This window comes from Cryptomeria japonica, chromosome 9 (genome assembly GCF_030272615.1).
Source record: "Cryptomeria japonica chromosome 9, Sugi_1.0, whole genome shotgun sequence".
Taxonomy (NCBI): domain Eukaryota; kingdom Viridiplantae; phylum Streptophyta; class Pinopsida; order Cupressales; family Cupressaceae; genus Cryptomeria; species Cryptomeria japonica.
The window spans coordinates 339,661,689-339,950,046 of record NC_081413.1 but is presented as its reverse complement, the minus strand read 5'-3'; the positions used below and the strand labels follow the sequence as shown (position 1 = coordinate 339,950,046).

At 36.5% G+C, this 288,358-nt stretch overlaps 1 protein-coding gene across 2 annotated transcripts; it reads right to left on the bottom strand.

Annotated features, from left to right (window-relative positions):
• Window positions 1-79,281: 79,281 nt before the first annotated feature.
• Window positions 79,282-191,767, bottom strand: LOC131029717 (tropinone reductase-like 3). Of its 2 annotated transcripts, XM_057960335.1 has the most exons (5): window positions 191,399-191,767; window positions 151,194-151,328; window positions 150,990-151,115; window positions 107,205-107,306; window positions 79,282-79,659 (listed from the first exon to the last, which is right to left on the bottom strand). In XM_057960335.1, exons 1-5 carry the CDS (start codon window positions 191,660-191,662, stop codon window positions 79,510-79,512), a joined length of 777 nt encoding a protein of 258 aa, XP_057816318.1. In that variant the 5' UTR covers window positions 191,663-191,767; the 3' UTR covers window positions 79,282-79,509. The 2 variants fall into 2 exon arrangements, with proteins under 2 accessions (XP_057816318.1, XP_057816319.1); XM_057960336.2 differs by lacking the exon at window positions 151,194-151,328 and having other exon boundaries at window positions 191,399-191,742.
• Between the last annotated feature and the right edge of the window lie 96,591 nt (window positions 191,768-288,358).

Genomic DNA, 288,358 nt, shown 5'->3' with positions numbered 1-288,358 from the left:
CGATCTATGACTCCCTGAGTTTTGATTTTCAACATGATGATCCCTGGCTGGAATCCTATCCTGGAATATGCCAATTAGGTTGTGGTTTGCTTCTAAGAGGTTTCGGTTTGGGTCAACTGTCTATTCAGGAGGAGCCTCTGGGTTCACTTCCGGAACCGATTCCTCCCTATCTACCTCTTCGTGTGCCATGCATACACACCTAGGACCCCTTCCGCGCTTGTGAGCTTGTCGCGTAGTCAGAGGCATCCTAAGAGAAAAATAAAATAAAATAAATTAAATAACTAATTTCTTTGGAAAATTATTTAATTAATTAAATTTAAATATTCTAGAAAATTCATATAATAAAATTAATTAAACAATTAAAGCGAAACGTAATGGAGAAAGGTTCCTAGTGTTGGAAACCCTTCTCTGATACGAAAATATCATGCCCAAACCTTTGGGCACGAACGAGATAATTTTTTTTTTTTAAATCACAACTCAAAACATTAAATTAGCCAATATGAAATGCTCTAACATATTTTGTCTTAACTGTCTAGAGTTAACTTTATCTACTAACTCAAGTAAGTAAAAATAATTTAAAATTAGATGTGGATTATTAATTCTCCAAAGAAATTATTATTGTCTCCACTATTTTAATCACTAAATTAACTTAATTAAAATTTCTCTGAAGTATCTGGCGAAGATATTATTAATCTCCAACAAATCAAAGTTTGTTGTAGGGAACAATTTAAATTAGACCTAGCACTTTTATTTGTAACGTCTAAAATTATATTTCAATCAATAATTAAAATGAGCTTAAAATTAAATCGACTATAAGGCAGTTTTAACTTTCATAAATGTATATTTTCCTATAAGTTTAAAAATCTCCCAATAGCCAAAATTATCCTACCCAATTTATATAAAGTTTATAATAGTTTACACTCCTTAAATATTTAAAACATCATAAATATTTGATTAAAAAAAACTATTTAACTTAATTTATAACATCTCAATCTATTTTATATATATATATATATATATATATATATATATATATATATATATATATATACGTAAAACCATACTCATAAATTTATTAAAACATTATAACCACCTAATTAAATATCCTTACTCCATTTTGACCTATCCATCAAAATTTAAAACCCTATGTATAAAAATATACATATATTATATTTTTACGAATATACATGTGTGTATATATATATATAAACTTAATTATTTTTTCACAAAATGAAAACCCTATTTTTTATTAATATAAAAGAATACTTTTATATTTTTTTTTTAGACTCATTTCATTTTATTCTACCCTAACCCTACCCGGGCTAGGGTTTTATTTTATTTTTTTTCTTCCATTTTTCTTGTGCAAGGCGGACATGGTAGGAGCGGCAGCAATTCTTTTTAGAGGCAGTGGGGGTGCTGAGCACCGCCCACTGTGTGACCACACAGTGGTGGCGCGGGGCGCCAACCCACTATGTGTCCACACAGTGGTGGCGCGGGGCGTTGTCCCACTGTGTGTCCACACAGTCGTGGCACTTTGGTGCTGCCCACTATGTGTCCACACAGTGGCCGCCCGCAGGCCACCCACTGTGTGTACACACAGTGGGATTCAGCCCCCCCGAAACCCGTTTTTTTTCCATACTTAAAATTTTATTTTATTTTTAAATTTCTTTTATGTAATTTTTTTTTGTTTATTTATTTTATAATATATATATATATAAAATAAAAGCATTTGAACTTAGACTAACCCTACTGTGCAAAATACAGATGTATATTTTTTTTTTTACCTTTAATCAGAGATAGAAAATTAGTTCAGATTTATTCTCTGTAATAAAAGATTGACAGAAAACCCATAAAACTAAACAGCAATTAAAAAGGATATGATATTTTTTTTTTTCTTTAATATCCTATAGTCTATTTAACTCTAGAATTAATTTTCTACAATTAAGTAAATAACAGAGTTTAGTAATTTTTAACAGCAGCTATATAAATATGTGATTATTAAAGATTAGATAGACCATTTATTTTCTAGATTTAAATTTTTGTAAGTAATTAAAATTTACGGAAGTAAATAAGATTAAACAACAACTTTGTAGATCTAGACATTATTAAAATAAAACCTTAGAAAAGGCTATAATAAAATTTGATTTTATTTTCTGCAATAAATAAAATGACAGATTTAGATAAACTAAAATTGCACTTCCATTTACAGATCTAATTGCTTTATTTCCCAGCCTTCTATATGCATGCGAATCTAATTCATTTTGCAACCAAATAATACTTTAATAAAACCAATGTATTTCCCTAAAGTATATTTAAAATACTTTATAGTCAACCATACAAATGGATCTCTCATTTCTATAAATGAGGCCCTTAAAAATAATAGATACATTTCTTTTCGAAAATAGATACAACATTGCTGCAATTTAAAATGTAAATGTTTCATTTCCCAAATCTTTTTCTACAACCACATAACTCCAATAAACTTTCACTTTTCCTATTCTTTTATTCCAACAACCTGCAAATAAAACATAGGCTATGACCATGGAGTGCTCACCTCCTAGCCTAGGCTAACTAGTAGCCACCCCCGAGTTTGGAGAACCAAGCCCTAGACAGGTTACACACATGCAAACACACACAACTAAGGGAAAACAATCACAAACACATTTCCAACCCAGGGCTACACTGCACCACACATTGTGATGTCTTTTCAAGGGTGGTAGTGGACCAAGTACCCTTAGGAGACTGCAAGTATGGTAAAACATATAGCCACCTCATGGAAAACCAAATATATCATAAGTATAACAACCCCACATCCTTATGCCCCCCCAAGGCATCCATGTCTTATTTCCCTCCTTATGACCCCCAAATGCATAAACAAGTCATGTAGCAAGGGTCACATAAAATCCATTGTGATCACTCTCATAACGAGAGCCTCTCACTCGAGGGCTATCACTTTTACCACCCACATGGCCATCCTCTCTCACAAGAGTAGGAGGTCTTGATTACTCCCAAAGCATATAAAATGCATACAAAAAGTAAAACATAGAACACAATAATTTTCCAAAGAAAACATGCAAGAAACTATCCTTTTTACACAAGCAAATCCTTTCAACACAACATGCAATATAAAACAATACAAGGAGAAAATTTGACCAACCTTCAACTGCCCAAAGGTATGCTAGATTGGTTGAAGATGAGCAGCCCAATTCCACAAACCCTTGCCTCTCTACACTTAGCCAAATTTTCTAAAACCAAATCTGTCTTTCTTTCAAATTCTTGTCTCCAAAAATGGAGAGTCCGTGATTACCCGCAAAATCTCTCATTCTTGCCTAAAAAGGCCTCAGTGAGAGTTCTCACAGGTTTCTAAAATTGAAAAAAGAAAAGTCAAAAAAAGATCCAAAAGGATCTCTCATCAAAAAGGAAAGTTAACAACTTAGGTAATGCCTTCTAATTTTCAATTTTCGCTCAACTTAGGAAATCCACTTTTTAGGGTGTCTAAATGGTCACATGAGAGTTGAAACATGCCTAAAATTACTCCTAACCCTTAGGTATACCTTATGGGCTTTAGGAAACACTCTTAAACTGCCCCTAGGTGTCCATTTAACCCCTTTTAAACCCCTCTGAAGTTAATTTTCGGGTCAAACTTAAGTTGACCACCCCAAAGATTCTCTTTGCAAGGCAATTATGGAATCACATTAAATTAATTGAAAAAGCTATGGTTAAACAAGTCCCTCCAAGAGACAATTTAAAAAGAAACAAAACATAAACCAACACGTCAAGTGACACAATAAAAATACTTTTACAAAATTATACATGAAATCTTGTCTCCTGTTGGATTTACACAAATAAATAAATTCAATCTAACACACATGCAAAATCCACTTTTACAAATAAAATACTATACAAACGGGGTGTTGTCTCTCCAAATAGACAAACCCTGGTTTTACGAACGTACATAGGTCTAGGATTGGTTCTCCAAAATATTTCCATGGTCACATGGATAATTTTCCTGCGCATCTCAATTACACATTAGTAATTTCAAATAACCTCCTATAATATAAAACACATGAATAAGAATACACATCAAACACTCTACATACAATATACACTTAAACAAATCAATACACCTTATATCCAAACAAATCCACATAAGCAATTATCATAATTCTCATAATTTTACTCCATACATAAAACATGCATTCTATTTCTATCATCATAGTAAAGTCCTACAAATCCAATAATGACATATATGATCTCAAATTCATCCTATTCTAGAATCATATAGAGTTCTATATCATAAAGCGTATAAATGAAGCATCAACATATAGAAATGTTATCCAAATCATGGAATCATATAAGTTCTAAATCCATATTGCACAAAAAATAAAGCATCCATAATAGTCTCAACATAAAAATCACTAAAATGCTAGACTGAGTCGAGGTAGGGCCTCACATAGTCATAGGAGTACTTACAGGTTTAGAATCCTCCATTCCAAATTTCTTCAAGATTTCCTTTATGTACTTGGATTGAGTAATGAAAATCTCATCTTTCATTTGTAGTATTTGTAAACCTATAAAATACTTTATCTCTCTGATTAATGACACCTCAAATAAGTTAAATTCATCAGAAGTGAATTCTCCTCCGCTATCAGATCTAAGACATTTCAGTTGTCTTCCTGTTTCATTTTCAACTCTTGCCTTGTACCATTTAAACATTTGAAAAGCTTCTTATTTTTCTTTTAAAAACATAACTAACATCATCCTTGAGTAATCATCCACAAATAATATCAAGTATTTGTCACCATAATAACTTTGAACTTTCATGGGACCACAAAGATCAGTGTGTACTAGATCTAAAATTCCTTTAGAAGTGTAGGACATACTTGTAAAGCTTGATCTTGTCATCTTACCCATCTGGCATCCTCGGCACATAGCATTCTCAGGTTTTTCCAGGCTCGGTAGACCTCTTACTCGGTGTTTCTTACTTATTTTGATCAAATTATCAAAATTTACATGACAAAACCTTTTATGCCATAACCAGGTATCTTCTATTTTTGCATATAGACATTTGTTCCGATTTGAGTCAAGATGAAATGTATTACCTTTTGTTTGTGTCCCAGTAGAAACCAACTTTCCATGTTTGTCATGAACTTTGACACATCCCTTTTGGAATTCTATTCGGTATCCTGTATTGTTTAGTTGTGCTACACTCAACAAATTGTATTTCAAACCTTCAACCCAGTATACATCATCACATTTAGCATTGTCAAGAAGTGTTATAGATCCTTTACCTTTCACTGGACATGGTGCATCATTACCAAATCTTACATATCCTCCATCATAGTCTTCTAATTTAACAAACTTGTGTTTATCACCTGTCATGTGATGTGAGCATCCACTGTCTATGATCCAAGAGTCATTATTATTTATGTGAGATATTAGGGCTTTTTCTTCATACCTTTCTTCATCTGATCCATCTTTAATAGCCACATAAACAACTTCCTCTATATCAGTTTCATCAGATTTATCATCGTTGAATTCCTCATCAGCTACTAGGCATGTCTTTCTATCTCTCCTTCTGAAGTCTCGGTATCCTCTGTATTGGTTGTCTTTCTGTCTGTTATCTCGATATTCTCTCTTTTCACTAGATTCTTTGTCAGGGAAGTTAGAAGCCATATGTCCTATTTTATCACAATTGAAACATTTTAAAGGTAGTTTTCCTTTATAATTACCTTTGCCTCTCGGTAACCTTCTGGCCAATAGTGCTTCAAACTCTTCTTGCTTTCTGATTTCCTCATACAGTTTGTGTACTTCTTCCATGTTTTTATGAAATATCTCACTTGCTCCATTATGATTTCCTTCAGAATACTTATTCATTCTATCATTATAGTCATCTGATTCACCAATATGAAAAGAACTAAATGCAGATTCTACTTTATTTACCGAAGACCCATTGTTATCAAAATTACTTAACTCAAATGCATCTAGCTTACTGATAGTGGCATCCAAAGAGGCTGGCATGTTTGGTACAGACCTTAATTCATTAATTGCAGAGACTCGAATGGCATAAGTAGGTAGAAGGGTTCTCAACAACTTACTTGTTACATCCTTTTCTTCAATAGTTCCTCCTACTCCTTTAATTCCATTGACAATTTCCATTAACCTTGTACTGTATTGGGTTATGTTCTCACCTTCATTCATTCTCATGGATTCAAGTTGTCCTTTTAGACTATCTACTTTTTCTCTATGGACATGTTCATCACCACCATACATAGATATGAGCTTGGTCCACATTGCTTTTGCATCATTACAGCCTTCTAGATCATTAAACTTTGAGTCGGTCAATGCTGATCTTATTTCAATCATAGCTTGAATATGTTATTGCTTTGCTTTTATCTCTTCCAAGGTCATCAGATTGGTGTTAGGTCCTATCTAATAATTCTCCAAATAATATGTTGCATATTCACCAATTCCTGATAAGTGCAGCTTCATCCTTTTTTGCCATGTGGAGAAACTTGACTTGTTCAGCTTTGGTGCATCCCTTTTATACATCTTCGGATCTTTGCCTCAAGTACCTTTAAACTTTTCTTCCAGAGTCCAAAGCTCTAATACCAATTGTAAAGCTCTGGTGCCAATAGCTAACAATGTGAGAGGGGGGTGAATCATACAAACTTAATCTTCCATAAAATCAACAGATTCAACCTCGGTAACTTATACTTCAGCAATATAACCAAAAACTGCTAAACATGCAAACTCATGAACAGATAACATCACAACACATATAACACTAGATTTAACATGGAAACCCAAAATAGGGAAAAACCACTGTGGTATTTTGGACCCACTAAGAAATATACTCTTCTAGAGTATGCTCGGTTAAAAGAAAATCCTATTAAAGATTACAAACACATTGCTAGATGTGACCCGGTTAAGGGATTTCCCTTAGATCTATTAGGATCTTCACTTTGTTAGAAGTGACCTTGTCAAAGGATTTCAAACACTCATTTAGAATGTTACCTTGCTAGAGTATTTACAAATAAGACTGTTAGGTCCACTCGATTAAGAGATTTTCTGTCACTTTACAAAATAACAGTAATAAAAATATATCTGCAACTTCACATCTAAAATGCTAAAGCAGATTCTTATTTGCTCAAAACAATCTTGTCATAAGACTTATCTTGATGGGCTTGTTGGGCTTCTCAATCTGTTCTTCAATCAGATCTTCAAGCTTCTGAGCTCGGTAAACATTCTTGTAGCATCATTGTGCATACATTTGCCTGCATATAGTGTGTATCAACAATTCCTTATTTATAAACAATTTCTAATCACTTAATCTCCTTGATCACATTTCCCATGATCAATCTTAGCCATCAGATCATTAAACTTGACTAGGTTCAATGTATCCTTTGATCTGAAAATGTTTTACCTTGCCTTGGAACTTGCATTCCTTTCTAGGAACTTGTGCTAGGTTATTGCGGTTCAATCTGTGCTGTAAATCTTCCTCTTGATTTTTCATTGCCGTAGATCCTTAACAAACCTCTTGCATGACAAACCAATCATTTGTTCATCTCTAGCTCATCAGCATCCTTCATTAAATAATGCTTTTATCCATCCAATGCGATCTATTATAACTCGGTTATTACTCGGTTAATACTGAACTTCGCTTGGTAGACATTCTACCTTCGTTAACCGATATCGATAACCTTAGGGTTTATCGACTAGGTACCTTAGGGTTTACCGACTAGGTTCCTTGCTCGGTGACATAATACAGTATTAAACTTATAATCAACAACATGTGTAGGATATCAAAACAATCAAAACAACATGATCTCATCATTGTCTAACTCGGTAATAGTTGCCCATTGAATAACTTATATCTCCCTTTTATTATCACATTCTTTCTGTGTCACTTACCGACCTCTTAATACTCATCAAAACATACTTCTCAAGATATGGCAACATCATACTGAATCAGAAAATCAATTTCTTGACATCAATGACAAAATAATATTATTAAGATAGTAATCATCCTTCTTTAGTTATATCAATAATCTCCAACAACCTTCTCAATATCCTTATTGAAATTCCAACAATCTCCTTTCTTTTGTATATCCAACAAATATAGCTTCATACATTTCATTATTTACTCATCTGCATTCATCTTATTGCATAGAAAAATGAAAACATTGCATTACTCATATTACTCATTGCTCATTCATTCATTTGCATATGAAAAGAACCAAAAATAGACATCCATAATCATTTGCATTACATACATACATACTAAAAAGAAATGCATACATTTAGAATAAAGCATATAAAAGACATCTCATAAATGAATCAACACAAGTATGATGAAGTCAAATCGGATCTTGTATAAATATATATCATGTCAAGTCTAAAGGTACAAAATGATGTCGAATGACATATACAAACTCCCATCGAAGCAAGAATCGTATAGGCTACAAAAAAATGGGTGTGTCTACAAAAAATATATCCAAGCTACAAGAAGAATATCTAGCTCTGAGCCTCTCCCTCATCGCCTGGTGGAGGAGGAGGAGTCTGATGACTGGGATCCTGTCGAGGTGCCCGAGCTCCCTCAGAACGTGCCATATACTAAGAATAAGGAATCACCTATTGTGCTACTGGAACTGCCACGCTATATGTTGTGACATAGTAGGCTGCCCTGTTGTTCTAATGCAAAACCTCCTGCTGGAGGGTGTCTCGCTCCGCTCTCATTGCCGCAAGCTAACGATTACGCTCTGCTCTCAACTTAGCCAACTGTCGATCTCTCTCAGCCCTCACCTCTGCAAGTTGTTGGTCTCGCTCTGCCAGCTGAGTCTGAGCCACTGTCAACTGTGACTGCAGCTCTACAAGACATGCTCTAATTGACCGTCCTGTGTCTATCCCCTACTCTCTTGTCAGCTCTCCATCTCCACCTCCAGTACCACCCTACTCCTCCCTTCGCTATCGAACCTATCTTGGAGCTTGGAGCTCCTCCTCAGCTCCACCTAATCTCACTCCTACTCTCCCAAGGGATCCGCCCTCACCCCTTTGTTGTCCACCCTCAGCTGGAACCCTGCTGCTACTAGCACCAGGATCACCACCTATCCACCTCGGAGCCTCATCTCTCTGTCCCTATCTCGGACCCTGTCCCTGTACCTGTGTGGGAGCATCCTCCTCAACATCCTCAATGCGCAGGGCCTGCTCACCTGGATCAGTAAACTTAGGAAAAGGATACTGCTAGAACCACTCTCTGTACTGGGGAAATACCCCCGCATCCGCAACATCATCCATATAATCCCATCTAACGTGCTATAGACCAGTCAACTCTTGTATGGCCAAGGCATAAGATAATCGAGGAGACCATCCCTGTCTCTCCTCATCCGTGTAACACGCATACGTTGTATACTCGTGTGAAATCCCCTGAGGCCGGCCATACTACCTCATCACCCATGATACAACGAACCACTCCACAATAGTCTGTGATCTCCCAATAAGTGGGCGCATGACAAAAAGGTCCCTGCGGACTAGCGGCCAATCATCCCAAGGCTCCAAACCTCTATAAGGTCTCCACACTATGGCTATCAAATCATCTAACTATCACTGCCAAAAATTTGTCTTGCCCAGATGGGGCTACATAATATAACCGGCATACCTATATATAATCAGTTGTCCAGGCTCTCTACTATCATCTACCACCGGTCGACAAATGAGAAGATGCTCCCAAGCCCAAACCTATAAAATATATACACCTGCGGCCATGCTCCGACCATCTCTATACACGATCTCATGCATCTCACGATACATGTGAGCAAGCAAGCAAGAACCCAGCCAAGCCTCTAAGGGGTCTCCATCAATCTCATCAACATCTTGCCCCAACTACACTGGAAACCCTGTTGCCCTCTATTTGGCATCAGAAAACAACCAATGAAACTTGCTAGAACACACGCCAGAGGAAATTCCTCGTTGTATCTGCTCATCAGTATGTCCCAATTAATGGAACAAGTCAAAATGTCAAGATCTCTGAAGACATGCCTCACTGCCTGTAATCCTCGAAGGTGTCCTAAATTGTAATCCATCTTATCCCTAGCAAAAGGGATACAGAGGATCCTATATACATCCTTGGGAGTGATAGTCAACTCCCTCACTGGTAGATGAAAGGTGTTATGCACTGAATGGAATCTCTCTACCAATGTCGTGAGCATTCCATGATTCACACGGATATTTGGCAAACTAAGAAGATGAGTCAAACCACATACATCAATATGAGCCTACTCAACCTCAGATAAATGTTGAACTAATGCCATAGTAGGAGGATAAATGCATCTAAAAAGTACAGGAGGTAATCAAACCTATAAAAAACCTAACAACAAAGCATCAGAAAACATTCCAAATGAGCCTACAAGGCAAGTAAAACATCAAGCAAATCCAACTGAATAAAATGCAAAATCAAATTTTCAAGTTTAGACCTTCAAAACTAATCACTGTCTCCCGAACGACAAAACACAAAGGGAAAAAATCTCGTACGAGTTAGGAATAGCTCTCATATGACAAAACAATCCCAAACGACAAACTATTGGGTCTCGCACAACAAAATGGTCTTTTAACAGACCTGTTGTACGATACAAGGGTGCATCCCGAACAACAATTCTAATGACTTCAAATGACAAAATATAATTTACCAGTTACTTGTACGAGATAGAATCATGTCTCGCACGATAAAACGTGAAACCGGACCCCACACATGCGAAAAACTTGAAATTTGAACAAAAAAATTCAAAATTGAAAACATAAAGAGCCTTAAGATCGATCACTTACCGCTGGCTCATAGTTTCGGAGTCATGACATCTCTGGCACTTGAATCATTGCATATGAGTAGGGACCACCATATTCTTCATAGAAGTCTTTTTGAATTTTCAAACTTGGAGGGTTAAAATGATTTGAAAATGACACTTTTGTCCCATATATAGCAAAAAACCTAATTTTTCAACTTGCTCTGATGGACATAAAAATTGTACCCTTAGCTAATTTGACCATTCTGATTCCATTTTCGAGATCGAAATCAAAATTTGAGATCATTTTACTAGTCAATTTCATAATTTGGACCCTTAGCGCTCTTTTCATCAAATGCTCATTCTTTCTTCAAATTGCGCTCAATTTCAACGCTGACTATCAATTTCAATTCTACACATCAACTTTGCACTCAATTTCATATCAATCAACATTGATTCTTCAAATATTACTTAGAATCAATTTGTGCTCAAATAACTTATTATCGCCAACAATTGCCTATCAAGTACCCTTGCTATCTTTCGATTTCACTATCGAGGGGGCATACTAATGACCTTATGACTTCACATAAATCTTCATCAAAATTCGAGCAAAATCTTCTAAAGAAAATCAATCAATTCTTATTTGCTAAGGGGCATCTCAGATTCATCGCTTCATATCAAGTTGAGATCTCTTGATTATCTAAATTGAATCAATCGCTAGGGGCATATCAATTTCATCGCTTCAAATCAAACTGATATTTGTCTTTCATCTGAATCAATCTCTTAACATTAATCAGTCTCATCACTCCAAATTAAGCTGATTATTCGTTAAGACTTAATCAAAAGTTTAAAGAGTATCTTTGATTACACTCAATCTAAGCAAGTGTTCAATATTCGTTTCTTGATCAAGCTGAACAGTTTATCTTCGCTCATCGTGTCTTGATCAATCAAGTTCAAGATCGATTTTTATCATCACTCACTGTGTCTAGATCGATCAAGTTCTCGATCAGTAAAATCCGCTTCTTGATCAATCAAGTTCAAGTTCAGTATCTTTTGTTTTCTATCGTTCCTCAGTTCAATCAAGTTCGGGAATGGTATTGCTTTAATCAAACTTCATTCAGCTTTCTCGCTTCGAATCAAGCTACACACCTTTCTCTTCATCTAGTTCGTGATCATTCAAGCTCAGAACTGGCATTTCCTAGACATCGCATATTCTTTGAACCAATGTGTTGCTCGCACATTAATTCAAAGAGGGGCAAATGTAATACCCTAAAAATGGTCATCTAAACCATGGGCCCCTAATCTCAGCAACATCATCAAGATCCTAACCAAAGGCATTAAATCAATCTTGAGCACATTATTAATTCTTTAATCATCAAATATCACATGGCAAATCAATTACTCAATATTAATTAAATATTCATTTAATTAATTGAATCATTTCCAAGAATGTCATTTTGATCAATTATCCCATTTTAATTTATTAAATATCCTTGCATATTTAATTAATTAATAAAATTGTCATTTAATCATGCAAAAGGAATTAATTTATTACAAAAGAGGAATTATCTACAAAACAAGAGCTGAATTGTAATTAAAATAAAAGAATTGAATTGAGAGAGAAATAAAAACTTGAGATATTATTTCTTTTTCTAAATTTAGAACTTGAAATCAGAAAAGCAATTAATTGAATTATTAAATTATTCTCTAAAATTGGAACTCAAAGCTTTTCAGAAAAAGAAGTTCAGATGCATTGAAAAGACTCTTTTCTTGAATAAATAAAAGAATTATCTATTTTTATCACAAATGCATGGAATTAATTTATTATTATTTCCAATGCAACTTGGACTTCTAATTTGAATGCATTTCAATTAAACTAAAATTTGAATCTATCTCAAGGTTAACTGAACCTGATTTCTCAATTATTTTCAATTAATTCTAAATTGAGCTTTTCTCTTTTGTGATTCTCTATAAATTCAATCTTCGGCTCTCATTCCAATTTACCCCAGAGATTTTTGGAACACGCTTGGAGATTATTATCACGCTAATTTTGCTCTGGAGTCATTGAAGATTATTGTGCTTTTTAGATTATTCATCCATTTTTCATCCATTATTGCTTGAATTGATTATTTGCTTAGATTATTCATCCATCTTGCATCCATATAGTTAATATCATATAGATTAAATCCTACATCTTGGTGTAGTCTAGTCATTAGTATTGCTTATAACAATCTGAGAGCAATCTTATACTCGCATCTTTTAGAAGGCAATTAGTCACTTTGTTATGGTTTATTACTTATTGATTATTGATTACTAACCATGCATATAATGACTTAATTGAAGTGTTGTGCTTGCCGGTATAGCAACTGGAGAAATTTGTTTTGACGGTACACTAGGTTTGTCCACCATATCAAATGCAACTTTTGGTGTTGGACCTTGCTCATGAACAACAGCTAAATGAAGTTGTGAAGACTAAGCATGCAATGGAGGAGGAACTCCAGGATATTGCTTTCTTTGAAGATCAAATCTTTGAGAGGTCAAATTTAAACACTGACTATCATGAAATGGAATCACAGTAGATGGAGAATCTACTAGCCTCCGTATAATCCTTTCAGAATATGGTCTTTCTAGAGTTGGAAAGTTATGAGATAGGTTTTGGAAAGATTGTGAGAATGGAGGCATGGGATCAACTGGTAAGTTTGTTGATGGGAAGAAATGTCGAGCCCACTTGGACAGCAAACTTTCTGAAGAAGTTTAAGTCAACTGACTAGCAGCAACAAATGTGGAAGGTCCCAAATGAGTATTATGATGGAGATACTGTTGTGAAGCCAAATTTCTATGTGATTTTGAAATTGAACTTTGTGAATATGAGCTCAAAGAATCTAGCAACACACGAGCAGTAGGCAATAATGCAGAACTTGATGGCTTATCAAAAATCTGTTGATCAATGAGTGTTTCTACTTGCAGAAGCTGGTCCAAATCTTGCCCTTCACCGCTGACAGCAGATCCAATGCAACTATCAAGATTCCCATTCCTGAAAGAGAACAATTCTTCATTGTGTTGTTTCATTGGACTATTCTTCAGAATGTTGTCCCCTTCAAAAGCATCTCTTATCATATCATGGTTATAGTCCCCATAGTAAATAAGCATACTACAAACCAACCAAAGCACACCAACCTTCAAAATAAAGGACTGCCACATTGCTGTCCATGCTGTTTTTGGATAAATAGCTCTCGATTTCAACCTCATTTCTAAGTTTTATTTAAATTTATAATAGCAACTGCTGCAAGAAAATTGATCTTCTCAAAAACCCTCATTTTGCTACCATACCCATAATCACATCATATGCAACAGCTCTTGTGACAAGATCCATAACCTGAATAGCTGACCACAAGATGCATTCGCATTGGTAACAATCTAACATATCCATGTTTCCAAAAGACAACATCTTTGGCTTGAAGTATACACTAGAGTTCATCATTACACATCAATTTCAATTCTACACATCAACTTTGCGCTCAATTTCTTATCAAACAGCGTCGATTCTTCAAATATTCCTCAGAATCAATTTGTGCTCAAATAACTTATTACCACCAACAATTGCCTATCAAGTACCCTCGCTATCTTTTGATTTTGCTCCGGAGGGGGCATACTCACAACCTTATGACTTCACATAAATCTTCATCAAAAGTCGAGCAAAATATTCTAAAGAAAATCAATCAATTCTTATTTGCTAAGGGGCATCTCAACTTCATTTCTTCACATCAACTTGAGATCTCTCGATTATCAGAATCAAATCAATCGCTAGGGGCATATCAGTTTCATCGCTTCAAATCAAACTGATATTTGTCTTTCATATGAATGAATCTCTTAACGTTAATCAATTTCATCGCTCCAAATCAAGTTGATTATTCATTTAGACTTAATCAAAAGTTTAAAGAGTATTTTTTATCACACTCAGTCTAAGCAGGTGTTCAGTATACGTTTCTTGATCAAGCTGAATAGTTTATCTTCGCTCATCGTGTCTTGATCAATCAAGTTCAAGACCGATTTTTATCATCACTCACTATGTCTAGATCAATCAAGTTCTAGATCGGTAAGATCCGCTTCTTGATCAATCAAGTTCAAGTTCGGTACCTTTTGTTTTCTATCGTTCCTCAGTTCAATCAAATTCGGGAATGGTATTGATTTAATCAGACTTCATTCAGCTTTGTCACTTCGAATCAAGCTAAACACCTGGCTCTTCATCTAGTTCGTGATCATTCAAGTTCAGAATGGGCATTTCCTAGACATCACATAAACTTTGAACCAACGCGCTACTCGTACATTAATTCAAAGAAAGGCAAATGTAATACCCTAAAAATGGTCATCTAAACCATGGGCCCCTAATCTCGACAACATCACCAAGGTCCTAACCAAAGGCATTAAATCAATCTTGAGCACATTATTAATTCTTTAATCATCAAATATCACTTGGCAAATCAATTACTTAATATTAATTAAATATTCATTTAATTAATTGAATCATTTCCAAGAATATCATTTTGATTAATTATCCCATTTTAATTTATTAAATATCCTTGCATATTTAATTAATTAATAAAATTGCCATTTGATCATGCAAAAGGAATTAATTTATTACAAAAGAGGAATTAATTACAAAACAAGAGTTGAATTGAAATTAAAATAAAAGAATTGAATTGAGAGAGAAATCAAACATGAGATATTATTTCTTTTTCTAAATTTAGAACTTGAAATCAGAAAAGCAATTAATTGAATTATTGAATTATTCTCTAAAATTGGAACTCAAAGCTTTTCAGAAAAAGAAGTTCAGTTGCATTGAAAAGACTCTTTTCTTGAATAAATAAAAGAATTATCTATTTTTATCACAAATGCATGAAATTAATCTATTATTATTTCTAATGCAACTTGCACTTCAAATTTGAATGCATTTCAATTAAACTAAAATTGGAATCTATCTCAAGGTTATAACTGAACTTGATTTCTCAATTATTTTCAATTAAATCTAAATTGATATTTTCTCTTTTGTGATTCTCTATAAATTCAATCTTCAGCTCTCATTCCAATTTACCCCAGAGATTTTTTAGAACACGCTTGGAGATTATTATCACGCTAATTTCGCTCTGGAGTCATTGAAGATTATTGTGCTTTTTAGATTATTCATCCATTTTTCATCCATTATTGCTTGAATTGATTATTTGCATAGATTATTCATCCATCTTGCATCCATATAGTTAATATCATATAGATTAAATCCTACGTCTTGGTGTAGTCTAGTCATTAGTATTGCTTATAACAATCTAAGAGCAATCTTATACTCGCATCTTTTAGAAGGCAATTAGTCGCTTTGTTATGGTTTATTACTTATTGATTATTGATTACTAACCATGCAAATAATGACTTAATTGAAGTATTGTGCTTGCCGGTATAGCAACTGGAGAAATTTGTTTTGACGGTACACTAGGTTTGTCCACCATATCAAATGCAACTTTTGGTGTTGGACCTTGCTCATGAACAACAGCTAAATGAAGTTGTGAAGACTGAGCATGCAATGGAGGAGGAACTCCAGGATATTGCTTTCTTTGAAGATCAAATCTTTGAGAGGTCAAATTTAAACACTGACTATCATGAAATAGAATCACAGTAGATGGAGAATCTGCTAGCCTCCGTATAATCCTTTCAGAATATGGTCTTTCTAGAATTGGAAAGTTATGAGATGGGTTTTGGAAATATTGTGAGAATGGAGGCCTTGGATCAGCCGGTAAGTTTGTTGATGGGAAGATATGTTGAGCCCACTTGGATAGCAAACTTTCTGAAGAAGTGTAAGTCAACTGACTGGCAGCAATAGATGTGGAAGGTCCCAATGAGTATTATGATGGAGATATTGTTGTGAAGCCAAATTTCTATGTGATGTTGAAATTGAACTTTGTGAATATGAGCTCAAAGAGTCCAGCAACACACGAGCAGTAGGCAATAATGCAAAATTTGATGGCTTATCAAAAAGTTATTGATCACTAAGTGTTTCTACTTGCAGAAGCTGGTCCAAATCTTGCCCTTCACCGTTGACAGCAGATCCAATGCAGCTATCAAGATTCCCATTCCTGAAAGAGAAAAATTCTTCGTTGTGTTGTATCATTGGACTATTCTACAAAATGTTGTCCCCTTCAAAATCATCTCTTATCATATCATGGCTACAGTCCCCGCAGTAAATAAGCATACTACAAGCCAACCAAAGCACACCAACCTTCAAAATAAAGGACTGCCACATTGTTGTCCACATTTTTTCTGGATAAACAGCTCTCGGTTTCAACCTCATTTCTAAGTTTTATTTAAATTTATAATAGCAACTGCTGCAAGAAAACCGATCTTCTCAAAAACCCTCATTTTTCTACCATACCCATAATCAAATCATATGCAATAGCTCTTGTGACAAGATCCATAACCTAAATAGTTGACCACAAGATGCATTCGCATTGGTAACAATCTAACATATCCCTGTTTCCAAAAGGCAACATCTTTGGCTTGAAGTATACACTAGAGTTCATCATTACACATCAATTTCAATTCTACACATCAACTTTGCCCTTAATTTCTTATCAATCAGTGTCGATTCTTCAAATATTCCTCAGAATCAATTTGTGCTCAAATAACTTATTATTGCCAACAATTGCCTATCAAGTACTCTCGCTATCTTTCGATTTCGCTCCCGAGGGGGCATAATCACGACCTTATGACTTCACATAAATCTTCATCAAAAGTCGAGCAAAATCTTCTAAAGAAAATCAATCAATTCTTATTTGCTAAGGGGCATCTCAACTTCATTGCTTCACATCAACTTGAGATCTCTCGATTATCTGAATCAAATCAATCGCTAGGGGCATATTAGTTTCATTGCTTCAAATCAAACTGATATTTGTCTTTCATCTGAATCAATCTCTTAACGTTAATCAATTTCATCTCTCCAAATCAAGTTGATTATTCATTTAGACTTAATCAAAAGTTTAAAGAGTATCTTTGATCACACTCAATCTAAGCAGGTGTTCAGTATTCGTTTCTTGATCAAGTTGAATAGTTTATCTTCTCTCATTGTGTCTTGATCAATCAAGTTCAAGATCGATTTTTATCATCACTCGCTATGTCTAGATTAATCAAGTTCTAGATCAGTAAGATTCGCTTCTTGATCAATCAAGTTCAAGTTCAGTATCTTTTGTTTTCTATGGTTCCTCAGTTCAATCAAGTTTGGGAATGGTATTTCTTTGATCAGACTTCATTCAGCTTTATCGCTTTGAATCAAGCTAAACACCTTGCTCTTTATCTAGTTCGTGATCATTCAAGTTCTGAACGGGCATTTCCTAGACATCACATATTCTTTGAACCTATGTGTTGCTCGCACATTAATTCAAAGAAGGGCAAATGTAATACCCTAAAAATGGTCATCTAAACCATGGGCCCCTAATCTCGACAACATCACCAAGGTCCTAACCAAAGGCATTAAATCAATCTTGAGCACATTATTAATTCTTTAATCATCAAATATCACATGGCAAATCAATTACTCAATATTAATTAAATATTCATTTAATTAATTGAATCAATTCCAAGTATATCATTTTGATCAATTATCCCATTTTAATTTATTAAATATCCTTGCATATTTAATTAATTAATAAAATTGTCATTTAATCATGCAAAAGGAATTAATTTATTACAAAAGAGGAATTAATTACAAAACAAGAGCTGAATTGTAATTAAAATAAAAGAATTGAATTGAGAGAGAAATAAAAACTTGAGATATTATTTCTTTTTCTAAATTTAGAACTTGAAATCAGAAAAGCAAATAATTGAATTATTAAATTATTCTCTAAAATTGGAACTCAAAGCTTTTCAGAAAAAGAAGTTCAGATGCATTGAAAAGACTCTTTTCTTGAATAAATAAAAGAATTATCTATCTTTATCACAAATGCATGGAATTAATTTATTATTATTTCCAATGCAACTTGGACTTCTAATTTGAATGCATTTCAATTAAACTAAAATTTGAATCTATCTCAAGGTTAACTGAACCTGATTTCTCAATTATTTTCAATTAATTCTAAATTGAGCTTTTCTCTTTTGTGATTCTCTATAAATTCAGTCTTCGGCTCTCATTCCAATTTACCCCAGAGATTTTTGGAACACGCTTGGAGATTATTATCACGCTAATTTCGCTCTGGAGTCATTGAAGATTATTGTGCTTTTTAGATTATTGTAATGCCCATACCCTAGTCGGACTTGTAAAAACTCGTTTAACCTTGATTGACTTCCTATGTGGCATTCTTGAATGGTAGATTAACCGATATGCAATGAGTAGTTTAGATAATATAAATAAATCGTGCATACTTATTATTGTGCTTTTGCATCGATTCTCGTGTAAATGTAATTGTTCCTAACCCTTGTGATAAATCTTGAGCTAACGCCTTCATTGAATATGTATTTGTATATGCATGCTTGTATGAATTCATGAGTGCAGGAGATTGCAGGTACAACACCGCTTAGGGCAAGGTTCATCTCCTTTGGAATTTGCAAGGTTGAGTATGCTCTCTCATCTTTAGAATTCGGATTTGGTGGTCATATAACTCTCATCTTGCCTTAGCCATGGTTAGGTGAGCATCGTGTGTGGATTCGTGGGGCTTGCTTTTCATTGGGATGCATGTCGAGAGATTTGGAGGACTTCCTCGATTTGCGTGCCTTGCACGAGGTAAGTGGAGTTTGTTGTTCTAAGTATTAAATTCAAATTTATGAGTAAACGTACACATTAGTAATTTAGAAATTTAAATAGGTAGTTTCCTTTATATGATTAATCATTAATTTAAGAGATTTGCTTTAAATTATTATTGTAGCAAGCTTAAGGTATTTAACTGGGGTTAGTGTGCTCATTTACACATTTGTAACATTTACGCATTTGTAGTTGGGAAATTAGAATAAATAAGACTCTTGTATTAGATTAGTCATTTATTTAAAAATGTCGCTTTATTTTGTTGTAGCGAGTTAATTTAATAGTTAATTTTAATAACTACGATTTTAATAAATTATACGTTTTGGAAAGGAAAAATTTAAAAGTCAATTGAGAAATAGAAATGAATTACTCATTTTCGCATTTTGGAAGAAAAAGGGCTAAATTAGTATTATTTAAAAGAAATTATTTCCTTTTTACTTGTAAAGTGGATATAGTATAAAAGTTTGGTTTTTAGAAAATTAAATTAATCAAAATGTAAAGTGTTGGCTAAAGTGATATGAAGAAATTTAAATTAGAGTTAAATAAGAAATGGAAGTTTTTTTTTAATTTTAAAGGAAAAATGAATAAGAGGGATTGAATAAGAGGTTTCCATTTTTCATCCATTTTATTTTAAAAATAAATGCCTAATTTCAAAATTGAAAATTAGGGCAAAATTAGGGTTCCTCCTTTTAATCTAGTTTTGTAGACATTTTGGGGGTTCTCTTTTGGAGGGGAAAATGGGGGGGAAAATGGAGTTTTTTCTTTCTTGCTTGGAGTTGCAGGTGGAGCTCTTCCTCAAATTCATGCCAAGAATGCTAATGGGAGGTAGGTCTCTTGTGTATCTTGTATTGCATTTAAAACCAAAAAGAAATGTGTTTGTTTCTCTCTTGAAAAATCTGAGTTCTAGTTTGAAATCATGGTGGACATTGGATCAAGATTTTTGCCTTATGAGTTAGTAAATCTTACCTATCTAAGAGACTTTGAAACTGTTTTGTGTGTTTGGGGAAAAATCATGAACTGTTATTTGGAAATCTTTCCCCATTTTGATATTTTGGTTATTCTGAAAAAGAAACAAAAAAAAAATGGAGAATAGATGGCTGTGACTGTATTTGTTTTTCAAAAAATGGGGTTGCTGGAAAATACATTAAGTTTTTTGTGGTTTCAGATTGTGTTTTGGTGAGATATTCATATATTTTCTTTTTGTATTGCTTACATATTCTATTTAGTAATGAAAAAAATATATATATGTAAATGAAAATGGAGAGGGGTTGCTGGATCTTGTTCTTCTTTTTCCCTGTCTCTGGCTGTGTGGGTGCACAGAGAATTTATTATCCTCTTTTAAAAAAAAACTGAGTTTTATATTTGCTGTAACAAAATAAATTTCAAACAAAAAAAAAAAATTTTAAAAAAAATATATTATGCAACCCCCATGGCAGCACTGCTACCAGTTGGTAGCAGCGCTACCAGAGGTAGCGGACTGCTACCAAATGGTAGCAGCGCTACCAAAGGTAGCGGCCTGCTACCATTTGGTAGTAGCGCTACCAATGGTAGCGCTGGGCTGCCAAAGGGGGAGGGCCCACGTGGTCTTCCCTCCTTTTTTTATTTTGAAAAAAAAAGTTTTAATTTAATTTAGTTTATTTTTATTATATATTAATTTACATTTTTTTTTATTATTATGTATGAAATAATAAGTGTAGTGAAATTAATGAAAGGAGATAAATATAGTTAAGAAGTTTTAAATTCAGTTCTCTTTTATATCATCTAATTTTAAATTCAACTTTCTATTATATTATTTAATTTCAGGTTAGCAAATAATATTTGGATTTAGATAACCGTCTCTTGGTAGATTTATATTTCGTTTATAGTTATTGATTTCTCTTGATTTTGACATGCTCGAGTAATACACATTATTAACATGGGTTAATTATTAATGATGGATTATTGTGAGGTTTTAAATAAAAGTTAGTCTAACAAAACCATAAACTTGAATCGACATTAATGGATAGAAATGATATAAAAAAAAAAGAATAAAAAACGAATACCTCTTCCGGATGTTGTCCTTGCAGATTAAATTGCTGTAATAAAATTTGGTTAAGTAATAGTGAGTCTGGTATGCTCGTGTTTGGTCATAAGTCGGTCAACCCCCTAGTTAGGGTACTGTCAAACAAGAGAATCTAGGTTGGTTCGTTTTCTTTTGTTATGTTACAATTTGAACCGCTTTTAAAAGGGACCATTATGTAAATTCCGACCGAGAGGTCTGTTGTGTATTGATTTTATTCGCCTAAGTGGCAAAATGTAAAAGACTTATAGATCATGTATTCCTAACGATATAATGCCAAAGGGGTCTTGCAGTTGAGCAGACCCGGAGATGTAGCCCATCAGGGGTGAACTCCGAGATCATATCTGTGTTATGCGATGTTTATGGCGTACTTTGTTTTATGTTTTAGATTATCATGAATGGTTGTATTCTTGCATAAGTGTATGGTGAAAATTTAATGTATTCAAATCTAAGTGCATAGCATTATTCATCTGGATAAAAGTAGTTATTTAAGTTCATAAAACATTGTAAATTAGGAGTATGGCAAAGTATTTAAAATATGTTAATTGAAATTGTGATAGTGGAAAGAATCTTGCTAGAATACTTCATTGGATTAATTTGTTCTTAAGCATGTTAGTGGAACGAATGAGAAATGGGAAACAAAGTTGAATTAATGTTATAAATTCTAAGTGAAATTTAAAGGATGAACCTCATATAGATACTTACCTTTTTACCTTAGTAAATGGGAAACGTCATGTTAATTATGTTTCATTGTATTGGATATAGTTGTTGGGTCAATTACGTTTTAATCTTAACAAATTAACCTTATCGAAATTAACTTGATAATTGGTGAAACTCAACTAGTCTTCCATAATTATAACCCCAACAAATGAATTTCTTTATGATTGCTAAAGATGAACTGAAAAAGAAGGGATTCAATTAGTTGTTGATACATTAAATCTAGTAAAAGAATCCCTTATGGTTGCTAAAATGGAACTAAAAAAGGGAAGTTTGGTATAGTTGTTTAAATCTTAATCTTAATAAAAGTATCTCTCTCATATTAACTTCATTTAACAAAAAAAAGAGAGTGATATGCAATAAGATAATTGTATTTTAATTCTAATAGAAGGACATCATTATGATCTTATAATTCTAATCTTGAAATGATGAACATCACTTTGTTAAATATATCTTAAATTAAAGGAAGAACTCATGGGTTCCTAATACACTCTCATCTTAATGAATTTAGCCATCTATTAGCATTATTAAAACTTCAGATGAATTCTATGGCTACTCACATTCTAATCTTCCACATAAGAACTACAACTCATTAGTTGGCTATGCATGAAAACAAATGAAGGGACCTCACTCTATTAATTGTAGTTAATTTTTAAGGAATGAATTTTTCTTATTAACCATGCTTTTTAATATTTAAAAAGAGATATCAAGTGTGGGTGAATATTTTAAAATCAAATGAAGGAATCCTCGTTTTATTAATCGTAGTTTAACCTTAAATGTATGAATCTCATTAGGCATATTTTTAAACACTAAAGGGTGAAATCGATTGTGAATGGATACCCTAAACCCAATGAATGAACTTTGTTATATTTAAGATGCTTGAACCTATTGGAAGGCCTCCTAATGAAATTATGAATTAAAGTGCATTGAGTAATTAACCTCTCGATGGCCTCCTCACCAACCAAAGTAATTGAACGCTTCATAAAGTTATAAGATGTCAAACCATTGAATACATATTAAATCAAGATCTATGCATTATCTCGTAATTAAGATATCCAGTTTAATGGATCTAATGACGCAAGTTGAGTTAGGTGCAAGGTTATGTAATCGCGTTGGGAAACCTCTTAGGATCTTTTAGCCTTCCGCTGTGTTATCTAGTTAGAGATAACTTTGAGATAACTTCAATCTATCTTAATAATGTAACGTTTCATTAACGCTCTTAATTATTATTTAAAAAAAAAAAAAAAAAATTGCACTCTAATTGAGTGTTTTTAACTTAAACCCTTAGGGGTTTCCTGGCGGGGCATTACAATTATTCATCCATTTTTCATCCATTATTGCTTGAATTGATTATTTGCTTAGATTATTCATCCATCTTGCATCCATATAGTTAATATCATATAGATTAAATCCTTCATCTTGGTGTAGTCTAGTCACTGGTATTGCTTATAACAATCTGAGTGCAATCTTATACTCGCATCTTTTAGAAGGCAATTAGTCACTTTGTTATGGTTTATTACTTATTGATTATTGATTACTAACCATGCATATAATGACTTAATTGAAGTGTTGTGCTTGCAGCTACAGACCACTTTTTCACACACACAAGCCCGACATACCCCATCAATTTAGAAACTTTGTTGTAACAGACCTTTATGTCATCCATGTAAAGTAGGCCCAAACCATGTAATGACGAAGGTGTTATGTGATATATCCTCTTGTTAACACAAAAAATGGTGTTTATTGGAGGAAGTTCCTTGGGTACCCATTGTTTATCTAGATGTTTGTTCCTCAATGGCGCCTCGATGTCGCCTTTCGTCTCATGATCATAAGAACATGACCCCCCTTGAGCAAGGAAAAATTCCATGTGTTTATTGAACTTTCTTCTAATATTTTGACCTCTAGTTGATCTCCCTATTTTAGACCTACTACATGTCTCACTTTTGTCAACTATTCCTACATTTCCCTCACTCAAGGAAGACACATCTGACAAATACCTATTTGGTGGTACCTGCACTCCATCAAATGAGAGAGTTTGTTGGTAATGAGAGATATTTTGCAAATGAGGGTAATTTTGATGAAGAAGTCGGCCCTGAAGTTGACGTTGATATTAAAAATTGAATAAGTCCAATTGGGGCCTCAAGTGTTGATAATTGTATTAGATTTGCTGCTAATGTCAAGGTTTGAAGAACTGAGGAAGTTTGTTTTCCTAGTAATTTTAAAAAAATAAACTATTTCTATAGGGTGTATTGACTTATACATGTCGATCCATGAGACTGTGCAGGATCCTCGTCAAAGGGGTTCAAGTTCTTGCATATGTAATTCAATTATCTTATGTTAGCTAAAAATTACATGATACGTATACTAAAAATTACATACTACACAACATGAACAATATGCAATCATCATAATCATTGTATATTTTTTTATTCCTTACCTTTACTTTATGCAGATTGTGCAGATCCTCAACTAAAGGGTTGACGATGTCTATAGTCAATTACCTATTTACACCAAGGGTGGTAGCATCACACAAAATATATACATAAAATCAGCACCAACAATTGAGCATCATAAGCATTATATTTGTAATTTAATAAACAATAAATACATATGTATCATGAGAATCATAAGCATCACATATGTATCATCATATATGTAATTGAACATCATAGGCATCACATATGTATCATCATAAACATGTAATCTATCACATATCTATCATAAATCACCATCCATCACATAGCTAATAGACAGTCCACATTCCATAAATAAACATAAAGTTCAAAAAATGTCAAATGTATCATCATAAACATGTAATCCATCACATATGTATTTTAAATCATCATCCATCACATAGCTAATAAACAGTCCAAATTCCATAAATAAACACAAAGTTCAAAAAATTTCATACATTTCATTCATGTCATTGATCTTCTTATTCATCCAACTCATCATCATGACCATCATCATCATCATCATCATCATCATCATCATCATTGGCGTCGTCATCACCATCATCATTGTCATGGTCATCACCATCATCACCATCACCATCACCATCACCATCATCATCATCATCATCATCATCATCATCATCATCATCTTCTACTTCTTCGGTATCTTCTTCTTCCATCTCATTATACTTTATCAGCCTTCCTCTTGGATCATGTCTAACAACAAATGACCAACCCAATTTATGTGGAACCTCTAAGTAAAATACTTGCTCACATTGGCTTGGAAGAACATAGGGCTCATCCCCAACTGGCTCAAACGACCTTGTATTAACCATTGTAAATCCATTATCATGTTTAATAACAGTTCTATCAAGATCATTTTTAATCAATCGTAGCCTATACCATTTGACGACGAATAGAACTAATTTGAAGGAATTAAAGTCACACTAAAGTATATCATCCAAAATGCCATAGTATCGATTTTTACTCTTGAGGATGTATGTCGTTTCTAGATGAAATATTGGTCACCTCAAAGACTGCAGTTATCCCAGGAATCATAAGTTTTCTTCGTGTCATCACACTTTTTGATACGAAATTTATGGCCATTGCAGCACATAGCCTTGTGGTGTTTGACCTACAATATGTCTAAAATGTAAAAATTATTGCATCGTGAGTTGATAAACATACGAGTGATTAATAAAATTATACGTACATGATTATCTCTTAAACTATATGTTAAATCAATTTCCCTTTGTGTAACACTGGAATCTTCATTACGATGAGCTTCTTTAACCAATGAAGCCTCACCTTCCCATGTTAATGTGCGACCAGAATGTTGACATCGTTCAATCCACACCATCATCCAATCAATATTGTTTACAATATACAAATATAGCGCATCCCACTCCCGACCAACTGTACAAATAATTAATAGACGACTTACAACCGATTTATTTAGAAGATTAAGAATTAATTAACTATAATAACATATTATAATTACCTCTCACTTTCCTCAATCTACATTTCCCCATCAAGTAATCCCCTTCAAATTTGTTAATGGGGTTGGGATCCCAAATGCGATCTACATGGATCTCTACTGCAAACTTAGGAAGATATTCAGCGATGTACACCATAGTCCGGTATACCATATATCCCTCCACCATAGAACCCTCGGGATGTTCTCTTTGTCAAACCAAAGCCTTCAAAAATTTTGAGTGCCTCTCAACCATCCACATTGACCTAGTGTGTACAGGTCCACACAATTCAATCTCCTCAACTTGTTGTCTAAGGTAGTGTTCTTGTGCATTGAAAAAAGTTGAAGGTAGACACTTTTGCATTTCACACATTAAATGAGGAATTTTTCTCTTCTGATATTTTATATCTTCTTTATGGATTTCTTTAGATGACAACCACCTAAAAGAGATTCAAGACGCAAAAATATATAAACGAGACTTTACAAAATAATATACAATATATTACATAACAAGTAAAATAAATCACAAATATATTATCTATACAACAAGTTGAACAAAGATCACTACTTACCTCATGTATTTTCCAAGATCATATATGACTTGCTTGACATTATTATCAAAGTTGTCTAGGAGAGATAGAGGTAGAACGTACTACAACAATTATCAAATGATCTTTTCATTGTTTTCTAACATAATACAATTAAAAGTACATGCATAGTATACAAATATTTAGTAAATACACAAAAACATGAATTACCTTAATGAAGGTATGTCAATCATGTGTTTTCATCCCTAGCCCAAATTCACTTTTCTTTGATATGAGATTGTTTATGTTCGCAGCAAATCCTGTGGGAAATCGAATTTTTTGTATGACTTCTTTTATAGCATTGCTTTGCTAGTCCGTTAATAGCCAAGGAAGGGAACTTATATTAATCTGGCCTCCATTGCTATTTGATTGAATGACATTTTTCATTGCATGATTGGATTCCTGAATGTCACTACAAATTTTGACAATTTTTTCTTTGTCATGCCTTCCCTCCAATATTTTCCATAATGTCTTTGTTATATTCTTTCCAATATGCATAGTGTCAAATAAATGCACAATTTCTAGCTGCTCATAGTAGGGAAACCTACTAAATTGTCTTGGATAACTTTTTAGTTCCTTTGGAAGGTGGTCATTAATGCCTTGACTACCTTCACGATCATCAATTACATCATCATTAAACAAAACACAATAGAAAAATACAAATTCCAAACATAAACCATTAGATGGAAGACATTACCTTGACGATTAATTGTATTATATTCCAACTTCCATAGGCAAGGTGTCATTCTTCATGGCTTTGATGTAGTCTCTTCTTTCCCGTTGAAAAGATGCTTTTCAGTATTTCGATACTTATGATTTTTGTGGAGGAAGTGCCTATACTCATCAAACGCCTGCTTTCCTAAACTTTTTAAATGATGGGATTTCATCTTTGGACCACAAACTGGACATGCAAATTTTCCCTTTGTTTGAAGACCTACAAGATAATGTATAATTGGATTAAATATGTTAATTTTTATAATTATAATTATAATGCGCAACTTGAACATTGTAACATACCACAAAAATGTGTTAGCCCGGGGCATCATGTATTGTCCATACAAGCATTGCATGGAATTGAAATTGTCTTTGTCCTATTGGTCTAGAGACATCATACATAGTGACACCATTTCATAACTCCAGCAACTCATCGATAAGAGGCTCAATATACACATTCATATATTTAACTTGGTACTTACCTAGTTGAATGAACAAAAACATTATATAATTATTATGACATTTTTCCTGCAATATTTATAATTAAATGTACATGACTATTAAATGATAAAATACCTGGAACAATCATCACCAATATTATGTGCTCCCTCTTTATTGACATCCATGGAGGAATGTTATTGTTGATAACAAAAACTAGCCACACCGAGTAAACAGATCGCATCTCTCCAAATGGATTGACACCATTCGCTGCCAATGAAAGCTTGAGATTACGAGGTTCTTCTTTAAAGTGTGGCCACTTTTCCTCTATGTCTATAAATTCTAAACCATCCGTAGGCATTCAAATAATGTCATCTCGACTTCTATTGTGTGCATGGTAATCCATAAATTGTGCCAAGCTAGTGCACATAAATAATCGTTGCATACATGGAATAATGGGAATATAACAAAGAACCTTGCGAGGCACCTTTTTTTGTTATTTGATCTGTTCAATCTACTGATATGACATTCAGGGAATTCTGTTGAAAATTCATGTTGTTTATGATATATAATATGATCATTGGGACAAGCCTCTATTGCTTGATACTCCATTCCAATATGTTTCAGAATGGAAGATAATTCTCGGAATGAGCGAGGTAGAATATTTGATGGTGGTAACAAAAACTCACCCATCAATCTAGAGAATATTAATTTATTAATATAAAGAGTATTAATGGTACATGATTCACCCTTTATTAACTATAATGACATATATGACATACCTTAACATACGTGAGATTTTTATGTTGGATAAACCATTCATAACCTTGAAGTTCACCAACAACAATATAGTGGAGAGAAGAGTTGTTTGGGTGCCTTCATAAAGGGGCTTGTGTGCCTTCTCAAGTATAGGTAAAACATGAATAAAATCAAATTTAGCTTGATCATTATTAAACGTACCCAGGTATCGATCAATCTGCTTGCAGATGCCTATACTTTGCTATGGAATGAAGTCAAACTATATGTAATGTTGATCTGCTTGTATGTATCTTCTAGAAGAATTATCCGAACTGATGTAGGTGTTAGATGATATGATGTATTTAATATTCTTATAACTTTGTAACCTTCTTGCTTAACCTTTTTCGAGAGAGAGGGAGATCAAACTGATATAGGAGCATCACATCTAAACCAATCAACACGACCCTATTAAGCAACACGTCTCCAACCATCATGTCTCTCGAACAATCGGTTGGACATAACACATCATCAACAAGAAGATAAAACAATATGAACATGGAATCGAATCAAGAATCAACACATCATTAGTTAACATGAAATAATAAGTGTTTAATTCACACTATGACATAACATAGAATCGATTAACATATGAATTGATTCATATGTAATATGCATTACATAGAATCGATTAATATATTAATCGATATATGTCGATCATCAAATTATATGATAGTTGATTTAATACAATGTATAGTCATAATTATTTTATTATAACAATATAATTTATTAGTAATCTAAGTTGATTTAGATTACTCAGTCTGATCAGATTACTGACTGATGCTAATCTTCAACACTCCCTCTTAGCTAGGGAGTGATGTAGAGGGGTTGCTCACTCCTACGAGTTTAGCTAATTCTTGATGTCTCTCTAGGTAGTCTCTTGAACCATCCGATGGTTCCACTCTTTCCAACCTTCCAAAGGTTGCAGGGCCCACCCTTAATGACCTTCCTAAGATCCCTAGACTAAGGTGACCTCCTCTTGTTTAGTGAGTGTCCAACACTCCTTAATTGAGACTTTCCTACTACACACATTCTCACACTTTCACCAAGAGCCAACCCCCTCTACCTTAGGATCTTCTCTCACACATTCCCAACTCTCATAGGGTTGAATTTATTTTGTTTCCTAACCCTATCTCTTCAACTAGAACTTGGAGATTACCGTTTCCAAGCTTAAAGACCAATTTGCACTTTTAGGCCTACTAGGAAACCTAGTCCAATTAGCCCTACCGGTGAGGTATTTTGCACTTATTTGCCTGAAATCCTACACACCGGTATGAACTCTTTATCTTTTCAGATACCCTTTTGTAATTTTCATACAATATCTCAGAATTGGAGCTGGGTTTGGTCGCTAACTATCCTAACCCTTTTTAGGCCTAATTCCTCCTTTTAAGCCTACAAAATAGGGTCTTGCTCAAATCTCTTCACCAGTCCGATTGCTCAAGTATTTTGATCATTGTTTCAGGTCTTTACACCCATGATTATGTCCAATACAACTTGGAACCAAATCCATCCAACGGATTTACCCATCTAGGGCCTATTGTCCATGTTCCCTATTGCTTGCCAACTCAACGTGCCAAGCCTAGGGTATGGTGGCAAATCTAGAGTTTAGCCTCCCTTATCTTAAAAAAAAAATGCAAACATATTTTACAAGGCCTCATAGAATTCTACAAGGTTTCAGTATGTGGTTCCACCATGGAATGCTAGGTTTGAGCCATGAGGTCTTCAAAACCCTTGTTTCAAGGTCTTTGAGACCCGCCTGCAACAAAAATGACAAAACTTACAACCTATAACACTTAAAAACCTCAAATCAACATGAAATGAAAGGTATGTCTATTATCTAATAATCCATCCCTTGTTCAGGGCTTGGAAGTCCATACAGATGGCACAATACCAAGAAAACTCAATACAAATCCCTGAAAACACAAAACATTGAAGGCTAAATCTTTCTCTCATCGTTTGTCCCAAGCCTTATATCGAAATTGGTTTGGTTAAAAGTGTCTTCTAACTGAAAAATACAACCAACTAGTCATTGGTGCTTGGAAAATGCAAAAGTTGCAAAGTTGCTATGAGCAACTTTTGTAACTTTTTACAACTTTTACATAATTGAGCAATTTTGGCCCAAATCAAACCTAGATCACTTCTAAAGGTCCAAATGACCTTAAAAACCATTAAGCCACATCAAAAAACCTATTCTAACATAAAACCAACTTATTCTACCAAGTACTCTATGTGGCACCCTTAAGAGCCCATAGGCCAACATTGGCCAATCAGTGACTTCTAGGGTCCTTACATACATCTCAATACTTGTTGACTAACCTATTGACCTTATAACAAACCAAAATCTCATGATTCCTAACTCCTAGAACCTACACAACATAATTTCTCTTGTGCTCCTGCACCAGGGAGGTAATCTGCTCAAGATCAGAGTCACAAAGGTATCACCTCACTGTGATAACAAATAGTATGGCATATCCATAGACATCACCTTATGTGATATCCACCAATATGGATTATCCATGGTATCACCTCACATGATATCCACCATAGATATTTCCTCAAATAATATCCACCATTATGGCTTATCCATAGATATCACTTCACATGATATCCACCATTATGGTATATCTAAAGATATTACTACATGTCATGTCCATGGATTTTCATGTCACATGAAATCCACCATGAATATCTCTTTATGTAATATCCACCATTATGGATTATCCATGGATATCACGTCTCATGATATCCACCATTGGCATATCCATAGATATTAATACTAGAGATATAAACCATTATGACATATCTATAGATATCACGACCCATGATATCCATCATAATGGTATGATCAATCAATATCATAAGATCATCACCTTATGATAATGATCAGATGTACACATGTTCACTTTTGAGAGATCGTCACCACACAATAGTGTTCATAGGGGCTCATCAAGCACTGAACCAAAATTATCATGGAGTCACACACATGACATCCACCATGAACCATATTAGAGGGTGGAGATAAGGGCTTTCACCTTAAGTCTCTCTCAAAGAGAAATGCATTAACAAGTGTTTACACCTTAAACACCTTATAAAGAGAAGAATACATTAGTACAAAAATATAAACAAATCATAAATACTGAGACTCAATCTCAGCTAGGGCTTCATTCTCCACCATACCAAGCTTACCTCAAAAGTACTCAAACTTTATTCTGGAGAGAAACTTGGTGATAATGTTTTTCGTCTTCTCATCAGTGCTAATGTATCTCAACTGAATAGTATTCCTTTCCACCATGTCTCTAACATAGTGATACTTGATCTCCACATGCTTTGACCTATCATGAAATATAAGGTTGGAGTCTGCATTACTCTTGGTGTTTTCCAAGCTCACCTAGTATCTATCTATCCAGAATATCATGAACTAGGAGTCAACATAAGGCCTTCCAACCTACATACATAGGACTCCATTCCATAAATCATAGTCCTCTGACTGATCATAATAGAAACCATCTCAACATGGTCCATTTCTTCTGAACCAATATGACCAAGATCCTCGAATGTTAAATGAAGCACATCCCCTTAGCTTCTCCCTCTGTTACATTGGCATACCCTTCTCACATGGCCCCAATCATGGAAGATATTTTGCTCCAAGATTACCTCTGATGGATTTTTCAGAATCCCTCTGAATCTCCAAGTACTTGCAACAACCTTCTCACCTCCTTGTCCAATGTTGCCTCTGAAGCTGAAATGTCAAGCTCCCTCTGACTGTTGATTCTTCATCTTCGAAAAAACTGATTGCGATGACAATAAGGGTTCTTCCTCTTAGAGAGATGTCAATAGTCACAAACATAGTCTCATGACTGCAAACATCAAGTTCTTCCTTAAATGCAGTCTCTTATTGCTTCTTGGTTTGTCCTCTTTATTGATTGCAATTCACCAATCATTCTTTCATGATCTTTGCACTTAAAGATTTAGGTTTTCTTTAAATGCTCTCCATTTCAACTTTAAACTATTATGTCTTCCATCACTTTCATTGCAAAGTTTTAGCTGATCATCAAGAAATGAAATAACTCTTTTTCTATCTTGACCATCATTACATGTGCACAAAATTGCTCGTAAGTCCCTCAAAGGGAATGACAGTGAGTCCTTGGCCTGAAGAAACTTAATGCACGTGGATAATATCTCATCAACGGGAGGAGATTGTACCAAATCCTCATCTTCCTTCATTAACTTTTAGTTTGTAGCCATTTCCTCTATCGATGAAGAATCCTTGTTCCCCAATGATAAAGCTAATGCTCATACAAGTTCATCATCTACTTGTGAGGCCTCCTCTGGATGGTTGATCAGCCATTCCATTTCTAACACAACAAGATTGGACTGCACATGTTTAAGCGCTTCCCTTACCCTTGACGTTGAAAATCCCATTTCAACAATCATTAAAAAAAATTATCTATAATATGAATGCCAAAGAGAATTTGGAAATGTCCTTCAATATAATCAAACATTCCAAATATTCATCAAAATAGCTGAATGTCGATCCTAAAGCATCACACTTGAGCATAAAATTAATGATAATGCCACTTGCATATCCCAAATTTGTGGATAAACTATGCGGCCAATACTCCATCTCCAAATCTTCCATCTCTTGTTCCTTGTATCTTTTCTGTCTGAAACACGTCCATATGATTGCCAGGGTAAATGCGAACAGACCCGTGGCTATGAATGTAGGGGTCTTGCCCACGGTTTTCTGCTCGGAACCATGGCTTGTAAAGTACAGATGAATGGTGATATCCAGGGATGGCATCAGACCATTAGTCCTGAAGCTCCATGCAAGAATATAGTGGTCTTCAGCAAGGAACCCCGTGGCAGCACCGATCCCAACATACATTTTATTTGTATAGACAGTGGACAATTCTATGTTTTGAGAGAAGATCGACTTGTTAGGGTGGGGCCACTCGATATATGTAATGGCTACATCAAGTTTTTTTTAGGGGTGATCGTAATCAATCTAGACCTGGATATTGACTCCCTTGCTGAGGTTAAGGGGATCAAATTTGGTGCCATTTAAATGCTCTGAGAGACTATTGAGGGGGAGATATTTGTCGTCGAAGTTCACAAATTTCACATCCTCAAATGTCTCCACTTCTACAGTGAGGATATGATTGCGGCCATAGCCCTCGGTGGTGAAGTTGAGGAGACTAATGTAATTATCGATAATGTCTCTCGACAATGTCGGAGATGGCATCATCATGAAGGCTATCCCATCCATGTTGCCATCCTTGTCGATGGGTGAAATAGAGAGAAAACAAGTGTGGTACTGAATGAGAAAATTGTCATTGCTTTCGCTCGGCTTCATTTTCACCGTGGTCAAAAATAATATCTGCGCTTGTGAGCTCTCACTATAGTTGGTTAGCAGGATGGCAAACTTGAATTGGACTTGACTAGCTCTACTAGCAGAATGAGCCTGTATGTTTGCTCGAAGCCGTTAAATCTGAAACATGTAGTCGAATGCACTTGGGTATCATTCATGACTTTTCCAAATCCTCATTCTCATTCTTTTTTTCTAGCACTAAATCTCTTTCCCCACACCTTACATTAAACACACACTATTTAGCCTAGCGATCAATAGTAATAAATATATGCCTTGGAAATGCTTCACCACAGGTATCGCATGTCTAAGAACAACATATATCTCCTAACCATATCACACCAGCCACAACAGCATATCTCTATCGCAACATATATTCGATCACACCTGCTCTGATACCATGTTAAACGTACCTAGGTATCGATCGGTCTTCTTGCAGATGTCTATAATTTGCTATGGAATAAAGTCAAACTATATGTAATGTTGATCTGCTTGTATGTATCTTCTGGAAGAATTATCTGAATTTTTTTAATTGTTAGATGATATGATGTATTTAATATTCTTATAACTTTGTAACCTTCTTGCTTAACCTTTTTTGAGAGAGCCGGAGATCAAATTGATATAGGAGCATCACATCTAAACCAATCAACACGACTCTATTAAGCAACACGTCTCCAACCATCATGTCTATCGAACAATCGGTTGGACATAACATGTCATCAACAAGAAGATAAAATGTTATGAACATGGAATCGAATCAAGAATAAATGCGTCATTAGTTAACATGAATTAATAAGTAATTAATTCACACTATGACATAACATACAATCAATTAACATATGAATTGATTCATATGTAATATGCATTACATAGAATCGATTAATATATTAATCGATATATGTCGATCATCAAACTATGTGATAGTTAATTTAATACAATGTATATTCATAATTATTTTATTATAACAATATAATTTATTAGTAATCTAAGTTGATTTAGATGACTCGATCGGATCAGATTACTGACTGGCGCTAATCTTCAATAATCATCATGATCGGTTGCGCCAGTACTAAATGTGTCATGGATCAATGTATTTGTACCATCATCTTCAATTGTGTTTTCTAGCGCATGATTGTCATCTTTCATGGGATCATTATCTTCAGCTTCGATATTCACACCTCCATGTTCCTCCACTTCGAAAAACATATTCTCTGGGTTGTGTTGGTCCATATCATGTGCCCTAGGGAGATCAACCTATATAAAAATGATCAACATAGATAAACCATGATCATGATTTCATCATGAAATAATTTCTTATGTATATAAATTGTTAAAACAATATAATAAACAACTTACCAATGGATGATAATCATGTCCCCCTTCAATGTGACCATGTTGCCTACAATGTTTCTTAGTTGTTTCGATTAGAAGTCTTCTAGTCTTTAAGCCCTTACAAATTTTGCAGGGACAATAAAATTTTCCATCACCTTTTCTTTTCAAGTTAGACCATAATCTAGCAATTGTCTCCTTATTTTTTTCTTCACTAATATTTTCTAACATGGTCTTTCTTCACACGCAAAAAAGGTGGGCTATCAAAACATCTGTGCGTAACCTTCACAAACTATGCAAAAGGATTTTGCATGTATGGAAGTCTTCTTAGAACTAGTTATATAGAAGTTGAAATGTTACTTAAATTTAGACTCTCTTCAATTATGAACACTATTTTATTTAGATAGTTTTCTTGGCTAAAAAAGAAGCTTGATTTTGGCAAGTTGATGAAAAATATTTGAGTTTTAAAAAAAAAAAAAAAAAAAAAACCTTTTTATTGTGTCATCTAATAGAATCAACTTAGGAATAATGAATTTATGAAGAAGTCAACATGAAACCAACTTCATATGAAAGAGAATTGAATTGACTATTAGAATCCAAAATATGAAGAAACTTGAGCGGTTACATTAAGAGTTATAATCAATTCTTTTGTTGCAACCCTATCAACAAGGGTTTTATGACAGTTTTGACAAAAACCATTAGAACTTTCTTTATAATCCATGGATGACCTTCAAAATTGTCTTGAATTAAAGATAACTCTTCATTCTATAACCTCAAATAGGTTATTAGGGGCCAGATTTAATCCAAATCTTATTAGGAAAAACATATAAATCAGCAAATAATCATGACTGTCAAAAACAACAGTTAAAAGTATTGAACAAAATATCAATTTTCTCATTGAATCTTCATCAAAAAAAAATTCCAATACATACTTTATATCAATACACTTCCTTCCTAGTTATCCAACAAACAATTACATGGAATTTTTACTTTCAAACTGATATACAACCCTATAACTATCACAACCCTACAGAATTAAGTGATAGGCGGAGGCTTTATTTGATCTAGCCTTACAAGACTTTCCTCCAAATCTGTCACACACACTTAATCCGAATAAATGATGGATTTTATAGCCTCTCATGGTTCTATAACTATTCCAATTGCCCCTAAGACCAAAATGTACAATTTGACAATATTTTATGCATTGTTGCATTACAACTTTTTAGTGACACCTTGACAACTTTTGCCTTTTGACATGAATGACCACTAAACATTACTTAGATACTTTGAACACCTTATAATGGACTCAAAACAATATATTAAACCTTTATTACCCTTCCATGGGTACATTTACATTATTTGAACAATCAGGAGCTAAATAGGACGATTTGACAACTTTTGACAAAATGGCTCAGTTAGCCTTACACATTGATTTCAAGCTTGACAAGCTTGTTTATTTCTCATTACTCATGATGAGTATGTAGCTTCTTAATCTTAGTACCATTTAGTTCACCATTTTCTTTAATCAATAAGAGATTATGGATGTCTTTAAGTATGGATGTCTAGAAGTGGAAGAGAAATAGAAGAAGTCCATTAGAACTCCACAAGTTTGCAAATCAAACCATCGGTGTAGCCTACCCCAAAGAAAGAACCCTAACAAATCCAAAGGTCATCAAGAAGTGATTAACTATTTATCCCGATACCCGATAGACACATCGGGAGGATATACACCAACTAATTCATTACTAAAGTATCATCAGCGTGACTTTCTCTATCGGAACATGTGAATTTTTGTCTTGTCGATAGCCGATAAAGCTATCGGTAAGACTTACACTGATAGGAAGAGAATCCTTAGTCATCGGTACAACTTAAAGAGATCGGGGTATAAAATTTCAAGCTATCTTGACGTCTGATGGAAACAATAGAGAAGAAGATTCATTGGGGAAAAAGTAACTATTAGCAGAGGCTATTCAAGATTATGCTGAAACCTGATGGAGGGCTAGGGAAGACACGCACTGATAAAAAAAAAGCGACTTAAGGAATGAAATATTGTCGATGGGGCTAAGGGAGTAATTTGTCAAGAAAGTATATACTGATGAGACATTATAGATACAATTCAAAACTGAAACCAAAGAAGCTTGTATTTAATGCGTGCAATTGAGTAGATTGATGGCTCACACGAGGCAAATTAAGAACCAAACGCAAGTTGTGTCTTAGTAAAAAACATACAAGGTGAGAATTATTGCTCACAATTCATCACGCATCATGGAGGCTGCAAGTTCATCAGGAAGAAAGAGGAGTGCTAAGGGCTCTAAATTCACGTCTAAAAAATCCAAAACAGCGGAAGTCCCTCCTACACAGAAACTAAATCAAGATATCATTGATCAATTGCAGTCCCCAGGCCCAAAATCAAGGAGGTCGAAATAGCATTTGCCCAGACAAGACCAGCTTGAGGATAGGTTTAAAGGGGTTGGAGATGTGTAGACAAAGGTGAGAGGTTATGAACTCTTCCTATTTCATTTTCTGAGAAATGACAGAGTGTTAGGTCCCGGAGACAACTAAGAGGGAGGGGGGGGGGGGGTGAATCAGTTGTCAAATAAATTTAAACCAAAAACAACTTAATCAACTTAATGCTTAATACCAGTAAACCAGTCTAATATGTCAGTAGATAATTTTAATGGTTAATTGCAATACTGGTAAGGATTAATGCATGAAACAAAAGGACAAAGTCATTCACAACACATAACACCAATATTTGTACGTGGAAACCCTGCAAGGGGAAAAACCACGGTGGGAAACCTTGCCCACAATCAGATGATACTACTATAGATAGTAAGTGTATACAAATGGGGTCTGCACATGCAGAAAGGCCAAGCGCCTAGAGCTCACTGCTCAATCACAAAATAGGAGTCACACTGACTACAATTGGATGGTTAAATCCAATAAGAATGTACTGCTCAAAATAGCATCTTCATATGTTGGATTCAATACCAGTGTAGTTCTGATTGTCTTCACAAAAACCCTCCTTCAATCTTCAAATGATGTCTGCGTGTATATCTCTTCTTATTCTCGCATATACCTTCACACAATCTTTTTTTGCACTCCACACCTGATCTTACAAATAAGATCTTACATTTATACCATAACCTAGGACCAATTTTAGTAGGTCAGCTCTACAAGATATATTACAATAAAATCATTTTATAAACAAAACAATATCCGATGCAATAACTGATTCAATATGTTGGCTCAATGATTTACAACAATAATAAGTCATCTCCATAGCGTGCCATGTTGATCTGAAAAAGATAAACCTGTCGGTGTAACCTGGACCTATTTGTCGGTAACAACAAATATGTAAATACGAATATGCCAATTAACAAAACTCCAAGACAAGGTGTCCACGCGATGTCTTCAACATAACCAAGTGTTTTCCATGCCCTTCTAAGTGTCGGTGATCATTTTATCCTATCGGTGTACCAGATACCGGTGACTGTACAGCAGTCACTTGCTTGTCGGTGAATGTTGTTGATTCTCCAAAGTGCCAAAGTTGATAAGTGTTTAGTAGGTGTTGACATCAATGACAAAACCATACCAAAATACCAACAATCTCCCCCTTTGGTTTTGATGGCAACACAAGATGGAAAAACCATCAAAGTGCCAAAATAGAAATACCAAATACCAAAAACCAACAATCTCCCAAAAAGAGATCATAAGCAGAAATCAAAATACAGATACAGAGAGTAATAATCTCTCCCAAATAACAATCTCTCCCTCTGGGAGCAACATATGTTTTCCTTGTGTTTTTCCATACCAATCTCTCCCCCTTTGACATCAAATGCCAAATTTATTACAAAACTAAGTTCATATACAAAATACCAACCAAATTAGTGTACCAACTACTCCCCCTAAGAAGTAGCTTCCTCATCAAAGCCGGAGTAAAAACATTTCTCTGTTAATTCTATCGGTTGATGACAAACATCAACTTCCTAAGTCTCTACCGGTGGGGGTATGACCCCAAGTTGGTCTCTGAGATATTCAAAAGTCTCCTTAGGCAGAGGTTTAGTGAAGATATCTACAATCTGCTCTTTAGTATTCACATAAACTAGTTTTATCTCTTTTGCTTCAACATTTTCCCTTAGAAAATTCAGTTTGATAGAAACATGTTTGGTTTTAGAATGTAATACCGGATTCTTAGATATATCAATTGTTGCAGTGTTATCACAATAGATAGTAATAGGTTCCTTACATTTTACCTTTATGTCTTTCAATATTTGCTTAAGCCACAGTACCTGTGTACAGTTAGTTGTTGCTACAACATATTCTAATTTTGTTGTTGATAAAGATGTACAACTTTGTTTCTTACTCAACCAAGAAACTAGTCTGTTTCCAAGAAAGAATGCTCTGTCGGTGGTGCTTTTTCGATCATCCACATCTCCTGCCCAATTTGAATCTGTGTATGCACATAATTCAAAGTTTTCATTTCTAGGATACCATAATCCAAGATTTATAGTGCCTTGTAAATACCGGAAAATCCTTTTTACTGTTGATTCATGATTTTCTCTAGGATTACTCTAAAATCTTGAAACAATACATACTGCATTCATAATATCAGGTCTGGTTTGTGTCAAATATAGTAAAGCTCCTATCATAGATTTGTACCTTGTTGGATTTATAGGTGTAGATTCATCCCTTAGTGATAGTTTGTCATTTGTAGTCATAGGTGTGCTTACCGGTTTAGAGTTCTCCATCCCAAATTTATTTAGTAACTCTTTTAAGTACTTGGATTGACTCAATAATATACCTTTATAAGTGCCAATTTGTAACTCGTGGATAACCAACTTAGGTAAACTAGATGTTCCAAATGTTTTCGTAAATATTAGATTGATGGAAGTCTTGGTCAAAAATTATAATTTTGTGAAGAGATGCATTCAGTTTCCAAATTGCAAAGTGTTTATCAGATTTAGTCATGGCACCATAGGTGATTTTTTTAGCTTAGACCCTAATCCTGATGTACCCTTGTCGTTTGAAGAACTAGAGGAGGAATTTGTTAAAATGGATATTACTTATAAAGGGTGGAGCTTAGCTTTCCACAGGGTTCAAAAGGGCATTCTAACCAAAGAGGATGGTCCCCCATTCAACATGGACACTTTCAGACACTACTTATAGTACACCTATATGTCATGAGGATAGGTTGGAGGTATAGAGGTCCCTGATGTAGCTAATATTGGGTCGATGGTGTTAGCAGCAAATGTACAGATGTATGAGCCAAGACCCTTTGATTATGCTACTTATGTTGTAGAAAAATTACATGAAGGTTTCTTGAACCTCGGAGATAATAGGGAGCCCACTTTCAAGTTTTACTCATTGTTAATGTATTTTATTTTATTTTATGGAAGATGTAGGGGTGTGTGGCCAATGAATTTAAAATTGAACACAGAGGGCAAAGTAGGTAAAGAACAACCAATACAGATGTGGACATCGGTTTGGAATTCATGATATGTGAAATCAAACTACATCAAGTTTGAAGAGCTAATAGTAAAGCCATTATACCAGATGTATGGTGTCCCATGTGAAGGATCTATTTCCACTGAAGTTAAAAGATTTCTTAGACCTGTTGTTTTTTATGAAAGAGGTATTGTCAATCACAACTGGGGCGATTTTTTTGTTCACAAGGATTTTACTTGCTTCAGGATTTATGGTTTCGAAGAAACCCCATATCTGTTGCCAAAACTTGTACCAGACAAAATTGCTTATCTGGAGATTGTGAGATAGTTAAGTGTTTGGAATGCCAAACATTTTGGAGGCATGCATAAGAAGACTTTCCTGCCTGGGACTCTTAGTTTTGTGGATTTTACCATTGTATCAACAAAGGCTTATGAAGCCATTGATAGGAAAGTGATTGAAGAATACAATTTGTTCAAATATGCTGCTAGGGTCAATTATGATTCTGAGGGATATATTCACAATTGCAAGAAAAGTCAAAATCTGGGAGATTATATTCATGTTTACTTGGAAGTAGAGGACATATTTAGAAACATGGAGGAGGAAGAGGCCTAGACGGTCATTGATGAATTAAACAATAAATTGGAAGAAAATAAAAAGAGATTGCAAAAAATGGAAACTGAAGAAGAAGAGACTAAAGGTAAGTTCGAAGAAGTTGAGGTGGTATCTAGGCATCAAGCACCAGACACAGCAGAAGAGCCAGACTTGCAAGAGAAAATTGTTGTCGGGATGAACATCCATAGTGATGCAAGATACGATGAGTATTCTGCCTTTGTGTCTGATGATGTTTTTATTAAGTCAAAAGAATTTAAATCCTTTTTATATAATTTCAAAGGGAAAAAACTAAGAGACTCTATCCCAAATGTAACCCCTGAAAAAGAATCAAAATTGTTGGGGAAACTAAAGGAAGAAATCAATTTAGAATTGACCACTATAACCCCTCAAAGGGGAAGACAACTTCTTAGTGAAGCAGGCATCATCATCTTTCTAGGATGGGACATGAGTGCATCATTATTTTTGATAGCATGTTACATTCCGAGAATAAGGATTTTAAATTGGATATTCAAGGGGTAAATGATGTGTATGTTGGCTCTAGATTTGACCAGAATGAAGAGGCTTTTCTTTTATGGGCTCTTTACCCTCCAAATAAGAGGCCAAAAATCATTGATGTGGATAAAGCCTTTGTTCACATGATGAAATTGAAAGTTGGTGAAGTAGATCCCATTGTTACTTTCGATATGGGTATTGATATTTCAAAATTTAATAAAGCACAATTGATCAAAGTGATCAAAGAAAGAGATCAGTACATGGGATTATATGAAGAATTGCTAAAAAGAGGAGGACAACCTGTGCCACAAATCTATGATGGGTCTCAGTGGAAAAAGAAATGTGAGGAAGTGCAATTGGAAAATAAAAAGTTGAAAAGGAAAATGCAGAGTGTGAGGGCTGACATAGCCTCTATTTTATTGACTAAGAGATTTGAAAAATTGTAGGGTTTCCTTGAAGATTTATGGGTTGTTTATCAAAAGAATATGGATAATGCAATATCTCACAACCAGATTTATAACAGACTAGGAACTATGTTGCATGATAAGACAATGGCCAATACAGATGTTGAAGTCATTAAAGTATTATAAAAGTTGTTGAAAAAGCATGAAGACTTTGACACATAATTGCAAAATGAATTTAATGAATGAAAGGAAATAGTACAGCATGGTTTTCCAGAAATTGAAGATCAGAATGGACAGATTAAGGATAAGGATAAATGGATTGTGGAGTACCAAACTCTTCCTAGTGCTTCCCTTAACATTGCCCGGACTGATGTACTTGACATGACAGACACAATCGAGCATATGGAAAACTTAATCACTGTGGAGATTGTGGTCAGAGATATTATCTATGATGCAGATACCTACAAATCAGAGGGATATTTGAAGCACATTTAGAAGTGTGATCAAATGCTTGGAGACCATCCATAGATATCAAAAGATGTTTAAAGATGTGACTTTGTATTTTATAGTTTTAGTTTGTTAGGGCAATTTTTAGGTAGTTAGTTTCTAGTTAGTTTTTTGTTAATTTTAGTTTAATGAAAGGGTATGCCCTTTCATTTTTCAAACTAAATCCTCGTCTATATGTGGAGGATCTTTTAGGAGAGACAGATATCACAAGTTTATAGTTTTTTTTATCAAGACAATCTCTATCATTTTCTTATGAAATTGTTGTTTGGAAGTACCAAGTTGATGGAGGATATGCACTAAAATCAACTAGTTTAAGTATTTTATTTTCAATATAAATATTCAAGTGTTTCTCATTCATGATGGTATCTATCTTTTCAATGAATTGATCAGTTCCTTGGATAAATCTATTTACATAGTTTGTTTCATTGTGCAATCTTATGTTGTTGTAATTAAGATTGATTTTCAGTTTGAATATCAATTTGAAGGATTGGTTGGAAAACTTTGAATTGTCTTATTGGTATTTCAAAGTAAAGTTAAATTCAGTAAGACTAATTGGATGTCACATTTTAATTGCAATTCATATGGAAACCTTTGAGATGATAGTCTTGTTACATTAACAAGTTATTAAAACTGTCTATAAGGTTAAACATAGGATTTTTCATTTGAAATGATATGAAACCAATAAGGAATCAAGGAACTGGTCTTTTATTGATTTTATATATTTGAATCAAGTATTTCCAAAGAAAGTTTCATTAAGGAATCATATTTCTAATTCATACAATCACTATTTTATAAACATTCATTTACAAGCAAGCAAGCAGATTGATTCTAGTATAGTAAATAGGGTTTACTTATTTTTTAATTTTTATACAATACTTTTAGCCTTTATCTAACATAATCGATAACTGGAAGACTTTTCAATAACTAAGAATTGTAGCATTAGGAAAGTAAAGAAAAACAGATAAAGGAGAACATATCGGTAGGATGACAAGCTCAAATTTATTAGACACACTCTGAAATGAACTTGTCTACAACCAAATTTACATGATTCAAACACACAACCTGCAAGTCCACAGGAATTTATAGGCATGTGAAAATCTACAGGAATTTCTCCATCTCCAATAGTTCGATACCCTCCAAACTACAGAATCAATCCTTCGATATCACCTTCTAGACAACCCAATTTGCAGAGGTAGAGGCAGAGGAAGAGGCAAAAGAAACAAAGGAACTGGTAGAGGCAGAGGAAGTCGAGAGTTAATTCAATCTGTCTCGCATGGTTTTCAAATGAACCCACGCTTTTCTTTTTTTTTAATAATGCCTCTAGTCGTTGGAATTCTGACTAACACGGGCTTCGTCAAAAAACGTCATCAGCATCATCGTCGGCATTTCGATGTTATCGGCCATTTAAAAAAAAAAAATCAAATTTGATCACAAAAAGCCTTGTCCGTCAGAAACCTCCGTCGAAATTTGAGGCCAAATGTATTAGTGGACAAAATGGAGGTTTTTACACTGGGAAATGAAAAACCAAGGTGTAGATGCTTTCCCATTGCATTAACTGACATATTACAAACAATGATTGTTTTCATCCATTCTAGGGTTGCTATACTAAGGTTTGAGGTATGTGTGACAATCACAAACATAGTGATCCTTGACTTTATTTTTGCATGGGATACTTGTCGAATGAACGTGCCAACACAGACACCCAAAATACTTGTGCCCTAGAACTTCATGAAAACACGCCACAAATAACAAACAAATAAAATGCATCATGAACCATCTTGGCTCCTCTAATCACTTGTGGACATCCTTGAGTAGAAAAGGAACATGATGTAAAGATAAATCAAATAAAAGATAAGACTCATTGGACCAAATGAGTCAACATCCCTACTAATTTTCTTGCCAAGTGTTTCTTGATAGGAAAGATGTATCCATTAGGTCATGATATCTGATAGATGTATGTTTTAGTAATGATGTATCCGTAAAGGCATGTTGTTTGATAAGAATGCTAAAAATTGACAAGCAGTTGATCAATTATGTTGTAGGCTATCTTGGTAGTTTGTCTATTGATATATGATTTATTAAGCTCAATATTTTGCATGATGTCCTAGTTGTGTTTTCTCAAATGTTTGTCTTTGCAAGGATAATTTATTATGATTTGTGATTGATGGATTGTTTTGTGTTTTGATTATTTTTCTATTCTTTTAAGGTTTTCTAGAATTTTGTTTTTTTTTTTGGATTTTTGAGATATCCTATTTTTGAGGATTTTTTTATTTTTTGCATTTTGATTTTATTTTTTTGGATTTTGAAAAAAAATTTAAAAATTGGGATTTTGGAAAGATATCTAGATCATTGACTGAGGTAAAAGAATTATGAGGATTTATTCTCAAGCAAGATATGTTTGTTTTCCCCAATGTCTAGCAAGGCATAGAACATTATGAATGTATGAAAGAACTAGTGGGATGGACATGGATAGGTCAAAGATGGGGGTGGCTTATTAAGGAATTAGAGTTGATCTCATTTCCAATGACTATCTCAGGATGGGACCAAATGTTTATAAAAGATAAGGGATTTGTATGACAATTTAAGGTGTTAGCATGGTGCATTGAATGTTATGGGGTCCACAAGAATGGACATGTCGAGAGGATTCTAAAAGCATGTTTTGCATTTCATGTCTTTAGTTTAGATCAAGATCAAGAGATGGATTTAAATAGGATGGAGATAGGATTGGATAGGATAAGTAAGATAAAAGGTTATATTGGATCATGGAAACTTAAGAAATGGATAAGATAAGGGATATGGACTAAAGGGTGTGGATAAGCTGAAGCAAATAGGATACATGATGCTTACGAAGATCCTTACCCTCGTCAAGATTAAAGGTGAAAAAATAAGAAGGATGTAGATAGGGTGATGGCCATTGGAGAATGGATAATAGGAGATGTCGTAGGATAGGATAGAGTGGATGAAACTTGCCCCAAAGTGTAGAGTGAAAGAGGATAATGGATTATACATGACGCCTGCTTGCCATTTTTTCATCATGAGTGACTTGGGAATCCACATGGTTTTTTATTTTTCTTTCCTTTGTGGTTCTTTGGAAGGCATCCCTTCTATAAGAGAATTAGGAATCCACATAGTTTTTTTTTCTTTTTTTCTTTTGGATCAAAACTTTTATTTGATTTGACATGTCTTTTAAATTGGGCATGTGGATTTTTGGACTTGTGGATTTTATGCTTGGCATCCAAATTGCTTCCAAAGGGAATGGGATTAATGGATGAATATGAATGATATGGAGTTATTTTGGATGGGTTGATGTAAGTAGATGGTTGGAAGGTGCTCAAAGATGTGTGCCTTTTTTGATCTTGATTTATGACAGGGTAATTGGATTGTGAGCTAGCAGTCATATGGATAGTGAATGGAGGGATGTAGGGTCCTAACATGGATGAAGTGGATGAAGACTTTGGTTTTGGGATATGATGACCCAAAATGGACTTGGAGGATGAGGAATTTGCATTTTTAGACTTACATGGCTAGATGTAAAATTTTGCAAGGATACCAACATTTTGAGAGGGAGCTATGAAGTCAAGGCCATGATGAATTGGATTTTCTTTTATATGAACGGGTTCATATATACCTTGTTCATGCAGGCCTAAAATTTTGCCTTGATAATGCATGTATTGACAAATATTTTTAGAAATAGGATACTTGTTGCTTTTGACACAAGATGGGAGTCCATTTAGAGGGGGATATGGTATTGAAGGAATGTCAAGATCATGAAGTAGATCGGATAAGATAAAAGTGGAGGAACCCATTTGATAAGTAAGGGGTTAATGACTAGCTTGGGTAGGGGTGGCAGGATCCTAAGGAGGATTGGGGTCATGACATGGATATGAAGGGTTACCTTGATCTTGACTTGGAAGAGGATCATTGGAATTTGTGCTTTGCTCTTGATTTTGAATTGGATCATTGGAAAGGATGGAAGGAATATCATGATCTTTCTTAGCAAGTGGATTATGAATGGGACTTCGAAGGACACTTTCCTCTTGAGATGGAAAGGTATCATCATGGATGGAATACAAAAGGATGAGGGGATCTGCATAAGAATCTTGACAAGTGGGATACTAATCAAAAATTGGATGAGATTGGAGAGTCGTGATATCTTGATCTTGATTTATGTTAGGACTAGTTTCTTCTGACTTTGGATTATCCTCTTGACATGGGGTATTAGTTTGGATATGTATGGGGGATTCTTGGAAGGAGTCAATATTTTGACATAATATGAGTGGATTTTTAATGGGACTCTTTGGAAGAGGCTTGGTTAGGAATGGAGCATATGGTGGCATTGGATCTAGGATTTTTGAAATCTACAAAGGATTTCTATAAAGAAATGGATTAACCTAGATTTGTACTATGGATAGCCCTTGGGGGTAAACTCGAAAAAATGTCATCATTGAATTTACTATTTGGTGTAGAATCACATGAGGTAGATATGGCATTGATATAATCACTTTGGAATGAGCCATTGCTAGACATAGGTGGATATTTTGTTCATGCTTGAAAGAGGCATCTTGACATATTTGATTTTTCGTGCTCTATGATCGTGTATAGGCTATGAAAGACTCCTAGGTGTACACTAATGAATGTAAAGGTAAACACTATTTTTGAAAAAAAATGAAATTTTGGATGATAATGCAACTAAAATGCACCTATGTTTTTGGATTTTTCTGATATATTGGATGACCATGCAGCTAAAAGACGACAATACTATTCTATGTTTTTTGGTTTTTTTGAGATTTTGGATGAGAGTATGAGAGACTATGCAATTTTATAAGCTTGATTCCTAGGAAACTTATTAGCAGAATCCTATGGATGTTCGCCTAAGGAATTAGAAGAGACAAAGATTAATGTCAACTACAAAAATCTACTAGAAATTGTGTGACAAATTAAGGTCAATTGCAAAATTTTGTTGGGTTAGATGTGAAAATTGAAAGGCACTTGTGGGAGTCTATTCTAGTTTTGTGATCAGAAGTTTGCAGAGTGTTTTGAGGAAAGTTCTAGACAAATTAGGCGATCAGATAGCCAGAATACAGTGTGGTTGTAGACTCGAACTTCTATAAAGTTAAGAGTTTTGCATCAAGGGTCAACTTTAGCACAAAAGTGGATTGACTTTACTGGTATCAACAGCAATTTTAGAAAATAGTTAGAAAACAAGCACATGTCCTACACAAGGTGACAAAGGATAATATTCGATAGGGCCCTCGCAGTAATATAATACCTATCCATGGCATATAGATAGAATTTTGGGCCTACAAAATATTTTCCTTCTCTCCTACCTCGAAGGTCCAAAGACCTTATGAACTAAGAGTTTCTTTCTTTACAATATGAGGTACATTATGAGTATCTGTGATGTACTATCTACACTCCCTAATCTATCAAGTATGGGTTTTGAGTCTCTAAAACCAAAATTTCTTAGTCAATATTCTGAGACACTGTTTCTACACCTGAATGTCATGTGTATTAAGCTAATTTAAAAATAAGAATGAATCACCAATTCTCAACTAATTAACAAACATCAAACATAATCAATGAAAATCAATACAAAAAGAGAAATGAATTTAAATAAAGACCCCCTTATCCTGCATCTTTGCTTCCATTGTGCTTCTCTGAATTGTGCTTGTAGGTGGCTCTCAGGTATTGCAATGGGATTCCTGCATAGATTAGACAATTGTTTGAAGACTGTGATTCTAGATTCTGTAATTCTAGATTGAATTAAGAAAAGAGGTTGAATTTATAGATTTTCAACACAGAAGGGGTGAAAATTTGAACTCAAGTGTTGATTGATAGTCAACTAAAATTGATTGATCAGTGAACTCAATAGATTGATTTGTTAACAAGATTGATTCGGGAGTCAACTAAATAGATTTTCTAGTGAACTAAATAAATTAGCTAGCTGACTAAGATGATGAATAAGATGACTGAATTGATTGGTTAGTCAGAAAAGATGATTGAGAGTGAAAAGGGGAGATTGGAGAGTTAACTGAGTTAACTGATTTGATGAACCAGTTCTAATTTTCAACATGTGTTGTAGGAGATTGACTTGAAATTCAATTTCATTTTGATTTGCATTTGAATTTGGGTTTTCGAATGCTAAAATGCACATGAGATTAACTGAAATTCACATTTGCTGAAATGTTAATTTGATCAAATGAAATTAATTTGAATTAGGTGAAATTCAAATTTGGGAAAAGATGAAATTAATTGGAATTAGAATTTGGGGAATTGGAGGAATAATTAATTAATAATTTAAATGAAATTATTTAAACACTAGAAATAAATTTAATTAAATAATAAAGATTATTTAACTAAGGAATAAATCACAATTAATTAAATCATTAATATTTAATTAATATTTGAAATAGGGTTAACTAATTAAAATAATTTGAGAATAGAAATAGAATAATTAGAAGTGTTGAAGGGTGATGATTAGAAGAAATGGTTAGTTTAATCAAACAATTAAAGGATTACTTAATTAATAGACGAATAATTAGTGTAGAATTAATGAGACAATTTTAGGTGTAGACATTTGTCCCTCTTTGAGACAATGTTGAAATGACGTTGTTTCAAAGAAAATGAAAAATTTATGCCCTAGTATGCCCCGGTAACACTAGGGTATAATACCCTCATGAGAGATTGTTTGTGCATTGATGGCATGAATGATCTCTCGAAAGAAGAAGAATGTTAGATGAAAGATGAAGAATGATTAATTTATGACATTAATGAGTTTTATTAGAGAAAAGAAATGGTTAGAATAATTTGTAGATAAGATTGATTTGATAAAGATAAAGTCTAGTTTCAGGAAGGACACATCCTGTATAAGACAAAAAATGATCAAAACATCTAGTTTCAGGAAGGATACATCATGTATAGGAATAATTTGTTTGGTTTCAGGATGGATACATCCTATATAAGATAAATATAGATGATCATGTTTGGTTTCAGGAAGGATACATCCTGTATAAGACAAATGATAGGTCAAAAATTGGATGAATGATAAAATATGATAAAGGTGAAGAATAATTGATTGATAGATAGAATAGTTGATATGAGAAAATGATAGAATTATAGATGAAAAGATTAGAAGTGATGAGAGAGATCATGTTAGATGAAAGAATGATTGGAAAGAATGATCAAGTAGAAAAATGTTTGATGAGAGAATGATATGAAGAGACAATCAACATGATGAGATTAGAAAAATGAAATGATATGATTGATGATGAATAGTCTTCTTATCTTTATTCATAGTGCAATGCATTATCATCATTGAGCCTTATTATGTAACAATGAATCTTTGTACACCAAGGTATAAGGAACCAAGATGCATAGATATCTCATTGCAAAGAAACAAACACATAGCAGACAAGGAATGAACCCAACATTCTAGGAATTACGCTAGGGGTCGAGGTATGTGTGGCATTCACAAGATGAATGCTCCTATCACAGACACCTACTAGAGCAATTGCCCCAAAATTTCATTGGTTCAAACCACAAACAGCAAACAAAGAAAAGCATCATGCCCATCACGACTCCTCTAGTCACTTTTTGGACATCCTTGAGTAGCTAGAAGCAATGATCTTCGCCAATTTGATAAAAGATCAAACCAAATAGAACAAAATATAGGAACCATACTGATTTCTGTCTTCGTGTGATTGCTTTATGTGATTTTGATAATGTCTGGTTTCAGAAACCTTGGACCTCGTTTAAGACTGACCTGTCTGGTTTTGAGTGTATCGATTATGTTTAAGACAAGATGTTGATCGCATTGATAGTTTGATAGTGATTCGATAGATTAGACAGTTGATCAATTTGATTACAGACGTTTTGACAAGATAGTTGTATCATTTGTTTAACTTCATGCGAAGTGTTTGTGTTGCAAGGTGTGCGCCCTTGGTCTCCTTGTGTTGTGACGTGCAGCGCTCAGGTTTGTGACATGACTTAACCACCTCCTATGGATTCTATAAGTATAGTGGTTGTATCAGGCATTAATAGGTCGATCTTTTGGTGCAACGGCAACTGCACCTGTAACAAGTGGTATCAAAGCTTGGTCACAAGTTCAAACCCCTCGCTTGCGCTGGGGGGATTGTTGCAAGGTGTACGCCCTTGGTCTCCTTGTGTTGTGCAGCGCAGCACTCGGGTTTGTGACATGGCTTAACCGCCTCCTATGGATTCTATAAGTCTAGTGGTTGTATCGGGCATTAACAGGTCAATCTTTTGGTGCAACGGCAACTGCACTTGTAACAGTTTGTTGGATATCTGCTAGGGTGTTTGATTCATGCGAGACATTTTATTGAAAAATTTTAGATTGTTTTTAGATGTTTTTGTATTTTGTGGATCGATATTTGAATGTTTTTGGATTGATTTTGTCGGGACTTTATCTGAATATTTTGATTTTTTCATGACTTTATTTGGGTGTTTTGGTATTTTTTATGGTTTTCAAATGTTTTTGGTATTGATGAAACATGACCTGCAATTAATTGATAAAGATAAGACTAACTTAGACAAAATCCAATAGTCATACTAATCTATTTCATTTTTTTTATTTGTGTGATCATTGATAGGAATGTCTAGTTTCAAAGAGTGAGTACCCCATATAGGACTGATCTGTTTGTTTTCAAGTGTACCCTTCCTTGTATAAGACATGTTGACGTTTGATGGAGTTCGATTGATTAACAAGACATGTGATCAGTTTGATTGTAGACTTTGAGAGTTTGCTTATTATTGATTTGATTTGACGGATAGCCCATGCTTTCTCGCTTTGATTTTTTATTTTTTCATGACATTTTATGATTTTTTTAATTGATTTTTCATGATATTTTATGATTTTTTTAATGGATTTTTCATGACATTTTGTGATTTTTTAGATTTTTTTTCAGTTATGCCCCCAAGTATGCAAACCTATGATGATAACACAATGATGCATAATACGGTGGAGACAATGAATTTTTGATATGAGTTATGCTAATGCAGGATACATGACAAAAATGCAGTTCCTATTTGAACAAGAATGAGTGTGTGTGTCTTTCATTCTGAAATGCACTAATTGGATTAAAGGTACGAAACGTTTCAGAGAGGAGTTCAATCCATTCTCAAAAGACTTAGATAATCCAACCTAACATACTATGTAACCAAGATTTATGAATGGAGGTGTGGAAAACTTCTCCATCGATTCTTGAAATTTTGATCTTCTTTTGCCCATGTGTGTGCAATTAAATTCATTCTAACTCTTATAACCATCAAAGACCCTTAGAATCCTATGTGGCTAGCTACGTGAGTTATTCTAACTTAAAAAGCAACCTAGATAGAGCCTCATTGTCAGCAAGCTTTTAGGGCTCTGACGAGGTTATGCACTATAATCTCTCAAATATTACTCCATTGCCAACAGGCATCCATAGACCTGATGGATTTATTCGCATGTTCCCATAGTCAAGATTTTTTTTGTACTTGTATGCATGATATTTCTGCTCTTTTTGCTTTGAGATGGATATTGGCATAACTTTTTTCTCTTATTTTATTTCCTTGACTTGTAAGTAATGAAACCTACTTGGGTATGACAATTGCAGCAGCGCTGAAGCAAAATATTGGATTTTTCACTAGCCACATGACCAACTAGGTATTTGTAATGACTTAAAACTTTTAATTAATGTGTGAGATATAGCATTGATAGATTTAGGGTAACAAGACTTGATAGTGAAACTTCTACCCAACCAAGGGTAAACCTTAATCACAATGTGACGTTGAAGATGAATGACTAAAGGCCTCCTAAAGACTTCATGAACAAGTATCTAGGAAATGAGACAACCTTTGTTCCTTTTAGTGCAGACAAGTGAATAACTCAGACAATCATCATGTTTTATTGATGCAACTATATGAGAAAGCAATAATGATCTGCAACTATATGTTGTGCAATGGTGATATGCAAGAAACTATGATGCACTCTGAAATGGAGATATGCAATGCAGTAAAGAAATATGCAAATGCAATACTGAAAAATTGAAATGAACCCACCCTTAGATGTAATATCTTTTTAGGTGCATGTTCTTATTGAGTTGGTATAAACTTTGTGTAGATAATTCATTGGTCTTTGTTTGAAGAGTTGGATGAACTTGTCTTTTTCAATAGGATATTCAACTGGGAGTCTTTCATGTATAGTTTCTGCTATAGCCCCCTTATTTTCAAACCAATTCAATTGTGGTAGACCTTCTTGCCCCCACTCTTTCAAGTGTGGGTGTATGAGGCAAATAGATTTTGGTTTCGAAGTTGTGATATGAGCGGGTTTTATGCCTATTTTTATTGATGCACTTGAAGAGTATGATGAAGCCAACCAGATGTTTATCTCATTAGTTGTTGTTATGCTTGTGCTTGAAGAAGATGATGTAACAATTTGGGTGTTTATTTCAATAGTTGGTGCTATGCTTGTTTTTATCACCACATTGGCATTTATTGATGGCTCGCACACAATTATTGACAAGTTGTCTTGTGTAGTATGATCTGGATTGGTGATTTCATTGACAAGGGGTTCATGAACAACTTGTGTATTGGAATCATGAGGGAGATTAGTAGAAATGATAATGGGATCTTGTTTAGGAGGTGGGTGTTGGATGGTACTTGAAAGAACATCTTGCTCTTGTGAAACAAGGGTGTTATTATGAGTGGAATAGAAAAGAATGAGGGGATCATCATAAGACTCTTGGTCGATGGGATCTTGATCAAAAATTGGGTATGATGAAAAGGTTTGTTCTTGATCTTGATTTATTTCATGACCAACTTCTTCTGATTTTGGATTGTCCTCCTAACATGGGGGAGTTTGCATGGGATATTTTTGGAAAGTTTCAACCTTTAGATTTGATGGGGAAGGATTTTGAATGAGATCCTCTAAATCATGACTTGAATTAGATTGGATTTGTGCTATGGATACCCCTTGGGAGATTGTGTTATTAGGCAGAGATGGTGTCGATTGGTCTTGTGTGACTTCAAGGGATGATGAGATGGTGGATAGATATAGTTGATTTGGATTTTCGTTGAAAGGGATTTGATTTTGGTTGAAAGGAGTATGATTTTGGGTGAAAGAGGTTTGATTTTGGCTGAATGAATTTTGATTTGGACTTTGGTTGAAAGGGGTTTTCTTTTGGTTGAAAGAGGTACTTTGAATGTTGGGTTGATATGATTGGTATGATTGATATGTTGGGTTGAAAGAAGGTTGACATGACTCTAATGTTGGTTGAACTGAGGTGGGAATGATTTTGTTCAATAATGAAGGTTGGCATGTTTGAATGGTCCCACAAGAAGAAGAAGGTTGGCCTGATAATGATTCCCTCGTGGTTATCACTTCCCTCATCATATTTTCTAACCAGCCCCTATGGTTTCTAGGACTAGTCATGTCTCTCATTTGTTGTTGCAAAGTATTGATTTGTTGAGCTAATGTTTCTATGGATGGTGATGGAATAAGAATGGAAGAGATGTATTCTTCACCATCCCTACGAAATGCATAACGCCAATCCATGATGTTTGCTTGATTGATTTGAACCTAAGATCACAACATGTAAGATGTTTTCTTCATTTCTAGACTGTTTGATTTTGATTTTGATGTTGATGTTGACACTTGATCTTGTTGTAGGTGTTTTGATCTTGTTGATGTTGAAACTTGACTTTGTTGAGGGATTTGATCTTGTTGATGTTGATGTTGATGTTGCAAAGATACAGTAGCAAGCAAAGAAAACAATCTAAACTAAACAAAGAGAGCACTTGTTTAAAGGACTTTTTCAAATCCTCATGAATGTTGAGATCTTTTTCAAGACCCCATTTTGTTTTCGATAATATTTTGGCAATTCGATAGCACATCAAGAAGACTCTCCTAAAGACAAAAGGTCACAAGTATTACCACAACCCACATCTTGATACTCCGTTAGCTCAAACAGCCATGTCACACCCTAGGGTGCGCCCGTTTTTTTGTCTTTTCTGAAAATTAGACAAAAGAAGATTGCTCCTCAATTGGCCCATTATTCTGGGAGATATATGGTGAGTGTCTTGGGGGCGGATTCTTCCCCACCCTTGCACTGTGATAAAACAAGTGTCTGGTTAATGACTCAACTGGACTTCTAATTTCTATGGTGTTTAGACATGGTTTTGTTCGAGTGGTCACAATTAGCAGCGTTTTACACTCCGTTGAGGGAGGTCTCCCACTCTATATAGGTTACGCTCTACAGATTTTAACGTATCGTATAGGCACTGAGGGAGGTATAACATCGTTGTGACAACATGTAACACTCGTCACATATGATTTTCATCACATACGCATTTATTTATAGTGGCTTGGATTACTTGGCTTTAGTCATTGTCACTTAAGTCGTTCCCCTCTTACCGGCCTTAATGGCGCCCTAAGGGCAACTCGGGAGGGCAGGCCTCTAAAGGATTTAATTGCAAGAAATAAATGAAAGCATGAAAGAAGAGAGCCTGGTTTTTTTATCACCCATTGAAGGGGAGAGCATAATACCTATCCCTTCGAAGACACAAAAAACAAAATTTATTTTTATCCTTCCATTGCAATGATTTTCTATTCTAAGTGGAGATGTTGCTCCACACAGACATGGTGTTCATTTTTAACCTTCATAGCAATTTGTGAAAGAACAGGAAAGAATTTGATTTTGTTCTTTTTAAAAGCACCCAAAGTTCTCTACTCTAACCCTGCAGAAAAAATAACGTTAGTAGACACATGGTGGACTATCCAGCCTAATTTCCTTCCTTTGGTTACAAAAAATCTGCTTCTGTGTTTATCAATGATCTATTATAAAACAAAACACTAAAAGACTAGAATTTAAGAAAAATGAAAGAATAGAGAATTTTTTATATTTATTTTTTTAACATGACGAACTTGCTAAAAATGGAAACTGCCAAAAATAGCAACTTTCGAGAAATGGAAACTTTTCAAAAACAGAAACCTGTAAAAAATGGAAACCTGCCAAAAATAGAAACTTTTCACAAATGGAAACCTTGCATAACCAGAAACTTTCTAGAAAGGGAAACCTGCCAAAAACATAAACCTGACAAAAATGAAAACCTACCAAAAATGAAAACTTTCCAAAAATGGAAACCTATCAAAAATGGAAACTTTCTAGAAGTGGAAACCTGCCAAAAACGAAAACTTTCTAGAAATGGAAACCTGCCAAAAATGAAAACTTTCCAAAAATGAAAACCTACCAAAAATGGAAACTTTCCAGAAATGGAAACCTGCCAAAACGAAAACCTACCAAAAATGGAAACTTTTCAAAAATGGAACCCTGCCAAAAATGGAAACTTTTAAAAATGAAAACTTTCTAGAAATGGAAACCTACAGGCATACACAAAATTTTAAATTGTTGTTAGTTCACGTTGGGTTCACCATTGTTTCTACATGTTGAATGTCATGTGTATTAAGCTAATTAAAAAATAAGAATGAATCACCAATTCTCAACTAATTAACAAACATCAAACATAATCAATGAAAATCAATATAAAACGAGAAATGAATTCAAATAAAGACTCCCTCATTCTGCATCTTTGCTTCCATTGTGCTTCTCTGAATTGTGCTTGTAGGTGGCTCTCGGGTATTGCGATGGGATTCTTGCATAGATTAGACAATTGCTTGAAGACTATGATTCTAGATTCTGTGATTCTAGATTGAATTAAGAAAAGAGGTTGAATTTATAGATTTTCAACACAGAAGGGGTGAGTATTTGAACTCAAGTGTTGATTGATAGTCAACTAAAATTGATTGATCAGTGAACTCAATAGATTGATCTGTTAACAAGATTGATTGGGGACTCAACTAAATAGATTGGCTAGTGAACTAAATAAATTAGCTAGATGACTGAGATGATGAATGAGATGACTGAATTGATTGGTTAGTCAGAAAAGTTGATTGAGAGTGAAAAGAAGAGATTGGAGAGTTAACTGAGTTAACTGATTTGATGAACCAGTTCTGATTTTCAACATGTGTTGTAGGAGATTGACTTGAAATTCAATTTCATTTTGATTTGCATTTGAATTTGGGTTTTCGAATGTTGAAATGCACATGAGATTAACTGAAATTCACATTTGCTGAAATGTTATTTTCATGAAATGAAATTAATTGGAATTAGGTGAAATTCAAATTTGGGAAAAGATGAAATTAATTGGAATTAGAATTTGGGGAATTGGAGGAATAATTAATTAATAATTTCAATGAAATTATTTAAACATTAGAAATGAGTTTAATTAAATAATAAAGACTATTTAACTAAGGAATAAATCACAATTAATTAAATAATTAATATTTGAAATAGGGTTAACTGATTAAAATGCTTTGAGAATAGAAATAGAATAATTAGAAGTGTTGAAGGGTGATGATTAGAAGAAATAGTTAGTTTAATCAAATAATTAAAGAACTACTTAATTAAATAGACAAATAATTAGTGGAATTAATGAGACATTTTTAGGTGTCTACACTTACATTATGTACATTCGATGGCAAACCACTTAAGGCTTTAGTCAACCTTGTGTGGCTCTAAGTCCACCTCCAAATATGACACCTCTCATCACAATTCTATGGTTTGGACTATAGCTTTTTCTCTCGTCCTTTTTATATAGCAACCCAAATGAAATATCATTTGAGGTCAAGCCATAGGGTGATGAAATTTCCAAGAAGCCCCTCCTACTAGAATCTTGAGATTTTCTCTTACACCCAAGATCCATGAAGGCAAGGGGAGAGGATACTTTTCTAAAGATTATCGGTGAATAACAAAAATGTGTTGAAGCATAAGACAATCAAACAATGATTAGTTTCCTTAGGAAACCAAAATGTTTGCTATCTACCAAGTAGTGAAAACATTAAAAAATGAAATCAAATTGAGGGTTCTTGCAAAGCACTCATTAGTAGTTTCAGCTCCACTCCTTTTCCTGCAAGAAAATTGTTACTAACCTAAGGGGTTTTCATCAAATGAAGGACAAGATACACAAATTGAGTTAGTCACAACAAAAACAACCCAATATTAATAATATCAAAATGATATAAGACATGTTATAAGTGAATTCCTTATGATTTTCTCATAGATTTGAAAAAAATATCTTACTAAAAAATAATCTTGTATGAAAAACATATGAGAAAACAAAGGTTTAAAAAAAGGGGTAACTCTAAACAAATTTATCAAAATTTTCTATGATAGATATGAAAAAAATCATTATACCAAAATATACAGCTCCAAATCAGCTTTCCAACTCATTTTGAATTTTGAAAATCTGATATGTAATCCAAAAGTTATGTTTGTTTTTGTCAATGTGAGATTTATGAGTTGCATATGCATGAAAGATTAGATGCAAATGAGTAAATTAATTTGCAATTGCGCGATTTTAAGCATACAATTTCATGAATCAAAGTATACAATTGCATAAATCAATTCACAGATGCGTAATTGGAAACCTGTATCTATATAATTTCCACAATTTCATGAAAATTAGAAATCAAACTATTGTTAGTTTGCGTTAGGTTCACCAAATTAACGCAAGGAGAAATTCAGCATGTATATTAGACTGAAAAAGTAACCACTAAACCTCTAAATCCAAAAAACACAATCCAAACACAACACAATGAAGGAATACAAATGAAATCAACAAAATGAATCATAATCATGACCCATGTTGACTCCAATGCACTTGGCCTCCATTGTTCTCTTTCTCCTTGTGCGAACTATGGCTCTCAAAGTTGCACTTCATGAAAACCTACAAGAAAAAAGCACCAAAAATATGAAGATAGTGGTTATACATAATGAGGATTGAACGTGAATTTATAGACACTTTGAAATTTGATTCAATGGTTGAGATTGATCTGAGAACATAAATGATCAATGGTTAAGATTTCATGAGATAAAATAGATGGAGACAATTACTTAATGTAACTAAATCTAATTAAGGAAATAACTCGTTTGACTAACTAGTTAAGAGATTTGATTGAGAGTGGAACTGAATTGATTGATTAGTTAGGAGAATTGATTGAAATATTAACTGATTTGATTGATTCAAAGACTAAATTGATTGATCAATTAAAAAAAGCCAATTAGGAACTTCCACATGTGCTATAGGAAAATGAGATGAAATGTCATTTGGAGAAAATTTGGGTTTCCAAAAACATGAAATTGAGATTGAAATGAGAAGGAAATGAAATTGATTTGAATTTTGGAAGGAAATTAATTTTATTTAAAATGAAGGTTAGATGACATTAAATAAATTTAGAAATTTATGTATTATAAGGACATTGTTAGTTAATTAAATAATTTAAAGAAATTATTTAATTATGAAAAAATGTAAACACTCATACAAAAAATAAGGATTTGAGTTGTGATATTTATAGTTCATTTGTTCAAGACCATAGTTATAGGAAAAATAATTAAGCTAAGTAGATAGGAGAAATAAAGTTAACTTTAGGTTTGTCACATGCCTCAAGAGGCCTAAGATTGTGATTACCATTAATGGTGCAAAGAGAGTATTTTTCTTCATAAATTGCTAGATTTTTTCCCAAAATTCAAGCTCTTTAAAAGAAGTCCTTATATCTTCTAATTTGTGGCATTATTGCTCTTAATATCATAAAGTTTTGTTTTGTCTCCAAATTGGGATTAATTTGTTTGTGCCCAAAATCGACAATTCCAGCAAATATTATTACTAGCTAACTACCTTATAACCAACAATTTCGTTTGGTAGGAATCTCAAAAGGGTGCCAATAAACTGCCCAACAAAAACTAAGCGCAAGAGCACACCATATCCAAATCATGGCAACTCACCTTTTATCCCACAAGCAACAGGAACATCCAACCATGACCAGTTCCATCTTTTGGGGTAATCTATTCGCCAAGCGATAAGAACATCCAACTATGACCAGTTCCATCCCTTGAGGTAATCTATTTGTCTCTTAGGCCACAAGTGGCAGGATCGTCCAACTATGATTTGTTCCATCCCTTGGGGTGGTGTACTTAGTTTGAAGGATCTAATAAACCACATCTCCCTAACTTACTTCCTCCACTTTACATTTGATTTATTATGGGATAGATACATGCATTAAATAATTAGGCATTATACCAAATTGTTGTTGTAATGCACAATAATTGCATATCTAGATCTAATTCACTTATATCTTATCTCCACTTGATCAATCTCTTCTAATTTTAGGTCCATATATATAAAATCAGAGTCTCACTATTCCATTCATTTTATTGATATATTAATTTCAGAGTAAATGCTTCCTTCATTCCATTCATTTTATTGATATATCTTTATTTTTTTTCCATCCACCAGTATGCATATGTATGGTATTTATTTATATATTTCTCATTTATCTTGATCATATTGTTATTTTTTTATTTCTAATTTTATTTATTCCAATTCATGTTTTCTATTTCCTATTTCCTTCTTATGCCCTCAACAAATAAATTTTATCTCCTATTTATAATTTTATGAGGAAAGGGTCACAACCCCTCATCCAAACTGTGACCCTTAATAACTTATAGTTTAATTTTAATTTAATACTTTTTTATTCCCAATCGCTACTATGGAACTAGCGTCACTTTTTTTCCTTAATTATTATCTTTGTAGACTTAAATTATGATGCTATCGCACACGATATGCTTATTTGTTAATTTAGGCATGATATCATTGTCTAATGTTGGGGAACAATCTGACACCAACAATATTTCTAAAATCATCAGCCTTTGTATTTTTGTGAAGTGTGATTCATATTGCTTGTGTAAAATATGCAAGTCTTGTGGGTAGTTGGATTAAGTCCTTAATCTAAAATAGGGGACATGACAAGTTCTTGCTTGATAGGTTTGCTTAAATTGTGTAGTTTATCTTTCATTGCATATGATGACTAGTTAGAAGGCATAGACTTCTTTAGTTTGTAAATCATTGCAAAGGCAATAATGTTAGCATAGTGTAAATGACTCTTGTTAGTATACTTGTATTTGATGTCTAATATTGTAGAGAATGATATGTAAAGATTGATACCATTAATAGAATGATATGTATAATTAATACTAGTAACAAGAAAAAAAATATTGTGTGTGAAAAGTGGTTGTATCTGTATCTGTATCTGAATACACAACACTTCAATTAAGTCATTAGATGCATGGTTAGTAAATCAATAATCAGTGAATAATGAAACCATTACAAAGCAACCTATTGCCTTCTAGTAGATGTGAGTTTAGTTTTGCTCTCAGATTTCTATATGCAACACCAGTGACTAGACGACACCTAAATGAAGGATTTAATCTATATGAGTATGAAATTGAGCTAAATTGATGCAAGATTAAGTTAGATATGCGTGATTAATCTAACATAATTTTAAGCAATATGAATGAACATTAAATATGCAATAACTAATATGTAATATCTTCCATGCACAAATCTCAATAAGCCTAGAGCAAAAACAGCATAATAACAATAATCTCCAGGGTTTTTTTATGAGAGATGAGGGCCTGAATTTATAGAAAATCCAGAGAGAGACCAACGATCAAGATCGATCAACGATGAGCGACAGAGATTCTCCAAGACAAAGCACAATCCAGGTGAATTGATGTGATTAGCTGTTTTTCTCAACTTTAAAGGAAATTGAAGTAATTTAAAGATAAAATAAGAAAAACTGATTTATTTCATATTTTGTTCATTTTTTATATTCAATTGATTTAATTCATTTAAATTTTTTTCTAAGATTTTTCCATTTAATTCCATTTTTTATTTCTTTTCTCAATTTTAATTCTTTTTCAAACTAATTCCTTTTTTTTTAATGATTTAATGGCAAATTGATCTATTAATTATATATGCTAGGATATTTAATTAAATAAATAGGATAATTTAATAAAATGATTTACTTGAAATGATTAATTAATTAAATGATTATTTAATTAATATTGAGTGATTTATTTGCCATGTGACATTGATGATTGAGAATTAATTAATAAGGTGCTCCTGATTGATTTAATTTGCCTTTGGTTAGGACCTTGGTGATGTAGTCGAGATTAGGGGCCCATGGTTTAAGTGACCATTTTTAGGGTATTACATTTGCCCCTCTTTGAATTGATGTGTGAGCAGCGCATTGATTCAAAGAACAGTTGATGTCGAAGAGATTATCAGTTCTGAACTTGATGGATCACAAATCGATGAAGAGCGAGTTGTTCTGCTTGATTTGAAGTGATGAAGTTGAACAGGTTGATTAAAGCGACACCAATCCTAAACTTGATTGAACTAGGACCAACAAATAGCGAGATACCGATCTTGAACTTGATGGATCAAGAAACGGGTATTGATCTAAAACTTGATTGAACTAGATTGAGCGAAGAGATGAAACCGATTCCGAACTTGATTGAACAAGAACTGATTAGAGAAAATGTCCATCTTGATTTGATGCGATGAAACTGAACACCTATTTGGATTAAGCGTGATTCAGACGAAGACAATATCAGCTTCATTTGATGCGATGAAACTGATATGCCCCTAGAGATTGATTTGATTTAGAAGAACAATAAGGTTTTGTTTGATTAATCTTTGATTAAAAGATTTTCTCCTTGACTTTAGACGAAGATTTGAAAAATTTCTCGACTTTTCAAAGATGTAATCATTGATAATGATGATGCCCCCTCGGGAGTGAAATCGAAAGACGGTGAGGTTACAATGAGTTCTGGCAATTTTGAAAGGACAAAAGGATTTAGCAATGATAATCAGAGCGTGAAGATGTATTGAAGATTTAAGTTGAAATCAAAATTGATTTGAGCAAAAAATGATGAGAAAAAGCAATCTGACGACGAAAGTATCAAGCGGTCAACATTGTGAGATTTTGACTAGAAAAATAATCTCAAATTTCGATTTCGATCCCGAAAATGGACTCAAGATGGGTGATTAGTCAAGGGTAGAATTTTCACGTCCATCGGAGCAAGTTGGAAAATTAGGGTTTTCTATATAAGGGGTGAAAAGGTCATTTTCATGTCATTTTCAATTTTCAAAGTTTAAAAATTCAAAAACCTTCTCTGGAGCAAAATGGCAATTCTTGAGCATACACATTGATTCGAGTTGCAAAGACGACATAATCGACCTAGGAACTATCCCCCTGCGGTAAGTGATCAATCTTGAGCTTTGTAAATTTCCAAATTTGTGAATTTTTTGATGAATTTTTCGTTTGCATTTCGTTCTAAACTCGTTGGCAGTCGTTTTATCGTACTCCCATGTAGGGTTTGTCGTACGAGTAATTGCTAAAAGAATGTTTACTCGTATAAAGTCATTTGTTTTGTCGTTCGGGAGGTACCCTTAGGTCGTACGAGCATGTTCATTAGGGCATGTTTAGTCCTTCTGCATTGTGTAATGAATCATATCATGAGTTTACGCGTGTTGTTCGTGGGATCTACTCGTACGATTTGCTCCCCCACTATGTTTACTCGTTTGAAAAACAGTGAACCTTTTTTAGCATTGAAACTTGAAATTTTAATTTCCGTGATGGAGTAGTTGGATTCATGGGCACTTTTTACAGCTTTCTAACTCAATTTGTATTGCATACTGATGAGTTTTCGTTCAATTTTACAGGTTAGCTTGTCAGACATACAGTTTCAATGTACCTATCCGTCGACCATGAGATTAGTTAGACAGCTCTCAGATGCTCAGAGGGCTCATATTGAGGCATGTGGGTTTGGACACTTATTGCAGATGCTAGTTATTCGTGTGAACCACAAATTACTGAGTGCATTAGTGGAGAGATTTCACTCAGAGCATAACACGTTTCACCTGCCTATCGGGGAGATGACTATTACTCCCGAGGATGTATACAAGATTCTGAGGATTCCATTTTCAGGTAGAAGAGTAGATTATCATCCATCTCCATACGTGGGGATCACACCATTATGCAGGGTCTTCCAGGATGATAGTCTGATAGTCTGATCCATTTCATAGGATGACTTGATGAGCAAATATGGAGGGAGATTTCTCGTTGCTTGTGTGTTGATTGGGTTGATACGATGCTTTGTTATGTCGGACAAAGGTCAGCAGGGATTCTTGTGTGGTTGGGGTAGTATTTTGGAGATGCTAGTGGCTCAGCCTAGGAGATTAGGTTGGGGATCTTGCTTACTAGCACACATGTACCATGAGATGCACAAGATCGCATATCCAGATGTAAAGAGCATGGCTGTAGGAGTTCTTGTTATACAGATATGGGCATGGGAGCATATCCCATTTTGTAGGCCAGTGGTGGATGATTCAAGAGAGGCACATCATCCCATTCTGTGTCGATATTCGGGTTACTTGACGCGGCCCCACCTAGGCAAGATAGGTTTCTAGAGAGGTCAATTGAATTATCTAATTGCAGTTGTCTGGAGGTCGTACGGGGGGTTAGAGGAGTGGGATGACTGGAGGCGTGAACGGAGATTAGTGTTCATGACATGCCCACTCATCGAGAGATCTCAGACGGTGATCGAGCGGTTTGTTGTTAGCCGGGTGATGAGGCAGTACGGCCAAGTACAGGCTATATCTCAGGAGTTTGCGGCTTACACTCGGTTTGGGGATGAGGAGAGGAAGGGATGGGGTTCGAAGTTATCCTACACTTTAGTAGTACATGAGATGATAGGCCTCCAGCCACAGCGTTGGGATTACCTAGAGGATATTGTTGATGCGGGGGTGACCCCAGAGTATAGAGATGATTCTTTGAGACATCCATTCCCGCAGTTCACAGACCCAGGAGAGCGAGCACCTCGGATTGATGAGGGTGGAGAGGATGCACCAGCGCAGGTATAGGGACTAGTTCAGGTTCAGGCACAAGGACAGAGAGCAGATCTACCAAGGCGGATAGAAGGTGATCCTGGTGTGAGTAGAAGCAAGGCACCAGTGGCTGGGCAGCAGAGGAGGAGGGGAGACGGTGGCTCATTAGATGTAGTCGGAGGTGAGGGAGAGGGATCTCTGGGTGTAGATACTAGAGGTGGTATTGGCAGTGAGGGGGAGATGAGAGAGAGAGCAACCCCTCGACAGGTGCAACAGCGGAGGGATGAGTCAGTTGAGGGAGGAGAGGAGGAGATACCTCAGGAGCAGACGCCAGTGGATATGATCCAGACACTGAGAGGGAGAGTGAGGACTCTCCAGACACAGCTGGCAGTCGCGCAGACTCAGATAGCGGAGCGTGATCGACGGATTGCAGAGAGAGATCAGCAATTGCAGAGTATGAGAGCAGAGTGTGATAGCCTCCAGCGTGAGGTTGTACACCAGACGAGCAGGGCAGCGTATTACATGGCAGCTTATAGTGCAGTGGTGTCGTCAGAGAGGCAGGTTGTGCCTAATTCGCAGTATATGGCTCGGTCAGAGGGAGCTAGGGAACCTAGACAAGATGATGCCCCTATTCAGTAGCCACCACCTCCTCCTCCAGGCAATGAGGGAGAGGCGGAGAGTTAGATTTTTAAATGTCTCCCAGATTTTGTACCCCATTTTTGTACTTGATATATTTATTGCTCCGATAGATATTGTATATGATAGTTGTATATCATTTTTACCCCTTGACATTGATATTTGATGAGATATATACATGAGTACGTGATTGAATCTTATTGTTCTTGTGTTTGAGTTATATGAGATATTTTATGAGATGTCTTTCTATATGTTTTTGTTCTATATGAATGCATTTCTTTTCAGTATGCATGTAATGCAAATGAATATGAATGTTTTTGTTTCTTTTTCATATGCAATAAATAATAAAAATGATGAGCTAAGGATGTAAATGTTAAATGTTTATTTTTTCTATTATTTTCATGCAATAGTATGAATGCAAATGAATGCGTATGCAAACTAGGACTAGGTCACTGGATTTTAATTTGATTTTTATCATCACTGAGCATTTTACAATGTCAGAAATAGACATAAGCATCAAGGCATGAAGAGTCGGGATGACTTGAATGTCACGTCCATGAAAACACACCAAACAGAGCAGAGTTTCTTCCTCATGCAATTTTTTTTTTTATCTTGTCCGCAATGACCCTTGTATCATTCATATCCTAGGACATATTAAGCATGCATCCAGATTGCATAATAAAGAAATTTACTTGAAACAGACAAGGAAATGATTGCAACCTCCCTGTAGCATACAAATAAATGGAGTCGAGGTATGTGTGGCGAGTTCACCTTGATGTGAAGGCACTTATCACAGACACCCAGCTTATGAGATGTTTTCAGATCATCGGAATCATCCCTACAAGAAGAAAACAAAGAAAAGTATCATGACCCCAGTCCTTGCTCCTCTTAGTCAAGATAGACTTCATCGAGTTACTCAGAGGGAATAGTAATCAAAAACCAAGTTAAAAGACAGCATTCAAAGAAAATTTCAATCAGACCTCAAACAGTTTTCAGTGATTGTTTTCAGTGTTCTTGCTTTGTGTGTTTATTCAGTGGTAAAACTCATTAGTGGATAGGAAACAGGTGAGTGACTAAGATTGGATGACCTAGTACTACCGACAGAAAGATGACCAGGTGGAACTGCTTAGGACATTTAAATTGATCAGTTGATTACCCTAAGACTAGGACATTGATTAGTTTCAAGTCGTGAGGGTTCTAAGAAGAACCAAGGTGTCACAAAAGTGACTGAAGGATATATACAAGTTAAGGCGAAGATGCAGAAAAGCAGGAAATGCCAAATTTGTGATGATAGATGGAGTGCTTGAGTGTAAGAGGCGCCTGTTTACCAGGTTTTCACCTACTTGGCAAAGATTCTTTCTTTTCTTTTTTACTACCAAGGTGCCTATTTACCAAGTTTTCACCAAGGTATTTTTCTTTTATATTTTGATTTTTTTTTCTTCTTTTCTTTTTTCTCTTTTTTTTTTTTCTTCGAGACTTTTTCCAATTTTTAGAATTTCTTCAGGACTTTTTCTGTTTTTTAAAATTTCTTCAGGACTTTTTAGTTGTACAGATTGCTGGAGCAGACAATGCTAGGTGTAGAATTTCTTCAAGTGGATGGTGTTGATCGGTTCACGGAGTTGTTCTCCTTCCGATGTTGAGAGTTGATAAACGCCAAAGCCAAAGGCTGCAGTAACAATGTAGGGACCCAACCAGTTGGGTTTAAACTTCCCCTTTTGTTCTCGAAACTGTTGATTTTTAGGATTCTCTCTTAAAACAAGGTCACCAACCTGAAATTCTCTATGTCGAACTTTCTTGTTATAACCTCTAGACATTCTCTTCTGAAAAGCTCGTAGATAATCAAACGCCACTTGTCGACGTTCATCTAGCAATTCGAGTTCTTGCAATCTAGATATTTTGTGATCTTCATCAATGACAAGACCTTGCAGAGAAACTCTCAAAGAAGGGATTTTCACCTCTATAAGCAAGATTGCTTCAACCCCATATACCAAAGCAAAAGGTGTAGCTCTTGTAGGTGTTATGATGCTTGTTCGATAAACCCACAATCTGGATTGAGTTGCAGATGCCAATCCTTTCCAAATTTGTTGATCGTTCTGTGTAAGATTGTCAGCAGATTTTTGTTAGATGCTTCAGTCTATCCGTTACCTTGAGGGTAATATATAGAAGACCAATTATGTTTGATTTTAAACTTTTCGCAGAGCTCATTTAGATCCTTGTTTATGACATGTCCTCCATTGTCAGTCACGATCGAAGAAGGTATTTCATACCTATAGATGATATAGTTAAGGATAAACATAGCTACATGTTTGTCAGTTTCTTTGATTAGCAAAAACGCTTCAACCCACTTGGTGAAGTATTCAGTAGTAGTTATGATAAACATGTGTCCATTAGAGGATGCAGGATAGATTTGGCCGATGCGATCAAACGCCCATTGTTGAAAAGGCCAATGTGTGATAAAAGGTATTAGCTCTCTAGCTGGAACATGTATGAGATGCCCATGTAGCTGACATTTTTCACAAGTTTTAGCAAATTTTATAGCATCTTTTTCTATATCTGGCCAATAGTAGCCAACCCTTAGCAGTTTTCGAGCTAAAGTTAGACCATTTGAGTGAGATCCACAAATACCTTCATGGACTTCAGATAATGCATGTTGGGACTCTTCAGGTTCTAGACACCTAAGCAAAGTACTATCCAAACCTCGCCTATACAAATCGTTAGCAATGATGACATACTGTGAATAATTTTGGATCAGGTTTCTTTTCTCATTACGAGTAAGGTGATCAGAGATAATTTGGTCACGTAAGAGTAGATATGACTATAGCGAGACGAGTCATGTCCAATAATAGAACAGACCATCTGGGACCTAGGGGAATCATAAGCAGGATAATGAAGCTCTTCTACCAGGAATTCATAGCGATACTCAAATTCTTGTAGTTGTGGTATAGATGTCAATGTAGCCATAGCATCTGCTACTCTATTTGTTGATCTGGGAATCTGCTGAAATGATACAAAAGTAAAGTATTTCTTAAAGTCATCAACCATTCTTTTGTAGGGAATCATTTTTCATCCCGAGTTTGATATATATCATTGATCTGGTTGATTGTTAGCTGAGAGTCACCATAGATGTGTAACTCAACAACCTTTCATTCAATAGCTAGCTTGATTTCATTTACCAAAGCTTCATATTTTGCAATATTGTTTGTGCAAGGAAAGAGGATCTTGTAAGCCTTTGGGATTGAATATCTTTGAGGAGTGATAAAAAGAATTCCAACACCAGAACCTTGTTGAGTAAAAGACCCATCAAAGAACATTTTTCAGGATCGCTGAGTAAGGTGCATGATGGATTCATCTGGAAATTCTATGTGCAAAGGTTGATTGGCTTCAAGCAGAGCATCAGCAAGTTGATCTGCAATGATTTGTCCTTTGATAGCTTTGTGTTTTATATATTCAATGTCAAATTTTGTAAGAATCATAACTCACTTAGCCAATCTCCCTGTAAGCGTTGCCTTGCTGAGAAGATATTTGAAATGATCTATCTTAGCCACCAGTTTGATAGAATGTGCTAGCATGTAATGTCTTAATTTTTTTGATGTGAAGACCAATGTCAGACCAAGCTTTCTCAATAATAGTATAGTTCATCTCATAGGACACCAATGTCAGGCTGATATAATATATAGCTCTTTCCTTTTTATTCTCATCTTGTTGAGCCAAGAAAGCCCCCAGTGATGTATCAGTAGCTGATATGTAGAGTATCAAGGGTTTGTTTTGAATCGGTGGCATTAAGATAGGTGGATTAGAATTAAGATATGCCTTGATTTACTTTAGATGTCGTTCACAGTCTTCATCCCAGTTGTAGGTAACTCCTTTCCGTAAAGATTTTGTGAATGGTTGAGCTTTATCTGCAAGCTGGGAGATGAAACGTCTTATGGATTGGAGCTGCCCTTGTAGAGTCCTCATTTGACTGACATTCTTCAGAGATGGCATGTTCATGATAGCCTTAAATTTTTCAAGGTCTACTTCAATTCCTTTCGCTGAAATAATGTATCCTAGGAGCTTGCCAGATGTGACTCCAAATGCACATTTCTTGAGATTTAATCTGAGTTTAAATTTTTTCATCTTGTTTAAGATTGGACCCAGTTCCGATAGATGTGTTGATCTTTTCATAGATTTGAGTAGGGTATCATCGACATAGTCCTCCACGTTTTTGTGCATCATATCATGAAAATTTGTTTTTACAGCTCTTTTATAAGTGGCGCCTGCATTCTTTAAGCCAAAGGGCATTACATTTCAGTAAAAAGTTCCCCATGCACAAGTGAATGTTGTTTCTCTTGATCCTCAGGTGCAATTTCAATCTAATTGTATCCGGAAAAACCATCCATCAAAGAGTACATTTCATAACCAACAGTCATGTCCACTATCATGTCTATGTTGGGCAATGGAAAAACATCTTTTGGACATGCTTTGTTTAAATCCCTGAAATATGTGCAAACATGTATGGATTTATCAGGTTTGGAAACGGGTAAAATATTAGATATCCACTCAGCGTAAGCAATTGCTCTAATGAATCTAGTTTTAAGTAATTTTTCTAACTCATCCTTAACAAGTCATGCAACATGAGGATGCATTTTTTGGAATTTTTGCTTTACAGGTTTAACTCCGGGAGCGATAGAAAAATGATGCATTATGAGGTCAGGATCCAAACTCGGCATATCAGCATATGTCAATGCAAAATTGATCTTCTTTTCCGTGAAGAAATCAACAAATTCTTTCAGTTCTTCTGCTGATAAAGATTGAGCTACATGTATGGTATGTTGGGCTTCTTATGTTCCAATGTTTACTAGTTGTGTAGGTTCAATCAGCACTGATGATCACTCTTGAAAGTGATCAAGCAAAATATCAAGTATCTGACCTTCAGGTGCCTCAGAGAGGTTTTCACCATTAGGTACGTCCTTTATTTTTACTATTTTTTATTCTGACACCGCCACAGTGTGGTTTTCGCCATCATAACACTTATTTTTCTTATTTTAATTTTTGAGACTAAGATACTTGACATCTTCTACTGTCATCTTCACACTTTGTTCACTGGTGGAAGAGCCCATTTGTTCGACTGCATTAAGATAACAGGCTAATGTATAGTCATTGGCAAAGGTAGGGATATTCAAAGGTCGATTTTGGAGAGTACAGTCAATAAGCTCAGGATGTACCAAGGATAAAGATTTAACAGGTTCAAGGGAATTCACGGTATTGTCATCACAACCTCGGACCGACAAGTTGAGTTCTACAAGACTACCTTGTGTAAGCGGCTCGAGACCAGGAAGAGTTAGAACACAATAATCAAAGTTTGTGTTAGTATTTAGGGGACCTAACCCAACAGACCTACCACTAGCACCATCTTCTACTTCAGACTGGACTACATATTGTGGTTTGACAATAACAAGATTTTCAGACAGTTTCGACATTCATGACGAAGTAGTCATAGTTTGGTGTCGAATAGGTAATGTCATAAATAGATCTTATTTCAAAGTGATCAGAGTCAGAAGATGAAGCCTCTAACTCCTCTTCAAGTGGCTTAGTGAAAGCATGTATAGTATCAATATCCACATCTTTGATGTTGCAAGTTCCTTCATGAATTGGTTCAATAATCACTTGTAGTTGACATACCTGTTGACATAACCTTGATGACTCTGTTAGTCTTTGTCGTCTTTCCCATTCAGCTACCTCGGGACTGATGACCGGTCCTCCTTTTGTAGCCTCCAGTTCTTCATTTGTAGTCCCATATCAGATTTTCTCTATCGCATTAGAGGGAGATATAGTAGGTGAAGAGATTTCCTGTGTTTTCCTTCTTTCAGCTGTTGTTCATAGTCTTCTTGTCTTTTCAGTCTGATTTCTTCTATTTCCTTTTGCAACTTCAAGCGTATTATCTCTTGTGCTTTGTCTATGATATCATTAGGTTATTCAGTAGATGTATTTGAGAGAGGCTCTAGACCCCATTCATACTCATTCGAGTATGTTTTTGAATCCTCTACTTGCATTCTTCCCGTATATGTGACAGGTATGTTTAGTGGTGCAAACAGGTTTTTGATTCCTTCCACTTCTTCTCTCATGTCTTCTAGAACATCTACTTCTTGTAGTGTTATTGCTGATACAGTTGGAACTTGATTACAAGTTGCTTCTTCTCTCTTGATTCCCAGGTCTTCTTGTTGTTTTTCATACTTGTCCTAAATTTGTTGAGTATTTACTTCTTGTGATGTTAGAGGTAGTATCTTTTTTCTCCACTTAGGTGGTTGATGAGAAGTGTGTTTTTTATTTGATGACTCTTCTAGATGGTAGTTGAGTCTAGTTTTATCATTTGTAGACTTAGTTTGTAACTTGATAGGTTCAATGATTCCTTCTTGGCGCTTTCCCAAAGGATCGGTACCTAAATATCCCATGTGTTGAATCATCTTATAACCTGGACTATATTGGGCAAGGGAAATATCAATGTGTTGCCCTTCTCTATTTTCACTCTCTTCTTTGAAAAGTCATTTGAGAAATGTCGCCTCTTCTATTTCATTTGCAAGGGAAGTAGAGGATTGTACAAAAATACCATCATAGATGACGTTTGTATTTGAAGTTTGTGGTTTCATAGCCTCTGATGGTTTTTCAAACTGTCTTGGTGATGGTGGAAGAGACATCAATGAGAGTACAAGTTCGATCTTGTATCAATCCATAGCAGTACCTATGATTTTCAATTTTTGTTCTAAGTGTTTCATCAAAGTTTCTGAACTTTCAGCTGTAGAGGTTGCTATGTTATGAGGAACAAGGGTATCAGCACACTGCTTTAAAGCATTACAGGTGTAGGTTGTATCCGTAGGAACACTGACTTCAACCTCATTGTAGGGAAATTTCAAACATTGATGATAAATAGACGACACTGCTTGCATTTCGTGAATCCACGGTCTACCTAACAAGATGTTGTATGAGAGAGGAAGATCAAGCACCTGACAAATAACATCTCATTCTACAGGTCCAGCCCTGATCGATAATAGTACCAGACCCTTAAATGTTCTTTCTTCTTCATCATAAGCTTTGATTGTTATTTTCTTTGTTGGATCAATGACATTATCAGAAAATCCCAACGACATTAGTAAATGGTAGGTACAAATATTCAACCCAGCGCCTCCATCTATCAAAACACGCTTGACTCGATGCTTATGGATCATAGCTTCAATATGCAATGGCTGGTTATGCAGATGGTTCAGTGAATTGTCATCTTCTTCAGAAAAAGACAAGTAGTGAGGTGAAGTCAAGTGACCCACCATAGATTGAAACCGACCCAAATCTAAGTCTTTAGGGATGTTAGTAGTGAGCAAAGTTTTGTCGAAAATCTCTCTATGAGCATAAGAGATTTGGAGTAGTTAAAGAATGGAGATTTGAGCAGTAGTTCACTTTAATTGTTCAACAATGCTATAAACAGAAGAAGATGATGAAGTCTGTTGTTTAGATTTAGTCGTGATCGTATCTAATTGTTTGTTTGAAGAAGTTGATAAGTTAGACATTGTCAATGGATTTAATGATGTTTGATCAGGGGAGGTAGAGCTAGCTCCTTTGATAGTAACCTTCTTTTGAGCGTGGGTTACGACATTTGCAGTTTGCATTTTATTTTGCTTATATTTAACTATGATCACATTGCAATATTCAGATTGAGAATATTCAATCATGTTGATCACATTGTCATTGTTGGCATAGGTGTAATTGACTTTGGCACCTCCCTTGGATTTTGAGGAATCGTCATGCTCATAAGCAAGTAAAGGATCTTTGAAGGCTTTGTGATCAGCATTAGTCGTATGGTTTCCAACAACAATTTTGCGAGCATCGATAAGGTCTTGAATCTCGTGTTTGAGTTTCATGTCGTTATTTGTTGTATCACCCTTGCTTCGATGATATTCACAGTACTTGTTTTCCCTCCACCATTTAGGTTTGACCTCAAGATTATATGGCTTAGAGTTGTTAGGTAATGTGATCAATTCGTTTGCCAATAGAGTTTTAAAAGTTGACTCATAGGATTCACCCAGAGGAGTAAAATCATGCTTAGGTTTTGAAACCCAAGGTTTCTCTTTAAACCACTCTTTTGATTTCTTAGGTGGGTTCTGTAGTGCTTTCAGCTGCTTTGAAGGCTTGTGTTCCGCTACTCAGGATGAATACTACAGGTTTTGATTTTGGCTTGACATTATCAACCACTCCATCATTAACAACATTTATGTTATTATCTTTGTCATACTTCCAGTATTTGTTCTTTTCTTTGGAACTAGAGCCTTGATGTGCTTCTTTATAAAGTGATATATCTCCTTTCCTTACAAGCATGTCTTCCATCTTGAGAGCACTATCTACCATTTTGTTGAATGAAGGATATACTTGCATTTGGATATTATATTTCAACTCAGGAATCAGATTATTGACAAAGATGTCCATTTTCTCATAATCGGGAATGGGCCATGAATACCTAGAGAACCTCTTTCTCCAACGCTGAAGGAAAGTAAGAAAAGGTTCTCTTGTCTTCTGTTTAGTATTACAAAGCTAGATCATTGTGACCGGATGGCAAATGTTATAGTAGTATTGTTGTAAAAACAATTCAACCAGTTCTCAAAAGATTTAATTCCTACAGGCAAGCTTGAAAACCATTCCATAGCTTGTCCTCCTAAACTTCTTCGAAAGAGGCGCATGAAATAAGTTTGTTCGTGCATGAACTCCATACATAGGGCACAAAATTCTCAGACATGGTCCTGGGGATCCGAGTTGCCATCATATTTATCGAACTTAGGAATTTTTGTTATGGAAGGAAACAGAGGCATGTAAAGTTTCTTGTCGAATGGAAATGGGCAAATTGTATCCAAGGAATATTTCATAGGAGATTTGTCTTTGTCTTTCATTTCCTTAATCTCAGTTTGTAGTTCTTGTAGTTGTTTTGTCACCAATGCTAGTGGAGTATCGTCTTCTTTAGTGATAAGACTTTCAACATTGTAATCAGGGGGGAGTTTAGCTACTTGTTTGGCCAGTTCTAGAAAGTATTCTTCTTTGTCTCGGGCCATGATAATCTTCATCATCATTCTAAAGTCTTTGTCTTTTTGACATTTTGCTTTTGTTTCTTCTCCGGGTTCGGAAACTTGAGAATCGTTGGAAGAGGAATAACTATCATTAGCTTGGACACTAAGGTCATCACGAGTTTTACGTTTATCAGCCTCTTTTTCTTGTTTTCCTTCAGACATATTGGAAGAGAAGGATTGATACAAAAATGGTTTGTTTGAAGACGAAGGTTTGTCTGAGTTTTGTTGTTCAAAAGATTCGTCAAAAATTGGTTGCTCTTGGTAAAAAGGATTGGTTTGCAATGTTACTGTCTCTTCCTTTTTTCTTGTTCTTAGAAGAGCTCCTAGTTTGAATAGGCATTTACAACCGATGTGACCGAGAGTCAGATGTGATGCAAATGTCAAGATTAAATCAAAGTTAGTTACGCGTTTTAACGTAGTGATTAAGAAAGGTGACTAAGACTCGGACTGGTTTCAGGAACGATCTATCATGTGTAAGACGTGATCTAAGCAACCTAGGTTGATTAAGTTTGATAAGCGATTGATTGAACTAGCTAGGAGATGATTGACAAAGTCGTGCAACACAGCAGCAGGGGTACACTATCAAGGTTGTTTATACTCAAGATTACAATGACTAGATTTACACTCACTGCAGACTGATTAGGCAAGTATGACAGACTTGAAAAGGATGTAAAAAGACTGGCTTCTGGACTAACACAATCAGAGGGTCGTACGACCAAATATGACAACCTGGATGACAGTTTAATGAGTCTTAGACGACAAAGACAATTTCTCGTACGAGTTGCTATTCAAACTCACACGACAATTCAATGCTTACCAGACAACAACTTTTCACAGACCAAAACGAATCATACCACAGAGTTCATAAGCTCAGATGGCAATCTTCAGAGACCATAACGACAATTTAAATAAGCCAAAACGACAAACTAGAAGACTCAGACAACAATGTAGGTAACTCGTATGATGAATTAGGAAGCTCATATGACAATTATGTTCAGAGAAAAAAAATTGACAAGGAGACTGAATTTTTTACCACTGAATTTGATTATTATTTTTTTTGGTGTTTTTTGAGTATTTTCAGTTTTTTAGATTTTCAGTTTTCAGCTTCGGACAAAAAACATAGCAAACACGTAAGATCAAAAGTGACATCAAGCACAACATGCTAATTCTAAGGAAATTGGCTGAGAGAGAAAACATTTGCTTGCAGACTTAGGTACACACCCAATAGCTAATCAGAATACGGTCACTGAGCCTCACACAATAGATTCTCAACGTCATATTAGCCGACTTCAAATGCTAATGGGGGCACAAAATGGCAAGTATCTCGGGAGAGTTGCTCTTTCTTGCACAAAGATTATTCCCCCTTTTGGAGGTGAACCGGGTAACTGCTATTTTAAAGTTCATAGTAAATATTTTCATTCGAAATTACCCATTGAAATCGCGCAAGCGCGATTGTAGCCCGACAAGGTATCGAAACAAGTTGTAGTCACGCAAACATGATTGAGACCGCGAGGCCCTACAAAATGTCCGATATGAGAGATCTCAAAAGAGAAAACTCAAATAATCTTGTCCCTCGAGACTTTAATCCTGAAAGACCTATTTATTATAGTGAGCTGGAATGATTGGGTTTAGTTGTACTCACTTGGGTCGTTCTCACAGAGTAATTACTTTTTCCCACTGTGATAGGCCCGTCAAAAGGTATACAAATCTCAAACTTAGAAAAAACTTCAAGGGTTTGAATTTCTGATTGACTGTGCAAATAAAAACATACTCTTCTACCTCTTAGATTTTTCTTCAAACACAAAAGACAAATTTGTTCATTAACCAAATAGCAATTTCGGTGCCTAAAAATGAATTAAAGAATACGCGATATTTGGTTGATTCTCCTTAGGCAACCTGCAAAACCAACGCATCAGTAGTCATGTTGTTTTCTATTCTTTGACATGCATGAGTTTGATTTGACAAATTTTTCGACAGGCGTTCTACAGAAAATGAGTTAAGCTATGAAAACCTCAAGTAGACAGAAGACAATTCAAGGTTAGCGTCAGTAAAATTCAAAGCCAAGTCAAGAAAACCCTAAAAAGATATTGTTTATAGAACAAGCAACTCAGAAACTCGTGCGACAATTTTCACAAAGAAGAATGAGTATTCTCACCAGGCCGAACGAGTAAACCCCAAAAGAAGACGACAAAGCAGAAACTCGTACGATGATTCCCAGATAGTCGAACGAGTATTCCCAGAACTCGGCTTTTAATACACAAAAACTCATACAACCTTTTGCAGAGGTTGTATGGACGAAAAAACCTGAAAAATAAAATAAAGATCTTGCAAGGCCGAAAATGAAATTTTCGAGCCCCACGTTGCACGCCAAAAATGTGTTAAAAGTGAATTTGTATCTGTATCTGTATCTGAATACACAACACTTCAATTAAGTCATTAGATGCAGGGTTAGTAAATCAATAATCAGTGAATAATGAAACCATTACAAAACAACCTATTGCCTTCTAGTAGGTGTGAGTTTAGTTTTGCTCTTAGATTTCTATATGCAACACCAGTGACTGGATGAAACCTAAACAAAGGATTTAAGTATAAAATTGAGCTAAATTGATGCAAGATTAAGCTAGATATGCATGATTAATCTAACATGATTTTAAGCAATATGAATGAACATTAAATATGTAATATCTTCAATGCACAAATCTAAATAAGCCTAAAACAAAAATAGCATAATAACAATAATCTCCTAGGTTTTTTGAGAGATGAGGGCATGAATTTATAGAAAATTCAAAGAGAGACCAACGGTCAAGATCGATCAACGATGAGCGACAGATATTCTCCAAGAGGAAGCACAATCCAGGTGAATTTATGTGATTACTTTTTTTCTCAGCTTTAAATGAAATTGAACTAATTTTGACATAAAATTAGAAAAACTGATTTATTTCATATTTTATTCAATTTTGATATTCAATTGATTTAATTCATTTAATTGTTTTTCTGAAATTTTTCCATTTAATTTCATTTTGATTTATTTTCTCAATTTTAATTTTTCCAAATTAATTCCTTTTTTTTAATGATTTAATGGCAAATTCATTTATTAATTAAATATGCTAGGATATTTAATTAAATAAATAGGATAATTGATTAAAATGATTTACTTGGAATGATTAATTAATTAAATGATTATTTAATCAATATTGAGTGATTTATTTGTCATGTGACATTGATGATTGAGAATTAATTAATTAGGTGCTCATGATTGATTTAATTTGCATTTGGTTAGAACCTTGGTGATGTAGTCGAGATTAGGGGCCCATGGTTTAGGTGACCATTTTTTGGGTATTACAATTACAAACTAACTACCCTTGGAATAATTGCCAAGTTTTGGTTGGTATAAGTTTGCTCAGGGGTGAGAACCAAATCAAACCTCCCTTTATCTATCAAATGCATATAATGATGCGTAAATGTTTTGTTAGATAATTGTATAATATCATTGCTCTAAGTAGATTATATCAACAAGAATGCCTTATTCATGGCTATTTCAATAGTTAATTTTTTTTAGTGCAAAAACACATTTAAGCTTGAAAAAAAAATCCAATGACACTAACTATAACAAACATCTTGTCCAAGAGGTTTGGGTCCAATAGAAGGGAATGAAGAGCTTCACACTATAGACCCAAGTTCCCACATGTGGATTGCTCCTTGTAATGGTTAGGACACATAGAGGTAGGGATCACATTCATGGTAATGCAATGAATCAAAGCGCACCCAAAAGTCCCTTCATGTGTACATCACGAGGTACAATCAAGTGCAACCATTTTAAGGAACCAAGTCCACCCGCATGTCTTCCATGAGTTATCCCAAATTTTGTCAATGAGGTCATGGCTACTTGATTACAAGTGATGATGTTTTAATGCACACCTAGGTTCAATCTCTCCTTGGGCCAGTGATTTCATAAGTTGTGCCCCTAATCCCCTAATAGGTTGCCACACTCATATGCTTTAATCATCAATTAATAGGGGATGGAGTTCTCTATTTGTGGTCCTCTCTCCTAGGCCTAGTTAATGCCCAATTTTGAGGCTATGGGTACTTTGACAAAGTCTACTTACCAAACAAAAATTTTAAAGCAAGAAAAATGTAAAAAAAATTGGGGATTTGAACTAAAGAAATCACAATGGACAAATGTCACTTGTTGCGCCATCTCATCATAGTGGGAAATACAATTATTGCTTCTCAAGCATAAATGATTTGATTCAATCACCAATTCCACAACATATTGGAAAAAACAAGAACTTGCAATCTTCTCAATTAATGTTAAAAAACATCCCCACTAGGACTCGGATTAGATCAAAAAATAAATAGATAGGTGACATGTTTCCTTGCAAACCACAGTTGACACTAAAGCAAATATATTTAACTCAATTTCCATTGCATCTGTTTCAATGTTTCAGATACATAATCAAAATGTGAACAAAACTAAATTAAAAAAACTATCATTTGAAAAAAATCAACTGAAATAAGACCAAGTAACGTACCTTCCAAGTGACAGCATCTTGCAATTAAACTAACCAAAAAAAGAAATTAATATTATGAAAATGTGAACACTTTGCACTTGCAGCAATTGTGATCATTTCCTAATTTGACTATTTAGTCATCAGCTGTCTCAGAAATTTATTAGGATTTCTCATGTAATTGAAACCAAACTATCTAGAATTCAGCAGATTCCAGCCTTGGGTTTTCTTCCTTCTCGGTATGGTTACTATCAACATTTCACTTATTCCATTCAATGTCAACAAAAAATAGCAGACAATATAATCATATCTTACACTATAAAAAATACAACATGAAATCGCATTTATTGACTGCAGAAAATAGTATTAAACTAATAATGCTTCCATGGAAAAAGCAGCTAGCAATTTATTGCATAATTCGGGAAAATTTGTTCCTATGTACCTTAAATATGTCAAGTTTGTCCAAATTGTCATCTATGGAGTAAAATATATTCCAATAATTTTAACATTAAATAACTTGGGCAAAAAAGCCACAAAAAATTAAGAATTCAAATTTAGAGCCTTGATGGTACTCCTCCAGCTACAACCAATGTTTCTCCTGTTATGTATGATGCATCGCTGGATGCTAAAAAGGCAACAGCTGAAGCCATGTCACTTGTTTTACCCAGTCTACCAAGTAAAGTTTTCTCTTCAATCGCCTTTTTCTGCGAAAAGGTCATATACATAAACATCACTGAGCTCCTACATGATTACAAAGCCAAACTAATAAAATCAAGAATATAGATTGATAAGCATTCCAAAAGGAACATTCTATTGGGTGATACTTTTTTCACTAATATTTCTTGTTAATTTTCAGATATTCACACTTCTGTAGTAGTAGTAGTATTTAGAATGTAGGTATTTTATTTTTGTGGGTTATGTGGAATAGTTTCCTATACAAGTCATCACCACAATGTCTATTAATGACCTTTCTCTCATCTGTGTTGCTAATAATCAAAGAGAAAGGGAACCCAGGCCACACCTTTGTTGTCTTTAACAATAAGCACATGCTTAATGCTTTGAGTAGACATACGAATGCTAAGACTGAATTGACAAATATGCTAAATACTACGTTTTGCCTGACTTGGAATATTGTGTTGTCTCAAACCTTAAATACCCCATCCAAGTTAACCTAAGAAATCCCAAGGAACAATGCGTTTGGCAAGGTTCCAACATGTCAGCTGCCACTAAAGAAAAGAGAAGTCAGTTGGTCCTGTTAAACTAAGGTGTAGAACTTGTTGCCTAGGACCTAATAAGGTAAATGGGAAACCAATGTGGTGGGAAGATGAACAACTAGACCAAAACAATCCTGTGGTGGAGCAAAAAGCAATTCGTAGATGACATGACTAGGAGACCGATTGCTTCTGGAGTTTAGGGTCAACAAGAATCAATATACCTCTTGGTCAAGCTCACCCAACGTTGTCAATGAAGTATAAAATTTAAATATTGGAAAACACTGAGTTTTTGGCATAAAAAAGGTCGTTGTCTGGTCTATTTTTAAACATTTTTCCTCCCAAGGTACAAAACCCATCCATGGCATAATGAAGGTTATGCTGCCTTAGGTGCTCGACCAACTTAAGATTATTTATGTGCTCAACCAACAACCAGTTCACCTCCTCTCATCAATCCACACAAAAAAAAAAAGTCAAAATGAAGGAAATAAACCAAAAAAAAAATTATTTTCCATGGAGATGGCATGTCATAGATAGGCTAAGATGTGTAGACGAGGCAAGGGGAGGGAGCTTCACTCACTAGGCAAGATGACCATCCTCAATGCCTTACCATGGAAGCTGATTAAATCAAGGCAGAATTATCTATTCTTTGGTATTTTGTTTGGCATTCAGTTCACTACAGCTGAGCAATAGCTTTGAATATTGTAAATTTTAAAAAGAACCCATTAATGTGAAATAATCTTGAACTTCCACTTGCTGAGAAGATTATGATTATTGATAAAATTCAGGCAGAGTATGTTCTACTTTTATTGCATCTACCCCTTCCAACTGAAATGATCCTTCAAAATTGTTTTGCTGAGGCAAACAAGACAGAGAAAGGGATTCCCCTGGTTGCTTGGGATGCCCTTGCTTACCCGGAGATCAAAGCAAATTAGGGACTCCAAATATAAAAGCATAACGTTTATGGCCTTTGATAACAATGTGCATTATAGGACTACTGAAGGGTGAGGCTCCTTGGAAGGTCTTTATCCTCCATATAATCCTTACTTTGCAACATCTATATAAAATCCACAATAAAATCAAAGAGACCTTCAATGTTTCTGAGATAATTAATTGGTAGTTTGAGTGAACCATGTTGAGACAAGGACTCTAGGCACAAACGAATACTTGCAGGCTTACCAGAAAATAGATTTTTATGGTACCTATAAGTTGCAACTAAACATACAATGACAAAGTGTGTGCCATTCTCTCCATTAACATTGAAGTGTGTGCCATTCTCTCCATTAACCCACAATCTTAGGGAACTTTACTAGTTTAATGACTAAACCTTTCAATATTCTCTTTATAAAATTTAGCAATATGATCAGAGTTGTCTCTAGTTTAGTCACTAAGAGGAGTATTAGGCATAATTTAATATTAGACTATACGTTAGTGATTTAATGATATCACATTAGTTATGTGTAAAAGGTAACTTACAATCTAAGTTACCACCACCTCTGTAACTTTCTCCTACATTAATAATACAAACATGCACAAGCTAAGTGAGTGCCATCCAATTATCTCAAACTCTGCATTCAATCTTCCAATACTATATATCCTAGAGAAGGAAGAGTTCATCTAATGAGGAAGGCTCATACTTCAAAAGTTGCTAGTCACTTTGGTTTGACAAAAACATTAGCTTGTTTGCAAAAGCATCTGTAATGGCCAAAACTGCAAACTCAAAGTTGCAAATTTCTTAAGGAGATGTGAGTTGTGTGATAAGTAAGCCCAATAATTAAAAGTTGGGATTGTATATAGCACTATCAATTCCCTAACATTTATTATTTTGAAATGGCTCTCTTGCTCTATGATGAAACCCTTCTGCATTTTGTTGTTGTCTCTACACTCGTTGTTTGTTTGTTGCTTGCAAACGGGGGTGTCCCTGTTGCGACAGATTCTTCGCCTTTAGGTTTCTGGTTCACTGCGAGTGGATGCCCCTGCCTCTCCCCCAGTGTTTTTGTCCTATGCTAATGTAGCTAGGTCTTCTGGTGGCTTAAACCCTTCTTCTGCTCCTACTCACCCCTCCCATAGGGGTACACCTTTGCATTGTTCTTCTTCCTCCCCTTTTGTTCTATGTCGACATTAGGTGCTGGAGAAGGAAGAATACTTATCTTGTATTGCTCCTTGTTGCAGGTTCAATGGTTTATGGCCTTCCCTTCCAAATTTGAACAAAAGGGTTTTGGAGTCTTGGAGGCCCCTTATTGATGGAAGGATTGAACTTTATCCTTCTACTAGAAGTTTTTTTGTGGCAGCCTTTCAATTTGAGGATGATAGTGTTCGAGTATTGGAAGGGGGTGTTTGGTTGTAGGGTAAGAACTCGCTTTCTCTCAAGCCTTGGTTCCCTTCCTTCAACCTTCTTTCTGAATCTATTAGTGTTTTTCCCACTTGAGTCAGACTTCCTAATCTACCTCTCCAATATTGGGAAAAGTCTTGTTTTGAATCTATTGGAAATGTTATTGGTAGGTTTGTTTTGGATGATGCTTCTTCTCTAGTCTATGATCATACTACTTTCGCTAGCATTCTTGTGGATACTGATCCCTCAAAAGATTTGCCTAGAGAGGTCGTCTTGATTGTTGGGGATAGATCGTGGCCTCTAATTATTGACTATGGGGGTCTCCCTTCTCGCTGCAGGAAATGTTTTGCTATTGATCACCTAGCTACAAATTGTTTGAAATTTCGCTGTATTGATGTGACATGGTGGAAAAATGCTCTTTGTGAACATCTTACTATGAAAGGGTTTTTTTGATTTTGAGGATGAATCTGGGGATGAGGAATTGGTTTTGAAAGCTACTGCTACTTCAGTGATTCCTAATAGGTCTTTGTCTATTCCTTTGAGTCCTATTGAACAGCAAGCACATTCGACTTCAACTCTAGAGCCTTTTGTGGCCTACCCGCATGAAGATTTGGCTATGGTTTTCACTCCAATCTCTCTACCTTTAGTGCCCTTAGCGGCTTGCCCTCCTACCTCCTCTTGCTCTATATTGTTGGAGGATAATCTCTTGGATGATTGTGCAAAGAAGGAAGAGAGGTCTTCCTAAGCTTAACCATACCTCTCAATCCCTGGTCAAGAGTGCTTGTGGTGGTCAAAAGGCTCCAAGGGTGGTATAGTTTCCATCCTTTAGGTTTCTTTCTTGCTGGAGCCTGGTTGTTGGTGAGTTGTCCATCGGCTATTTGTAAAGGGATTCAGGTACCCTGTAATGTCCCGAACTCAAATCAAGACACTTAACAGCAATTTGGCTGTCCTTTCCTTGGATTACCCAAGAGGAAGAGGACGTAGAGCATCATTGGCTAAGATATGGAGTCCTTGGCTTGTTCTAATTTCTAGTTTTAAGTTGAGTGCACGTCATTTGATGCAACTTAAGTGAACTCAAGTTATTTTAAATTGGGCACGCCTTTTTAGGCAATTTTAAGTGATGCCTGGCCAAGGGACTCAAATTGTCCCCTTTTTTATGTACTTAAGTGACTTACTTAAAACATGTGACAAAAGCCAAGGTGGGCATCCAGCTTCAAGGGTTCTTATTCGTGCACATTTTAGGTTTTTATTTTGGAGACTTGGATTAAGAGGTGGACTATCAAGAGTGGAGATTGATTCATCTTTTAAGAAGTTGTTATATAACACCCTAAGGGCTCAGTTTGAGCTCATGATATGATGTAGTTTTTTGCTTAATGCTGCTGCAACTTGGCTTGAGGATTCCAACCCTTGAGTATCCCTAGTTTCGGTGAGACACACAGGCTCTCCCTAATCAGAAGAGTGTGTTTCGATAGAATAACTCCGGTTTGTGAAACCCTAGCACATTGTAAATTCTGGGTTGAAAGTATTTATCAAGTTGGAGGCCAATTAGAAAAAGATATCAGCATTGAAGATTCAGATTGGTGAACATCTACAGCTGTACATTGTCAATTTCTGAGCACCTTTTTGGGACAGCTCCAAAGGAGCAGCTAAATCAGTCCGTTTATTGGTCTTTTTGGGAGCCTAGTGCCTATTTGAGGGACAGCTAAGGTTTGATAAAATTCAAAAATAAATCTGAGGTATTCTTGTGCCTAAATCCATCTCTTTTCCTATCTATAACTCAGGAAAAAAATTAGGGAAAATCAGACATGCTTTTCTGAAAATTCTAGACTATTACAAGGGTTATTTTGTAATTATTTCTGAGCATGATAAGAATCAAAAATTTCTACTTTTGTTCCTAAATCTGATCTGAAAACTGACAAAAATCTGAGATGTAATCCTGTGCAAGTTCATTTCCAAGTTATGCCCTAGTTTGCAGAAGTGTTTCTTTTATCAGTTGTGCCCTAGTTTGCAGAAATTTTTGTCTTTGTTTTTAGCACCCCTATTTGGGGATATTACAGTGGTATCAGAGCTGCAAGACTTGGCAGCCTGTTTGGGTTGATTGCATGTGTGGAAAAGGTGGTCATAGCTTGGAAAAAGAGAAAGGAGTAATGGCGGGTTCAAATCACCCACCATCATCAAGTGAAGAAGAAGCAAAACAAATGTTCTTAGACATGATAAGACTGTTGAATGATAACAACCTTTATTTGAGTCAGTTGGCTCATAACACAGAATATGGAAGGACTTTGGTGCATACAAAAAGGGAAGAAAGTAGCAAAGCTGCAAAAAAAACAAAGAACATTCTACCAGCAAATCCACAGGTACATCGCATTCCAAACCTTTTATACCCACTATTATACAAGAAGATGAGCCTATACAAGAGGAACCTGTAGAGAATAATGAGGATGCTGAAATACTAGCAAAGTATTAGGCCTTGGGACCGGATTTTCAAACAGCCATCTCTTTTAGGGATTATTTGGAGGTCACCAAGTGCACAAGGCCCAAGCAAAAACAAAATTATCAAGAGAAGCAGAATTATGGATTGCAAAAGAGGTTGGGACATCTATCCCTACCTAGTTTTGATGGATCACGGATTGGTGACACAAGGACATGGAGCGATAGTTTCTTACAGTCAATTTTGCACTACATTGATTAAGAGGTTTGATTGTAAGGATTCAAACACACACTCCAGGGAATTGGCTCAATTGAAACTGGTTGGGACACTTGATGCATATATTTTAGAGTTTCAACGATGATCAATTACGATTATTGATGTGTCCAAGAAGAGATTGATTTCTTGGTTCATGGAGGGTTTGTCAAAAGTAAAACCTCTCAAAGGTTGGGTCAAAGCTTTTGATCTGCCATCCTTGCAGGATTCTATTAAGCAAGAAAGGAATATGGAGATATCTACACCATATGCTAGGTCTCCTAGCAAGTTTCCGCAGAGGTCTGCAAAATTGGCTACAAAAGAAGGATAAGAAACCAGAATATACTAGACTAGTAGGAGAGATATCTAAGATAGTTGGTGGAACATCCCGGAATAGGCTTTGCTTTGATTGTCATGAACCTTGGACACCTGGACACAGGTGTAAGAGTGGGGGCAAAGCCCACTGGATTGAGGTCTTTGAGGAGCTCAGTGATGATGAGTTGGAGGAGACATATGTCCATTATGAGCAACAAGAGTAGATGGATGGGAAGTTAAGAGAAGATGAGCATCAAGATGATTTGCCACAAATGGAGGGTGTGATTGTAACTCTCTCTACCACTCCTCATTATAGCGCTTTCAAAGTTAAGGGTGTTGTGCAGGGGCAATGGGTTGTTGTATTATGTAATAGTGGGGCTATCCACAACTTCATTGATGCATCCTATGTGAAAAAGAGGGGTCTGAAAGTGGAGGAACATAAAGGTTTCCATGTGAGGACAGCCAATGGCACATTGCGTTGTGCAAATCTTGCTCCACAGTTGAGCATTGCATTGGCAAATTACACCCTTACTAAGGACTTTTATGTGATTTACATTGAGGAAACCAATGTTGTGTTGGGTGTTCAGTAGTTACATACTATAAGTCCATATTTGACCGGCTTCAAGACTATGCAATTGAGTTTTACAGCAAATGGTAAAGAGGTGATATTGAGGGGCTTATCTGCAGAGCAACCAAAGTTGTTTCAGCTAAGAGAATGGAGAGAATTTTTCAGCATTCAAAGGCTGAGTGGGCAGTGTAGTGTTTTATTACAAATAAGTCCATGGATATAGGAGAGCAAGGATATCATGTTGGACAAGCATAGCTTGGTGTTTTTAGATTTACCACATGGTTTACCTCCAGATCATGGTTTTGAGCATGTCAGTGAGCTTGTGGATAGCAAGCCAGTTGTCACAAATTCAAAGATAAGATTGAGAAGACTATTCGAGAGTTGTTGGATGCAAGACATATACAACCCAATTCTAGTCCTTTCACTTCTTATGTTGTCTTAGTGAAGAAGGATGGCACTATGAGGATTTGCATAGATTATTGTGCACTTAATGAGAAGACCATCAAGAACAAGTATCCTATTCCGTGTATTGATGAGTTGTTGGGTGAGCTACATGGAGTGGTCTACTTTTTCAAAATAGACCTTCGATCTGGATACCATCAAATTCGAATTTGGGAGCAAGATGTGCACAAAACAGCATTCAAATGCCACTATGGACATTTTGAGTATTTGGTAATGCCCTTTGGATTACAAATGCTCCAGCTACATTTCAATCTCGTATGCACCATGTGTTCAACAAGCAATTGCAAAGATTTGTATAGGTTTTCTTTGATAACATACTAATATATAGCAAGATGCGTGAGGAGCATCTTCAGCACCTTGATGAGGTATTGAGTATTTTGGCAACTAATTCCCTTTTTGCAAAAGCTTCTAAGTGTGAGTTTGGTACAACCGAGCTATTGTATCTTGGATATGTCATTGGGAATGGAGTGAAGGCACATAGGGAGAAGATTTAGGCTATACTTGATTGGCCACCACCAAAAAATGTGTCACAATTGAGAGGTTTCATTGGTTTATGCACATACTATGGACAATTTGTGAACAGATTTTCTTCCTTAACCACTCCTTTGACAGATTTGACCAAGAAGGATGCTTTTGTTTGGACGGATGAGTCTCAAGGGATCATGGATCATCTTAAGCAGGTAATGAGTACTTGTCCTGTTTTGGCTTTATCGGATTTCTCTAAACCTTTTGTGCTTGAGTGTGATGCATCCAGTATTGGTATTGGGGCTGTGCTAATGCAAGACAAGCATCCCATTGCTTATGAGAGGCGAAAATTGAATGAAGTGGAAAGGAGGTTCTCTACATATGAAAAGGATATGTTGGCAATCATGCACAAAATTAAAAAGTTTCACCAATATCTTGTGGGCAGCAAGTTTATTGTGAGGACTAAGGATAATGGCCTCAAGTATTTCATGGAGCAAAAAGGATTGAATGAAAGACAACAACGTTGGGTAAGTAAGCTACAAGGGTATGATTTTGATATTGAATTTGTTGAGGGGAAAAATAATGTTGTTGTTGATGCATTGTGTAGAAATCCTACATTTTGTTCACTTTCAGAAATTTCAGCCACTTGGAAGGATCACATTTTAGCAGAATATGCCAAAAATCAGCATGCTTGTGACATTTTAGATGATAAAATTGATGATGAGAGGCGTAAGGTGCTTAATGATATCATCTATTACAAAGATAGAATCTACCTAGTGCCAGAAAGTGAGCTTAAACATAAAATTCTTGTTGTTGTTCATAACAATCAGCTTTCTAGTTGCCCTGGTTATTTGAAGACATACAGGTACATTCGTGAAAGATTTTCATGGAAGGGTATGAAGGATGATGTTCTTAAGCATGTGAGAGAATGTATAGAGTGCAAAAGAAACAAGGCACTCCCTATTCCTAATCAGAAGTGGGAGAAAATATATGTGGATTTTATTAGCAGCTGCCTAAGGTGAATGGTAAGGACTGTATTTTTGTTGTGGTGGATAGACTTACGAAATATGCTCATTTTATGCCTATGCCTTTCGAATTTAAAGGACCACAAGTCACTGGTCTGTTTTTTAGCAAGTTTTCAGACTTCATGGAGTGCCAAAGAGGATTGTAAGTGATAGAGACTGCATATTCATCAGCAAATTTTGGCAAGAACTGATGAAGTTGACTGGAACAGAACTTGACCATAGTACTAGTTATCATCTTCAAACGGATGGTCAAACTGAAATTGTAAACAAGTGGCTTGAAGGTTACTTGAGGAACTACGTTTTGGGTCAGCAAAAAGCATGGGCAAAATGTTTACATTTTGCAGAATTTTGTTACAACACTACATATCATATGAGCATTAACATGACTCCTTTCAAAGCTTTGTATGGTTATGAAGCTTCTACATTTGTGGATTTGGTCTTTTCTGATTCTAGAGTTCCAAAAGCTCTTGAGTGGGCTAATGAAAATCAAGATATCCTAAAAGCACTCAATGAGAATATTCAGATCAGTATTACAAGACTCGGATTCGGCTCAAACTCAGCAAGCTGATTTGTGACTCAGACTCGGACTCGACAAAAACTCTGCCAAGACTCGGCAAATTGAAAAACCCAAGAAATTCAAAGATTTTAAAGGAATTAAAGCTTGTTTTATGCATCCTTTAATAAATAAATCTTAAACACACAATAATCTCATCAAATAGAATAAAAATTACTAGATACCCTTAAAGACACTATATATTACTAGATCTGTGTATAGACTATACAAGGTTGATTGAAGACAATCATGTGCAGATGACAACTTCTTCACAGGTTCAATCTCTGAAACCAACCAACACAATTTTCAAACAGTAAGTGTAAAATGATGCCAAATCCCTTATTCATGACTCTTTGTAAATTTTGATTTGCCCTAATGCACCAATGAGTTTCATGCATGCCTAATACAGTGCTTAGCAGAATTAATTAGGTGCACATGAATGAGATATTGAAACTTTTTGCATGTATTAGTTTTGGTTATCATATCTCAGTTCTGTGTTTATTCTCTTGTTTATGCCTTACCTAACTATGTTGCTTTCTGGAAAAGATTGATTGGGCTACAAGTTATACATCTTCAAATTTGAATTCAAGAGATTCTTTTGCAAATGTGTAGGACTGAAATCTTGCAATTTTTTATTGACATTTTACTTCCACAAGATAGTATTCAGTAGATTATATATTGTAATACTAATTTTGTTCCATCCATTTAGAAATTTTATATGCTGGCAGATACAATATCCTCCATATTCAATAACTATCTTGATTGGACATTGGATACAACTCATGATCTGATAACATCATCTATAACACATATTAAGAATTGAAAATAAAATTTCCATAGCTAAAAATTAGCTCTGAAATCTTTTGTGTGGTAGAGTCTTACCCTCGGGACTCAGCATGTTTGTCGAGTCTGACAGACTCGACAAGTCTCAACCAGTAGACTAGGCCGAGTTTGAGTCTAGGGTCCTCTGGACTCTGCAGAGTCAACCCGGCTCAAGAGTCACAGAGAATTGTAACTTTGATTCAAATTGCACAAGAACAGCAGAAGCTATATGCTGATTGCCATCAAGCTGACAGGTCTTTTGAGGTGGGGGACTTGCTATTTGTGCGTCTTCAACCTTATAGACAATCTTCATCAAAGATAAGTGGGGCAAAAAAGCTTAAACCCAGATTTTATGGGCCTTTCAAGGTGACTAAGAGAATTGGTGAGGTGGCATATGAACTGGAACTGCCACCTACCAGCAAGATTCATAATGTATTCCATGTGTCATGCCTCAAAAAGGCAATTGTACAGCATGTCATACCTTCTACGGAATCACCTCCCATGGATGAAGAGGGCATATTGATACTTATTCTAGAAACAATTTTACAAGGGAGAAAAGGTTAAAGAATAAGGTAGTTTCTAAATATCTTATCAAATAGAAAAACTTGCCTTTGGAGGATGCAACATGGGAAGGAGAGGAGATTCTTAAGCATTCTAGCCTTCAAATGCTTGAGGTCAAGCATTATTTGGGTGGGGAGGACTATAATGTCTCCAACTCAAATCAAGACGCTTAGCAGCAGTTTGGTTGTCCTTTCCTTGGATTGCCCAAGAGGAAGAGGACGTAGAGCATCATTGGGTAAGATATGGAGTCATTGGCTTGTTCTAATTTCTAATTTTAAGTTGAGTGCACGTCTTTTGACGCAACTTAAGTGAACTTAAGTTATTTTTAAGTGAAGCTATTTTAAGTTGGGCACGTCCTTTTAGGCAATTTTAAGTGATGCCTGGCCAAGGGACTTAAGTTGGCCCATCTTTTATGTACTTAAGTAACTTAATTAAAACATGTGACAAAAACCAAGGTGGGCATCCAGCTTCAAGGGTTCTTATTGGTGCACATTTTAGGTTTTTATTTTGGAGCCTTAGATTAAGAGGTGGACTATCAAGGGTGGAAATTGATTCATCTTTTTTGAAGTTATATAACACCCTAAGGGCTCATTTTGAGCTCATGATGTGATGAAGTTTTCAGCTTATTGCTGCTGCAACTTGGCTTGAGGATTCAAACCCTTGAGTATCCATGGTCTCAGTGAAACACGCAAGCTCTCCCTAATCAGAAGAGTTTGTCTCAATGGAATAACTCCAGTTTGTGAAACCCTAGCATATTGTAAATTCTGGGCTGCAAGTATTTATCAGATTGGAAGCCAATTAGAGGAAGATATCAGCATTGAAGATTCAGATAGGTGAGCATCTACAGCTGTAAATTATCAATTTCTGAGCACATTTTTGGGACTGCTGCAAAGGAGTAGTTAAAGTAGTTAAATTATCAATTTCTGAGCACATTCTTGTGCCTAAATCCGTCTATTTTCCTGTCTATAACTCAAAAAGAAAAATAGGGAAAATCAGACATATGCTTTTTCTGAAACAACTGGACTATTACAAATTTACTATTTTGTAATTATTTCTGAGCATAATAAGAATTAAAAATTTCTGCTTTTGGTCCTAAATCTGATCTGCAAACTAACAAAAATCTGAGATGTAATCCTGTGCAAGTTCATTTCCAGATTTATGCACTACTTGCAGAAGTGTTTCTTTATCAGTTGTGCCTAATTTGCAGAAATTTTGGTCTTTGTTTTTGGACCCTGGGATATTACATAAACTTTAAAACCTGCTTTTGTTTGTGCCTGGTTGGCTGTTGATTTGCAGAATTTGGCAATCTATAGTTTGTCTGGTGGTTGTTGTTTGGCAACACTTATCTCATTCATCAGCTGATTGTTTTTGGATTGCTGTCGATTCCCTGTGGGCCTACTTTTGGGCTTTGGGTCTGCTATGATTTTCCTTGCTTGTTTCTTGCAGACAACTTTTTGCAAAGGGTTTCGGGGCCTCTTCAAAACCTACTTTACACTTTAATCAAAAACACTATCAATTCCTTCTAGGCCAAAGAGAGCATCTCTAGTTATTTTTGGGATATTCACTTTTGTCAACAAAAGGGCATGATAAGTTTGTCCATGTAGATTTGCTTAACAATGTATATTTTCATTCCATGCAAGAAAACTTTTAACATAAATGATGCAGCTGATTTGTTTTTCAATAATTTGTGTGCTCACTTTAATGTCCATAGTTCTATCATTTCAGACAAGGATGCAAGAATATCCTATTCACCTGAAAGTTTTTGGCCACATTTGAAAAATAATCGAATGATTTGTTTACGAATATACAACGTATATAAAGAGGTTTACAAGACAGTGTTCTTAAAAGAATGAACCGTTAAATTGAAGCTTCAACACGAAGCTAAAAATCTAAAACGCTTAAAAAAGCAAAATAATTTGTTTTTGAGGAAAAACCCCATGACTATTGAGGAAAAAACCAAGCAAAACCCTCCCATGATTTTTTGTGGAGAAAAATCAAAAAACCCAACAAAAATAATTTTTGTGGAAAAAATTAATAAAACCGAGAAAACTTAAATAATTTTTAAAGGCAAAAAAAATATTTAAAAAACCCAAAAATATTTTTTTTAAAGGGACAAAAACTATAAAAACCATAAAATAATTTTTTTCAAGGGACAAAAAATTATAAAAACCCCAAAAATAATTTTTAAGAAAAAAATTAGTAAAATCCATACAATAATTTTTTTAGGAGAAAAAATTATAAAAAACCCTCGGCCAAAAAATTGCAGAACTACAATCTGCACCAAAACTCTAATTGCGCAGACGAAAAAAGGCCATAAAACACCCAAATTGTACTCCAGAACCCTAGCCGAATGCGCACAAAAGACCAAGTAGAAAACCACAATTTTCTACAAGCAAAGCACGGCCAAGAAATAAAATCGTGCAGAAAAAAAACGAAGCAATGATATTTTACAGTCATGAGCTCCACCAAGAACAAATGCGATCTTCAGAAAAAACCCTAACCCACACACAAGGAACCTCAAAAAAATGGGTTAAAAAACCTAAGTTCTGCTACCTTTCTGATTTAAGTTTTTTTCATAAAAAAGAACTCTTAAAAAATTTCTGGAAATAATATCCAGTTAGAGATGCTCGAATTTTTATTAAAAAATTCGCCAAACTCTAAAAAATCCCATTGACCCACTCCGATACCATGAAAAATAATTGAATGATTTATTTACGAATATACAACGTATATAAAGAGGTATACAAGATGGTGTTCTTAAAAGCCGTTAAATTGAAGCTTCAACACGAAGCTAAAAAGCTGAAATGTTTAAAAAAGCAAAATAGCTAAAAACTAAAATGCTAACTATACGTTCTAATAAAAGAAGCAATAGTTGAACTTAAAACACTAAATGAACTAAAAAGCTAACTAAGTCGACAACTAAGATGACCATTGTAGAATAGATATAATATTATTTTAATAACATTGTGGAAAAGGATGCAAAGGGATGGTCAAAATAACGTGCTCAATAGAACATTTGAGTAGATATCGAGGGGGTACAATAGTAAGCATTGTAAGGCTCAAGATGAAAGTTTGTCATATATTCATTATTTTCTACTAGAGCAATTCCAGCAGTTTCATTTGTGTCGTAGAGATTCTGATTATGTCACAGCAGTCTTGCAAATAAGGTGGCAGTTTTGCCCTTACAGGGACAACAGTTTTCCCCAAGGGAAATTAACAAGTAGAGAAACAGTTATAGAGAACATTACAAAGAGTGTCTCTTCAATTTCTTTGGCCTTTGGACTTCTTGAATAAAACTTGTTGCACGCTATGTGTATACCTTGATGGACTTGTGAAGCACTAAGAGGGGGGGGTGAATCAATGACACCAAAACAAGTGTTACTTTAAATACTGACCGGTGAATAAACTTAACAAGTTTGATAAACAATATGCATGCAATCAAAAATGATATAACAGCATCCACAATAAGTAAAACATCCACCATAACACAAGTGTTTATACGTAGAAAACCCAAATAGGTAAAAACCACGGTGAGATGGGACTCACAAGTTAACTATCTACAATAATAGATAACTGACCGGTTAGGGTCTACAAAAATGCTCTGCTAGGAGCGAATCCTATTAAAGATCCCAAAGCTTAGTTAAAAGCTATACCTTGTAAAAGGTAGTACCATGTAAGGAGTAACCTCGGTGGAGGATTTCTGAATCCAAACTAATGGATCACCTGATTAAAGGATTTGAACAATGAAGCTTGTTAAAGCTTAACCGGTTAGGGGTTTTGACTGTTGCAGTGATTAGAAAACAACAAGTAATGTGATCTAGTGATAGCACAACTTGCTTGTATAGATCCTCTTCTGCGCACTTAACTCCTGTTTACCAACATACTCTGCGACTTAACACTTCTGCCTTTACACATAGCATATCACTTTCTATCATACAAATTAATCCATTGTGATGTCAATATATAGACATTTTAGATTTCATGTCGGCCTCTAGAAATCATAACACAATTACCTAGGTGCAGTGTATCTGGTCAAGTGATCATAACTCATCACAAAAATACCGCCAAAATTTGTTGGTAAGGATAACTCATCACACAATCAATGAGTACCTATTGGAACAATTCAATACCGGTTGGAGTTAAACATATAAACCGTTATCCATGATGCTTCTGTGATAATCTCCGCTGAATCTTCATGTTGATGTCGAGTTATGTATATCCACTGGTTGTCTCCATATATTAATACCGGTTGTCACCATGTACCGGTTTTGATGTAAACCTTTAGTATACCGGTTGTAGTATAAACAACTTGAAGTTGTACCGGTAGACAATATGAACATATGTGTGTGTATGTGTTTCATCAATGACAACATATGATGAATTTAATCATTACAATCTTCATCAAGTCAACAATCTCCCCCTTTGGCATTGATGCAACACTTAGAAAATTTTCAGTAATACCGCTAAGTGTGCTTACAAAAAAAACAACATATACATATACTCCCCCTTTCTACATACATCATACAAAAAATTTCAAAAACACACATACATATTTCTACTCCCCCTTTGACAACAATGCCAAATTGAAAAGAAAAATATATAGAGGGAGAGAGAAAATTTGTAGCAAAATGTTTTACATATACAAAAACTTGAAAAACTGAATCAAGATTCATGCATTTGCATGTCTCATGAAAATAACATTAAAGTTCCTCTTCAACTGTGATAATGCATGCTGCCATGTCTCTAACACGTTCTTAGTGTACTCAAGTGTAGACATAATCTGTGTAAGGAACTCTTCCATGGAATCAAGTGTACAAGTTTCTGGAGTAGCTAAAATAGCTTTTGCATTCATGTGACCGGAATCATTTTGCTTTCTCAAGATCATAGGTATCCAACCTGTTGTGCAAATCATCCACAGATTTGCTAAAAGCAAAAATAGTCTTAAAGTGATACATATGCATTGCATATCTTGTTGAGACATGGACCAGCACGGACTCGAACCTAGGACCTTCCATACGCTGCTGGAGTGCTCTACCACTGAGCTACTGGCCCCTCTTGGACCAGTCCATCGTCAGTCCGGGTGTGGCTTATTTCCAACACCAACGTCCCCCCTTAAGCCACACCTCTCGTGTGCTTGGGGCTCCTAGCCTGGACCTGGCTCTGATACCATGTTGAGACATGGACCAGCTAGGACTCGAACCTAGGACCTTCCATATACTGTTGGAGTGCTCTACCACTGAGCTATTGGCCCCTCTTGGACTAGTCCATCGTCAATCCGAGTGTGGCTTATTTCTAACACCAACATATCTTTTCTAGCTCTTGCTCTGTTTCAGTTCGCCTTTTGGTGATATCAGAATAAAATAATGAAACATTAGAAGTAGAAGCAAGATATTTTCGTCCCTTTTCAATAGCTTGACTTAATAAATCTTTATTAAGCCGATAGAACCAGTTTCCCTGTATCAATCTCTTTCGTAAGCTGCTCTCCATGCTTCTTCATGTAACTCTTCTCAGCATAAGTTTGTGCAACTTCTTCAAGCGACTTAATTTGGTCAAATGCATCAACAACCAATTGACCAAGTTTGCTAATAGGGGTTGTCAGATGTCCTGTAGAAGTTTCCGGTAGTAGACTTGATAGAATATCTACTGCATTCTGAATTGTTTCAGCTTCCATTCTTTGCTCTTTAAGTCTCTTCTTATGTGCTCTAGATTGCATGACAGTTGCAATCTTCATCATTTTGGATGCACTCATACTATCAACATTTATAGGCCCTGATGTGCCTAATGAGTCATCATCATCTTCATCAGTCTGCTGAATGACTAATGGTTTTGCTAGTTCAAAAGATGTTACCTTAACAATTGCTTTCTCTTGGCCTTTGTCCATTACCTGTTCAAAAATTTGTGTGTCAACATTTTCATTAGATTCCTTTTGAATGTTCTACGAAACCGGCAGGGATTGGGGTTTCTCAGGTTGTTCCTTTGCAGGTGGAATATCTACTCTTGGTTGAGTTGTTGGTTTCTCAACTGAAGTAACTTGTAAAATAGTGATTTCAGGTGGCTGCTTATCTGGTACAATGATGTCTCCAGATAGATCAATTGTATCATGAATATCATCAACAACTTGAATGATAGTGTCATCCTTCTTCTTGACAGGATAGACCACATCAGCTTGCACAATTTCTTCTTCATCCATTTCAGGTCGATCAACAGTATCTTGTTCATCCTTAGAAGAATGTATAAGATCTTCCATACGTTTGATATTACAAGCAATCTGATGAGTCTCAGTCTCAATAGGTTGCACTTTGCCATTGATCAACTTCAATCTTCTTGTTTTGTAAGCAAAATGAACCTTATACTTATCAACCAATTCATTCAACTCATCTTCTAACAACTCAGGAAAATATTGTACAAATACATCATCTATGATTCCTTTTTCTTTCTTTATTGCTTCCTCCCATTTATTCAAAAGAATAGTATACAAGGAATTAGAGATATCTTTTTCAAGATCATGTGGTAATCTATTGTAATGGCACAAATAATTGATTACCTGTTGAATGATTTGCTCCTTTTCATCTTCAGTGAAAGAATCAAAATGTTCTTTGACATTGTCAAATCTGTTTCTCCCTAATGTCTTCATTGTTTTCTCAAAGGTAGTCTCAGGCTTGTAAGTTGAGATATCAAAAGGCACAGTTGCCTTCGGTACTTCCTTCATTTGCTTTGCTACTCTACCAGTAGCTTTCATCTTCTTGGGTTCTTCCTCAATGTCAGTGCCTTCAAATTCTTCTTGGAGAATCAATTTCCGACCTCTTTTCTTTGATGCAATTTCCTTCTTTGCATAAACTTTAGGTGTCGGTTCCTTTTTGGTTTGGACACTTCGTGTCACTCTTATATTTTTCATCACCGGAGGTGCTTGCTCAGCCTTCTTTTTCTTACCTTTACCACTCGTGGTAGGAACAATACTGGTTTCAGCTTGTGCAGTCTGAACTTCAACAATATTCAATTTTGCCTTCTTTATATCCTTTGGAGATGCTAACGGGTTATTAGCATAACCAATCAGTAAGTCATAGTTAACCTCATAACTCATATCTACCATTTCTTCTTTTCTAGGCTCAATTGCCTCCATCAAACAGAAATCAGTGGTAACCGTGAAAACAATGTCCTTAACAAAAAATTTTACCACATCCTCGGGTAATCTTAATCTCATGCTCATTTTCTTCTGAAACTCATTGAAGTATTTGTTCATTGCAGCTGAAAAGGTGTTCTTCACAGCCTTGATACTGTTCTTAATTTGGGCAGATACCGGTAGATCCTTAGACCACTCAAGATCACCTATTCCAGGTAGGAAATTCTGAAAATAAAAGAATAGACCGATCAATAACTGTCCAAATTTAAACTTTAGACTGTTGTCCTTCTTGATAGACTGAAGATTTAACATTAATTGGCTTCTTATGGCCTCACATAGGTCATAATTAGCATTTTCAGATATCATCTTGTAAGCAGTATGCACAGCTGCTGATGGAACACTATTTAATCTGCTAGAGTAGAACACCCGGTAACCTATCACCATAGCTGCCAATTTTACCGCTGGGTCCCTGATGTTGTTGACAAAAAAAGCAAGCTTATCAGATGTTGATCCAGTTAGAGTGTAAACTGTCTCCTTTGAAATATGCCTCACCAAAGGTCTTTCTAAATACATGTTTTCTCCATGAACTCGACTCAATAATTCGGATATGCTCTTCTTCAAAATCTTCAAGACAGTAAGCTGCATTATGAAAACCTTTTTCATAAACCCTAATATATTCTATTTGACTCTTTCCGTTTTCATCGCAAAGGGATTTTAACTGAGAATATATCAAAAATGATCCTAAATCCTCAAACTTGCAATCAATGTAGCTTGACAAATCTCCTTTCACTATAACACCACTAGGGACTTGAGATAATGCATTATATGACACAATTTGTTCCACTTCAACAACTTCCATAGGTTCAGATCTCAGTTACCGGTTCTTGCCAAAAATGGTCGGGTCCGGGTCCTGGTCCATGCCCGGTCCTGGTCCGAGCTTGGTTCGACCTGGGTCCCACCTGGGTCTTGCCCAGGCGGTTGGGTTCCCTATAGGGATATTAAAAAGGCTTAATTAACCGGTGCAAGATTCTCCACACTGGGTGAAGGAACAGTTTCTTCTCCAGGTGAGTCATCACTCTTCTTCTTCTATATTCGATTCATTTCCTCTCTGTTTTCTTCAACATTAACTTTCTGCTTTCCTTTCTGATCTTTAGAAGAGTTAATCGGTTTGCTCTTTCTGGATCTACAGAATTTTGCCAAGTGTCCCGGTTTATGACAGTGATAGCAGGCCATACCAGATGATTTCCAAGGTCCTGCATTACCTCTCCCAGTTCTTCTTCTACAGTTCATCACCACATGACCAAAGTTGTTACAGATGGTGCAAATGACATTTGTTACCTTTTCCATCTCAAATGGACTAAACCGGTTGCCGTAGGGTCTTTGCCAGTTTATGTTGACCCGATTGTCCAATTTCTCATCCAGTTGCCATTTGGTATGGGATGCATATGTGGTACAGGATTGTTTGCTCCATATCTGCATTCAACTGATCTATGTCCATATATTTTACATGTGAAGCAATGACCTTCAAATTTCTTGGACACATACCTAGCATTAGTATTGTAGCTTGCATTTCTATTAGGTTTGTCTCTACAAACATTTGCAGTGTGACCAGGTTTATGGCAAACAAAACAAACAGGTTTAAAGACCTTCTTACCGGTAGGTTTCTTGACCTTACGAGCAGATTTGTTCTTAAGAGTGTTGCTCTTGGTACCCGAGGATTCACCTTTTTCAAATGAGTGAAAACCAAGTCCAGAGGTATCACCAATCATCCTTTGTGATTGAATTTGTTCTTCCAGCAAGGTAGAACTTCTGTTGAACTTCTCCAATTTCCCATTCTCTCGTTTGATCTTGGCAATCTCATAATCTCTTTCCTTGATAAGATCTTCAGCAGCTCTTCTGGCTTCCAGTTCCTGACTCATGCGGATAGTAAGACCTTCTAGCTCTCTCCTCAGATTTAGCTTTTCATTGTTTAGTTTTTCAACTTCCTCAACTAAAGCATCAATATTGGCCTCATTTGAAGAACTTGTTGGTGTTTGTTTTATCATCTACCAAACATTAGAATAAGATACCTAAAGGTATTCTATCCTCTCCTGAAAAATCACTACTGATTCCAAGGTCTATATGTGCGAACAAGCGACTTTAGTGGGATAGCTACTCGGGTAGTATTTGCTGAAAATCTCAAGGGGGAACTTACATTAACAATTGTCTTTGAAGCTGCTGGACTTGGACGGATTTAGCAATTTTAGGCTCTTTTTTTTTGGATTTTCCGAGATTTAGACTTTCAAAAAGGGAAAAGGGGATAGGGTTTGAGAAAGTTGATCTAATCCTACGAACTGGGTGCTCTCGAGAAACCACACTTTGCTTCGTCACACTGAGGACAACTACACAAAGCGAGTGCAATCTTCAATGGGTTGTGCTTATTGGCATGCAATCTTCAATGGGTGCAATCTTCAATGGGTTGTGCTTATGATTGAAATATAGGCTCAGACTAACTTTGCACAGTGAAATGGAAATTATCCATTCACCAAAAGTATGAGCAGAGATACACCGTCACTTAACACTAATCAAATCCTTCATTCAATTCTAATAACATGAAAGAAAATCTAAATTAATTTTAACTAAAGTGTTGAGGAAATTGAAACCATGCTAATCATTCAAACAATAGAGATTACAAAGCCTTAAAAAAAAGCACCCATGCAATATATTATTCGAAAATGACCTTTACGCAACAATATGTCAAAAACCTCACACTCTCCAAATGAGAGGAGGTAGCCTTATATAGTTTTTCAAAAAATCAATGAATGGTCGAGATCAAACAGTGATCAAGGGCCCAGATTGAAAGCTAAAACCCTAATTAGGTTTCCCCGAACTCTTTTAGTTTGAATGAATGAGAACATGACAAGTGGCACAGTTGCCATTCTCACTAAAGTATGCATCTAGTTTCCTTTTCGGATAAATCAGGTTCATTGAATCTGGGCATGTTGACTTGGAGCAATATGATTGGTCGAAAGATGACAAGGCGCCACTGCAGCGTGAGTCACTCCTAATCTTGTTGAGGCGGTGCAGGAGTAGGTACGGGAGCTGGATCAACTCCTTGGTGCGGGAATGGATGTTGCTCTCTTCCTTGAATCTGTGCTTCAATGCGATCAGCAATCGCTCCCTCCTCTTCAAGGATAAAGCACATTCGACACCAATCGGGATTAAAAAAAATTACAAACCAAGCCAAGCTATATAACTCAGTGATGATGTTTTCTTGTTCGTCGTTGAAACTTAAGTCTAGTTGTAATACTGGCTCAGGATCTCTTCCTGGTTCAGGAGGAATGATTGGCAGGCCCATGAAGTTCGGAAGGAAAATTGTTGACTTCCTTAGAATAATTTCTTGTTGACGACTCTATGCTTGTTTCTTCGTGGCCCCAATTTATGTTGCGCGAGAGGAGGGTGAAAGCTCTAGATAACCCCTTGCAAATATAAAATGATAGGATCAAGATGTTCAAACATTCGCTGTGATCACACCCTCCTTCTTGATACCCTGAAATTTGGAGAAGAATTTCTCCCTGCCGTCATCATAATTGAGGAAATTGGAATTTTCTCTGTGAAACATTTCCCATACTTAGCCAAATTTTGGCTATCTTCATGCTTGAATGAACCTTGCCCATGAACTTGTCCTCAATCCTCCATTTGACTTAAAACTCCAGCTGTGGTCTCTATGATGATCCCGCTTCTACTACCATTTGCAACCTGTAAAACCAAAGGAAATTAAGTTAGAAATCAGAACTTAGATTAAATATTTAGGATCTTGATGACTAAGTGGTGGGTATTCTCACTCTAATCTTGATACTTATCACAAATAGATGGAATTTTTCACATATAAACTCTACACTTTTATGATTTCAATCCAAAACCAGGTCTTATAATCTTGGAAACCCTCATCCCATTCAATCCAACATGATCTTTCTCACTGAAAATTTGGATAAATCCACTAAAATCATCTCCAACGAATTTTGAAAACTCAAAGAATGTAATAAATCTGCACTTAACCAACTTCACCTTCGATGGGGAGAGAAGAAGACAGTAAGATCTTTAGGAAAACTCAGAAAATTCGAATGATCTGCCTCCTACTAGCTGGTTATACTCCAAAAAATCTGTTGCCGTTTATGAAGAACAGAGCTGGAAATGATAATTAACACGTTCAACCAGTGAAAATCTTCTTTGAACCTGCAAGATAACTCTGAAATCTGCTCTTAACTTGTTCAGAAAGTTCGAACTTCTGTGTGGGAATGAAGAAGTGAAGAAGGTATTTGTAATGAAGTTTGAATTTGCAATTAGTAACATGCAGATTCATGTTTCTAATTCATCCTCAGTCCATCGTATCCACAAAGAAAGTTTCCATTTTATCCTTCAGTTGACTTGTCATCTCTTTAAGTTCGAAAATCTTCTTCTTGTGCAAGTTTCTAAATTGATTTCAGTCCATAAATTCGAACTTGATCTTGAGATATCTTCTTTCAAAACTTTCTAATTCCATCCACAGTTCGAATTTCTTGAAGATTTCGATGACATCACCAAGGAATATTCTCCTTTCCTTAATACATGGCAAGTAGTTTTGGCTTCATATTAGACTTAGGCGGACTTCATGAAGTTTATTTCTCATTGTGTTGCAAGGCAAAGTCGGACTTTTATAACTTTCCTTATGTTTATGTGCACTTCATGTCTTAACTTTATTACATTTCCCTCAAGGTGGACTTTTTGAAGTATCACCAAGGGCGGAGTTTAAGTGTTGCTTTGAAACCATCTTCTAGGCGAAGTTTGGAGAGATAGGCATCTTCCTTCATCACCTTAGGCGGACTTTTGAGAGGCTTGCAAGCACTACCAAGGCGGACTTTTGAGAGGCTTATAACACTTGCACTTTTACCTTGGGCAGACTTTCTTCACTTTGAAATCATCTTGCATGTCCAAGTGTAGGGCCGACTTTTGGAACTTGGCACCAAGTATCACTTCATATTTAGCTAAATTTCTGTCATCAATTTTCCTTCATATTGCATCATATTAACCTCTCCATTTACTGACTTCCAATCTTCATGTTGCCATCATTGATGTCTCTTACATAGGGCGGAGGTTTTAGGTTCTTTGACACCACACTTGGAAGTGTTTACTGGGTAGGGCGGACTTTCTAGCTCATGGAAGGCGGACTTTCTTTCTTCTCTTATGCAGCTTGGAGGGCGGACTTTTGAGACTTATAACACTTGCTTGGGCGGAGTTTATGGCCATCACCAAGGCGGACTTTTCATCTCTCCAATCATAGGGCAGAGTTTTGGAGGCATCATTACCAAGGCGGACTTTGGAAAACATCTCCTACGGCGGACTTTTGGTCTATCACCAAGGATGGCGGACTTTGGAAGGAATCAAGGAGGGTGAAGTTTTGTGCTCCCTCCTCAAGGCGGACTTTTGGAAGGACACTAAGGAGGGCGGAGTTTGAGACTACCTCCTCCAGGCGGACTTTTGAGCTATCTCTCCATAGGGCGGAGTTTAGAGCTCTCTCTTCAAGGCGGACTTTGAAGGCATCTCAACCAAGGCAGACTTTTGGTCTACCTCCTCAAGCATGGCGGACTTTGAAGTTCCCTCCAACATATAGGGCTTCTATGGAATTGACCATCAATGAGGACTTTTGAAGCATGACTACCAAGGGCGGATTGTATATGAAATATAACATTTAAGTATAAGAAAGATTTCTTATGCTTTAAGTTATATTTCATATATATTGTCAGGATGTTTGAGAGTGGTTTCAGATCTCTAGGACTTATAATGCAAATTCTAGTTTTTAGGAGATTTTTCAAAATTTCAGATTTAGTCAAATTTCAGGCCAAATCAGGATGACATATGCGAATTTCCAGACTTAGATGATTTTTCGAGCTAATTATCCTTTGAATGTGCCATGACCCCCTAAAATATAGGAACTTATCTTTTTGAGTCAAAACTTGAAAATTTTCGATAGCCATCAATGCATGTCAGTGCCACCGATGCAAATCCTAGGTCCCCACTCCGGAAAAGCAAAAAGCAGGCATCCCTAAAAAATAGGGAAAACTTTCTAAAAATAGCCATACCGGGGATTGGGCTAAAAATGCCAAAAACGAAACTTCCTAAAAAATAGGAAAAAGCAAAAAGCAAACTTTTTAAAAATAGAAAATTGTTCAAATTCGTTCAAATCAATTGCGTTCTTCGTCCTTTGGCCTTTCTGGGCACTTTGATGGTATCTGGACTCTATTAGCACTTGGCTTGCAAAAACTAACTTTCAATCTCTAGGACTCGAACCATTCAAAACTGAGCAAGGCTTGGCAAAACTAAAGCGGAAGGCCACAGGACACTAACAAAAACACTAGAAAGCAGGAAAAAAAGGGAGGGTCCCCATTTGCAATGGGGCGATGTGTGAAAAAGGTCACAACAGAACTATTATCAAATATTTCTAACAGTTGTTCTGTTAGCTCTCTTCTTTTGACTTGAGAAGCTTTTAGTTTGACCCTCAAGGTTTCAAGCTCATTCCTACTAGCCTCAAGCTCTCTAGCCATCTCAAAGTAGCTCATATCCCCCATGATAGCTTTAGGGTTCTCTTCCAGGCGATTAGGCTTTAAGGAAGTTAGGCTCTAATACCAATTGATGGACTTGTAAAGCAGTGAGAGGGGGGGTTGAATCAATGACACCAAAACAAGTGCTACTTTAAATATTGACCGGTGAATAAACTTAACAAGTTTAATAAACAATATGCATGCAATCAAAAATGATATAACAGCATCCACAATAAGTAAAACATCCACCCTAACACAAGTGTTTATACGTGGAAAACCCAAATAGGTAAAAACCACGGTGAGATGGGACTCACAAGTTAACTATCTGCAATAATAGATAACTGACCGGTTAGGGTCTACAAAAATGCTCTGCTAGGAGCGAATCCTATTAAAGATCCCAAAGCTTAGTTAAAAGCTATACCCTGTAAAAGGTAGTACCCTATAAGGAGTAACCTCGTTTGAGGATTTCTGAATCCAAACTAATGGATCACCCGGTTAAAGGATTTGAACAATGAAGCTTATTAGAGCTTACCTGGTTAGGGGATTTGACTGTTGCAGTGATTAGAAAGCAACAGGTAATGTGATCTAGCGATAGCACAACTTGCTTGTATAGATCCTCTTCTGTGCACTTAACTCCTCTTTACCAACATACTCTACGACTTAACACTTCTGCCTTTACAAATAGCATATCACTTTCTATCATACAAAATAATTCATTGTGATGTCAATATATAGACATTTTAGATTTCATGTCGGCCTCTAGAAATCATAACACAATTACCTAGGTGCAGTGTATCTACTCATATGATCATAACTCATCACAAAAATACCGCCAAAATTTGTCGGTAAGGATAACTCATCACAACTTGTGATAACTCATCACACAATCAATGAGTACCAGTTGGAACAATTCAATACCGGTTGGAGTTAAACATATAAATCGTTATCCATGATGCTTTTGTGATAATCTCCGCTGGATCTTCATGTTGATGTCGAGTTATGTATATCCACTGGTTGTCTCCATATATTAATACCGGTTGTCACCATGTACCGGTTTCGATGTAAACCTTTAGTATATCGGTTGTAGTATAAACAACTTGAAGTTGTACCGGTAGACAATATGAACATATGTGTGTGTATGTGTTTCATCAATGACAACATATGATGAATTTAATCATCACAATCTTCATCAAGCCAACATACCTTATGTCACAAGATTCCTATTCATTTTCGAGTTTGCAACGATAAAACCTCTCGGATTAAGTTCAGCCAAAATGGCCCAAAAAAGATATTGAAAAAAAAATCATGATGAAACTTGACTAATATAAATTTGCAACTTTTTTTTATATAAGACATATATCAACAAAATTATCAAAATATCTAGACATTACTAAATAAATTGGAAATCTATATATAAAATCTGCCACTATAATAAATTTAGAAAAATTAAAATATACATAAGAAAATAATTTGAAGCTTGTAAATATATTGAATATGTTAATAATTAGAAGTCTAAACTAAATATTTTATTATATTAAAATTTTAATATGAAAAAAATTAATATATTATTTATTTCTTAAAAGAAAAATAAAAAGACCTAAAAGAATCATAATGCCTACCTTTGCCTCCCATAGTTATATGGAAATCACTGTTATCTCACTCAATAGACAGATAACATGATATTTATGCAACTCTTGCACTCTTTTTTGTTTCCACAAAAGAGTTGGAATTACTACAGGCAGTGGGCACTCAACAAATCTACTTCTGCACAAACGTCGAACTCGCTACAGGGTTGAGAATAGTCAACACAAGTCTGCACCACTCACTTGACCACCTCATCACCAATGAGAAACAAACTCAACACTTCTATGAATATCACCCACAGGCACTGAGCAACTAGTAAAGCCCACGATATGTTTTGGCATGTCATGAGGGTTTATTTTATTAAAAACTACAAAAAAAACTTAATCAAAAATCAATTCTTATATTATATTTTAATTGGGAAATCCCTCATCCCTTTTCTGTATGTATTTTAGGGTGAACTCAAATTGGTTTTTAGGATTTTCTTTAAATTCGTCAAATTTTGAACTTTTTGGTTCAAATTCAATGAACCTCATGACATAGCATATAACCTTAAGGGGTCATTGTAAAAGCGACTCTTGCATTTATTATGATCCTTTGACATTGAGGCTGAGAGATTCGAAGTTGAAAAGTATTTCTGAGCATTCTGTGCATCTATGAGTTTCCATTTGCAGCAATTTGAAGAGCAACTACAAGTGTAGGATATTAAAAAAGTGATGTGTGTATGTTGAAGGCCTTGTGAAAGTTGTAAATGTGTAAAATCGTAAGGAGATAGTGGCAAGAAGAAAAGCTACCTTACTCTTATGGAGCTTCCCCATATTAGGTTCTTCAAGATAACTTATTCTGCTATGCTTTGTTCTTAATATCTTATGGTGTTCCCATTTCATGTGTTGAATTTCATGCATAGCATCAATATTTTTCATTTAAAACTCTTATTTTAAGCACAAATTCATTGTTTCACAAGCAAATTCATAAGGGAACAACCATGCAAAAGAACTGAACTTTTATTTAAGAAATTGAAATAGTTTTGTATTTGTGAATCAGCTATGGAATAACCATGCTAATTACATATAATTGAGGAGCGCTAAACTAGTGACAAAGAAATGATGATAATGTGATTAAAAGCAATAAGACTTTAATAGTAAGAGAATATGCACACAGCCCATGTGAAGACAATAAAAAAAATAGACCATGTGATTTATTATACTTGTTCAAAATTAAATATGTATGGGTCCCTATTCTTGAGATTCCTTTTCCATGAGTAACTGTGTCCAGCTTCTTTAGAGAATGCCACTATCATTGTACTCACAGATATCTGGGCATTCTAATAATCAAATCTTGTCTAGTATTGCTTACAAACATGGCCACTTACTTTCATACTCCCCTTTTTTCATTTCCATTATTTATTTTTTCACGACTCTAATGTGGCCCTGAACCTAGACTTAAATATAGGTCTCATGGTATACAAGTTTTAACCAAGATCATTAAGCAAACATTACCACCTACAATGATGATGGTAAACGCTGACAACTTTCTGACCTAAAAGGGAGTGATGATAGGGCCATAGAGATCACTAAGTCAAGGACCAGGAATTACTGGTCTGGCAGTAGCTAGCAGTCAAGATGTAAACTTGCAATCAAAGCCAATATTAGAAGATATATGGCAACTCCCACTTCTCAAGAGTTCTCTTAGATATTAGTACATGTGATGGTATTAACATGGCATTTAAAACCAAATTGCATCAATTCCACACTGCATAACAATTTCCAAAGAATTTGGTTCCTACAAAACTATTTATTCCAAAAAATACGAGAAACTTCTCTTACCTAGAATAGACCAAACCTCCGCAATGTAACAAACATTTTGCAAGACTTAAAAAAACACTATAATCTAGTTAGAACATAATTGATTATTAAGATTTTACACAAAGTTGAATTTTAAGAGATTTATACTAAGACTTTAGCTATGAAGGACCAAAAACAAGAAAAACTTACGATGTCTTCATTGCGAACAAGAAAGTCAGCAAAGTGTGTAGGTACAAAGCCAGGAGCTACAGTATTAACTCGTATATCTGGTGCCAGTTCAGCAGCAAGAGCCTGCAATGTACATAAGTGGCTGTAATTCTCTATAGAATTCATTACAGAACCTTCAGAAATTTAATAATACATAACTCTTCAATTGTAGAATGCTTGTCATTCACTTCCAGTTGAATGATGCAAGAAGTGCATGGGAAAATATTTACTGCTACAAAATACAAATGGATCAGATGTCTAACATGTGAACATAACTAAAAATTCATGATATGTACTCACATAACCAAAAACAAGATTGATGCAAGTTGTAGCTAAAGTACCAAACCCTATTCCACCTTTTTGGAACTTCTATAGCGGACAACTATGACCTGGACCCAAATCCTAAGCACTGGCTACAGAAGATGAGAGGAGACAAAATTGCAAATTTCACAGGCTAGGGCTTGCATCAAATTGAAGCCTAGATGAACTTCTGCTACAAAATTGGAGATAACTCAATGAAAACTGCATGGAATTAAATGGACAAAGCCTACCAAAATAATGTAACCACTCTAAAGCATCTTTGAAAGGAAAAGGACTCTTGCCCCCTAAAACAACAATTCCTATAAACTCAAAGTTAGAACTTGAGGACAACTCTCTTCTCACCTAACAACACCATGTGTAGGAAGAAAAGAGCAAGGTGTCCAAGATGTTTTTTAAACAACGCACTTGTTGAACAAACAAAAGAAGCCCCAAAAGAAAAATATGGCAAAGAAGCAAACCTTGCCCCTAGATGCAAGCCAAGACAAGAAGAAACAGCAAGATCTATTTGAAGACCAACCAAGTTAGTCCTAACCTGATATGTTAAGATATGCAACAATTTTCAATAAGCACTCCAACAGCAAGCAAGCAACCTTTCCACAATAGAAAGCTTACCCACCTTCCCAACGACAAGAGACATTTCAACATCAATCAGACTCTCATAGCCATGAGGATAGATGTTAATGCCAAAGCCTCCTACTTGCAAGCACTTTACAAAGCTTTGGTATCATTATCCACAATTCAATCGTGGTGAGGAAACTACCTAGAACATTTAACATTCTTTTGAGCTTACTTCCAATTAGAATTATGTATTCTTACCTTGAATTCTTTATTCTTGTGTAAATCCTTCATCTCATGTTCTTTATAGAATGTGTTAGAGGAGTCACCAAGATTCCAATGGCGAATAACATATTTTGGCAAAAAAAAGGATGGTCCAACAAATGATCCTCCTAGAAGTGCCCAACAAAGTCAATTGCCATTCAAAAGATTGAGAAAATTCCTAGGTAACAAGAATATGATGTAATATATCCAAGAAAGATTGCCAAGGGTAGAAAAGGACAACTGACACACTAGGTGGTTACTAAAATCAACTACAATATATTAAGAAAAGGACCATGGAAGCTTCATATATCTAGTCACCAGCATTTAAAATGAAGAAAAGCTTTCCTCAGAAACTGTAATATCCCTACTGAATTTTTAATCATTAAAATCAGATCTGAAAATGTTAAACAAGTTTACACCATTTACAACATAACTCCACACACAATGATAAGTCTTCAACTAACACCAAAATGCACCGGAAACCCTCCAAATGTGATTTTATTGAAATAACCAGAATTATGCATGAAAAGAGGTTTGATGCAACTGCTCAGCACCAATAAAAACAGAAAAATATAAATTGGAACATAAACCAACTGACAAACTAGTCAACACTGAAACAGTCATTACAACATCTAAAACAGCTCATAGAAAACTGAAAACAACAGCAACAAAACTACTACAATAAATGCTAACAATCTCACTGGAATTTCACCTGAATCACTGTCGAACTGCACCCACATGAAATGTGAATGCTACAGCTTAAAGGAATGATCTTGAGCACTGATATACCAGCAAAATACACAACAGTAAAAACACCTACAGAAAATCCGAAAACCAAACTGCAAACCCACACCTACACACAAGCATACCACACTAAAACTAGTTAATCTGCATTAACCTGTGAAGCTCCATTGCAGTACCTAGATGACAATGCCCTTCTCATTCAAAGAGTTTCCGTCCTCCAACTCCTGTAACTCATGGGTTTTCATTGATCAATTTACTGTTATCATTTTGTATGTTCATGACATGTTGATTGGTGGTAATAAGGAAATGATCAAGGTTTTGAAATATCAACTTTCTTTGCAGTTTGATATGTAGGATTTTGGGGCTGCTAAGTTTATCTTAGGAATGGATATCAAGAAGGATAGAGCTAACAAAAAACTTTGGCTAAGTTAAAAGAAATATGTTGACTCCATTTTGTAGAGTTTCAACATGCAAAATTGCAAACCAATGAATGTTCCTATTTATGTGAGCATGAAGTTTTTAATTGAGTACTGTCATATTACACCAGGTGAGATCGAGGACATGAACCAAGTCCCTTAAACAAATGTGGTTGGTAGCCTTATGTATACTATGGTTTGCACCAAAGCAAATATTCCCCAAGCAGTGGATGTCCTAAGGAAGTATATATCAAATCTAGGCAAGAAGCACTAGATTGCAGTGAAAATCTTAAAATAACTTCATGGTAATTTGGACTAGTCTATTTACTATTAGTGAGTTCTGTTAGACAGATCTGATACTAGGAGTAAATTGAGAGGGGGGGGGTGAATCAGTTTACCATCAGAAATCAGAACTAATGCATATCAAAACCATTAAACTGGAGCACAAAGAAACCAACACAAAGACGGATAGAACATGAAAGCATAGTACACACAACACCAATATTTTGACGTGGAAAACCCGGTAAAAGGAAAAACCACGATGGGAAACCCTACAATCAGATAATACTTCTGCAGCAGTATGTGAAATTACAATGGGGATTGCACTTGCAATCAGGCCAACCGCCTAGAGCTCACTGCTCATCACAAAAAGAAGTCTCATTGACTTACAAAAACATCGGACTACAATCCGGAAAGAATGAATTATGAAAGTAGCATCTCCTAATGCTTGATACAGTTCCTGATAAACACAAATGTCTGCCCTACAATACAAAAACCTTCACCGAATGATATATCACTTGTTCGCACATAAGCCTTCCTTTGATAATGTAGACATAACCATCGATCCCATCCATGTATCAATATTCAAATTACATGAATAAGTCACCTATAAATACAGATCATCAACCTTATTGACAAGGTCGGCTAAACCCTAAACCCATAAACCCATAATAACAAAAATTACATTACACGGTACATAGCATGGACCTAAATCAAGTAACCAAACAATTCCATCCGCCGGAAATTCCGCTAAGACCAAAATCCAACACGCTTCACCAACCGGTAGAAACCCTTAGTGAAGTAACACAGAAAGTATAATCGGGTCCGAATAGGACCACCATGATAGCACGCCAGCCAATGCAAAGTCACCAAACACTTGGAATATGATCAAGAAGCACCTTCAGCATGATAGAAACCGATTCCATAAGCCAGACCAAAATCGTCTAGCCAAAACACCAAATATCACTTACCGGTAAAGCCAACCGGTATCGGGAAATACCAACCGGGAACATAAGCGATAGTTACCGGAGCACCAAAATATGAACCAATAGAATATGGCAAACAAATAACCATCCAGAGTAAGCATCCAAAACCGATTCCAGAGAACTGATCATACCGGATCAGAATCATAGCCAAAACCAAGATGATCACCAAGACTAACCGGGATAGGTCCAACCAGGATACAGTGTTGACATCAATGACAACACTTAACCAAATCCACCATATTGCCAACAATCTCCCCCTTTGGCATTGATGGCAACACTGAATGTGAAAAACATCCAAGTGCCAAGGAATGCCATCAATCTCCCTCAAAGATATGACTGATTTTTACATGAATACCACCTCTCCCCCTTTGACATCAATGACAAAGGATGGATATCAAGTCAAAAATATTGAACCAAACAGCTGACTACTCCCCTTGAGTAGTAGCATCATCTCATCAACCCGGATCAAAGAAAATATCTGATAAGCTTACCGGATTGATGCATTTCTGCATCTCTAAGTCTCTTCCGAAGGGTTGGTAACCCCCAACTGATCTCTCAGATATTCAAAAGTATCTTTAGGCAATGGTTTAGTTAGAATATCTGCAATCTACTCCTTAGTAGGCACATAAACAAATCTGACTTCCTTTTCTTCAACCTTTTCCTTCAAGAAATTGTACCTTATAGAAATGTGTTTTGATTTGGAATGAAATAACCGGATTCTTTGACATATCAATAGCAGCAGTATTATCACAATGAATAACAATAGGCTCATCATAACTTACCCTTATATATTTTAATATTTGTTTCATCCATAAAATCTGAGTACAGTTGGTAGCAGCAGCTACATATTCCACTTCAGCAGTAGATAATGAAGTACATGATTGTTTCTTGCTAAGCCATGACACCAACTTCTTCCCAAGAAAGAATGCATCGCCGGTAGTGCTCAACCTGTCATCCACATCTCTTGCCCAATCAAAATTTGTGTATGCACATAATCTGAAGTCATCATTCTTCGGATACCATAACCCAAGGTCTGTTGTACCTGCCAAATACCTGAATATCCTCTTAACAGCAATATCATGAGTTTCTCTAGGATCTGACTGAAATCTAGAGGCAATACAAACAGCATTCATAATATCAGGTCCAGTCTGAGTTAAGTATAGCAATCCACCAATCATTGATTTGTATCTACTTGGATTCACTTTAAGGGATTCATCATCCTTTGACAATTTGCAACCGGTTATCATAGGATTATTGACATGTTTGGAATTCTCAAGTCCAAATTACTTAAGTAACTCATTCACATACTTAATTTGACAAATGAAAATACCTTTATTAGTCTGAGTAATCTACAAACATAAGAAAAATTTCATCTCACCAATCATAGACAATTCAAATTCATTCTTCATATCATCAACAAATTTCATGCATAGACTATCCTCTCCTCCAAAAATGATATCATCCACAAAGACTTCAATGATCAATATGTCATCATGCTCAATTTTGTAATATAGGTTACTATCAGCATTACCTTTGCTAAAACCAAGCTTAGAAAGATATTTGTCTAATCTAGCATACCATGCCCTAGGAGCTTGTTTTAGTCCATATAAAGCTTTCTTCAATCTACAAACCATGTCCTTGTCTTCTGATAAAGAAAATCCATCCGGTTGCTAAATGTAGACTTCCTCTTCAAGATCTCCATTCAAAAATGCACATTTGACATCCATCTAATATACTTTGAAGTTCTTGTGTGCAGCATAAGCAAGAAAAAGTCTTGTTGCTTCAATTCTTGCAACCAGGGCATAAGTCTCACCATAATCAGCTCCTTCCTGTGAATAACCTGTGCAAACCAATCTAGCCTTGTTCCTCACAATTTGACCTTCCTCATTCAATTTATTCCTGTAAACCCATTTAGTTCCAATAATGTTCTTGTCTTTCGGTCTAGGAACTAGTTCCCATGTCTTATTCTTTTCAATCTGATCTAATTCTTCTTCCATTGCTTTTATCCAATTTTCAATTTTACTTGCTTCAATAAATGATTCCAGTTCAATTTGAGAAATCAAACATACTTCTTCAATAGCTAGCCTTCTCCTAGTCATCACACCTTTGCTTTTATCTCCAATGATCTGATCTTCAGAATGATTTAGTTTCAAATACCTGGGAGTCTTGAATTTTCTTGATTTGCTGGCTCTCTTTGTTGTTCCTCTGTCACAGTTGAGTTTTCTGATGTTACCAGAGTGATAGGTTCACTGTTCTAAGAAGCTTCATGCATTACCGGTTCAGGTCTGATAAAATTCTTCTTCCGGTCCACAGTCATATGATCTGATCTGATTATTGTCATGTTCATCCACCTTGACATTTATACTCTCTGTTATCCTATTCAATCTTTTGTTATAACATCTATATGCCTTGCTCTTGGTAGAATAACCCAAAAATATTCCTTCATCACTTCTTGGATCAAATTTTCCCAATGCATCATCTCTTCTAATGTAACATTTACTTCCAAAAATTCTGGAACATCTGACAGTAGGAGTATGACCAAACCATAATTCATAAGGAGTCTTACTGGTATCACCTTTTATGTGTACTCTATTGAAAGCGTATACAGTTGTATTGACAGCTTCGCTCCAATAAATATCAGACAATTTAGCTTATGTCATCATAGTCCTTGCCGCATCCATTATGGTTCTATTCTTCCTTTCCACCAATCCATTCTGTTGTGGAGTCCTAGGTGCAGAAAGTTGTCTTCTGATTCCATTCTTTTCACAAAACTTGTTGAATTCACCGGATGTAAACTCATCGCCTTGATCTGATTTCAAACACTTTATCTTCAGTCTTGTCTCAGTCTCAACCAAATTTCCCAGACTCGGACGGACTTGGCTCTAACTCGGCAAGGCCGACTCGGCTCGGACTCGGCAATGACTCGGCAACGACTCAGCAAAATAAGAAAACCCTTGAAATTTAGAGATTTTTAACGATTTAAAACTTGTTTCATACACCCATTATTGAATTAAGCTTAAAGACACTATAACATCATCCATAGTCTGAAAACTTGGACTTGGCAAAAACTTTGCAGACCAAATTTGACTTGGTTTAAGTGATTCAACAGCTTAAATAATTACTCAAATTCCGTTAAAAAATGTAAGTTTTATTCAAATCCCTCTGAAATATAGGCAATCAATCATAGGCCAGAAATGATACTCAAATTGTAAACACAGAATTGAATAATTAGGGTGGCCAAACCTGTAGAGCTGTTGGGCTGGGTTATGTTGGAACAGCAGAGTAAAATTGCAAATTGAAACATTGCAGGCTTGGGTTGTAGTAGCAAATGCAGAAGTAGTTCCTTCACTAGGAGCAGCAGGCACATAAGTTGTAGGCATGTGAGTTGCAAGTGTGTGCAAGTAGATGGGTCACATAGAACAGAGAAGAAGCATTCACAACTGAGTGAAAATGCACGATTGAAAAATTGAACGCATGGGGCAGATGAAAAAGTATGAGTGTGCTCAGAGCAGGTTTGACACCATAATGCACTCAGAGTAGACCATTGTACTCTAAAAACTCTTTGAAAACTGTTTCTGCCAAGTAGCAAGTTTGAGCGTGATTTACTTGTTTTCCTTAAACCCTTGTGAGTACTCACTGAGTTTTAAAACTATGGGTGCAGATGTTAGAATATGGAAACATCCCTTTTCACTTCACCATCTGGCATGAGCATGTCCACTAGGCAAGACTTTGCTCCTCCCAAGACACATATTATTGGCAATCACATTACAAAATGGATCTTGCCAACCAATAATAGCCAGTAGAGTAATTTCAGCCCACACATTGCCAAGCCAAAGATTGAACCCCGCGACTTTCCATCCTCAACAGTCAGCAAGAAAAAATATCATTTCAGCAAGTATCTACAGGAAAAGGCAAGGAGAAAAGCTATGAATACAATCTTACCAATTTTTTTGCAGCATTAGCAGATCTAGCACCAAAGAGATAAAAGCAGAGGCCCCAGAGATAATGGAGGTCAATGACACTCGTGACAAGTTCTAGGACCTAAAGAAACAATTTCCTTGAATTCCAAAGATAAAGTTTCAAAACACCTCTAATTTATAGAAGAAGATATTTCAACACCCAGAGTGAGCTGGGAAAATAAAAGCCACCACTCTTTGCAAATAGATCTCATATGTACAAATCTCCTACTTTGGAAATGTATGGTTAGTTTCATTTACTAAAGCATCCGATGCTTAATGAAGAACACACGTTTCCACAAATTTGAGGAGCACTTGCAGATTTGACTTCTAAAGTTACAAATCCAACTTTAGCTTTGACAAGGACAATTTTAGTTACCAAGGCAGGCATTTCTAAATCCCCTTTTCCCCCACATCTGAATAATGCAACCCCATAATGTGTATTATAGTTTGGACTAACCTCTTTGACTGCACTTTTTTAAGTGACGTCGGCCGGGTCATGACCCTCGGACTCAGCGAGTCGGGGAGTGACTCGCTGACTCGGCGAGTCACATCCCCTGACCCGTCCAAGCCCGGGTCAGGGTCACCGTGACCCGACAGAGGTCACCCAGCCCGCTGACTTGCATGACTCGGCGTGAGTCACGGAACTCTGGTCTCAACCATAGCTTTAAAGATTTTGAATTTCTCAAAAGCTTCAGATTTTTCTTTCAAAAATGCTACTCACAATCATTCTAGAATAATCATCAATAAGTAACATAAAGTTACCTCCTTGAAAACTTTTAGTCCTTGTCGGTCCACACAGATCAGTATGAATAAGATCAAGAATTTCATTAGATTTATCATGTATGCTTCTAAAAGAAGTTTTGACTTGCTTACCCATTTGACATTCTCTGCATACCGGATTATGAGGTTTGACAATTTTGGGCAAATCTTTGACAGCCTATGTTGAACTAATCTTCACTATGCAATCAAAATTTACATGACACATCCTCTTATGCCATAACCAGCTTTCATCAATCTGAGCAATCAAGCAAGCTTTCTCACCGGAGTTCAAATGAAAGATGTTTCCATTGGTCTGAGTTCCGAAAGCAATTTCCAATCCAGATCTATTGATGATCTTACATTTTCCATCCTTGAATTGTAAATGAAATTCTCTATCCACCATCTGACCTACACTTAAAAGATTATGCTTTAAGCCTTCAACATAATAAACATTATCAGTGTTAGTCTTACCATCCAATGATATTGTTCCCTTGCCTTTGATCCTACATGCCTTGTTGTCTCCAAATCTGACTAATACGCCATCAAATTCTTGTAGTGATAGAAATTTTCTCGTCACCAGTCATGTGATGTGAGCATCCACTATCTATAACCCATTCATCATTTTCTTCAATTTTAGCAACTAAAGCCTTTTCCTCAGTATGAGTTGTTTCAATGACGGGTTCCGGAGAATCATCCTTGACAGCAATAAAAACCTAGTCCTTACCGAATGAAGCTCCATTACTAGTTCCACTCACAGGTTCATCGTCATCATCATCAGTAATACCAAAATCATCATCACCAGCATAATAGCATGATTTGTCCTTAATCCTTCTAAATCTAGGTATGTTCTGAAATTCCGGATTAGGCTTATAACTCTTCACAAATCTTTCATGATTCCTAGCAGCTCTTTCAAGGCATCTAGAAGCAAAATGACCAATCTTATTGCATGAAAAACATTTAAAAGGGACTTTTCCTTCATACTTACTTCCAGCTGGTCCTTTAGGAATTCTTCTAGCAATTAGGGCTTCCATCTCTTCAAGTTCTCTTTCTTCTCTTTCAATGTCCTCCATATCTTTAGCATACATCTGCTTCCAATCTATCCTTTGCTTACCGAAGGCAGATGCTTTAAATGCAGTCTCAGTTTTAGTAGCACTCTGAAATCCAAGTTCCTCAAGCTCAAAAGCAATCAATTTCCCAAGCAGTGTATCTCTAGTAACAAGGGTACTTGACATTGTCCAAAGTTCATTGATTGCAGTAGCCTTCATCTTATAAGCCGGGGGTAGAACTCTCAGAACCTTTGACACTATCTCATCCTCACTAACCGATCCGCCACAACATTTGATTCCCATAACAATCTCATTTACTCTATCCATGAAAGAACTTATCTTCTCATTTTCTTCCATCTTCAAAGTTTCATACCTTACTGTTGTGACCATTTCACACATCGCCCCATCGCAAATGGGGACCCCCTCTTTTTGCTTGTTTTTGTTCGTTTTCGCTTTCGTTTTTAGGGTTTTGTTAGTTAGTTAGTTGTCTGGATTTAGGGCCAAGCCTTAGGGTTTTAAATTTTGCCTTTTCAAGCCAAAATCCAGTCGCTTTTGAGAGCTTTTTGAGCTTCTTTCCTAGAAGCAAAATTTTGAATGCAATGAATTCGCCAAAATGGTCTAATTTTCAATTGGAATGTTCATGCAGAGCTTAAACTTGTCTAAAGGATGACCGTCAATGTGAATTTTTGTCTGATTGAATATTTTGACCAAATTTTGACTTTTTTGAAGTTTGATCCTGGGCATTGGAATTGATTTGTTTTCGCCTCGTGAAGTGTTAAAATGTGAAAAATCTTGTTATTTTGGCCTGTAGGAGCAAAATCGCTCCTGTCCCTCAGTGAAGGACGGGAGCTCAATTTCAAATATCTCATTGTCCTTGCAGAGCCCAGACAAATTTTACGTTTGAAGTGATGAAGAACGACGAGATCTTTTCATTGAATATAAATTGAAGATTTTCATGAGCACAGAAAGGTCTCCAGAAGGAAAATCGCTCCTGTCCCTCAGTGAAGGACCGGAGCTACAATTCAAATTTCGCCATGCCCATGCAAGATTTTGATAGCTCAGCAACTGGAGGACGTCCGAAGGAAGATACTTTGCCAAATGAATATAATTTGAGATGCAAAAAATGGAGAAAATGACCTATATTGACTAAATCGCTCCTGTCCCTCTCCAAGGGACCAGGGCGAGGTACCTAGTAGCTCTCGTCCCTCTCCCAGGGACCAGAGCGATTCCCTCCATTTTGCAAAAACCAGACAAGGGTCAAGACAAGTTTACGTTCAAAAACGAAGGAGAACATGGGATGAACGCATTGAATATAAATTGAAGATTTTTGGACGTCCATAACAGTGCTAAATGCCTAGTTCGCTCCTGTCCCTCAGGAAGGGACCAGAGCGATTTTTGATATAATTGCTCTTCTTGCAAAGTTACAAATGATGTCAAGGCATGAACGAATGGAGGGAAGAAGGACGAGTCCGTTGAATATAAACTTAGAGCATGGCAAAGTAAGATGAAAGCCACAGGGGAAAAATCGCTCCTGTCCCTCTCCAAGGGACCAGGGCGATACAAGGGTGAAGATACGTCCCTCTCAAGTTCAAGGTCGTCCCTCCAAGGTTCAAGACCGATCCAAGCCAGGACAAAAGGTGGCGAGGACATTTCAAGGCATTTCCACCAGGCGCAAACGTTACAAAGGTCATCACATGGAAGGATTTGTACTCTAAAGACCTAGATCGCTCCTGTCCTTTGGTAAGGGACCAGAGCGATATCTACATAATGGCGTAGATTTCAAAAGGCGAACAAAGTTTCGAGCAACCAAGAAGGTCGAAAGGACGTCATTTCACGCAATGAAGTTGATTGCAAGTTGGTACAAACAAGAACAAGCATATAATGATGAACTTCGCTCCTGTCCCTCAGGAAGGGACCAGGGCGATGTTAGATGCATTGCCCATTTTATGCAAAATTTACGTAAGGACAAAACATTGCAATGTTCTGGAGGGTCCATGGTATGACAACAAGGTGATAAACAAGAGAGTTGAACGTCCAAACATCGCCAAATGGTGTAAAGGCCCCACATCGCTCCTGTCCTTTGGACAAGGACCAGGGCGATCCTATCAAAAGCGCTCATATTCCTCCAAAATCGAAACAAGGCGAGGTTAAGCAAGACAAAGGAAGGCGTTTGGAAAACATCACAATGAAGGATCGAAGGTCAAAATGCATGTTGAACGTGAAAAAATCAAGATCGCTCCTGTCCTTTGGACAAGGACCAAGGCGATGCTTTTAAAACACTCCCGTCCCTTCAAAGATCAAAGCGAAGCAAGGTTAGGTAAGGTGAAGGACGACGTTTGAAGGACATTACCATGAAGATCGAAGTACAAAGTTGACAAGGCCAAGGAAAACATGTGGATCGCTCCTGTCCCTCTTCAAGGGACAAGGGCGATGATCCTTATAACATCGAAAGTACCTTGCAAAAGCAAGTGGAAATAAGCGCAAAGGACACAAGCAATGATATTTCGAAGGTCAAAGGACGCAAGGTGAATGCGAGATGGACATGAAAACAAGAAGATCGCTCCAGTCCTTTGGACAAGGACCAGGGCGATATGCACTTAAAGGACACCCATATGCGCACACAAGGCGATCAAATTCGAAGGACCATCAAGGTGATCGATTTTTAACGTGGAGATGAAGGAGTTGGACGTAAGAAATGCAAGAATCATGCCAAAGATAGTGAATCGCTCCTGTCCCTCTCCAAGGGACTAGAGCGATGAGGTACGTCCCTTTGTTTTCCAATTTTGGCGCCAAACAAACAAATTTAAATTTCCTTAAATGCTAAATCGATTAAAAAATTGAAAATCCATTTTTATTTAGCATTTAATATGGCGTTATCTTTTATTAATTATATTTTGCCTTTATTAAAAATCGAAATTCTCATTTAAAAAAACGCAAGGCATTAATAATTAATTATTTAATTAATATAAAAATCGGTTTGAAGCGCCCAATTAGGCAAGTCGGCCTTGTTATTTTATTGCAAATCATTTAAAAAATGGTTTTATTTGTCAAAGTCGGCCTAAGAGGTGAAAGGGTATGAGCGCTATTTATAAGGGGAGTGAAACGTTCATTTTTTACATAATCATTTTTACCTTCCTTCATGCGAATCAAGAAGAGGCGAATATAGTGCGAAGTGTGTTCAAAGGTGGTGCGATTTCAAACCAAAGGTGGCGCTAGTATCATCTTGTGTGGAGTGCGAATTGCGTTGAAGGCCAAAGGTGGTGCGAATTTCATTCATCCAAGGGTGGCGCGCTTAGCTATCAAAGGTGGTGCGATTCCAAACCAAAGGTGGTGCGAATTTGAAGATCACGCCTAAGGCGAATTTGCTAAAGACTTGGAGATTTATTTGTGCGAATTTGAAGATCCATTTGAGACCACGTCCAAGGCGATAAGTGAAGATCACATTCTATCCAGAGGTGGCGAAGTATATTTTGAGGGAACCATATTGAAGATTATCTTATACCTCAAATTTTGCCTAGGCGAATTTTGTTTTTGCATTCTAGAGTTAGCTCTCTATCGAGGTATGGCGATTTAATTATTATTGTTTTATTCATTCATCGTCATATTTCAAATTTTGAAATTTTGATTCTTTAAATCTCTTAGCTCAATCGTTGTATTTTAGGAAATGATAACTCTAGGGACTTATCATGAGGTTTCCTAAAATCTATCTCTCTTATTTACGTTATTTATTGCAAAATCTATTTCTTATAGTGAAATGTTGTGTAGGTATGGCGACCCCAAAGGCGGGAGCATCCACCAGTCGCTCGGCCCTCATGAAAGAAGATCAGAAGACCGAAGAAGTGGAGACCAAGATCGTGTCCAAGTGGAGCAACATTGGAGATACAAACTTGGGGAACTTTAACACGAAGAAGTTCCGAGAGGTCCCTTACATCGGCAAGCCATCACCTGTCGCCCGGAGAATAATAGAAAGTGGCATCATTAAGGCGGCCGGTTTTCCTCCAGCCATTCAGTGTCACGAGTTGATGATCGAGTGTGCCCGTCATTACAATCCACAGTCCAGGACCATTGTGTCCAATGAGGGAAATATTTTGGCGTACCTTTCAGAGGAGGCCATCAGTGAAGCCTTCCATCTTCCAGAGCACAGGGACATGATATACAAGAGCATTGAAGGAGCCAGATCAGTGTACGATGATGATCCAGATGCTTGCCTAAGCATAATCAACAAGAACTGGCTACTTAAGAGTCGTCCCCGTCTGAGCAAAGTACCGAACACACCACACCGGATCGATTTCCAAGAGGAGTACAGAGATTTGATCACCATGCTCAACAGAGTCACAGGAGCACCTCATGCCTTCTATTTTGAGAAATGGATGTTTTATTTCATCCAGGTGATTGTTCAAGGGAAGGGTACAATACATTGGGCTAGGATAATTAGCCATTGCTTAGACGTACAGTTGAGAAGACTCAGGGCCACTAAGTCCTTCCACATGAGTTCATATGTCATCTATGCCTTAATCAGGAGCGTTGAGTACGCAGGACTACCTCACAGAGGAGTGATTGGAAGAGGACCCGGTGAGGTCAGAGTTTGTGAATCCTATACCTACTTGCATCATCCACCAGGGAAGAACTACAAGTTAATCAATGATACTTTCACGATGAACATCACCAGGACGTTGCAAGGAGGGATTCACAACAGATTATCTCAGGATGCCCAGGAATTAATCAAGAGGTACGGTGCTTGGTTCATTCAGTTTCCCAAGTTCACTTACATTAGAGTGTATGGATGTCCTTTACCTCCATACATGTTGCCGAGGTACCCGACAGACAGAATTGTGTTACTTGAAGTAACAAGGCAGTTGGCAGCATATGTGAAGGCATTCAGACACAGACATCAGAATGGAGTTCAGGTACCTATTATTTTGGGTAATTCAGTTGAGGTATGTCCCAATGTCTCAGCCATGGATGACGCAGAGAAGGAGTTAGCCTTGTATCCTTTTTCATCTTTTGCTTGGAGGAATAGTTTTGATCCTCATGGACATTTAGAGGAGACGGTCGGTAGAAGATTTAGACATGAGTACCAGATTGAAGATTTTATGATGAATCTCCTAGATGATCTTGAAGTGAAACGCAAGATACATTCTAGATTGCCTTTGGATTTCATCAGGAAATGTAAGATTTACAGAGTGGCCGACCAAGCTCAGGACAACGGCAGGCACATCCAATCTTCATATGATAGAGAAAGCAAGACAATAAGTTTGAATTGGAATGAGCCCGAGGCCGTGGATTTAGATGGATTGATGGCACCAGTCTTGTCTTGTACTCGCAGATGGGTAGATGTTCAGCACCAGAAGTTGAGAGAACAAGGCATAGCCATGTCTTTTACTTTGGAAGAGAAACCAGCCGAAGGTGGAGCCAGCGTTAGTGAAGGTAATCCTAATCCTAGGAATTCAGGTGAAGGTAACCTTCGATGTGCCAGTGAGGGCAATCTCCATTCGAGAGGTTCAAAGAGAAAGGAAAGATCAGAAAAGAAAGAACCTTCCAAGAAAAAGCAAGGTGCCAACAAAGATCAGACACCAGGTATTTCTTCCAGGCCAGAAGATAAAACAGTTCGAGTGGAAGAATCCATGGAATCGATGGTACAGAATGACAGGCAGGAGGAAGAACAGGCACAGCATGTTTCATCCGATGGATCTCTCCAAGACTATGATTTAGAAGAAGATAATGAAGTAACATCTCCTCCCAGACAAGAAGAAGTAGTACACAAAGAAATTCAAGTTCAAGAGACAAGATCAAATATCCCAGATTGGTTGAAGGAAAGATTGACTAAGGTGATCGTAATTGAGGACGAAGACAGTGCAATCGATCTAGAGAGCCTTGTTGGACGTTCACATATGACAACAGAGAAGAAGAAGGCTACAAAGATGTCCAAGATGATTCGAGATGAGACTGGATCTAGAAAACTGCAGGTAGCTACACCGGCAGCAGACAAATATGAGGGTGAGATCCTAGCGGAGGACTATCATATACAGACTATTGAGTTAGGACCATCCACAGCAGAGCAGACTTTAGATGATGCCACCGACACATTTGAGGCATTGAAGGACAAGTTCAGAGAAGAAGTAGAAAAGAATAGAAAGCTTGAGAAAGAGGTCGGTGCATGGAGAACATATTTCAGTCACATCAATGAACCTTTGGGACGTCAGGATCCAGTTAGATCACCATTGCAGGCATTGCCCCTTCAATCAATCAATGAAGCAGAGAGATTTAGGAATATGGTCCAGCGTACATGTAATTGGATGGATAGATCTCACACGGTGGCCATTGAGTTTATTACAAGGATGTCGAAGATCACCCATCAGGCTAACCAAGTCCTTGAGATAATCCACAGACTGATGGCAACAGTAGATGCATTTGTCCATACCAAGGACGTTGTCATTCCTGTCTTGAAAGTTATAAGACATACATCCAGAAGAATTTTAGCACAAGAGAAGATCTTGGAAGGCGATTCTCACAGTTTGTTTCAGTGGTCAACCTTACTCCATATAAAGAGTGTTCTCTTTGAGGACATCAGTGTTAGATGTGGTCAAGTTGAGGAGGTGATCAATCCGATCCAGGACAGAGTATTTGAGGTACTTCGTACCATTCTTGGCAGAAGGATCGAGGTCGAGACAGATGTGGATTTACAAGAATTTGAAGATAGAATCAAGATCATCTTTCGCAAGGACGCAGATGTTACAGATGAGCAGTATGATCAGATGTATGCCACCATGCTCCTAATTGATAGAACTAAGGAACTTGAACCTACCTGGGACACAGCTCTTCTAGATGCATTTGATCAGGTTATCCACTTAGAAGAGAGTATCAAGAATCTTCCCGAGATTCCAATCACAGAAATCGAAGGAATTGTGACAAAATTCATTGCATATGCTAAGAAAGAGAATTGGAAGGGGAATAAGATTCTAGATGAAAGGTTGTTACAGATGACATGACATCTTAATTCTCATTGGCTGATACCTCCTAGATTTTTTGTGCCAAATTTAATATTTGGCTATGTATTTAATGTTGTTCAGTAAAAAGGAGGTCATTTGTAACAAACCCTAATTAGGGTTTAGGTGTCATGATCTTGTCCATTGATTTACTTTCAATCTGGACCTTTCATTGTAACTGGGGATGCTATTTATACCCCCATTTTTCATTTCATTTATATCAGAATAGTCAATAGAGAAATAGAGAATAGAGTTGTAAGCAATTTTTATGTTGTAGCAAGATTGAGTCTTGAAGAGAGAAGTTCAAGCAATTGTTGTATATGATGACTTGGAAATCAATAAAATATTGAAGTTATGGTGTTTTGTTGTAAGTTTCTTGAGTTATCTTCATGGTTGTTGGATGTACTTGAATCACGCTCAATCAAAGTAGTTTGTTTGAAAGACTAAGTGTGAGATTTGATATTTGGTAGGATTCGCAATCCAAACCACTAGCTTCTTGCTGATTGTAGGAACGCCTTGCGTGGTCGACTGGAAAACATTTTGAGTCCTTAACCTTCAAGCATTTTCGCATCTAGGATATGTACCTTCGTAGTAGTGTCCTTGACCTTTGATGCATTGAACACCATTATTACCTTAGAAGATCGCACTAATTTCAGTTGAGTTGTTATCTTATGGCAAAATTGAAATTGGTTGAGTCTTGCCAAATCTCATTCATGCTAAGTCGTTCATAGGGTTAGACTAGATTAGACCTCTCAAACCCTGTCCTTTTTCCTTTTTTTTGAAAGTTCCTTTTAGATTAGTAAAACCTTCGAACTATTGAATCCGTAAGAAGCCTTGAAGGAAACAGCAAATCACATCATACCACTAAAAAGCTTGTCCACACGTGGAGACCCCACTAAAAGAACCTTGGAGTCCACCTAACTGATCCTTTTTTGCAGATCTTCAGCAGTTAGAGACTATTTTCTCAAGAGAGGATAAGATGCCTAATGGTATTTTATTCTGTGTATGATTGTGTACAAAATACACGTCAACAGAATTGGCGCTAGAAGGAGGGCTTCTTTAGTTTCAAAGTTCGAAGTCCGAAGATTTTGAAAAGATATTGCAAACATGATCATGAAGTGCGATGGTGTTGCCAGATGAAGGACGGAATCAAGTGGTGCAACCCAATTTGCAAATAGGCAATACCCAAGAAGACATCATTTCCGCATTGAATCAAGTAGCTTGGAACGCAAGGAGAAGCCAAGTCGAATATAACAGAGTCAGAATCATCTTAGAGCAAGAGGAAGATATAGCCGAAGAACATCAAAGGGTCATAGCTAGGAATCTTCGCAATCAAAGGAACGTACAATAATCCTTGCAAGACTTCACGCTGGATCGCATTGGTTCATTCTCGCCCGAGAAACATCAAAGGTTGTTGAGGTCCACACCAGGCATCAAAGATCTAAGTGAACTTCAGTTTACTTCCAAAGCAAAGCGAGCTAAGAGAGAGGACACTCCCAAAGAGTTCGAACTAAGATTGGAAGGATCTCCTGAGTCATCACAAGTTCTCCAAGAACAAGTCCAAGCGGCGATCCAATTTAGTATCCAAGCAATTTCACAAACAAAGAGCCAAGCTAGTTCATCAAGTTCAGTTTCAAGAAATACAATGGCTCATCGTGCTCCACCACCACCTCCTCCTCCTCATGTACTTAATGGTGCGACATGGCTAGTCAACAATCCATCACCGTTGGAATTTGCAGTTTATCATGATATGCCGAAGAATCCAGAACACTTTTGTTCCAAGTTCAATGTTAGTGATTTCCATCGCACAGCAGAAGATCACATCAAGATGTTCGAGGACCTTCTTCGTAACAGACAAATTGAATATGGAGATGTGGCATGTAGGCTTTTTCCCTACTCATTGGGAGAAGAGGCATACTTTTGGTTTATTCATTTGCCTACAGGGTCCATCAGGACTTGGGACGCGATGAAAGACGCATTCATTGCAAAGTTTGGCATCCCAACTACACCAGCAGAGTTATACAGACAGTTTGTTGAGGTTCGAAGGAGAGAACATGAACCTATTACCTCCTTCAATGACAGATTTCACCGAGCATACACAATGCTACGTCCTCCTTATCTTATTGCAGATCCAAGGGAAATTTACTATGGAGCCTTAGATCATCTCACAGCCATGTTCGTAAGGACACATCCAACTCCGAATGATCTAAATGCGGCATATACAAGAGCCATTGAAGTAAGTAAGCACATGGGACAAAACATCACTGGACCACTACTACACATGGGATCCGTCGCAGCACCTAACCAGATGCAGGCAGTTGGCACGGCTTTGGCCAACCAAACTCCAGTCATGAATCCAATTCCGCAAGCGACATATCCCAACGTACAGCCGGCGAATCAGTTGGTCCTCCACCCAGGAGCTCCAATTTCTCAAGCCCCACCCGCTCAACCTGTGTACCTGCAAAATGCTACAAATTCGTCAAGGACACAAGAAGAGAAAGATGAAATGAAAGAGCTGATTGAGCAAGTCAAGAAGTTATCAACTGAGGTCACCCATTTGAGGAACCAGAATAATCAACTCCAGAGCATGCAGAGGGCCAACCACGGCCAACACGCGAACAACCAGAATTTCCAAGGCAATAATAATCAAGGATTCAGAAACAATTATCAAGGAAATAACAATCAAGGTTTCCAAAGAAGACCATGGAATACAGCTCCCAACAATGGAAATGTGGTGACGCCCTTGGACAATCCACCAAATGCGCAAAGTCAAGAGAACCCCTCTTCGGGCAAAGTGTTTTTAGCCGAAGCAGCCTTGTCTAGTTGGTGCAGACTCCACAACACGAACCAACATTCCGAGTTGCAGTGTCCTGAGTTCAAGATTGCGGCCGACATTTTCCAACAAGAGATGCGTACTACCAATCCGCCTGAAAATCCTCCCACCACAGGGTACGAAATTGTTCCAACCACGCAGTATGGTCAAGCCATGATCGTTGAAACCTGCAGATATTCACAAGAAGAAATTAGTCAAGAACAAAATGGGAGATTTCCTCCAGAATCGGCCAATGGACCGATGGTACCACCAGGATCTCAGTTTCCGCCAGCATCTGCCAATGGACCTGTAGAAGATTCAGAATACTATTTCCCACCATTGAACGACAGTGTTTTAGTAGAAGGAATCAAGGAAGTATTCCACCAAGCGTCAGGAGGTGCAAACCAAAGAGTTTATCACAGGAATCAGAGAAATCCCGAACCATTAACAACATCGATTCCTCCAAACAATTTTTCAACTCCACCGGATCCCCAAGCCAGCAATGTCCCTGAATATCCACAAAACACTCAAGAATACCGACAAAGAAGAAATATTTCACCTCCCGCGGGAAATGAAATGAAAAGATTGGCCGCCTTGGTGTTAGATGAACTTAAGAAGGTCAAGGTAAGTTTACCGCTCTACGAGTTGCTCAAAGTGTCTGAAATTAAAGAGGCAGTGATCAATAGTTTGAATGAACCTAGTGCAACGAGGTCAAATGTTCAAGCCACTATCAATGTGACTCAAGAGGAAGCCGATTTTCAAGAACAACCCGAGCAAAATGGGTGCATGGTTCAAACTATAACCTTCCCAGCTAAAAAGGAAGATATGTTAGAAGGAAAAGTATTACTCAAAAGAGGCGAAACCAAGAAAACTCAGCCTACAGTCAAAGAGAACCTCACCACTAACTTGGTTCTGCCCGAGAAAGAAGTTACAATCAAGAAAGATGTGGTTAAAAAAGGAAAATCTGCAAACCAGGCCAGTCACTCAAAAGAGGAGAGCCCAGCAAAGGAAGATCACTCAAAGATCAATCAAATTAAACATCAAGAACCAAGTGAAGGAAATTCAGTGCCTTCTCAAGGAAAGGACGAACCGGCCCCGTTCCTGTTATCAGTCAGAATATTTGGAAAGCTATTACACAATTGCCTTTATGATTCCGGAGCCTCAAGCAATGTCATACCTTTAGCCGTTTGTCAAAGACTTGGAATAACTCCTGCACCTACCAAGAGAAAAGTCACTCAGCTTGACAAGACAGAAGTTCCAGTCATGGGAGAATTGAACAATATTCACATGCAATTGGCCGCAGACCCAAGGGTCCAGAATTTTATAGATATATCAGTAGTGGATATTCCAGATTCATATGGAATGCTCCTGAGTCGAGATTGGTCCCGAAAATTGAATGGATATGTATCGACCGATTTCGCACACATGTGGCTACCATGGAGAGGAGTCCCGAACCAGATTAAAATTGATAGCACCCCAAGGTTGAGATTGATGATAACTGAATATGGAGAGGACAATGAAGTTCTATTTTTAGAATCTGACCTAGGAATATATAAACCAAAAGTAGAGGAGATCTTAATGATACAAGATATACAAGATAAAAATACCCAACAAGAGGTCATGGAGTCAACCGAGATCGTCATTGAAAGCGATCAAGGATCCGACCAAGAGGACGAAGGGATGTTTGAAAACTTCAGAAGGTTCGTACAAAGAAACATCCAGCAAAGTGTACAACTTGGCAATATAACATCCGTCCGAGATCTGCTTCTTCCGAATTGGTGTAGAATCCACAATGCCGTCCACTCAGAATTATCTTGTGCTTTATGCCAGACCGCACTGGAACAAGTATACAAAAGGGTCCCACAGACACCAACTATAGAAGAAATTCAGGATTCAGAGAATGAAAGCTTTACAGACACCGAAAGTTCTGTGGAAGACGAAGTTTCGTCCGATACAACAGATGAAAGTCATGAAAGTCCAGAAACAGACAATCAAGAAAATCAAATATGGACCCTAAGGTTCGACGGATCTAAGTCCAAACAAGGATCCGGAGCTGGATATGAATTAATTGGTCCTAAGGGAGAAACATACCTTGCCGCTCACAGATTGCAGTTCCCTTGCACCAACAACGTAGCAGAGTATGAATCTTTGGTTCATGGATTACTGTTAGCCATCCAAAAGGGGGCAAAGATACTGCAAGTATACGGAGACTCAGAAATCGCAATAAGACAAATCAGGAAGCAATATGTCTGCCATGACAAAAGGCTAACTAAGTATAGAAATCGAGTCTGGGATCTAATTGAAAGTTTCGATGCTTTCAATATCAATTCAATTTATAGACATCAGAATCAAGTGGCCAATTCACTTGCACAGGCCGCGAGCTCATTGATTCCATTAGCAATGGAAGGATTAAAGAAGTTTACCATCGAGTTGATATCAGTTCCTTCAGTCCCAGATAACATCACCAATTTCCAGGTTTTCGAAGACGACAAGCACATTCTAGACTTCCTAACCAGCACGGACATCTTCTTAACGCAGATCATAGATGAAGACGAAGTGGGTGAAGCCGAGTTCGATGCCGAAGGAGTCCTGAACTTAAAAACAAACACTATTCCGAAAGGAATGGTCGAATTAGAAAGGATTTTTGATCCTGACAAGTTGAAAGAAAAGAAGAATCACAGTGTAGAAGGCAATATGTGCGACGCGATCAATCTAGGTGACGAGACACAAGTTAAAAATGTTTTCATTGGAAAGTCTTGCACAGCACTTGAAAAGGATGGAATCCTAAAGAACATGAGGGACTTCCCAGATGTCATTGCATGGAGCTATGAAGATCTCAAGACCTACGACACTGCGATTATCACTCACACAATCCCGTTGAAACCAGGAAGCAAGCCATTCAGGCAAAGACAAAGACCCGTCAATCCTTTGTTAGAACCGCTGATATACCAAGAAGTGAAGAAGTTACTCACTGCTAAAATCATCTTCCCAGTAAGACATTCGACGTGGGTCGCCAACCTGGTACCTGTTAGAAAGAAAAATGGAGAGATCAGATTGTGTGTTGATTTTAGAAATCTCAACAGAGCATCAGAGAAAGATAACTATCCGCTTCCATCATTAGATGAAGTACTGCAGATCGTCAATGGATCACAAATGATGTCCTTCCTAGACGGATATTCAGGATACAATCAAGTCCTAGTCGAACCTGAAGATCGAATAAAGACTGCTTTCACCACCAAATGGGGAACATTTGCCTATAAGAGAATGCCTTTTGGACTCATAAACGCCGGAGCTACATTCCAGAGAGCTATGGATATCGCTTTCAGAGATTTAATTGGTAAAAGCATTATTATATATATGGATGATATCACAGTTTTCTCTAGACAGAGAGAAGATCATGTGGAAGATTTGAGAAGAGTTTTCCAAAGATGTAGAAGATACGGTGTCTCCCTTAATCCGAAGAAATGCATATTTGGAGTCACAGAAGGAAAGCTTTTAGGACATGTAATTTCAGAGAAAGGAATATCTATTGATCCTGAAAGGGTGAAGGCCATATCTACTATCAATTTGCCAGCAAGTAAGAAAGAGCTCAAATCATTTTTTGGCAAAATCAACTTCGTCCGAAAATTCATTACCGGATTTGCCGAGATTGTCAGGCCATTGAATGAAATGTTAAAGAAAGATGCAAAGGTCGAGTGGACTCCACAAGCCAGAAGAGCGTTTGAAGAAATAAAGACCGCAATTATGGAGGCGCCAGTCTTGATTAGTCCTGATTATCTCAAACCATTTTATTTATATTCCTTCGCCTCCGAATACACTTGTGCCGCCATTCTCACCCAAAGAAGTGAAGAGAGGGATGAAAATCCCATTGCTTTCATGAGCACCCCGTTGAAAGACGCAGAATTGAGATATCCAAACATTGAAAAGCAAGCATACGCATTAGTAAAGGCAGTTAAAAAATTCAGACATTACCTCCTGAGAGCCAAGATTTATGCAATAGTGCCTGATGCGGCAGTCAAGACTCTTCTCATGCAAAATGAATTAGGAGAGAGAAGAGGAAAGTGGGTCGCCATTATCCAAGAATTTGATATTGAGATACAACCCATGAAACTTGTCCGAGGACAAGCTTTGGCACAGACATTAGCGATAGATGGGCCAGGATTAGTCCAACAAATTTATGAATTAGAAGATGTCACACCTGATGAATGGTACAAAGACATTGTGACATATTTGCTTAATCACAGATGTCCTGCTCACATGACACCTACACGAAAGAGAGCATTAAGGTTAAAGTGTCAACATTACGTGCTTCAAGGATCTGTTCTATACCGGAAAAATTATGAAGGAGTATACCTGAGGTGTGTTGGCAAAGACGAAGCAAAGCAGATAATTGAACATTTCCATTCCAAGTTTGGAACCGGACATGGAGCCAACCTCGCCACAGCTCACCAGATCCTAAGAGCAGGATATTACTGGCCTACGCTTTTTAAAGATACGTTCAATCACATTAAGACTTGCCACACATGCCAAGTCGCAGCTATAAGAGAGAGAAATCCTGCCATGCCACTGAATCCCGTGATCGAAGCCAGACCATTTGCGAAATGGGGAATGGACTTTATTGGTGTCATCAACCCCGCATCCTCAGCACAACACAAGTACATCATTACAGCTACTGATTATTGTACCAGATGGTCAGAGGCACAGGCACTTAAGGTTTGTTCTACTGAAGTTGTAATCAAGTTTCTAGAGGAGAACATAATCACAAGGTTTGGATGTCCCTATGCGTTGGTTTGCGACAATGGATCGGCATTCACATCATTGAGATTCTCAAATTGGGCTTTTGAGTACGGGATAACCCTCAAGTTTTCATCAAATTATTATCCTCAGGGTAATGGATTAGCAGAATCTACAAACAAAAATTTGCTCAGTGTTATCAAGAAATTATTAGAGAGAAGCCCCAGAGAATGGCACACCCAGTTGAGATTTGCTTTATGGGCAGACAGAATCAGAACAAAGAACGCATTAGGCATTTCGCCTTATTTTCTAGTCTATGGTCAGGACCCAGTCTTCCCCATGCAACTCAGGATTCCAACCTTGAGATTCATTCAGGAGTACATAGAAGACACTGATGCAGTGCAAGCCAGGTTGACACAATTGATGAACCTAGAAGAGAAAAGAGATCAAGCACTAGATAACTTCGCTAAACATCAAGGAGTGGTGAAGAGATGGTTTGATCGACAAGCAAGAGTCAAGGCGTTCCGAATTTCGGATCTCGTCCTGTATTGGGACAAAGCGCATGAGAAAAGAGGAGAACATGATAAGTTTGATAAGCTTTGGAAAGGTCCTTATCAAATTTCAGAGATATTGGGAGAAAATGCATTTAGGTTGCAGACTTTAACTGGAGAGGACATTCCGTTGCCTGTCAATGGGAGATATCTCAAACACTATTTCCAATCCTAAAATGCCAAGGCCTTCCCTTGTACATAGCTAGTTTAGTTTGCTTTCGTCGTTTTCCGTTTGTTTGTTTTTCTCGCGTTGGTTTGCCTTTTGTTTTTTCTTAGTTTAGGTGCTTTTGCTTTTAGGTTAGTTGTTTTGTCCTGAGGGGTATCCATTTGACATTGGGTGATTTTGTTATATTACGCTCTGACTTCCTGCTAGATTGTTGGATGCATTTGGAGAATCATGAGGTCTTTTGGAATTACTAAGGGAGTTTCTTTTAATGAAGCTTTGAGTCAGGACATATTTGCATTGAAGTAGATTAGCTTATTGAACTCACGTATTTTTGTCCTTCAGTTATTATATTTTCACACACTTATAATCTCCGAGTCATTATGGTTTACAGGCGAAGCTGTGATCAGTGAAAAATCTAAAGTCTAGCTTCAGCGCCACCGCAACCCTCAAACCCTAGTGAGTTTCGTTACTCACAAGCCAAAGAATTGACAGAACTGAAAAGCAGTATCAAAAGAAAAGTTGAAAAGATGAGAAAAAATCAAAAGAAAAGAAATGAGCTAAAAGGAAATATCAAATTGGCTAAAGGGAATATGCGAGTAACTCCATCGGGGCTATAGACGCCTGACTGGCAATGGAGCAATGTTCGTGAGCTTGCGGCGATAACCTCGTCGGGACTATGGACGTCTGACTGGCAGCGAGGCTCTATCCAGGATGCTTTTGGAGTTTAGACGAACCATGTAGCTTATCACAGGGGAACCTGAAGATCATGATTGTCTTGTTGAGGGGAATTAACGCATTTGCACACACATGGGTAACTGTGGATTTGATACTTTGTCTCAATATGATGGTCTCTTCTTGTAAGTGTTTCTTAACTCCTGGTTTTGTTGAGGGAGGTTTTCTGAGTCTTCTTTTAGAAGGATTGATTCCCAAATGTTTTGCAACATTTCTCAGTGGTGTCGCCAGATGTTGTGACCATTTCACACATCGCCCCATCGCAAATGGGGACCCCCTCTTTTTGCTTGTTTTTGTTCGTTTTCGCTTTCGTTTTTAGGGTTTTGTTAGTTAGTTAGTTGTCTGGATTTAGGGCCAAGCCTTAGGGTTTTAAATTTTGCCTTTTCAAGCCAAAATCCAGTCGCTTTTGAGAGCTTTTTGAGCTTCTTTCCTAGAAGCAAAATTTTGAATGCAATGAATTCGCCAAAATGGTCTAATTTTCAATTGGAATGTTCATGCAGAGCTTAAACTTGTCTAAAGGATGACCGTCAATGTGAATTTTTGTCTGATTGAATATTTTGACCAAATTTTGACTTTTTTGAAGTTTGATCCTGGGCATTGGAATTGATTTGTTTTCGCCTCGTGAAGTGTTAAAATGTGAAAAATCTTGTTATTTTGGCCTGTAGGAGCAAAATCGCTCCTGTCCCTCAGTGAAGGACGGGAGCTCAATTTCAAATATCTCATTGTCCTTGCAGAGCCCAGACAAATTTTACGTTTGAAGTGATGAAGAACGACGAGATCTTTTCATTGAATATAAATTGAAGATTTTCATGAGCACAGAAAGGTCTCCAGAAGGAAAATCGCTCCTGTCCCTCAGTGAAGGACCGGAGCTACAATTCAAATTTCGCCATGCCCATGCAAGATTTTGATAGCTCAGCAACTGGAGGACGTCCGAAGGAAGATACTTTGCCAAATGAATATAATTTGAGATGCAAAAAATGGAGAAAATGACCTATATTGACTAAATCGCTCCTGTCCCTCTCCAAGGGACCAGGGCGAGGTACCTAGTAGCTCTCGTCCCTCTCCCAGGGACCAGAGCGATTCCCTCCATTTTGCAAAAACCAGACAAGGGTCAAGACAAGTTTACGTTCAAAAACGAAGGAGAACATGGGATGAACGCATTGAATATAAATTGAAGATTTTTGGACGTCCATAACAGTGCTAAATGCCTAGTTCGCTCCTGTCCCTCAGGAAGGGACCAGAGCGATTTTTGATATAATTGCTCTTCTTGCAAAGTTACAAATGATGTCAAGGCATGAACGAATGGAGGGAAGAAGGACGAGTCCGTTGAATATAAACTTAGAGCATGGCAAAGTAAGATGAAAGCCACAGGGGAAAAATCGCTCCTGTCCCTCTCCAAGGGACCAGGGCGATACAAGGGTGAAGATACGTCCCTCTCAAGTTCAAGGTCGTCCCTCCAAGGTTCAAGACCGATCCAAGCCAGGACAAAAGGTGGCGAGGACATTTCAAGGCATTTCCACCAGGCGCAAACGTTACAAAGGTCATCACATGGAAGGATTTGTACTCTAAAGACCTAGATCGCTCCTGTCCTTTGGTAAGGGACCAGAGCGATATCTACATAATGGCGTAGATTTCAAAAGGCGAACAAAGTTTCGAGCAACCAAGAAGGTCGAAAGGACGTCATTTCACGCAATGAAGTTGATTGCAAGTTGGTACAAACAAGAACAAGCATATAATGATGAACTTCGCTCCTGTCCCTCAGGAAGGGACCAGGGCGATGTTAGATGCATTGCCCATTTTATGCAAAATTTACGTAAGGACAAAACATTGCAATGTTCTGGAGGGTCCATGGTATGACAACAAGGTGATAAACAAGAGAGTTGAACGTCCAAACATCGCCAAATGGTGTAAAGGCCCCACATCGCTCCTGTCCTTTGGACAAGGACCAGGGCGATCCTATCAAAAGCGCTCATATTCCTCCAAAATCGAAACAAGGCGAGGTTAAGCAAGACAAAGGAAGGCGTTTGGAAAACATCACAATGAAGGATCGAAGGTCAAAATGCATGTTGAACGTGAAAAAATCAAGATCGCTCCTGTCCTTTGGACAAGGACCAAGGCGATGCTTTTAAAACACTCCCGTCCCTTCAAAGATCAAAGCGAAGCAAGGTTAGGTAAGGTGAAGGACGACGTTTGAAGGACATTACCATGAAGATCGAAGTACAAAGTTGACAAGGCCAAGGAAAACATGTGGATCGCTCCTGTCCCTCTTCAAGGGACAAGGGCGATGATCCTTATAACATCGAAAGTACCTTGCAAAAGCAAGTGGAAATAAGCGCAAAGGACACAAGCAATGATATTTCGAAGGTCAAAGGACGCAAGGTGAATGCGAGATGGACATGAAAACAAGAAGATCGCTCCAGTCCTTTGGACAAGGACCAGGGCGATATGCACTTAAAGGACACCCATATGCGCACACAAGGCGATCAAATTCGAAGGACCATCAAGGTGATCGATTTTTAACGTGGAGATGAAGGAGTTGGACGTAAGAAATGCAAGAATCATGCCAAAGATAGTGAATCGCTCCTGTCCCTCTCCAAGGGACTAGAGCGATGAGGTACGTCCCTTTGTTTTCCAATTTTGGCGCCAAACAAACAAATTTAAATTTCCTTAAATGCTAAATCGATTAAAAAATTGAAAATCCATTTTTATTTAGCATTTAATATGGCGTTATCTTTTATTAATTATATTTTGCCTTTATTAAAAATCGAAATTCTCATTTAAAAAAACGCAAGGCATTAATAATTAATTATTTAATTAATATAAAAATCGGTTTGAAGCGCCCAATTAGGCAAGTCGGCCTTGTTATTTTATTGCAAATCATTTAAAAAATGGTTTTATTTGTCAAAGTCGGCCTAAGAGGTGAAAGGGTATGAGCGCTATTTATAAGGGGAGTGAAACGTTCATTTTTTACATAATCATTTTTACCTTCCTTCATGCGAATCAAGAAGAGGCGAATATAGTGCGAAGTGTGTTCAAAGGTGGTGCGATTTCAAACCAAAGGTGGCGCTAGTATCATCTTGTGTGGAGTGCGAATTGCGTTGAAGGCCAAAGGTGGTGCGAATTTCATTCATCCAAGGGTGGCGCGCTTAGCTATCAAAGGTGGTGCGATTCCAAACCAAAGGTGGTGCGAATTTGAAGATCACGCCTAAGGCGAATTTGCTAAAGACTTGGAGATTTATTTGTGCGAATTTGAAGATCCATTTGAGACCACGTCCAAGGCGATAAGTGAAGATCACATTCTATCCAGAGGTGGCGAAGTATATTTTGAGGGAACCATATTGAAGATTATCTTATACCTCAAATTTTGCCTAGGCGAATTTTGTTTTTGCATTCTAGAGTTAGCTCTCTATCGAGGTATGGCGATTTAATTATTATTGTTTTATTCATTCATCGTCATATTTCAAATTTTGAAATTTTGATTCTTTAAATCTCTTAGCTCAATCGTTGTATTTTAGGAAATGATAACTCTAGGGACTTATCATGAGGTTTCCTAAAATCTATCTCTCTTATTTACGTTATTTATTGCAAAATCTATTTCTTATAGTGAAATGTTGTGTAGGTATGGCGACCCCAAAGGCGGGAGCATCCACCAGTCGCTCGGCCCTCATGAAAGAAGATCAGAAGACCGAAGAAGTGGAGACCAAGATCGTGTCCAAGTGGAGCAACATTGGAGATACAAACTTGGGGAACTTTAACACGAAGAAGTTCCGAGAGGTCCCTTACATCGGCAAGCCATCACCTGTCGCCCGGAGAATAATAGAAAGTGGCATCATTAAGGCGGCCGGTTTTCCTCCAGCCATTCAGTGTCACGAGTTGATGATCGAGTGTGCCCGTCATTACAATCCACAGTCCAGGACCATTGTGTCCAATGAGGGAAATATTTTGGCGTACCTTTCAGAGGAGGCCATCAGTGAAGCCTTCCATCTTCCAGAGCACAGGGACATGATATACAAGAGCATTGAAGGAGCCAGATCAGTGTACGATGATGATCCAGATGCTTGCCTAAGCATAATCAACAAGAACTGGCTACTTAAGAGTCGTCCCCGTCTGAGCAAAGTACCGAACACACCACACCGGATCGATTTCCAAGAGGAGTACAGAGATTTGATCACCATGCTCAACAGAGTCACAGGAGCACCTCATGCCTTCTATTTTGAGAAATGGATGTTTTATTTCATCCAGGTGATTGTTCAAGGGAAGGGTACAATACATTGGGCTAGGATAATTAGCCATTGCTTAGACGTACAGTTGAGAAGACTCAGGGCCACTAAGTCCTTCCACATGAGTTCATATGTCATCTATGCCTTAATCAGGAGCGTTGAGTACGCAGGACTACCTCACAGAGGAGTGATTGGAAGAGGACCCGGTGAGGTCAGAGTTTGTGAATCCTATACCTACTTGCATCATCCACCAGGGAAGAACTACAAGTTAATCAATGATACTTTCACGATGAACATCACCAGGACGTTGCAAGGAGGGATTCACAACAGATTATCTCAGGATGCCCAGGAATTAATCAAGAGGTACGGTGCTTGGTTCATTCAGTTTCCCAAGTTCACTTACATTAGAGTGTATGGATGTCCTTTACCTCCATACATGTTGCCGAGGTACCCGACAGACAGAATTGTGTTACTTGAAGTAACAAGGCAGTTGGCAGCATATGTGAAGGCATTCAGACACAGACATCAGAATGGAGTTCAGGTACCTATTATTTTGGGTAATTCAGTTGAGGTATGTCCCAATGTCTCAGCCATGGATGACGCAGAGAAGGAGTTAGCCTTGTATCCTTTTTCATCTTTTGCTTGGAGGAATAGTTTTGATCCTCATGGACATTTAGAGGAGACGGTCGGTAGAAGATTTAGACATGAGTACCAGATTGAAGATTTTATGATGAATCTCCTAGATGATCTTGAAGTGAAACGCAAGATACATTCTAGATTGCCTTTGGATTTCATCAGGAAATGTAAGATTTACAGAGTGGCCGACCAAGCTCAGGACAACGGCAGGCACATCCAATCTTCATATGATAGAGAAAGCAAGACAATAAGTTTGAATTGGAATGAGCCCGAGGCCGTGGATTTAGATGGATTGATGGCACCAGTCTTGTCTTGTACTCGCAGATGGGTAGATGTTCAGCACCAGAAGTTGAGAGAACAAGGCATAGCCATGTCTTTTACTTTGGAAGAGAAACCAGCCGAAGGTGGAGCCAGCGTTAGTGAAGGTAATCCTAATCCTAGGAATTCAGGTGAAGGTAACCTTCGATGTGCCAGTGAGGGCAATCTCCATTCGAGAGGTTCAAAGAGAAAGGAAAGATCAGAAAAGAAAGAACCTTCCAAGAAAAAGCAAGGTGCCAACAAAGATCAGACACCAGGTATTTCTTCCAGGCCAGAAGATAAAACAGTTCGAGTGGAAGAATCCATGGAATCGATGGTACAGAATGACAGGCAGGAGGAAGAACAGGCACAGCATGTTTCATCCGATGGATCTCTCCAAGACTATGATTTAGAAGAAGATAATGAAGTAACATCTCCTCCCAGACAAGAAGAAGTAGTACACAAAGAAATTCAAGTTCAAGAGACAAGATCAAATATCCCAGATTGGTTGAAGGAAAGATTGACTAAGGTGATCGTAATTGAGGACGAAGACAGTGCAATCGATCTAGAGAGCCTTGTTGGACGTTCACATATGACAACAGAGAAGAAGAAGGCTACAAAGATGTCCAAGATGATTCGAGATGAGACTGGATCTAGAAAACTGCAGGTAGCTACACCGGCAGCAGACAAATATGAGGGTGAGATCCTAGCGGAGGACTATCATATACAGACTATTGAGTTAGGACCATCCACAGCAGAGCAGACTTTAGATGATGCCACCGACACATTTGAGGCATTGAAGGACAAGTTCAGAGAAGAAGTAGAAAAGAATAGAAAGCTTGAGAAAGAGGTCGGTGCATGGAGAACATATTTCAGTCACATCAATGAACCTTTGGGACGTCAGGATCCAGTTAGATCACCATTGCAGGCATTGCCCCTTCAATCAATCAATGAAGCAGAGAGATTTAGGAATATGGTCCAGCGTACATGTAATTGGATGGATAGATCTCACACGGTGGCCATTGAGTTTATTACAAGGATGTCGAAGATCACCCATCAGGCTAACCAAGTCCTTGAGATAATCCACAGACTGATGGCAACAGTAGATGCATTTGTCCATACCAAGGACGTTGTCATTCCTGTCTTGAAAGTTATAAGACATACATCCAGAAGAATTTTAGCACAAGAGAAGATCTTGGAAGGCGATTCTCACAGTTTGTTTCAGTGGTCAACCTTACTCCATATAAAGAGTGTTCTCTTTGAGGACATCAGTGTTAGATGTGGTCAAGTTGAGGAGGTGATCAATCCGATCCAGGACAGAGTATTTGAGGTACTTCGTACCATTCTTGGCAGAAGGATCGAGGTCGAGACAGATGTGGATTTACAAGAATTTGAAGATAGAATCAAGATCATCTTTCGCAAGGACGCAGATGTTACAGATGAGCAGTATGATCAGATGTATGCCACCATGCTCCTAATTGATAGAACTAAGGAACTTGAACCTACCTGGGACACAGCTCTTCTAGATGCATTTGATCAGGTTATCCACTTAGAAGAGAGTATCAAGAATCTTCCCGAGATTCCAATCACAGAAATCGAAGGAATTGTGACAAAATTCATTGCATATGCTAAGAAAGAGAATTGGAAGGGGAATAAGATTCTAGATGAAAGGTTGTTACAGATGACATGACATCTTAATTCTCATTGGCTGATACCTCCTAGATTTTTTGTGCCAAATTTAATATTTGGCTATGTATTTAATGTTGTTCAGTAAAAAGGAGGTCATTTGTAACAAACCCTAATTAGGGTTTAGGTGTCATGATCTTGTCCATTGATTTACTTTCAATCTGGACCTTTCATTGTAACTGGGGATGCTATTTATACCCCCATTTTTCATTTCATTTATATCAGAATAGTCAATAGAGAAATAGAGAATAGAGTTGTAAGCAATTTTTATGTTGTAGCAAGATTGAGTCTTGAAGAGAGAAGTTCAAGCAATTGTTGTATATGATGACTTGGAAATCAATAAAATATTGAAGTTATGGTGTTTTGTTGTAAGTTTCTTGAGTTATCTTCATGGTTGTTGGATGTACTTGAATCACGCTCAATCAAAGTAGTTTGTTTGAAAGACTAAGTGTGAGATTTGATATTTGGTAGGATTCGCAATCCAAACCACTAGCTTCTTGCTGATTGTAGGAACACCTTGCGTGGTCGACTGGAAAACATTTTGAGTCCTTAACCTTCAAGCATTTTCGCATCTAGGATATGTACCTTCGTAGTAGTGTCCTTGACCTTTGATGCATTGAACACCATTATTACCTTAGAAGATCGCACTAATTTCAGTTGAGTTGTTATCTTATGGCAAAATTGAAATTGGTTGAGTCTTGCCAAATCTCATTCATGCTAAGTCGTTCATAGGGTTAGACTAGATTAGACCTCTCAAACCCTGTCCTTTTTCCTTTTTTTTGAAAGTTCCTTTTAGATTAGTAAAACCTTCGAACTATTGAATCCGTAAGAAGCCTTGAAGGAAACAGCAAATCACATCATACCACTAAAAAGCTTGTCCACACGTGGAGACCCCACTAAAAGAACCTTGGAGTCCACCTAACTGATCCTTTTTTGCAGATCTTCAGCAGTTAGAGACTATTTTCTCAAGAGAGGATAAGATGCCTAATGGTATTTTATTCTGTGTATGATTGTGTACAAAATACACGTCAACACTTACCCGGAAACCTTCAAGTTTTGCAATTTTCACAGCCTGGTTGCCTTCATAAAGAGTTTCAAGCTTTGTCCAAATCAGCTTTGCATTCTCCAACTCTATGACATTCAATAGCTTTTCATCAGATAGGGAGCTTAACAATGCTTCTTTTGCTCTAACATCATTTTCAGCCTTCTTTTGTTCATCAGCAGGTGTCAGTGTTCCAAAATTAGGATCATGAGGTATATACCCTTTCTCCACTATCTCCCAAACTTCAGCTCCAAGACATCTGAGATGAATCTTCATTCGCTCCTTCCATATTTTGTAATTTGTACCATCAAATCTAGGACTCTCTTTCCGATAGAGATTGAATGTAGAACTAGATGCAGTTGCCATCAGATCTCCTCAAGCGGTTAAGCTTCTGCAAAGAGGACCTCGCTCTGATACCAATTGTTAGACAAATCTGATACCGGGAGTAAACTGAGAGGGGGGGGCGAGGGGTGAATCAGTTTACCATCAGAAATCAGAACTAATGCATATCAAAGCCATTAAACCGGAGCACAAAGAAACCAACACAATGACGGATAGAACATGAAAGCACAATACACACAGGACCAATATTTTGACGTGGAAAACCCAGTAAAGGGAAAAACCATGGTGGGAAACCCTACCCACAATCAAATAATACTTTTGCAGCAGTATGTGAAATTACAATGGAGATTGCACTTGCAATCAAGCCAACCGCCTAGAGCTCACAGCTCATCACAAAAAGAAGTCTTACTGACTTCAAAAACATCAGACTACAATCCGGAAAGAATGAACTATGAAAGTAGCATCTCCTAATGCTTGATACAATTCCAGTTAAACACAAATGTCTGCCCTACATTACAAAAACCTTCACCGAATGATATATCACTTGTTCGCACATAAACCTTCCTCTAATAATGCAGACATAACCATCGATCCCATAATAACAAAAATTACATTACACGGTATCACCGGACCAATATTATGATTTACATTACATAGCATGGACCTAAATCAAGTAACCAAACAATTCCATCCGCCGGAAATTCCGCTAAGACCAAAATCCAACACACTTCACCAACCGGTAGAAACCCTTAGTGAAGTAACACAGAAAGTCTAACCGGATCCGAATAGGACCACCATAGCAGCACACCAACCAATGCAAAGTCACCAAACACTCGGAATATGATCAAGAAGCACCTTTGGCATGATAGAAACCGATTCCATAAGCCGGACCAAAATCGTCTGACCGAAACACCAAATATCACTTACTGGGAAATGGGGACCGAGAACATAAGCGATAGTTACCAGAGCAACAAAACATGAACCAACAGAATATGGCAAACAAATAACCATCCAGAGTAAGCACGAAAACCGATTCCAGAGATCTGATCATACCGGATCAGAATCATAGCCAAAACCAAGATGATCACCCAGACTAACCAGGATAGGTCCAACCGGGATACAGTGTTGACATCAATGACAACACTTAACCAAATCCAACATATTGCCAAAAAGTTCAACAACACAAGCTCTAGAGCAGGTAGTTTTGTAGCAAGGAAGTTTTGCACTACGTCAACAAAAATACAGGGATTTGTGGATGCAAATTGGGTAGAAGATGTGGACAGCGAGAGGTCTACGAATGGCTATGTGTTTAACCTATTTGATGATGTGATCAATTGGATCATTGTGGCCACTCTTCAACATAGAGGCAGAGTTTATGGCAGGTACTTATGGTTCTAAGGAGGCAATCTAGCTTCAAAGTTTGTGTTCTAATGTTGAGTTGAGTTAAGCAATAGTGTGGATTGAGTAACAATCAAGATGCCATCAATATGGCAAAAAAGTCTATTTTCCATACACACACAAAGCACATTAATGTGCAGCACCATTTAGTGCATGATATAGCAGACAAGAGAAGGGTGGTGCACAAGAAGGTGGATATTTTGGTGAATGTTGGAGATGAATTGACAAAGCCTATGAGCACAAAGAAGTTTAAATACAATGAGGCTATGTGCATCACTACCCTAAGTGGTTACTTCACTGCTGTTACTTTCCCTTTTGCTCTTGCAATGTATACAAGTGAGAAAATGTTAAGATGAAGTGCTATGTTGCATGATTTTCTCGAAACAGAAGTTGAAGGTTTTGATTGAAGGGTTGCTACTCTGATATTGTATTGTAATCTTGGTGTTAAATATGGTACATTGATTACTCCTTTGATGATGGTTTTTTTCTTGAAAGGGTTTTCCTAGGTATAACTTGTGCTATGTGATCTCATTTTGTGTTGCATGTTGTGTATTATTTCTGAAATTGTTAGGTCTGCTCTTATTTAAAGTTCTCCTCTCTTCGAATTAAGCATGAAGTTTCATAGTTTTACCTAGCTAACTTTTAATCTTGATGGCCATTCTCCATACAATAGAACAAGGATTTCCAACATTGCTAAAAAGGGTATTGACTACTTATAGGTGGTCCTTCTAGAGACAGAAGAACAATATGAGCCACACACAAAGCCTAAAGAAGAATGCCACCATTATAGGCTGGAAAACAGAGAAATAGACATCACCAATATTATAGAAAGGATATTATGAGCAAAACAGTGAAAAGAATGGAAGGTATATAACCAAAAAGGAAACCACTGCCCATGATGCAACCCAGCAACTGTAATGATTTTTCAAAATACAAGGTGAATGCAACTCATTAAGAAATTTAGCAACTTAGACAGTGAAATTGCCCTCAAATTCGTCATTACATTGAAAACAAATGTAGCAATTGTGAGGAGCCTTCAAATAACCCTCACAAAGCTTGAGGAAGAAGGTCACCATTACAAATAGCCTAAGTTGCCGGTTCGGGTTCGAAGAACTGGTACACTGGTACGGCAAAATTTTGAAAAGGGGTTTGGGATATATATATATATATATATATATATATATATATATGCAGCCTAGAAGCAAGAATTAAGATTAGAATGTCACATAGCATCATATAAACAACAAAACCACCATAAACTTGTAATCGTAGCATCATATACATCAAGTTCAATATCAAATAATAATATCAAGTTCAAGTATCATTGTTTCAACAATTAAATATCTGCTCTAAGCTGCAATTAATAATGTTTATATTAGAGGAAAACCTAGCAAACTAGAGCTCAAAGTGGAAACCACTGCTACCTGCCAACTGTACTCTAGTTGATTAACTTGTGTTGGCACCTCCTATGCCCTTGTGTTACAGCCTTTTCTATGGTCATTTGGCACTACCATTCTGATATGAATGTTCTTCACCCCAATGTTGTTCTCTAATCATTAAACCAATAGATCTGATGCCCATTCACATTGATTAATAATGCTCCAGTTGGGATCTTGAGGATATTTTGACACCCTTGGTGGTACTCTTTTAACATTTTGGAGTCTCCTCTGTCACATTTGGGTATATAGTAAGGCAAAAAAAAACTTTTGGAGGATTGAGGGTATACAAGATTAACTGTAAACCCTGTGGTAAGGAGCACTAAGGTTGTTTTTATATAAGGGTGTGTGTTGGTGGTATTCAACACCTTGATCAAACTAGGTGTGTTTTGTAACTTGAAAATGGGTCCTTTGCACTTAAACATGGTTATGCATGCATCCTTCACAATCCAATCCTCACCACAAATTTAATGCTATCAGTCAAGTTAGAGACATATTTGTAAGATTTTGAGGTACCGGCAGATTTCAAGTGGCAAAACAAAAAATGTTTTTGGGCACCCAAGCGTCTGGGTTCGCCCAAGTTCACCCCAGACGAACCAGCTCACCTAGGCACAAACCCTAGCTGAACCCACAAGCGAACCAAACTAGGACCAATACCAGAACCGAACTGCACCAGTACCAGGCCCTCAAACCAACGAACCCTACAACTTAGCAAATAAGTAGAAACCAAAGCAAAAGACACCATCAGCATTACAAAAAGGAGGTTGTGAGCAAGATAAGTGACAAAATGTGAGGCAACACAACCAAAAGGAAAACACTATACATAATGGGTTATGCAGCAACCTGACTTGTAGTGATTTTTCAAATGCAAGATGGATGCAATTCCTTGAGAAATTCAGCCATTCAAACAATGATATCTATTGGCAACAACAATGAAGGAAAACTGAGAGGGGGGGGTGAATTAGTTTTCACCGAATTAAGCAGATTAAGCACAATCTCATATTTCAATCATCTGCAACAAGAATAAGAATAAGGCCAATAACAGCAACACACATAACACCAAGATTTTTGACGTGGAAAACCCGGTTAAGGGAAAAACCACGATAGGAACCTACCCACAATAAGATGATACTCTACAATAGTATGCGTAAATATTACAATGGGGAATGCACATGCATTCAGGCACACTACCTAGAGCTCACAGCTTAAAGTATAATGGCCCAGAAGGCTCCAACCCTCAGGGAAGGTTCACTACCTTACAATAATGATCGGACTGCAATCCGGATTACATGAACAGCAAAAATATCATCTGCTAATGCCTGATGACAGTTCCGATTAAGCACATTTGTCTACCCTGCAACAATCTCTGCTCAATACTCCATACCGAAGGATAGATTCGCTTATGCACACATACACAACTCTCTGATAATGCAAACACAACGACACCCAAATTACATAAATCTAACACCTATTTATACAATTCATCAACCTTGACTACAAGGTCAGCCAAACCCTCAACCCTCAATTACAGAACTACATCACACGATACATAAATAAACCACCAGACCAATATGAGGTCATAGATGACATAGCATGGACCTAAACCAAATCTCCAAACACGCATCGCTACCGTAAATCTCGCCAAGATCAACCGCAACACGCTACACCATCAAAAATACCACATAACACGAAGAATATCACCGGATCAGTAAAAACACCAATACCGCACACAAGGATCAATGCGGATCTCCAAAACAAATAGGACACGATCAAAAAACACCAACAAGCACATTAGAACCATCCAGCTGCACCAACACCACTTATTCAAATCTTCATCGATCAACACGCTAACTCTCAGGAGCACCAAACAGCAGCAATTCGGACTAGAAAGACGACTTGCGGAGCACCAAATTAGGAACTGTCTGAAATGAAGATACACATAAACATCCAAAACATTTTCCCAAATCCACAACCAAAGATATGATCATACCGGAGCACAATGGATCAAATACCAAACTCTGCCAACCACTGAACAAAAAGACTAAACTTCAAACCGGATCAAATGATATGATCAAGTAAACTTCCGGATCACTGAAATCAATAAGGAATGAAGTATTCCAACATCCCAAATAGATAAACCCATAGTTTTAAGACTCGTAGACTCACCACGGACTCGCAAGTCCATGGGAGCCACGAGTCGACTCGCCAAGGACTCGCAAGGCGAGTCCTGGTGAGTCCATCTGAAAGACTCGCGAGTCTTTTGCAAGGACTCGCGCGAGTCTTTTGCACAGACTCGTGAGTCTTTCAGATGGACTCGCACGACCCAGAAAAAACGTCATACAAGCTTTAAAAGTCTTTTTTTTTTGTTTTTTTTGCCTTCATTTGACATAACTGAGGGAGTGAAATATCTCTTGAAGGGTTGTTTTTCACAGTGTTCCACGGGGACGCGACCCCCCCCCCTTTTTGACTTTTTAGGGGGTTAAGGGGTAACCCTAATTGGACGTGGGCCAATAGAAAAATAACACTCAATGCCTTTATAAAATAATAAAAGTATTTTTGGCCTCGCGGGGCACTGCGCCTCGACCCCGCCATTCAAACAATGATATCTGTTGGCAACAACAATGAAGGAAAATTGAGAGGGGGGGGTGAATCAACTTTCACCGAATTAAGTAGATTAAGCACAATCTCATATTTCAATCATCTGCAGCAAGAATAAGAATAAGGACAATAACAACAACACACATAACACCAAGATTTTTGACGTGGAAAACCCGGTTAAGGGAGAAACCATGATGGGAACCTACCCACAATTAGATGATACTCTGCAATAGTATGTGTAAATATTACAATGGGGAATGCACATGCATTCAGGCACACTGCCTAGAGCTCACAGCTCAAAGTATAATGACCCAGAAGGCTCCAACCCTCAGGGAGGGTTCACTACCTTACAATAATGATCGGACTACAATCCGAATTACATGAACTGCAAAAATAGCATTTGCTAATGCCTGATGACAGTTCCGGTTAAGCACATTTGTCTGCCCCATAGTTTTAAGACTCATGGACTCGCCACGGACTCGCGAGTCCATGGGAGCCACGAGTCGACTCGCCAAGGACTCGCGAGGCGAAACCTGGCGAGTCTATCTGAAAGACTCGCGAGTCTTTTGCAAGGACTTGTGCGAGTCTTTCAGATGGACTCGCACGACCCAGAAAAAACATCATGCAAGCTTTAAAAGTGAGTTTTTTTTAATTTTTTTGCCTTCATTTGACATAACTGAGGGAGTGAAATATCTCTTGAAGGGTTGTTTTTCATAGTGTTCCACGGGGACGTGTCCCCCCCCCCCTTTTGACTTTTTTGGGGGTTAAGGGGTAACCCTAATTGGACGTGGGCCAATAGAAAATAACACCCAACGCCTTTATAAAATAATAAAAGTATTTTTGGCCTCGCGGGAGCGCGCAAGGGGCACTGCCCCCAAACCCCCGTCGAAAAATATAGGGGGAAACTGCGCTGATGGAAGTAGGGAAAATTTAACCTCCGAGTCTGATTAGGCTCCATATAACAACATAATTAGCATTGAAGAAATCTTGGTATTTACATTTATAAACTTATGCTGCTATTATACATTTTAGAGTTGAAACTATGAGTATGAATGATGAAATTTCAAATATTGTGTGTTTGTAGATCATATGACATGTGTAATGTTTCAATTATGGCTCTTATGTTCTCTAAATGCATTAATTTATTTATGTTTTTTTGTAAAACTACGGTTTTCTTTTTGCCGAGTCTTTCGCAAGTCTTTCACGAGTCCGAGTCTAAGTCCAAATTTTTGGTTTGCTGAGTCCGTGGCGAGCCCGAGTTTTAAAACTTTGGATAAACCAACCATATCAACTCATTGCAAACACCGGATCACCAAACAGCTCTCTGCAACACCAGAATACAGGAATATGTTCACATCAATGACAACAACATATCCTAGCCGCAGCAACTTAGCAAATAAGTAGAAACCAAAGCAAAAGACACCAGCAGCATTTAAAAAAGGAGGTTGTGAGCAAGATAAGTGACAAAATGGGAGGCAACACTACACATGATGGGTTATGCAGCAACCTGACTTTGTAGTGATTTTTCAAATACAAGATGGATGCAATTCCTTGAGAAATTCAGCCATTCAAACAATGATATCACACTCAAATTCGCCAACACATTGAGGGATGATGTAGCCATTGTGAGAGGCTTCTAACTAATCCTCGCGAAGCTTGAAGAAGAATGCCACCATTATAGATAGTTAAAAAACATAAAGAAAGTGAAAGCTGCCACCAATCTTGTACAAAGTAAATTGTGTGCTGAATAGGAAGTGATAAAATGAGAGGTGACATGACCAAATAGAATCTCACTACCCATGAGGAACTACACCGAAACCCAACAGTTGTAAAAAAAATTCAAAATGTAGGAGGCATGCAATTCGAGAAATTCAGCAGCTCAAATAATGATATCACCCTTGGATTTGCCAATATATCGAGGGAGGATGTAGTGGTTATGAGGAGCCTTCAAGCAACTCTCATGGAAGAATTAATTTCTGTAGCCATAGGATTGCCTGCCCATAAGGAGAGGTCATATAAATTGATACCTACCTGGAATTCATTTTTTCCTAAAGGGTACCTCAACATTCTCCAAGAGGAGTACTTTATACAAGTCTGCCATAGCCATGGCTCAATGTAGCCATTAACATCAAAAAGTATAGCAATTTGCATGGTTATCATTTAAGTTGCTTTCCCATTTGCACCACAAGAGTTAACAAGATGCCACTTATCCACCTTGTGGAATTCATTGATTGAAGACTCTAGCATATAACCTTTGCCTCTTCTGACTATTGTTTATGCAAATGGAATCCTCATTTACACCACAAAATGAACAATATCCAATATTTCTAGGTCATAAAAAGATCATGTCTCACTTTCAATTATTACTGAGCTTGCTGCATTGCATTAGCATCATTGATGGCAAGACCTAGAAGCCCTTGTATCATTCTTTAAGAAACGTTCTCCTTGACTATAGTGCCAAAACACCTAAGAAAATGCCACTTACATTTGAGATGCATGTATCAAATTACCACGTAAGCCAGTACCAATATTCAAGACTCAAGGCATTCTCAACCATAAAGATTTATTTAGTTTTCCACTGATCACAAAAGAGCAAGGTAACATTTGAAGTTTAATGAGTGGCAAGACTAATCTTATTGCTTTTTTTCTCATATCAATATACACAATTAATGCACCTTTTGTAGTTTGAACTTCACTTCACTATCATGTACCTCACACCAGATGTAACACATTTCATGCTTTCAAATATATTGTGAAAGAGGAGAATGATGATAAATTTCCCTTCAACAATGTGATTTGAATATTTTATTAAAGAGAAAAACGACAATGGATTTCCCTTCAACAATGTGATGGCCCTGTATCTGAGTTTTAATCCCAAATACAAAAACCTTCACTTTGTTTCATAGCTTTTCACCACTTGATACAATAGAGGATGACCTTTGTAACCTAAGAACATGTGCCTCTTTTTATCCAAGAATAATCATCCTCTTTAAACCAAAAAATTCAATTTGTTGACCTTTCTTTTGGGGTCTTTTGAGCTTGCAAGTTTGAACTCCATATTAGTATTTTTCAACACAATCACAACATCAAAGATGATCATTGCCATGTTATTGAAAGCTCTGCCCTTTCTCTTTGAAAATAAAGCATCTGCCATATCTACAAGAATTCAACCAAAAAAACTTCATGTATTTTGTGTTGTCTATGAAATTATTGCAAATTGATTGATAGGATGAACACTAATGCATTTAATTTGATATTATTCATAAAAAAGACCTCTGCTCTCAAGAAAATCATGTTCTGAAAACGAATGCCAATGCTCATTCTGGAGCCTCAAATTTTTGATCTTCAAGAAATGTGCACAAATCACATTTTGCATACTTCTTTGATTTTGCAACAGTGGTACCATAAATTATCTACTAGATCTAAATTGTCAAGTAATGAAAATTTCCCTGTAATTTGTGTCATCTATAAAATTATGACAAACTGGTTGATGAGATGAACAGTATTGCATTAATTTGATATTCATCAAAAAACCTCTGCTCTTGAGAAAATTATGCTCTCGAAATCCATGCCAATGCCCATTCTGTGGTCTCAAAAGCTTGATCTTCAAACAATGTGCACAAATTATGTTCTGAACACTCCTGCAATTCTGCAGCAGTGGTACCTGTCTCTCAAAAATGCTCAGATGTTTACTCATATCACCTCAAGGAATTTTCAATTTGACACATTACAAGTCCAAACTTTCTTCGTTTTACTATGTGGAAACAACTCAATGTCATCATTTCTAGTTTCTTGTTGCTTTTTCTGAGTTTGATTGTGTCTGATTCTTGTTGCTTTTTCTGGATTTGATTCTCTTTTTTTTGCATCAACATTTCAGATCACACTCTGTCATCCACCATCGGGATGTTAGAGAGCTCAGGAGTAGAAAATCAAGAGCAGGAGCTCTCTGACATCCCAATAATGGATCACAGTGTTTGATCCAAAATGTCAATGCAAAAAAAAGAGAATCAAATCCAGAAAAAGCAACAGAATCATGATGGATTGTGGAAAACTGATATCTTTAATCATTTCTAGTTTTTAACTCAAATAATCCATTATGATTGCCATTAGCAATTTTCAAATTATAATGGCCACTCACATCTGGTATTCCAAGAAATAATAGTAATTACTTTAATTAAGAACATCGATTGGACCATGCTAGAGCAAGGACCAGAAAAAATCGGGAGACTAGAAGGCCAGTTTTTATACACAAAGGACAGAGACATGAAAAATTGGTTGTTGACAAAAATTCAATGTGATTTGCACAAAGATTTATATATTGGTGATTTGAACAGAAAGTTTACAAATGCCAGGTAACAAATTGATTTTTCAAATTATATAAATTACTGGAAATGGCCTTTCAAATTACAGAATGCTTAAGAGTACAAAGATTCTTCTCCACCAAATAGTGCTCAAGGATAAATTAAGTAAAAACGGATACTATAGTTGCTTCCTGCTACAGATAGTGATTTAGTTTTCTTATATGCACAAATTGAAATGCAACTGACCACTTAGATAATCTCAAAACTAGAACTCATCAATTTCTATTCAAAAAGATAGTGTAATACACATACTTGTATAAATTAAGCTCTAGGTATAAAAAGTGGCTTAGAATTTTACCTATTACATCAGTAAAATTGACATATATAATAATTCAATTTTCTTACATAATTCAGGACAAAAAAGTTAAAAAATTTAGAAGCAACTAAAGGTAGAATCAAATATATTTTATTATTTCATTTTGACAATGATCAGACAAATACCTTTGTAAGCCCTAGAAGAGCAGTTTTTGTAACCCCATACATGGTCATGGTTGCTTGTGGTTGGTAAGCAGCAATAGATGAAATCATTGTAATTGATGACCCTCTTGGCATGTGAGGAACAGCCTCCTACACAAAAGAAGATAACTAGCTGATAATTGACAAGCAAAGAAGGCTCAAATTAAATACAGTTAAAATTTCATGCACCTGAACAAGAAGAACAGTGGCTTTAACGTTAATCTCCCAAAGTTTATCAAGAACGGGCTCTGGTATCTCTAGAATGGGATCCACAGTTGGATTAGCAGCTGCATTTGAAACTAGAATGTCTATGTGACCATATTTCTACAAAGAAAATTGAGCAACCAAAATTAGCAACTAGGGAAATAAATTGTCAATGGAATAACAAGCTTGTATTTCCAGCACTGTCTTGGAAAATAAGTTCAAATGGAAAAACTGAATTAACAAATTATGAAGCTCATCAAAAATTAATGAGCACACATTCAACAATTCGAAATGAATGGCCAAGTTCACCATGGTATTCTAGCATCCTAGAAAAAATTAAGATGGATAGACTGAGGCTTTCCTAAGACAAGGCATACTAAAGTATTCTATAGTACTAAATGGAGGAACGAAAGGCATTTGACATTCATCTCTCCCATCTTCTCCTCTCTGACCTTGATTGTTATTACTATTAGTTAAAGCCAATCATCTTCTTTGCCCCATTCAAAGAATAGGACAAAGAATTAATTAAAGACAGCTCTCTGTCCCTCTAGACTATTTTTTTGTTTCAGACAGATAAGAACTGGGGAGACCCATGTTTAGCTCTTTATCCAGCCCCCACTATGATTGGGATTTGACCTAAGAATGAGGAGTGCAGTAATGTTTAACACTTTCGAGAGATGGCAATGAACATGGAAAGGAGATTATGGCCTCAGACTGTCATGTCAGAGATGAGGTGCAGTAGGAGAAGGTGATGGACAAGTTGCACGAGCATAGCCTTGAACCCTTGTTAAATCAATCACATTTCATTCCCCTTTGTCATTTCTCCATGTAATCATAAGATTGGGACCAAAAATATCTGAGCAACAGATTGCAAGCATGTAAAGTAATTTTGCTCAACAGGATGACTTGCCTGAAGCTTCTATCAATAGGACTCAACAATAATGACATCACATGGAACAGGGCATTACCATTAGTGTCTAAGGGAGACAAAATCTATTAATCATTTCCCTATATAGATTTTAGTTTATCATTTGGTGAGTAATTAAGCAGTAGCAGCTTGATTTGTCAAAGCAAGACACAGGAAATTCAAAGCACTGCAATTATGAAAATTGAATCTTCCTTAGTTTAATATACCCCAGCAAGGCATGTGACAATGGTTCGGGATTTAGATGATGTAACGGCATCCACAAAATTTGAGAAAGGGATTAGTGATAGCCACAACCATGGATATGACTGTTGCAGAAAAGTGACCAAAATAATTCTATCGGCTGTAAGTGCTAAAGACTATGCTGTAGGCCAATGTTGAAAGCATGAAAACACCATTGACAAAGGAGGAAGCGAAGAATGAGGATAGCTTGACCAATGAGGGAGAACTCAACCTTCAGGATGGAGGAAATACTATGTGGGTAGAATGGCAGCCTGCTTTCCCTCTATTGACTAGATTACTATATCCTGGTCCGTTTCATCATGTACCTTTTGAGACAATTCAAGAGTGTGGAATGTTCTGTACCACAAATTTGGAAGTTGTGACTATAGCAAAGGCAATTAAAAAATTTCTTTGTTGTCCACACAAAAAAGCTGTCAATATTTGATTCATCCTAGCATTCCACAAGGACACACCCCCCTCGCCCAAATCCTCACATTTATGGGACGAGGACATTTTTGGGACTTGGGGAATCGGGGGGAAACGTCCCCCTCCCCCCCGACACCACCACCTCTATCAAGACGTCCAAGGAACTCCTAGGGGGAAATCCCCCAACCATCCTAGGGACGCCTAGGCATCTCCCACAACCACTAGTCAAAAAACTTTGTGTGAAAACAAAAAAGGCGATAAAATTGTGAAAATAACATTAGTCATGAAGGCTTGTGAGGTTTCGAAGGCCTTAATTTGTGCTTGCTAGCAGCGGCCCCACCCCTCAACCCCGCTAGGAGCTTTACCCCTAGAGACCCCCACAAGGTAGCTACCCCTTGACCCCATTGAGGGCTCTACCCCTAGACTCCTAGAAGGAGCGCTGCCCCTTGACACCTTTGGGGGCTCTACCCCCAAACTCCCACAAGGGGCACTACCTCTTGACAACAAAACCTCCGCCCACCATTGTTATTGTTCAATGCAATCATTGCCATGTTTTTTATACTTATTAGTTTAAACCTTACTTAGTATGCCAAAGTTTCATTTGCAATTCTTATACCTACTCTTGATTTACTCCCAAAATTTCAAACCTCTACCCATTATTGTTAATGTTTAATGCAATCATTGTCATGTTTTTAATGCTTACTAGTTTAGAATTTACATAGAATGCCAAAGTTTCATTTGCAATCTTTACATATTCCTTACACATCTTTGTATAGCTAATTTTTCAAGTACTATATGTATTTGCACCACTGTGTCATTGTCCCCCCACCATCCCCAAACTTAAGTCCTTGGTCCCCCTATCCCTGAAACCCATCCCCTTGTATCCCCGTCAGGAAATTCTCTGGAACTATGATTCATCCTCTATATGCAATATGTTGAGTATATTGTCATTGATGTCAAGAATGGTTCAGTGTTAAAGGGTCGTGTTGCTTAATGAGCTTGTTGAGCTCTCTACCTGTGTGTTTTCTCCAGCTATTCTTTTGTCTTGCTGGAAGTGTCTCATCATATACACATCGTATTTGATGTCTTGTTGGAAGTAACTCTTGATTTACTCCCAAAATTTCAAACCTCTACCCATTATTGTTAATGTTTAATGTAATCATTGTCATGTTTTTAATGCTTACTAGTTTAGAATTTACATAGAATGCCAAAGTTTCATTTGCAAACTTTACATATTCCTTACACATCTTTGTATAGCTAATTTTTCAAGTACTATATGTATTTGCACCACTGTGTCATTGTCCCCCCACCATCCCCAAACTTAAGTCCTTGGTCCCCCTATCCCTGAAACCCATCCCCTTGTATCCCCGTCAGGAAACTCCGTGGAACTATGATTCATCCTCTATACGCAATATGTTGAGTATATTGTCATTGATGTCAAGAATGGTTCGGTGTTAAAGGGTCCTGCTGCTTAATGAGCTTGTTGAGCTCTCTACCTGTGTGTTTTCTCCAGCTATTCTTTTGTCTTGCTGGAAGTGTCTCATCATATACACATCGTATTTGATGTCTTGTTGGAAGTAACTCTTCATCTCATCATATGTGTTCAGAAATATTCTAAGTGTTTCGAAGCTGTTGTAAAAACTGTTTCTTTGGCATCACTTATGTGGAGTGATTGTAAACGGAAATAATTATTCCTACTGCTACACAGGTGTTCGCTGTCATCAGGCTTTGTCAGGAATTTTGTGTTTTTGGTGAAAAAGTGAGTGATGTGAGCGTTTTTCTTTGGAAGTATATCGAGCTGAGGAGGCGGCATTTGTTTTGAGCTTCCACGTATTTCATGTGTAAAAATTATGGAAGTGGTATCATTTTTTTTGGAGATTTATCAGGCTCATTATTCTTCTAGAAGCTACCTATCTTCGTCGAGTTTATTTTTAATGAATACGTTTTTTTGTATTCTTCTTGTGCTTGTTTTTTTCTTGTGTTGCCAGCATCTGTGTGAAGGTTTGGAAGTATTGCTGTCGTGTTTTTTTACTGTCAGAGCAACCAAAAAAGAATGCATTACTTTTGAAAGGTGGAGCTTTATTGTCTCGATGATGCGGTGACTCAGTGATGTGTCAACTGAATATTAGGAATCGCTTTTTAAAAAAAGATGAGTGGAAAAAGGATCCAGACATTTGCTTTTTTTAAAACGTATATGTTGTGTGTTCAATTATGAATATGAAGTTGGTATCGGGTTAATGACAGTAGTTGTTGGAATCGTATTTGGGGATGAACAGAAGATTATGTGATTGTGTTGTTTTTAGAGCTATAATGTTGAGCGATTTTATAGATAATATGAATTGAGGTTGAAATATACGATAAAAAACAGAATCATTGTTATGTGACTGAAGTTCATTGCTTGGTGTGAGATGAAAAGTCTGTGTAGTGTATCATTTTTGGTGTTGAGAAGTTTTCGCTGTGAGGTGTACGTAAAAAGCTTTTGTGAGCTGAAACAGAGTGCAGCATGGGTGGAATTATATATCTTCAGTTATTTATACTGACTGGGCCTTGAAGAGTTTTCTGAGAATGCAGATTTAGAGTGATTATGTGTAAGCTATGTTGAGCAATAAAAAGTCTCAATCACTTGCAGCATCATGATATCGTCTCAGATTTATCTCTCTGTTTGAAGTCTTTTGAAAGATTGACGTTGTGTGAAGTAAAAATATATGTGCATTCTCGGGTCTCTTTGTTCTTTAAAAATCTCAGAAATTCAGAGGTTGGTGCTTCTGTTAGATAAGGTTGATGCCTTTGTAAGTTTTGTAAGCTCAGGTTGGTGCCTCTGTCTTTGTAGAGTTGGAGCTCTTATTTGTGTATGGGTTGGTGCCCTTGATTATAAATGAAAGTTTTAATGCCGTGGTTTTTACCCGAGAGGGTTTTCCACACAAAAAACCTTGTGTTATGCTTTAAGCTTGTTTACTTTATCTTTTATCTGATCTTGTATGTTCAAAGTTTCTAAAATACTGATTCACACCCCCCACCCCCTCTCAATATTTTTGGTTTTGTTTTCACAATATTTGTTAAAGCCCCATATTGCTTAATGCCATTAGTTACAATTGCCTAGAGCCTTTAGTTACATGCTTGAGACTTAGCTTTCTAACTATATTGTGACAACTTCAGAAAGTATTTTGTGGGAGCATTAGGATTCATCCAATTAAGTAATAATCCAGTACACTCTACTTTTGGATGAAGTTCAATAAATTGCTATTCTCATCTTTTCAACCGAAGATATGGATTGAGAATCTTGAAAGTTCATATCTATGGAAGTTATGTTCCAACAATCACTTATTTCTAAAGAATCTACTTCAATACTGTCTTCAATCATTTAAGACATCATGTTTGCATAAGATCACTGTTGTTCCAAAAATATTAAGATCACTTCCTCTAAGGTTTGAAGCCAAAGTTTTAGCTATTGAAGAAATGGCAAATTTGGATAAGATGTCAATAGACAAGTTGCATGGTATCCTAACAGCATATGAAATGCAAACAAATGTTGAATCTTCTTCAAAGAAAGAAGCTGCGTTCAAAGCTTCAAAGAAAAGCAAAGACAAGGGACATGTATCTAGTGATAGCATAGAAGAAGAATCTGATTGTGAAGCAGCTCATTTTGTGAGAAAGTTAAAAAGAGGCTCTGGTAAATATAAGGGTAAGCTACCCTTAAAATGTTTCAACTGTGGTAAAATAGGACACTTTGCATCAAAATCTCCTTATGAGAAAGAAGAGGACAGCAGCAGTGAGAAGGAATCTAGATATAATAATAAAAAGTTTGTGAAGAAAGGAAAGAAGTGTTGCGACCTTTTTTACACATCGCCCCATTGAGAATGGGGACCCTCCCTTTTTCCTGCTTTCTAGGGTTTTTGTTAAGGCCTTGTGACCTTCCTGCATCGGTATTGCCAAAGTTTGTCAGTTTTGAACATTATGAGTCAATGTGTGCAAGCCATGGTTAGAACAGAGTCTAGATGTCATCATTGTGTCTAGAAAGCCCAAAGGACGAAGATCGCAATTGATTTGAGCTAATTTGGACAACTTTCTATTTTTAGAAAGTTTTGCTTTTTCCTATTTTTTAGGAAGTTTCGTTTTTGGCATTTTGAGAACGATCCCCGAAATGGCTATTTTTAGAAAGTTTTTTCTATTTTTTAGGGAACCTTGCTCTTTCTATTTTTAGAAAGTGGATCTAGGTTTGCATTATTGGCTCCAAGATGCACTGAAAACAATCGTCAAATTCCTTCAAAATTCAAGTTTTGTCTGAAAAAGCTAAATTCCTAAATTTTAGGGATCATGAGAAATTCAAGGGATGATTGAAGTATGGTTTTCAAATTTCAAGGCAATCCGAGGAGTATTGTTCGAGTCATGAAGATTTGAAGTTTTGATCTCATGGTGTGTGGATTTCTTGAAGTCCGCCCTCCTTGGTTCTTGAAATTCATGAAGTCCGCCTTGGAGGTGATAGCAATGGGTCATGAAGTTGAGAAAGTTCGTCCTTATCTAAGAGAAAGATGCCTAAGATGATCCAACTCCGCCCTCACCATGGTGCAAGGAAGTGATAAAGTCCGCCCAAGGGTATGAAGGTAGCATGAGAAAGGTTCCTAAACATCATGAAGTCCGCCTTAGGGTATAAAGCAATGGTGTATGGAACAAGCAAAGTTCGCTCAAGAAGATAGCATTTGGTGTCTAAGTATCTCAAACTCCACCCAAGAAGTGAGGGAAATAACAAGGTTGAAAAGTTCTCGAGTCTCCCCAAGTCTGCCCTCCTTCAAATGAAGGTGCATGACTTCAATGAAGTCCGCCCTAAAGAGACAACAAGTGGTGCACATTCTTCACCAAGTCCGCCCTGAATCATGTGTCAAGGTTCCTAACAGCTAGCAAGTCTGTTCTACCTTACAACCAGCAGTTCCTAAATGTGATGAAGTCCGCCCTACAACATATGAATGATGGTGCACAAGTTGAGCAAAGTCCGCCCTATGCTGCAGATGAAAGGTTCCTAAGTGAATTGAACTCCACCCAAGGTAATAAGTGAAGTGCAAAGATCAACCCAAGTCCGCCTTGAGATAAGGAAAAAATGGCTAAGTGTATTAAGTGGTGCAAAGAATCAGATCAAGTCTGCTCAAGAAGTAAAGCATGCGGTGCCTAAGTGTGGAGAAGTCCGCCCTTGATTAAGTGAATGGTGCACAACCTTGGTGAAGTCCACCCAAGAGAATGATCAAGGTACACATCCCTCACCAAGTCCGCCTAGAACACATTGAATGGTGCATCAAATCAGTGAAGTCCGCCCAATCTGCAAGGTAATATGGTGCATGAAATCTGTCAAGTCTGCCCTAGGGAATGGTTGCAAAGTGCACAAGTCAAACAAAGTCCGCCTTGGCTAGGAAATAGTTTGGTTGGCAGCAAGGAAAGAAAAGTATTCTCTCAACTCCGCTATGCCAAAGAAAGAAACTCATTAATCTCGCCAACATATGGAATACAATCTATGAAGTCCGCCCTGCCTTGGAAAATTTGATCAGCAAGAAAGGAAAATATTTTACCAACTCCACCATGCTGAAGGAAAGAAAATCTGCCTAAGTTCGAACTAAGGGAAAGAAGAAGGTTTTAGAAGTTTCAAAATTTGGAAGAAGAAAGAAAGATGGAGTTCAATTCATGAACTCAAACTGAAAATAGAAACTTTCTCAAGGAACTAAACTCAGACTAGAAACAAAATCAGAACTTTCCCAAGTGACTGAGTTCGACTGAAATGAAAATAGAAACTTTCTTAAGAGACTAAACTCAACAAAGAAACAAGACATGTCTAAGTTTGATGAATGGAAGAAAAATAGGAACAAAACTAGTTCAAGATTGGAATGACCAGCTGTGTTTCTAATTGCAAAAATTCAAACTACTTGAAGGTTTATAGTTTATACAAATGGTCATTCATTCATTCATGATGAAAGTTCAAACTTGAGGAAAATTTTAAGAGTTTTTCTTGGCAGGTCAAGAGTTTTCAACAAATTTTGAGAGTTTTCAAAAGATTTCAGGAGACTTCAAGAACAATTCGAAAATTATCAAGAAGCTGAGGCATGATTGTGGGGTTTTCAATCCACTTTTCAAGATTTTTGGGAAATTATGGTTTGATTTTCACATATTTTCCAGAATTTGAATCTGATTTCAACTTTAATTCACAGATTTTGGGGATTGAGTTTTCCATTTTCAGGTTTCTTGAGGACCAATTTCAATTCCAAATCCTCAAATCAGATCAAGTTCCTTGAGTATTTCCAAATTCTAAGTGCTTACAACCTGTCAAAAAAATCTGAGGAATTGGAAAATCCGAACAGACTTACGCTCAAAATGAGGATTCTAACTTAATTTCTTTTGGTTTTGCAGGTTTTGGATGAAAGCTAAGGCGGGATCATCGTAGAACACACAAATGGAGTTTCAGGCCAAATTCAGAATTGAAGACAAGTCCACAAGCAAGGTTCGTTCAAGCATAGAGATGGCCAAAATTTGGCTGAGTATGAGAAATACTTCACAGGGGAATTCTTCTCCAAATTCGAGGCACTTGAAAGAATCTCAAGGCATCAAGAAAGAAAAGTTCTCAGACTTGGTGAAGATATGGAAAAATTAAATAAATTTCCGACTTCTTGAGGAATTTCATCTACAATCCCAGACCTATTGAGGCAATCAGAGCAACTTCTTGAAGGATTTCATCTCCTGAAGAATTAAAGACAAGCTCTCAATCAGAATCCATACTTAAACAATTTCTTGACAAATTGGAGAAATCAAGGAGGACATCCAACACACTGAGGTGGCATCTCGTCATCTTCCGACCAATTAAATTGTTCCAAGTCAACATGTCCAGGTTCAATGAACCTGACTTATCGACAGAAGCTTCTAGAGGGCACACTTCACAATGCAACAACCTTCTATTTTTATTATTGGTTCATATTTAGCAAGAAGGACAAGTGTCCCCAAATGTAATTTTCTCATTGGTCGAGGGGTAGTTAGTTTTAGGAAACCCTATTTAGGGTTTTGATCTTTCAATCTGGGCCCTTGATCGTTGTTCAATCTCGGCCATTCAAAAATTTTGGACTCCTATATAAAGTTGCCTCCTCTCATTTGGAGAGTGAGGTTTTTGAAATATTGTTGCATGGTGGTCATTTTTCAGATAATATATTACATGTGTGCTTTCTCTTAAAGCTTTGTAATCCCTATTGTTTGAGTGATTAAGCAAGGTTTTCAATTTCTTCAACACATTAGTTTAGAATTTATTTCATGTTGTTAGATTGAATGAAAAATCTATTGGTTTGTAGTGTATCTCCGCTCATACTTTTGGTGAATGGATGATTTTCATTCATTGTGCAAAGTTAGTCTGAGCTTTCTTTTGTGTATGCTTAACTTCCGATCATAAGCACATCCCTTGAAGATTGCATCCACTTTGTGTAGTTGTCCTAAGTGAGGCGAAGCAAAGTGTGGTTTTTGAGATCACCTAATCAATATCGTCTCTTGAATTCCTAGGAATAGTTTAAAATTCCTAAACCCTTATCTCCTTTTCAGTTTTCCCATGATCCAAGTCTAAACCTTCATTGTGAATTGAATAATCCAAGCATAAGTCCTTTTGTGTACTTACCAGCAAATCACAACGCCCATTGAGCTTATCCACACATCAAGACCTGACAAAAGAAACCTTGGAATCATCATATGATCTTCTGGCAATCTTAGCATAAGCGGTGATTTTTCAAGAGAGGATAAATTATCTTTGGGTACTTTATTCTAATGTTTGGTAGATGATAAAACAGACACCAACAAAAAGTCACGTAACTTCAAAAGAAGTTTCTATTCCAAAGAAGAAAGTTGTTCTTCAATGGAAAGTGGAGAAGAGTCCTTGAATGATGAAATCCTGTTCATGGCTTTGGAAGAGACTGTGACAGAAAACCAAGAAGAAGAAGATTATTTTGATGAAGGGGTTGAAGTTGACCTTGAACAAGAGCTTATCAGTGCTCTTAATGAGATCAAAAAGTTGAGAAAGAAAAAACAAAATCTAAAGTTACACTTCAAGAAGAGAATAACAAAACAACTGAAAAAACTCTTGCATTAGAGGTTGCTAAAAAAATGATTCCTGATATGAAAATTCAAACTGCTAAAGCTAAGAAAATTGAAAAAGATCTTAGAAAACAGCTTAAAGATAAAGATCAAAATTGTGAAAAGCTTGAAGCTGAAGTTGTTTCTTTGAGAAAGCTGGATAAATCTACAAAGTTGTTGAATCAAGAAAATACCTATCAAGAGTGTACTATGTCTTTGGATGGCTTGCTAAAATCTTAGAAACAATCTCTTGATAAAAGCAGTGTTGGCCATGAAGATGGTGAATGCTCAAAATCCTCCAAAGCAAAACAGCAGAAGCTTGCAAGTTATATTCAAGGTTATCTTTTCTTTCAAGTATGTGTTTATTTCTTAATATAATAAATCTGATTGTTGTCTAGTATGTTGCAGATGGAGAAAGAGCATTTATGAATTTTGATGATCTTCCTTCATTTTACCGATCAATATATATATGTAAACATAGCCGATCAAACAATACCTTGACCGGTCATGTCTATTGACCGATCAAGATATTACTTGATTGTGCCTCTTCATACCGGTAATCGGTGTGTATGCATTAATCATTGAACCCGATACTTAATCGGTGGGTAGGTATTTACTATCAAACCCGATACCAATCGGTGCGTGATCATTTAACATTAAGACCGATATTAATCGGTGTGTTTAGCATTAGCAATACACCCAATACCAATCGGTGTGTTAGACCCGATACCAATCGGTGTCTTGTGCATTATGTTTAGTAATGTTAATCGGTGTTAGTTAAGAACCCGATTGTTAATACAAGATTATATATATGAAACGTAGGATACGATCACAGTTAGATAGTGTATCATGTACATAATATATAATATCTAAATCATGATCATAATCCGATGTGTGTATAAGATAATTGGAGTCTTGTTGTGACCATTTCACACATCGCCCCATTAGAATGGGGACCCCCTCTTTTTGCTTTAGGTTTTGCTTTCTCTTTGCTTGTTTTTCTCTCTGCTTTTTAGGGTTTTGAGTGAGTGAGTGGTTTGCTTGGGCTAGCTAGATTAGGGCTAATCTCTGAAGCTCGTTTTAGGGTTTCTTTCAAGCTGAGTCTAGCCTAGTTTTGGGGAGTTGTTAGCCGTCTGCCTGAAACCTCAAGTTTATCAGAATGAAGCATGCCTTTTCAGGAGTGTCAAGTTGGTTAGATCAGGGGACAGGGTGAATTGGTCTCATGTCAGGTTAGGTCTAGTTTGAAGGTTTTCTTGTCGATGTCATGTTTGTTTCCCGGTCTGAGTCAGTTGAGCAGAGTCAGTAATCAAAGGAAGGTCAAAATGGTGAATGATAAACGAATGCACCTGATGACGACTGGAGGCGTTTTAGAGAGGTATGACCAAAATTGTTGACTTTTGAGGCATGATGGAGAAAGTTGTCATCTTTTGCATTAAATGAGAGTTTTAAGCTTTGATGTGATGAAAGTCAGTCAAGGACAAGATTTTCGCTCCTGACCCTTCCAAAGGATCCAGAGCGAAATCTCTCCTTCTTGCCTTCTCTTGGCCCTGAAAACCTAGTAAAACCCTGCCTGGACCCAGTTGAGTGATAGATTTGTCCTGATTGTGAAGCAAGGGAGTTAGTTTGATCAAGTTTGATGTAAAATGAAGTGAACCAAGGTAAGACCTGGCCTGAGATGTCAATTTCGCTCCTGACCCTTCCAAAGGGTCTAGAGCGAAATTTTGAAAAGCTCTCATTTTTGCCTAGTGAAAAGCAAGATTTTGATGGAAATGTGTGAAGGAAAATCTATGTTTGCCTTTCAAGGAAAATTGGAGTTCAAAACGTCCAGAATCAAGCTGAAAGGGAAAAATCGCTCCTGACCCTTCCAGAGGGTCTAGGGCGAAAATCATTGTAAACCTCTTTTTCTCCACATTTTTGACTAAGTGATACTTTCTAGGGCATGTTTGGAGGTGAATTGATATGTTCTTGCCTGGAGAGGGATTTGATTGATTTTTGAAGAGCAAGATGATGCCTGAAAGAGGATTTTCGCTCCTGACCCTTCCAAAGGGTCCAGAGCGAATTTCATCCTAAACACTATTTCTTGCCTTGGATAGACTTGCAATCTTGTTCCTAGCTTAGAAAATGACCTAACTTTGCCTTATGAGGTGGTTTGAAACATGAAAACTGAGCAATTTGGCTTGGAATGGAGATTTCGCTCCTGACCCTTCCAGAGGGTCCAGGGCGAAAAATCTTATTTGAGCTTATTTCTCACTAACTTTGGCTAAATTGTGATGTGCAGGGTATCCTGGGAGGAAGATTGGACATCCTTGTTGATTTGGAAGCATAAGTAAATGAAGAATTTTGGACAGAAAGGAGAATTTCGCTCCTGACCCTTCCAAAGGGTCCAGAGCGAAATTCCCAAATGCTCTTATTTTGCAATGAAAAAGGTCAAGATTTTGGCATGAATGAAACAAGAATAACTTGCTTTTGCCTCTTGAAGAGGTTTTAACTTGGAAAAATGAAGGATTTTGCCCAAAAGGAGAAAAATCGCTCCTGACCCTTCCAGAGGGTCCAGGGCGAAAATTCCTCAATCACCTATTTTTCTTGCAAAATCAAGTCACTTCTTGGTTTTTATGGCTTGGATGAGAGAGGAGTAGTGTTTTCTTCCTTTGAGAGGTGAATTCAACTTGAAATGATGATGGAATAGGCCTAAAATGAAAAAATCGCTCCTGACCCTTCCAAAGGGTCTAGAGCGAAAATTCCTATAGGAGGCATTTCTTGTCTTGTTTAGTCTAATTGAAGTGTCAAAGGCATGACGAAAGGAAGAATGAGCATGTTGAAACCCTTAGGCATGTTTAGAAGTCATGAAAATGAAGGATTCTGGCCAGGAAAGGCAATTTCGCTCCTGACCCTTCCAAAGGGTCCAGAGCGAAATTCCTTATTAACCTATTTTTTTAGCCTTGCTTGGACATGAAATCCTATTCCTAGCATGATGAAACATGAAATCCCACTTAGCAAAGAAGTTTCAAGGTGAAAAAATGAAGATTTTTGGTCAAGATTGTAATTTTCGCTCCTAACCCTTCCAAAGGGTCCAGAGCGAATTTTCTCAAAATCACTTTTTGCTATCAAATTTTGCTAAGTTAAGTATGGGATAAGGTGAAACATAGAAGGAATTGCCCCTAGGAGTGACTTAAGGTTGCAAGAAACCATTAAAGAGTGAAGGAATTGAGCCAAATGGTGAATTTTGCTCCTGACCCTTCCAAAGGGTCCAGAGGGAAATTCCTAAAAACACCTATTTTTCTTGCAAGGTCAAGACAACTTTTTAGTTTTTATGGCTTGAATGGGTGCGAGGAAGTGTGTTTTGCCTTTTGAAGATGATTGAGATTGTCAAGAGGAAGCAATTAAGCCTAGAACATGATTTTCGCTCCTGACCCTTTGGAAACTATCCTTTCTTCCAAATTTTGGGCAAAACTAAACTTAGACAAGGGTGTGAGAGGACTTTTAAAATGCCTTAGAGTTGAATTGGATTGCCAAGAATGCAAGTTTTGAAGCCAAGAGGGAAATTCGCTCCTAACCCTTCCAAAGGGTCCCGAGCGAAATTTCCAAATCCTCCTTTTTCCTTGCAAATTTAAGATAAGATTTTGGTTTTCAGGACTTAAAGAGGAGTTAGGCATGATGTTCTATGCCTTGGAAATGATTTGAAGATGAAAAAATGAAAGAATTGCCCTAAAAACCTAATTTTCGCTCTTGACCCTTCCAAGGGTCAAGAGCGAAAATCCTAAAACAATGAGTTCCTTTCAAGTTTGTGCTAAGACAAGGCTAGACCAAGGGAGGAAAAGCCCTTGAGACCACCTTTGAGTGGATGTTTGTTCCAAAAAATGATGATTCTAGGTCAGAAGAAGATTTTCGCTCCTGACCCTTCCAAAGGGTCCAGGGCGAAAATCTCAAAATTCCCTATTTTGCCTTGCAAGAACAAACCAAGCTTGGGTGGAGTGAATGAAGAAGACCATTGCCTAACCTTGAGTGGAGGATTCAAGACAAAATGATGAAGGAGTAAGCCTAAGCAAGGAAAATCGCTCTTGACCCTTCCAAAGGGTCCAGGGCGAAAAACACTAAAGTCACCTTTTCCTCCAAAATTCAAGTAAAACTAAGCCTGGACTTCAATGAAAGAACCTATTTGGAATGCCTTGAAGAAATTTAGACCTTCAAAAAATGAGAATTTTGAGCTCAGGAGAGAATTTCGCTCCTGGCCCTTCCAAAGGGTCCAGGGCGAAATTCCCAAAAATGCAATATTTCCTTCAAAGTTTTGATGAGCTAACCCAGTGATGGAGATAAATGAACCCTGGAGATTGCCTTGGAGGAGTTTCATGGTCAATCTAAGGTGAATTTTGGCCTAAAATGTAAAAATCACTCCTGACCCTTCCAAAGGGTCCAGGGCGAAATTCACATTTTCACCTAATTTCCTCATGTGAAATACTAAAAATTGAAATGCAAGACTTTGATTAGGTCAAAACAAACATGAACTCGCCTTCCGGGAGATTTTGGAGTGAAGGGAATGAGGTATTCAAGACCTAATTGGAAAAATCACTCCTGACCCTTCCAAAGGGTCCAGGGCGAAATCATCAAAAAACCTATCATTCAACCTCGTTTGATTAAGTCTAAGGCAAATTGCAAGATTGTGAAGACAGAGTCATGGAAAGTTGCAAAAATAAGTTGTGAAGTTTTTAACTCATGAAGTGAGTAAGTCTAGATGAGAGGTTCAAACAAGTCTTGAAATAATCTAGACCTTCATCACTTTGGACATTTCAATGCCTAAGGGAGAAAGGAAACTTCATTAAGCCTCAATCAAAACTTAATAGTTAAATATTCACAAATTTTCTCTAAATTTGTCAAATTCAAGAAGTTAAATGAAATTCGCATGAATTAAGGCATTTGCAATTGGATCAATTAATTTTAAGCCTTAAAACAAATGAGAAAGAACACCTTTCAAGCCTTAAAATTAATTTTAAAATTAAAAAAATAAAAGTGAGCGCTCAAAACATACTTATTTGCTTTTACAAGCAAGTCGGCCTCTTTCTAAAGGGAATTTTATTTGTTTTATTGCTAAAAACCTAGGTTGGCCTCATGGTTAATTAGGGTGAGCACCCTATATAAGAGAGGAGTATTGTTTCAAAATGCAAATCATTCATTCATTGTTCTAAATGCGATTTTGAGGAGCAGATTGGAGGAGCGAAATCTAGCAGATTGGAGGCGAATTTCTTACTAAGTTGGAGGCTAATTTCCAGAATTTGCTAAGTGGTTGGAGGCTAGTGGAAGGCGAAGTGCTTTTGAAGGTTAATTGAGGCATAATTCATCCAAAGGGAGACCAAAATCCAATCCTTATCCAGCAAAATCTGATCTTCTTTCTTCATTTTTCCAAGGTTCATAGTTAAGCTTTCAAAGAAGGAGGTATGAAGAATCAAATTTTGAAGTTCTTATTCAAGACTTATTTTGATTTCATAGCAATCTTTTATAGTCTAAGTCTTGAAAAAATCTAATTTTCATTCATAATTAATTTGAAAAGTTTATAATTCTTGGATTTATCATGTCACTTTCAAATTAATGTCCAAATTATCCCCTTGAAAGGTCTTAGATCCTATGCTTTAAGATATTATGCTCAAGGACTAATTTTAAGTTTTTGTGTAGGCATCAAATGACGACCCCCAAAGCCGGAGGATCTACTACTCGCTAGGCTCTCATCAAGGAAGATCAGAGGAATGACGAATTGGAGACCAGGATCGTGTCCAAGTGGAGTAATGTCGAAGACACCAACCTAGGAAACTTCAATGTGAGGAAGTTTCGAGAGGCCCCTTACATCGGAAAGCCATCACCTATTGCAAAGAAGATAATTGAGAGTGGCATTATCAAAGCTGCAGATTTCTCTCCCGCAGTCAAGTGTCATGAGTTGATGATCGAGTGCGCCCGGCACTATGATTCACACTCAAGAACGATCGTGGCCAATGATGGAACTATCTTGGCCTATCTTTCGGAGGAAGCTATAAGTGAGATTTTTCATCTCCCGGAACATAAAGAAATGGTCTACAAAAGTCTACAAGGAGCTCGGTCGATCTATGAGGATGATCTTGATTCCTGCCTGAACTTCATCAACAAGAATTGGCTACTCAAGAGCAGACCTCGCCTGAACAAGATTCCAAATACACCAAACAGAATCGACTTCCAAGAAGAGTTCAAGGATTTGATAACCTTGCTTAATCGGGTCACAGGTGCTTCTCAAGCTTTCTTCTTTGATAAATGGATGTTCTTCTTCATACAACTGATTGTCCAAGGAAAGGGAATGCTCAATTGGGCTAGAATCATTAGCAACAATCTGGACGTGCAGTTGAGAAGACTAAGGCCTACCAAATCAATCCACATGAGTTCATATGTTGTATATGCCTTGATTAGAGGTTTTGAGTATGCAGGACTACCTCACAGAGGAGTTGTTGGAAGAGGACCCGGAGAAATAAGAGTTTGTGATTCTTATGTTCAACTGCATCATCCACCTAGAAGTGACTACAAGTTAGTCAATGATACCTTCACGATGAATATTACCAGGATATTGCAAGGTGGGATTCACAATCAACTGTCTCTGGACGCACAAGAGCTTGTGAAGAAGCATGGTGCATGGTTCATTCAGTTTCCAAAATTCACATACATCAGAGTTCATGGGTGTCCTTCACCTCCCTACATGTTGCCAAGATATCCAACAGACAGGATAATACTACTTGAGGTGACTAGACAGTTGGCAACTTATGCAAAGGCATTCAGACACAAGGATGGAAATGGAATCCCCGTGCCCATCATACTAGGGAACTCAATTGAAGTATGTCCTAATACTCAAGCCGCGGAAGATGCAGAGAAGGAATTATCTCTATACTCATTCACATCTTTTGCCTCGAGAGAGAATTTTGACCCTCATGGTCATATAGAAGAAACAGTTGGGAAGAAGTACAGGCATGAATCTTAGGTGGAGAACTTTTGGATGAATGTCCAAGATGATGTCGAGATCAAAAGAAAGATGCATTCCAGGTTGCCTTTGGATCTCATCAGGAAATGCAAAATCTATAGAGTAGCCGATCAAGCCCAAGATAAAGGTAGATACCTCCAGTCATCCTATGAGAAAGAAGACAAAGAAGTGAAGATAGATTGGAATGAGCCCGAGGTTTTAGACTTGAGAGCTTTGATGGCTCCCGTTTTATCCTGCACTCGCAGATGGGTGGATGTACAGCATCAAAAGTTAAAGGAGCAAAATGTATCTATGACATTCACCTTAGAAGCGAGACCAGAAGAAGGAGAAGCAAGTGTGAGTGAGAATACTTCTCATTCCAAAGGCTCAAAGAGGAAAGAAGGACCTGAGAAGAGAGAACCTTCCAAGAAGAAGCAGAAAGCGAATCCTGATCGCCCACCAAGCACATCTTCTAGGCATGAAAAGGAAGCAAGTCAAGGGGAAGATCAGAGGCAGATAGTATATGAAATTGATGAGTCTATGGAATCCATGGTACAGAATGATAAACAAGAGAAAGGGCAGACACCTCAGCATTCATCAAGTCAATCTCCCCAAGTTGGTGCTAATGAGCAACATGAAAAAAAGAATGATGATGAAGCAACATCTCCTTTCCGGGAAGGCAGACCTCTACCTAAGGAAATACAAGTGAGGGAAACAAGATCTGCCATTCCTGATTGGCTGAAAGAGAGACTGACAAGGGTAGTTGTGGTTGAAGAAGAAGAAGATGTGTTTGACTTGGAAAGCCTTATAGGAAATTCTCATGAAGTAATAGAGAAGAAGAAGACCACAAAGATGTCTAAGGTAATTAGAGATGAGACAAGATCCAAAAAAGTGCAGATAGCTACACCAGTGGTGGACAAATATGAGGATGAGATTCTAGCAGAAGAATATGACTTAGAAACATTTGAGCTTGGTCCACTTACCTCCGAGCAAGCAATGGAAGAAGCAACTGATTCATTTGAAGCACTTAAAGACAAACTTAAAGAAGAAATGGAAAAGAATAAGAAGCTTGGGAGAGAGGTCAGTGCTTGGAGGAACTATTTTAGTCATCTTAATCAGCCCTTGAGACGTCAGGATCCAGCAATATCTCCTTTACATGCACTTCCTCTTGAATCAGTAGGTGAGGCAGAAAGGGTGAAAAGCTTGGTTCAACTTATGAGTTTTTGGATTGATGAATCCCACAAGGTAGCCATTGAATTTGCAACAAGAATGATGAAGATAGTTCATCGAGCTATCCAGGTCCTTGAGATTATCCATAATCTAATGATAACTGTAGCTGCATTCACTCACACTAGAGATGGTATCATCCCAGTCTTACAAGTGATAAGAGAAACACCAAGACGGATTCTGACGCAGGAAAAGATAATGGATGGAGGAACCCATAGCCTCCTACAGTGGTCAGCTCTGCTCCAGATGAAGGAAGTCCTTTTTGAAGACGTCAACACCAGATGCAACCGAGTGGAAGGCATCATTCATCCAATTCAAGATAAGGTGTTTGAGGTGTTGTGTACCATCCTTGACAGGCGAATCGAGATCGAGACTGATGTGGACATCCAAGAGTTGGAGGATAGAATCAAGGTCATCTTTTGCAAGAAGGAGAACATCATCACAGAAAAGCAACGAGATCAAATGTATACTACTATGTTCCTAATTGAGAAGACCAAAGAATTGGAACCTGGATGGGAGACGACTCTTCTCACTGCTTTTGATCAAGTACTCCACTTGGAAGAACAAATGAAGAATCTTCCTGAGATTCCCATTGCTGAGATTGAGGGAATTGTGTCCAAATTCATTGAATATGCTAAGAAAGAGCATAGGAAAGGGAACAAAATTCTAGATGAAAAGTTGTTATAGGATGATGTGGCAACTTAATTCCTATTGGTCTATGTCTCCTCGGTATTTGTGCCAATTTTTTTATTGGCTATGGATTAGTAATGTTTATCTAAATGGGGACTTTTTGTAACAAACCCTAATTAGGGTTTAGGTGTCAGAATCTCAGCCATTGATCTTCTTTCGATCTGGGCCGTTCATTGTATTTGAGGATGCTATATAAGCCCTCACTCATTTCATTTTAAGGGGTAGAGAAAAGAGAGAGAAAAAAGTTAGAAAGTTAGAGAGAAATTAGTCATTGTTTGTAGCAAGATTGAGTAGTGAAGAAAGAATTTTGAACAATTGTTGTCCATTTGCCTATGAGATCAATAAAATATTGAAGTTATGGTGTTTTATTGCAATACTTGTGGCTATCTTCATGATTGTTTATCTTCTTGAATCACTCTCAGTTGAAATAGCATTTGAATTTTAAGTTTGAAGGACAAATTGTTGTGCCTGATCTTTGATAAGATTCACATTCCAAACCGCTAGCTTCTTACTGATTGTGAGGACGCCTTGTGTGGTCAACTGGAAACATTAAGATTGATTAAGAATTCAATCATTATTGGAAGTATTGATATGTATCTCTATGATAGTATCTATATCATTGATGATTTGAAAGTTATTGAATCCCCTTAGAAGATCGCATCAATTCCAGTAGAGTTGTAATTTCTTGGCGATACTGAAATTGGTAGAATCTTATCAAGTCTAGCCTTCATTGAGTCATTCTTAGGAATAGTTTAAGTATCTCTTCCTTGAAAGCCTTACCTTTTGACATTTTTTTTGAAAATCTGTTAGTGTTAGGAAAATCTTGTTCCCTCATTTTAAAGAAAGTAATACGGACAAGCTTTCTCTGAAAGTGCATAAGGCCCCTTGAAGAAACAGCATACACAACGACCACTGGTGCTTATCCACACATAGAGATCCTACAAAAAGAACCTTGAAGTCATCCCGATTGATCCTTTTCGCGACATCTTCAGCATTCGGGAGCTTTATTCAAGAGAGGATAAGGTACCTTTAGGTATTTTATTCTGTGTTTGGTCGTGTACAAAATACACATCAACAAGTCTTATCATAGTCTATCGATAAGATAGATGATTGAATGAGAGACTTCATTTATCTCTCATTCAATCATTTATCTTACCAAGGCTATCATGTATCAACACTCCCTCTTAGCTAGGGAAGATAAATGGAAGACAACATATCTAGTATCACATTTCTAATGATGGTCAATATTCCTTAGGTAATCTGACTCTCTAGAAGATCATATCACCTAAACATGTGACATGAAGTATCATTAATCATCTAATACAGGAAATCATATCATCTAAACACATGACATGAAGTATCACCTAAACATGTGATACAAACGTTCATCACATTAACTTGTGATGACAAGATATCACCTAAGCACATGATATCAGTATTGCCTAAACACGCAATATTTAGAGATAAGTATAGGAAGATAGTTAAATTCTCTACTTATTCAAGTTGCGGTATGTGCACTTAACATTTTATTTAAAATGTTTTACCACAACACAGTCATGGCACATCCATGGCATACCAGAGATCCAACAAGATAACTGGTTTGGACATCATAAGATCGTCACCTTATAATGTCTACATACAACTGTTCATTATCTGAGAGATCGTCACCTCTTAGACATGAACACAGGGGGTTTAAACCCATAAAAGTCCTAAAATGACAAAGAAGTTTACACATAAAACATCTTAATAAGCATAGGAGTACAAAGCAAATTATATTTCAATCATACCAAGACCTTTTCTGAAGTGCTCAACTTTCACCCTTGAAAGTGGTTTGGTAAGAATATCTGTTGTCTGATCTCCTGTACAAATACATTCCAACTGGATCACATTCCTATCTACCATGTCTCGTACAAAATGATATGGAATCTCAATATGTTTGGATCTGTCATGAAACACCGGATTCACTTAAAGTTTTATACAACTTTGGTTGTCGCAATGAATAACTGTAGGCTTCATTGGTTCACCGAATAACCCCACAAGCAGCTTCCTATGCCATACTGCCTCTCGAGCAGCCATGGAGGCTGCAATGTATTCGGCCTCAATGGAACTTTGTGCTACTGATGATTGTTTTCTATTGATCCAGGATATCATGGCTGAACCTAAACTGAAACAGCACCCTGAGGTGCTTTTCCTGTCAGTTACACTTCCAGCCCAATCTGAATCTGTGAATCCGTGTAGGTCTAGTTCAACTCTCTCATATTTGAGACCAAGTTTTAGGGTACCTTGTAGATATCTCATGATATGTTTTACTGCTACCAGGTGTATTTCCTTTGGTTCACACACAAACTGACTCAAGGCATTAACTGCATAACAGATATCTGGTCTCGTATTTACAAGATACATCAGAGACCCAATCATTTGCCTATATAGAGTAGGATTTGAGGGTTGTGATTTTGTTGTTGCTTCCTTAAGTTTATGAAGGTTTGTTTCCATTGGAGAGGTCATGGGTCTGCAGTTTAGCATTCCAAATCTCTTCAAAATGTCCAAGGTATATTTACCCTGGTTTAGTATAATGCCATCAGAATTCTGCCATACTTCCAAACCTAGGAAGTAATGAAAGAGTCCCAAGTCCTTCATATCAAATTCTTTAGCAAGGTCTTTCTTACACTAATCTATGAGGTGATCTTCTCTTGTGATTGACAAATCATCAGCATATAAAAAAAATCAATATTAGCATATCACCTTTGTTTTGCTTATAGTAGAGGTTAAGATCTGCATCATTCTTGGAGAAGCCTAGTTTTGAGAGATAAGTATCAATTCTTTCATACCAGGCCCTGGGAGCCTGTTAAGCCCATAGAGAGCTTTCTTGAGTCTACACACATGAGACTTTGTATCATGAATCTCAAACCCTTCAGGTTGCTTTAGGTATACTTCTTCTGAGATCTCACCATTAAGGAATGTTGTCTTAACATCCATCTGATGAACTTTCCATCCCTTTGATGCTGCAATGGCTAAGACCGCTCTTATTGAGGTGTATCTGGCTACAGGTGCAAATGTTTCCTCATAATCAATTCCTTCCTTTTGAGAGAACCCTCTGGCTACAAATCTAGCCTTGTGTTTCTCAATGCTGCCATCTGCAGCGTGTTTGATTTTGAAGAGCCATTTGGAGGTGACAACAGATTTCCCAGCTGGCCTAGGGACAATCTCCCAAACATCATTTTTCATAATGGATTGGTATTCCTCAGACATGGCATTCTTCCATACTTGATTTTTAAGAGCGTCTGATACATTAGTAGGTTCTGCTTTTGAGAAATCATTCATGAGAGCGACGTAGTTGGCGAGTTTGTTAGGCCTTTTACTTTCTCTGAAGGTTCCTGAAGGAGCAGCAGACTTCTGAGCTTCTTCTACAGTTTTGGTGGCCCATAGTGGTCTTTTCTTGAGGTTTTCTCTAGGTGGGTTTTGAGTTTCACCTACATTTTCCTCAAGATTCTCCCTCTGAAGCTCAGGAGCAAAGTCTTCCTCTATTCTAGGGGTGGGGATATATACTTCAGGTTCTATTGAGCTTTGGGCTCTTTTGAAGGCCAAGTCTTCTTCAAAGTTTACATCCCTACTTAGTTCAATATTCCTCTGACCAGGTATATAGATTCTGTAGGCCTTGGAGGTTTCACTATATCCTACAAGTATTCCCCTTTTTTTTTTCAGAAGGCTCTAATTTTAATCTTTTCTCCTTAGGAACATGAATATAGACAACACACCCAAATATTCTAAGGTGGCTGATATCTGGCTTTGTTTTAGTAAAGATTTCCTCAGGGGTTTTAGCTTCAAGATGGGAGTGAGGACATCTATTTTGTATATATACAGCAGTGCTTGTTGCTTCTGCCCAAAGATTGGTATTTAGATTCTGATCAAGAATCATGGCTTTGGCAGCTTCTACAATTGTCCTATTTTTCCTCTCAGCTACCCCATTTTGTTGAGGGTTATAGGGAATAGTAAGCTCCCTCTTAATCCCAACATTTTTACACAAGTCTTTAAACAAATCTGAGGTGTATTCCCCCCCATTGTCAGTTCTTAAGGTTTTGATTTTATTTCCTGAGTAGTTTTCTGTTAGTGATTTAAATTCCTTAAACCTATTAAGGATCTCTTCTGATTCTTTACATTTCAGAAAGTAGATCCAAGTTTTCTTAGAGTAGTCGTCAACAAATATTACATAATACAAAAATCCCCCTAAAGAAGGTACAGACATAGGTCCACATACATCAGAATGAACTAACTCTAGAACTTTGCTTGTTTTCCTAGTACTATTTTGAAAAACACCTTTAACATTTTTACCTAGTGCACATCCCTTGCATGCCCCTGAATGATATTGCTTTGACTTAGGTAGGCCTGTGACAAGGTTTCCCATTGATGATAAAGCTCTAAAATTCAGGTGACCTAGTCTTCTATGCCAAACTTCATTAGCATATGTAGTTTCATGGATTAGGGCTAGGTTGAGCTCTGTGCACAGCTCATATAAGTAGCCTTGTCTTTGACCAATGGTTTTAGCTTTCTTGATAGATGAATTCTTTGGCCAAGCCAACACCTTGTTGTCCATGAAGGTCACTTTGTACCCATTATCCTCTAGTGCTGATATGGAGATTCGGTTTCTTTTGATGCCTGGGACATATAGTACTCCTTTAAGTTGTAATGATACGCCTGACTTTAGTTTGATGGTACAGGTTCCAACTCCTCTGACTGGATGTGTGGAATCATCTCCGATAGTCACTTCCTCATCATTCTCGTCTATCATGGAGTCTAGCACTTCTCTAAACCATGTAATGTGTCTGGATGAGCCACTGTCGATCACCCAAGAGTTAACCTTGTTTGATGCTTGGTTTGTAAGTGCTGAGTAGAGTACATACTTCTCGAAGCATCTTCCCTTTTAGATTTTCCTGCTTTGGCAAATGTGGCTTGTTGTTTGGGTCTTTCTGGACATTTGGCAACATAGTGCCCGAATTTGTCACATCTGTAACATGGAATCTGTGAAAGATCCTTCTTGAAGGTGTTCTTGCCATGACGACCTTTCCTCTTCCTAAATTGTTTCTGCTTGCTTTTCTTGTTGGAGTTTGTATTTAAAACTTGAAGATCTTCATCTATATTCTTTTGTTTGATCACTTTCTTATTTAACCTTGATTCTTCTTGGAGACAATCTGCCTTTAGCCTATCAAACTTAGGAAATTCATCCCTTGCACTGATGCCTTGGATGAATGTTTCCCATATACTAGACAACCCATCTAGAGCAATGAGTGTTAATTCTTTGCTTTGGATCTCATATCCAAGGGTTGCTAGTTCATCCCTTAGGGTTGATATCCGCATGAAATAGGCATTGAGTGACTCTCCTTTGATCATAGCTATATGATTTATTTCTCTCTTTAAAGCCAAGGTTCTACTAGCATTGGATATCTCAAATGCATCTTCAAGTGCTTTGAACATGTTGTAGGCCATTGCATGTTTCCTTATGATGGGCATGATATTATTTCTCACCCCATCAACTAAGATTTTGATAGCCTTTTCATTTCCCTCTATCCAAGTTGTTTTGTCAGGTTCAGTCTCAGGTTCTGCAGTTTCAGTTTTTACAAATGATTTGACTTTATTTTCTTTTAGAATCATCTGAATTCTGAACTTCAATGCTGAGAAGTCATCACCTCCTCCGAATCTATCTTCGAATCTGATAGCGCTAGCCATTAGAAGAAATGTGATGTTGAATATATGCTTGTCATGAATTTTCCACAAAATTGAATAGCCTTAGGTTCGATTTCACTTGGCTCTGATACCATGTAAAAGTTATTCAATTTTCAATTTAAGATGCAAGTTATATTCAAGGTTATCTTTTCTTTCAAGTATGTGTTTATTTCTTAATATAATAAATTTGATTGTTGTCTGGTATGTTGCAAACGGAGAAAGAGCATTTATGAATTTAGATGATGTTCCTTCATTTTACCGATCAATATATATATGCAAACATAGCCGATCAAGCAATACCTTGACCGGTCATGTCTATTAGACATGACCGATCAAGATATTACTTGATTGTGCCTCTTCATACCGGTAATCGGTGTGTATGCATTAATCATTGAACCCGATACTTAATCGGTGGGTAGGTATTTACTATCAAACCCGATACCAATTGGTGCGTGATCATTTAACATTAAGACCGATATTAATCGGTGTGTTTAGCATTAGCAATACACCCGATACCAATCGGTGTGTTAGACCCGATACCAATCGGTGTCCTGTGCATTATGTTTAGTAATGTTAATCGGTGTTAGTTAAGAACCCGATTGTTAATACAAGATTATATATATGAAACGCAGAATACGATCACAGTTAGATCGTGTATCATGTACATGATATATAATATCTGAATCATGATCATAATCCCACATGTGCATAAGATAACTGGAGTCTTAGCATAGTCTATCGATGAGATAGATGATTGATTGAGAGACTTCATTTATCTCTCATTCAATCATTTATCTTACCGAGGCTATCATGTATCAACAAAGACAAGGAGAGCACTAAAATGTGGAATAAAAAGGAAAAGCAAGGTATAGAAATGTCCCCGGTTGTGCAAACTGCTTTTCTTGCTCATAATGAAAAAGATGTTTGGTATGTTGACAGTGGTTGTTCCGGGCATATGACTGGAGATAAGAGCAAATTTTTTACTCTTAAAAAGATGAATGGAAGTAAAGTTAGATTTGGTGGTAACTCTTCTGCAAGAGTTGCTGGTAAAGGTACACTTGTTTTAAATGATGGTGAGACCAAGGTTGAAAATGTCTTGTGTGTTAAAGGGCTGAAACATAATCTTATAAGTGTTAGCAAGCTATGTGATCAAGGATATAATTTGATATTTAATTCAGATTATTGTGTTATTAGGAAAAATGGAAAGCATGTTGCTGATGCAAGTAGAGCTGCTAATAATCTGTATATTCTTGATGATACTAATGGTGAAAAGTGTTGTTTAAGTCAGCTTGATGAAGCATGGTTGTGGCACAGAAGATTTGAGCATATGAACTTTGATAATCTAATCCAAATCAGCAAGAAGGAAGCAGTAAGAGATATGCCTCATCTTGCCAAACCTTCAGATATTATTTGGAAAGACTGTCAGATGGGCAAACAAACCAAAACTAGTTTCAAATCAAAGGAGTTATCCAGTAGTAAACCTCTATAGCTTGTACACACAGATTTGTGTGGTCCTACTAGGACCACTAGTCTACAAGGTGAGAAATACTTCATGCTTTTAATTGATGACTATAAACGCATGACATGGGTAACTTTTTTAAAAGAGAAATCAGAAGCTTTAGAGAAGTTTAAAGCTTTTAAAGCTCTAGTTGAAACTGAAATGGATTTGAAAATAAAATGTTTACGTTTTAACAATGGAGGTGAATTTACTTCTAATGAGTTTATCAGTTTTTGTGAGAAAAATGGTATAAAAAGACAGTTTTCAGCAGCCAGAACACCTCAACAAAACGGTGTTGTTAGGAGGAAAACAGATCTGTTCAAGAAATGGCTCGAAGTATGATGAATGAGTCAAAGGTTAGAGATACTTTTTGGAAAGAAGCAGTTCATACTACTGTCTACATTCAGAACAGAGGAATAATAAGAGCAAAGCACAATAAAACACCATATAGGCTATGGAAAGGTAAGCCTACCACTGTGAAGTACTGAGTTTTTGGTAGTCCTAGCTATATCAAAAGAGAAGAGGACAGTATAGATAAATTTGATTCTAGGGCAGTTGAAGGTATCTTTTTGGGCTATTCTTCTAAAAGTAAAGCTTACAAATGCTTTAACAAAAGGCTACATAAGATTGTAGAAAGTGTTAATGTAAAAATACATGAGATTACTAACACGTGTGACAAGCATAAAAATGGTGACAGTAGTGCTCAAAAAAATGAAATAGAAGGTGATGTTCAACCTTCCTCTCATACACAAGTTGGAACAGCGAATGGTAATGCAAAGAATACTTCAGAATTTGTTAAACCAGAGGTAATAAACTCTTCTTCTTCAAGTTTTCAACCTGGGACAGCAGATACTAATTCTGAAAATGAGTCTGAAATTAACCATGGTAGGACTATTTCTAAGACTCCTTCTAATTTTGTGCAAAGGAATCATCCAGTTGACCAAATCTTACCTGAAAATAGAACTAGAGCAACTAGAAGGAATGTAAATTATTATGAAGATAATGATATTTCTTCGTTGTCCATGTTTGAACTTAGGTGTTTTGAAGAAGCAGTTGATGGTAAATTTTAGATAGCAGCCATGAAAGAAGAGCTTTGATCAAATACAAAAAAGTGACACATGGGAGCTAGTGCCTAGACCCAAAAATAAAAACGTAATAGGCACAAAATGGATTTATAGGAACAAATTGAATGAAGAAGGCAAGGTGATAAGAAACAAAGCAAAAGCTTGTTTGTAAAGGGTATGCACAGGTGGAAGGTATTGATTTTGATGAAACCTTTGCTCCAGTTGCACGTCTTGAAGCAATTAGAATGTTCTTAGCTTTTGCTTCTTTGAAAGATTTTAAAATCTTTCAAATGGATGTAAAATCTGCTTTTCTTAATGGAACTTTGAATAAAGAAGTGTATATCGAACAGCCTGATGGATTTGTTTTGTCACAGAATCATGATTATATTTGTAAGCTCAAAAAAGCACTTTATGGGCTTAAACAAGCTCTGGGAGCTTGGTATGTCAGGTTGGATAAGTATCTAGAACAAGAAGGTTTCAAAAGAGGAATGGCAGACAACAACCTTTATGTGAAAGAAGAAGGTAAACAAATTTTGGTTGTTGTTGTTTATGTAGATGATCTGATTTTTGGGAGTGATTGTGTAGATATGTGCAAAGTTTTCGATGCTAGTATGAAGAAGGAATTCGAAATGTCTATGCTAGGTGAATTATCCTTCTTTCTTGGTCTACAAATTCTACGATCTGAAAAAGGCATCTTTCTTTCTCAAACCAAGTATATTAGAGAGATGTTGAAGAGGTTCAGAATGGAAGACTGCAATCCGGTGAGTACTCCCATGGTAACAGGATGTAAACTCAGTAAAGATGATGCATCTCCTAATGTATATCAAACTTATTACAAGTCTATGGTAAGTAGCTTGTTATATGTTACAGCTACTAGACCTGACATTATGCAGGCAGTTGATTATGTAGCTAGGTTTCAGGCTACACCAAAAGACACTCATGTTCAAGCTGTAAAGAGGATATTCAAATATCTTAAGGCTACAATGGATTTTGGTTTATGGTATCCTAGAAGTAAAGATTTTACACTAAAAACTTTTACTGATGCAGATTGGGAAAGTTCAGTAGATAACAGAAAAAGCACAAGTGGTGGTGCTTTCTTTCTTGGAAGTTGTTTAGTTTCTTGGTTAAGTAAAAAACAGCCTTCTATTTCTTTATCCACTACAGAAGCGGAATATATTGCAGCTGTTTCATGTTGTACACAGGTTTTGTGGATGAAGCAAACACTGCAAGATATTAAGGTAGAGTATGATCATCATATCTCTATTTTTTGTGATGATATGAGTTCTATCAGTATTTCAAAAAATCCAGTTTTGCACTCTAGGACTAAGCATATTCCCATTTAATATCATTTTTTTAGAGAGCAAGTTACTAATCAGCAAGTCAAGTTGGAATTTGTGTCTTCTAAAGAATAGGTTGCAGATGTGTTCACTAAGCCTCTACCAAAGGATATATTTGAATCTTCGCGACAAAAGTTGGGGGTGATTTCACCTCCTCATTAATTTGCAGTTCGATTCAATCATTCATGTCAAAGGGGGAGTAGTGTGACAGGAGGAGCTTTGTAGTTCAGATTGTTTCAAAGTTTCAGTTCTTTTTGGTTCAAAAAGTTCAATTTGGGTTGCCATCAATGACAAAGGAGGAGATTGTTGAGTATATTGTCATTGATGTCAAGAATGGTTCTGTGTTAAAGGGTTGTGCTGCTTAATGAGCTTGTTGAGCTCTCTGCCTGTATGTTTTCTCCAGCTGTTCTTTTGTCTTGCTGGAAGTGTCTCATCATATACACATCGTATTTGATGTCTTGTTGGAAATAACTCTTCAACTCATCATATGTGTTGAATGCAGATTTAGAGTGATTATGTGTAATCTATGTTGAGCAATAAAAAGTCTCAATCACTTGCAGCATGATGATATCATCTCAGATTTATCTCTCTATTTTAACTCTTTTGAAAGATTGACGTTGTGTGAAGTAAAAATATATGTGCATTCTCGGGTCTCTTTTTCTTTAAAAATCTTAGAAATTCAGAGGTCGGTGCTTCTGTTAGATAAGGTTGATGCCTTTGTAAGTTTTGTAAGCTGACGTTGGTGCCTCTGTTTTTGTAGAGTTGGAGCTCTTATTTGTGTATGGGTTGGTGCCCTTGATTATAAATGAAAGTTTTAATGCTGTGGTTTTTTACCCGAGAGGGTTTTCCACGAGAAAAACCTTGTGTTATAAGTTTGTTTACTTTATCTTTTATCTGATCTTGTCTGTTCAAAGTTTCTAAAATACTGATTCACACCCCCCACCCCCTCTCAATATTTTTGGTTTTGTTTTCACAATATTTGTTAAAGCCCCATATTGCTTAATGCCGTTGGTTACAATTGCCTAGAGCCTTTAGTTACATGCTTGAGACTTAGCTTTCTAACTATATTGTGACAACTTCAGAAAGTATTTTGTGGGAGCATTAGGATTCATCCAATTAAGTAATAATCCAGTACACTCTACTTTTGGATGAAGTTCAATAAATTGCTATTCTCATCTTTTCAACTGAAGATATGGATTGAGAATCTTGAAAGTTCATATCTATGGAAGTTATGTTCCAACAATCACTTATTTCTAAAGAATCTACTTCAATACTGTCTTCAATCATTTAAGACATCATGTTTGCCAAAAGAAGGAGAAGACCAAGAAAAAGTTGAAAAGGCTTAGCAATTCTCCAACACAGAGCTTTTACAATTGCTTTGGGAGCAAAGAAATTCAAGGAGGAGATTATTATGAACCTTGAAGATGGTGCCTTTGTGTTAAGCATCAATATTTCTATTTAGCTCGGCAAGAGTAATCCACTTGTGCAGAAACACTATGTTATCAACTTCTATAGGGGGACCCCCAAGGTTCCGATCTGGTTCCTTGTGGGTTCAGACAAGATCTGGCCCACAACCTGTGAGTTTGGCGCTGCAAACCCAGGATGAATTTTGAGGATTTTGAAGGGACCATGAAGAATTTGACCGAAATGTTAATTATTTTTTCTTTTTTAAAGTGTTTTTTTTTGCCAAAAGGAAAATCTGACCCTGCCAACCCTAATTTGACCTCTTAAAAGACCAAAAAGGTAAAACCTATTTCATTTTTGCACAATAGAATGAAAAACAAAACTTCTTTGCTCCATTGTTGAAATTTGTTTTTTGCTTGCCATAAATTGAAAAGATAGGGAAGTGCAGAGAAATTTTGACAAGGGAATTATACCATGTTGTGAATTCCATGTGAATTGATTTGATGTGTTTTCAACCTTTCCTCTCTGTTGGTTTGGATTGGTAATTCTGAAATGACTAGCATGTAGCAGACATTTTTTCAAGGCTTTGTGGATTTAAAATTTAATATGCAATGGTGAGAGTAAACAAGTCTTTCATTTGGATGAATTATTAATGTCCATTTAGTGCTGAAACATTGTTGTCCTATTCACAAATTTATATGATTATTTTTAATTATTTAATATTGATCCTTTGGTTTAACTTTATATTATAGCCAGCTAATTCTAAGTTAACAGTTCAAGTTGGGGTATGGAGTTTCAAAGGGGTATGCCAATATACCAAAAAACAATTGAGAGTTGGGTTTGTTTTGACTATTTGAACTAAAACTTTAATATACATCATGACAGTCGAGTTGACTATTAATATAGTGGTGTATTTTGCTATGTTACACCACTATTAGCATAGTGGTGATTTTGAACTTAACTCTACTGCTGCATATATGTATATATTTTTTATTTTTGTATGTTTTTGTACTAACAAACCTAAAACCCAAAAAAAAAAAATTGATTGAACCTGTGAACCCAAACAAGGACCAGCAACTTAGGTTTTTAGCATAACCCATGTAAACTTTGCAGGCGTAGTGTAAGGATTTTTATGTTATTTGCTTGATTTGAAGGTTCTTTAAGTTTTTTTAAATTCAATCTATTTATACCTAGGTGGTCATGATTGACTTAAGGTTAGAGAAGTAGTCTAAGTATTTGAAAACCGTATATCTTGGATTCAGTCATTTGTTCAGGCTTAGGATGTTAGGCTTGTAAGTCTAATCTGAACACATGATCAAATAAGGTTATGCTTTCCTTTGATCAGGTTATTGCATATAAAAAATGTTATTGAGTGTGACTAAGCCCAAAGAGGTGATCAAAGGAAAAGATAATACATTTAGTCGGTTCTTGATCAGGTGTTTGTGGATAAGCTTAGCTGGTCACAACCTTATAGTCTGAATACCCATTTGGTAAGTGGTGACCAGTTGACCAACTGTTCAGATGTTTGCCTAACCAGACCAGCCTGTATTTCAATTAAGTCCAAACAGCCAAACGAAGGAGAAAAGACAAAGGTGTGGTAGCCCTCTGAATGACTTGGAAAATTGACACCATAGATCTCTCTGACCTGATGGCTTAGGGCAATTCATTAAATTTCTTTGATCATTCATTCAATTATATGAAAAGGTGGATCACTACCCAATGAGCGAATGAACAACAACAGTTGATATAATCTGATCAGATGGTTCAAATTATCTTACAATCCCTATGGCCCCTACAAGAAGCTGTTGACTCTTTCGATCAGGTATTTGTGGTTGTGAAATTGAAAGGAAAAAACTTATCTGGAACAAGAGATCAAAGTGAAGAACAATTTCCCCTAATTGGGTTACCTATATGATAAATTGTCACATCTCATATTTTTAGCTTAATTAAATTAATGAAATTAACTTTATTTTGATATTAATTAGTTATCCTTGATTTATCTAAAATGATTAATTATGTTAGAAATAATGTTGTATTTAAAATGCAAATGAAAAGATGATGATCAAATTATGATATTATGATTTTTCAACCATGTACATATTTCGGTTATGATTTTAGGAACTAATCTATTGATGTGCGAATGAGTGTGATTGAGCATAGGTTGAGTCTAAGACGGGAACAAGGTTGACGAGAGGAGTCTAGCCATTTGGAAAAGGATGGACATGATAGATACCTATCACACGCACCACATAGTTTCATAGAGTAATTGCATTTGAATGGTATAATGGATGTTTTCTGAATGATTGATGATGCTTATATATAATCGTTATTGCGTTGCGTTAGTTAATATAAAAAATGAAATTAAATCTGCATACCTTGTTTGAAACTATGTATTCACACATGTATACCTTTGTTTTGATGTCAACAACATATCGACTCTCTTTGGATATGGAAATTGTTATTTTGATTACGTTGACATATTCATGCTTCATATATGCACATACTTGAGAAATGAATGCTTGATATCAATGAATAATAATTCCTTCTTTGAATATACACTTGTAATGTACATATGTATATATGGCTATATCAATATACATATACATAAATAGATGTATATATGTATAGACACACACTTGACCCATAGGAGTCCCAATGTTTATATAATTACTAAGTCACAATATAGCTTAGAAGCTGATATGAATTGAAAACACATGCTCGCTTCATAGCATAAATAATATGCAATCAAAATCAAAACATGGTATTAACCAAAGTTTGAAAACTCGGTCTTGGCACAGACTCGGTAACCCAAAATAAGACTCGGACTCGAGACTTGACACAGACCCAGCAAAAAACTCAGCTAGGACTTGGCAAAAAAGAAAACAGTACTTTTACCATAAAAAAAATAATAATTCATTTAGAGAACATGAAAGTCTAATTTGACTATAAATTTGTCATAATTCAAACATTACACATGTCATATGATCTTCAAACACTCAATATTTGAAATTTCATAATTCATACTCATAGTTTTGAACATTCAAATGTATAACAGCATCATAAATTTAAAATTGTTTGCTTATAATGACATGTCAAAATGAGAAAAACAACCAAAGACAAGCTACATCTTCCTCTTTCCCCTTCTAATGTAACTCAATTTGTCAGGCATCGAACTAAAAGGTGTTACAATATAAAAATGATGATGAATTGTTTCTTCACCATTGTCTTTTTGGATCTCAAATGCTCCTCTTCCCCTCTCCTTTCCTATTTTAGTGTTCAGCCCTGTTTTGGTCAAGATTAGACAAAAAAAAGTGAAGGAAAAGTCACTTTTTTTTATGTTTTTTTTACCTCCCTAGCAGCACCCAAGTGGACCCAAGAGTCCATGCCCAAAACTCGGGAGTCAAAGTCTGGGACTAAAAGAGTCCTGGGGGGAGACTCAGATGAGTACTCCCCAGCACTCTTTCAGACTCGCCTCGGGAGTCAATGGCAAGTGGACTCGGCTAGAGATAGGACTCGGGAGTTTGGAGAATTCTGGAGAGTACTCCCCAGCACTCTTTCAGACTCGCCTCGGGAGTCAATGGCAAGTGGACTCGGCTAGAGATAGGACTCGGGAGTTTGGCGAATTCTGGAGAGTCCTCAAACTATGGTATTAACCTTAGCACTGAAATAATGTGCTATGGAACCAAAAATATGGCATTATATTTTCGCACGTTATTACCAAAATTATATGTGTTTTAATGGGGCACAACCACATCCCATCGTGACTGACTTTATCTGCAGCCTTTGTAAACTGATATTGCAAGCCATAAAGCAGCGAGCCAATAGGCTCAAGCTGCTGCCTGTCATTTGCCAAAACTCTACCAATGAGATGATAGATATTTGATAACCATTTCTATTACTATTTCGAGGGTAACACCTTGCTAAAGGCAACCCACTTTATCTGCAAAAACATAACTCAAAAAAATATTATTCTCCCAACTCCGCCATATGTGTACCATTTTTGGCATTGACCAGGTGAAAAATATTAACATAGCTATGAGAACAACAACATTGCTGAAACATATTGGAACAGAGAATTTTCTTCTGAGTCAAAAACGTATACCAAAAATGCATGAGTTATCACAGTTGGAATAGCAATTGGGTTTTCAAAATAGTGAATCAATAGGCATAGGGAATATAAAAGGACTATCATTACAAGATAAGGTTTCTGGAAGTAGGAACATAGAAGAACCAGTCCAATTTGTAGGTTTGGGCTAAAAAACTTTCATCAACATTTGATCAAACCTACACTGAGTTTTCACCGCAAACAACCGTATTTATCCAAGTAGGGTTAATTCCTTGTTCCATTTTAAATGTTTATGTGTAAATCTGGTTTTATGATCTAAATGTTATCTCTGTCTAATAGGCATAGTTCTTATGCTGAAATAAACTTAAAAATATATACAAAAATGTACTTCATTATTTATATATACATATTTGCGTATACTTTTAAACAATTAGATACTGAAACAAATCTGAGAAATAAGAATGTAGATTAATCAATGTTCAGGGAGATTACAGCTACTCTGAAAGTTAGAAATCTAAAATATAATTCTTCTTCATTATAGAAAAGCTATACAGAAGAAAAAAATAGATCACACAATGAAACAAAGAACAAAGTTTATCTTCTGTGTAAACTGAAATTATGCACATTAGCTGGTTAGTCTCAACTGAAATTCTATTTTCAGCTTCTCTGTAACCTGATAGCTAACCATTATTATAGTTACAAACAAACAAAAAACCAAAAAGATAAAGCATATTAGACAGCTTCATTTCATGTATTTTGACTACAACTAAATCTGATTGCTCTGTCATTGTTATCATTACTGATATTATTTGTTTAATTAAGAACGTATGCACATATATATGTATATCATATATATATACACGTCACACCTTCTTAAAATACGTTATTATTTTTAAAATGAAATCTGCAATATGTATTATCAGGCATATAAACAACCATGTAGTGAAACGTATCAGTAATTGCCTATAAACAGTCATGTAGTGAAATGCATCAGTAATTGCGTATTAACAGCCATGTAGAGAAATGTATTAGTATTTGCATATAAACAGCCATGTGGTGAAATGTATTAGCATTTGCATATAAACAGCCATGTAGTGATGTATCCATAATTGCATACAAACAACCATGTAGTTAAATGTATCAATACTTTGCATATAAACTGTTGATTTTAGGTAATCAGATGTTAATCTAGTTACCTAAGTTATAAACGAATTGAGAATAAGCAGAAATAACAATAAGAACACACAACACAAGACACCAATACCCTGGGAAAACCTCCCTCTTGGAGGAAAAACCCAGCATGAAAGATTCAGATCAGATTCTTGATTATGAGCAGATTACATGAATCAGATTAATTATCTGATTTGGTTGCCAATCTAGGGCAGACTGAACCTAGCATATGCAGTTGTAGTGTGTCTTCAGGGAAAGCAGAATATCGACATCAATTGAAGAGGGAGGTCACTGAAGTATAGTGCATCACCTTGCCCAGCAAGTTGTCCAATGGATTCGCTCTCTTAGATGCCTGATTCGCTGACTGTTCTTGCATAAGACTGATCGCACTTCATAAAAGGATTATTGTTGAGTAGAATGAATCTTGTTTATATACAAGATTCATGATTAAGTCTTCTAAGTCGGCCTTACTAATTTCCTTTATTTTACATATTTCAATTTGCACTTTGGCGCCCAATTTGGGGCCTACATAACTTGCAACTTGTGACATGTTTCCTGTTCGGGGCCCAACCCTATGAATTGCTTAACCACACGTTACATTTAGGTGTGTGTTTCACACGTTTCATGTGGAGGAATACATAATGTGTTGCGTGTGAACATTTATGAGTCCACACGTTAGGAAATGGTCCTTCACATGATACAACATATGGTTATTGGGCCCACCCATTACAAATGAACAATACATAACTAATTCACATGCCACATGGTAAGAATGGGTCCAGCCCTATTACTTAAGTTGAATTCTAATGTTGCCTTCAGCAATCAGAATTTAACTTTTATTTTTCTACCTAGTTACAAAAACCAACACTCCCTCTTAACTAGGGAAGAAAATAAATACATAATCAGAATCTTTCAACCAGATTACATGATTAGGGCCCAGCGCTAAGTGATACATACAATATGCAATTTGAACACAAGTTTACACAATATGGACCTTTCCATGAAATTCCTCTTGCAATGCCTGCAAAGGATGAATCCAAAACTTCATAGCTTCACACTTTCCCGGGACCTGCATATATCATCAGATTTTCATGATCTTTCATCATGCACATCCACAAAGGAAGAAAGAGACCTTTCCTTATGCATTCCTGCAAGAATGAATACTTAGATATATACATAGACATACAACATGAATCATGCACAACCGCAAAGGATACAATAAGCTTCTCCACTGAGAAGAACGACATGCCACACTGCAGAGGGTGAACACACCTTGCACTGCACAGAGGGTGAGAAAGAATTACCACCTTGCACTCCGCAAAGGGTGGACTCACCTTGCACTCCGTAGAGGGTGAGAAAGAACTACCACCTTGCACTCCGCAGAGGGTGGATGATACACCCAGTGTATCATAGAATAAAACAAGAACACCCATTAGTTTCAACATAATATATGATAGAAGAAAGGAAATAACTTTGCTATAATCAAGTAGAGATCATACATTAGACATATTCTATTAAATCCATCATCAGAGCTGAAACACAAAGTTTAGAAAACCAGCAATAAGATTTACTGAAATAAGGTATGAGACTCCCTCTAAAACCCTATCTTGATGATAAATCCACAACAAATTTCCTGACTTAAAGTTGGAACCAATCCTAAATCTAAAATAGAATTTATCAAATTTGTATCCTTAACAAGGAGAAAGTTTGAAAGTTTGAGTAGACTTTCAAATCTAGATCCGATGGCATGAGCTGAAGAGGGCCTTCTTGGATCATGCTTGTAAACCTAATAATTTTCCTTCTAGAGCAGTTGTAAGGATTAGTTTCCAATACATCATTACTGAAATAAAACAACAAGATCAGAAGTTTTAACTTAAGGATGGATCAACAAACCAATAGATCAAAAGAGAAAATCTTCACGATTGTGTGGATTTGATACTTCATTTATGTTTGCATCTTCTTGCTCGTCTTGAGTTTGACAGTCCCTTGCAAAGTGGCCAAGCTTGTTGCATCAGAAGCATCGGATGTGAGATAAGTCTCTTGGTCTCTTCCTTGAATGAGGGGTAGAAGAGCTGAAATCTCTATTTCTCTTGAGATCATTCTTCTTCCAATGGCTGCCTTCCTTCTTAGCCAAGAGGACATGTTGCTCATCATAAGGGTTCTTAATTTTTCCTTTCACAGACAGCCGAGACTCTTCTTGAATGCAATCTCCCATTAATTGATCAAACTTAGGAAGCTCAACTCTGGCACTGATTCCTTGAACAAACGGTTCCCAAGAGGGAGGAAGACCATTTAGGGCAGTCATAGATAAGTCACTGTCTTCAACGCTCTTCCCAACGGTAGCAAGCTGATCTCTTAGCTCAGAAATTCTCATGAAGTAAGTAGCAACAGGTTCTTCTTTCTCTAATTTGATGTGAAAGAGTTGATTCCTTAAAGCAAGTATGTAGTTGGTATTGTTGACTTCGTACATCTTTTCCAATGTGGTGAACATCTCCCTAGCAGTCTTCTTCATGTAGATAGATGGCACCAAGTGATTTTTGACGGAGTCTATTATTATCCTTTGAGCTTGGAAGTCCTTCTTCTTCCAATCTTCTTTCTCACTTTCATCCTTAGGTTCCTTAGCATTCTTGCCAACATATTCAGCAAGACCATTCAATGCCATCATTATCCTGACCTTCCAAGAAGAGTAATTTGTGTGACCTTCCAACCTATCTTCAGCCCTGATATAAGAAGCCATGAGGACTAAACCTTTGAACAGCAGGTTAGATAGGAGCACAAATCTGATCACAACCTCTATACAAACCCAGAGCTCTGATATCATGTTGATTTTAGGTAATCAGATGTTAATCTAGTTACCTAAAGTTATAAACCGATTGAGAATAAGCAGAAATAACAATAAGAACACACAACACAAGACACAAGTACCCTGGGAAAACCTCCCTCTTGGAGGAAAAACCCAGCATGAAAGATTCAGATAAGATTCTTAATTATGAGCACATTACATGAATCGGATTACTTATCTGATTTGGTTGCCAATCTAGGGCAGACTGAACCTAGCATATGCAGTTGTAGTGTGTCTTTAGGGAGAGCAGAATATCGACATCAATTGAAGAGGGAGGTCACTTAAGTATAGTGCATCACCTTGCCCAGCAAGTTGTCCAATGGATTCGCTCTCTTAGATGCCTGATTCACTGACTGTTCTTGCATAAGACTGATCGCACTTCATAAAAGGATTATTGTTGAGTAGAATGAATATTGTTTATATACAAGATTCATGTTTAAGTCTTCTAAGTCGGCCTTACTAATTTCCTTTATTTTACATATTTCAATTTGCACTTTGGCGCCCAATTTGGGGCCTACATAACTTGCAACTTGTGACACGTTTCCTGTTTGGGGCCCAGCCCTATGAATTGCTTAACTACACGTTACATTTAGGTGTGTGTTTCACACGTTTCATGTGGAGGAATACATAATGTGTTGCGTGTGAACATTTATGGGTCCACACGTTAGGAAATGGTCCTTCACATGATACAACGTATGGTTATTGGGCCCAGCCCATTACAAATGAACAATACATAACTAATTCACACACCACATAGTAAGAATGGGTCCAGCCCTATTACTTAAGTTGAATTCTAATGTTGCCTTCGGCAATCAGAATTCAACTTTTATTTTTCTACCTAGTTACAAAAACCAACATAAACAGCCATGTAGAGAAATGTATTAATATCTTGCACGCTCATAATATAACCTCATCATAGGAAAAGATGCATTAACATGAAGAAAGAATGGATTAAATAGGTTCATTGGCATATGTATGACTGACTGCATTATGTGTAAAATAAGCTAAGTTTCTGAGAAGGAGTACCGAAGATGGGTAAACAATGGAGGATGATCCTCTTTCTGAGAAAATCCGGATTTAAAAGTGATTTGGCCAAAGGCTAGTTCATTGAAATAGATGAATTGCCTAACAAATTTCTTAATACATTTTTCTACCATATTTTGATAATAGGACATTGCATTATCATATATTAGATGTGCATGTAAATATATCAAGTTGCACCATAGTTTCCATCCTACCATTATTTCCAAGTAGCTAGCCTCTTTGTGTAGGGCCAGTGGTTCTTCATGTCATGAAGAACTCCGAAGAAGCATAATTGCACTTTGTGGTTGGGCAAGAAAGCACTTGGACCATGTTCCCATCCTCGGCTTGCAAATGATTTTGTGTTTGATGGTGATCAAGGACAATTGTTACATTTGTATTTATTGTTATTGTATTGATATTCTCTTGGCAAGAGAGCCATCATTGTAATCATGTAATTCCAATATGTATATCATATGTATATGTGCTTTTGCCTAGATTAAGCACTAGAACTCTAAATTATATTCATTATTTATTAAATTATGGAATTATTACTCAAATGGTTAATTTGATGATGTGTTAAATGAGAAATTAATTTTTTTGGCGAGATATTATGCCCTTCCATAAATGAGCCTAGCTCTTTATCTTCCAATACCCATTAGATTAGCAAAGATGAAAGAGGACCGTTAATCTCCATGTTTGCCTATGGTATAGTATGCGGTGAAGGTAATCAAATGTGAACAGCGGCAGTGACACTAGGGTTTAAAAAGCAATTGCTTTGTAGATCATGAAAGATGGGAGGCACATGGACATTGAACGAGGATCTTCTACTGCCAAAAAAAAATTGCCAATTTTCTGTGGTAGAAAAAGAAGTTTTTCCCTTCGCAAGTCGATCAAACCAAGCCAACAAAAGTAGTGGAAGGTTGATTCGCTCAGAGCTCAACAAATCAGACAGTAATTCAAATTACGGTATACACTAAGGATGTATTAAAAAATGCACGGAATAAGTTTTACCTTTAATGTGTATAAAGTTATGAAATAAATTGTTGAATGGAATAAGAGAGCTTAGGAATTGAATAACTGGCAAAACCAACAAGCAGCACTTAGAGAAAACACAGGAAAGGATTAATTTGTTATATATAAAGGTTAAAAGTAAACGCGATTTTCTAGTTACCATATCAACGAAGAAATAGGGGGTAATCAGAAATGGGGGTATATGTTGTTGGTTGGGAATTCTGTTGTTTGCAGAGCGTCCGGTTTAATTCAATAATTTTTGAGAAAATAAATCAAATCAAACCCAATCCCAACCCTTGTCAATCGTAAAAAATCACCTCGAACAAAATTGTGAAACTGTAGGGTTGTCTGAGGCTGGTATAGTTGTAGCATTTTGTGCAATAAAATTATGGTTACGATCATGTACAATTAAAAGTAACACTAATTGCATGTAAGATAAAGGGGGAAAAAGTTCGAGATTACAGGATGATGCATCATCAGGACGAAAAGATGAAATTTGGAAAGAGAAAAAAAAGAGTTACATCTAAAGTGGACTGGATGAGCCGTTTCCTTTGTTGTGCGTCGGATACATGGCACGGGACGCCGAGAACATCGGTAATGCCATGATCTGCGAGCTGTTGAACGGCGTTGTCGACATTGGTGGGCTTGCGAGAGGAGACAACAACAGAGGCGCCCTCCATCCCCAGGCGAAGTGCAATGGCAAAGCCTATCCCCTGCGTCGACGCCGTCACCACCGCCACCTTCCCTGAGAATCTCTTCATCGTGCTGCTGCTGCTCAATACCATTGTTTGCCCTGCTCTCCGTCAACTCATTTTACTTAAGAAATTTAAACCAAGCAATATCGACAAAAAAATAAAATTACATGATTAACTTCAGCTATGAAAAAAAAAAATAGAAATAAAATTTTATATATATATATATATATGGCAAAAATTAAATAGAAAATGTCGATGTTTTTAATGCTTAGTGGGTAAGAGTGATGTCGATGTTTTTAATGCATATTTGGTAGAGTGCAAATAAATAGTATTCATTTCAAATACGATGAAGAGAGAATAAATTGTTACGAGAAGAGAATATATTGTTATCTATATTGGGTTGAATAAAGTTCAAATTTTATTATATTATAGAATTCTTAATGTAATATTATGATATTTGAATTAGTTATATGAATAATTTATAATTAAATTATATTATATCTAAGAATAAGTTGAGAGATATTCTTTTTGAAGCATCTATCATATTAAGTATAATTGTCTCAAGAAGGATATCTCTTAGCTTATTCTATATATTATCAAATATACTAGCAATTGCATCTTAGTGTGCAATGGGTATGTCGAAAGAGGTGTGTAAGGTGAATTAGGAAAAACAGTGATCTATTTTTTTGCATATAATTGGGTAATACATGATGTCACTTGTTAGGTCATAATTTTGTTTGTGCAACAAAGTTCTCATTAGAGAAGTGATAGCTTCAAACTAACTATGCATCCACTTATAGAGATCCAATCATAATTGAAACAAAACCTTTAAATTGAGAAGAAAATCATGTTTCATTATCAACAACACATGGTGAGAGCGAGAGAGGGGTTGAGATAATGCTAGGAGAGAGAGAGAGAGGGGGGAGAGTGAGAGAGAGATGGGTAAAGAAATAAAGATAGAGATAGAGAAGAACAAGATAGAGATATAAATAGAGTTAGAGACAAAGATGGAGAACAAGGAGAGGAATTGGAGAGGAGGAGAGAGATATGGAGAGATAAAAGAGAGAGGGGAGGAATAGATACAAATGGAAAAGAAAAATAAAAAGAGAGAAAGGGAGAGATAAAAAGATACAGATAGTAAGTGATATATAAAGAGAGGGAGAGATATAGTGGTAGAGAGAGATAAAGATAACTAGATAGAGTTAGAGGGACTGATGAAAGAAGTGATAGGGAGAGATAGATATAGAGAGGAATAAAGATATAGATAAATAGAGGTCTAAAAAGAGGGAGGAGAGAGAGAGGGGGGGAAGATGGATGGATAAAAGGAGACATGTATAGAGATATAGGGTAGAGAGGAAGATATAGGTAGAGATGAAGATAGAATGAGAGGGATAGGGAAAATAGATAGAGAAATAGAGAAAGGTACAAGGAGATAAAAAGATAGAAAGATAGGGGGATATAGCGGAAGAGATAAAGAGAGATCTGTAAACAAAGAGGTAGAGATACATATAAATAGATGGTGAGATACAGTGAGAGATAGATATCTAAGGACATATAGAGAGAGGGGGAGAGGGAGGGAAATATATAATGAGATTGACAAACAAAGAGATCTAGGGATAGACAAATATAGATGGAAAGAGGGTGAGAGACATAGGGGGACATAGAGGGAGAGATGCACATATATTGGAAGAGAAATAGAGAGATGTAGAGATATACACGAAGAGAAAGAGAGAGATGGATAAGGAGATAGATAGGGGGATAGGGAGTTGATGAGGGAGGGAGAGATGGGGAGAATTAGAGAGGAGGGAAATATATATATATATATATATATATATATATAGATAGATAGATAGAGAGAGAGAGAGAGAGAGAGAGAGAGAGAGAGAGAGAGATCATACAAGAAAGATAGAGTGAATAAGAGAGAGAGGCAGAGATAATGATATATAGATTCAGAGGGGCATATAGATGTATGGAGATAAAGATAGGGGGGCAAGAGTGAGAGAGAAATAAGGTGACAAAGACAAGTAATAGATAAAAAGGTTTAGACCTTAGAAAGAGGGAGAGTGATAGGGAGGGGGGAATATAGAGATATAAAACTGATAGAGATAGGAAGGGAGAAATAGGAAGCATATGTTTAGAAAGAGTAGAAGTAGAGAGATATAAAAAGAGAGAGTAATGGGGAGAGATGAGATAGAAAGATGGGGAGAGGGATTTATAGAGATAGAAAGATATGGAGAGAGAGAGAGACAGAGAGACAGAGACAGAGAGACAGAGAGAGGATATAACTTGTAAAATATAAAGGTGGTGAGAGAGAGGAAGAGATGGAAGGAAATGGAAAGGGGAAGAGGGAGACATGGAGATAGAAAGATAAATGATATAGGAAATGATATGTGAAAAGGTAGAGAGGGATATAGAGAGAGAGTAGGAGAGACGAGGGAAGAGGAATGTATAAGATTGAGAGATAGAGATAGAGATAGAGATAGAGGTAGAGATAGAGATAGAGATAGAGATAGTAAGGGAGAGGGAGAAATAGGGAGTATGTTTTTGTGTGAATGAGAGAGAGATAGAGATAGAGATAAGGAAGGAGTGTGTGTGAGTGAAAGAGATATATATAGAGGGATAAAAATATATAAATAGACATAGTGAGGGAGAGAGAGAGAAAGAGGACATAGAAGTAGAGATATATAAATAGAGGGAGCGAGAGGGGGAAAGGGAGAGATACATAGATAGATATAGTGGGAATGATAGAGGGGGGAAGAAAGAGATACAGGGAGAGGTAAGGATATATAGATAGCCCAAAGATATAGATGGAGATAATAATCAAATGGCATGTTACCCTTAGTATAACTCTTCAAGGACACAACTATCTATAAATTATTGGTATGAAATGACTAATCAACAGTTAGTTGCTCTCTCTTGCTCTCTTGTTCTAAACGTTTAATTTAGATTTTAAGTTGGAATTTATTTTATTATATAAATTAAAATAAATTTTAAATATTTAATTACTCTAGAATAAACAAAATTTTAATAAGACAAAAATACAAGCTAGATTAATTCTAATATCTTTTAATTATTATTTGTAATTCCATAAGAAGACATAAATAATTAAAATTAAATTTTAACTTAATAAATAAATAATCTTGAAAAAAAAAGAAGTAGAAGAATTAAAATAAATTAACAATAGAATATCTAATAAAATAAGGTAACATTACCAATAATTGAGAAAAGAAAATGGCTCTGCAAAAGTTCGCCCAAACCACGAAAAGTGGTAAACATAAACCAACGATCAGGAATTCGCATCCAGTTGCGAAGTTCGTCCTTCACCCAAAAAGAATCCATGGGACAAAGAGGAAATCCCCAAGGCAAGCTAATTCATTTTTACAGAATGCCCACAAAAACAAGGTGGGTTCAGCGAACAGATTTGAAGCCCTTTCATCTATGCAATCCTACGCTACGGGAGTAAATTCAATCCTAATTACTCTGAATCAAATCTGCAAGGACGTGGCTAGGGTTCCAAGGGGCCTCCCAATCAGCCAAAATAATTCTAAATTTACAATAAATAAAGATATCTCTACATCTGCTGCAGTAGATACTGATTGGTCGAGGAAACAAAGGAACCCTAGATTGGCATTGGAAAACTTCAAGGACCATTCAGTAAGTAAGGACAATTGGTGGCCAACACAAGGACTAACACGATTTGGTGCAAATTTTATTGCCACGGGAGCAAATAGGGTAAAACTAGGAAAAAAAAGGACTCATGGAGTCTTTGCCAAAGCCACCAATGGCCCTTCCTCAGGCTATTAACTTAGCAAGCAAGACTCAAAATCATAATATCGGGAAGCAAGCCAATTCTCTTATCAGCTCAAGTCATAATACAATTATCATAAGTAACCTGTATACAAACGATATCTGGGAGGACTACAAAAGATGGGGTCTTTTTGGCAAATGGTACAGATTCGACGCTTCCACCCAAGAAATTATCCAGTGGTTGATCTCCACAACCAAAGGGTGGGTAAGTATCACAACCCTATAAGACAATTATATGTTTATTCATTGCAAATCATCAGTATTAAGGGATAAATTACTAAATTTTCAACCTAGTTTCTTTAAAGGTTACCGTTTCTCCTTTTTTAAATGGCAACTGAATTTTTCCCCTAATATTTTTGAAGAACATTATGTCCCAAGGTGGATAGAGCTACCTAACCTCCTAGTGGAGCTTATTCATGAACATTGCCTTGTCAGAATAGGTGACTCACTTGGGGGTTTTGAAGGATTAGAAGAAAAATTTAAAGATTTTGCAATCATCAGGATGATGGTTAAAATGCCAATCAAAACTGTCAACATTGAGCCTATTAAAATTATAACAAATCACTCTTTGTACTAGGTTAAACCAGAATTATTTAAGGGCAGAGTGGTTTCAAATGAAGTTATCCTTCCAGATCTCACCCATCCCAACCCTAAACCGGAAAAAAAGAGTCCAGCTTTACCCCCTAAGGATAAGATTGTCTTAACTCTCAATCTTGAAGGAGGAGGCTTCACCATAAATACTTTTAAGGAGACAACCATAGATAAATCGGGCCTCAGTAAGATTACAATGGGAAGGAAGGAAAAGGAAATCCCAATTCAGGAATTAGAGGAAGGGGAAATTGCTTGCGGAGATGGTGGCATATTTGAGACACCCTCGTTGATGGATATAGACACCCCTGTCCCTCTCATCGAAGAGCTTACCCTCTTGGATTGGTGCACGGAGGGATCTCCTAGGGAGAAATCAAAAATGGCGTTTAATGAAGGGGATATCGACAAGGTAGATGGCATGGACTACCAGCCTTCTGTTATGAGCGATAAAGCTTGTCCGGAATCACAACTTAGTGACCCCCTAAATATGGAAACCAAGGAAACTGAGGAGGAACATTTAAAGAGAATTTAAGTACAAAATAGGATCATCCTAGATTATGTGGGCAATGAAATAGTTAACGATCTGATGAATACTTTCATAGAAGAAGTTTCTGATGATGAGGAACTAGCTTATCAAAAAAGGCCTCTTATGTTAGGGCTCTTGAAGAAAGATATTATGATGGATGCAGTTCAAAAGGTTATTGGTATCATGAAATCAAAAAAGGAATTAGAAAAAGGCAACCTAGGCTTAACCAAAACCATAGAAGATATTGGTTCCCTAGACTGCGCTAAAGAAATTAAAAGAAGGAGTAGGAAACCCATATCGAAGCTCCTCAACCTAGCAGGTATGGCAGAAGGCCAAACTAAATTGACAAAAAAAATCCTTCCCAAGGAGAAATGAAGCTCTTTACGTGGAATGTTAGGGGCCTGAATGCCCCTAACAAGCAGCGAATCATTAAACACTGCATAACAAAATTTAGCCCAGAATTAATTTTATTACAAGAATCAAAACTAAATAAGGATGATTTAGAAGCATTTAACAGAAAATTAGGGATAAGAGAAGTAGCAGGGCTCCTAGCCGTGGGGGCTTATGGAGGATTAGCAGTAATCTGGGACCCTAGGGCAGTCTCCTATGAGTCAATATATAAGTCTCCCAACTAGATGTGTGGAAGGGTTAAAAGTAACAAGAGCAATTTAAAATTCCTCCTGATAAATGTGTATGGGTCCATTCAGAACAAGGATAAAAAGAAAACCTAGGCTGAAATCGAGCAATTCCTTACTTTGTTGCCAGATCAGTTGAGTATTATAGGAGGGGATTTCAATGCCATAGCGGATCCTATGGAGAAATGGGGGGATTTGAATAAAGTTTCCTAGGCCACCATAGATTTTAGAGAATGGATTATAAATAGCAATCTAATGGAAGCCAAAACTAAAATGAACTCCTTTACTTGGAATAATACGAGAAAAGGATTCTGTAATATTGCAGAAAAATTGGACAGATTTTTCTTACAGGAAAATTTGGCCAACATTTCGAACTCCTTTGAAGCAAATATCCTGCCATTATCTGGATCATACCACTTCCCAGTCCAACTCAACATCTTATAAGTCATCCCTACTACCCGAAGCCCATTTAGATTTGAGCTAATGTGGCTAAGAGATGAGAAAATCTTAACGTTAATAGAAAAATGGTGGAAGGAATCCGAAGCAACGGGTTCCAAATCCTTCCAGGTAGTTGCCAAATAAAAAACAATAAAACAAAATTTAATAGCTTGGAATAAGAACCATTTTGGAAATATCTTCAGCAAAAAAATTGAAATAGAAGAAGCTTTAACGGAAATAAACGAAGAGGTTATTAGGAAGGGCATGGACAATTACCTCTGCCTTAAAGAAATATCCCTATTAACAGAATATGAAGAAATTTTGGCCAAAGAAGAAATTTTCTGGAAACAAAAGTCAAGGGAAAACTAGCTAGAATCAGGGGATAAAAATACCAAATTCTTCCACAATAGTACCAAGCAGAAAAGAATAATAAATAAAATTACCAACATTAAGACTAAGTTTGGTAATCTGAGCAACAATCCAGAGGTCATTGCCAAAGAAGCAATTGATTACTTTGACATCATCTTTAACAACCTGGAAGGCTCAAGATTAGCTTCTAGGAACGAGGTCCTCAACTGTATCCCAAAGCTAATAAACAAAGAGCAGAATCAGTTTCTAAATGCAAAATTCACTAAGGAAGAGATTGAGAAAGCACTTTTCTAGATGAACTCGGACAAAGCCCCTGGACCTGATGGTTTCCCAGCTTCCTTCTACTAGCAATGCTGGAACTTTATTGGTGATGAGGTCACCGACGCATTAGAAGGAATAAGAAACTCTGGAAAAATCCTAAAGGAGCTAAACAATACATTTATAACCCTAATACCAAAAAAAGACAAAGTTGAGTGCTTTGAAGACTTTAGACCTATAGCCCTTTGCAACACATTATTCAAACTTCTAAAAAAAACAATTGCAAATAGATTACATAAGTTTCTTCCTAGGCTAATCAGTGAGGAATAGACTGGTTTCGTGTCAGGTCGCTCAATCTATGATGAAATCATCATTGCCCAAGAAGCAATACACTCAGTACAGACTAATAAAGAATCAAGTATGCTAATTAAGTTATACATCAAAAAAGCCTACGACAAGGTAGATTGGCATTTCTTATGCAAATGCCTAGAAGCCTTTGGCTTTGCAAAACAATGGATCAACCTTCTTTACGAATGTATTTCCACACCCAGAATGAGGATTCTTGTAAATGGATCTCCTACCGGATTTTTTGATATCTCTAGAGGGCTCAGGCAAGGGGACCCTATATCTCCCTTTCTCTTCATTTTAATGGCTGAATCTCTAGGAGGATTGTTCAATAGGGCCAGGGAGTAGTCTTCTATCCAGGGCATCAAAAGTACTAGTGGACTTGAAGCCACCACACACCAACAATTTGTAGATGATACTATGCTCTTTGGACATAGTGACATGCTAGAAGCCAAGTCTATCAAGCAAATTCTAGACACCTACTCATTGGCTTCTGGCCAAGAAATCAATACCCTAAAGTCAAATATATTCTTCTTCAACACAGAAGAAAAACTAGCAAATAATATAAGCAACATCCTCAATTTTAATAAAGGTAATCTACCTTGCAAATACCTAGGTATACCCTTGGATAAGGGATGTAGATCCTCGAATTTATGGGACCAAATTCTAAAAAAAATTATAAAAAGAATAGATACTTGGAAAGGAAGGTGGCTTTCCTCAGCTGGCAAGTCAACTATGATAAAAATCAGTTTTATCTGCCATGCCCATATACCAACTCTCTTGTATTGACCTACCTATATCAAAAAAGAAGGAATTGAACAAACATCTAAGGACCTTCTTTTGGCAAGGAGCCAATGAAAAATTCAGAATGCCCCTGGTGGCATGGGATAAAATCTGTAAACCAAAAGAAAAAGGGGAGTTGGGGTTAAAAGACATAATTCTCCAGAGCAAAGCTCTAGGGGCAAATTTGGTGTGGAGAATGTATAATAACCCCCATTTAAAGTGGGCTAAATTACTTTATAACAAATACCTCCAAAATTCTGATCCAATCAACATCTTTAGAATCTCTTCCACCCTAAGGGTTCAAGAATTTGGAATTTCATGATGAACTGCAAGGAAATCATATCTAATAAGCTTACATGGAATCTAGGGAATGGAGAGAAAGTTTTTTTATTGGAAGGATTCATGGGGAGGCTACCCTGCAATCATTAGAGAACATAAATTCGATACTACCAAAACAATCCTGCAGAGTCAGTGGGGAGTTAAGGTTTCAGACTATATAGAGGAAATATATGTCGATGGCATTAAAAGTTGGAAGTGGAAATCCTTAGGAAACTTAGATCTCCTACCTAATGAGTTAAAAGTACTGGAACACACATTGGCTTCAAGAAAAATCTCCTTTAGTCAAAAGGAGGATGGATTAGCATGGGATGGATCTAAGAAAGGTAAATATAGCACAAAAGAAGGATACAATGAACTCATTGGAAAAGGTCAAATCAAAGATACAAACATCCCACTAAAACTATGTTGGGATAAAAAATGTCTTCCCAAAGCTGGGTTATTTGCCTGCCTGGCACTACAGGATAGAATCCTAGAAGCTTCCACATTTAGGAGAGTGGTTTTGAGGGACCAAGTAGATTCCCTCTCTATGAGAAGATGGAGGAAACTACCAACCATCTATTGTTGACCTGTGACTACTCCCACAATTGTTGGGGTTGGCTTAAAATGCAGATGAATTAGTACGCCCCCATCCCAAATTCAGTCTTGGCCATGTTCCAAGCATGGCCGATCAAAAACAAAAGCTGCATATATGAGGGTTTATGGGTTATAGCTCCTTCATTATTGATTTGGGAGATCTGGAAAGAAAGGAATAGGAGGATCTTTAAAGATTGCAAGATGGACTGGCCTCAACTAACAAACAAGGTTGAGGCAGCCATAATTGAATTAATCAACTATCAATCCATGAAGGGTCATAAAAATTTGGAAATGAGTGAATGGGATGGGAAAATGAGACTAAAATGGATTGGTCTGAAAATTCCCCCATATGTTGGAGATGGGCCATCCATCAACTAACAAAAACGAAAAGAGTGCAAGTGGACCCCCCTAAAGACAGCTGGATTAAGCTCAACTTTGATGGGGCTTCCAGAGGAAATCGTGGTATTTTGGGAATTGGATGTTGTATACACAATTAGAAAGGGGAGGAAAATGCAGCCCTAGCCTCACCAACGGGTATAAGCTCCAACAATGAAGATGAACTAAGAGCCCTACATGAAGGTATAAAATTATTTAGAATCCTGAAAATAGGAAAGATCAACATAGAAGGGGACTCGGCTATCATTATTAATGCCCTCAGAAAAGGAAATATGCCTAATTAGAAACTCAATGCTATCCTTTCAAACATCATGATTGATATTCAATCCTTGGATGAAATCACCTTTAACAATATTTATAGAGAAGACAACTCCAAAGCGGATCAACTAGCAAATAAAGGTGCGGATGGCTACTCCTTCATCAACATTATGCCAGGCCACCATCCTTAAACTTAACATTAGCCCCTGATGTATCTTTCAAATTCAAATTTTAGCTAGAATTATAACCTTTATATTTATTTACCTTTTTAAACTAAGAGGGGGTTTAGATTATCATCCTCATTAACTCTTAAAAGTTAGCCTAATCCTAAGATTCAACCTTATTTAGTGGAATGTTTTTAACCATGTGTTCCCCTCCCCTTTCTTCGAGGATATCTAACACATAAATCATACGCTTAAGGGGCAAGCATAATTAGTCATATGCAGTTACCACCTTGATCTTAAATGATTACACAAATATGTGATCGACAAGAAAGCTCTATCAATAATTTTAAATCTTAATTGTGTTGGCAAATCACCCAAAAACTTAAGAAATATGATCTAAGTGTCATGTTATCATTACTCCCAGTCCTCATTTTTGCAAAGGCATCGATTCTCACCTTATTTAGTAAGAGCTCTCAGATCGGCCTTTTCAACTTTCTCAAGCTTATCAGAAGTGAATTCCATCCATGGATACCCTGGTTAGATTGAAAAGTGTTAAAAGACAGATGGCCTTCTGTGGGGAGATCACGAAGGATAGGTTGAGAAGGATTATCCATCTCCCTCATGAGGTGGTGATTTACGCAGTCGAAAGAGTTCTAGGGCATGAATATCTCATTAATGAGGACTGCACTAGGGCCAACCATTATATAGCAGCCATTTTCCTAGCTGTGACAATGTATTTTGAGAAGGACAGAGAGTTCACGGCTACCCTATGCAGGGATGTCTTCAAAGCATCTATTATGGGGGAGATGGAGAAGGTTCTTGTCAATATTAGTGACGAACTGACCATCCCAAGGCCTAAGCATTATGACATCTTGATCATTAATAACAACCTAGTGCCCGGGAAGCATATTCTGGTTATTGAAGACCCAACCGACTTCAATGTCAAAACTGAAGAAATTCGTAGGAGCCTTCAGTTCCTCTTCAAGCTCCAAGCAAGGACTCCTGGTTTGAGGATTACCTGAACCTGCAAGGTATTGAGATGGATGGGGAGCCTATAAGCCCAGACTCCCAAGGACAAGAGGATTGACCCTCACCGCGCTGCCCCTTGAAGACCCAAAATTTTGTTTGATCTGGTGATATTCGGTTACTTCAGTGTGGTCTAGGATATAGTATAGTTGTTATAGAGGTCTTTCTAATCTAGTAGTCTCTGTTATCGAGAATTAGTATGGGCTTTTGGTATGATCGGGGACGCTCATTAATATGGGCAAAACATGCTTCGTTCAGATCTTATTTTTGGCTGTGTCTGCTTCATTTTCAATTCTGATTAGGCAATATAGACAACTATGGTTTCCAGGCCTTTATTAATAGTTGAACTATTGTTAAATGTAGGAATGATATTTCGTTGGTTTAAAACTAAGAATTGTGCAAGATGGGATTACCTATGATAGATGAAATACAAGGATTATATTCATATGAATTTATATGCTCTATATCTGTCATTTGTGGATGAGTGGTCTATGAATCATAGCATAAATTTTATAATTCTCCTAAAAAATGTACTGGGATAAACTCTAGAATTAAATTGCCTTACTGGAGCATTTTTTAATTATCACTATAACATCCACTTTACTATGGTGGACCAATTTCATCTATTCACCAGTGTGTTGCTCGATCTCGGACTAACATATCCTGACATGGTAATTTAAGATGTATTGCAAATTTTTGAGTGTAGGGTTTTGTGTTTTTGGGGTGGTTGGTCTATTTTGCAGGGCAAGGATACCAGGAAGGAATGACCATATCTTTTAAGCCACACCCCAGGATCTAAATCAGAAAGCGAATATAAAGCTTCCAAAACTTTCAAAATTCCAAAGCATTTGTATAATTTTTAACAATTTTATTTCAATGGCAAAATTGCCAAGCAATTGGTCAATGGGTTTGCATGTGGTTTTTTTCAAGCTTCTAATGGGTTTCGACAAGGAGATCCTTTGTCGCCATTTCTTTTTGTTCTTATGGTAGAAGTTCTTGGTAGGATAATCAAGAACAAGGTTGGGCTAGGTTCCTGGAAAGGATTTCTTATACATGAAAGATTGCCTCCGATCTCCCATTCACAATTTGCGGACGATACTATTCTTTTTGGTGCAACATCGGAAAGAGAAGCTCTCGTCATCCAGAAGGTGTTAGAAGATTATGAAACATATTCATGTCAAAGTATGAATAGGCAAAAGTCAAGGATTTATTTCCTCAATACAAACAAGAGAACTTAGGAAAAGATTACAAGGGTGTTGCAATTCAGCCAGGGTTCCTTTCCTATTCAATATCCTGGGGTCCCTTTATTCGCAGGCAGATTGGATAATAGACTTTGGGAGGAAGTAGTAAAAAAATGCAAAATTAAAATTGCCCTCTGGAAGAACTGTGTACGGGAAAAAAGCGAGACTAGGTTAACATGTCCTAATCCTACCTTTTGACACACATTGCGGAATACGAAAGAGCCTAGAGGTATCACACAATTGGCTACTTCTTTTTGTGGAAGAGAGAGCCACGGGCTACCTATTAGGATTTCTATTCCTTTGTTGTAATTGAAAGATAAAATGATGCAAGTTCAATCCCTAACCCCAAAGTGCAAGTATGAACTAATAACAAGATTGCAGAATTGAACTTAAACTATGGAAAGCTGTAAACACAAGGACAAGACAAGAATGCAAATGCGTACTCGGAGTCAAAATATGAGTGGAAATGTTCGGGACCGGGGTGCGGGCGCCACTGTCCTGATTCTGCCCCTGAAACTGCTCCTGAAACTGCTATTTTGCAACCTAGAAAACTGTCCGAACTGCCAAAACTTGTTGTCTGACAGGGGGACCAGGGCGCCCAGCGCCCCTGTCCCAGGGACCAGGGCGTCCAGTGCCCCTGTCCTGGTAGGACCAGGGTGCCCCACGCCCCTGTCCTGGTCTTTTGCTCTGAAACTTGGTGTAGGGTTCGGTCTCCGTCTGCTTCTTTCGAATCTACAACTTGCGGCGTCGTCTGAATCCTGAAATCTGCACTTATATCTGAAAAGGTGTTTTGGGTGGCTATATAGGGTTTTGCCTTAGTCAAACCCCCGCTTTGGTGATTTCCACCTCCACGAATAGCCAAGTTGTATTGTAAAAGTAATGTGTGTGCAGACCTTGTGTGTGTGCAAGATCCTAAAGTGCGAGTAAGCAAACTAGAGCAACCTAGAAAGTAAACCCTAATTGCTTGTAAATGATAATGTAAATGCTCCAAATCAAGATGCAAAGTGATCTAAAGCATGAATACAAATGATATAATGAGGCTTATGCAAAGACATGAAAACAACATGAAATCATACCCAACCCCAAGGGAGGGGTACAAGCCAATCTTCAGTCGGTGATCCCTTTTTGCTCTTCAATGCCTTCAAAGCCCTAAGTGGATGAATGAACTTGATGAATGCTTGATGGATGAATGTTGAATGTTGTTGAAGTCTTCAAAGATCTGCTCTTTCACTGCATATGAGGTTCCTGAAAACAAAAATTCGGATCCTTTCAAATGAAGAAAGAGAGCTCTTATGTATGAAACCCTAGGTCTTAATTCCAAATTTTGGCCGACCCAGAGATTGAATATCCCACCAATTTCTTGGGGTTAAGCTTTATTTTATGATTGGATCGCGCTCCTAAAATTTCGAGAAAAATGTCCGGGACCGTGTGCACTCCGGGCGCCACGGTCCCGACAACTTTTCACCAAATTTTCAGGACCGTCGAATATGATGATTTTAGAGCGAATCCCGAAGTTACAGGTGATTTCGAGATGTTTTGACCCCCGAAATCAAGCCCCCAAGCTCAGAATAGGGCCTAATTAGGGTTTTTGATTAAATGATGTATTGGAGGAATAAAATGAAAGGGGCACACTTTAATGAAAGGGCCCAACTTTATGATGTGGAAGATGATAAAATAGAACCTTTAGACCTAATCAATTTGATTAATTAAGTGCTAAAGGGGAAATGCAATGCAAAATGCAAACTGCGCCAAGGCGGGTGCTAAACTAGGTGTGAAATTGTACTACTTTAGCAAGTGCGTACAATTTACGATGCTACATTTAGCCCCCACTTTAGCGGTCATATGAGTACTACGTGCATATGCAAGCTAAAGTACAGGAAAGTAAACATTATTTGAAAAAGGATATATCCATAAGTTCATCGAACGAAGCCCCCAACGGTATCTGCAGTACACAGTTAGGAACCGCACCCTACAAAACACACGTTAGATCACAAAATCACCTAATGCTTACTAAGGAAAGTGATGAAATTTGTGAGTAGCTATATGCCCCCCCTGTTTCGGCTTGCTTATTAGGGAGGTGAAATAGGGTAGCATGTTTACTTACAACAAATTATGTGAACAATTATTGATGAGAGATGTTCACTAAAAAGGCTTCATCAGAGCACATTTTGGAACATCCAGGGAGTAAGGGAACGAAAATACAATTCCTACGCAACAAACGGTTCGAAAATCACATCTTCCAAACTCAAGTTATGATGAAATGAGTGATAGAGGAAAATTAGGGTTTTGAAATCAAAGGTAAAGGAATGAAAATATATACCTCGAAAGTGACTATTGCATTTGTCACTTTGTTGATTTCTGATTATTGTTTATTGCAGCGGAGCCCACATAGCCATCATCATGCCTTCACGACGACCAGAGCATCCCACGAGGATTGAGATCATGCGACAGGCCATGATCGACGACGAGCCACTGGACGAGGTGAGTTGACTGAACTTTGACTTTGACTTTCTACATTTCCGTTGACTCTGATATTCTGTGATCGAATGCGGGCCCTGGAATCTGACCCTGGGTCCCACCCAGGGCGCCATGGTCCCTTCAGGGTGCCATGGTCCTTTCAGGGTGCCATGGTCCCTGTGGGGCGCCATGGTCCCTGAAGGGCGCCATGGTCCTCTCAGAGCGCCATGGTCCCCTCAAGGCGCCATGGTCCCAATCAGGACTTGGCAAGGGTCAACTTTCGATGTTCGTCAATTTGCGTATTTGGCATAGATGATTTTGATGATTGATTACTGATTACACTGATGCTTTTGTAATGCAGGGTCTCCCATACATGAGAGAGCACACGACGGGGCAGATTCTTCGCAGTTTGCGAGATCAAATTCCCCGACTGACTCAGGCAGAGAGAGACACATTATCTATAGTAGGTTTGTGGTCTATGATTCTTATGCTGGCCATTCGATTCCACCCTGCGATGCTGATGGCACTCATGGAGCGATGGGAGCCTGACACATGCACATTCCAGCTTCTAGTAGGGGAGATGACAGTGACACTTGAGGATGTGTACCGCATACTTCGCCTACCGATCAGACGATCTACCGTGACATATGCGACCGATCGGTCAGCAGAGGATCATCAGAGGGAGCAGGTATACTGCATAGGGAGAGTCATGGCGAGCGAGACGAGAGGTCGCATCATGGTCAGCTGGCTCTTACATCCTACAGGAGAGGTGCCCCTCATGAGACGTCTTATGATTGCCATCATTGCACTAGCTATCTGCCCTAACGGGCGAGGTACGCACATGCATGGGGGTCTCACATGGTGCATCAAGGCTATGGAGAGACATAGGAGAGTATATGCCTGGGGTCAGAGTATGCTTGCACATCTCTATCATGACCTCGAGGAGTATGTTTTCGGACAGGGTTGCAGTTTGATGACATGCACACTTCTGCAGGTGTGGATATTTGAGCACTTTACCTCCATCAGGCCTGTCGGCTATCCGATGAGTGCGGCTAGCGAGTGACCTAGGGTATTTGCTTATCCACTTACCAACGAGTGGAGATTTGGGGATTTACTATATTGGAGAGTGATAGTTGATAGGTTGACAGCTGAGGTGACTGTATGGAGGCCATATCTGCGGATGCACAGATGGGATGGGATGGAGAGACAACTAGCATGCTTACAGAGGAACCGCCTACTGAGAGGGCAATATCCACATATCATAGTCCCATTCTACTTTGACCGAGTACGGAGGCAGTTTGGGCTAGAGCAGTGTGTTCCAGCCGATGTACCCATCTACACTCGACACTCACGAGTCCTTCCCAAACCCAGAGCAGTAGCGAGACCGACGATAGATGATATCGAGATCACAAATATAGAGGGGTCCGACCAGGATGTGGTTACTGATTATTCCGCAGATCCCGAAGCACAACGCAGGTATCTTTCCTGGTTTGTGAGGACATACCCAGGGCCTATCTTTCCACCAGATCACCCGACAGGCCATCCAGGTCCATGGAGACATGGAGACCGAGATGAGGATCAGGGATCCAGATCGGAGGAGCCAGAGGAGGGAGAGGGTCATGAGGAGGCAGGAGGTCCTGATCCGCCCATAGGAGATCAACCTAGTGCCGAGGAGGAGGAGGAAGTAGAGGAGGATGACACAGATAGAGATGATGATGAGGAGGACGAGGATGCGGATGAGGACGAGGATGATGAGGAGGAGGAGATTAGAGACGATGAGGAGGAGTCAGATGCAGCTCCTCATCATTCAGGAGATGATACCATAGCCTTAGATCCTCTCATTATTCCCCAAAAGGGGGAACACGAGGCGATACGGAGACCTGTACCCATCGCGCACAGATCATTCGAGCGTGGGGAGCCTAGTAGTTCCCAGTCACAGATGCTACCATATCACGATCCCTACTGGCGTGAGGGAGATCTAGGTATAGTAGGTTTATATTGATTGATTAATGTTTTGATGATATAAAATGGTACTAACACAAAATCTGTTCTACTGCTACAGCTAATGTGCAGGAGTGGCGTTCCTTGATCCAGCAAGCAGTGACAGATATTTCCACGACGGCGCAGATCCCTAGTTCCTCACAGGTTGCTTATAGACCTCAAGGGAACGCGGGTCGACATGATGATTTGTTTTCCCGATTTTGATTATAGGTAGAAATATGGAGGGAGAGAGAGCGAGCACTATCAGAGGACCTTCAGCGGGTACAGCGTGACCTAGCAGCAGCTCAGGCCGAGGCTACCTCGTATCACATGATCCTTATGGATAGGGATCATAGGAGTTCCTCTTGGAGTCATTCACGGTCTATATCACGCTATATGCCTATGGGTCCACCTGCATGGCTAGATCAGGAGGGAGCATCTAGTCATCACTCTCCAGCCACTAGCCCTAGGGATAGGAGATGATCTTATGATGTAGGGTAGGTCACATTTTGGATGTATGGTGACCTACCTTTGTATATTGATCCACACACACACACACACACACACACACACACACACACATATATATATATATATACATGCCTCTTTGTCTCAAACGTGTTATCTTTAATGCCTAAACAATGTATATTTTGCTTTGATTAAAGCTAACATATTTGGTAGATTTACATGTATGTTCTGAATTTAATTTCCATGTGATTGATTTCTCAATGCTCCATGATTAAATTGATACATGTGTGACTTAATTAAAATATTTGATCAAGTACTACATTGATGATAGGGAAGAAATATGTGTTAAGCCTAAGAATCATATAACTAATGTGATTTAATTTGAATTTAAACACAACATGACACGATTCAACTTAACACATAAAGACATTGTATAATATGCCAACATAATGAAAAATGTAAATCTTTTGCAATTTACATAAATGAATTCAAGACAAACTAGAGAGTAAAGAAACATGCTTGTCAGGAACAAAGCAATATAGATTAAACAACATATCATTTAATTCTAATTGCTCTAACAAAGATATGCTAACATATTATCTAATTTTGAAGAAGTGAGAAAGGAAATAGATGAATGATAAGGAATGAGGAATTAAGCATAGTATCTACGCAAGTGCATAGCGTTTATAGGGTCTTTAAGAGGCGTACCGTCTACATCCGCTATTTTGTAAGCACCTGATCCATAATCTTCAATAACAATATACGGTCCAAGCCAATTAGGACTAAATTTTCCCTTTTCTTCAGGTAAGGCATTCACATTGCGCTGATTCTCATAGAGAACTAAGTCACCTACTGAGAAGGAACGTTGAATAACCTTATCATTATAGCTTCGTTGTAGAGTTTTGTGATACGCTTGAATATGATCAAGAGAATTTATACGCTGTTCATCAAGCATCTCAAGCTGTTGAAGTCTTTGTTCTCTATAAGAGTCATCATCTACTATACCTTTGAGAGAAACTCTAAGTGATGGAATCTCTAATTCTAACGGCATAATAGCATCAGCACCATAAACAAGATTATAAGGGGTGGTTCCTATAGCAATTTGTACACTCATTCGGTAGGCCCAAAGAGCATAGATTAGCTGAGTACTCCAATCCTTACCATGCTTATTCACGGTTTTGCGAAGAATTTGTTCAATTATTTTATTGGATGATTCGGCTTGACCATTTGATTGAGGATAGTATGGTGTAGAAAATCGATGTTTGATATGATATTTCTCGAGGAATTTCTTCACGTCTTTGTTTTTAAATGATGTCCCATTATTTGAGATTATAGTGGAAGGTATCCCGAATCGAGAAATAATGTTTTCTAGAAGAAATCGACAAATCACTTCAGCAGTAGTAGAGCGAAGAGGAACAACTTCTACCCACTTTGTAAAGTAATCTGTTGCGGTTATAATGAAAGTATGTCCTTGAGATGAAGGAGGAGAGATTTTACCGATGAGATCCAATCCCCATTCAGAGAAAGGCCAAGAGGCTACCTAAGAACGAAGTTCTTGGGCAGGAGCATGAATCAGATTATTGTGTTGTTGACATTGATGACATTTCTTAACAAATGAAAAAGAATCCTGCTGCATAGTTTGCCAATAATATCCCATACGAAGCAATCCTTGAACCAAGGATTTGCCTCCAAAATTCCCCCCACAGGCACCTGAATGCGCCTCTTCAAGAGCAATAGGGATTTCTGATTTGTTAAGACAGCGAAGGAGAAGACCGTTATAACCCCTTCGGTAAAGAACATTAGAAAGAATGATATATCTAGCAGACAACTTGTGAACTCTAGCCCTGGTGTTCCTATTGGCGGAATCAGGAAAGGTACCATCGGTCAAGTATCTTACGATATGCGAATACCATTCATCTAAGTCTATAAAGTCACAACATGTCACCAGGCTAGAATCATCTACAATAGTTGGAGAAATAAGGTTGTGAATAACAAATTTAAGATCAACCACAGGGTCCTCTAAAGATACAAGAGAAGCCACACATGCCATTGCGTCCGCATGTCAATAATCTTTTTGAGGAACAGGTTCCATGGTATAAGAATCGAATTTTTGTAACAAAGAGATAGCAAGGTCTTTATATTGTGATAATTTTTCTTGTTTCGCTTGATACAGTCCTGTTACTTGTCTTATAATCAGTTGAGAATCTCCAAAAATATGTATGTGTTTTATATTCAAAGCCAAGGCTGCCTTTATTCCTGCTATAAGAGCCTCATACTCAGCAATGTTATTGGTACATAGGAAATTGAGACGATAAGATAAGGGAATGGACTTCTTTGTAGGAGAAATCAGAACAACACCTGCCCCCGATCCCGTACGACACTTAGAGCCATCAAAGTATAACTCCCAAGTTTCATCTTTCTCTGTACAAAGAATGAAGTCGTCAGGAAAAGACTCAGGGTTAGGGAAGGAGAAAGGGGAAGGGGCCTCAACTAAGTGATCGGTCAACGCTTGCCCTTTAATTGCTCTTTGTGAAACAAATTTAAGGTCAAATTCGATTAACATCATAACCCACTTAGCTAGGCGCCTTGATAAATCAGTTTTAGAGAAAAGATGCTTCAAAGGATCAAACTTTACCATGACGTGGACTTCTGAATTTAAAAGATAATGTCTCAATTTCTGAGTCACAAACACCAAGGCCAAGCATTGTCTTTCTATCGTAGAATATCGGGTCTCATAATCGAGTAAGGTACGACTTATATAATAAACCGGACACTCCTTACCATCTTTATCATGTTGTGCTAATAATGTTGCGAGAGCATGAGAGGAAGCAGTTGTATATAAAAGAAAGGGTTTAGAAGATTAGGCGGGTTGAAGGATAGGAGGACTAGCCAAATACACTTTTAAATCTTCAAATGCTTGCTGACAATCTTTGTTCCATTGAAAGGTGATATTCTTTTTGAGAAGTTGAGTAAAAGGAAAAGTACGATCCGCAAGTTGAGAGACGAACCTACAAATAGCTTGAATCTTTCCTTGTAAGCTTTTGAGTTGAGATACATTTCTAGGAGGTGGCATGATGACGATAGCATCTATTTTCTTAGTATCCACCTCAATCCCACAATGCGAGACTATGAATCCTAATAGTTTTCCACTATCCACACCGAAGACACATTTTCGGGGATTCAAGCGCATGTGATATTTACGAATTCTTTCAAAGATTTGACGAAGAATCTTAATATGATCTATACGGAGAATGGATTTGGCTAAAATATCATCAATATAATCTTCTAAAATCTTATGCATGTAATCATGGAAGCTAAGGGTCATCGCTCATTGATAAGTTGCGTTGGCGTTTTTAAGTCCGAAAGGCATCATTACCGAACAAAACGTACCCCAAGGAGTGGTGAAAGCAGTTTTGAATTGATCCTGAGGATTAATGAAAATTTGATTGTATCCTGAAAAACCATCCATGAAAGATAACAAAGCATGTCCTGCTGTAGAATCAACTATCATGTCAATGTTTGGGAGGGGAAAATCATCTTTCAAAGAAGCTTTATTTAAATCTCGAAAGTCAGTACACATTCTTATTTTATTATCTGATTTAGCCATAGCAACAATATTTGAAATCCATGGGGAATAATCAATAGGGCGGATAAATCTAGCCTCCAATAATTTTTCAATCTCAGCCTTAACAAGCAAAGCTACCTTAGGATTCATTTTTCGAATCTTTTCTTTCACAGGCTTAGCATCGGGAACTAAGACAATATTATGAGTAACAATCTTAGGATCTATACCAGGCATGTCAGAATATGTCCAAGCAAAGATCTCGGGGAATTCACGCAATAAATCTTCATATTGTTTTTGTTCTTCTTCATCCAAACATTTTCCAATTCTAATAGCTTTTTCTTCATTGCAAGGATCCATATTAACATCAATGGTGTCACTTATAAGAAGATTACTTTGTTGAGGAGTATCCTTTAACTGAGGGAATTCTTTCACAATCTCATCGTTATTAGTCTCTTTTCCAAAATAGGCTTCAGTGTTCAAACAATAAGGGAATCCCCTATTGTGATGATAACGAGGAAGAGTATCATATGCTCCTAAAAACTCAGCTAAAGCATCATCGGTAGGAAAAACATCCAAAGCACAGGCACACAAAGGATCTATATACTCAGGGTGTCTCATTGGTAGAGATGTAGAAATAACATTAACACTAATGCATGGTCTTTTAGAATCTTTAGTGCGCTTGCAAGGATTATAACCAAGTCCAAAGGCATAATCATAAAGATTATTCTCTAGAGGAACCTTTATTCCTTGTTTGTGAGCGCCACAGCCATTTCCATTATACCCATGCTTAGCTAGAATACGAAAACCACGACCATAACGATCAGCCATTTCAGAAAGAGAAGGTGGTTTTTCATAAGACAAAGAATCAAACCCTTCAGAATTAGAAGTGTAAGGAGAAGAAGTTTGAGAAGCGGCCACGAAATTATTGCTCATAGGTTCAGGTAAGATTGATTGATTTTTAGCTTCTTCCTTCTTTTCAACTTTAAGCTCTCTAGAAGGAACCTTATATTCACCTACAAAGGTGGGATTGAAATCAAGAGATCCCTAATCGTCTTCTGCGAGAACCTTCTCAGGATCAAAATCCTTCTCATGTGTAGATTCAAGTCGAGAAGAATCCTCTTCAGGAGCTCTAGACTCATCCAAAGAATTTTGATCATCAGAGGGCGAGGACTCATCGATAGGTATCTTGTTTAAAGAGTCATCACTAGACGAGGAAGGCTTAGAAGAACCCCCTTTGGAAGTAGATGTTTGTAAACAAGCTTGGAAATTGGTATCACCTATCAAGGTATATGTCTTATTGTTATAAATAAATTTAACTTGTCTATGCAATGTAGAGGGGACAGTTTGCATACTATGAATCCAAGGTCTCCCTAATAGCAAGTTGTATGTTAGATTTCCCGACATAACATGGATAGGAGTAGGCAAAGTAACAGGCCCCACTGTGAGGGGTAAGGTGATAATACCTAATGAAGTCTTAGCCACATTGTCAAAGCCTCGAATAGGATGAGAGTCAGGCTCAATAAGGGATGTATCCACATTCATCTTATGCAATAGATTAATGCTACACACATTAAGGCCAGAGCCATTATCTACTAGTGTTCGTCTTATAGCAGTATCATTTATGATAACCACAATCATCAAGGGATCATATTGATGTTGAATTTCACTAGTAGGCAACTCATCTTGAGTAAACATAATTTGAGCTTTAGGATTCATCACAGAGTTAACCAAAGACACTATATTACTAGATGTATTTGGTGGAGGAACATTCAAATCTTTCAAGGCATCTTGTAACATCCTGTGATGAGCAGAAGAAGTTTGAATCAAATCCCAAAGGGATATCTTAGCAGGGGTAGCTTTAAGTTGTTCTATGAGATCATATTCCTTACTAAGAACTTGTGAAATACGCAGAGCTTGCGGAAGAGTTGGTTGAGGATTAGGAAGAGAAACCAGAGTCACAGGAGGAGGATTAGGCTGCCTATTATTTCTAGTATGATAAGTATGGGCAACCGCATGATAACTCTCTCTAGTTAATTGCTTGGCATAACTATAAGGACTTATAGGTTTTCTTCCTTGCACAGTGATGATAGGTTTATTCGGAGTAAGAAAGGAATCATGACCATACCCTCCTTGGACAGTAAGGAGAGGTGATTTAGGAACTTGAAAGGTGGGAGAAGGACAAGCACCTTGGACTTCAAAGAGAGGCTTATTATGCTCATTCAGGTTTATCATGTTAACTAATTTAGAAGTTTTGTTCTTGTTTAGAGATTTCGATAAAGCCACAAAGTCATCAAGGGCATCATCCAACAAAGCATGATCTTATCTATCAAAAGGTTTATCTTTTGATTCAAAAGGAGACATTTCCTCATAAAGGGGATTATTGAAAACAACCATGTTACTAGATTTAGTGGAAGAGTTTATAGGAATGTACCCTTGAGAGGAATCATTCGACTTATCTTTCTCATCACAACGAAATGGCATAGTAACAAGGTTTATGAGTTTTTGGTAAAATGAAGGTTTGGCACTTTTAGGATTCAAAAACTCATCTAAAGCTTCATTTAATTCGTCTTGGCTATACTCATAATCGGCATAATTGCATACATCATCATAAATATGAACATCTTGCAAATAAAAATCCGACATTTTGAAATAAAAGTTGCATAAAACTTAGACACACAATGCAAAGAAACAAAGAAACACACTCTTTTTTTTTTTCTTTTTCTTTTTTTCTTTTGAAAATGAAACTTAAATGAAACACACTAAATCTAGATCTAGATCTAACAAATTCAATGCGAGAGAAAGAAATAATTCGATTCACGTCGGGTTCACCAAAATGTGTAGGGGAAAAAGCGAGACTAGGTTAACATGTCCTAATCCTACCTTTTGACACACATTGCGGAATACGAAAGAGCCTAGAGGTATCACACAATTGGCTACTTATTTTTGTGGAAGAGAGAGCCACGGGCTATCTATTAGGATTTCTATTCCTTTGTTGTAATTGAAAGATAAAACGATGCAAGTTCAATCCCTAACCCCAAAGTGCAAGTATGAACTAATAACAAGATTGCAGAATTGAACTTAAACTATGGAAAGCTGTAAACACAAGGACAAGACAAGAATGCAAATGCGTACTCGGAGTCAAAATATGAGTGGAAATGTTCGGGACCGGGGTGCGGGCGCCACTGTCCTGATTCTGCCCCTGAAACTGCTCCTGAAACTGCTATTTTGCAACCTAGAAAACTGTCCGAACTGCCAAAACTTGTTGTCTGACAAGGGGACCAGGGCGCCCAGCGCCCCTGTCCCAGGGACCAGGGCGTCCAGTGCCCCTGTCCTGGTAGGACCAGGGTGCCCCACGCCCCTGTCCTGGTCTTTTGCTCTGAAACTTGGTGTAGGGTTCGGTCTCCGTCTGCTTCTTTCGAATCTACAACTTGCGGCGTCGTCTGAATCCTGAAATCTGCACTTATATCTGAAAAGGTGTTTTGGGTGGCTATATAGGGTTTTGCCTTAGTCAAACCCCCGCTTTGGTGATTTCCACCTCCACGAATAGCCAAGTTGTATTGTAAAAGTAATGTGTGTGCAGACCTTGTGTGTGTGCAAGATCCTAAAGTGCGAGTAAGCAAACTAGAGCAACCTAGAAAGTAAACCCTAATTGCTTGTAAATGATAATGTAAATGCTCCAAATCAAGATGCAAAGTGATCTAAAGCATGAATACAAATGATATAATGAGGCTTATGCAAAGACATGAAAACAACATGAAATCATACCCAACCCCAAGGGAGGGGTACAAGCCAATCTTCAGTCGGTGATCCCTTATTGCTCTTCAATGCCTTCAAAGCCCTAAGTGGATGAATGAATTTGATGAATGCTTGATGGATGAATGTTGAATGTTGCTGAAGTCTTCAAAGATCTGCTCTTTCGCTGCATATGAGGTTCCTGAAAACAAAAAATCGGATCCTTTCAAATGAAGAAAGAGAGCTCTTATGTATGAAACCCTAGGTCTTAATTCCAACTTTTGGCCGACCTAGAGATTGAATATCCTGCCAATTTCTTGGGGTTAAGCTTTATTTTATGATTGGATCGCGCTCCTAAAATTTCGGGAAAAATGTCCGGGACCGTGTGCACTCCGGGCGCCACGGTCCCGACAACTTTTCACCAAATTTTCAGGACCGTTGGATATGATGATTTTAGAGCAAATCCCGAAGTTACAGGTGATTTCGAGATGTTTTGACCCCCGAAATCAAGCCCCCAAGCTCAGAATAGGGCCTAATTAGGGTTTTTGATTAAATGATGTATTGGAGGAATAAAATGAAAGGGACACACTTTAATGAAAGGGCACAACTTTATGATGTGGAAGATGATAAAATAGAACCTTTAGACCTAATTAATTTGATTAATTAAGTGCTAAAGGGGAAACGCAATGCAAAATGCAAACTGCGCCAAGGCGGGTGCTAAACTAGGTGTGAAATTGTACTGCTTTAGCAAGTGCGTACAATTTACGACGCTACAAGAACAAGTGGCTTTCACAGGCGGGTCATATCTAGATGATTAAATCGGTGTTAGCCGCAATGCCCATTTATTATATGTCATGCTACAGGGCACCACACAAGGCCTTGTCAGAATTGGATGGCTTGCTAAGAAGCTTCATTTGGGAAGGCTCGCAGGAGGAAAGAAAAATCCCTTTGATAAGCTGGGATACAACTTGCTTGCTCAAGGTGGATGGAGGAATAGGTCTTAGGAAGATGAATCTGCAGAACCTGGCTCTAGGTGTGAAAATCGCGTGGAAGATGTACAACAACCCACAAAAAGGATGGTGTAAGTTGATGTCTCTCAAATACATGGATTTGAACGAGCCAGAAAGAATATTCACCTTGGCTAACTCGACTGGTGGATCTCCTATTTGGAAGTTCATTTGGGAGAGCCGTAGGATCATAACAGAGCACCTGTCATGGAATTTAGGTGATGGCCACAAGGCTAAGTTTTGAGGGATTCATGGAATGGAGATAAGGCTCTGGAGGATGAGTTTGATGATCAAGATTGGATTAATGAAATGGAAGCTTCTATGGGTGTCTTGGTGGTAGATTATGTAGAAGAGGGCAGCCCAAATAGACCAATAAATTGGAAAAGGGTTGGTGAAATTCAGAACGCAAATAGTATGAAGTTGGCTGAAATCCTAAAAAGTAGGGTAGTACATTTGGCAAGCGGTAAAGACACCCTCATCTGGATTGTGGCGAAATTAGGCTTATATAAGGTTAACTTAGGATATGAGTTACAAAGGAAGAGGCGGGAAGATAGAAGTTGGTCGGCTCCTTTATGCTAGGATAAATGGGCGTTACCGAAGGCAGGGGCATTCCTTTGGATTGCTCTGCATGGAAGAACCCTGACGAGCGACAGATTGAAAATAGTAGGCATTGCAGGGCCTAGCAGATGTTGTCTATGTAAAAGTGAGGAAGAAACAATGGACCACCTTTTATTCAATTGTTCTTATGCAAGAAAGTGTTGGGAATGGCTGAATATGCAGCTTCAGAATTATATGGCTTATAACCGCACATTCAAAGACTTCATTTTAGCTTGACCGATGGGGGGTAAGCATTTGAAGTGGGGAGTCTTATGGATCACTAGCCCATCATTGATAGCTTGGCACGTGTGGAAGGAGAGGAACATGAGGATTTTTCAAGGAGGAAGAGATGGACGTCAATATCCTGCTCAATAAAATTCAGGTGGCTATAGAAGAAACAATTAACGACAAGATCTTCGATAGAAAATTCAAATTTTACTCCAAATGGGATAAGGATATGGAATTAGTCTGGAAATTTAAACAAAGCGGTAGTTATTAACAAGGAGGAAAGTCCATTGATAGAAGCAAGGTCAAGTGGAAGCCCCCCCCAAGCGGTTGGAATAAATTGAATTTTGACGGTGCAAGTAAGGGTAACCCAGGTGCGTCTGGGTACAGAGCGGTTGTAAGGGATGAGGAAGGTATACTAGTGGGGGCAGTAAGTGGCCACGCGGGGATAGTTTCTAATAACACAACAGAGATCACAACTTTAGATGAAGGTCTAAAATGGACAACAACAAATGGCATCCAAAAGGTGGTGATCGAAGGAGATTCCAAAGTCATCTTAAATGGGATCATCAATAAATGATTCACAAATTGGCGTCTTAACAACTGGATCCCTAGAATATACAGGCACCTACAAAAGCTCACGGACTATCAAATTCAACACACATACTGTGAAGGAAACCAAGTGGCAGACCTACTAGCTAATCACGGGGTAGCTAATTCTCTACCAGCAGTCATATCACCTGCAAATGTAGGGAACAAAGATATTCAACAAAGATTGCTTGAGGACAGAGCCGACATTCCTAGGGCCGGAATCAGATGAAATCAATGGCCACCATTTGTTATCGGGATAGGAGAGGCATGCTCTTATCCTTTTTCACGTGGGCAGACAGTCATTTATGACATCCTTCTTCTGGTTTTGAATCCCATGTAGGTAGAATTTGGAAAGGATAAGGATCGGGAGTCCAGCAGACTTAGGCCTATTTATATCAAAGAGAGGGAAACACAGGGTGTGGATTCCCGATCTAGCAAAATGGTGCACAGATTTGGGCTTAGTTGCCTCTACAGAGAAGAGACACTGGAAGCCCAATGCAAGAACCTATTTGATATAGACATCGAGGGGCAAAGAGCTATTTAGGGTGTGCTCGATGATGCATTCAGTGAAGATAGGCATTGGTGCGACAGATATGTCTATGAGATCATATTGTGCCTGCTGGTTGACGTCCTTCCATCGAAGGAAGCCTGTGTGGAGAAATTGGAAGCCTTTGTGCGAGAAGAGGATGTGGAAGCGGTGGCGGGTGTAGTGCTCGAAGTGGAGGAGGAGTGGGCCAGCATACTTGGCCCTTATTTCAACCCGACAACCATTCTCTCGGATGCAGAGTGTTCAGACCCAGAAGACGAAATCTGCCTAGCAGCCGAAGCTCTCAAAATGAGGAAAGTTGAATTTATGGCATAAGCATGGGAGGTTTTTCAGGGTTGGAGTTAGGAACGTAGACCTGGGACCGTTCAGAAGGATGATGTTTCAGGAGTATGGGTGGCTGTCAGAAGGTAGTATCGACAAGATGGAGACCATAGGTCTGCGAATGGCCACCATACGTAGGCTCATGTAGCCTGAGAATATGTATATGTTTAAGTTAGTTAGTTTAGACTGTTTTGTGTACGAAAATATGTAAGCACTTTTTCAGATGAATATAGGGCGCTATCCCCATTTTGATAGCACTTGCTGATAAAAAAATTAAAAAAAAAATTGCCAAGCAATGTAAGGTAGAAATACCATCAAAGGATTCTGTATATTTTTCTAGGAAGTCAATCTTCCTTGGGCTAGAGTGGAGGTTTTCTTGCCTCGGTTCTTTCCTACCAGTGCCCACACCGAACCAAGATGTAAAATACTTTAAAAATTAATAATAATCTTCCGGCCCTTGGACTATTACCTATGCAAAAAAAATTAAAAAATAAGGTAACATTAAAAATATTCTCATCAAATTAAGAAATTTTAATTCTAAATATGATTATTTCACAACAACTAACATTTTGATAAGATAAATAATTATAAATTAAATTAATTTTAATAATTTTTCATTATTATTTGTAGTTTCATAAAAAGACATAAATAACTAAAATAAATTCGACACTTAATGAAAATTAATCAATAAAACAAAAAGAAAAAAATGAATTAAAATAAAGCTAATTACTTTTTTTAATATTATTTTTTTCATTGTAGAAACTTAATAATATATTTATTTTCCTACTTTTAGCTTTACTTTTTTAAATATTATTTTTTATGTAGAGATTTAATAATACATTTATTTTCCTACTTTTTCTTTTTCCTTTTTAGAAAATTAGAAAACAAGATAAAATATCTTAATAAAATAAATAATATTAAAAAAATATTCTTATTAGATTTTATGAACATTCTTTTTCTAATTAATTAATATATTTAAATATGTATTTTTTAGTTTTTATCATATAATATATCTTTTTACTTTTTAAAATTTAATGTAAATTTAAATAAGTGGTTGTGATTAATTCTATTGTCTTGCATCTTTCTCCTCAAATTCGAATCGTTGATTTCACAATGTGAGTGGAAAACTTCATAAAGGGTATGCCTTCGGCATAATAAAAGCTAGTCGCAATTGTGGTGCAACAAGTAAGACATTAAATAAATTAATCAATAATTATATAGTATTATATTATATAATCAAAACATCATATTATAATAATAACGATCCCTAATAATATTATAATATTACTATATTAATTTAATACAACAATATTATAATGGGGAAGACTCCACAACATAGTGGTTAGTTGTGAACCTCTTACATGGGAGGTCTTGGGTTCGATTCTACTCTTAACAATAATGAAATCCTCATTCTAACAATAATTACGACTAGGGTTAACATTAGTAGTAGGGTTATAATTGTGGTTGGGGTTGGGGTTAGTGTAAGTGTTAGTGTTAGTGTTTTGGTTAACCTGAATCCTATATCCATTTCTAATTCTAACCCTAATCTATATTAAATGTACCGCAGTTGAACCCTAATGTTAAGCCTATTTAAACCCTGATATAACAATAGTCTAACCCTAAATTAATCCTATCTCTAATTATAATTCTAACTACAAATTTAACCCTAACAATAATGAAATTCTAATTCTAATTCTACTTGTAACGTTAACCCTAATAATGATGAAACCCTAACCCTTACAATAATTATAATTTGGGTTACCATTAGTAGTGGAGTTAGGGTTAACATTACTAGTAGGGTTAGTGTTAGTGTTAGGGTTCTACAGTTATGGTTAACCCTAATCCTATCTTTATTTCTAGTTAAAACCCTAATATAACTTTAAATCTAACTATGGATGCCTAAAATTGTCTCATTCCTACATATGTCAATTTTACTAATTATTCATCTTTCTTAATTAACTAATTTTAATTATTTAATGAATCTCACTTTGTTCTCAAATTCATAATTTAAATTTTCCTCTAGTTTCTTAATTATTTAATCAATTAATCATTTCCTTCTAATATTAATTAAATAATTTAATTATTCAATTAATTTTGATCATCCACTTTAATTAAGCGATCTCTATTTTTTGATAAAATTCAATTTCCATCTTCCCGTAATAAAATATTTTATTTAAACTATTTAATTAGCTAGCAAAATAATCTTTTTGATTAAATAAATTTCTTAAAATTGTATAATCTCATTTAACCTTCATTTCAAATAAATTTCATTTCCCTCCAAATTCAAATCAACTTCATTTCCGTCTCATTCCAAATTCAATTTCATGTTTTCGAAAACCCTAATTTCCTTCAAATGACATTTCAAAGTAATCCTACATCACATGTCCAAATTTCTAACTACCACTAACACTTAGTTCTAACTAGTGAGTCAACAATAACTTTTTCTAACTAGTTAGTCACTTCCCCTCTTTTTGAAATCACCTTTTTTTGACTAATCGATCAATTCAATTCCACTCTGAATCAAATATCTTAACCAGTAAATCAAATGAGTTATTTCCTCAATCAGATTCATTCACATTAAGTGATTATCTCCAACACCCTATCTCATGCAATCCTCAACTATTGATCAACTATGTTCTCAAATTGATCACAACCATCGATTCAAATTCTCAAAATCTATAAATTTAGGTTCAACTCCATTTTCAACAACCGCTATCTTCATATTCTTGTGCATTTATTTTGCAAGTTTTTCATAAGTATGACTTTGAGAGCCATCATCCAATACAAGGAAAAGGACAACGTGGGGGCCAAGTGCTTGAGCATCAACATTAGGTTTATTTGTTTCATGATTGTTTTATTTTGTTGATTTCTCTTAAGTATTCCTTCATTATGTTGTGATTAGACTTTGTTATGAGATTTAAGGTTTCCTTATTAAGTCTAATTAACATTTTGATTTTCCACTATGCACGTCTGGTGAACCAGATGTGAACTAACAACAAGATAACTTTTGATTTTTGTGCAATTTTAGAAAGTGTGCAACTATATGTTTTGAATTATGCAATCAACAAAGGATTTACATAATTGACAGAGGATTTGTGCAATTGTTTCCTGTATTTATGCAACTGACTGTAATCTATCATGCATTTGAAGTTGGCCTTACACATCCGGAAATTGTCTTTCACGCAATTGCAAGTCTGAATTACACAATTGCTTGGCGAAACCCAACAGGTATAAATTTATGTTATATGTTGTTGTTCATATTTTCTGTCATTTTCTATTACTTTTTTTTGTCTTTTTGGTTCTCTAGGTTACAACTTCCGATACTAATTTCTTATTTTTAACATGTGGCAATCGTGGACCAAAGACATAAACCATCCAAACTACTAATAAGTGTCTTGTAGGAACCTTGGACAATGATCTTATTGTAGACGCTTAAATTTGGCTAATTAATTTAGTCAAATTTATTCCCTTTAGCCATTTAATTAATTAAATATCTTAATTAATTAAGCACACCCCTTGAATTAATTAATCCAATTAATTAACTCCCCTCTTTTCCAAATCCATGAATTAATTAAACCAGTTAATTAATTCCTCCTTTTATTTGAATTGTTTAAATTCAAATATCCTATTTAGAGCACATGGCTCCTAACTTTCAACTACCTAACTAACCCACTTCTAACCTAACCTCCAATCTAACACATGGGTTCTAACCAACCCTATCCCCCAAAACTAACCTTATCCTAACCTCCCCTCACATGTGTGTGCACACATATTCCCCTAATTTCCTTAATATTAGGAAATTTGAATCCTTTTTTGGGTGGCTTCCTCCCAAAAGAGACTCAAGGACACATGTCAAACCCCTTTTGACGTGTGTCTTTCTTAAGGACACTTGTATTTCCCTCTTGAGCCATTTGTCCTCAAGTGTGGAATCTTATTCCACTTATCATTCATTGGATTGCCACTTGTCCTCCTTGAGGACAAGTGTTGCATTTTCCAATCCCTTCCTCTCCTCCCTTCTCTTATTTAATCCCCCCTCAGTTTCAATCAACTCCTCCACCTTCTATGCAATGCATTATTATTATGTAGGTTTTTATCCTTCACTTTCATACATCCATGCTATCATAATGCCAAATAATAATAATTAAAAACCCTATAATTGATAGTTTAAGGATTATGGATCGTACCTCGTAGATACCTCTCATGTACCTCCTGTAGTAAAATAGGAACTCCTTAGTTCATAAGATCTTTGAACCTTTGGGGTAAGAGAGAATGGAATTCTTGTGTAGGTTTGAATCTCTATCTATATGCTATGGATTGGTATTTTATTGCAGTAGTATCATTTGTTGCCTTGAGTAGGTCAAGTGCTTGCTTCTAAAATGTTTATTAAAATTGTTGTGTTTATGTCAGTAGAATCAATCAATCTTTGAGCTAATTTAGGCCCTTAATGTGAATCTGTAAATTTTAGAGTAGTTTATGTTAGCAGCCAAACTATATTCATTGTTTTCTAATTGCTCGATAATCTAGTTTCCCTAAAAAACATACATAGAATTGTCTAAAACCTTAGTCACGCAACTAATAAATCTATCATGCAATTACTTTTTAATTTACTCATCTTCTAAAATATGTTGCACAACTACCTACAATCCTTAATGCATTTGACAATAAATTCATGAAATTGATACCAATCTTTCACACATCTACTAATTTCAATCACACAATTGTCTACCAAAAATCAAATATTCAATCTAGTCACAAATTATCCAATTGAGATCCAAAATCAGATTCAACTCTATCATTGACAAAGTCATTATGATCAATAGGTTCATCTAGTTTTTCTTGTGCAACATTAGTTCCCTTTAGGGTCCTCTTAGTTCAAAATTCAAGTTTGCAAACATTAGTCTCCTTAGACAAATTACATCACACAAATCAATTGCTCCCAAGGAAATTAGAAAATCAGGTCTTAGGGTTAGACCTTAGTTATTGTCAAGATACTAGGACCTCATCAAATTTTAATGATCATCAATTTTATCCCTTGCACTCATCAGTCTAGCTCAGGGTCACAATTTTTATTGAATCATCAATCAACAATCATCATTTTTTCAGGTCAAGGTGTCTTTTTCAATTTCTTAGGTGAACATCCATAGGTTTGTGCTTGTAAATTTCCTAGGAACTAAGATTATAGAATTGCATAGTATTTTATGACTTCATCATCACACCATCAGCCAAAAATCTCAAACAACCCAAAAATATCATCATCTTTTAGTTGCATTAACCTCAAAATTCCAAAAAAGACCAAAAACATAGTTTTTATCCTTGTCTCCCTTACTGCATTTTTAGGTGTCCTTCATGACCTACACTTCATTTTAAAGGCTGAGGCTTTTAATGGATCTAAATAGTGACCCAAATTTCAATCCCAAGAGCACTATGAACCTTGCATCACATTCTTATAAACAAGGTTGAAAAGCAACTACCTTAATGGATCATGCTACAACTTCTAATCCTAATGATCCATATTTTGAATAGAACATTTAAAAGGGATTAACCATTGAAGAACTTGAGGATGCCCAAAAGACCCACAAATGCTCGCAATCATAAATGTGCTTCTCAACCATGACCAGAATAGGTATTTCCTATTGTCAGGGCAAAATGGTGCTAATTTACCCCAAGACTTTGACATTTCCACAATAATGCAAGTAGGATCTCAAACTTCTCAAAGCATGGGGTCTTCACAAGGGTCATCCTCACAGCAAGTATCCACTAGTCTTCCCTTGGTGAGAACTACACAATGTACTACACAACCCACTATATCAACATCCCTCCACAAAAATCCTCTTACAACACCCCATTAGTCGACCAAATCAATTTCATGTCAACAAAATCTCATTGTAGATGTATTCTATGTTGCAAATGTGAAGTTGATAGTGTGTTAGTATGGTTGTCATTGATGTCAACATACTGATTTTGTATTTCAATGATTTATTTGTCCTTCGCATTTCCGATATGTTGCAGTTATAGTCATGAAGTTTTGGTATGTTGTTGGATGTTGCTTTCGGATGTCATTCTTATGACTTGGTGTTCCAGAAGTTGTGCTCTTGAAGTGTATTCAATGATGATGGTGTTCAACAGTGTTAGCAGTGCTTCACATTTCTTCGCATTTATTGGTTCTGATGATAATATTTTGGAGTTATGTTGTTTTCATCTTTATCTTTGTTATTTTGATTTAGGAAGTGATGATGTGTTCCAGAGTTGTGGTTGCAGAAATGTTCATTCTTGGTTCAATTGACCTTCATTGTTCTATTTTTGTCTTGATGTTTTTGGCGTATGGATAATGTGTTGTTTTGGTCAATGAAGTGCATTATGAAGTGGTAAACTTTTCATTTCTTTCCACCGTGGGAATGTTTAGTGTAGACCTATTTCAAATTGTGTTCTGGTAAATTCTTTGGCCGACTTGGGAGACTTCTTATTCAAGAGATTAATATAAATAAAGGATGATTGTAATGATAAATATATAGAAGCAAGTGGATTGAAAAATAAAATGTATTTCCCGTTGGTGCGAATTTGTACGAGGTTATGTGAAGTTGTGGTTGAGCAGTGTGCTAGTGTGTTGTTGCTATTTGGTATAGAAGGGAGTGAAACAAAGGTTTCTTCCAACATTACAACATAGTAGCAGTTGTCCTTTAGTGGCAGATTATTTATTTTTCCTTCTTCTTCTTTTGGGCAATGAGCCCTTTTTTGCTGGTTTTAGTCGAGTAATGAGCATTCTAGCAGTGAGCCACCCTTTGTAAAAATCACCTTAATCAGTGTCACCTTAATAGGTGTTTTATACTTTCAATAATTAGCATTCTCTGTGTTTTTTCCCTTCTTGGATTTTCCACGTAAAATCTGGTGTTTCATGTGTATGCTCTCTCATGCTTATATCAGTTTATGGTTGAGTAATTAAGTATTAGTTTACAGGATTTGTTTCTGTGGAATAAGTGAAAGATTTCAATTGACAACTGATTCACTCCTTTCTCTCAATTGTCTAGGATATTCAACAATTGGTATTATAGCTTTGGTTCTAGAATGTGAGAATACCACTTGAGAAAGATTCGATGGCACATAAATTAACTATTCCTACCTTTGAAGGATCTGACTACAGTTTCCAAAGAGTGAAGATGAGAGGACATTTGATTTATCTGAGTTACAAGATGTGGAGACTAAGTATGTGATGCCAGAAAATGGTCCTACTACCCCAGATGAGATTGAAGCCTATGAAGAAAATGAATGAGCAAGGTATGGTATGTTTAGCGCCCTATCTATTACTAATTTGGTGAAGGTTGTTGTATTAGATACTACTTATGAAGTATGGGAAAGATTGAAAAACCTCTATGAAGAAAATATTAAGTCAAGCTAGCTAAGATGGAGACTGCCAAAGGTAGATATGAGAACTTGAGGATGGAAGAAGGTGAAGAAATAACAAGTTATTTTCAGAAGGTTGACAGTATAGTGAATGAGATCCGAGATCTTGGTGGCACCTTGGATGATAAGGATGTAATAGAAAAGATTAGGAGGACTTTATCAGAGTGTTACAGTGACAAGATTTCAACCATTGAAGAAACTTATGATTTGTCCAAGTTCACCAGGGAACAATTGTATGGCACCTTAACTGCATTCAAGATGAAGAAGTTTGGTAAAGACAAAGCAAGAACTTAGAAAACCTTTAAAGCCACAAAATCTATAGATGAAGATTCAAATGATGAGAGCGTGGATGAAATGAAAACAAACTTTTTAAGAAAGCTGAAGAGAGGAACCAACTAGTATAAAAGTATGTTACCTCTTAAATGTTTTAAGTGTGGAAAGAATGGTCATTATAAATTTAGATGTCCGGAGAGAGGAACAAATCAAAAGTTTAAAGAAAACAAAGGAAAGTTCAATAAGAAAGCTTACTATGTTAAAGATGATGTTAGTATTTTAGATGATGAGTCAGATTATGAAGATGATGATTGTTTGTTCTTGGTTGAAAAAGATGAACCTAAACCTAGCAATAATAAGATGTCTTCGAAAGGTAATACTAAGGTTGTTGAAACTAATACATTGACATTTCATGTTAGAAGAGATAGAAATGGATGGTTGATTGATAATGGATGGTCAAATCATATGACCGGTGACAAAAGTAAGTTTGTAAAACTCAAAAAGTATGATGGTGGTTCTGTTAGATTTGGAGATGATCAGACTGCACAAATTGTTGGAATAGGTTTTATTACTTTTGATGGAAAACATAGCACTGACAATGTATACTATATGAAAGGATTACATCATAATCTTTGAGTGTTGGACAAATGTACGAGAATGGTTAGAATGTTGTCTTTCAAGATGGTGGTTATGAGATTTGGAACTGTTCTTGCTACAGGAAAAAAGGACAAGAGGAAACATGTACCAATTGGAGGCTACTACAAGACATTACTTATTATATAAGATAAATGAAAGTTGGCTATGGCATTGGAGGATGTGTCGCATCAACTTTGACAATTTAGTAAAGATAGTTTGACAAGAGCTGTGAGAGATTTATCGAGACTGACTAAACTGGATAACAATGTTTGCAAAGAATGTCAAGTGGGAAAATAGACAAAGGGAACATTCAAAGGAAAGGAACAATCTTCTACCAGACTATTAGATTTGGTGCACACAGACTTAAATGTGGTCCTACCAAAACAAGGAGTTTATATGGTGAGAGGTATTTCATGCTCTTAATTAATGATCCTTCTAGAATGGCTTGGGTAACAGTTTTAGAAAATTCAAAGGAATTAGAAAAGTTTAATATATTCAAAGCTATAGTTGACAATGAAGTTGATAGAAGAATAACATTCTTAAGATCTAATAGAGGAGGTGAGTTTGTTTCTGATGAATTTGACACTTTTTGTGAGAAATATGGGATTAGGAGACATATGTCTACTCCCAGGACACCGCAATAGAATGGTGTAGTTGGAAAAATGAAGAGGACTATACAAGAGGCAACAAGAACTATGATCAACTTGAACCAAACCTACCAGAAGTTTATTGGAGAGAAGTAATACATACTATAGTATACACTCTTAATAGAGTTATATTCCAAAAGAAATATGGGAAGACATCATATGGCATGGAAGGATTCCATCAATGAAGTACTTCATAGTATCTAGAAGTAAATGTTACATTCGAAGAGATGAAGGAAATCTTGGAAAGTTTTACAACAAAGTAGATGAAGGTATATTCCTAATATATTCTACAAAGAGAAAGGCAAAATGATGTTACAATAAGAGATTGAATAAAATTGTTGAAAGTGCAAATGTGAAGGTTGACAAAAATATTTCCAAAGACTCTAGTATACAAGAAAGATATGAATTTGATGAGTCCACAAATAGAGAAGGAGAGGAGAAGGACAAAGAAGAAGATAAGCAGAAAGAAACTCAAGTTGCTCCGATAACTGTATCTAAAACTCTGAGGTATGTACAAAAGAGTCACTCTAAGAACCAAATTATAGGAGATAAGAACAAAGGTGTTATTACAAGAAGCAAAGCTACTAAAGAACCAATTCTTCTCTATTTACTTTCCGAAGCTAAACCTAAGACAGTTGAAGAAGCTTGTAGAGATTTGAATTAGATGAAAGCTATGGAGGAAGAATTAGATCAGATTGAGAAAAATCGGACTTGGGAACTAGTCCCTATACCAGCAGATAAGAATGTCATTGGAACAAGGTGGGTGTTATGAAATAAGTTGGATGAAGATGGACATATAAGAAACAAGGCAAGACTAGTTTGCAAAGGTTACACACAAGTTGAAGGCATTGATTTTTGTAAGGACCTCCATAAGATCATAATAATAAAATTCACAAATAATATAATATCAACCATACATTAATGCCACGTGTTCAAACATAAGATAGAGACATGAAGTTACATTTTGACATATAAAGTTAGAGTACATAGGTTGTTAACAAGATATATATTATGCATAAACATATACCTTTACAATAGACCACATGGTCAAATACAATGAATACATAATGTACAAACATGAAGACCACCCTGTTGAGCACATCACGGGCGAGAACATTGCCAAAGCGCGTTTCCACCCCACCACGAAGTAGTTACACTTCCCCAGAATCTTTCATGACACGAAAGATACCCAGCCCAACACGAGGAAGAGTAGCAATGTGATATTGGCAAGAGTGATGGTATTTGTGCAACATGATACATTCACATTCTACACTAATGTAATGATATCATGTGAAAACAAGACACATGTAACACAAAGATAGAAGCAACAACATTTGCTTATCCAACTAAGATCAATTTGAGATCCCAATTCCATTCAACCACTTATTATGGAAGGTAAACATAATGTAAATACATGTCAAACTCAAAAATACACATAATGCACATAAAGCACTTCAAAGTATATATTAGCACACAAGAGAACACAAGAGCACATAAGTGTGAATGTGTAAATATTATGACCTAGACATTCACAATTCCACCAAAAGCATGTATAGGCTTATATAAGCGTCTATCTATATGCTATCATTGATTAATAAAGTTCATGTGTGAAAACCAGTTCAAACACATTGTTCCAAGACTCATAGCTCATATGATACTAACCAAGTGCAATTCAATATTTGACAAAACATCTGATATGCAACACTATAATTTGGGCTCGAGCAATATATCAGTAAGACCATATTAAAATAACTTATTTTGCAATAATCCTAATAACAATAGAAGGTCATCCCCACAATTTTGTATGCATGTAGGGTACCATTATTCCCTATCTTCATAAATTAATACTGCAATCATGATGCTAATAAGAATTCTTGAATGAAAAGAGCCCTACGGGTGTTATGATCTTATCACCATTCAACTAACATAACTGTAATGCTTTGATCACGGGAAAAGCATGCACAAAATTTTAAGATTCCAACATGCAACAAAAATGATCTAAGGATCACACACGAATGCGGATTTTAAGAAGGCTTACAAACATCAACAAAATACCTCAAAGAAATTTAATAGCCCCATCATCGTAGGGTATTCTGAGCCGACTTATGAAACTTTGCACAAGTGATTGCATTCAATACCTATTGATATTAAGAGAAGCAAATCACAAATATTATTTAGCTACTATCTTGTGCTAAACTTGAACTTTAATACAAGCATGCTACTCATTTTTGCCATGCACATTTCAAAGCGTCTAAAATTATGAAAAACAATTGACCTTAAAATCTCATGCATGCCTTCTTAACTAGCTATGGGTGGATTCCATAGACTGTTTAGCCTCATGAACTTTATTAAAAACATTCATTCATTCATTCATTGTTGACATTTAATCTTCCTCAACACATGCAATTTCTTGAAATCAAAAATAATTTTATCACCCCCACTAAGTGAGAGTTAACTCTTTGTATTCTTCCGCGTGAAAATGGGGAGGTATTGTCTTTATAAAATTTTGTAGTTATCTCGCATGATTTGAAACTATTATAAAGTGCTAAGTTTCCTTTCTTTAAAATAAAACGATGGCTTTCTTACTAATTCTAAAACTTAGCTTTTTTTTCTTTTTCTACTTTAATACTCGCTTTTCCTGATACAAGGAAAGATAATTTTTGATAAATTAAGAATCCTTTTCTTTTTATTTATTAATAAAATATATAAACTTTACTTAACTTCATAAATATCATTTTTAATCTATGAATTAGTTTATTTATTTATTTTTAGTTTTTTAAGTTAATATTTAAATAAAAGATTTTATAATAATATTAATGAACATAATTATTAATATAAGTTTTAATTATTTATTTATTTCTAATTTTAAAATTTAAAGGAAAAATCAATAAATATATTATTTTCAATATCAAAAATTATACATAATTAATTTAATTACTGAATAATAATTTTTAAAATAATAAGGGTCGTGACAAATTTTGAAGAGACATATGTTCTTGTTGCCATAATGGAAGTTATTAGGATGTTTTTGGCTTTTGCAGCATATAAAGATTTTAATGTTTACAAATGGATGTGAAGTCAACATTTTAATGGGGAACTAAAAAAAGAAGTCTGCATTGAGCGACCAGAAGGATTTAAGTTGTCAGATGATTTGGGTATTGTATGTAGATTGAAGAAGGCACAATATGGGTTGAAGCAAGCTCCTAGAGCTCGGTATGGAAGGCTAGACAAGTATTTATTGAATCAAGGTTTTCAAAAAGGGTATGCCAACAACAATTCTTACTTTAAAGTTGAATCAAATAAGATTCTAATTGTTATAGTACATGTGGATGATATAATATTTAGAGGAAATGATAGCATGCACAAAAAATTTGCTCGTGAAATGCAAAAGGAATTGAAATGTCCATGATTGGTGAGTTGAAATTCTTTCTTGGATTGCAAGTGAATCAAAACAATAAAGGTGTTTTTATTTCTTAGTCAATGTATGTTAGAGAGTTGTTGAAAAAGTTTGGATTGGAGAAAATTTAAAAACTAGTATGTACTCCTATGACTAACGGATTCAAGTTGACTAATGATGATAAATCTCCTAAGACTGATGCAAGCAAGTATAGATCAATGATTGGAGGATTGTTATACCTAATTGCTACTAGACCAGATATCATGTATGTTGTCTTGCTTGTAGCTAGATTTCAGCAAGATCCGAAAGAGTCACATGTTATTGCAGTAAAGAGGATTTTCAGATATCTGAAAGGTACATAAGATTTTGGATTGTGGTATCCCAAAGGATTAGATTTTACTATAAAAGCTTGTATTGATGTAGATTGGGCAGGAAATGTTGATGATAGAAAGAGTACCAATGGAGGAGCATTTTTTCTTAGCTCCCGGTTGGTTGCATGATTAAGTAAAAAGTAGGACTCTATGTCTTTATCAACCGCAGAAGCTGAATACATTACAGCCGCATCATGCTACACTCAAATACTTTGGATGAAGTATACATTGAAGGATATTGGTGTGATGCTTGATGAACCGATCTCAATTATGTGTGACAATACAAGTGCAATAAATATCTTTAAGAATCAGGTACTATATTCTTGAACAAAGCATATCTGTATTCAGTATCACTTCTTAAGGGAGAAGGTGTTGGACAATGAAACAAAACTTGAGTATGTTCCTACAAAAGAGCAGGTTGCAAATATATTTACGAAGGCTTTGTGCAAGGATACTTTTGAGCATATCCGATATAAGTTGGGAGTAACACCCCTTCGTAGTTTGAACTAAGTGCATTTAGAAATGTATTAGTCCACGAAAGTTCATGTATATTTTAGTTTGGACTGATTATTGGGGCTTCCTCTCAGGGGGAGTCATGTGGGTTCTGAAGCTAATTACAAATGTTGAGTTGTTGCCCGCCTTTGTCCTTGATTTCAAAGGGGGAGAGATTGCAGAGATTGGACAGATATGGAGATGTTTGGGGAGAGATGTATAGATAAAGGAGTTTGAATTTGAGTTTGTGTTTGTCGTTGATGAATGTTGCCATCAATGACAAAGGGGGAGATTGTTGTAAATGTGAAGTTGATAGTGTATCAATATGGTTGTCATTGATGTCAACAAATTGATTTCGTATTTCAGTGATTGGTTTGTGCTCTGTATTTCTAATATGTTGCAGTTATAGTCATGATGTTTTGGTATGTTTTTGGATGTTGCTTTAAGATGTCATTATTATAACTTGGTGTTTCATAAGTTGTGCTCCAGAAATGTATTTAGTGATGATGGTGTTCGACACTTTTTGTAGTGCTCTACATTTCTCCACATTTATAGTTCTGATGATAATATTTGGGAGTTATGTTGTTTTTGTCTTTATCTTTGTTATTTTGATTCAAGGCGTCATGATGGGCTCCTGAGTCGTGGTTGTGAATATGTTCATTTCGGTTCCGATTGACCTTGAATGTTTTATTTTTTCTCTGGTGTTTGTGGTGTATAGATAATGTGTTGTTTTGGTCGATGAAGTACATTATGGTATGGTCCACTTCTCATTCCTTTCTACCGCGGGAATATTTAGTGTAGACCTATTTCAAATTGTGTTGTAGCAAATTATTTGGTCGACTTGGGAGACTTCTTATTCTAGAGTTTAGTATAAATAAAGGAATAATGTAATGAGAATATATAGAAGCAAGTGAATTGAAAGAAAATTTGTTTCCTATTGGTGCAAATTTGTGTAAGGTTATGTGAAGTTGTGGTTGAGCAGTGTGGTAATGTGTTATTGCTATTTGGTACCAGAGGCAGTGAGCTAAAGGTTTCTTCCAACATTACAACGTAGTGGAATTTATCCTTTGATGGTGGATTACACATTTTCCTTCTTCTTTTGGGTAGTTAGCCCTTTTACTAGCGGTTTTAGTCGGGTATTGAGCCCACCTACAATGAGTGTTCTGGTAGTGAACCACCCTTTGTAAAAATCAGCTTAATCGATGTCACCCTAATCAGTGTTTTATACTTGAGAATTAGCATTCTTTGTGGTTTTCCCTTCTTGGGTTTTCCACATAAAATCTGATGTTTCCTATGTGTTCTCTCTCATGCTTATATTAGTTTATGGTTGAGTAATTAAGTATTAGTTTATCAAATCTGTTTTTGTAGAAGAAATAAAAGATTTCAATTGACAACTGATTCACCCCCTCCTCTTAGTTGTTTGGAATATTCAATAATCTATACATTTTAATTTTAATAAACTCATCCATGGTTATCCTTTATGTATTTTGTACTATAGAGTTTATGGTTGTTATTTAGCTGGTCAATCCATGCATTTTATTGTCAAAAGTTGCCAAAATCACATTGTGAAACCAAAACCTCATTGCAAAAATAAGAGGGAAAATTGGTTTTGTTGTTTTCTTTTTAATCCCACATAGCACATGCATGTTTAGGGTTTTGTTGCTTCACATTGCAACAAAACAATAGAATGAAAGACATTGAAGAAGTAAAGGAGAATATGACACGTTGAAAGAGTCTCCCTATTTTGGCGTACAGGAACACCTTATTGTTTTAAAAATCACCACGATGTAGATAACATAGGCCAAATTCAGATCATAGACCATATTCAACACAAAGAAAGGCATCAAAGCACGTTGCAAAAATAAATACTTTTTTCCATTATAGCATGTGTTACAAATAGATTGAGTTCAAGGACATGGCGTGTTGGAATCTCCAAAAGACACTTATTCAATATTCAACTTGTAAAATGCCATTCTTTTCATCTTGAATCTCTTCATCTTCTTATGCATACATTGTTAAGCCTTAACCATTGCTTTTGTGTAATCAATGAGAGGTCAACAAAATTATTGTAATGGTTTGTTGAGTTGTTTAATGCTCATATAGATGCATTTGTCTAGTCATTTAGGGGTCATTTGAATCTTTATCTTCACTGTGATAAGTTCTTATGCTATCAACATTCCTTTTATTGTTTGTATTTTCAAATCCGGGCCAACAAGTTTCAAAATAATCGGTTCAAGATGACTATTAAAATTCATTATGAAAAATTTTTACAAGAAAAGTACTTTATAGGTCATGCATTCAAGCCAAATAGTCATCCAAACTAGAAAATGGGAGATCAATCTATAAACATTTTGTCTTGATACAACATGAAGGGTGATGATGTCAATTGTATTCTATATAGATATCTGAGTAGTTCATTTCCCATAATTTAGTGGTGTAGCAAGATTGTTTGCACTCTCTAAATAAGAGATGGATGATAGTCCTAAAGGTAGGTTGAGGCTACATGAAGGTATAGAGGCAAAAGGAATGAAGGTTCCTATGATAAAAGATAATTTTCCATCATAATAATAAGTAAGATTAAGGAACAACAAAAAACATTGTTTTCAAGATCATTAAGTGGATGAAAACAATGAAACACTACATATGCCAAGAGACTTAATCACAGTGAAAGATCATGATGATATTGAGAAAAATGTACTTGGATGTACTGGAATGGAAAATCAAACAATGAGAGGTTAAGCATTGGTCAAACACTTGATAAGACTTGTGATAGTCCACAAGAGGATAGGGACTATCCTAGAAAAATTTTAGTTGTTTCTTTGATCTAGTCTTCCTAAATTTCAAGGGAAATGATGCTATCATAGTCACATAGTGTCTATTCCAAGTAAATCTTAAGATGATAGAGTTATGTAGAAGAAGACCATGTCTCAATCACAAATAATGCAGTTCAATCATCTTGGTAAAGTAATTACTTTTGATGACCATGTGACAACGCTAATGAAGAGACAAAGTTATTCAAATAAAGTTACTAAAGTAGAATGTAAATGTGGGAGTCAATACAAAGGTCTAAGCAACAAAGGATTTGCAACTACATAGATAAAAGGTAATGGTTTAGAACTCAAAAGTGGCACAAGTACAAGAGAAGATAGTGACTCAGGTATAACAGTCATGGCACTAAGCTCAATTTTGTGATAGGATTTTCTAAAATAGTGATAAGAAAGGTAGTAGGATAACTATCATAAATAGCAGTGAAATGCAAGAGTAGTCCAAATGATGTTCTCACATACATAAGTAAACAGTGACCGATACCAAGAGAAGATCCAAGGGATAAAAAAGTTGCAATCCTAGATGCAATGTTGAAATGTTGATTGTACACTAAGGAAAATGTCACTATGTTTGAGGTTCATGTGAGAGTGTGATGTAGAGCATCCTCACCAAAACCACATTAGGGAGATTTATTTCTCCCAACTTACCTAACCAATAGGTACTAAGTCTTCCATAACTTCATAAATCCACTCACAAGGCTACAATAGCCCAAAAATTACCCAAGCTTCTCAACCCCTTAACCAATTTCTCACACACGTTCTTCCATGCATCCTCAACCTTCTTGAACCCATATCCATGCTTCTCAACACTCAAACACTTTCAAACCCCTTTACATGTGCCAAAATCATTCATGGATTCCTGTAAGAAAATTAAAAATAAAATACATACAATTTCCCGCCATTCCACCAAAATTAGACCTTTGATCAACATGGAATGGAGGTATAATACATTTTATATTCTCATTGTTTACCCTAGTAGGGTTTTGACAGTGTTTTACAAAAATTAAGATAACTTTCTCAAAACACAATCAAATTGAACAAGACAAAGACCAAATTAGAGAGGATTCATTCCTCTTTCACCATAAATGAGCTTACAATACAATATAAGTTTAGATTATGAAGAAAAACACCCAAGAGAAGACTGTCATGTGGTAATTCAGAAGACATGTTACCTTCAAGTTTTATTGATTTTATTACTCAACACATGGAAACCAACCTTACATGGCTCGAGAATAAGAAAATATACAGTCTATTCAAGCTCTCTCAAACAGTTACAACCACCTCTTTAACTTTTTTCACAAATTCACACCTAGTTACCTTCAAAATGCAAATTTTGCTTGACAACTTTTTTTGTTAACTTTGACAATTTTTTGCTCAAAATGAACATAGACCTAATCTATGAATTCCATGACTCCATAGTGATTCAGATAGGTCCAATTACATCAAAAACATCCTTATACATCATAAAATACCATACTAGACCCATTTACACACATTTGTGATATCTTGACATTTTTTTTGTCAATATGACCTCATTATGACTCAAAACTCCACCTAATGACCTCAATGGTCCTTATTACATCAAACTGGTCTTCTAGACCTTATACATGAATTTCTTCTTACTAAAATCTAAAAGACACAAACTTGGCCTCCTTGAGGCATGAAGACCTATTAGGTGCTCCTGCACCATACTCCCAACTTTGAAATCTTTCCAATTCTCTTGGAACTGTTGTACCTGCAAAAAAAACCTGATTAGATTCTCCTCTACATCCTTGAAATGATCTCATTTTCACCTTTGGATTGTACATATCCTCTTCTTAAAGTTTCATGCTTTCTTGGCTACTTCAATCCTTCATGCTTGCTCTACCAACTCGGATCTGCACCTCTAAACTCTGATTTGCCTTCTTCCATTTGATTCCAATATGTCCTTCAACTCTCTTCATGACAAAACAATTTGCAGTCAAACTGTCTTCATTCATTTTTACCTTTGGTTTAGCATTCATCAACAAAATCAAGAAGCAACAACAAGCTCCTGTCACCATCTGCCTCTTACCTTTCGTCCTCACAGCCATTACCAACTTCCTTATGCTTGGAATCACTATTAGAACATTATATATATACATCACAATGAATCTTACCATCCAAATACAACTCACTTTCTTGACATCAACATATCCTCTCTTTTCCATCTCACTTGGAGACCACACACACTCTTTAGCCTTCTCATGACCCATCACTATCATTTCTTCAGTCTTAGTCTCTTTCCTCATTCAGACCCTCTACTCAGTCTTTACCTACTCATCTTCACCCTTCATGGTGACTACAACTTCTATCTCTTTCTCAATCTCATTACCTCTACTTGTCATGCTCTCATCTTGGTTTACTTCAACCAACTTCTTCTCCATTAAATGTCATTCCATTTGGCACTCCTTCTCACTCACTTCCAACTCATTATCCACTTATATGACTCTATCTTCAGCCTCATAACCCATTGTCCTAGTGGTACCTTGTTGTCCTATACATTTTTCCATCTTCAATGGACACAACACAGTCCCAATCATGATCTTCTTACCATCTTCAAGCCCTCCAAGACTTGTTTCTTTGTTGTCATCTTCAATACCTCTATCCTTTACCTTTATCTCACTATTTAGAACCTCCTTGCCAATAGCTTCATTATCCTCTTCATCAACTATATGTTGCACCTTGCATTCTTGTCCATTTAGTATGCAACTCACCTCTTCCTTTGTGTCTTCACTATCCCAATGCTACAACTCACTGTCTTCTCTCATGTCCTTATCCTCTTTCCTTGTTAGGATCTCTATCCCAAGCATCTTCTTGTCACAAATCTCTTCACTCTTCATGGTTTTCTACTCCATAACACCATCATCCTTCATTGAACAAACTCTTACTTGTGCCTCACCTTCATCTGCATGTTCCTCATGCACTAGGAACTCTTATCTTCCAATCAACCCTATCCTTGCCACCTTCATTGATGCTTCAATATCTTGCAATGGAATCAACACAAACTTTTCTCCATCTTTGTCAATGGTATATGTATTATTCCTACCATCATGTAATGCAAATCTATCAAAGTCCCAAACTTTACCCAAGATCAAATGACAATCCTTCAAAGGCATAATATCACAAAGTACAGTATCATGATATGAACCAGTATTGAAATGCACAAATGCTTGTTCTCTAACATCAACCCATTGATAATCATTCACCTAGTATGCTCTATAAGGTGTTTCATGAGGTTTCCTTGGCAAATTCAACTATTAAACCATTTCCACTGAAACTGTGTTATCAAGTGAACCATTATCAATAATCATCTTACATACCTTACCTTGGCATTTGAAATTTGTCTTGAATATGGATTACCTCTGAGTCATCTCCTTCAACTTGGCATACCTTGCTTTCATTTCTTCAACCTCTCGCATGATGGCTTCAACTCCTTCAACCTCTCAATCTTCACTTGATCTATTTGCTAGCTCTGATACTATAATACCCTAAAAATGGTCACCTAAACCATGGGCCCCTAATCTCGGCTACATCACCAAGGTCCTAACCAAAGGCAAATTAAATCAATCATGAGCACATAATTAATTAATTCCCAGTCATCAATGTCACATGGCAAATAAATCATTCTATATAAATGAAATAATCATTTATTAATTAAGCATTCCAAGAAAATCATTTTAATCAATTATCCTAGCATATTTAATTAATAAATCAATTTGCCATTAAATCATTAAAAAGGAATTAATTTGAAAAAAAAATTAAAATTGAGAAAAGAAATAAAAAATGGAATTAAATTAAAAAATCTCAAAAAAGCAATTAAATCAATTAAATCAATTAAATATCAAAATTGAATAAAAATATGAAATAAATTTGTTTTTTCTGATTTTATCTTAAATTTAGTTCAATTTCTTTTAAAGTTGAGAAAAGCAGCCAATCACATCAATTCACCTGGATTGTGCTTCCTCTTGGAGAATCTCTGTCGTTCATCATTGATCAATCTTTACCATTGATCTCTCTCTGTATTTTCTATAAATTCAAGCTCTCATCTCTCATAGAAAAAACAACTTGGAGATTTATTGTTATTATGTTGTTTTTGCTCTAGGTCTATTGAGATTTTTGTGCATTGAGAATATTTCATATTAGTTATTGCATATTTTTTAAATCATCTATCTTAAATATTCATTCATAGCTTAATCATGTTAGATTAATCTTGCATCCATTTAGCTCAATTTCATGCTCATATAGATTAAATCCTTCATTTAGGTGTCGTCTAGTCACTGGTGTTGCATAAAAAACTCTGAGAGCAAAACTAAACTCACATCTACTAGAAGGCAATAGGTCGCTTTGTAATGGTTTTATTATTCATTGATTATTGATTTATTAACCATGCATCTAATGACTTAATTGAAGTGTTGTGTATTCAGATACAGATACAAATCCACTTTTCATTGGCGCCCATCGTGGGGCTTGAGAATTTAATCTTCGGTCTTGCAAATCTTTTTTTATTTTTTAGGTTTCATCTGTACAACCTCTGCAAAAGGTCATACGAGTTTTTACAACTTACAAGATGAGTTCAGAAATTTTTTGTTCGACTCTATGGGAATCACCATACAAGTGTCTACTTTGTTTCTTTCTTTTTGGGTTTACTTGTTCAATTCTGCTCTGTGAGAATTGTTGTACGGATTTCTGCTTTGCTCATTTTATAAACAGTATATTTTTTGGGGGTTTTTCTTGATTTGGCTTTGGACTTACTGATGCTAACCCTGAATCATCTTCTGTCTGCCTGAGATTTTCACAACCTAACTGATTTTCTGCAAAATGCCTGTCAAATCAAACTCACGTATTTCAAATAATCGAAAACAATATGACTACCAATGTGTTGGTTTTGCAGGTTGCCTAAAGAGAATCGACCAAATATTATGTATTCTTTAATTCAATTTTAGGCACTGAAATTGCTATTTGGTTAATGAGCAAATCTGCCTTTTGTGTTTGAAGAAAAATCTAAGCGGTAGGAGAGTATGCTCTTGTCTACACAGACAATCAGAAATCTAGACCCTTGAAGCTTTTTCTAATTTTGAGATTTGTGTACCTTTAGCGGGCCTGTCACAATGGGAAAAAGTAATCACCTTGTGAGAACGACCCAAGTGAGTACAACTAAACCCAAGCATTCTGACTCACTATAGTAAATAGGCCTTTTGGGATTAAAGTCTTAGAGGACAGGATTATTTGAGTTTTCTCTTTTGAGATCTCTCATATCAGGCATTTTGAAGGGCCTCGCGGTCTCAATCATGCTTGCATGACTACAACTTGTTTTGATACCTTGTCGAGCTATAGGCCTCAATCGTGCTTGCGTGACTTAAAGGGGTAATTTTGAATGAAAATCCTTACTGCGAACTTTAAAATAGCAGCTACCTGATTCACCTCCGAAAGGGGGATAATCTTTGTGCAAGAGAGATAGTAACTCTCCCAAGATACTTGCCATTTCATGCCCCCATTAGCATTTGGAGATGACTAATATGGCATTGAGAATCCATTGCGTGAGACTGAGCGGTCGTATTCTGATTAGCTATTTGGTGTGTACCTGAGTCTACAAGCAAAGGTTTTCTCTCTCAGCCAACTTCTTTAGAATTAGCGTGTTGTGTTTGAAATCACTTTGGATCTTACGTGTTTGTTGTGTTTTTGTCTAAAACTGAAAACTGAAACTCTAAAAACTGAAAAAAAACTCAAAACAATTGTAAAAATAATAATAATAAAAAAAAATCAATCAAATTTAGTGGTCACAAACTCAGTTTCCTTGTCATTTTTTTTTGCCTCTGGTCATAATTGTTGTACGAGCTTCCTGATTCATCTAGTTTGTCATTTTGTCTTCTCCAAAGTGTCATTCTGGTCTCTGAATATTGTCATCTGGGCTTATAAACTTTGTCGTACGAGTCACACTGGTCGCTGAAGAGTTATCATCTAATGAGCTTTAAATTGTCATTCGAGTATAGGTAGCAACTCGTATGATTATCTATCTTTATCGTCTAGAAGACACTAAAATGTCGTCTAGGTTGTTATATTTTGTCATACGAGCCTCTGATTCTGTCAGTCAAGAAGTATGTCTTTTTGTGTCCTTTTCAGATTTGTCATACTTACCTAATTAGTCTGCAGTGAGCGTAAATCTGGTCATTTTAATCTTGAGCATAAACAACCTTGATAGTGTACTTATGTCGTTGTGTTGCATGACTTTGTCGATCATCTCCCAACTAGTTCAATCAATCGCTTATCAAACTTAATCAACCTAGGTTGCTTAGATCATGTCTTATACAGGATAGATCATTCTTGAAACTAGACTGAGTATTAGTCACCTCTCTCAATCACTACGTTAAACACATAACTAGCTTTGATTTGCTCTTGACATCTACATCACATCTAACTCTCGATCACGTTGATTGTAAATGTCTGTTCAAACCAGGAGCTCTTCTAAGAACAAGAACAAGAAAAAAGAAGAGACAGTAACATTGCAAACTAATCCATTTTTCCAAGAACAACCAATTTTTGATGAACCTTTTGAACAACAAACCTTAGACAAACCTTCGTCTTCAAACAAACCACTTTTGGATCAATCCTTATCTTTGAATATGTTTGAAGGAAGACAAGAAAAAGAGGCCAGTAAACGTAAAGCTCATGATGACCTTAGCATCTAGGCTAATGACAATGATTCTTCTTCCAGCAATTCTGAAATTTCCGAACCCGGAGAAGATACAATAGTAAAATGTCAAAAGAACAAAGACTTCAGAAAGATGATGAAGATTATCATGGCCCGAGAAAAAGAAGAATACTTTCTAGAATTGGCCAAACAAGGAGCCAAACTCCCCCTTGAATACAATGTTGAAAGTCTTATCACCAAAGAAGATGATACTCCACTAGCATTGGTGACAAAACAATTACAAGAACTACAAACTAAGATTAAAGAATGAAAAATAAAGACAAATATCCTATGAAATATTCCTTGGATACAATTTGCCTATTTCTATTCGACAAGAGTCTTTACATGCCTCTGTTTCCTTCTAGAACATAAATTCCTAAGTTTGATAAATATGATGGCAACTCGGATCCCCAAGACCATGTCCAAGAATTTTGTGCCCTATGTATGGAGTTCATGCACTAACAGACTTATCTCATGCGCCTCTTTCCAAGAAGTTTAGGAGAACAAGCTATGGAATTGTTTTCAAGCCTACATGTAGGAATTGAATCTTTTGAAAACTGGTTGAGTTGTTTCTACAACAATACTCCTATAACATTCACCATCCAATCACAATGATTGAGCTTTGTCATACCAAACAGAAGACAAGAGAACCTTTTCTCACTTTCCTTCAGCATTGGAGAAAGAGATTCTCTAGATATTCATGACCCATTCCTAATTCTGAGAAAATGGACATCTTTGTCAATAATTTGATTCCTAAATTGAAATATAATATCCAAATGCAAGTATACCCTTCATTCAACAAAATGGTGGATAGGGCTCTTAAAATGGAGGAAGTTCTTGTAAGGAAAGGAGATATATCACTTTATAAAGAATCACATCAAGGCTCTAGTTCCAAAGAAAAGAAAAAATACTAGAAGTACGACAAAGATAATAACAGTAATGTTATTAATGACAGAGTAGTTGATAATGTCAAAACAAAATTAAAACCTGTAGTATTCAATATGACTAGCGGAACACAAGCCCTCAAAGCATCTGAAAGCACTACAAAAAACCCACCTAAGAAATCAAAAGAGTGGTTTAAAGAGAAACCTTGGGTTTTAAAACCTGTAGTATTCAATATGACTAGCGGAACACAAGCCCTCAAAGCATCTGAAAGCACTACAAAAAACCCACCTAAGAAATCAAAAGAGTGGTTTAAAGAGAAACCTTGGGTTTTAAAACCTGTAGTATTCAATATGACTAGCGGAACACAAGCCCTCAAAGCATCTGAAAGCACTACAGAAAACCCACCTAAGAAATCAAAAGAGTGGTTTAAAGAGAAACCTTGGTTTTCAAAACCTAAGATTTTACTCCTTTGGGTGAATCCTATGAGTCAGCTTTTAAAACTCTATTGGCAAATGAATTGATCACATTCCCTGAAAACTCTAAGCCATATGATCCTAAGGTCACACCTAAATGGTGGAGGGAAAATGAGTACTGTGAATATCATCGAAACAAGGGTCATACAACAAATAACTGCATGAAACTCAAACACGAGATTCAAGACCTCATCGATGCTGGTAAAATTGTTGTTGGAAATCATGCAACCAATGTTGATCACAAGGCTTTCAAAGATCCCTTGCCTGCTTATGAGCAGGGCGATTCCTCAAAATCCAAGGGAGGTGCCAAAATCAATTACACCTATGCCAACAATGACAATGTGATCAACATGATTAAATCTTCCCAATCTGAATATTGCAATGTGATCATAGTTAAAGATAAGCAAAATAAAACACAAACTGCAAATGTCGTAACTCGCGCTCAAAAGAAGGTTACTCTTAAAGGAGCTAGCTCTTCCTTCCCTGATCAAACATCATCAAATCCATTGATAACATCAAACCTACTAACTTCTTCAAACAAACAACTAGATATGATCACAGCTAAATCCAAACAGTTGGCTTCATCATCTTCTTCTGGTTATAGCATTGTTGAACAATTAAAACGAACTACCACTCAAATCTCCATTCTTGAAATACTTAAAAATCTCTTCTACTTATAGAGAGATTCTGGATAAAGCTTTGCTTGCTACTAACATCCCTAAAGACTTATATTTGGGTTGGTTTCAATCTATGGTAGGTCACTTGACTTCACCTCACTACCCGTCCTTCTCTAAAGAAGAAGACAATTCATTGAATCATCCACATAACTAGCCATTTCATATTGAAGCTATGATCCATAAGCACCAAGTCAAGCGTGTTTTGATAGATGGAGGCACAGGGTTGAATATTTGTACCTACAATTTACTAAGGTAGTTGGTATTTTTTGATAATGTCATTGATCCAACAAATAAAATAACAATCAAAGCTTATGATGAAGAAGAAAGAAACTCTAAGGGTCTGGTACTATTACCGATCAGGGTGGGACCTATAGAATGAGATGTTATTTTTCAGGTGCTTGATCTTCCTCTCTCCTACAACATCTTGTTGGGTAGACTATGGATTCATAAAATGCAAGCAGTGTCATCTACTTACCATCAGTGTTTGAAATTTCCCTATAATGGAGTTGAAGTCAGTGTTCCTGCTGATACAACCTACACCTGTAAAGCTTTAAAGAAGTGTGCTGATACCCTTGTTCCTCATAACAGAGCAGCCTCTATAGCTAAAAGTTCAGAAACTTTGATGAAAGACTTTAGAAAAGAAATTGAAAATCATGGGTACTGGTATGGATGGATACAAGATAGAACTTGTACTCTCATTGATGTCTCTTCCACCATCACCAAGATAGTCTGGAAAAACATTTGAGGCTATGAAGCCATAAACTTCAAATACAATTGTCATCTATGATGGTATTTTTGTACAGTCCTCTACTTCTCTTGTAGATGAAATAGAAGAGGCGGTAGTTCTCAAATGGCTTTTAAAAGAAGAGAGTGAAAATAGAGAAGGACAACACAATGATATTTCCCTTGACCAATATGGTCCATGTTATAAGATGATTCAACGTATGGGATATTAAAGTACCGGTCCTTTGGGAAAGCACCAAGAAGGAATCATTGAACCTATCAAGTTACAAACTATGTCTACAAATGATAAAACTGGACTCAGCTACCATCTAAAAGAGTCATCAAAACAAAAACACACTTCTCATCAACAACCTAACTGGAGGAAAAAGATACTACATCCAACATCACAAGAAGTAAATACTCAACAAATTTAGGATGAGTATGAGAAAGAACAAGAAGAACTAGCAATCAAGAGAGAAGAAGCAACTTGTAATCAAGTTCCAACTGTATCAATAATAACACTACAAGAAGTAGATGTTCCAGAAGACATGAGAAAAGAGATGGAAGGAATTAAAAACGTGTTTGCACCACTAAACATTCTTGTCACATATACGGGGAGAATGCAAGTAGAGGATTCAGAAACAAACTCGAATGAGTATGAATGGGGTCCAGAGCCTCTCTCAAATACATCTACTGAAGAAACTCCTGAAGAACCTAATGATATCATAGACGAATCACAAGAGATGATATGCTTGAAGTTGCAAAAGGAAATAGAGGAAATCAGACTGAAAAGACAAGAAGATTATGAACAATAGCTGAAAGAAGGAAAAGCACAGGAAAATTCTTCGCCTACTATATCTCCATCCAATGAGATAGAGAAAATCAAATATGGGACTACAAATGAAGAACTGGAGGCTAGAGAAGCAGGACCGCTCATTAGTCCAGAAGAAATTGAATGGGAAAGACAACAGAGACTAACAAATTCATCAAGGTTATGTCAAAAGGTATGTCAACTACAAGTGATCATTGAACCAAATCACGAAAGAACTTGCAGCATAAAATATGTTGATATTGATAGTATACATGCTTTCACTAAGCCACTTGAAGAGGAGTCTGAGGCTTCATCTTCTGATTCTAATCACTCCAAAATAAGATCTATTTATGACATTACCTATTCGACACCAAACTATGACTACTTCGTCATGAATATCAAAATCCTATTATTGTTGAACCACATTATGTAGTCCAGTTCGAAGTAGAGGAAGGTGCTAGTGGTAGGTTTGTTGGGTTAGGTCCCCTAAATACTAACATAAACTTTGATAGTCGTGTTCTAGCTCTTCCTGATATCGAGACGCTTACGCAAGGTAGTCTTCTAGAACTCAACTTGTTGGTCCAAGGTTGTGATGACAATATCGTGAATTCCCTTGAACCTGTTGAATCTTTATCCCTGGTACATCTTGAGCTTATTGACTGTAATCTTTAAGATCAACCCTTGAATATCCCTACCTTTGCCAATGACTATACATTAGCCTGTTATCTTAATGCAGTTGAACAAATGGGCTCTTCTACTAGTGAACAAAGTGAGAACATGACAACAACACATGTCAAGTATCTTAGTCTCAAAAATAAAAAAAATAAAAACAAGTGTTCTAATTGCGAAAACCATACTATGGCAGTGTTAGAATAAATAACCTAACAGTGAAAACCTCTCTAAGGCACCTAAAGGTGAGATACTTGATATTTTTCTTGATCACTTTCGACAGCGATCATCAGTGCTGATTGAACCTACACAACTAATAAATATTGGAACAGAAGATGCTCAACATACCATACATGTAGCTCAATCCTTATCAGCAAAAGAACTGAAAGAATTTGTTGATTTCTTAACAGAAAATAAGATTAATTTTGCATGAACATATGTTGATATGTCGGGTCTAGAGCCTGACCTCATAATGCATCATCTTTCAATCGCTCTCGGAGTTAAACCTATCAAGCAAAAACTCTGAAAAATGCATCCTCATGTGGCATTACTTGTTAAGGGTGAGTTAGAAATATTACTAAAAGCTGGATTCATTAGAGCAATTGATTATGCTGAGTAGATATCTAATATTGTACATGTTTCCAAACCTGACAAATCAATACGTGTTTGCACAGATTTCAGAGATTTAAATAAAGCATGTCCAAAAGATGATTTTCCACTGCCCAACATAGACATGATAGTGTACATGACTGTTGGTTATGAAATATACTCTCTTCTAGATACAATCAAATCAAAATTGCACTAGAGGATCAAGAGAAAATAGCGTTTACTTGTGCATGGGGAACTTTCTGTTGGAATATAATGCCCTTCGACTTAAAGAATACAGGCACCACTTATCAAAGAGTTGTAACAACAATTTTTCATGATATGATGCACAAAAACATGGAGGACTATGTCGATGATACTCTACTTAAATATATGAAAAGATTACCATATCTCTCAGAATTGGGTCCAATCTTAGACAAGATGGAAAAATTTAAACTCGGATTAAATCCCAAGAAATGTGCATTTGGAGTCACATCTGGCAAGCTCCTAGGATACATTGTTTCAGTGAAAGGAATTGAAGTGGACCTAGAAAAAGTTAAAGCTATCATGGACATGCCACCTCCAAAGAATGGCAGTCAAATGAGGACTCTACAAGGGCGGCTCTAATCAATAAGATTTTTCATCTCTCAGCTCATAGATAAAGCTTAGCCATTCACAAAATATTTATAGAAAGGAGTCACCTACAATTGGGATGAAGACTGTGAACAACATCTAAAGAAAATTAGGGAATATATTTCTAATCCACCTATCTTAATGCCACCGATTTAAAACAAACCCTTGATACTGTACATATCAGCTACTGATACATCACTAGGGGCACTTTTGGCTCAATAGGATGAGAATAAAAAGAAAAGAGCTATATATTATATCAGTCGGACATTGGTGTCCTATGAGATGAACTATAATATTATCGAGAAAGATAATACCTTTGATCACACATTGGCCTTTTCAGTAATGGGCATTTGATCTCATCGGCCAAATCTATCCTGCATCGTCAAATGGACACAAGTTTATCATAATTGCAACTGAATACTTCACCAAGTAGGTTGAAGCGGTTCCACTAATCAAAGCAACTGACAAACAAGTAGCTATGTTCATTCTTAACTATATCATCTGCAGGTATGGAATACCTTCTTCAGTTGTGACTCACAATGGAGGACAACTCAAAAAAAAGGATCTAGATGAGCTTTGCGAAAATTTCAAAATCAAACAACATTAGTCTTCTATATATTACCCTCAAGGTAACAACTAGGTTGAAGCATCTAATAAAAATCTACTGACTATCTTGCACAGAATTGTGAACAAATCTTGAAAGGATTGTCCTTTGCAGCTCAATTCGACACTGTGGGCTTATCGAACAAGCATCAGAACACCTATAGGAGCTACACCTTTTGGTTTGGTATATGGGGCTAAAGTAGTCTTGCCTATAGAGGTGGAAATCCCTTCTTTGAGAGTTTGCAAGAACTCGAATTTCTAGATGAACCTCTGCAAGTGGCGTTTGATCATCTGAGAGCTTATCAAAAAATAATGTCTAGAGGTTATAACAAGAAAGTTTGACACAGATAATTTTAGGTTGGTGACATTGTTTTAAGAGAGAATCCTAAAAATCAACAGTTTCAAGAACAAAAGGGAAAGTTTGAACCCAACTGGAAAGGTCCCTACATCGTTACTGCAACCTTTGGCTCTAGCGCTTATCAACTCTCAACATCAGAAGGAGAACAACTCAGTGAACCGGTCAACACCATCCACTTGAAGAAATTATACACCTAGCATTCTTTGCTCCAACAATCTGTACAACTAAAAAAGTCCTGAAGAAATTCTAAAAATAAGAAAAAGTCCCGAAGAAAAAAAATAATAATAATAATAAAAAAAATCAAAATATGAAAGACAAATGCCTTGGTGAAAACCTGGTAAATAGGCACCTTGGTAGCAAAAAAAAAAAGGAGAGAATCTTTGCCAAGCAGGTGAAAACCTGGTAAACAAGCGCCTCTTGTACTGAAGTGCTCCATTTATCAATGCAAATTTGGCATTTCCTTCTTTTCTACATCTTTGTTTTAGCTTGTATTTATCATTTAGTTGCTTTCGTGACACCTTGGTTCTTCTTGGAATCCTCATGGCTTGATACCGATCAACGTCCTAGTCTTAGGGTAATCAACTGATCAATTTAAATGTCCTAAGCAATTCAACCAGGTCATCTTTCTATCGGTAGTAACAGGTCATCTAATTTGAGTGAGTCACTTGTCTCCTATCCACTACAAAGTTTTACCACTGAATAAACACATAAAGCAAGAACATTGAAAACAATCATTGAAATTGTTTGAGTTCTGATTGAAATTTTCTTTGAATGTTGTCTTTTAGCTTGGTTTTCGATTATTATTCCCTTTGAGTAACTTGAGGAAGTCTATCTTGACTAAGAGGAGCAAGGACTGGGGCCATGATACTTTTCTTTGTTTTCTTCTTGTAGGATTGATTTTGATGATCTGAAAACATCTCATAAGCTAGGTGTCTGTGATAAGTGCCTTCACATCAAGGAGAACTCGCCACACATACCTCGACTCTGTTTCTTTGTATGCTACAGGGAGGTTGGAATCATTTCCTTGTCTATTTTGAGTAAATTTCTTTATATTGGAACTTGGATACGTGCTTAATCTATCCTAGAATATGAACGATACAAGGGTCATTGCAGACAAGATAATCAATATTTCATATAACAAGGAAGGAACTCTGCTTTGTCTGGAGTGTTTGTATGCAGGCAACATTCAGGTCATCCTGACTCTTTATGCCTTGATGCTTATATTCGCTTGCTATATTAAAAAGGACGTGACATTTAGGTCATCCTGGCTCTTCGTGCTTTGATGCTTATGTTTATTCCTACATTTCTGCTCAATGATGATAAAAAGAAAATTACAATCCAGTGACTCAGTTTTAGATTGCATTCATTTTTAATTTTGTGCATTACAAGTGATTTCAACATAATACAATTTATCTCTTTGTTCTTTGAATGAGATCCTGACTTCAAAACAATCATCATTTCTTCGCTAAGTGGTCAACTGACTATATCAACATGATTGAGTTCTTGAGCATCAATATCTCAAATCTTACATGAGATGTTAGCTGCATTCATGAGCATAACATATATAGATCCATAAGTTCATTTAGCATTCATTTGCATTCATATTATTACATGGAAACATAAAAAAAATATACATTCACATCATTCACTGGTCATTTTTATCATTTATTGCATATGAAAAAGAAACAAAAACATTCATATTCATCTGCATTACATACATACTAAAAAGAAATGCATTCATTTATAATATCATGTAGAAAAATGCATATAGAAGGACATCTCTCAAAACATTTCATATAACTCAACACAAGAACAATGAGATCAAATCATGTGTCCTATATATCTCATCAAAATATCAATGTCAAAGGGGTACAAATGATATAAATTGTCATAAATAATGTCTATCAGAGCAAGAATTGCATAAACTACAAAAAATGGGGTATGCAACATAACACAGAACCTATAAAAATATAGCTTTGGCCCTCTCCCTCATCGCCTGGTGGAGGAGGACGTGCCTACGGAACATCAAACTGTCGAGGTTCCTGTGCTCCCTCTGATCTAGCCATATACTGTGAGTAAGGAGCCACCTGTATGTCTCTTGGCACTACTTCACTATATGTTGCCACATAATACGTTGCTCGGCTAGACTGATGCAGAACCTCATGTTGGGAGGCAGCTAACTCTCCTCGTAATCTCAACACCTCCTGATCACGCTCTACAACCTGGATCTACGTGACTACCAATTGTGTCTAGATATTCCTCACCTTCCCTCTTAGTGTATGGATCATATCCACTGGCATTTGTCCCCAAGGTATCTCTTCCTCTCCTCCCTAAGCCAGCTCATCCCTCCATTGTCGCACCTATCGAGGGGCAGCTCTCTCTCCCTTCTCCCCCTCACCGCCAATACCACCTCTAGCCCCTGCACCTTGAGCTCCACCTCCCTCACCTCTAATTGCACCCAATGAGCCACTCTCTCCCCTCCTTTGCTGCTGACCAGTCACTGGTTCCCTACTGCTGCTCGCACCAGGATCACCTCCTATTCGTCGAGGTGGATTTACTCTTTGTCCCTGTACCTGAGTTGGTCCCTGTGCCTGAGCTAGTACATCCTCTCCACCCTCATCACTATGAGGTGCTCTCTCTCTCCTGGATCTATAAATTGCGGGAATGGATATCTCAAGGATTCATCACTGTACTCTGGGGTCGCCCTCACATCAGCAATATCCTCTCAATAACCATTTGTGATCTCCCAATGAGTGGGAGTGTCATAAACATCAATCTCCGCTCAAGCCTCCAGTCATCCCACTCTTCTAAACCTCTGTAAGGCCTCCAAACAACTGCAATCAAGTCATCCAACTAGCGTCTCTAGAAACATGTCTTCCCCAAGTGGGGCTGCGTTAAATAATCTGAATATCGGCACACGATGGGTTGATGTGGCTCTCTCGTATCATCGACTACTAGCCTGCACACTGGGATATACTTCCATTCCTATATCTGTAGTATAATGACCCTAGCAGCCATGCTCTTCGCATCTCGATATGCGATCTTGTGCATCTCATGGTACATGTGTGCTAACAAGCAAGATCCCCAACATAATCTCCTCGGTTGAGAAACTAACATCTCCAATATCCTCCCCCAGCCACACAAAAATCCTTGTTGTCCTCTGTCAGGCATAACAAAACATCCTATCAGTCCAGCCAACACACAAGCAAGAGAAAATCTCCCTCCATATCTACTCATCATGTCATCCCATGAAATGGATCGCACAATAAGATTGACATCCTAAAATATCCTACGTAATGTTGTAATCCCCACCCGAGGAGAAGAATAATAGTCCACTCTGCCACCTAAAAAAGGAATCCCCAGAATCCTATATACGTCCTCGGGAGTAATCGTCGTCTCCCCGGTAGGCAGGTGAAATGTGTTATGCTTTGAATGGAATCTCTTGACTAATGCACTCAACGATCCGTGATTCATAGGAATATATGGCATCTACAACAAGTGTCAAAAACCACATGCATCAATAAGATCCCTCTGATCATCCGAGAGCTGTCAAACTAATCTCATGGTAGGTGGATAGGTACATCACAACTGTATGTCCAACAAGCTAACCTACAAAATTAAACAAAAACTCATTAGTAGGCAATACAAATTGAGTTAGAAAACTGTTAGAAGTGCCCATGAATCCAAGTTATCAATCACAAAAATCAAAATTTCAAGTTTTGATGCTAAAAAATGCTCATTGTTTTTGAAATGAGTAAACACACAAGGGCAGCAACTTGTATGAGTAAATATTTCATGTAGTACGAGTAACCTATCCGATACAAGTAACTAAACAGACCCTGATGAAATGTCTTGTATGAGTCAAGGGCACACATCGAATAACAAAACAAATGAATTTATATGAGTAAACCCCATTTAACAGATACTCGTACGACAAACCCTACCTGGCAGTACGATGAAACGACAAGACACGAGCTAAAAAAAAAATTCAATGAGAAATTAATGCAAAAATTTACAAATTTGGAAAGTTAAGAAGCTCAAGATTGATCACTTATCTCAAGGGGATAGTCCTAGGTCGATTATGTCATCTTTGCAGCTCGAATCAATGGGTATGCTCAAGAATTGCCATTTTGCTTCAGAGAAGGTTTTTGAATTTTTAAACTTTGAGAAGTGAAAATGAAATGAAAATTGATCCTTTTCACCCCTTATATAGAAAACCCTAATTTTCAACTTGCTCTGATGGACGTGAAAATTATACCCTTGACTAAATCGATCGTCTTGAGTCCATTTCGGGATCAAAATTGAAATTTGAGATCATTTTTCCAGTCAAAATTTCACAACGTTGACCACTTGGTACTTTCGTCTTTAGATCACTTTTTCTCATCATTTTTTTGCCATTGTGCTCAAATTATCATCGTTAAATCTTTTTATCCTTTCAAGTGCCTAAATCATTGTGACCTCGCCATCTTTCGAATTCACTCCCGAGGGGGCATGATCATTACATCATCATCATCAACGATTGCATCATCAAAAGTTGAGATTTGTTTTTCAAATCTTCATCGAAAGTTGAGCAGAAAATCTTTTTAATCAAAGATTAATCAAACAAAAGCTTATTGTTCTTCAAAATTGAATCAATCTCTAGGGGCATATTAGTTTCATCGTATCAAATCAAGTTGATATTGTCTTCATTTGAATCACGCTTAATTCAAGTCATTATTCAGTTTCATCACTTCAAATCAAGTTGGACATTCTTTTTGCTCTTCATTGGTTCTTGTTCAATCAAGTTCAGAATCAGTTTCATCACTTCATCTAGTTCAATCAAGTTCTAGATAGATACTCGTTTCTTGATCCATCAAGTTCAAGATCGGTATCTCGCTCTTTGTTAGTTCTAGTTCAATCAAGTTCGGGATCCGTGTCACTTTAATCAATCTGTTTAGTTTCATCGCTTCAAATCAAGCTAAACAACTTGCTCTTCATCGGTTTGTGATCCATCAAAGTTCAGAACTGATAATTTGTTTGACATTAAATTTTCTTTGAGTCAACGCATTGCTCGCACATCAATTCAAAGAGGGGCAAATGTAATACCCTAAAAATGGTCACCTAAACCATGACCCCTAGTCTCGGCTACATCACAAAGGTCCTAACCAAAGGCAAATTAAATCAATCATGAGCACCTAATTAATTAATTCTCAATCATCAATGACACATTACAAATAAATCATTCTATATTAATTAAATAATCATTTAATTAATTAAGCATTCCAAGAAAATCATTTTAATCAATTATCCTATTTATTTAATTAAATATCCTAGCATATTTAATTAACAAATCAATTTGCCATTAAATCAGTAAAAAGGAATTAATTTGAAAAAAGAATTAAAATTGAGAAAAGAAATAAAAATGGAATTAAATTGAAAAATCTCATAAAAGCAATTAAATTCAATTAAATCAAATAAATATCAAAATTGAATAAAAATATTAAATAAATCAGTTTTTCTTATTTTATCTTAAATTTAGTTCAATTTCCTTTAAAGCTGAGAAAAGCAGCCAATCATATCGATTCACCTGGATTGTACTTCCTCTTGGAAAATCTCTATCGTTCATCATTGATCGATCTTGACCTTTGGTCTCTCTCCAAATTTTCTTTAAATTCAAGCTCTCATCTCTCATAGAAAAAGGAACCTGGAGATTTATTGTTATTATGTTATTTTTGCTCTAGGTCTATTGAGATTTTTGTGCATTGAGAATATTGCATATTTGTTAAATCATCTATCTTAAATATTCATTCATAGCTTAATCATGTTAGCTTATTCTTGCATCCATTTAGCTCAATTTCGTGCTCATATAGATTAAATCCTTCATTTAGGTGTCGTCTAGTCACTGGTGTTGCATAAAGAAATCTGAGAGCAAAACTAAACTCACATCTACTAGAAGACAATAGGTTGCTTTGTAATGGTTTCATTATTCATTGATTATTGATTTACTAACCATGCATCTAATGACTTAATTAAAGTGTTGTGTATTCAGATACAGATACAAATCCACTTTTCACACTCACAGATACCACTGTGGTGCAGAGCATCCTCACCAAAACCACATTAGGGAGATTTCTTTATCCCAACTTACCTAACCAATAGGTACTAAGTCTTCCATAACTTCACATATCCACTCACAAGGCTCTTGTTCCACTCACAAGGCTACAATATCCCAAAACTCACCCAAGATTCTCAATCCCTTAACCAACGTCTCACACACATTCTTCCATGCATCCTCAACCTTCTTGAACCCATATCCGTGCTTCTCAACACTCAAACACTTTCAAACCCCCTTACGTGTGCCAAAATCATTCATGGATTCTTGCAAGCAAAGTAAAAACAAAATTTGTACAAGTTCCCATTCCACCGAGATTAGGCCTTTGATCAATGTGGAATGGAGGTATAATACATTTTATATTCTCATTGTTTACCCCAGTAGGGTTTTGACAATGTTTTACAAAAATTAAGATAACTTTATCAAAACACAATCAAATTGAATGAGACAAAGACCAAATTAGAGAGGATTCATTCCTCTTTCACCATCAATAAGTTTACAATAGAATAGAACATAATATTATAAAGAAAAATTCCCAAGAGCAGACTGTCACGTGGTAATTCACAGGAAAGTGCAGGGAAACTTCAAGTTTTATTGATTTTCTTACTCAACACATGGCAACCAAAATTACATGGCTCGATAATAAGAGCATATAAAGGATTTTTAAGCCCTCTCAAATAGTTACAACCACCTCTTTAACTTGTTTCACAAATTCACACCTAATTACCTTCAAAATGCAAATTTTTCTTGACAACTTTTTTTGTCAACTTTGAAATTTTTTTGCTCAAAATGAACATAGACCTCATATGTGACTTCCATGACTCCATAGTGATTCAAATAGGTCCAATTACATAAAAAATACCCTTATACATCATAAAATACCAACTAGACCCATTTACACACATTTGTGATATATTGGCAATTTTTGTCAATATGACCTCATTATGACTCAAAACTCCACCTAATGACCTCAATGGTCCTTATTACATCAAAAATGGTCTTCTAGACCTTATAAATGACTTTCTTCTTACTAAAACCTAGAAGTCACAAACTTGGCCTCCTTGAGGCATGAAGACCTATTAGGTGCTCTTGCACCAGAGTGGAAAGGATAGGACCATTAGTTGAACAGTCCATGATAGTAAGAATATAGCTCATTTCTAAACTAAGGAGCAGGGTATCATTGACATAATAATGACAACAAGAGAGTATAATACAAGTACAATAAGTAAGGAATAAACAACAAATATTTCATACAAGATCAAGATAGTCATACCAAAGCGAGTGGTCAAGATCTACAGAAGACCTATGAATGAGAAAGGATAGTCTACTTTACATAAATATTGACCAAATGCCTTAAATTTTAATTGGACAATGATGAAGGGAAAACATGGTAAGCTACATGGGACTATGAGACCTAAAAGAAGAATATTCTTAAGGCATGCTTGAAGTATCATATAACATAAATAAGGATTCAAGATAGTTAGTGGGACATACGACAACAAACGAGAAATCCTTACCACTATGAATAGTGTTATGGCTTCAGTGACAATAATTTTGATATTCTAAAACCTAAAGTGTCTTCTCGTAATCATAACCATGCAAGTTTGTGAAATTCCATAGTGTTATATATTATGAAAACTAGTGATGGCATGACATGGAGTAAAATTATAATATCAAATGCAATGGACATTGAGCTAAGATAAAAGGTATGAATTCTTCAAGAGACTAATATATAAGTCACGAATCATGACAATAGCAACACAAATTATAGAGGTTTTAAGAGCAATCAAGAGCTAGATGGATCTGTGAAAGAAGTTTGCATCTAAAGATAGTGATAGTAACAATAGAACAAGGTTTAAATAAAAGAAATGATAGTGCCTAAATTCCATATATAGTTTAAAGAAAATCCATGTATAGTGTCATTCCTTTTAGTCTTAAGAGTCTTCTTAAATTATTGTTATCCCCGATTCGTAGTTGACTCAAATTGTGGGATAACCCTTGTTGTCCATTTCGTAGCCCATGGACTCTAAGAACGCTTTATGAGGTGATTTATAGTTCCCACCGCATGTATTCCAATCCCTTCAAAAGTCACTTTGATCAGATCAAACATTAGTCTTTTTGTTTTTGTTAGTTTTTAGCTTTCAGAGTTAGTCTTTTACTCTATTTCTATAAATTTAAGGTTGAAACCCGATTTTGCATTTCCTTTCTAGAATCATGTATTTTGGGTTTTAAAACCTTAAATACTCATGTATTTCGGTTTCAAAACCAAAAATGCACAAGATTGTATTTTGGGTTTCAAAACCTAAAATGGAATCCAAGTCTTGCACATATTGCAATTAATACTTTATGAGTTAGGTTTTTAAATCGTATTTGATTACTTTCTCTTCTCATTTTTTCTTTTTGTGTCTTTTGATCATGTTCATGCTCTTGTATGCCATAGAAACTCACTTCCACCCCCATGCATTTGGATTTATGAAGGATCTCATTGCTTTTTCACCATATTCCATAGTTATTCTTTTGTCTTTTTCTTCGTTTCTTCTTGAATTTTATGCACTTAGGGTTTTTGTTTTGCATATACTTTTTACACCATAATTTTGATGTGATTTGGGTTTACAAGTTCTAATACTTAAAGATTGGAGTGTTGTTCAAGCTTTGTAGTCTAACCAACACATTTCACTTCATGTTGGCCAGACTAAAAAGTCCAACTCACATCTCTTGCTTTCCTTTGTTGTGACCTACCCTTTGGTGTTGGTCAAGGTGTAGAACTTAACCACACAATATATGTGTTTATCGAGTTATAAGCCCTAACACACAATTTATGTGTTGATTGGGTTCTAAACCCAGACCCACACATACCTCATAGGCATTTCTATTTGTTTACCGTAGTCTTCACAAAAGAGTGTCATTCGGGGTTTAGAACTTGACCAACACATTTTGTGTGTTGGCCAAGTTCTAATCCTTGGCCGACACCAACCCATCTCATATAGTCAACTCATTTCCTAAGTGCAGGTCGAGGTTTGAATCCTAACTTGCACTTAGGATATGTTCCCTTGGGTGTAGGTTGGGTTTCAAACTCTGACCTACACTATGCCAATTGAATTCTATCAATCAAGTTTCAAAACCTGATTGATAAGATTTAGATTTTTCCAAAATATGTCAATCAAATTTCAAAAGTTGATTAACACATTTTTCACTTTTCACTTCCACCAAGGTGCGAATTGGGTTTCAAAACTTGATTTGCATACATGGGCCAAACAAGGTGCAAAACAGGTTTTGAAACTCGATTCACGTATATTTGCTTGATATGCACTATCATTTCTACTTGCAAATTGGGTTTTACAATTGGATTTGCAAGCTTTGAGTTATTCCTTGTGTAAATTGGGTTTTAAAAACCGATTTGCAACTTTTGCCAAAATACTTGTTTTTTTCTAACTATGAGAAGTGATGTCAAATGAACTTGCGGTTTTCTTCAGAGATATCAGAACATTCCATTGTTAGGATTCCCAAAGATACTGAGAGGGTGGGGGGGGGGGGGTGAATCAGTATCTAACCGGTTAGATAGTTTTCTAAACTTAAAACATGTAAAGCATATCAGTACTGTATACCAGTAAACAAAAAGTAATGCAATAAACAGAGATAACATCAACCACATGAAAAGCACACCATAACACAGTAATTTAACCAGGAAACCTGGTGTGGGAAAAACCTTAGTGGGATTTGTGACCCACAATATTCACTTACTGGCCAATAAGAGAATATTACTGCTACAATAGGGGCCTGCACATGCAGGAAGGCCAAGTGCCTAGAGCTCACTGCTCAATTACAAAATGGGAAGTCTCACTGACTTACAAAATGGATTATGCAAATCCAATGTCTTGTACTACTTCAAAATAGCATCTACTATGCCAGATCCAATACCGGTTTTAGCTCTGCTTCATACATAAACCCTTAACCTATAATTCACATAATAGGTCTGCCTTATTTCACCTATCTACTTTCTTACAAAATGTTCTATAATGATCTCATACATATATGAGTCATTTTACAACTTGCCAAGTCGGCTTATAATGATTTTACAATTAATTACAAATTATATAATAAACAAAATTCCTGTCGGCCTGGGTGCCGGTATACTTCCTTTTACTGTCGGTGTTCTATGTGTCGGTGTAGAGTTTGTCATTGCTGGTGCCGGTAAATTGTCTTGCCGGTGTCATAGGATTGCAAGGTTGCCATCAATGACAAAACCTTCAATCACCTACAATATCTCATTTGAGCGTGCATTTTCCAACAATCTCCCCCTTTGGCATTGATGGCAACACTCATGAGAAAAATCCAAAAAGTGTCATTAAAAAGAATCTGCCAGAATTGTCTTACCAAAAATTGTGTACCAAAAAAATATGTGCTCCCCCTGAGCTGATGATCCATTTGCTGATTATTTTTCTCATTACCACTACTCCCCCTTTGGCATCAATGACAAAGGTTGTCAAAGTGTCAATTGAGTGTGGCTTCCAGCTTCATCCTTGTAACCGGTTGGTTACAATTTGAAAAAGGTCTGCCAATACCAGATTCAAGCTCTGAGTGAACCGTTAGCTATCCTTTAATGCGGCCTCTGTCCTCTGAATTGTACCAGTGAGGTGTTGCATTTGTTTTCTGATTTTTTCTGTCCTTGAACTAGAGCCTCAGATATCTCTTTTCTTAAGGAGGCGAGGTAGTCCAATCTTGGACTAAGTTTCCATTTTAGATCTTTTGCCTTTCCTTTTATACTTTCCTTCTCTCTTTCCAATTTTAGAAGATCCTCCTCAAAACCTGTTATTTTTTGCTCAAAAACTAATAATGGTTCATATGAATTAATGAATTTATCATCTAGTTGATTTATTTCTTCCTGTATCTTGCTGATCTTCTTGTCTATGTCTACTGTTAAGAAGTTTGTTTTCCAAGATTTTCGAAAATTGGTCTAATGACTCTTTTAAACTTTATGGAGTTTAGTTTAAGCTGGATGCTGGGCTCATTTCCACTGTGACCGGAATGCACCACACTGGGCTTAATTTATTTCGAGACCTTAAAGTCTCCAACAATGCGGTTAACCTGTTCCCGCGGAAAGAGAAAGAGAGGGCTAAAATTGGCAAGGCTACTGGGGCTACTACGAAGCTGCAAACATCAAGAAGTTGTGGGGCTAGGTTCTAAACGCAATTATGGAGTACATCATGGTTGAAGGCCATTTCTCTGGGGCCCACACCTACCACTTCATTCTCTTAAACCATTTCAAACATGACAAAAAGGTATCCCTGCCCTACTACCTTTTTCGGTCCCTCTCTAGGTCCCTCAACAAACACAGGATTAACCCTTCCAGCCCGATTCTCCACTGCGGGCTTTTGTTGTTCATCTATGAGCATTGCAAAACCCTCACCCTGTTGGAAAATAAGAGGATTTCCGCCTCTCTGGGCAAGAGAAAGATGGAAGAGGGAGAAACTAGCAAGGAGAAGGTGTCCTCCAGCAAAAAAAGGAAAAGTGTCCTTGGGTTGGAAACAAAGGACATTGTTAAGGAAAACAGCAAAATGGAGACGAACGACTCCAATGGTGAAGACAACTAGAAAGATGAGGAGCTGGGTAATGAGGAAGAAAGTGGCAATAATGAGCCTGGTCAAGAAAGCCCTATCCTTAGTGAATGCCCTGGTAAGGACAACAACCATCTGATGGAAGAAGCGGATCCCAAGGATAACGAGGAAACCAGAGTGAACTCTGAGAAGGAAATGAACAAAGACTCTGAGAAGGACCTGACTGAGGATAGGGATCATGAGGACAAGGAAAGTGCTGGTAAAGGGCTTATCCTGGATAACCTCAAGAAGCTCTCTGAGGCTAGAATGGATTTCGATAGATGGACCTACGAGACCCTGAAAAACCTGGAAAAGAGAGGGATAAATATGGATGAAAAGAGGGAGGATGAAAACAGAGAGCAGATTAATTGGAAGTAGGAAATGGAGAATAAGGTAAAATCGCCGGAAGAGGGAAAAGAAGCGATGAAAAATTTGATGGGAGTTATCCCAAGCATCCTCTCTGTTGTCACTAAAAACCTGGAGGACATCGCCAAGGTCTTTGATCATACCTACACTCCTAAACTGGTTTGGATCTTGACTTGGAGGAAGAGACCATCCAGACTGGAAGCGGTGATGCTACTCCAGTGGGCGGTACTGCGAAGAGAACCAGGGCCAGTATAGAGAAAGTTGTGGCTGCTTCAGCAAAGGATCCCCCTAACTTCAAAGACAACATCAAAGAGTTGTATAAAATCAGCAACACCCTGGCTAAAGCCTTGGAAAAAATCTGAATGCTGGAAGGCCTGCTGGCTTTATGGGGCTTTTTTGGGTTTTCTTCGGTTTTCCGTTGGTTTTTTGTGGTTCTGTTCTTTTTTGTTTCTCGTAGCTTTGATGTTTAAGTTCTGCTTGTAAAGGTTTTCGGGGTCCCTTCAAAACCTGCTTTTTCCTTAATCAAAAACTCATAAATATTTCCTAATATATCTTCCAACATTACTCAAACTCATACATCCTATCAAGACATACCATTTCTTCTACTTAAATCATTAGTTAAAGACATCATTTCAAATATAATACTATTATCATAACATTTACCCGATTTACTTTTAACATGGTTCATCAAGAGTACAAAATACATCATTTAGTTTCAAACAATACTTATCCACATCTCATGCATCCATTTCATTTAATATAAATGCGCTACAATACCACTCAAGGTTCATCATTACAATCATCTACCATAATCAAAGATATCACTATAACTAGAACAACATAGTCATTTCTCATATACATGACTTCTTTTACAACTGTTACATAAGAATTTCATTACATAAATCACATCATCATTTACATTCTTGTTGCAATTATCATCCATGAACAATATGAAGAAGCATCCTTATCCACGCAAGAAGAATCCAAAGACAGGAACATCCCAATGGTTTAAAAGCACCAACCACCCGACCATGTGGAGCCAAAGGAACCACCCCCCGTGCTAGGAGATGACACAAGGTCCCAACACACACTCTACATCTAGGCTGACACTCAAAACCAAAGAGACTAACCAACAAGGACTCTCAAGAAAGAACTCACACAGAGCCACAAGAATAAACTCCCAGAGGCATAAAACTCATCAGGACATAAATGCATCCAATAAGCATAATCATAAATCATAAAGGGGGAACACATGTAGGAGTGAAGTGTCATCACATGCCATCCTCATAACATAATAACACAAGGCACTAGCTTGATGGACATGTGGAGCCATCTCAACCTATGAGAGACCAAGGGAGATTAGCTTACCATCTTCACGACCTTCTCATGCTTATCCTAAAACTTCCTCCCTAGGACTAAGCCATGAGGCTCAAAACTATTCATTACCTTATTTAAATGAGGTATAATTACCCATCCCAATTAATTCATTATCAATGTTATCACTTGTTTACAAATCATGGAAAACTCCAATTTGCCCTGGTGGTCTAGACTTCATGCATCCTTACAAGGAACCTCATGCCAGCCTATCTCTCATGACCCTGGTCATCACAAGGAATCCCACTCCTCCTAACATGGCCCAACAATAAATCACAAGAGGCTCTAAAACAAAATACAAATCTGCAACATAACACTCATATGCATCCAATGGCTTACTCCCCAAAACAAGGATATTCAAGTAGCCAAAATCACAATGAACCTCTTGGCAATACCACATCAAAAACTATAATTAACCATCACTTAAAAGCATCATAAATATCATAAAAGGATTTTAATTCAAATCTGATTTAAATCTAAGACAAAACTGAAACCAAAACAAAACCAAACTCATATTCATAAAGCCTTATGACAAGGAAACTTGACACAGTCAAAACTACAACAACATAAAAAAAATGAGCCTCTTGACCAACAGTAAACATAGGCATATCAAGCCATAAAATTTGCTGTCATTAATGAAAATAAAACCACAGCAAGGCCAACTCACTTGCTGCCCCAAAACAACAATACTTCCAACTCACCAACCATAGCACATCAATATGGATGAAAGCAAAATTCTTTCCCCAATAACATAGGAAGGTAAATATGTTTGAAACCAACAAAATACATCAAATAAAATCAGATATAAAACTATAAATCATCAACACCGTCAACAATGCCTCTGGTACAAGAATTAATCCAGAAAGTACCACACAAGCAAGCAACTAGCAAATTAAACCTACAGGAACAGGAAACCATTTCTCACATTCTAACTTGTTTTCTCAAAAACAAGAAGAATAAAATAATCCCTTCCAAATCTGATTTCTGAAAATAAGAATCAATTTAAAATTCTTTTCTAAATCCCCAAACAATATTTCAGACAATCTTTAAAAAAAAACATAATGTGAAGTGCCAGTAAAACCACCAACCTAGAAAATGCAGAAATTGGAAGAAAATCTGATGTAGAATCCAAAAAAGCAATCCAAGCCTTTAAACCAATTCGAATCCAACCACCAACAATCTCCAAATCAATCTTAGAAATTCATTCACCCAAGATGCCAACCCCCGTGAATGCACGGGAAGGCCTATTTATCAAAAAATTAAAAAAATAAAAACAAAACCAAGCAAAACCATCCTCCAATCAAAATATTCCAAAAAAATTATATTCCATACCTACCTTCCCAAAGTTCAAGAAAATAAAATATATTTTCTACCTACCATAAACTTCCAGCCAATCAAATCCAAGGGTAGGTAAAATAAATTAAACCATTGACCTGGGGTGAAAATGACTTTTAAATAAAAGAATACAAATTACCCCCTTTTAATTACTCAATGGGTAAAATAATATTACTCAATAAATAAAATTCACTTCAACATTAAATAAATAATTTCCCACCATAGACATTTATAAATAAATATTAATAACAATAGGAAATCAATAAATAAAATTAAATAAATAATAACTCAATTGAACCCAATAAATAAAAGCTAATAAATTAAATATCAAATACTCAACATTAAATTAAATAGATCAAATAATAAATAAATAAAAGATCAAGCCAATTATATTAAATACATTATTCACTTAAATAAATTCCTTATAAGGGGAAATCCAAATATACAATGAGAAATCTACACCTCAAAACTCACACAAAAGAAGCTAGAGGGATTTGATCTCCAAACCTCCAACTCATGACAGAGACACTTAACTAATACACCACAATACTTACTTGACCAACAAAAAGGAAAATAAAAATAACATAAGACATCAACAAATCAACTAACATCAAGATAATCTGACAAGGCGAACATCTTAGACCTAGAGTACGTGAGGGGAACTTGTGCCAACTCCGAACCACACGCCATTGGGATTTAAAGACACACTCAAACCTGTGGAGCCAGGTGGAGTTAGTGTCTGGTACCTACAAATCCTGCATCCACAAAGAAATGATACGACATATGCATATATATTATAACAGACAAGGGTTAGAGAATCGCAACGACACATCCCGCTCGCAATGAGTGATGTGGCATTGTCTCTATCCTGAAGACAGTCAAACAATAATCAAACACACTATATGATAAAATCATCATAGATAATCATTAAATATGGTCAGTACATAAAAATATCATCAAGTGCATGATTAGTATAGTTCATGATTATAGTAAGGCATGTAAAATTCAACAACACTTATGCTCATCAAATCACATGATCAATATAATCTTTCGATAATCAATCACATAATAAGTATATATATTGTCTAATAAATCATGTGATCAATAATGATGGTATCAACATCATATAAATCATCTGAAATAGCCTATGCCCAATAATGCCTATCATGCATGAATTAAAAGTCAACTCTAGTCAAAACAAGTCAAGTCAAGGGTGGACACTACATGTCCTGAGGTAAAGGAATATCTAGATATTACCATGGATTCAACCCAAAATCACATTGATAAAGCCTTTGGTAAATTTAAAAGAAATATAAATTCCAATTTGTTAGAGGCATTCAGGCCAACAATCACAAGGTGGGCAAAGTTTCTATACATAAGTGATTTCAAGGAAGAGATTTGATATATGAAAACTCTCCTTAGCATAATCAAAGGTTTGTCGGTTTCCAATATCTTCCAAGAATGGATGTATTAGTACGTCCAAGTAATAAAAAAAAGAAGAGATAGGATATATTAGGGAGAGCAGATTACTAACATAATTTGTGAGCAATTTTCTAAAGTAAAAACTACTTTGAAGTTTTACATGACCTCCTATTTGGTATATGTTGCAATCTCTATGAGACATTTCCTAGGTCTCACGTTAGAAAGAGACAAAGAGATTGTTCTTGTTTATAAGTACTATCCTTAGTTGACCCTCAAGAAAACCATGAATCATTTTAGAAAGGTCAATGATGTTTTCTTTGATGCACTCATGTGTTCACTTGAAAAAGGGTTGGAGAAAAGAAGTGCATCAAAAGATGCTTGGAATAGTGTCAAGAACTATGGATTATGTTCCTACAATTCCCTACATTTTCATACATCAAGATTGGTTGCTATAAGGGATCCCCTTTCATGCTCCCTGGATCTCCAAGTGATAAAATTGTTCTTATGGAGTTGAGCTGACAAATAATGATTCTTCATAGCCAACAATCAGAAGGTCATAAAGTTGGGTTTAAATTTTCTTTGCCTCTTAGTAGATACTTCACGACAACATTATATAAAGCCAAGCAGATGGAAATTGAAATGCAATGGGTCACCATGAAAAGATTCAAAAGAAGAGAGGATTCTGACTACCACAGAATGAATGATAAAATCAAGAAGAGTTATAAACATGTGCATCAGATCGAGGACATATGGGCCGAATGTAGAACTGAAGAAGATGTGAGAAGGCTAGATTATAGTTGGCTCTTTTTGGAATAGATTGAAAATATTGAGCTTGCATATATTCCTAATACTATTGAAGATAATGGTGACATTATGAACCTTGTGTACATATAGAACAAGATCACTGAAACTCCTCTCCTAATGATCTAATTGTCCCACAAGCAGTCAATCTCCATAAGGGAAATATTTCAATTTATTCTTGTATATACTAATATTTAGTTGTAGAAAAAAGTGATTAAGCTAAAGCCTTGAAAATAGGCTCATAAGAGGACATTATAGGGCCTTCGAGAAAGAATCAAGAGCTAAGGATATAGAATAGGGAATATGCCTCTACCCCAAATAAAGCACCCAAGCTCAAATTTATAGCGGGGAAAGATAAGAGAAAATATAAAGGGAAACATATGTTCATGCTCAAGAACAAGTTGATGAGCAATTTATCGATCATGACAATGAGTAGGAAAGAAGAGAAGAGGATTATCAAGAGGACGATCCTCTAGAGCCTCCTGTTACAATAGAACAAGAGTCTACCTTTGAAGTGGCTCGAGAGGTTTCCACCTTTGTTTCTACAACAACCACTTCTCATGCCACTATTGTACAGTCTCTTCCCCTTGTTTCTATTGTATTTAATATACAATGTTTACCTATCGTTTACATTGTTGCATCTACACCCATTTTTTCTACATTCCCTATCACCATTCCAACAATCTACATTAATTTTTCTACTTTGAGTGAATCAATCCTTGACACCTATCAAGATAATGTAGGAAATGTTTTTGGTTCACTTTCTTCATTTCCTAGCTTGTCAGAAGTATCTACCACCATGCTTGATGTTTCTTTCATTGATTTTGATATATTCATGTTTGATTCTCTACCTAGTACATTAGTTATAGAAATCCCAACTGCAATTATGATCCATACTGCACCCATTGTAACGGCCACTGCATCACAATGAGAAACATCTAATCAGAAGATAGTTACAAATGCAAAAGTAGATCCTACTCTTTCTCCTTGGCTACAACTAGTTACACCCAAAATAAAAAACCAATCCATCATCCTAGATGACTTTGACTTTGGTTAGTTGGCTCCTACCAAACCTAAGGTTGTGAAGAAGGCCAAAACTCTTTTGAGAGTAATGGTAGATGAGTCCAAAAATAAATATGTAGAGGTAGTTGTGCCACCACAAGATAAGCCCATTAATGAAGTCCAAGCATCTTATTATGTGATAAAGATAATTAAGCTTGGTAAATGTAGAGCTTTCTAATTGCAATCGAGGTTGAAATACTGGTTCACAACTCAGGAATTTTTATCCACACTAAGCAACCCTTCATGAATTAGAAGCTACATTTAATTATCAACACAAGGACGTGAACTTGAAATAAGACAACACTGTATATGCACTATGTAAGCCTTCTAAGTTGTTATTTCAGTTGTGTATAGCAAATAAACTCAAATAAACTGAATCGAAAACATGACAATGTTGGAAATAAAACTAACTACACAATAGTAGTTGTAGGAAGACTGGTTATTTGCAACAGCAGTAGCTGCAAGCTGACTGTTCTAAAACCAGTGAAATTAAATATGCTGAAACAAAATATATCTTACACAACTAACAGTAAATCATAATGAATAAAAATGTAAACTACTACAAATCTAAACTATGATGGAATCACAATTCCTCAAGTGACCCTTGCTTGAGTTGCTTCAATATGATATTAGCATTCCATCTTCAATAGACAAGCTTCAATGCTCAAATAAAATTCTTATTTCAAATAAAATATTACATGAACATGTATTGGACTTGTTGATTGATCATAGACACCACTAACAAGACTCAACACTAACTAGATATTCCCTAATAAAAACTCTCAACACTCTACTAACTCACAACTCAACAAGATCTCAGATTTATACTTGAGACTTGAGAGTTGGATTAATTACAAACTGAACAACTTATTACAAATATAATTTCTCCTATGATAGCAAGGAGATGACTTATTCTATTCATGACTGGGAATAAAGATTAAACTAACAAGAGTTGAGAGATTTCTAATCATTTTCAAACTCTTAACATATTAATCACCAAATATTATTTCCACAAGCTTCTCCAATGTTCCTTGACTTCAATAACTCCAAATACATGAACTCATGAAGAGGTAGAAGAGTCTAAGTTGAATAAGAACTCAACCCTTAACTGTTGCCTGAAAATCTGCTAGTTTGTCTCAGTCAACTTACGGTGAATAGTGCTCATTAACTATTGAAAATCAGCTCAAAAGGTTTAAAGGGTTTTTATATCTCCTTTTAATATTTTCAGATCATTTTGAAAATCTGAATTTCATTAAGAAACTAATGAGATATGCCTATTTTACTAAAGCTGGTCTTTTGACTTTTTCTGCACTTTTAGTCAACTGCTACATCTGTCAATTGCCAACTTGTTCCTCCTTTCTTCTAGTTGTATGAAAAAATCAAACCACTCACAAAAAAACATGTTAATCATTCCAAAATTCTTTACATTCAATAATAACCATTTTTTATAATATTTTTTAGCATTAACTAGCTAGACACACATATGCATATCAAACACCATTAATCCTAGTTAATGTTTCATAACACCAAGGTAATGTTTGGAAATGACTTGGAAAGACATTATAAAAATGAGGTAAAGTATCATAAAATATGAAATAATATCATCAATTTATGGGCTCATTTTCCCCCCCAACTAATATCTTGCTTGTCCTCAAGCAAGGGTAAGACATTGGTTATGCACAAAACTCTTTGACTATCATATCCGTTGTAGTTTTCAAGATTGTCATTACATTTTATTTTCTTTGTTTTTGCTACTACAGAGGTCTGAAAATATTATTTCTATGCTTTGCTATTTATGGTCATTACTTGATCTTGTCCCATCATCTTTTCTACTATGTATGGTCAATTTGTAGAAACTTTATTTGTTGTTGCCACTACTATGCTTCATTCTCACCACTGTCTTCTTTTCACCTTCCTTCCTCTTTGTATCATGCTTTCTTCCCCTTCTTATCTCTTCATATGATAGACATGTTTTTATTATTCTTTTCCATTGTTTATTGTTGCACTAAAACATTTTCATGTCCATCTTCAACATTGTTGTCTTCATGCCTCATAAATAATATCTTTGTCAAAATTGTCATATGCATTTTAAACAACATGTTGTCCTCTAAATTCATGATAATCCATTAAAGGCTTCTTTTTACTAGAATGCAAATTTTATAAGAACATATAAGAGTGCCTTCCAAAAAAATGAATCACTATCATAATGGCATAAACTACTTTCCAAGTATATATCAACTTTGGTTTTGACAAGATCATTCAACATTTCTCATGAACCTACCATTCACTTTGCCGCTCTTGTATTGATATGGCTGCCCTAAACACTTCTATCATTTATCACTTTGTAGTAATAGTAGTAAAGGTAAGATGAATACAACAACATGTCAAATGAAGAAAACATACAAGGTATGGATGTTTCCCCCCAATAGAGTGTTCATTTATCCTCAAATGATAATTAATGGATGAGGGTGAGAAAATAAATATGTTATGAAGCATGTAACAAGAAAAATGATAATTTGACAAACACATTATAATGCATAGATGGTTAATTAACTAAAAATGATAAATATTACAAATAAATGAAAATCATAAATGTAAGTACCTTTAGTGATGTGAAAATCTGCAAATGTGGTGAAGATTTCTAAGTACAAGTCCCAAAATAGTTGAATGCACAAGTCCCTTTAAGAGTGTTGCATATTTAGCATCAATAATTTTTGTAGGTTTCTTGGAAGTTTGTGCAAGTTGACTATTTAATCACTCTACAGTTGTTGCAAATAACAAAAATATTCCAAACTTCTTGAGTAGTTACTACACCTCCATCCAATGATTCAATACAACTTTATATGTTGTCCATTTATCAGCAAATAGAACATGAGTATATCAATTGAACTACAACGTTTGGATAGACATTTTTTAATCTATAAAGACCCAACTACTTAGAATGGAAACTATTTGACAACATATGCAGAGAATTTCAAAATTGAAGACATGACTGAGACACAACCTTGAAAAATAATTGACCTTTAAATATGAACAACAAACCAGTTGCAAACACATCTGAAAGAGTCATTTAAACAAGAAGAATTTGGGGAAACAACTCCACTAGACAACATCTAACTAACTATGCTTGATCAATTGAAGAAAAAGACATCTAAGACATTGTGCAAGAGCACTTATTGAATTAAAATCCTATCCTAACCTATCATAACCTACATTAACCAACAAATAAGACTTAATCAAATAAAACCATTCACTGTTCTGTGAAATATCTGCCCTTTCTTATCAACTTACAATGCTTCACATGCTTATGTGCAACCAAAAAGAGTTGCATTATAATTAGAAACTTAAAAAATAGCTGCAATGAATATTGAAAGACATTAAGACACTCACTTAAAACTTCATTATGATAATTTATATTGTTGTTTGGAAGTGGATAAGGGATTTGAAATAATTCTTCTTCAACTGTGCACAACTACATTTTCACCTTCATATTTAACTGCAACTTCATGCTTGGATGCAAACAAAAGTTGTAAAGCTTTGTTTGTCTCCTTCAAAGTTAGATGTCAGATGGTACATCAACATGAAAGCACAAAATTTTAACCCTCCTTGTTGATTTTGTGTTGATGGGCTACCTCTTTGTCCTCTTCTTGATTTGTAAACTCCATTTCGTGTGACTTATTTGACTGAAATATAGACATTTTTGCACTTTTCTCTTGTTTCTCATGATTTTTCTCTATAAAAGATACTTTTTTAGCATCCAAATTTAAGCAAAAATTCTCTAAGTCATCCCAAAACATTGTCTTCATCAATATCTTCTTTATTTTTCAGCATTAGAGGACTGAATTTAGCCTTATGGCAACTCTCTTCTTGAAGAAAGAGTTCTCATTTGACATCATGTTCAACAACCTTGTGTATGGCAACTTCTTCATTTTGAAAAACAAGGTTGTTTTCCTTTACCCTCTCATAAACCAACACCTTGTCATCAATACATGAACAAAATTCCTCTATGATGCTAGAGAACAGGTCTTCATGGATTTCCAAACTTGATGGTAATGACATTGACTTCTAATTATTGTGCTTCAGTGACTTCTTGTCGGTACTTCTAAAATGTAGACATTCTCAAATAGCTTAGAGACTCTCATAGCTTGACCCATCCCTGACAATGACACCAAAAATGTAGAGCTTTCTAATTGCAATCAAGGTTGGAATACTAGTTCACAACTCAGGGATTTTTATCCACACTAAGAAACCCTTCATGAACTAGAAGCTACATTTAATTATCAACCCAGGGACGTGAACTTGAAATGAGACAACATTGTATATGCACTATGGAAGCCTTCTAAGTTGTTATTTCAATTGTGTATAGCAAATAAACTCAGAATAAAAACTGAATTGAAAACATGACAATGATGGAAATAAAACTAACTACACAACAATGGCTGCAGGCTAACTATTCTAAAACTACTTAAATTAAATATGCTGAAACAAAACATATCTTACACAAATAATAGTAAATCATAATGAATAAAAATTTAAAATACTGTAAATCTAAACTATGATGGAATCACAGTTCCTCAAGTGGCCCTTGCTTGAGTTGTTTCAATCTGTCATTAGCATTCCATCTTCAATAGACAAGCTTCAATGATCGAATAATCTTTTTATTCCAAATCAAATATTACATTAAAATGTATTAGACTTGTTGATTGATTATAGATACCACTAACAAGACTCAACACTAACTAGATATTCCCTAAAAAAAACTCTCAACACTCTACTAACTCACAACTCAACAAGATCTCAGATTTATGCTTGAGACTTGAGAGTTAGATTAGTTACAAACTTAAAAAATTATTAAAAATATAATTTCTCCTATGATAGCAAGGAGATGACTTATTCTATTCATGACTAGTAATAAAGACTAAACTAACAAGAGTTGAGAGAGTTCTAATCATTTTCAAACTCTAACAACTATAAAATACAATCATGGTTAAGCATGTGTGCAAAACATGTTATAATTATTTATTAATCACCAAATATTATTTCCACAAGCTTCTCCAATTTTCCTTGACTTAAATAACTCCAAATACACGAACTCATGAAGAGGTAGAAGAGTCCAAGTTGAATTAGAACTCAACCCTTAACTGTTGCCTAGAAATCTGCTAGTTTGTCTTAGTCAACTCCTAGTGAATACTACTCATTAAATATTGTGAATCAGCTCAAAAGGTTTAAAGGGTTTTTAGATATCCTTTTAATATTTCTAGATAATTTTGAAAATTTTAATTTCGTTAAGGAATGAGTGAGATATGACTGTTTTACTAAAACTGGTCTTTTGACTTTTTCTGCACTTCCAGTCAACTTCTACATCTGTCAATTACCAACTTGTTCCTCCTTTCTTCTAGTTGTATGAATGACTCAAACCACTCACAAACAACATGTTAATAATTCCAAAATACTTTACATTCAATAATAACCATTTATTATAATGTTTTGCCTTTATTTAGCATTAACTAGCTAGACACATATGCATATCAAACACCATTAATCCTAGTTAATGCTTCATAAAACCAAGGTAATATTTGGAAATGACTTGGAAGGACATTATAAAAATGAGGTAAAGTATCATAAAATATGAAATAATATGGTTAATTTATGGGCTCATCAATAAACAGACTATGAGAGTGTAAAGTGGATGCACAAGCTACACTTGAATGTGAGATATGATAGAGATAAAGCTATCAAGATAAATTCAATCTTCAGGTGGAACAAGTCACTGCGAGGTTGATCAAAATCACTCAATATTCAGAAGTGATTGAACCAATGGGACCATGAGTTAATGAGGTGGTCATTAAGTAGGTCAAGCGAAGTGGTTCATAGGGGAAGGTTGTTAGTGCATGGATCAATAGGATAATGTCTCTAGTAATGCATCTTTTAAGCTCTTTGATCAAGTTGTTGTAAAACTTGGAAAGTGTTAAGTCTGAATTAGGAAAAACACTTGATATTCTCATGCAGGAAATACAAGTACAAGAGAAAGACCTTGAGTCTTGGACAAAGCTCAAGGATTTCAAGTTTGAAATCCTAGTGGACAACATAGTATTCCTCACTAGAAGAATATACATTCAATAGAAGAAGGCGATGACACATCACATGGACATTCTTGAACAATTGGCAAAGAATTTGCAAGGAAGTGTAGGAGGAATTTGAAGATAAGGCACTTGATATTACCACCAAGACTTAAAAGCTTCCTTGTAAGTTACTAAATGAGGATCGAAAACCCTTCCCATAGACACTAATATTCAATTTTTCAGTGTGTTAATTCAAAAGGAAGTTGGAGAAGGTGATTTCACATTATCTCCTATCGACAAATGAGTGGATTTCTAGGTGAGCCTAGATAATATGGAAAAAATCTTGAAGAAGCATAAAAAAGAATATATCAACATAGAGGATTAAATTTCATGGGTTCTTGCAATCTCAAGCCACACTCTGGGGCTTGATGAATCTGAGATGCATACTGCCATCCAAAAGTTTGAAGAGTTCTTGAAGAAGAATATTGATGAAGAAGTGTCTCCAAACACTTAGTATATTTTTTATGCTTTATATGTTGTAGTTTGCATTTTGTTATCGACATTTTACATGACCTTTTGTATATATGAAATTGTATGTAAAGATAGTACAAGCTTTAAATCAAATTAGACTATACTATTGAATAAGTCAAATTAGTTGTAGGATCCCTATTTTTACTCAAGTCTCTTCTCTATATAAAGGAGAGAGCCTCATTCTAAATAAGGATCTTTAAATTATATGCATCAAAACTCTATTGGTTTGAGGAGAAATTTGAGACTTTGAGCTTAAGCAGTAAATAACAATTTCAATCAATACAGAAAGAAGATTGTCATCCAAACTTTGTTTTGGATTCAATGTGTTAATGAAGTGAGATTGTTCTTATGATTTTATTGTTTCATTATCTTATATCGATTGGATTGTTTATTGTGGAGAAGGTATTTGTTTAAAGAAAGTCAAATCTAATTTTGTAGACTTTGTGCTACAATATTTTGATTGGAGATCTTATTGTCTAATTGATAATAGTTTAATACTTTGTGCAATTTTTTTTTATCAATTTAGAGTAGTTAAATTGGGTTGTGTGTGAGACTGTGTTGCATGTACATCACAATATTGTTTATTTGATCAATTAGTAGAATCAATATAAGATTTTGGGCTTGTGTTAGTTTCTTGTTCTTAGTTATTTTGAATTTAATGGTAAAACTTTAAGTTATTCTTATGTCTAACTGTATTGGATATTAGTTATTGTGGCTCAAATTAGTATCAATTTATAATAAGGAGAAAGTCTATTCTTAAATAGGAGAATATAAATATCATCTATCCTGAAGAAAGAGGGTAAGATGAATGTATCACCCATTGAATAAGTTAGTGAATATAGTGTAGTTTAGATTCTAGTTGTTAAAATACCATAAGAAGGCAACCTCCCCTTTGTGAGGAGAGATACAATCTCACCATATTTGTGGTTGAATCTACCATTTTGTAATCAATCGCTTGATTACAAAATGTTCACCCAACAATTGTATGGCATTGAAGATTATAAATGAAGGTCAATTGATCCTATTGTAGAGAATTTATGTGTAAGAGATATGTCATATCCTTTGAATTTATCTATGAAGGCTAAAAGGGTTATATTGAGGTCATTCAATTGATAGAGCTCAAGAGGGCCAAGATGGAAGTCAAAGGCCCTTATCGCTGTGCCAAGGATAAATAAAAAAGAACTGACAGTGGTCAAGATTTCAAGAATAGAGATATAATGCTTGAGTGATATTGTTCTTGAAGGAGTCACTAAGGTGACTATCAAGCACATAAATAAATGATAGGATAGTCCACTATACTAATGAAAGCACATAGGACAGTCATGAGGCCACTCTTAAAATAAGATTACTTGTAGATACATAGGCAAACACAATCCATATAGTGAAAGATGCGAGCCTCAAAGAAAAGAGTCATAAGTATGAATGAATGCAAAAGCAAAAGGAGACAAGGGTCAATAATAATGACTAACCCTTAGCAAGAAGAATCTCAATTGTCATAAAGGCAAAGCCGCCCAAAAGGGTTGTTTCCAAAAAAATAGAGAAAATCAAGAATGGAGTAGCAACAAGGAAGATAAACAAATATAAATTGGATGTAGTTCAAAGCACATTGATGGTTGTCCATGGAGTAGTCTAGTGATGAAGCTAAAACATGATAAATGTGCAAATTTCTTGTGTTTGCTAAATGGTGAGAAGATGGAGATGATAGAGGCTAAGGTATAAATTTTGGTGATAAGAGTAGATTTATGACTCATAGGTGGCATTTTTATATAGGATAAGACCTCTTAGCTGTAATAAACACATGTGGACAACATTTTCAAGCTATTATAACTCATTTTTTAGCATTTATGGAGATATTTATGGCAAGATAATAGTTCAATTTGACCCTATAATAGTTGAATGAGGTAGAAAGATTACGGAGAGTAGATCTAGGGGTATATGGATGAGTTAGACATTAGGTAGAGAGAATCTAGGATATTGAAGACTTGCTCAAAATAGTTGAGAAGATATAGGGGCAATTGAAGACCTATTCAGGTTGATTCCAAGCATCTAGGGGAAAAATTAAAGGCCTAACTCATAGGCAATTCAAAGAAGGAGGTCTTTCTTCATTATTTTTTCAGTTTGAGGAGCTTTTGTTGGGCCAAAATGAGTTGTATCTAACCTAACCAAGTATAGAAGAATTATTCACCCACCAAGGCAAGGACATTTGTCACATTCAATCAATTACACATGTTGTAAATTGTCTGAGAAATGCAATTTATAAATACTCAGCTGCTAGGCCTTTAGTTTTTTAGTTATTGCTTTCATCTTTGCAACCACTGTAGTTTTTTGAGCTCTTTGAAGAAAAAAATTGTCTTGTAAATTCTAATTAGTCACCTTTTGTCTAAAAAAGAATAAGTAAACTTTTATTTTCAAGAAAATTTCAAATATTTCAAGAACTTATCATTCTAAAAGCACCTTTTCAACAATAAAGTTTAGTTTCATTGCCTTCAAAAGCTTATTCCTTTGTGTGTGTTTTGGTAGTTGATGCATTTTTTCTTTGAGTTTTATTAAATCATTGAATAGATGTTTTAGTTGTAGCACCTTAGAACAATAAAACATATATATTCATGCAAGTTGTTAGTTGTGTAGTATGCAAAGTCAGTCATTAGTTGTGAAAAAAATATTTTCCTTTATAGGAATTTGTAAAATAAAAACCTTATTATAAAATATTGATGTATGGAATGCTTAAAGTTGTGCAAAAGGTCATTGGAATAGTTGAGAATTGTGTGTAAAATTAGTGATTAGTTTTGAAATATCAAATTAGTTGCATCACCGATATAGTCATAGCTTCATTTTTAAGTATCCTTCTTCCTTTTCCTTGAAGAGTCAATACTTTAGGGTAGTTTAGATGAAGTATCAAGGGAGCCAATCCTTTAACCTAGAGGTTTGATCTTATAAGAGGTACCCACACCTTGAGATCATTCCCATGTTTCAATAAGTTTTTAAATTCTAAGTTCAACAAGGTGCAAATCTTATTGATAACACTTGTATCTTCCAATATTAACACCCAAAGTTAGAGCTCAACTCAAAATACGTCCTCCTCAAATTCTCAAGTGAACATCAATGCTGCATCTCAAGTGAATAGTAGCACTCCCTCTCAAGCAATGACTAGCACATCTCAAATCTCCACTTCGATCCCAGTGGGATCCATATTTAGTCATCAAAACATTCCACCACCCAACCAAAACTTGCAAAACCCCTTCACTAGAACACAACAAAACATCAATACTCATTAAAATTACTTCACCCCATCAAGCACTTTAGTTAGTTCCTATCTCTTTAACAATTCTACATTTCAACAACTACCCACATATACCAATACCAATCCATTGGTTGATCCCAGTCTTAACATCCAAGCTTTGTTGACACACACCAATATACTCATGCAACAAGTGCAAAGTTTACAATGCCAAATGTCTAGTCTTTAAGTTGGGAGTACAAATAAAAGTTATACCATTGAATATTTATGCCCTTATCCCTTCGTAAAATGTTGTACATACCACCTTTCATGTCAAACTTTGAAGCTCCCAAATTTGAAAAGTATAAGGGAAAATGTGACCCCCAAGATCATATATGTGAGTTCTTTAATCCTTGTATAGAGGTTGTTGACAATGACATGTATCTATTGTGCCTCTTCCCTCGTAGTCTAGGAGGGAAAACAATGGAATGGTTTTCTCATCTCTCACCCGAAATATGCTCATGGGGTGAGCTAGAAAAATAATTCATGGCACTTTTTCACATAATATCAAAAATCTTGTAATGCTAATAGATCTATGTGCCACAAAACAAAAAGATGAAGAATCTTTTGCTACTTTCTTACAACATTGACAATCACTTGCTAGAAAGAGTTCATGTCACATACCAGAGAAAGAGTAAGTCAACATGTTCACGAAGAACTTGGTTCCACAAATGAAATACCTACTACAAATGCAATGTTTGGATATATTTCATGAAGTAATAAAAAAGGGCTAAAATGGGAAAAGAGGCCTTATCACTCAAGGTCTCTTAATATCCTTTAAAGAGGGTAATCAAACCAATAACGAGTCTAATGAGAAAACCAAATTTTGGTCATAAAATAAAATGTTACAAATGATGTAGTGGTGAATGCAAAAGTGGTCAATAGGACCCAACCTACAATTTGTCTTCAGGTTCCTACCAATACAAACACACCATCTTCTAATAATGGTCAATCACTTAATAATAATTTTTCAACTAGCGTGGCTCAACTCAATCCACAACGTATTCCAAGGTCTAATAATGCAACGAAAACTTATATGCCACTTGGAGAACCAATTGAGACAACACTCAAGAAAGTGATCCAATCTCATGTAATAACATTATCATAAATCATACCATATGAGTCGGGTCCCTTCAAGTCGACTTGGTGGAATGATAACGACTTGTGTGATTACCATAGAATAAAAGGTCATAAGACGTGAAATTAGTATAAGCTTAAGAAACATCTAATAATGATCGACCAAGGTGAGATAACAATTGAAAATGCAAAAGAAACATCTAATAATGATCATGCCATTTTTTTAAATCATTTTCAAAATCATGATAAGGGAAAGTCTTCTAGTATAGGGACTTAACATAGAAGGCTAATTATACCATTGTGTCTCACGAGGGCAACATCAACTACATTAGTCAAGTTGATGAAACTGTAGCCACTGTATACACCTAAAAATGGTCTGAAGATATTTAATTAAATAAGCAATTATTTAATTAATCCCCCTTCCTAATTTAATTGAATTCATTAGGCAATTTGATTAAATTCTCCCTTTCATCTACTTGTTAATAAATCTAAAGATTTATTTAATAAGTTCATTTCAATAGTCCCCTTTGATTAATTAATTCAAATTAATTAATCCTCCCCCCACTTCAATCAATTCTTCTAATCCTCTAATTAATTAAAACAAATCAATTTATGAGTTGTTGAGAGTTAATTAGTCTTTTCCTATTATTTGAATTTTTAAAATTCAAATTACCCACATGCCTCCTAACTTCTAGCTACCTAACCTAACCATCCATCTAACCTAACCCATTCCACCTAACCTTGGGTTTAACTAACCCTATCCTATCTTGCACATTCTAACCTCCTTATCCTAACCTCCTATGGTGTGGATATTTTCTTCTTGAGACACATGGCACTTTGGCCACGTGTCTCCTCTCTTGGACACTTGCCCTTTTATGAGCAAGGCTCCTTGACACTTGTCACCATAGAGATGACAAGTGTCTCTTCCTCCAACCTCTTCTCCAACCTCCTCCAATTTCACCCTTGATATCTTCAGACTCAATCTTGACCATTGATTCCTGCCACCTCACCCCTAGCCTTGGAAATCCTATAAATATCCCCCATTTTGGAGCAATAAGGATCCCATCTCATTTCATCTTATGCATTGTTACTATAGGCATATCATTTGAGCATTATTGTTATAGGCAATTGTATTAGCTTAATTTGATCATTTTCTAGCATAATTATTGAATCATGTAGATTAATCAACCTTTTTTTTAGCTTAATTGCATCATCATCATATCTTAATCATTCATATCATTAGCTTAATTAGTCTCTAGGATAAATCTAGCATAATCAATCTCATTTTTGCATATCATTATCATTTCAAATCCTCTGTCTAGGTGTAGTAAAGCCACTGGGATTGCTTATCCAGATTTGAGAGAAAATCCATACTCACATCTCTTAGGAGGCGATAGGTCTCTTTGTCATGGTTCATCTTTGTTTGCTTATTATTTTCTATCCATGCTTGTAATGATCTATCGAGTGTTTTGTGTTGCAGCTGCAGGTATCACCCTTCACAGGCATGATAGCCACCATCACTATCAAAGGTAAGAAACTTGATTACGTAGTAGCCACGTATCGGTATAAAGTAACCCTCCAAGGTGCACCATCCATGTTCCAACTTGCAAGTTAGTACAACCTATTGGACCACATGTTATCCTCATTTTTAGTGTTAGAAAAAATGAGGGTACCCCACAAAATTTTACTCTTTTGTAGTTTTTCTTGCTCTATGTTTCACTTTTCGAAATGTTTTGTGTAATCGAAAGAGTGTTTTTCCTTGTTTTACCCCTTTTTTGTTAATTGTGAAAGTTTCACAATTTAGGTGTAATTTGGGTCCATAAACCCGATTTACACCAAGTTTCACAATTTAGGTGTAATTCGAGTCCGTAAACCCGATTTACACCAAGTTTTTACCTTCTAGGTGTAATTTGGGTCTGTAAACTCGATTCACACCAAGTTTTACCTTCTAGGTACAATTTGGGTTTGTAAACCTGATTTACACCTCTTTTGGCTAATTTTCACCTTTTAGGTGCAATTCGAGTCTATAGACCCGAATTACACTTCATGGGTGTAAATCGGGTTCATAAACCCGAATTGCACTTATTTAATACACTTTGAGTTATTTGTGAAATTTTTTAATTGTTGGTTAGGAGTCTTTTTTCCTCCTTTTTAGAGGCTAAATTATCTCTTTATTCTTCATTTTAATCCCTCTAAGATCGAATTTGTGGCTGGAAGGAGAAACATTCTCAACTTCCATTTTCAGGTATGAATTTCTTCCCTTCAATTTAGGGTTTTTATAACCCTTTTCGTTTTACTTTTTTTCATGAATTTATATGTTATAAAATCGTTCTTTATTACCTTTTACCCGGTTGTATCTTTGATCCGAGTCGGGTTTTATTTGATTCATCGATTTAATTCACAGTGGTGTTGTTACAAGGCCGTAGGCCCTCCATGGACCATTGATTGGTTCGTGGCGGGTCTGTGACCTCACCATGACACCAAGTATTATTTGCACATTGTATTTGTAACACAGTGGAGTTGTGGAGGGTCGACGACCCAACACACACCACAGTGTGGTGTGTGGTGGGTTGTCAACCCACCACATTGTTTCTACCTTGCAATTTTTATCATGGTGTTGGAATGGCCTTCAACCTACCATACACCACGACGTGGTGTATGACAGGTCGAAGACCCTGCCAACACCTCATCATGCCCTAGTTTTTCTTAAAACACCCAAGCGGTGTATGTCTGGTCTACGACTTCGCCGAACACCATTTCAAATTATTTTAAAGTGTAGTGTGGGCTTATAAACCTGCCCTGCATTAGACAGTTCTCGTGCGATTTTTAAGTGTATGGTGGGTCTATAGACCCGACTAGCATGTTGGTTCTTTTATTTAATATGTGTATTTCGGATCTATGAGCCTGAATTACTTTTGTTTTTTGGGATTTTTCTAAGTGTAATTAGATTGTTTTTAAATAAATTCTAATTATGTTTTTTGCTCTACACTTTTATAAATGGATTTTTTCAAATGTTTTTGTTTCAAATTTATTTATTTTGTGTACATGTAAATGGTAATTTTTCATTCCATTTGCTTTGGAAATATAAAGTTATCAAAAATAGGTTTTTGGAAAACCTAATTATTTTAAATGTACTATTGTCAAAATTTGTTCAAATTTAATGAACAAAAATGAATTGAGCAAGTGTATCGTGTTGATACCAATGAATTTATTTTTCTCTTAGTATTGTTATCATAATAATGATAGAGGTATCTCCAAACAAAAGAGGAATGAAATTCACGAATCAAGACCTACATCCCATTTTTCCTTCTTCTTCAGTTACTTCTAATATTGATCATATTAGAGACACAAAGATAGGTCATGTTGACCTGGAATAATTTATCAAGAGAATTAAGAAACCACCTGCGTATTAGAATATATGGAAGTAGTTATCCATAGTGGTATACACTTAATTTTGAATTTTCCTATGTCAGCACAAGATCCTGAGTTTGTGATTGCATGGCAAAGCATTTTGATCCTGAAAGTAGAAGCATGAAAGATGAATATGGAAAGAAGTTAATAAGACTTGATGAAGTGTTCTTTGATTTAGTGTTCAAATATCTGAGTATTGAGAGATATTCAGATATCACTATACAATCGGTTGTAGCTTACTTTGACAAAATTTTTGACAAGTGTAGGCGTAATATTAATGACAATTGACTTAAGACTCCAAGGCCAACTATTGCCAGATGGCTGAAAACTCTTCCCAAGTGTGAATTCATTGAAGAAGTCAATGACTTGATAACTCTTTCGAGTAGAGTTATAGGAATTCCCACTTCTAATACTTTGTATAAGTGGATGTATCATTACATCCATGTGATCAAATATAATAAAGAGAAGATATTTTGGGGAAAGCAAATCAGTGATGCCATTTATGAACAACTCTCCAAGGTTTCCACTACTCTCAAGTTCTATATGACTTCTTACTTGGTGTATTCCACGACCTCAATGAAACACTTTCCTGGCTTAACTACTACTGGTGATAGAAGGCAAGTTGAGGTACATGAATACTATACCCAGTTGGTTTTGAAAGAAAGTCATAGTCATTTCCAAAGAGTGAATGATGTCTTCTTTGGTTATTATATGGTTATGATGGATAAAAATATATATAATAAAAGGGTGTCTAATCACGCATGGGAAGTTGTTAATCAATATGGATGCATGTTTCTTTAGTTTACAACTTTGACCTATATTAGGGTTGGATGTTTCAATGGTGAGCCCTTCACGCTCCGTAGATATCCTTCTGACAAAATTGTGCTAATGGATCTTGCTTGTCAGATGAATGTAGTACATGAGTCCCAATCTGGTTCTCATAAGACAGGTTTGAAATTCTCTATCTCCATTAGAAGATATTCTTTCAATTCTATTTTCAAGGACAGGGCCATGGAGGATGAGATGAGAAGAGTCATAATGAGATTCTTTAAAGCCGTCTGGAAGGATTTTGACTATAGGGGTATGAGAAACAAATTGAAGAAGGCCTATGTGCATATTTATAAGATCGAAGCTGTTTGGGCTGATTGTAGATCCAAGCATGATATAAGGAAACTTGATTATTGTCGCTTGACAGTTGAGAGAATTGAGAACTTTGGTATTGTTGATGATCTTGATGATCTAGAAGAGGATGGTGATATCTTGGATCCTTTATATGAGAAGAACAGGGTTTCTTCTACTCCTTTGCCTCTTATTCAATGGTTGCAAAAGGACTGTATTTCTATTAGAGCATGTTTTTAGAATATTCTCACGGATACTAATATTTGGTTATCTTTACATGGTCTTGCCCTAAAACCTTTCTCCTCTATTTCTGATGATGATATTGTTGGCCCAATGGAAAGAGATATGAGATTAGAACCAAGATCAAACAAGATTTTGTGGTTCCAACAAAAGCTCCTAAATTGAAATTCACAGTTGGATCCAAGAAAGATAAATCTCAGGGAGAGCCTTCAAGTTCTAATGTTCAGGAGATATCAAAATTGGATACACCAAATGAGCAGGAGGGTAGTGAAATTCTCAATGAAGGGTTAGTTAATAAATAGGGAGGTGATCAGGAACAAGATGATTTGAATGTACAAGAGTTGCCACAAACAAATGAACCTTTACTCTAGGTATCTTCTTCTACATATACATTAAAAGTTCCTGTCTCTACTTATGATCCCAAACCTCCAACATTTGAAAGTGTTGCATCATCAAGTATTATTCATGTATCTTCCACAAGTGCTAGTAAGTCGCCCCTAGACACACCCCATGATAATATTGAGAATGTTTTCTCATCTTTTCCCACATTGTCTGGAATGTCTACATCTATATTAGATGATTTTGATAAGTTCATCAATGAGTCGACTCCTAGGTCAAATGAATCTTCATTAGAAAATCCCAAAGAGTGATCACCATAGCCTCTCCTTTTGTGACTACAATTGTTCAGGACTCTATCAATCCTTCACAGGATGTGGTGGTTGGTGGATAAGATGATTCTGCCTTTCCACCTTGGTTGTTTTCTATTTCCCCAAAGAGGAAGAAGCAAGTTGTTTCCCCTGAAGATTTTGATTTTAGTCAACATGTTCCTGTCAAATCCAAAACTACCAAGAAAGCTAAGAGTCTTTCAAGAGTTAAGGTTGATAAATATAAGAACAAGTATGTTGAGGTTGTTGTTACTCCCCAAGATGCAACTATTGATCAAGTACAAGGTATTGATTATAGTATTCAGAGGGTTGAGTTGGTAAAACAGACTCATGGTTTTGCTTCAGGAGATGCAATATTTGCTTTGAAAGTTCTTGTTTCCAGATATGATGAAGACAAGGTTAAGAAAGATCAACTCAAAGAAAGGATTGAGCAACTCACTTCAATCTTAATCAAGGTAAATAAGTCTTCTGAGACTGTTGAACCAATAACTTCTTCCTTGGATGAGAAGGTTGTTAAAAGAGATGAACACACGACATCTTGTAGTAGAGCTGTGGTAGAATGGATGGATCGTATTTTGAGTCAAGGTACATGAATCATAGGTTCAACCAGTACCATTTTCAATAACCTTGATACTGTCAGGACAGAGATAGATAGCACTATAGAGGTCTTCTCCCAAGAGCTCAAAACGCAAGAAAGAGACTTTGGGACTTGGTTGAAATTTGAAGATTATGATCCTGATGAACTCATATAGAATAATGTTATTCCTTCACGATGCATGTATGTGGAGCAACGAGAAGCCTTAGAACACAAAATAAACATTCTTGAGCATCTAGTCAATGATGTGAGGAATGGTTTAAAGGAATGTGTTGACAAGAAGGAAGAGATTGTTACAAAGATTTCAGAAATTCCATGTATGTTCCTTGATTAGGATGGGAAAGTGCTACCAGTAGATGAGATCATTAAAGAATTTAGTTTACTTGTTACTGTTGAATTTGACAGAGAGGATTTCATTTTATCCTCGATTGATAAATTGGTTGACCTTCAATTTGTCCTAGATTTCTTAGAAACTATTATGTGGAGGCATAAGAAGTGTTACACTAATTTAGAGGATTCCAGTACTAGAGTCAAGATCATCACCAGTAATATCCAGGGACCTAATGAATTTCAGTTGAAGCATGCTTTCCAGAAGTTGAGGAATTTAAAAAGAAGAATTCTACCTAAGGAAAGTGATACTTAGTCATTTTAACGATTCTCCAGTGGATTTTTGTTTTATCCAGCGACACTTCAAGTGTCTTTTTGTAATTGCTCTTCTGCACCTGCTGAGTGCACAAGTCCTAAGTCAAATTGAAGTCTTCTTTTGACTTAGTCACATAATTAGTTATATTTTCCAATTTTCATGTTGCACCCCAGACTCCTCTTCTATATATCTGAGAGTTATTATTGTATAAGGATATTTTTCCATCTTTGTTTTATGCAACAAAACTCTGCCCAAGTAAAAAACAAATTGAGACTTTGTGTTCTTTTTGTGAATTTACAATTTAATCAAGAAGGATTGACGCTTGGCATTCAAACTTTGTTGTCATTTCAATCTTTGTGTGATATGGATGTTGTTATGTCATTTAGTATCATATGCTCACAATTGATTAAAGTTGGCAAAAGTTATTGGTGATAGATATTGAAGAACTTTGGATTTTTCAAGTAATCTTTGAGTTACTTTAAAGATTCAATAATTGGGATCTGGTTAAGATAATATTGTTTTAAGTCTTTATGCTTTTGCAAATTATCCCTTGAGTTTATTTTTAAAAAGATGGAAAGTGAAGTCTTTATACTGCGCAGACTATCTAGTTAGAGTAGAATATCTTTCAATATATTTGTCAGTCTTTGAGCTAACAGTATATTTGGGTTACAGTGGTTGATAAGAGTTATAATAGATAAAAAGGAACCTTTGAGATCTTAAGTGTGTGAGTTACAGTCGCTAGGTGATTTTTAGAAAAGGAAAGTAATGGGAGACTTTGTTCTTTAATAGATACTTTACTTTCCAAAATAATTAGTTTAAGTTTTACTGAAAGTTTTCAAGTTATTTAAATTAAGGGAAAAGTTTTTTCTTAAAATAGAATTAGATGGAAATGGTTCTGAAAAAAGAGAACTAAGTTTTTGTTGTATCTTTGATTAGTGTAAAGTTAGCAGGTAGAAGAAAGTAGAATAATTGCAGTAGAAAGGGGGAGCCTTCCCTTATAATTAGGAGGGAGCGTATCTTTCCTTCTGAGAGATATTATCCTGAGTGCTATTGTGAAACACTCTTTTTGTAACCCTTTACAAGTTTACAAAATTTCCACCCAACACCACGTTAAGAAAATTGTCATTTAGATCTCTATCTTTGAGCTCCTCTACATATCACTGAGTCATAAAGCAGTATTATACAAATTCTTATGTGAGTTTGCGATGAACAATGACATTAATGTCAACAAATTTCAGACCATGGTTGGTAACCTTTCCGCTACACCACATGTTGCCTTTACTCAATAAGATCTTCCAATGCATAAACCCTCACATAATGATCCCCTCCATCTTGAGGTGTATATTCATAAGCATAAAATCAGAATAGTTCTAATAGATGGCGGAGTTGGCCTCAACATTTGTACACTAAAGCTAGTCAAATCCCTAGAATTCTCTCAGCATAGTGTGGACATATCCAAGAAAATAAATATCAAAGCCTATGATGGCATGGAGTGCCCGTATAAATGGATCATAATTTTCTTGATAAAATTCGAGCCCACAATCAAAGATATGGTGTTTCAAGTCCTTGATCTTGAGCTCAAATACAATAATCTCCTCAATCTCCCATGGATTCATGCCACAAAATCCATCCCATCCACCTACCACCAATGTGTCAAGTGTCCATACGATGGCGTATAAATCATAATATCAGGTGATCCCAACCCCATTTAATACATCATTAATTTGAAAGGCACCACTGATAATCAGGTTCTTATCAATCAAGAAGCCCCATTCACATTGTATTCCCGAGAGTCCTTATCGCTTACAAAATCATCTACCACATCCACCTTCAGACCTGAGGTCAAGATCTGTGTGGATGATGATGATGTCCATTAATTTCCTAGGTTTCTTGGTTGTAATCAGTATGTTACTGGTACCCTCATTTCTTTTGCATTCAAAGGGAATGGAGTAATGCCAACACACGTGGAGAAAGAGTCAAGATCAAGGAGGAGTCCTTATGGAATTTGTTCCTTAGAAGACATTGGAGAGTTACTGCATCATGAAACCATGGGAGTTATGCTTCATTACTCCTAGGTAATTAAAAGGGCCACATCTTTGTTCTTTTGTTACTGGTGAATAAAGGAGCCTGCTTTGTACGTACTTCTATAGTTAGATTTTTTATTTCTAGTTTCTTTTTAAGAATAAGTCACCTGTCCTAGAGAAATGCAACTACTGGTTAAGAATTAGTTGAAGGAAGTTAATGTTGTGCTTCCTCTCAATGCTTTAAAAAGAGATATATTACTCTGGACAGTGAGTTAGAAGAATTACTATTAGAATCTAGTTTGCTTTGTACTCATCAATTACTTTATCCAATGCAATCAATTAGATCAAGTTTGTGCTAGATTTCTTGCAAATTTATTCTATATTATTTTGAATACAAGTTGATAATGGTAGAGTGATCCTTATCCTATAAGTTAATTATTGTTATCTTTCATGGAGACCACATTCCTCAAGCAAGGGCCACTTGAGGTAATGTGACACTCCTTTATTTTTGTTATTTATATACATGCATTTAGTAGATTGTTAGTTTATGGTTGTTATTAATCTTTGATTCTTAACAATACTTTGTAACACTACCGTAGTATCATTCAGTTGCAACCACTTGTAATTGTCTAAGTTAGAGTAGTTTTCATACCTACAACCACTACTGTCTCTACTTCTATGTTACTCACAGAGTCACCCATAGGCATTGTTGTGTTAAGTTTCATTGTGCTTTGTTTATGCTTTCATATCTGCGTATATTCTTTTTTATGTAATGATAGAACTCAAGACCCCTTTTCTACACATACAATGCTAGTACCATCTTTGAAGATACACCCCTGGTCAATAACTAAATGAGCCTCTACTTGGGTCATATGGTTACCCCATTGAACAATTCAACTGGGCTATGTACATGATAATTTGCACCAACTAATTGAACATAGTAGAGACCAATCATTTTTGGTGTTGTTTTCAGGGATGGTGCTAAGGTTAAGGGCTCTTGAGTTTAGGATTATTTTCATTCATTTCCTTCTAAGAAATTTTATTTTTCTTAGTATAGGCATTGTGTTTAGCATTAGCAATTATATTTTCAATTAGTATCAACTTTCTCTTTACTAATAAGTGTAGGAAGGTAGCCTACAATCTTGAAACTTCCATTGCATGCACAAGAAGAGAGACACTAGAGGAAGGTTTCTTCCCTATAGGAGTAGTGTTTAAGACTCATTGGCTTCAACATAAGGGACAAAAGATTCAATAGTTTTAATAGAGATAAATTGGAAGATCCATTCAATGCTTATATTGATCCAAGATCTTTTGATAAAATTCAAGAAGAGTCTACTCCAAAGCATTTTCACAACAGATAACACCAACAATGGGTGACATTGAGGTAGAAAATCCTGACATACCAATCACCTTTGCATTCCCAATTATCGACCAAGAGAGGGTTGTACAATTGAAAAATATACCTCTAAATACCTCCTTAACTTTTATGGCTTGGTTGCTAAAAATCCCGATACATTCTTGTCTGATTTTGATGTACTCTATAAAAGTTATGACTATGTTACTGACACCCATTATGTGAATATTTTTCTAGCCATCTTAAAGTATTTTGCTCTCAAATGGTTTATGGGATTAGGTAGGAATGCCATTACTAGTTGGGCTACCATGAAGGAAAAATTCTTGCAAAAGTATGAGGACTATTGCAGAGGGGGAGACACAAGAAAGGAAGATACTTTTAGGATGTCTCAAAGAGAAGATGAACCCTTGAAGACTACAAGGATAGGTTCCAATTTTGTTTGAATAAATCCAAACAAAATAGGCTTACTCCCAAGTCTATTAAATTGGTCTTTCTTAGAGGAGTTAATGATGATTGCAATGATGCACTCAACTTGATGGTTGGAGGAGATATCATACAAGAAACATTTGATGATATGTGTAGGCTTGCAAGGAATTACTTTAGATACCCTAAGGAAAGATAGGGGATCTAGGATACTCTATACCTCATGCTCTAAAATGAAGGAAGATATCATTGGTCACTTGGAAACTCATTTGGATACTCTTCACCTTAAAAGGAAAGAAGAGGAAGGAGATGCTTCTCTTGCATAATACTGCCCTCATTGCAGATAAAAGTGGTCCAACTGTAGATGTAAAAAGCATACTGCCATTTTTGAAGAAAAACTAGTCCATCTATAATTTCATGTAATAGAAGACAAAGATGTTGGATTTTTTGTCATTGATGTCTTTTGGTAAAGGAGAATGTTGTATAGGATAAACCGGTTGTCATTGATGCCAACATACTATTGTTGCTCTAATAATTTCATGTTTTACTCTATGTTGCTTTGTAGTTACAGATATGAGTTTATTGTTTGGCCAATATACTCATGAGTATTAGATGTACCTATATTCTAGTTTGTATGTGTTATGGATCTTCGAAAGGTGAGGTACATGGTTCGATAGTTTGGCTTGTTAGTTGCTTTATTCCTCCATAAGAGAATAATTTATCTGGACATCTGCATTTCATCAATTGATTATTTTTAGTCCTACGATTTTGGGACATGATTAAGAATTGTGGATAACGTGTGTATTCCAGTTGGCATTAAATTTTGTAATATCTTAGATGACCTATGTAAGTGAAACACATGAAGTATATTGTGGTAGCGTGTAAAGCATTTTATTTGTAAGGCATGTGTGACCGACTA

What these genes read in the sequence shown, in the direction of transcription:
- LOC131029717 (XM_057960335.1), bottom strand. Translation starts at nt 191,662, where the DNA reads ATGGTATTGAGCAGCAGCAGCACGATGAAGAGATTCTCAGGGAAGGTG. An exon ending in TCATCCAGTCCACTTTAGAT is followed by an intron (nt 151,329 to 191,398) that starts GTAACTCTTTTT and finishes TTTTCTTTGTAG; the next exon opens with AAATATGGTCACATAGACAT. An exon ending in CCACTGTTCTTCTTGTTCAG is followed by an intron (nt 151,116 to 151,193) that starts GTGCATGAAATT and finishes TCTTTTGTGTAG; the next exon opens with GAGGCTGTTCCTCACATGCC.